At 43.2% G+C, this 288,358-nt stretch overlaps 1 protein-coding gene across 1 annotated transcript; it reads left to right on the plus strand.

Moving 5' to 3' along the window:
* Nucleotides 1-7,892: 7,892 nt before the first annotated feature.
* On the plus strand, nt 7,893-165,895 carry PHEX (phosphate regulating endopeptidase X-linked; the record flags this gene model as incomplete). Its single annotated transcript, XM_084258817.1, has 22 exons — nt 7,893-8,016; nt 15,086-15,154; nt 21,223-21,384; nt 42,158-42,244; nt 43,268-43,494; nt 49,962-50,030; nt 52,438-52,554; nt 55,513-55,596; nt 57,129-57,274; nt 65,148-65,241; nt 67,721-67,849; nt 87,751-87,852; nt 116,452-116,529; nt 122,838-122,941; nt 131,193-131,251; nt 146,416-146,470; nt 152,661-152,728; nt 154,924-155,054; nt 158,006-158,071; nt 159,105-159,209; nt 162,859-162,935; nt 165,793-165,895. Exons 1-22 carry the CDS (start codon nt 7,899-7,901, stop codon nt 165,893-165,895), a joined length of 2,250 nt encoding a protein of 749 aa, XP_084114943.1. The 5' UTR covers nt 7,893-7,898.
* Nucleotides 165,896-288,358: the final 122,463 nt, after the last annotated feature.

The following is a 288,358-nucleotide window of genomic DNA, read 5'->3' on the forward strand; positions in this document are numbered from 1 at the left end:
AGTCTGATCAGTTTGAGGATGAGGCATGTAAGTACCAGTTGGATGAGTAGTTATATTCTAAATAGCGCCGTGCAACAGAGCGCTTGGAGAAGGTCTCAAGGGTTTCAGAGAGGTAGTAATCGTTTTGCTTTTGTCTACATTTGTGATTCTTTGGTATCTTAAGCCCTTGCAGGCCCAGGGAGGGACTGCCGCTGTGTGGTTAACTAATTCCTAGACAGATAGTGAGTGACTTGTTTGTGAGCGTGCAGACCCATTACGCCAGAGTCCATAACCCTCCTGCCTTCCTTGATTTGGGTCCTAATCACCCAGGACACCGCCCCCTGTCCTAAAACACCCCGGAGCCAGGAATTGGACAACTAGAGACCATGGCTAGAGCCCAGAGCTTGCTGAAATTATTCAGACGAATCCTAACACTGCTCAGACGCTTACTCGGCCTGGCCCATTTCTTCTTTTGAAAACCACAACAAAGGCTCTTGCTCATGCTCCCCTCTCCCTCCTTCCACACTCTGAGTAGCCCCTGTGCTCCCCCTGTGCCCTGCCTGGCGTGGCATGCCCCTTCCTCTGGAAAACTAACAAAGTCTTCTTGCAAAGGCTGCCCCTCTCATCTTACCATGCGCAATTAAAGCGAATCTGGATACATTTCACACCAGGAGCCAGGTAGATTTGAGTTCCAAGGGGCTCCATCATTTACCCATCATGCAACCTTGGGAATATTACTTCTTTGCCAGCGTCAGTGACCTTAGCTGTAAAATACAGCAAACCCTCTCTTTCACAGGACTGCTGTAGAGGACTGTCGGTGATGTACACAGTCCCGGGGAAGCCACGGCAGCTGGATGGCCAAGGGGGTGAGACATTCAAGAATAAAATCCCTTTGCAGGCTGCAAGTGAACAGGTGTGATACCCGCTGCACAGTCTTTCCAGTGTATGGATGCCTCCTTGTCTCCAGTTAGTAGCACAGCCCATCAGTCATGGGTATTGCCATTGTTGTTCCCTAACCAAAAAACTTGCTTTTCAGGTGTAGGGTAAAGAAAAGTTCAGGCTTTTCTGCCCTCCCGCCATCAGGATAGATGACGGATCTTTGCGGTCCTGAACGCATGCCTGATGGGGGCACCTGGAGTAGGGTGTGGGCATAGGTAGATGGGATTCACCTGGGCTGAGACTGGGCTTTTTAAGGGCGGCGTCACGGGGACACCAGCAGAAGCCAAGAAGCCGAGAACGAACAGAAGCAAAGAAGCAGAAGCAGAGAAGGCCGGAGAGCCCAGAGAGAGTGAAGACTTGCTGGGGGCTGGGAGGCCTGCCAGCCCCCCGGCCCCCCAGCACCCCTGCCTGCTGTGTACTGGGTACATCCCAATAAAAGACCTGCAAAAGCCACTGAGGACTCTGACTCCTCCTTTACCGGGTCTGCGGGGTCCTAGAGAACCTGCCGTGTGTCCATTCCTGCCCCTAACGTCAGGTCAAAGTGCAAGTTTATTTCAGTGTCAGCAACATCTCGGTCGTCACGGCAGTAAACTTCACTGGGGCGGCAGACGACTCTGCAGGGAGGCTACGGCTCAGCTGCCCCGGGCAAAGGCCAGGGGGGATGGCGGGCACTGTCCCGGCCAGACATTGGAAGCAGCGGGGCTGGCGGCGCTGGCAGGTGCGGGCTGGGGCTTCAGGTCTGGGCGGGCGCGAGGTCACGACGGCCTGGCCCGGCTCCCGCGGCCGCTGTAGCTCCAGGAGCTGCGTCACGAGGTGCCCCCCCTCCCCCCGGGGCTTGGCCTACAGGAAGCCCAGGTGCTCCACGTTGGTCCGAGAAGACGAGGTCCATGCCCTTCTGAAGCCGTGGCCGCCGAGCAGCCCCCCCACACCCGGGCGCTTGCCCAGGCGGGGTGGCTGCGTGGCCCGCGCGGGGGGAGGGGCGGCAGGTGAGCGTGGCCCGAGGGGGGGGGGGAGGGGCGGCAGGTGAGCGTGGCCGGCGAGGGTCCGCGGAGTCCTGGGACCGGAGGGCGCTTCAGTCTGGGTGGGGGGTGGCAGAAGCGGCCACACCTCCTGGTGGCGCCCTGTGAAAGCGCAGGTGGCCCTCCCCGGGGACCCACGCCAGGGCGGCCTCACGGGCCCTGTGCCAGGGGCGGGCCCTGCACGAGGCCAGCAGCAGGGGCGCCGCGGGCGTGTCGAGGAGGAAGCCACCGCCCGGCTCAGGCTCTCGGGCGCCAGGTTGCCGGCCAGGTAGGACAGGGCTTCCGCTGCCGCTGCCAGGCTCTCGGGGGCGCAGCATTTGCGGGGGGCGTGTGGGGAGGGGAGGTGGAGACAAGCCCTGGATGCTGCGGCCGTGCAGCCGGTGCGCGTCCCGCGTGCACTCCGCACGTAGTGGGTGTCCGGTCGCCGCCGCCCTGCAGGTTGGAGGGGTGGAGGTCGGGCTTGTGCTGGTCGCTGGGCTTGTCACCGTCACGCGGGTCCTCGAGGACGGGTCAAAGGGCTCCCTGAACTCTAGTGCGACGGCTCGTCGCCCGCCGCTCAGCCGGGTCTTATGGACAGGTGGCCTGGCTGTCCACGCGGGTCTGGATGTCCTGGCCCAGCGTGAGTCTGCTTGGGGCGCTCTGGGTGCAGAGCTAGGCTGACGGGGGTGGGGGGGCAGCATCTTGAGCACATGGTTGTGGTCGTTGCTGGGAAGCACAGCTGTCAGAGAAGGGGGTGGAGGGTGGCAGGGAGCCGAGGGGTAGCGAGGGACTTTGTCCTCTGGCACCTCCGGGAGGATTGCAGGCAAACTGCCGGCAACTATTCCCCCTCCCTCATACTCACTCAAGGTTTCTGTCCCACTTAAGGAAACAAAACGTGATGATTAGTCTCTTCTCAATAAGATAATTAGAGGAAGCATAGTTGATCGCTTTTCCTGGGCCCCAGTGTCATTTTGACGTGCTCCACCTACCTTCCCTAATTACCTGCGGTAGATAAGCAAACTTATCTAGTGACCTGGCAGAGAGAAAAGGTTGGAATTTGAAATCCCTCACCCTTAAGACAAATACCTGCCGTGTGACCTTCAGCAAAGCACTTAACGGTTCCAAATTTCAGTTTCTTCATCAGTAAAAGGAGATAAACACCTAGCTAAGAAAGACGTTCCAAAAGATCAGATATAATGTAAGTAATGAGTCTCATTAGCAGAAGGCCTGGGACTTGAACCCTCCCCAGTCTGAAGGACCTGCCAGCAAATCAGAGCCCCCAGCTCTGAGTTTTCAGCTGTTAGCTCTTCTCCCCTGCTCCTCACTTCCCTCCCTCCCTCCGTCATCAGCGAATGGATGGATACATTTTTCAGGATTTGAATCATTTCCTTCTTGCTCACTGAAATTGTGGCCCACGTGGGATTTTACTGCCTGAAACAGAGGACCCTGCACATCCAAATAATCACCAGATGTGCTCCTGTCCAGCATAAAGACTTGGCCTTGGTTCTCATCTCAGTCACTGAAGCTGGGCTCAGGTTGCAGGATTCCATTCTTCCTGGAAAGATACCCTTACCTGTGGGTCCTCCAGGTAGAGCCCTGAATGCCCAGGCAAGTCCCATTTCAGCTGTGCTTCCGCCACCTGGAAGCCTTTTATTCTCTCTTTTTTAAAAAAGATTTATTTATGCATATAAGAGCTGGGGTACAGGCCACAGGTGCAGGAGGTTGAGAGGATTCACCAGAGACTGAGCAGGGAACAGAAGAGGCAGACTGACTGAAATACACTGCTGAGGGGAGCAGCGGGCGAGACAGGAGAGGTCTGCCTCGCCATGTGGGTTTCTCTCTGGCCGGCCGGGGATTGAACTCGTGCCGCAGAGGCTGCGTATAGCTTCATAGTGCGGTGCTTAACCCCTTGCGCCACCAGGGAGGCCCCATTTTATTCTCTTAAGCTGCCCTTTCTTGCAGGTCCTCCAGGAGGTCTTTCCAACAGACCTACCACACAGGGATTTCCATTTCTCTGGACACTTACTGGCCTTTAGTGAACTGAGTAGGCTGCCAAGGGTGTCACATATTTTCATGAATCTCCAGAAAGGCTCCTTTGCCTTCTCTCACAGCGTCTTGCGCAGGGCCAGGCCCCTGACGAAGGCTCAAGAAACGTGTGCTGCATCATTGATGAGTCTAGTTCAGGTTCCAGATAGTTCTGGAGGTTCTTAAGTGGATGCCAACCATACTGTTAATAGGCTTACCCGCAGCATATGCTTTCAGTTCACTAGTTGTTTGAGCTCTTGAGAAATTTTAACTTTTTTGGGACAATTTCCCCAGAATAATGACGTTTCACTAAATAATATGCCATCGTTTCAGTATTACACTCTCAGGCAAAGCACATTGACCAATTTCCTCATCCTAAGAGTTTGTATTCAAAGAACATAGAATGGGACGATTTCGAGCTGCGCGTTAAGTGTGGATGAATGTTTTGCTTTGGGTCATGGACGGGGGTGGTGGTGGGGGTGAGGAGGCAGCATTTTCTCCGGATTAGTCCAGGGATCAGTAAGCTTTCTCAGGAAAGGGCCAGAGAGTAAAGCTTTCAAGCTTCACAGGCTGCAATGTTGTGTCATAAAACTACTCAGCTCGGAGCTTGGAGCAGGCAAGCAATCATAACCAAAACGTGAATGAAGGGCCATGACTTTGATCCCTCGAACTTTATGTGCAAAACAGACGGTGAGCAAGAGCTGGCCCGCGGGCCTCAGTTTGCCGACTGGAGGGTAAAGTAAAAAAGTATCAGGCTTTTCTGCCTCTCGCCATTAGGATTGATGATGGCTCTGTGGTCCCCCCAAAAGTTGAAAAATGAATACAAAAATGGCACAAAATGAAAACTGTGCCTTATAACAAATAAATCACCAGAACCTTTTCTTCTACTAATCCCTGCCCACTGTCGCACCTGCCTTTATTCTTTTTGGTGAGTAAATAAACTGTCACTGCATTACATTCTGTGAACAATCTATTTTCAACATCTTGAACGTTGTTTATTACTTTTGTAAACTTGTTTTCGTCGCTCAGTTAATCCATTTTTCAGTGTTTGCGTGTCTTAATTTGAGATGGGATGCATCATACAATCAATGGAAGTACTGTGCTTTGTTTAATACTTTTTCACTTAGCGCTTGAGTGTTCAGGAATAAACCCCTGGTGTTCAGTGCCGCACCGGCGCGTCAGGGTAAGCCCCGCTAGCCCTTACCTGGGGGGAATGGCCAGTCCAGGGCGTGGGGAAGGCTGCCCAGCTGGCACCCCACGGCCTCCATTTCACTTCAGCCTGGAACTGGAAAAAGGTGCAGAGACTTGAAGGAAGGAGGAGGGGGGAAGCAGTGGGTCCTGGGGTCCCGCTGCGTGGATGCCCTCTCCCCTATGCGTGGGGAGACTGGTCAAGCTGCGCTGCAAGGCAGTGACCTCCCTCGCCATCCTTCTGTTTCCTGGATTTCCTATACCCCCCCCACCCCCGGGGTGGTCCTTGGGCCCCAGTGTTCTCATTTGCAAAGCAGATGAAAGTATCTTTGCTATCAAGCAGGTGGGCTTGTGGTGAGATGGCAGTGGGGCAGGGCAGGGCAGTGGCCATGGGAAGTATCATTATCATTTGAGCATCTAGAAGGACTTGGGAGATGGAAAGCCCCCCAGACACTGGTGTCTGAGGTTCCTGAAGCCCCTTTTTAAGAGCAAGTGGCTAGGGCTAACTTGCATGATTTTCATTGCTCTTAATTTTCCCTTCATTGTTAAGGGCCAGGAACTGGAGGGGCTGGGGCTGAGCATTGAACTTGATAGATGTGATTTCTGATCTCATGCAGCTCAGATAAGAAATGCTATGGCGTCAAGCCCGTAAACTCTTGGGAGAATCCCATCCTAAGAGCCAAGGCCTGCTAGGACGTGCTATGGAAGAACAACAAAAAATGAATGTCCACAGCCAGTGAACATGCAATATCTACAGGTTATACTGATGTCATAGCCAGTACAAAGGCTTAAGGTTCTTCTGATTTGGGAGTAACATGAAATCAGCAGAAAATAAGGTAGGATGTTACAGAGTAAGTCTAAAACCTTGGGAGATGCCCAAGGCAACTTGGGAAGAAATCTCAAGGGTCTAAAGCCTGACCAGGACTAACTAGCCAGACAGGATTGTGAATTCGTGACCATGTTCTACTGGGCTCGCCAGCTTCTGATGAGCTCTGGTGTGTCCATCTCCCCCCGCCACCCCACGGCCATGTGTTTTGTATGAGAAAAGTGCTTTACTGGCTTCTAAAGGTGCATAAACCCTCCACCCGACCCCACTCCCACTGTCCTGTGACCTCCAGAAAAGCAAAGACAGGGACATAGTCATTGTGTTGCTAATTAATGACATTTATATCATTGGATGATAAAATCTATATCATTTTGTCAGGGGGAAAGGATGTCCTGAGCTAATCCCATGCAGGCTTTGTGGACCCCACCCCCACCCCAGACCAAAGCCATCAAGACAGCGGGAAAGACAAATCCCGTCACCACCAAAGGGAGGGTGGCTGGGACCTGAGGGTGGAGTTGGGCAGCCAGGTTGGGTATAAAAACCAAACACGTGGGCCTTGGGCTGGCTGGCTCGCTATCGCTCGCCTCCTGGCTTCACCGCTCCTGGCTCGCAGCCAGCTCTCAGAGAGCCATTTGGGGTTCCATATCGGCGGATTGGGTAGGACGCATTTAAAATTTTGTCTCCCACTTTTCTCCCTGAGCCGTACATTTCCTCATTTCCCCTTCCCTTGTAAATAAACCTTTTATGAACCTCTCGCGTGTGCCTGCGGTAGAGCATTGATAAGTCCTTTTAAGCGCGCGGGTGAGGACCCACAGTCAGGCACCCCGTTTTGTATCGGGGCTGCCCTGTAACAATTTCAGTAACATTGGACTGTTGTCCTGCTCCATGAAGAAAGCTGATTTTCACAATTGAAATTGTTATCCAAGAAACCAAAGACCAAGTCACGAACCAGTCCTTCGAGTGACACCCATTGCCCTTTAATTCCTCCTGGGGAATCTGCCCGGACGCTTCACGGCCACATGACCACGTGCGGAGCAGAGGCTGCCGCGGCGGGCCCGGAGCGCAGCGGACGCGGGCACACCTGCCCTCAGAACACGCCGGGGCAGCATCTCAGACCATCTCTTTTGTGGTTGCTCGTAAGCTTAATTCGAACACTTGCCCATCTTTTGTACAATTCTTAGCACCACGAGAGGAAATGCTTTTTTTTTTCCTTGAAAAAGAAGTTCCAATCCAAACCATCAGCCTCTGTAGGTTGTCTTAATTGCTACTTTGCACTGCACCCGGCTCTGGCTTTTGGCTCACGCTGCCGTACACAAAGTTCCTAAAATAAAATGCTCCAGGATATCCCAGGGACTCTTAGAAGGCTTTAAAAAGGGACTCGCAGACTGCAAGAACATCTTTGATGAAGACAATTCAGGCGAGCAGAACGATGATTGCAAAAGAATCCCGGGATTCATTGAGCTCTTGAAGTGAGTCTGGAGAGTCCCTGCCACCTCACTCATCACGGGGTGGGGGCGTTTGACGAGCATCCCGTTTTGATAAAGACAATTTCTTTTTCCTCCCCAAGTGACTATACATTTAAATAGCTAAAACATCTGTTCAGCAACGTAGTAAAACATGCACACGCGGAGCGCCTGACAGAAGAGCCTGCCAAACAATTGGTAGAGGGACTTTGCTGGGGGAGAGACCAAGATAAAGCGACCGCTGTTTGTTTTGTCTGGTCAGGGGGAAAGCCAAGGCAATCAATATTTTCAGTTTCTTTTATTTCATTTGTGAGGAATCATTTGAGAAAGGGAGCGAGGGGAGATTTCCGGAAGGGACTTTGTTAGCTGTTGGTAGAAAAGCAAGAGAACCTTGGATGTCAACACCTAACAGACCCTTGAGACCAGCCCCCAAACCAGGAAAAGCAACTTTCTTCTCGAGTGGCCTCTCCGTCCCTCCCGATGGAAGCAGAAACGGGGAACAGCATGGAGACTGGAAAGACGGCCAACAGGGGCACGCGCATCGCCCTGGCTGTGTTCGTGGGGGGCACCCTGGTGCTGGGCACCATCCTCTTTCTCGGTAAGTGGGGCGCTGGAGGCCAGGGAACTGGGCCAGTGCAGTGGAATTTTCTTGTGCTTTCTTCTGGCAGACCTTGTCCAGAGGCAGGTGGGGGGCTGTTTATTTGTGTTAGCAGGTAATGCAGCCTTAGTTTTGATTAAATAGTCAAATAGAAAGAAGCCGTTTCTTTGGGAGGCTAAAAAAACATGCCCAAGCACCGAATGCATAGTCCAGAATGCAAAGTGGGTAGAAAGTGGCTTTGAGTGACTGGAGGATTCTTTTGCACTGGGCAATTTTTTTATGCACTGCATGTAGCAATATGATTGTTGATGAACTCATCGTCAGGCTTTTTCATTTAGTTGGCGAGGAGAGACTGCGTCGTGATCAGAACCTTGCTGGAATGTCTTTCCATCGGATTTTTGTGAATGCCTGCATGACTCATGAAATGCAGCTCACAAAATACACACCGCTCTTTAAACCTGCAGCTTTGATGGTATTCGGTTGCTCTCAGATCCAGTGACTCTGATGGGATGAAATGACAAGTCTGCCTTTCTATTAGGTTTAAAAATTAATATGAAGGAAAACAGAGGTTTCCTTCCCCAGATTTGCAAGGCCTGGTGATTCAACTATTTCACTGACTCTCGGTGAGAATGAACGTACCTGGAGAATATGATGAGTAAAAGCATCCTCCAGTGAAAAGGAATAACACATCTTGGAAAGGGGGGGTGGTGGGTGGCCTCAAATTGTAGGCAGGTTGAGCCCTTGACTGTCACCCCTTTGAGTTTTTTCCCTACAGCTAATGAAATAGCCGAGACGATTTCATTAGCTTGAAAATGATGTAGGAGCAAGGAGATTCTAGGTGCAGTTTGAATCGTAGCCGCCTGGAAATGCTCCCTGTTGGCATGTGCGGGATGCACCAGGGCATGTTTATTTTGGCAGCGGAGAGCTGGTCATTAAACTTTAAAAGACGTATGGTTGTGTGGTCAAAAACGCTGCTGAAATGAGCAGACCGTCTTTCCATGTTTTCTGTGGCTGAAGATTTAGGAAATTAGATGGGTTGATTGCTTTATGGTACAGATCAATCTCCTACTCCTGCCACTGAATTTGTGGGTCGTGAAAATCGTGAAGATTCTCAGCACTTGGGACTGCGTCAAGTGTCCTACTCTGAAATTCAAAACTCGGGGGAAAATGATGAGGGCATGTCGAAGGACTACACGCTCTGTGGGAAGTTTCTACAAAGTTAGGCTATTTGTGTTTTGTAAACACTTCCAACCTTCAACATCCAAATGTTTATAAAAATATGTACCTTTTTTTTTAAATGATGTTACTGCTGCTTGAAACCCTTTTGAAAGTCCACTGTTATAATTACATTTTGAGACTAAGTCTAGTCATTGGAATATTCTCGATGGCAGTCCATCTTGGCTCTTTGAAAGATGATTCTCTGAAATGTTTAGAGCACAGTGAAATTCACCAAGTTGGGCCAGGCTGTTATGAGGAAGGAGGCCTGAGTGAAAGAGAGAACATAACTTTCTGGGGTATGGTCTGCCTGGCTCTCACCACCATTTTCAACTCCTTTGCTATTTGAAGTGTGGTCCTGGGCCAGCAGCATCAGGGTCCCAGGGGAGCCTCAGCTGCAGCCCAAACCTACTGATTCAGAGTCTGCATTTTCACCAGCGCCTCAGGTGATTCATTTGCAAATCAAAGTTGGAGAAACATTGCTTCAGCTGAGTCCATTTGTATATACTTGAGGGAATTGGCTTTAGGATAAATGCACGTTCTAGGCTTATGTCAAATGCTGCTGCATGATTTCAGACTCTGTCCCTTCCCGCAGGCCCTTCCTTACTGCCCTGTCCCCTAGGCTCTACACCCACCTCGGCCCTGCACCTAGCGGAAGTCCTTGTCTGAAAATCTCCAGGGACCTGCCAGGCAGGTGCTCTTTGTGCTGATTTCAAAGAATCATCTCTCAAAGAGCCAAGATGGACTGCCATCGAGAATATTCCAATGAATAGAATTAGCCTCAAAATGTAATCTGGCAAAATTCTTGACTCTTCCAGGCTCTTCTGGGTTGACTTGTTGGTGTATTTTTCTGCCTGTCTCAGGTTCAGTCATATATCTGTAATAGCTAGCGTCTCTCCTTACCTCTTCTTTGCATTTTAGGCTCTGGGGTAGTCTCTTTTCTAAATCGTAGTCCTACAGTAGGAATGGTTGCCACTGACATTGGTGTGGTCTCCATGATGCGAGAGCACTAGGATGAGGCATCAGGTGTAACTATATACCTATGACCAGTTTCTTATATTTTGGGGAGGGTACCCAAGCCCATCTAACCAGATGGATTTATTTACTTATTTTTAACTGTTTATTTTAAAGTGTCTCTCTTTCCTTTCCTCTTCTTCCCCACAGTCTGTTTCGCAAATGCAGTGGTTGGCAACATTTTTTTGTACAGGGCTAGAGAGCAAATATTTTCAGCTTTCTGGCTCACACTTTTGCAGCAGGAAAGCAACCATAGACAATATGTACACTATGACCTGGCTGGAGTCCCACAAATTTTGATTTATGGGCATTGAAATTTGACTTTTAGATAATTTCCTTGTGTCATGAAATAATGTTCTTTTGCTGTTTCACCCCCCCCCCACCCCAGCCATTAAAAGAAATAGTAAAAACTATTGTTAGCTCAGAGGCCATATAGAAGTGGGCAGCGGACGGGACTGGGTCCCTGGGCTGCAGTTCCTGACCTCACAAATGGGGCCCCCCCCGTCTGTGGATGAGTCCACTGCATTCTAAGGTCATAGAGAAATCCTGAATGAGAAACCACGCTGCTCTTTAAGTTTGTTCAGAGTTCCTAACCAGTAAAAGGTAACATTTTCACTTTTTATACAAAAATAATTATTTTCTCTGTTGCGTTTGCTTCATTCACTTACACCTTCCCATTTCATGTTTCATTCACTTATACTTTCATATTATTTGGGCTTGTGGACGCTTAATTTGCAAGATTTTAAATAATAACCCCCCACGAATATAATGGTCTTCCTTGAGGGATTGGGTCTGTGTCCCAACTAATTTAATATAAACCTTCCCTTTACTCATCATCAGGTAAAGATACCTGATCTTCGTTCTGCTTCTTTAAGAAATTTTGAGTTAAGAATTATTTTCCGGGCCTCCCTGGTGGTATAAGGGGTTAAGATACAACCTATGAAGCTCTCTGCAGCCACTGCAGCATGAGTTTGATCCCCGGCCAGGGAGCTACCCACATGGCGCAGCAGACCTCTCCTGTCTCCCCGCTGCTCCCCTCAGCAGTGTATTTCAGTCACTCTGCCTGTTCTGTTCCCCACTCTGTCTCTGGTGAATCCTCTCACCCCCCACACCTCTGGCCTATACCCCAGCTCTTGTATGTGTAAATAAATAAATCTTAAAAAAAAAGAATTATTTTCCATGGAAGACTAAGTTTTCAACCCCTTCATTACCTTAAAAAATAGAAGGCTAGGGGCCTCCCCGGAGGCGCACTGGGTTGAGAGCTGCACTGTGGGTTTGATTCCCGGCCAGCCAGGGAGATTCCCACAAGGCATGGCAGACCTCTCCTGTCTCGGCGACTCAGCAGTGTACTTCGGTCCTTCTGCCTGTTCTGCTCCCCGTTCTTTATCTGGCGAATTCTCTCACCCTCCTGTGCCCCTGGCCTATACCCCAGTTCTTGTATAAAAATACATAATAAATCTTAAAAAAAAAGGCTAGTATCAAGAAGGTATTGTCCAGAACCATAAAAATATTGCTTATGATATAGATTATTTTTCTATTATAAAAAATAATGCATGGCTATTAATGAACACTTGGTAAACATGGAAATAGATCAAAAGAAGAATTTCCTCCATGGTTCCACCACCCAGCCATATTCATCAAAGTGATTCTACTAATCTTTATATTGTGGATGTCTATTTTTACTTAGTACTCTTTTTTTTTTTCAAAAAAGATTTATTTATTTATGCATACAAGAGCTGGGGTACAGGCCAGAGATTGGGGGGGGGGTGAGAGAATTCACCAGAGACACAGTGGGGAGCAGAACAGGCAGACTGACTGAAATACACTGCTGAGGGGAGCAGCGGGCGAGACAGGAGAGGTCTGTCTCGCCTTGTGGGTTGCTTCCTGGCCGGCTGGAGATGGAACGCGTGCTGCAGAGCTTGCGGATTGCTTCATAGTGCAGTGCTTAACCCCTTGCGCCACCAGGGAGGCCCTACGTAGCACTCTTAGAGAAATCGAAGCACACCTTTATGCTAAGATATTTTTTTTTTTGAAAAGAGGCCTGAGATGTTCCATTGGCAGTTTTCCTGAACCTATAATGTAGCATAGTAAAAAGGCTGTTTGGAGGAGGATGGCAGAGAAAAGAGCAAAGGAAAAGCAGAACTCCTCTGAGAATTTGGGTCAATAAATGATCTCAAACACCACACTGGTGATTGACGTACAGGTCTTTCCTCTCTAGCAGAACTAGAGGTGCCACTTCCTTTCCGATCCTGCGTCTTGCTTGAGGATGCCCCAAAAGGCCTCGGCCCCCCTCACCTCCTGGCCTGTCCCTTTGTCTTGGCCAAGTCTCTAAACGATTCCTTATTTCTGCTCACAGAGAACAGCCATAATGTACCCTCCACCACTTTCTTGGCCACTGAAAGTATTTTTGAAATAAACTCACATCTGCTAATGCCCAAGCGCAGCTGGAGGTTACAAGTAGGGCACCTTTCGCCCTCCTGCAGTCATCCGTTCAGATGATGTTGCCAGGCGGAGTGGGGAAGATGAAGGTGCTGGGGAAGATTCTTGCATCTCGTTGAGTTTTTGCTTTGGTGGAAATAGCGGGAAGCTTGGTTCATGGGCTGCCTATGTCTGGTAGCTAGGCGGGCCCAGTGGAGGAAGGCGTGTGAGGTAAGGGGGTAGGCCAATAACTGTCCTCCTGCTGGGTGACCAAGTTATAGTGACATGTGGCCTCTTTTTGCCCCACCTTCTCCCCCCCCCCCTTGGCTATATTTGTGTGGATGGTTTAGATGAGATCCAGACCTTTAGATACCACACACTGTAGCTTTCTCCTTCCGGCTGGATTTGCTCCAAATGGCAGTTTGTAAGTTTCACATTTCCCACCTCTCATATAAGAAGGCACCTGTAGGTAGACCGTGAAATCATAAGACAGAAGCCACAGATAACCTCCTATGGAGGGCCTTGAGGCCTTAACTAGTTGTTATAGGACAGCCCCGATATTGAGCGGGTTGCCTGGCTGTGGGTCCTCACCCGCGTGCTTTAAAGGGACTTATGAATACTCCACTACAGACACACACAAAAGGTTCATAAAAGGGTTATTTACAAGGGAAAAGGAAATAAGGAAAATGTACAACTCAGGGAGAAATTAGGGAAATAAAGTCTTTCATACGTCCTACCCGATCCGCCGACCTGGAAACCCAAAGTCACTCTCCGAGCTGGCCGGACGCTGCGAGCTGGTGGAGAGCCAAAATGGGGGACCCCTCAAAGCCCACGTGTCTGGCTTTATACCCACCTGGCTGCTTAACCCCACCCGCAGGTCCCAGCCACCTTCCCTTGGGTGGTGATGGGATTTGGAGTTCCCAGTGTCTTTGGCTTGGGCCTGGGGTGGGGGTGGAGTCCACGAAGCTTGTATGGAATTAGCTTTAGGACAGCCTTTTCCCCCTAACTATTCCCCCCTTTCACTTTTTCACCTGGAGGCCTGGTTAAAACACAATTGCTGGGGGCCTCCCTGGTGGCGCAGCCGTTGATTGCTGGGTTGCGAAGCTGCCCACAGCCACTGCGGCGCCTATTCGATCCCCGGCTGCTCCCCGGCCACCAGAGGAGGGTCCCACATGGCGCGCAGACCTCTCCTGCCACCCGCTGCTCCCCTCAGCAGTGTACTTCGGTCCTTCTGCCTGCTCTGCTCCCTGCTCTGGCTCTGGTGAATTCTCTCACTTCTTACTGTACCCAGTGCATGTATAAACGAACGAAAGAAAGAAAGAAAGAAAGAAAGAAAGAAAGAAAGAAAGAAAGAAAGAAAGAAAGAAAGAAAGAAAGAAAGAAAGAAAGAAAGAAAGAAAGAAAGAAAGAAAGAAAGAAAGAAAGAAAGAAAGAAAGAAAGAAAGAAAGAAAGAAAGAAAGAAAGAAAGAAAGAAAGAAAGAAAGAAAGAAAGAAAGAAAGAAAGAAAGAAAACATGCCTCTATAAAAAAAAAAATGTTACAAAAAAACCCCAAAAAAACAACAAAACACAATGGCTGGGCCCCACCCTTAGATGGGGGGAGGGCTGGGCAGGGTTCAGTAATTTGCATTTCTCCCTAGCAGGTGCTGTTGCTGCTGCTGCTGGGCCACCCATGGCCCCTACTCTGAGCAGCTTTGATCTACTTATACCCCATTCTTGTGACACTACGAGAGAACCAAGTCTCACGGCAACCCAGAGTCCCACCGCCGTTATCTAGCCAGTGACCGGAGTCAGGATGTGTGCCACCTAGCCTACTGGAGTGTTGAGCTTCCTGTAAACACTGTGTTAGGGGGAAAAGGCTGTCCCAAAGCTAATTCCATACAGGCTTTGTGGACTCCACCCCCACCCCAGGTCAAAGCCAAAGACACTGGGAACTCCAAATCCCATCACCACCCAAGGGAAGGTGGCTGGGACCTGAGGGTGGGGTCAAGCAGCCAGGTGGATGTAAAAGGCAGACACGTGGGCTTTGGGGATCCCCCATTTTTGGCTCTCCGCCAGCTCGCAGCGTCCGGCCAGCTCTGGGAGTGACTTTGGGTTTCCAGGTCGTCGGATCGGGTAGGACGCATGAAAGACTTTATTTCCCTATTTTCTCCCTGAGTTGTACATTTTCCTTATTTCCTTTTCTCTTGTAAATAAACCTTTTATGAACCTTTTGTGTGTGTCTGTAGTAGAGTATTCATAAGTCCCTTTAAAGCGCGCGGGTGAGGACCCACAGCCAGGAACCCGTTTAATATCGGGGTTGCTCTATAACAACTGCAGTGGGCGACCTGACACCAAAACTTGGCACAGGCTGCTAAAGGGGGTTACCTGATGGTGCTCTACTACATGCCAATAATTGTTTTATTTTGGTCTGTTTTTTTCAGTGAGCCAAGGTTTCTTAAGTTTCCAAGCCAAACAGGAATACTGCCTGAAGCCAGAGTGCATCGAAGCTGGTAAGTCCTTTTTCCGTCCTGTGTCAGGTTATAATTATGGTACCTCAGGGAGTGGAAGAAAAAACAGGTAGTATTTTTAGGGTTCTGTTTGCTTGAGGTTTACCAAGTACCAAATGCAATTTTGTTAAAATTTTCAGTTTACTTTCAAGTCTGGGTGTGAAGCAGTGGGTCCTACCTTTCCAGTTTCCTCACAAAAGCAGCTGTGCTATATTCCAAGTTCTGTGGTATCAGGAAGGGGTTCGGGAGGTGGAAAGGCCTCACTGGAGACCCTCCCTAGGGCCTCAGCGGGATGTGGAGTCCTTTTCTCTGAAGCAGGCTCTCTGAATCTTCTGGTCCGTGGGCCTGACCTGTCCATGTCTAAGCACCAGCCCTCTGAGCCCATCCTTCTCCGGCCCCAGCAGTGCCCTGGGATCCTTCCAGTCCATGTTGCAGGTCAGATTTTTCTTGAGGTGACTGGGCTGTGTGTCACTGGGTACCCGAAGGTGAAGATGTGTACTGAAAGTTGCCTCAGTTTTGCCGCAACTACTAGGTTCACTCTGTTAATCAGTGTGAGGGCTGAGATTTGCAGGCCCAGTATCCCAGCACCCCACCCCATTCTTGGTCTCCTTCCTGGAAGAGTGAGGAAGATTTGGAAATTCCCAGACTCTTCCTTCTTGCCAGCGGACCAGGGGTTTCTCCGGTGGGGAGAGTGGGGCCTGGAGTGGGCTGGGCTGCATGTGGGGCAAGCAGAGGGCAGGTTTAGACCTCACGTTCCTTGTACTTTTGCTGGGCTGGGCTCTTGTACATGTGTGAAATTTGGGATTTTTGACACAGGAGCAAAACGTACAGAATGACATTTAATAATGTTGCCTCCTGCCAGCTAGGGTGTTTGGCCTTGATATTCTGTTTTTAATTTTCACTGTTGGTGAATGACTTGCTAGTGTTGAAGAAAGTACCTATTTTGCTGTTTCTATAGCAAAAGGTTCACCACGGATACAGTCTTCTGTAGCATAACGTGAGCCTCATTATACTCGGGGGTCTGTGGAAGGTGCAGAGCTGGGGGGTATGTGGTTGGAAAGTTCAGGAGACGGAAGTGCTTGACGGCTTTCTGGACCTTTTCTGAGCAGGTGCCAACCACTTCTGAGGTGCCTCCTCTCTATAACTCTCCCTCCTTCTCTTCTCCATCTCCTTCCTCATCTCTTTCAAGATCACAGCTTGAGGAAGACTGCAAAGAAGGAAAACCGGAAAGTGTATGCTAATGAGGGTGGACAAGGGTTGATGGCTAGTGGCTTGAAGCCTGAGCTGGCGACTGACAGCACACAGGATCTGGGCCTAAATACATAATCATCCCAAGCCTCAGTTTCATCATCTGTAAAATGGGAATCTCAGTTTTTACTCATCATACCAGTTGTGAGAATAGAAGAAAATAATGATGGTGGGAGCAGGAACCCAGTTCCACAATGCTCCGCCCTTATCCCCACACCAGAGAGCAGCTGAACTTTCAGCTGGCAAAATGGGATGTGACCTCGATTCCTCTGATGGCAAAACTGTGCCTTAGGTGAGGCAGTTTTCAGCTTTGTTTACCCTGCTATGAAACTGTGCATCTAGCCCCATAGGATTTAGTAATGCTCTTGCTTCCGGAGTGTCACTCCAGGCTTTGCTGGAGGAATCATATCATCTGTAGTAGAAGTGTGGTGTTACTTTTCAAAAATCTGAAAATTTATGAGCTCAGAAACATATCTGGCCTCAAGAGTTTCAGTTGAGTGTCTGTGGGGTTGTTATAGCAAAGTTTATATGCATGCGGCCACAGTCAGCTATGGACATCCAGGATGCTCAGTTAAATTTGAATTGCAGATGTACAGTGACTCCTTTTTTTTCTGCACAAGTATGTCCCATGCAACAGTTGATACTTACACTCCGAAAGTAGTCATTCATATACAGTTGGAACTTCAACGCCCATCCTGTATTTTGTGTGGAAACTGATTTATAGACGCTGGGCCTGACAACTGTTCTAAGAACTTTACACGTATTTGCTCATTTACTTCTCGTGAAGATCCAGCGGGGTACTGTCATTATTCCCATTTACAGGTGAGCAGACGAAGACACCGAGAAGTTAAGTAACCAGCCTGAGGTTTCATAGATACTATTCGGCATGGCTGGGTTCGAGCCCAGGTAGTCTGGCTCCAGAGTCTGTGCTGATGCTATTCTGCCTGCAAAGTCAGCATAGTTGCTGAGTCAGAGGCAATGCTCAATATTATCAATATTAATGATTTTATTCTTCATTTGTTTATCACGACCACCCTCTCCCTGAAGTCCTGATTCATCTTAAGCAAAACAAAACAAAACAAAACAAAACAAAACAAAACAAAACAAAACAAAACAAAACAAAACACAGGCTGCTCTGTGCAGGTGCCCTCGCTTGTACTACAAAAGCAACTTGTTGGAGACCGCGTGATGATTGACTTTATACGCAAGGACTTGAGGGGAACCTGACCTTCTACAGATTTCCTTCATCACCATAATCCTTTTATTAAATCAAGCCTCCCTGGGTTTGCTCCATGGCACTTACTAGGGGTGCAGGCGTTTTAGTGTATCTTGACCACGGTGTCCCTTGCAATTCAAAGTGGCCTTATCCCCTGCAGGAGACGCAGCCCTGTGCCCGCTGTGAGTGATGAATGATGGACTGGGAGGCTGGCGCTGGCTCCCCGCTGGGCAGGCTTGCTTCCAGATGCCGTGTGCAGGATGCATTCCCCCTCTTTGCAGCAGGGCTGAGGTCAGGGCTGACCTTGCAGTTTTGCTAGGTACCTGCGAGGATACTGAGGAAAGGATACATGGTGGGGCGGAGGGGGGAGTTTGGGAAGGCAGCCAAAAGCTTTGTGCTTATGTGACTAAAAATGCCTGCAGGGTTTCCGGTGTGTGACTGTAAATATTGTGTGGAGTGAAGCTTGCCTGATCCTCGGCCCCAAGGTGTCACATAGCAGATTCCTCCTGTGGCTGCACAGCCAGAATAATGATAAATACAAACCGCAATGAAGATGTTGTGTGTCCTAGCATATTTGCATATTAATTATCATTGGTCAAATAGTAGCTGGCAGCAATGTTGTAATTGGAGACAATCGAGTTAGTTCTGAAAGGGAACGCTAAGAAGTCAATTTTAAATTTATCAAACTTCGAAACCAATTTTTTGCTTTTTTTTTGGTGGTGGGTTAAAATCGGTGGGAGTTTGAAATCCCATAGAAATTGGGACATTTGTAGATCATTCATTTCACCCAGGACAAAAAGCTGTTTGGAGTTTTCATAGAAAGTCCAGGCTAGAGAAAGAGCTAGTGTGGCTCTGAACCCTGGAGGAAGCACACAAGAAACCAAGTGGTGATAGGTGTGTCCAAATATATGCAGATTACACTCTTTTTTTTGGTCAATTCATTCATATTTAGCTGACAACTCATTGGATTCTCATTACTTCAAATAGAAATGTGTTCTGGCATTAATTAAAGGATGAAAATGACCCGGCATGTCATCCTTCCAATGTCATTAAAATATTGGCTGCCTTTAAAAAGAATCAGTTGGTGCACATCTTTGTGCTTGAGTGGCAGCCAGCGATTGTAGGACAGTTGGAAGAGAGCTGGAGCTCAGTATTAGGGATTTTGGAAGCTTCTCGGTTTGTAATGAGAGATTTCTTTTTTTAAAGCCCGGGGATACATATTTGGGAATGCACAAACACGCGCTGTGCACTGTCTTCAATATGTAATTGTGTGAGGGCTTATGAAGGCAGAAAAGTGTCACTCAGCCTAGCGTGTCTTCCCATTAACTTAATCTCAGTTCTGCTCTTAGACCTGAGTGAGGGAGCCCGCCCTGGGCCCCTTGTTTTCCATGCCCCACTTTGTCCTCCTCTGGCCATGCCGCTCTCCTAGCAAGGAGTCTGTGGGGCCAAGTCAACAGCTCTCTCCAGTATCCCCAAATTCCCTGCTGGAGGACCCCAAGCCATATTTGAGGGCCTATGTGGGTTGCTTCCAGGGGTTCATTTGTCAAGAAATCTCACCCAGCGTTTCCGATCTTGATGAAGGTATAGTACAAATATACCTTTTAAAAATAGCTTTTAAATATACCTTTTAAAAAAAGCTAAAAATAGCTTTTAATTACAAATAGCTTTTAAATATTTAGAGATGACATGCAGGCCTCTATTTCAGGTGGCCTTTGCTGGAGAACAAACCACTCCAAAGCTTAGAGGCCTGACACGAGAGCCATTTCCTATTTCACGGTTGTGTGGGTTCCACAGGGGGTTCCCTGCCGATGTTGCCTAGGCTCGTTCTTGTAGCTGCATTCAGCTGGAGGGTCGCCTGGCCCGAAAGGTCCAAGATGGACTCACATGTCTGTGATCCCCCCACTCCCAACAGATCCACGTGTACATGCCTGGCAGGTGGCGCTGGCTTGGTCCTCCTCCATGTGCCTTACCTCCTCCAGGAGGCTTCTTCAGAGGGTGGCGTCAAAGCTCCTTTCAGAGGGAATTTACATGAAAAGTTCAAGGCCTCTTTAAGCCTAGCTTTGAAACTTGAGGTCTGTTCCTGTAAGTCACAGGCAGCCCAGAGTGAAACCTTGATGAGAGACGAATGCTAGAGCCATCTTTTTTTTTTTTTAACCGGATATCCTCCTTTATTTTTTTATGAATTATTTTATTTTATATAATTCTTACATCATTTTTCATTTTTGCCTAATGTATGCATTTTCATTTGGGTTATATTCCCCATACAATTCCCACCCCCTTTTTCTGACCCTAATCCCTCTTCTCCTCTCCCCGCTGCCCACTGTAGTGTGTCTCTGGTCTATAGTTGCTTGTTGATTTTGATTTTCACTTTCTTATAGTCATTCATTTTCCTGGTCCCTTATTTAGGTTTTCTAAATTCCTGCTATGAGTGAGACCATCCGTTATTTTTCTTTTTCTTTCTGGCTTATTTTGCTGAGCATGATCCCTTCCAGCGCCGTCCATGTTGCTGCAAATTGCATGTGTTTATCTTTTTTGAATGCTGAGTAATATTCCATGGTGTATATGGACCACATCTTCTTGATCCAGTCATCTATTTTTGGGCATTTGGGTTGTTTCCAAAGCTTAGCTATTGTAAACAGTGCTGCTATAAACATAGGGGTGCAGGTGCTCTTTGGAATTGATGTTTCTGTGTCCTTTGGGTAAATACCTAGGAGTGGAATTGCTGGATCATATGAAAGCTCTATGTTTAGTAGGTCAAGAAATCTCCACACAGCTTTCCATAGTGACTGGACCAGTTTGCGCTCCCACCAGCAGTGCAGGAGAGTTCCTTTTTCTCCACAACCTCGCCAACATTTGTTGTTGCTAGTTTTTTCAGTATGTGCCATTCTCACTGGTGTCAGATGGTATCTCATGGTAGTTTTGATTTGCATTTCCCTGATGACAAGTGATGTTGAACATTTTTTCATATGCCTGTTGGCCATTTGCATTTCCTCTTTGGAGAAGTTTCTTTTTAGCTCTTCTGCCCATTTTTTTGACTGGATTATTTTCTTTGTTTTTGTTGAGTCTCATCAGCTCTTTATAGATTTTTGTGATCAGTCCTTTATCATTAGTGTTGGGTGCAAAAATTTTCTCCCAGTTGGTGGGGTTTCTCTTTGTTTTGGTTACTGTCTCTTTTGCTGTGCAGAAGCTCTTTAATTTGATGTAGTCCCAGCTGTTGATCTTTACCTTCACTATCACTGCTTTGGGTGATGTGTCTGTAAAGAGGGCTAGAGCCATCTTGTGGGAGCAAGAGAGGCATGGAAGAAAATGTCACATGCATCTTTGCAGACAATTCACCATGGGATTCATTTTGTATTCCAGTCCCATCCTCCACAGATGTTAGGGGTGGTCCTGTAAAAACCAATAACAATAATACCATGAAACTTTTACCCACTCGCTCTGAATCCAGTAATTTAATATGGTGAAGTTGACTCAGGGAGTCATTTGAGGGGAAATGTAAAAGCCAAGCCTTCGGAACTGGTTGATATGAAAAGTTGCTTAATTTGGAAAAGAACAGTACACAATGTTCAGTGCGTGTCATTAATCCTATGATTTTCTTTTGAAATAGCTGCTGCCATCTTGAGTAAAGTAAATCTATCTGTGAACCCTTGTGATAATTTCTTCCGATTCGCTTGTGATGGTTGGATAGACAAGAATCCAATTCCTGAAGATATGCCAAGCTACGGAGTTTATCCTTGGCTGAGACACAATGTCGACCTCAAGTTGAAGGGTAAGTTTCTACTGGGATGTGATGATGCACTCTAAGAGAGCAATATTTGACATGAACAAAATAGTTTTGGATTTGAAGCATGGCAGCTCACTTTTTAACTATGTGAAATTCATTTCCAAGATTTGTTAAAATGGAAGATTGGCAGTCGCGGGATTCTAGTCTCCCAGATCTCAACACAAGCCTAGCATCGGTTATGTTTGCATTTGATAATAAGTTCTACTGCTGAAGGATGAAAAGCATTGGATTGAGTTTGGGAGCAAAGGAGCAGTTAGTAAAAGTTATGCTACATCAACATGCGCACGTTTGTTGTGTTCCTCCTAAACTTCATCACTTGCTCATTGTGTCCTGGGTTTTCATGGCTTACAAAATGTACTTAACACCTAATCGTTTGTTGACATCACAGTTGAGAACTCTGGATGACCTTGTCTTTGTCATATTGTTCCTGTTAACTTCTAATTTGGCTTTGGGAAGACTCTTTTCTCACAGGGCCTCTAGCAGCAAGCTCAAGCACACACATTCACATGCGCATGTCCTCCCTCTCTCCCTCCCAGATGTGGAAATGTCCTTATTAGAGGATCCTCTGTGTATGTCAGATCTAACTTTTATTCTGAGCTACTGGAAAAAGCCACTTCAGGAGGGAAGGGGGAACATTTCAAAGCCAAATAAGGTAACTGTGGAGAGAAGGCAAAAGTAATGTGTTTTTTTTCTTCTCTTTTTGATAGCTGTGAGATATAGCACCTACAGAGAAGTTCTGAGAAGTTATACCAGTCATTATTTTTCTTGTCTATTTCCATTTTTGCAAGATTTTGAGTACATGATAATTAAATATGTAGCAACTTATAGATACATATATAGTATAACAAGTGAAAGGATTAGCAAAATAGTTAGATACATGTTGTCAGTTACAAGGAAAATTGTGCTTACATTTCACAACTAGATGCCCATCAGATGGATTGAGTGTTTCTACTAGGAGACCCAAACTTAGTTTTTCTAAGTCATCCATGAGAATTTGCAAGAATGTCGGGGCTTTCCCCTAACCCAGTGGGTGAATTTCCTGTGCCCTAGAACCATAAATAAGTCCTGGAGGAACGAATTTACTAATATTTATATTAACTCAGATTGGTCCTTCACTCACTGTTCCTGCCTATTTCTTGTTCCCTTCTCTGGCTTCTTTTCTTCCTGGGCAGATAGATGTACGCGCGGGCGTGTCCATACACACTTGCACACACCATCCTGGATAAGAAATACTGCATTTGCCAGGGAGATGCTCCTTTTACGTTAGCTGTAGCCAAAAGATTTCTATCTCCAGGGCATGAAGCAGTTACAATAATTCACAGAACTTTCTGGAGATGTCTTAATGGTAGAAATTAAAATCACCATTGATGTGTGCTCTTTGAGGAGAATACTGCTTTTGGACTCCTTCAAAATTCAGAGACATGAGGGTAATTGTTCAATAGCAGCATAGGGGGTGTTTCACTTGCTGCTTTGAAAAATGAAAATGTTATTTCCAGGCTCATTTGGGAAAACACAAAAGAGCAAAAATAATATGCAAAAAGTGAGGAGAAAGTCACCATTAACTATCCCTGGGAATAACTGGTAATAAAACAATGGAATATGTATATTTCCAGTTTTTTTCCATGCATGGGTATGAATGCGTGGGTAACCTCATGCATAACCCATGCATTAAAAAAATTAGCCTGTATGATGAGTTTTAAAGCAGGATACTCTGTAACCTGCTTTAAAAAACGATGTATTCCTCAAAAACGCAGATTATGTCAGTAGATGTCCTTTCTTATTAGTAACAGCACTAATAAATATCCATATATACACATCCCTATGTCCTTACCTAAATGCATCCTTAGGATAAATTCCCAGAAATGTAATTGCTGTGTTGAAAGAACATCCACAATTTAGTTTTGATGCATATAGCTAAATTGCTCTTTAGGGAATTATTTCTACATCTTTCTCTATTTTCTTGCTGTTTTAAGTGGTGGCTTTTCTCTCAATTGTTTTTTTGTGGTATAGAGGTCAGCAAACTATGGTTGTGGGCCCAATCTAGCCCACCATTTTTGTAAATAGAGTTTTATTGGAAGAAAGTCAGATGCATTCTGTTTCAGTAACTGTGCTACTTGAATAGTTGTTACAGAGACCGCACGGCCAGCAAAGCTGGATAAAGTTTGTCAAGCCCTGATGACTGGTGTAAAGCTTTGATGTTTCTATATTGAGTTTGATTAGAACTGTTTTATTAATCAATGTGGTTTTTTTGGTGGTTTCTTTAGGATTATTAGGCAGGTGGTCCTAAAATTAAGAAGTCATTATAATTTTGTCTCTCCCTTTACCTTTATTCCATTGGCTAGAACCTTCAGAGGAGTGCTGAGTGACAGCAATGGTAATGGGTATATTTTCTTATGCCTAGCTTGAGTAATAATGCCTCAATGTCCCCCCCCCATTTCTCTTTGCTTATAATAGGTATTCTTTATTGTGTTCTGGAAGCCTTAGTTTGCAAAAGGCGTTGCTCAAGAAAAATTTCCCTTTACAATCTATCAAGGGACTCCGATGGAGTCTTTTAATGTCTCTAGATTTTCCCATGCTGAACTTGTCATAATCTTGAAATGAACCCTATGAATGGCTTATTATTTTCTTTGGTGACACTGCCAGAATTGAAAAAGCTAGTATTTGTTTCATACATTTGTGTCTATATTTGCCATTCATATTGGTCCATGGATTTCTGGGTGCCAGGTTTGTCCTATTCTGTGATCAAGATTGTGTTGGTCTCAGGAAATGAAATGGGAGAACTCCCATTTATTTCTTTGCTCTGGTAAAGTCACAACCAAATAACATCAAGTTATTCCGTGACAAGCACTGTGAAGGATAAATTTGCAAAGTCATCATAGGGGTCTTCAAGTGCCAAGGAGAGCAAATGGTGGAGTAAGGTGTCTTTGTAAGATAGTATCATCGTGGTGCCTGCTGTATATGTTTGAAATATACAATATGTATTTATTCTTTTATTTAAATAATTGTTTTATTGAAGTAACGTTGGTTTCCAACATTATCTAAGTTTCAGGTGTTCAGCATTGTAATTCTGCATGCTCACCACCAAAAGTCTAGTTTCCATCCATCACCGTGCACTTGACCCTTTACCCATTTCACAAGGCCCTCACCCCCGTCCCCTCCGGCGACCTTTCTGTGTCGAAGGGTTTGATTTTGTTTTGTTTGCTCCTTTGCTTTGTTTCCATATTTTCCACATGAGTGAAATCATACAGTATTTGTCTTTCTCTGTCTAACAAAATCTTTAAGTTTAAATTTTGAGGTCATTCAAACATACAGAAAGGTGCAAGAATAGCATAAGGTACCCCCTTAAGCCCTTTACCCAGATTCCTGATTGTTCTTTTGCTACATTTGCTCTATCTGTAAATCTACATCGTTCCATTATGTATATATCTGTACATATATAGATAGATAGAAGATGGTAGATATGGTAGATATGCAGATTTATATTTTTCTGAACTCTGCAAGTATTTACAGATGATTAGATATCCTTAAAGTATGTAGAGCTTTTCAAATATCATCTTTTTTTAAACATCAGATCTTCAGTTTATCTCTATTCTCTAATCTGTGTATCTACATATCTCTCATTCTACCTTCCTATCCATCAACCATCTGGGTAATGCAAGGTCATTGTAGAAGAGCTGTTTACGAATAACAGGAAGAAACATCAAATCCCACCATCTAGTGATAATTTTTTAAATGCAAATATACATATAAAATTATATATATATTTTATAAAGGACTATATAGTATATTCTATTTTCATAAACTGCTGTTTTCACTTGACATGTTAACATCTTTTCGTGTCAGTAAAAATAGATCTCTATTAGCATTTGCCATGACTGCTTTTGTATGGATATAATTTATTTAACTCTCGTGTCACCATTTAGGTTGTTTCCAGATTTTTCCTCATTGTCAACCACTTAGCACAGAGATAGATTTGAATCATCTGTGTCACTTTTGGCCAGTTATTTATCTCACCTATTCAGTTTTCTGATCTCTCAAATGGAGATAAGAAGACCCATTTCAAAGGGTTTGTGAGGACTGAAGGAGATGACCTATATAAATTCCCCAGTCCAGTTACTGGCATGTAGCAGGTCCTCAATAAATATTTGTCCTTCGTGATTCCTTTTTGTCTCAAAGACAGTTCTAAGGTTCATGAAGTAAAGTCTATCGAATACTTCAAGATTTATTCTGGTCTTTTGTAAATATCATGTGCTCTCACAAAAATATTGAATACCACCTAGATGTTTTTCCTCATCCTTGATAAAAAGAGAGAACATCCAAAAATAAAACCCAATGCTACCAATCAAAAGAAAACCATTTTCTTATGGCTGATAGAGAACACACAGATATGCCTGTCCAATTTGAGAAATAAAATGGATTTGACAGACCTGGCTGATGAAAAATTGCCCTCTATAGATGTCAGCAACCAGGCTTCATGAATTTTTTCTTGCAATGGTATATAAGACTCGACTCTCTACTTGGAAAATACAATTATTTCTTGTTTTCTCTAAGAAACAGGGTTAAAAAAATACTGAGTGTAGTCACATGTTTGAATGCCTTAAAATTTCCTTCCTACAAAAGCTCTCAAATTTGTCTTTATGTGGCCATGAAGATGATACAGCACGCTTTGCTTCTGAGTGGCCAGATGAAAATTTTGCAAATGAGCACTTAGGAAACCTGAGGCCATGAGTGAGATAGAACACTCGTGTCAAGCAGAAGACAGATGACTGCAGGTAGGGCCAGCTCATCTCTATTATGGAAGAGCAGTCTTTGCCAATATTTTGTAAAGAGATGCAGTATATTATATTATGTTCAAGTGCAGACAGCAACAGCAAGAAAATAAGACAAAGTAGGGGCTGTGCATTAATGAGCAGAGAAAGCTGATTGCGATTCCTAGATAAGTGATTGATTTGTAAATACCTGGCTGAGATGCAAATGGTTCTCATAATTAAGCAACCCCCTGACAATCTCATTTTTTCCTGTAAACGATTCTAGCCAAATCGTCTTCTGTAAAGTCATCTGATAATTAGGAAGTTCAGGTTGTCGAAGGCAGTGGATTGTCATTTTCTCGTACCACGAACACAGTATAGTGACTTACCAACGTGAGCCTTGGCATCGTGAAGTTCTCTAAAATCGCTGCTCTCGGGCTGGGAAGGACGGTGGGGGGGTGGAAGGGAGGTGCGAAGGAAGGAGTGACCCACCGTTGTGTTGGACTCGATTCCTGTTGAAAACTCAGCCCCTGGATAGCTCCATGAATCTGCTCTATCAACTGGGCACACCCACTCAAGGGCAGATTCCTGTTTTTCTGACCATGCTGGTTTTTTCACGCGGCTGTACAGGAAGCAACAAATCGCCCAACGACACACGATGCCACCCTCCTGCGTGCGCGGAGCGGCGACGTGTGAGGACTTGGGCCTTTATCAAAGACTTCATGTACGAAATGAAGTTTTACTGGAAAAGGTTACTGTTTTTCAGGTTTGCGTTTTTCCTAATCTCAATATACTACTTAAGTATGGGTAGGAGAGGGAGGCAGCTGCGGGGACAGGGAGTGTGAGGAAGGGGAAAGGAGTTGTCAAATTAAAAATGGTTAGCAACTTCTTGTCAGGAGACATTCACTTGAAACATGGAAATGAACTTCTTCGCGAAGTTTCTTTGACAAATGCGCGTGTGGTCTAGGATATGTTGTCTCTAAAGAGCTGGAGAAAGTGAAGAGGCCTGGGGTGGCTGCTTATGTGAAAGCATGTGTCCCAGTATTCTGACAGGCAGCAGCTTAGCTTTCCTCCTTGTGTGTCCCTTCCCGTCTCCTGTGCATGTCCTCGTCTTCATGGTTGACACTGAATCAACTCCATGCATTTGACTTTAAAACTCTTCCCCAGGATTTTATTTTTTATTTAAAAAATTAACACAGTTGAATTTTTTTTAGATTTATTTATGTATGCATACAAGAGCTGGGGTACAGGCCAGAGATGAGGGGGAGGTGAGAGGATTCACCAGAGACAGAGTGGGGAGCAGAACAGGTGGACTGACTGAAATACACTACTGAGGGGAGCAGCGGGCGAGTCAGGAGAGGTCTGCTGCGCCATGTGGGTCTCTCCCTGGCCGGGGATCGAACTTGTGCTGCAGAGGCTGCGGACAGCTTCACAGGTTGCGTCTTAACCCCTTGTGCCACCAAGGAGACCCCCTTCCCCATGATTTTAATGTAGCTTTTTGCCATCATGCTCAATGTTGCAAATAAGTTAGGTGTGCTTGATGAGAACCTGACCTATTCATTACATTCATTCTGTGTTGTATGCGTTTTAGTTTGGGGGAAAATGCACTCCAAATAGAATAATATGTGTAGCATTTTGACTCTATTAATTAATCTGTGTACACAAGACTATTTAGTAAGCATTTATTTTTCCTCACATCAATTGCTTTCAGCCACAAGTAACAGGTAGGCCAATTCAAACTGGCTTAAGCAATAGAGAATCTGTTGGCTACATGTCTAGTAATAATGTGAACTTCAGGTAAGGGTTGACCCAGCAGCTGATCTCTGACATTAAGGATCACATTTCTTTCTTTCACTCTCCTCTGACATGAGCTGTCTCACAGTTCTTTCTAACACCATTTGATCAAAAGTTTGTTGCTACTAGCAACCAGAATTTACACTTCCTCATTCACATCTAGCAAGAGGCATTGTGTTAGACACAGGAGGATACAGAAGTGCAGAGATTAATAAATCCCCCAAGACTACCTTCATGGAAATGAGATGAGATCAGGTACATTCAGGGTGGTATGGCTGTAGACCCTTCAAGGAAATCATAACCTACACATTAGAAATGTTTCACTGTGTATTATAATCAAGACTCTAGAGCTGTACTGTTCAATACAATACAGTAGCCACTAGCTTTGTGTGACTTTTGGGTACTTGAACTATGGCCAGCTGGAATCAAGATATTCTTTAAGTATATGTTCTTTAAGTGTCAAATATACACTAAATTTCAGGCTTCATTTAAAACCAAGTAAAAGACCTTATCAATAAATTGAATTTATTTCGTTGCATATTGAAACACTAATGTTTTTAAATATATGGGGTGACATGAAATATACTATTAAACACAACCTCACCTTTTCCTTTTTGCTTATTTAAATCTAGTTAGAAGAAAATTTAAAAATTATATATGGGCCTCAGATAATATCAATATTTCTGTCAGACAGTGCTGCTGTCAAGCCCTGAAGAGGACATTAGAAAGGTGAGCTCTCTGGGAATGAATTCAAATTATTTCAGTGATAGACAAGGGGCAGAGCACACCTTTGTTAAAAATAGACTCCTGCTTCCATCTCCAGGCCCTCTGTATCCTGTTACCCTGTTAGTGACCTTGCAAATTGAAGCCATTTGTGACTACTTATTCATTTTTCTCACTTAGGTGTGTCTGCCCCCTTTCCCCCCCCTCACCCCCTTGGAAGATTGGTCAATTTCACAAGAACCAGAACCTGTTTATCTGGGGCTTTCACTGTGACCCAACACCAACCATAGTGCCTGGCACATAGCTGGTCCTCAGAAAATGCTAGTTGAAGTTGTTGAAGAAAGGAGACAAAGAACTGCCGCTGTGAATGGCTGGGTGGCCACAGGGTGGGTTGTGGGGTGCTTTCTTTCTGTGCTTGGGGCCTCGCACGCGCTCCAAGAGGCGCCGGAGTTGCCCTGATGAAAGAGGAAGAGTGGTGGTCAGTTGTTCCTCATTTGTGTTGCAGCCTCTTTGTGAGCCTACTTCTTACCTGGCGTTGCCATTGGGTGAATTCAGTGAGATGCGTGGAGCCTCTCGTGCACAGGGGTCAACCCGCAGCCCCTGTTCTGCTGTTAATTTCATGAGAATTCAATGAAATTTTTCCTTTTTTCAAATTTGAATTTTTCGGGTTATGGTTTTTGCTCTTCCATAGGTACACACGTTCCACTCACCTTCCTTAAATGAACATTTTAGAAGCGCTTGGCACGTATTGCTTTTGGTCACAAATCACAGAAATTCCCACTCAATGGAGGCTGAGAAGCTTAACAAATGTCAGTTTCTGAATTGATAACAAAACCATCAGCATTGTTAAAGTAAAATCCAGTGACCTAATTCCCCTCCTCCCCCCAACATGCCTGTAAATAAGGAGGCTGATCCTGAAAGAGACAAGCCTGGAGGCAAAAACAATATGTCAGGATATTGGTGTGTATTCCCAAGTTTGACTGCCAGACCTTGATCATGACCTCCAACCCCAAAAGGCCTTGGTAGTCTAATTGGGCCAACAACACTTTGATTGGGGAACGTGTGATTTTAAAAACACTCCTCTGTTGGTTGAAAACCTGTCACTTCGAAAAACTTGTCAATTTCCTTTCTCTCTTTTCCCTCATTCTGAGGGGATTCCTAAACTCTGGCCTCCAGCCCCTCAAGATGGCTGTCAGAGGATTTCAGGAACATGGATAGAAATATAAGCTCATTTTTTCCCCACTAACCTCTGACAGACTGTTAGCCTGTTCTTTAATTATGAAAGTAGGTAACAAAGCCTGGTATTATCAGCAGTGCCTCTGACTAGTTACCGGTGGCAATCTGTGTTCTTTTCCTGTCTTCTCACAGACCTTGCAGGTGTCTTGAAATACTCTCCACATACATGGCCACTTCAAAATCATGCGTTGCTATACTCAATGCTACATGTTACTAGTGAGTTAATCAAGTAGCACATATGACGTCAGTAAGACAACAGTTAACAGGGCTTCGGAATAACTGGTTTCCACTGTAAACTGGTGTTTCTTAAGTACTTATAAACACGGTTCTGAGAGTGGTCTGTGGGTTTGAGGCACCTGTTCAGGGGATGTACGGTACAAAGAAGATGAAGACCCCTGCCTGTGGAAGGATTTCTGGGCCAGGGCCTCAAGAATGTGTAGTTTCATTTAACTCCAGGCTTTTGAGCCTCCTAATTTAGGTGTTTTGAGCAGAGTTGGCTATTACATGGCCCTGCCGGTGCACTCCCCACCCCCAATTTTTGAACCGTCTACTGCCTGGAGTCCCGGGATAACGAACACATTACCGACAGCTAATGTGTGTTCCGAAGGATAGCACATGGAAGCAGAGATTAGTGTTTGGAGGTTTGTGCTGATGCCACGCCTTGAGCTCATCGAGGACAGGCTTGGTGGGATTACCTGTGCCACGAATAAATTTATTTATAGATGAAAATGCCCAGGGTGGCCACATGCCTATTTTGAAAGCAGAGAGTGGAAGGTCAATGCCCAACTCGAGAGGATACACTTTTGGCCATGGTGTAGTTAAAAAATATTTGCAAACAACGCAAGTGATTGAAAATAGTAATATACAAAGTTGTCTTTATTCGTAAGTACCTATTATGTGGCGCATGAAAGAGCTTGTTTGTCATCTGATCTTAGAGATAGGGACTGTTGGTTGAGCTTGGCACTGTAGGGCTAGAGGGGGGCTGGAAATCTGGAGGTGCCGTGAGTGAAAGGGGAAAACTGAATCAACACAACTTGGCTTGGTGGGACAGCAAGGAAGAACAAAGCTGTTGGTGAGAGATGGCGGGTGAAATGAGCGGCTGAAGGAGGTCGAAATCCATTTGTGAGACTTCTTGACTTGCAGCAGGGAACGCTGAGCTTTCGGCGAAGTGGAGTGACAGCCTGGAAGTGCGATGCATGTGAATATTGACTGAAAAAAAAAGTGGAAAAGCAGATGAGGGGGCATTTTTGTAGTGTAAATATTGCAACATGTTATGAAAAGCTTGAATGTTGTAGGAGGAAAGAAACACTTTTCTTTAGAAGACCGTCACCTAAATTTAGGCTCTTGTGACTAAATATAAGTTCTTCGACAAACTAATGACACAGGATATGTGCCTCCTGAGAAAGACACAGATCCACCCACAATGACACTTCTCAAACAGCCCACACCCAGGCCCACACTGTTTCGCACGGTTGGGGTGTAGAAGTGTATTTTCCTGTGCAGTTGTTCATGAGGCATGCATATTTTTGAAAAGCCACTTCCTGAAAGAGGATGACTGTTTGGAAAGGGAAGAAAAATCTAGCTGGCTTTGGTGGTAACGCTGAGGAGGCGTACCCGTGTCAGCTTCGTGGTAAGGGTTCCTGAAGCTCCTCCAAGTCCCCACGTGTTCCTGCTATTGGTGGCCAGAAGCTGGAATAATCATGGAGCTGAGACTGTGGGGTTTGTATAGGGACTTCCCAGGGTCATCCAGATTTCATAGCAGAAGCAAATGACTCAGATTCCTGGACCTTGAAAATTTATCTTAGAGAAATGGGTCAGTCACTTACCTTTACTGTACTCATAATCGGTCAGCGTGCAAAGCTCGGGCACTAAGAAAATTGCAGAGAGTGCGTGACCCAACTGAGTTGTCCATTTAATTTCCAAACTCTTGGATGAGACAGCTTTAGGGGGCTCGCACTCTCAATTCTGCCAACTTCTCAACGGTGACTTGAAGGCATGGATACGTCTTCGAGCAAGTTTACAATGTGGGAAAACCGTCATTTCTCCACCGATTTACAACTAATGGTGGGTATTTCTATTCATTATTGTGAACTGAGCCTTTGTAAGTGTGTATTACACAGAGAAGTGGCTACTAGGATCAGCCATCTTTGAGGTGACCTGATTCAGTCAGTCCTTAGTTACAATTTGTTGAACTCTCTAGGCCGAATTCCCAACAAGCCTGTAAGATGTAAGATTTCTATGCATTTCTCGAATAAGGAGACAAAAGCACTGAACAGGATAATAATCAGCCCAAGATTGCACAGTTTATCGGTGATGGACCTACGATTAATTTTCAGATATGATTTGACCTTTAGCAATGGGTAAAAGTCCTGAAAACCAGGTGGTATTAACCTATTTTACAGTTGTGAAAACTGAGGCTTAGAGAGGTTAAGTAACTCACCCATAGTCACGCAGCTTGTCACCTCCAGAGGGGCCTTCCAGAGCAGTGCTGTGCAGTGCACTTGTAATTTTACAACTGTAAATCCCCTGTAAGCTTGCATCTTCTTTTTTTCTGTTTGTTTAATTTTTATTTATTTTTTTATTTTCTATATACTTTACATCATTGTTCCTTTTTTGGACAACATTTGCTTGCTTTTCTCAGGTGTAGTCCCCATAGAATTCCCACCACCCATTCACCCGTGCACCATCACCATAGTCCCTTGCGCTCTTCCCGCCCTTGTTTTGATCCCTCTCTCTCCTCTCCCCTCAAAATGTCTCTGTTTATAGTTGCCTGTTCATTTTGTTTTTTAATTTATTATAATTATTTTTCCCGATCCCTTATTTGGTTCCCCTATTTTCCTCCTATAAGTGAAACCATCCGATATTTTCTTTTTCTTTCTGGCTTATTTCACTGAGCATAATCCCTTCTAGCTCCATCCATGTTGCTGTGAATGGCATGCGTTTATCTTTTTGATTGCTGAGTAGTGTTCCATTGTGTATATAGACCACATCCTCTTGATTCAGTCATCTGTTTTTAGGCATTTGGGTTGTTTCCAAGTCTTACCTGTGATAGATAATGCTGCAATAAACATAGGGGTGCATACGCTTGCATCTTCTAATAGCCACATTAAAAAGTAAACAGGAAACAGTTGAAATTATATCCTTTATCTAACCCAGCATATCCAAAATGTTGTCATTTTGGATATAAAATGCAAGCAGTATTAAAAAATGTATTCAGGAGAGTTTTTGCCCTCCTTTCTACTAAGCCTTCCTAATCCAGTATGCATCTTACTCTCACAAGACCTGTCCTTGTGTCCCAGCCACCTTTCAAGCCCCAAGGGCCCTGTGTGGCTGGCCGCGGGCCTGGCAGCTCTTCTAGAGCTGCACTTCTCTCCCCCGGCTGCGCAGTGAAATCACTGGGGAGCTTAAAGAACACGGATGCCCAGGTCCCTCCTCAGAGGTTGCGATGTTATGGTCTGGGGTGCTCCCAGGCGATTCTAATATGTGGTCCAGTGGGCCGATTTCTTCAAAGGTGATGCCCAAACCACCCAACTGTAGCCGCTGTCCATAGAAGGTTCTGTGAGCTCTCTGAGGTGAGAGCCATTCAAATAACCACACTGGCGACAGGCTTTGCTTGTTGACATGAAGGGACGCCAAGCAACACCCTAGGTAATTGATTAATTTTTCTCAATTTACCTTTCCCAGTGCCTTGGCCAAGTCCTGGAATAATGGAAGAAAAGAGCTTTTGTTTCTTCCCCCGGATGGGCACACTGGCCCTCCATCAGTGCCGTAGATGAGAACATGCAGGTCTATTGTTTCAACTGAGGTCCCAGGCGGTGGTGTCCGCCCGTGAGCCGGGAGAGGAGGAAGCGGGGGTTTGAAAGCTGCAGCTCGCAGCCAGAGTGAAACATGTCTGTGTGGAGAAGGCGTGGGAAGCGCTGGGTGAGGAAAGGAGGCAATTGTGGCTGGGGCTGAGGTCTGAAGGCCCACAGGCCCCCGGGGCGGCAGGATGCCCACGAAGCTGCGCTCTCCAGCGGCCTCACCGCCGGCCCACGCGGCCAGACTTCTCTCTCTGCCCCTGAGACCTGAAGGGAAACGCAATATTCGGAATTAGAATGTCTCAGCGAGCCCAGAGGTTCAGTTGTCCTTAAAGTGCTTGATGGAGTCATTTGGAATAATTTTTATACTGCTTTCTTTTATTTAAATCCAAATGCAGCTTTAATATTCCGGACACATTTGTTATTCCCCAGAATGAAAAATACTGGAACTTCTGTAGTGGTAACACTGTAGTGACATGCCATTTTGTGGGTTATATTTATTTGACTTTAAATGAAGCCAGAGAATGCACAAATACTGCCGAGTCTTCTGTAGCCTGGGCTAATTAATACCCTATTTCATCGAATCAAAAATACAGTTTCAGTCAACTGGAAGATGCGCTATTCATTCATGCATGTTAAGAAAGACCAAGCCGTCACACTACACGTTCTTATCTCTTGGGATTTCTGTGTTCATGGAACGTGTCCTCTTAGATTTAAGCAGTATTTTTTTTAATAAACATTTGTGCTTTATTTATTTATTTTAATTTATACAAGCACTGGGTACAGTCAGAAGCGTAGGAGGGTGAGAGAATTCACCAGAGCCAGAGCGGGGAACAGAACAGGCAGACGGACTGAAGTACACTGCTGAGGGGAGCAGCGGGCGGCAGGAGAGGTCTGCGCACCATGCGGGATCCTCCTCCGGTGGCCGGGGAGCAGCCGGGGATCGAACCAGCGCTGCAGAGACCGCGGGCAGCTCCGTAACCTGGGAGGCCCAAAAGGCTGCGCCACCGGGGAGGCCCAAAGCAGTATTTTTTTTGATCATACATTGCTCTTTTGCCTTCACTAAAAAGGAACATGTAAGCAAAAGAGATTGGTGGAAGGCATTCTTAAAACTTTTTCAAGGGATCTTTTTTATTTTGAATCATCAGTGTTTTTATGCTCTTGGAAAAATGCTGTCCTCTGTCAGCAACAACAATGGTGATTCCACATTTTGTGAAAAAGTGCTCTTTGTCTCGGGGATTTTCCTCTAAGACTGCCCTTTTGGATATGTCATGCACTTTTCATTTCACTGCCAAATTGTAGTGAAATCTTTCTGGAGACATTTTAAGTGGCAATTTACCAGCCTCGCAACCATCACATTTGAGGCGCTGGATCTGTGAACTGCTAGATCAAGTTCACCCGCGGGCCTGCAGCAGCAACTGCACCGTGACAGTGCCTGACTGACAGTTTTCAGATGGATTCCAATTTCAGAGATGTTCAGTTGTGAAAAAAAAAAATGGGCTGCTTAGAATTGATGAAATATGTACCCCAGCTCCCCAAGTGCTTGTCCCATCCACCTTCTTAAGGTGCTTCAAGCAATTTCAGCAAGATTTCACGATATTGATTCCTCTGCATGCCTGGCCTTTACCATTGCAGTGGGGTAGAAGCAAAACTCCCCACTTGCTTCTTCCACCCCAGTTTGCTGCTCCAAGGCTGCACTTGAATACAGTTCCTGCCAACCTTTAGTGTGCACACGAAAACACCTGGGAATCTTCCTCGAATGCAGATTCTGAATCAATTGGTCCAAGTCACTGATCCACGAGTCTGCATTTCTGGCACGTTCTCAGGTCGTGCTTCCACTGCTGGTCTGGGAGCACAGGGTGAGTCGTCAGGCTTCATGACAAAATCTATGGCCGCAGCGGCGCTCTGCCCGTGCAGGAAGTTAGCACCTCTCCAGGGTGTGCTCGTGGTCGATTTATTTTTTCCTCCATTTATATTCTCATTTTGAAGAAAATCTATATATCGCAGATGTCATTGCATTGGGCAAATACAAAGATTTCTTGGAATAAAAAAGAGGACAAACATTCTGCCTGTCCTGCCTTATGGCACAGGGAGAGGGATTTCTTCCCCTTAATTTGTTTTCTGAAAGATTGGCTCATTTTGTTTTCCTTTGCCTTCTTCCCCCCAAAACTTAGGCAAGTTGAATTTATTAGGAAATCTGCATGTAATTGCAAATTAACAACCTACCCATTAATACCACATTAGTTCATTGTGATTAATAGTATCTATGTGAATGTTTAATGAATTAGTAACGACGGACTATTTGCTTTCAAGTGTCAAGAGAACATTGCATGTAAAATGGCACTACCCATAACCGGAAAATTAATTATATGCTGCTTGGATGGATAATAGCTTGTCACAACCAAGATATGTTTGTTTGGATAGTCTCGTGGATATTCGCACAGCGAGAGATACTTTTTACGACACGCATGGACCTTTTAATTTGTAAGATGAGAAGGGAATTTTATTTTCATGAACAGTTAAGATAGTCTTGGGAACGGATATTTATGGGCCACACACACACAAACGCACAGATATGTGTCGGGGTGCTCACAACTTCCGCCTGGGTCTGACTGGAGAGACTTCCCCTCATGGCCACCGCTTACGTATTTAGTTCCAAACTGAACTGCGTCTGCTACCTGCTGTCTGTTCCAAATTCATAAGTCTGCTTCCCCAAGCTCCTCGTGTTTCTTGTGACTAATTCTTTCCCTCTAGCGAATCATTTGTTTTCTCTCTGCTTCCTCACCCGGGTTCTGTGATGCCGGCCATCATTGTTTATTTCTGTCTTTGCCCTACATCTGAGGAAGCGAAGGTCAAGGAAATGATGTGACTTGCCCAAGCCAATCCGGCCGTATAATTTCCCCCCCACAGATTATGGGTCTAACATTTCAAATGTCTCCAGTTTTCAGCCAAGCGGAAAGAGCCGCATGAGCTAAAGTTCTGTCCAGCCGGTGCCTTTGAGGAAACCCAAGAAGCCAGTGTGAGTGGAGTCCAGAGTTGGAAGGCAAAGGAGGCAAAAGACAGCATCGGAGAGAGAGGAGGGGCCAGAGCCCACAGGCCTGGAGGCCTCTCAAGATTCCAGCCTCTGTCCTCAGGCCTTGGGAAGGCATCTGTCAACGGCAGGATGGGTGACGGGCCATGCGGTTTGTGGGAGCACTTCCACCGTGTGTGGAGAATGGCTCGGAGGGGTGGTTGAAGTGTGGAGACCGGTTCATATTGATCTGGTTTCTGGCTTGTTTCAGAAAGCCCCAAGGGTGGCTGCTTATCCTGCGTTTCTGGTCTCCTCAGGACAGCATTAAAGGGGCACCGTCTCTTTCTTGTAGCCCCTAGTTTCTTTGAGCCTAGGAAGGTGCTTTGCCAAGTACCCCCAGTCACCTGGAAGAAGCCACTAGGGGAGATACAGCAGCAGTTGGTGGGCATGGGACTTAACTCTGCTCATCACCGCCTTGTCCCTTCGGGTCTTGGCTTATGCCAGAGGTGCTGTTGCTTCCCCTTTTGGGGGGGGGGATGATTCTGGGTAGAACAGGAAAGAGAATGTGGCTCTTAATGCTTCACTGTCAAAAAAGTCCATTTTAGAGGGATCGTCTCCCTTGACCACACACTGTGGTTTGAAAGCCAGGAATAGCTCCTCGGCTGCTCTTACCTCCTCAGGGAAGGTGGGAGTGAAAACAGAGCTTAGTTGGGAAGTGGTTTTTTAAACCTATGTTTACAGTGTTTTGATGCCTCTTTCATAGATGAGGGAGGAATAGTGAAGTCTGGAGCTCAGATTTTTTAGGATTTCAGGGATGTAATATTTATCCCACTCTCCCCCATAGGGTGTGGTATAAGCTCGACTTGAAAATAGTTGTTCTGTTTTTTTTTTTTTTCCACCCTGCTAGTCTTCCTGGCGAGCTGCTGCTATTTTGCTTCTTGAACCTGTGATTCAGCCCTCACCTCAAACCTTGATTGCGTTTCACCTTTGAGAAAGGGACTTTTTAAAGCTGGGCTTTCCAGAACCGAGGAGCTAACTTGGGCCAAAATGGGCCAAAGCAAGGAGCATGTCCAGAACAAAACCAATCCAAACCCAGCAGTGCTCTCCTTGAAAAATGCTGCCTTCAAATTACACTGGAGCTGCAGAATGAGGAAGTCAACAAAGGAAGGAGCAAAGGCTCCTGAGTGGAGTTTGGGTGGGACAGGGAGGGAGGATGGAGGGGTTCTAGGGGTTCTGGGGCCTCAAGTATCCCCAAAGACTGGTGATAATGGTCAAGTGCACCGCAGTAAAGACGGGGGCATAGGAAGAGTGCTGGTGAATACTGTTGGTTTAAACTAGCGGTTCTCTAAGCATTCTCTGGACATGCAGGGTTGGCATTACCTGGAAATTCGTTAGAAATGCCAGTTACCGCACCCCATTCCAGACCTACTGAATCAGACACTCTGGGAGAAGGATCCCACATTGTTTTAACTTTTTCTCTTGATGATTCTGTCGCACACTGAATTCTAGAAACCTCTGCTTTGGGACTAGGGCATGAATTGAAGTCAGCCTGAAGGCCCAGCTAACACTGTTCTGCTCTCTCTTCGCCAGGCCTCCCCCTTCTGGCCAGGCGCCTAGAAAGCTTGTGTCCCTGGTCACAAATAGGGTGAAAGGACATGGGGGTAGGTGTTTCAATGCAGTCACTTCACCACTGCAAAAAACCAAGTCTTTATGCAACAAAGAAAGGTCTTTCTTCCAGTGATGATTGCAAGATCAGTCAAAAAATTCCACGAGGGAATCGCTGCCCCTGGCTTAGCCACTGGGGGCCTTGTTCTCACCTAGGAAAACAACTGGTGGAATTTTACCATGTATCTAATGGTGAAGTGAGTGGGAATAGGAGATCTGGGTCCAAATCTAAGGCCTAACCTTTACCACCTGAGCTTCCTTGGACACGTTCTGGTTTTTACCCCTTTGGAATGGGGTTAATGATACATGCCTCTTAGGCGTGGTGAGGGGCTGGTGGAGGTCATGTACAGTGTACCTGGCTCACAGCAGGCGCTTAATAAATAAAGGTTGTCATCGCTGGGCCCCTGGACGTCTCAGGATTGTTCAGGAAGGACCCCTGTAGGGGTATGTAGTGTACGTGGCCTTTTCCTTATCATGTTGTGATGGTAGAAATAAGAGGCAGGGGGAAATAGACTTTCTACTCTAGGAAAAACCTATAGCTGCATTCTAATGACTTTAAGTCCCACACAACCCTTACATTGAATGATCTGCTAAGATACCTATGATCTAACTAGGAAAGCTATTTTTATGAGTTAAAATATCACATTGGCAGATTCATTGTGATGCTTTGCTGTCAAAGAGTAATGTTAACATTTAATTTAAATTATTTTGAAGTATAACCCTGATAAGTGTAATTCCTATAAGTTCAGTTATTAGTGAGCATAATTACAAGACTGTAATTCTATTGGACTGTTGAAGTGTCTGGCAGCTTTATAAAAATGATTCCCTTATGGACGAAGAGGTCTTTTGTATTAAAAGGAGGCTTATTTTTATGTTATTCGGTGACCCGTGATTTGGATTGATGAGTTAGAGGTTTTTACTGCCCCTAAAATCCTCTGCCCCCTTTCCTTGAGCTATTGCCAACCAATTATCATTTCTAAGATGATCATAAAAAACGAACAGAGGAAAGAATTCTGACAGCCTCTCCCCCTGTTTTTAAGTGGGAGTTTTCCAGCAGAATGAGAAATATCAGCTCTTATTGTCTTTTCAGTATGTCAAACAGCCTCATTTAATCCCATGCTTGACCGGCTATGGGGCCGAGGAGCTGCAGAGTCTTGTGTCACAGGCTTCGTGGGAAAGCGTGAGGGTTCCGGGCACCACAGACCGTGACGTCGTTAACTTGAGTTTTCTTCTTTAATGAGAATAACAACGGGCTTTGCAAGCTGATTGAGAGTCTCCCGGTCTAACTGCAGAAGAGTTTAATACCCATGAAGTGCGAGTTAGAAAAATGAACTTTCTCAGAACGGTAAATAAACCGAGGAGCCCGCAGACCAAATTGAAGTCTGTAGCCTGGAAAATCAACAAGGACTAAAAATAGCAAGATGAGAGGTGACATTCAACTGTGAACCAAGGTGGTTTTTCAGTACCACCAAAGAAGCCAGGTCATGATAGGACAGGTTTGAGAATATATACACAGTCTCTGCTTACCCCTGAGGCTTTCATGGCAACTGCCAAGTGACCACCACTTGCACTGGCTGTGCGCGTGGCCCTGTCACTTGTAAGTCAGTGTTACCCCATTAAAAATTTCAGAAGCTGTCTGACTCTCTCTCTCTCTCTCTCTCTCTCTCTCTCTCTCTCTCTCTCTCTCTCTCTGCATCTATGTCTAGAGAATGTTTTCAATTCTGAGGTTTGTTGCACTATAGGTTTTTATGAACTGCAGTTTTCTCTTTCTCTTGTAACATGGTTTGCACTATCTGGAACGGGAGGGGGGTAGTTAAGAAATCCTCCAATCAACAACACAGATGGTGAGGGGAATGCCCTTGTATGGGTGTACAATGCTTTAGGGATGTTTTAATAACCTGAGCAGTTGTCTTTGATAAGCAGGCTTTGTTTTCTGCTCATTATTACTGACTTTCTAGGCCAGATTTTATTCCTTTTGTCACTAACTCAAATGCAGAGCTCTATAGAAGGACGCGTTGTCTGCATGTCAGTGCTCTCCTACCTGCTCGGGTACAGAGAAAAGGAGAGGAGAAGGGCAAGGGGGTGACAAAGACCCCAAGTTAGCCGAATTCTGGTGAAATGAGAATTTCAGCACCAACAGTTATTGCTAGCCGGGCCTGGCGAGGGCCTGGGAATTGCCCCGCTCCTCACACGTGCAGCCTCTTCCCCTTTCCTGTGATGCAGAGTGCCTTCGGGGTGCTCGAGGAACGTTCAGTCTTGGAGTTCTTTTGCTCCCATGGCTTGTTTTTGTCCTTAGGGCCTTCATGTTTGTAGCCTGTGGAGTCTTTGTAGCATTGAAACAACATCACAACCCTAAATGAAATTTGGATGATTTATTTCCAAATCTGCCCCCCCTCCCCCCAAACAATCTCAGGACTGTGGAAGCAATATGGCGGAAAGGCACACATCCTATTTGAATGGAAATAATATATGTGGGTATGGCCGTAGGGCTTTGTGTTTATTACAAAAATGCAATCTCCTTTTTTTATCCTTGGGGCTAGTTATCCACTTTTGTTGTTCTGATAATAAGAAAGAAATGCCAAACAAGTTGAAATAATTGAAAACGCCCACATTCAACACAACAATTTGTTTGAATCCATCCAGTTTTCCACTCTTGTTTGATGTTCAGGTGCTTATAAAAAAGTGGACAGGAATTGTGGGTGGCATTTTCCTTTGAAATGTAGGACTTGTAGTTAAGAAGTAGATTCCTCATTAGGAAATATGTAATTATTCATTTGATTAGCTCTGTATATCATGTCTTGAAACTATTCAGAGTACCGTAGGAGCATCTGTTCTACCACCAGATGGAGGCAGCTGGGTCGTTTCAGAATAAACTCCAAATGCCTTGACAAACGTAGTTAGACGTAGCCTGATGTAGGGAGCACTACATCATTACCTAGCTATTCTTTGTCTTGGCTTCACATCAGTAAATTGATACTCTCAACTACATCTAAGGTGTTCTTCTGGTGGGGGGAGGGATTTGTTTTTTATTGAGTCTTGGGTTTCCTCTTATTTAATGAATAGCGACAATTGTCATTTTCCACTTCAAACAATTGCATCAGTGGTTTTATAAATAGTAAATCCTTTTCCAGGTGGACTTGAGTCTGTGTTGGCAGCCATTTTATATACATGGCCTCACATAAATGGCCAGGACTTTGAATGTGTAAACAGGCAAGTTTTCAGGCAATTTATGTAGGCTTTCCAATCTCGCCTTTCCATTTCCTGTCTAAACAGTTTCTCCCGTGTCCACAGCATGTTTATGCACCATTGAATAAAACTTCTAATGGGAAATTTCTTCCAGGTGACCTCCCTGAGAAGCTGGACTGTGAAGAAATCTTAAGAAACCCGACCCTGATGAAATTGCCTGTTGAGAATATTACTCCGTGCAGAGACAAGGAACAGAATTCAGTTATTTTTGGTTCTTGAATAAATGAGTTCTGTTTCTTTTTGTGTGGGTGGCAGAAAACATTAACCCCTGCAGAAGGTCCACTCTCAGTTGGAAATTGAACTTTGGTTTCTTTGAGTTAGGAGAACCTTGGAAGAAGAGAATGTTAAATTGTTTTTATTTACCTCAAGCAACTTGGAATTGGTTCTGCTGTCTGCGTATCTATTATAGATGTCTCTTTCCCAGGGTTGTCTGTCTTCACAATGAATTTTCTGGAGGCCGGGGCAGTGATTATCAAATGACCTCCAACTTGGCACCATGTGTGGGTGGATACTAATGAATCCTTTCTTAACCTTCCTAGCACTTTTGGAGAAATCAATCAGTAGAAGGCGGGACATTGAAGCCATCCAGAAAGCCAAAGTCCTTTATTCCTCTTGCATGAATGAGAGTGAGTAATAAAGCAAATAAATAAAATATTTATCACATTTCTTCTTAATGTTTAAAGATAATGTTGAAGAAAAAAAGCAATGAAGAATTCTGTCAATGTTTAAAAGTGTTGTTGAAGGAAAAGAACAATTTTCTGGGTTTTGACCAACCCTGTCTTAGTTAATATTCTGTGGTTGGTTTGATGGGGAAAATTTTATTTCTATGACTTGGATTTTTGGGGTATCAATTATACCACAAGAAACTTGGGTGGATCCAGAAGGGTAATCCCCACTGGTATGGTACAGAAGCCAGAATGCAGAGACCAGCTCTGCTCTGAGGAGCCTCGGAGAGGACACTTGGGAATGTTGCTATGTCCCAACTGGGGCCTAGAGAAATACAGAATCTCAGGTGGACCAGGCTCCTCCTGCTTCTTCAGCTGCCTGACAGACATCTTTGTTGGGTGTCTTAGGTCTGTTTCAGCATCTTGGGTCTGAGTGGAGTTAAAAGAGACACTTGCCTTTTCGTTTGATCTGCTTTCTGAGAGATATTGCAGGAAGAAGCTAGTGTTCCCTTGAAGTCTGTTGGCTAGTTTAGGATTTGGGGTACTATTTGGTGAGCTAGAAGAGGTCAGTAAAAGATGATGAGAGGGTCTTACGCATGCATCACCTTCATCCGGGAGTGACTGGCTTTGTCGAGCAGTTTCCTTTAGTTAGGGTTGTTGTTTAGTCTCACAGGGTGTTATCAGCCTATCATCTTGTTGACTGCCGTCAATGCAGTGAACCCGTCTTTTACTGTAGGCGATATCCAGCAGGCTCCCTAGTCAGCTCTCCTGGCAAGAGCCCCAGGTTTTGGTAGTCACATTGACGCGTGAGTCACAGGTAGTTCTGGCTCTGTGGTTGTATTCATTCTAACCCACGTTTCCCCAACAGCGGGAATGTTCGGGCAGGGTCTTCAGAGTATTTTCTCTTGAGCAGATGCACTTGAACTCTGGTTTGGTGATCCAGTTTGCAATTATAACTCTCCCCTCCTACATTCTCCCTTCCAGAAGCGATAGAAAAAGCAGATGCCAAGCCATTGCTCCACATCCTTCGGCATTCACCTTTCCGCTGGCCTGTGCTGGAATCCAACATCGGTCCTGAAGGGGTTTGGTCAGAGAGAAAGTTCAGCCTTCTGCAGACTCTCGCCACATTTCGTGGTCAATACAGCAATTCTGTGTTCATCCGTTTGTATGTGTCCCCTGATGACAAGATGTCCAAGGAACACATCTTGAAGGTACAGTGAGGCCTCGTTCATCGTGTTTAGTCCAAGATTACATTTACTGGGGGGGGGGGCGGCGGGGGGAGGGTGCCTTCCCCGGGAAAGAGACTCATACTACCTTAGTTAAATGGTAACTTAAAAGTTCTCTTTAGTAGGGTCTGGGCTATGCCCCAAACCCCAGGCATTGCAGAATGTAACCTCTGAACAGCTCAGTTCTGTCAGCCTTTCAGGAAGCTGATCAGTGAGTTTCAAGTGATCTGTAACCTGGCCCTCAAATATCCACACAGAGCATGGGGGAGGGTGGTGCCCTGAACAGAGGAGAGAACATGGGCTGGGGGGTTCCCTGTTCCCTTTCCACTAACGTCCTGTGTCCTGGCCAAGACTTTAAGTATCGAGTTCTTTGGGAATCTCTCCCCCTTCCTTTCCAAAGATAAAGCAAAACTTGTTCCAAGTGTTTCATTGTGTTTTCTGCTGGGAGGGTAAGCATCTCTTGCAGAATGGAGTGGGCCAGGTAGACAGACCCTGAGGTAAGTGATTATATTGGGACAATCGGGAGACTATCAGGGAACTACCAACAATGAAAGATTAATCAGTGCAAGACCTTGGCAAGAATTCAAATAACATTTTTCAATTGGTTGATTTGGTTGATCCTGATCCTGCAGTTCCTTTTTCTTGCTTCTCTCGTTTCTTTGAGTAATTATGAAAAATTTGAGCCATTGATTTTTTTCTCCCCTAATTCTCCCCTTTGTCAAACCAGAAAATATTAATGATATACTGGTATTCAAATTGCATAAAACCTGTCGAGTGTATTCCTCTCTCCGATACCAGCCAACTTTCCCAAATCTGCATTCCAGAGTTTATTTTTGGGGGCTGCCAGGGTCTGGCATTTTTTCTGGAAAGGACCAGATAGTATATACTTAAGCTGTGCGGGTCATATGCTGTTCTAGCCCTTGTGGCCCCTTCACGTGCCCCTCCCGGCTGCTGGGACCCTGGGCTTCCCCTTGCTCTCAAATCACGTCCCTTCCGGAGGGCAGTGACTGGTCCCTCAGCTCGCGAGACTCTTTGACTTCTCCCCCTTTGTGCTCTGGGGGAACACTCTCTCCTACCCCAGACTTTCCTCCCTCAATGCACTGAGACTTTCTTTTCCATCAGGTTCTGTTTTCCTCAATGTTCTTAGTTTTTCTAATGCCGTAAAATGGCGATAAGAAAAGACCCCCCCCCACCCTCCTGGCCCCAGGCAGGCACAGCATAGCGGATGTATAGCTGGGTGAGCAGGTGGCACCCCTGGGTGAAGAGAAAGGCACGTGCTTCCAAAGGGCCATGTGCCCCTACATCAAGGACACATAGCGTGGCAAGCAGGGGTGGCTCAGGCCCACATGATGTCCCTCTGCGAAACTCCCTGTGGTGAGATGGCATGGGATTCTCCGCAGGCTTGAATGGAGGAAGGAAATACAAAAAATACAGGAAGCAACAGAAGCTGATGGCCACAAACCTGTCTTGCTATGGGTGTTTGTGCTTATTTTATGGAAGGAGATAACAAGAGTGTGGATTTAAGGCACGATGAAAGTTTTGAATCTATGTGATGCCCAAAGAGTGTTTGGAAGGCAAGGGCTGTTTCAGAATGTGTTACTGAAAGAGTGATTTACAGTTATCTTCAGTCGGGCCCGCATTTGTCTGTCTCGGAGCAAAATCCAGTGGCAAGGAGAGACTGTCTTGGAAATGAAGCTTTTCTTATGTCTGTCTCTTCCTTTCCTACATCAAGTGTCATCAGATGTTTCTGGTCGTATTACCGCTTTGTTTCATCATTTGAGGTTTACTGTCATTGGAGGACAAAATTTGAATTTTGACCTCAATGAATTGGATTTTCTAAAAACATATTTTACCATTAGCTTGCAGTGTTCAGATCATTTGTGCATGCAAGGATTAAAAATCCCCAAATCACACAGTGTCCTAATGTTGGCCCCTTGAGAACATCTTGTGCCTCAAGAGTTTGTATGTTTCTAATGACATGGAGTCGACTGACCTTATTCGGTGTGTTTGGTGTATCTAAAATGTTCTCTGGAAACTGTAACAATCTGGTGGTTTAGAAAAAGTCTAGTAGCTTCACTTGAATTATCTAAACTTACAATAAGTGGGTTTCGCTTCATCAGATGGAAACTTTGGCTTTCTTGACATTGCCTACAATTCCCTTTCCTATGAGACTGATGCTTGAAATATTTTCCAAGTGGCGCAAATATAATTGAAAGCCAAAGAATCTTAATCATAATACTGTTTCATAATCCTGGTTTTCTTAATTTTTGGAAGAAATGGTGGTAGATAGGGAATTGCAGTAGGATGAAGCCAGGTTGGCTTATGAATTGGTTGTTTTGGGCTAATTAGAGAGAAAGAGAGCGAACACAATAATCTGAGGATTTTAACGACACAGACAAGATGGATGTTATAAAAACACCATTTCCCCCCTTGAAACAGAGCTATATATTTTCCTTGAATTTTTCATAGCATCACTAACTCTTAGCTTGGTTTTTACAGAAGTTGTGTGTAAAGGAGAGATTTTTCATGGGAAACTATGATTCTGTACAGATTTTATACATTAAAAAAGAAAATATTTGCCTTTCGGCCAGAGCCGCCATCTTCCCATAAGTCACCAAGATGACCTTCGCAAAGGGAAAGAGGAGAGGCCGCTGCTGTATGCTCTCTAGGCCTTGTAGAAAACATTCCGACATCTGTGAGAATCTGAAGGAAGGTGATATAGATACCAAGGGGATGGACACTGTTCAAAAAGAATGACCCACATCAAAACGGAAAGTGTCTACAATGTTAACCAGCATGTATTTGGCATTGCTGTACACAAGTAAAGGGCAAGATTTTTTTTTTTTTAATACAAGAGCAGGGATACAGGCCAGAGGCACGGGAGAGTGATAGGATTCACCAGAGACAGAGCGGGGGACAGAACAGGCAGACTGACAAAATATACTGCTGAGGGGAGCAGCGGGCAAGACAGGAGTGGTCTGCTGTGCCATGTGGGATTCTCGCTGGCTGGCCGGCATTGAACCCGCACTGCGGAGGCTGGGGACAGCTTCACTACGTGGTGTTCAACCCGCTGTGCCACCAGGGAGGCCCAAAGGGCAAGATTTTTGCCAAGAGAATTAGTGTTCGTATTGAGCATGTTAAGCTCTCTAAGAGCCAACATAGCTTCCTGAAACGTGTGAAAGAAAATGATCAGGAAAAAAAAAAAGGAAGCCAAAGAGAAAAGTACTTGGGTACCTGCCTACTCCACCCAGAGAAGCACACTTTGTTAGAACCCACGGAAAGGAGCCTGAGCTTCTGGAACCCATTCCCTGTGAATTATGCCATGATAGGTATGAAAAAAGACCTCTGGACTATCAATAAAAAGAGAACATTTGAGATTTTAGTAAGATGAAGAAGAGACTAGAGAAGATAGATCAAACAATCTAAAGTTGTATAGACTAATGAGGCAGGCATGTAGGATCCAGTTTTTTTATTCAGATGCTTCCAATTTTTGATTTGTAATTTAGATTTCATATCCTGTTAATTTGACTTAACTTTTAAATGTGTGAATCAGATTTAAATAAGAAAATCTGTTGGGATCCATTTTATTCAGTCTTTAAGTGGTTGCTGGTATTCAAGAGAGAACATGCCATATTGAGAGAAGGTTCTGGATAGTTTTAATGCATTTGTTTTAGTTTGCATATAGTTAGCTCACTTCATGATGGACATGTCTGCAAGTTTTGACAAATGTGCAGTCATGTCATGACCACCATATTCAAGCAGAGTAGTTTCACCACCTCCTCCCAGATTCTTATTTCCCCTTTGGAGTCAGTCATTCTCCCTATCCCATCACCCTATTCTCTACCCGTAGTTCTGCCTTTCTCATTGTATGATCAAAATTTGTCTGTATTGTGGCGTGTATCAGTAGTTCATTCTTATTTATTTATTATTATTATTTTTTAAAGATTTATTTATACAAGCATTGGGTACAGTCAAAAGTGCGGGAGGGTGAGAGAATTCACCAAAGTGGGGAACAGAATAGGCAGACTGACGAAATACAGTGCTAAGAGGAGCAGCGGGTGCGGCAAGAGAGGTCTGCGTGCCATGTGGGACCCTCACCAGCGGCCAGGGATTGAACTGGCGCTGCTGAGGCTGCGGGCAGCTTCGCAGCCCAGCGCTCAACTGCTGCGCCACCAGGGGAGGCCCAGTTCATTCTTATTTAGAACTTAGAACCATTCAGTTGTGTATCACACTCTCTGTCTACCAGCTAAAGAGCATCTAGGTTGTTTCCAGTTGTTGGCAATTATACATTAAATTACATACAGGTTTTTGTATTAGCATAAGTTTTCATTTCTCTTGGATAACTACCTAGAATAGGATTATTTGGTCATATGTGAGCGTGTGTTTAACTGGTTTCTGATGTGACTGTGCCATTTGCATTCCGATGAGCAATGAATGAGTGATCTGCTTTTTCTACCTACTCTCCAGCACTAAGGATTTCAGGTTTTTTTTTAACCCCCATTTTAATATATATGTAGTAGTGTTTTACTGTGGCTTTAATTTATATTTTCCTAAGGACTAGTGACGTTGAGCATCTTTTCATGTGCTTATTTTCCATCTGTATATTTTTAGTGAAATGTCCAGATCTTTTGCCCACTTATAAATTAGGTTATTATTGTTGAGTTTTGAGGGCTCTTTATATATTTGGGTACCAATTCTTTTTCATACTTGTGATTTTCAGATATCCTTTTCTCTATAGCTTGTCTTTTCATTCCCCCAACAGCTGCTCTTTTACGGAACAAGTGTTTTTAGTGTTAATGAAGGTCAATTTGTGGATCATGATTTGGGTATATGTCTAAGAGCTCTTTGTCCAAGTCACAGAGATTGCTCCTTATATTTTTTTCTAGAAGTTTTATAGTTTTAGGCTTTACACTTAGATATGTGCTCTATTTTTTATACGTGGTATGAGTTACAGATTGGGGTTCATTTGGGGGCATATATATGTCCAGTGGTTCCAGCACATCTGGTGGCCTTTAAGGTGCTGAAAGTTTTCATTTAAGAAATTATATGCTATACTTCTACATAATAATAATTCTTCTTAGGGCCTCCCCGGTGGCGCAGTGGTTGAGCGCTGGGTTGCGAAGCTGCCCGCAGGCTCTGCAGCGCCGGTTCGATCCCCGGCTGCTCCCCAGCCACTGGAGGAGGGTCCCGCATGGTGCGCAGACCTTCCTGCCGCCCACTGCTCCCCTCAGCAGTGTACTTCGGTCCTTCTGCCTGCTCTGCTCCCCGCTCTGGCTCGGTGAATTCTCTCACCCTCCCGCGCTTCTGACTATACCCAGTGCTTGTATAAATAAATAAATAAATCTTTAAAAAAATAATTCTTCTTCTTAGTTGTTTGATTATTATTTACAATAATATTATATCCTAAACTTTCCAAGAAGTGTTCTGAAATTTGCAAAGATTTCCCAAAACAAAATTCATAAAAATATTAATACAGTTCCATATTTTAGGAGTTGGAAGGTAGAAATTGAGTGACCAGCACTGTCCAGATGGAATTTTGCAAAATACTGCAATAAGAATATGAGATCTGGAGACAGGTTTAATGATTCTCCTCTGAGCTCTGCCTGATCCTATTAATTTGGGAAAGCCAGTCACGTCTCTGGCTTTTGTTTTCCCACCCATTAAATAAGTGGGACACCAGGTAAGATATTCCACCCAGTTTACCCAAAGGACACAGAAATATTAATTCCAAAGAGCACCTGCACCCCTATGTTTATAGCAGCACTGTTTACAATAGCTAAGCTTTGGAAATAACCCAAATGCCCAAAAATAGATGACTGGATCAAGAAGATGTGGTACATATACACCATGGAATATTACTCAGCATTCAAAAAAGATAAATATGCAATTTGCAGCAACATGGATGGAGCTAGAAGGGATCATGCTCAGCGCAATAAGCCAGAAAGAAAAAGAAAAATACCGGATGGTCTCACTCATAGCAGGAATCTAGAAAACCTAAAAAAGGGACCAGGAAAAAGAATAACTATAAGAAAGAAAAAAATCAAAATCAACAAACAACTACGAACCAGAGACACACTTGGGGAGGGGGCGGTGCGGGGAAAGAAGGGATTGGGGTCAAAATCAGGGGGTTGCAACTGTATGGGGAATATAAAAATAAAAATAAAAAAAAAGCTATTCCACCCAAATAACTTGGATGCTCTTCAGTTTTTGATAGAACCTCAACAGGAATAGAAACCATGCATCGGGGAAGCCGGAGCAGGTGTCTGATACTTTATAATATCTGTCATCACTGATGAGTCTGTTTACATGTAGCTCTGACAACAGTAAAATGTTTTTGTAATGGGGACGCAAGGTCAACACGTGGTGGGGACACAGATAATCTCATGGGTCTTGTTAACACGCTCCGTAAGAATTCCCAGTGCAAGTAGAATGCTTTGTTTTTATTTCGACAGTTGGACCAAGCCACACTCTCCCTGGCGGTGAGGGAAGACTACCTTGAAAATAGCACAGAAGCCAAGTCTGTAAGTTTCATTCAACTCTGTGCCTTGTCAGGCTGCTGTTGGGGTCACAAGTTGTTCCAAAATCCCCTGACTTTACCGGTGATGAGCAGAGTGGCTATCTGATAACTATATCCCTAGTGCGGGAAGCAAAGGCCTTTTATTCATGCAGATAAAGGCCATTCTCTGTTTTCTGGAGGTCTGGGCATCAAGGCTGTGCAAGCCCGCATGCTCAGTGCCCTCATGGTCGGGCTGCGGAGATAGCACACTCACGTGAAATAACCAGAAATGAGCCTGCGGCCATTCCCCAGCGGCGCGGGGATCACGCCCACGGCCCTAGTACAGCCAGGGCGGTGATGGTGAGTGCCCACCTACTAATGGTTCTCAAACTGTAGTGCTTAAGAATTGCCTGGGGGCTTCTATTACATGTCCATTCTCGGGCCATAGCGCTGGAGAGGGTGATGGAGTAGACTGGAAGTGGGGGACCAGGAATGCGTTGCCTTAATAGGTGCTCCAGGCTAACAGAAGATTAATGAGAACCAAATCAGTCAGGTTAGACTACCCTGGAAACCTGGTACTGAGGTTCCCTGGAGACTGGATTAGAGCTGGCTGAGCTTTGGTGAACTTCCAGAGGAACCTTATACCCCAGGATCCCCAGACCAGGACCTCTCTGGCTTCTGGCGCATCCGGAGAGTGCATGAAGTCAGACTGGAAAGTGCCGACTCACAGTAAGAAGTCCCTGCTCCTGGCTGCCTCTAATCCCTAGAAGGCTCTGGAAAGCAGGACACTATTCAAGATCTGAGGCAACTCTCTGGTTGAGGACACTCAGCAAAGTGGGTTGGTGTGCTGCTTTTCTTGACAGTGAATAGAATGAACTTTTGTCAATCTGGGGGCACCTCTATTTCTGCTGAGGTCAAAACAGCAACTAGGCTTAAAATCTTCTTTTCCTCCACTCCCCACACCCAAACCAGTCACCCAAGCCCTGTGTATTCTACCTGCAAAATATCTCTTCTACCTGGTGCCTCCTTTCTAGTCTCACTCCCCTGGGCCAGACCATCATTAACTCTCCACTTGATTCCAGCAAATAGCCTTGGAACTGGCCCCACCTCCTCTTTATTCCAAGGTGTCCCCAGCATGCTTTTCCTCACAAGCTGTGATCTACATTCCTCAGAGGGAGTTCAGGGCCTCTTCATGAGCCCTAATCACCTTTGCTGGCTCATCTACTTTTATTCTTTCCCCCACAAAGGCAGCTCGCCCCCTCACTGGAGGACTCCTTACTGCTTCTGAAGCTCTCGCAGGCTATGTCCTCAGTTTCCCCAAGCTGGAATCCTTCTCCCGCACTTGTGTTTCCAAGCACTTAGCAGATTCATTAAAGAACTTATTTTGGTCTCCGAATGTTCCAGTTAGTAATTACACGTTTATCTCCCTCCCTGGATCACACACTGAGAACTAGGCTCAAGCATTATTTCATTTTTCATCTGTACTCCCCGCCACCCCCAGACGCACAGAATGCCTAGCAAGACATTTTGCACATGCATTGACTGAACAAACATTGCTCGAATTGAACTGGGAATTGCAAAACATTGTGTCTAATTATGACTATTTGCAAGGCTTCTTAGTGAGCGAACGAATATTTATTAAGGGCCTGCTATGTGCCAAGCACTGTGTAGGTCTCACGGTCATAGACATAGTCAGCCTAGCTGACAGGGTCAAGGTACATGGCAAGGAAGTCTTATTTTCCTCCCATAAATATGAGAAAATTTAATACCTGATGTATTGAGTTCTCACAACTCTATCTGACAGGAGAGGTGACCCCCCAACTAGATTCCTCAATTCCCATGTGGTAAGGTCCCCACTCCAATGACATATGCGTCACCTGAAAGTGGGTTTAGAGCACACAGGGAGGAAATTTCTTGTCCTCCTCCTCCTGACAACTGGGAGGGTGGGGCTTGCACCGCCTGGTCTTTAGCTTCTTAGGGTGAAGGTGGGTCAGTGGAGCTGGAAGAGAATGAATCGCAGTCCCCGCCCATTTTTCTGGATCATGCCTCCTGCCTTTAGCGGCAGTTCTTTCCCATTATTTTATTAAAGCTTCCCTCGCCCGGAAAGAAGACTTCTGACCTTGAACTTTCTGTTCTGGGCTCGTTGGCGATGTTTCATGTACGCTATCACTGGTGGCTAGAAAACTAGTTCTTTCGATCCTTGCTGGCTGGACAGCCGCGTCTCCCATGAAAACGGCACCCACGTAGCCGTCACTCTGCTTTCTCCAGAGCGGGGGGGGGGGGTCGGGCTTGCACACTACGTGTGCACACTTGGAGTACAGAGTGAACACGAAGGGCGTTTATTTCCACCCATTGTTTCTGATCTTCTGTGGCTCTGAAACGTATTTCCTAGTGGTCTGCTGTAGGGTCACTGGCTGCTCTTTCTCTCGTAGTATCGGGATGCCCTTTACAAGTTCATGGTGGACACTGCCGTGCTTTTGGGAGCTAACCGATCCCGAGCAGAGCATGACATGAAGTCCGTGCTGAAATTGGAAATTAAGGTAGCAGAGGTGAGTCTTCATTGAAAGTCTCTTTCTTTTCTTTCCCTTATTTTAAAGGCAGTATGTCGCGAATGAAAATATACGCCGTAGTTTTTTGTGGCCTCACCCCACCCTGACTCCCAGGTAGAACTTCTCTCTGGGAAGAACCGTGATAGAAAGAACAGCTCTACGTTCCTCCACCTCCCTGCTTGAAGGCCATCCGGTGTCCACATGCTGCTCAGCTGGGGCCAAAGAACAGAGACAGGGAGACCCTGTGACTATATTTTCCCAGAGAAACTCCCCTGTGGCTCCAGTAGAAGAATATTTAATACATTTTTACTGATTGGGCTTGAGTGAAAGGTTATTTTTAATCTGGTATATTCTACATCATTCCCACTTGGGGTCAGTCTGACTTAAGATCTGGGCATAGGGAAGTCTGTCCACCCATACTGGGCAGACTTGATGTAGCCAGAGTATATCAATGCTGCTAAGTGGGTTTTGATTTTTTTTTTTTTGTCTTTCTGCTTCTACATTGTACCTAGTCCTGTTTTTCATTCTTTTCTTATCCCACTTAAATGAATGTCTTTGTATCATATGCCATGTTCTCTGTAAGTTGTTTTTTTTTTAAGGATTTATTTATTTATACATACACGAACTGGGGTTTAAGCCAGAGGTACCGGGGTGAGAGGATTCACCAGAAACAGTGGATCTACTGAAACACACTGCTGAGGGGAGCAGCGGCGAGGCAGGAGAGGTCTGCCGCGCCATGTGGGTTGCTTCCTGGCCTGCTGGGGATTGAGCTCATGCTGCAATGACTGACGATAGTTTGCTAGCACTGTGTCTTCAATCACTGCGCCACCAGGGAGGACCCCTCCATAAATAATTTTAAATTCCTTTAGGGTCATGGTTGGGGTAAAGGGTAAAAGTTAGGAGGAATTAGTCTCCCTTAGCTGCAGTGATGTATATGCATAGTTTTCTCCAAGTTTCTCCAAGTTCCTTTCTGCATGTCACCTTGGAAGACTGTGTGACGATGGCTCCAGATGTGGAATCAAAGACTGGGCCTCTAAGCCTTGGATAGAGATCCGCATTCCCTGCCCAGGCAAATAGGAGACCCAGAGCTCTAATTTGGACTGAAGTTCTGATATAGCTGGGAAAGCCTTGCCCTGAACCAGAGAATTTGCACCAAAAAGGGACTAAAAACAGCTGGACTGAGGCAAGACTGGGAATTGTCAAGAGGCTAGATGAAGTGACAAATCCATGGGCTCAGGGAGGAGGAGGGTAGCTGGCAGACAGCTAACAACAGCTCTGAGGCCAAAGGGTTCCCACTTGAGGCTCTGAGTCCAAGTAGAGGGAGGAGGAGAGAGTCTCTAAGGCAGCGATTCTGGTGTAGAGCCAGGGAGCTGTTGGCAAGATCCTGGGAGTGTCTCCTGTGGAGGTTTAGGAGGGACAAGCTGAGGACACTGAAGCTCTTAAAAAAGAGGGGCAGGTGCCTGTCACTCAGGCCTCTTGGCTTTACCTCAAAAAAATCCACGGTGGGGCCTCCCCGGTGGTACAGCGGGTTGAGCGCAGTGCTGTGATGCTGTCCACAGCCTCTACAGTGTGGGTTCGAGCCCAGGCTGGCCAGGGAGATTCCCACATGGCACAGCAGACCTCTCCTGCTCACCCTCTGCTCCCCTCAGCAGTGTTTTCGGTCCATCTGCCTGCTCTGTTCCCCGCTCTGTCTCTGGTGAATCCTCTCACGCTCCTGCACTTCTGGCCTGTACACCAGCTCTTGTATGCATAAATAAATAAATCTTTTAAAAAAGTCCACGGTGCATGACTTTTTTGCCAGCTAATATGCTCACCTCCATCTCTTATACCCCAGTTCTCTAGGGACATTCAAAATGAGTGGGATACATAGTTCTAGGGAAACTCATGAAGCTGAGGAGAGCACACAGCCTAGTGTAGCATAAAGGAGCTTCTATGAATAGTCATGGAAGTGTTCATTTAACCAACCCAGCAAGAGAGGTGTGTGCCACGGGGAGATCTTGCTGACAGAGTGATCCCTGGGTTGGCGTCAGGTGCAGTTTTGTTGGAAAGTTCTTGACAAAGAGAATGAATCTCGGGCAAAGTCTTTAATGATAGCTCAAACAATGGTGAATGGGGTTTCCAGGGTAGGGGAGTCTGGGGGGCAGTGGAAGTTGGCAAGTTAAATGCAAGGGAATCAGATGAGGGAGGGTGTAAGGGCCAAGTCACAACATGGGTATGGGCAGCTGCGGCCTGTTCATGGAAGCCATGAAGGGGGCCCTTGAGGAAGATGTGATCGCCGCTCTTCTTAGATTAGACAAAACGTGGCAGAGGTGAGAAGTGTAGCTTTGGTGTTGGCGAACTGGCAAGAGCATGGGGAACGGGAACGGGAGTTGTGGGGAGCCAGCACTGGCGATGCGGTCCTGGAAATGAGGATCCACACCCCCAGTAGTGGGGCTGGGTCATCGCAAGGCGAGAAAACCCAGAGGGCAGAGGAGAGCTGAAGGAACGAGCCATTGACAGAATGATCGTGGGTGGCAGTGGTGGCAGAGAATCTGGTACTCTGCAGTGACAACGTGCCCGTAAGAATGAAAGGCTGGTCCAGGAACAGCGAGGTCATTATCCGGGCACCATTTCCGGACAGGGGAAGGTGGGTTGTTCGCCTCAGTTGCCCAGTCTCAGTTTGGTGGTGAAACCTGAGCTGGTCGCCAGTTCTGCCCATCCACATTATGGGTGAGGAGGGGCTTCGGCCGCTGCTTTTTCTGGGAGCAGTGTTTCCTACTGAACGGGGAAAGAAAGTTTCTTTTTACTTCCTTGATCTTGCCTAAAGTGATGTCTTTCTCTCTCTCTCCTAAGTGGCACACCACCCCAAGGTTTTGAAAAGCTTCCCGATGCTGTGCAGGTGTGTGGGCCCGTGGAGAAAGTAGTCTTGCAGTGAAGAAATGGTTCATTGAAAACATAACCTAAATTTCTTTCCAACAGATAATGATTCCACATGAAAACCGAACCAGTGAGGCCATGTACAACAAAATGAACATTTCCCAACTGAACGCTATGATTCCCCAGGTTGGTGAAAACAATCCAGAAAAATGTCATCTTAACTAGTCATTTCACAAGTGATTGTATTTCAATCCCCTATAAATGTTTTCCTTGTAAGATCTACCTTGAGACTTCTTGGTTATCATCACCACATAAAATATCCCTTGTCTGTCCATTGGGATGTTTTCTGCTCTATGGAATGGAAAACCTTTCCAACAGTCACTTAAAAGCTAAGTGTATTTTTTTTTTTCCATACAAGAACTGGGTTGTAGGCCAGAGGTGTGGGGGGGGGGGGATGAGAGGATTCACCAGAGACAGAGTGGGGAGCAGAACAGGCAGACTAACTGAAATACACTGCGGAGGGGAGCAGCGGGTTAGTCAGGAGAGGTCTGCTGCGCCTTATGTGGGTAGCTCCCTGGCTAGGGATCGAACTCAGGACGCAGCAGTGATAGTGCCGAGACTTAAACCCTACTAGCCACCAGGGAGGCTGAAAGCTAACAGAGATGACTGTTTAACAGTGTTCTCAAAACCCCGAATTCATTCTTTCCACGCCACTCTCCTTGGTGTGTTCACTCTTGACTTCCTGTTTGATGAGTTCTGGTCGCACAGAATCTACCACTGCCTCAGGGCAGGAAGGAGGGGGAGGGCCCATGGTGGCCATGGTTGATTCTTTTTTTTTAAATTATTTTATTGTTTTATTTTATTTTATATATTTTTAAGATTTATTTTTATTTATTTATACAAGCACTGGGTACAGTCAGAAGCGTGGGAGGGTGAGAGAATTCACCAGAGCCAGAGCGGGGAGCAGAGCAGGCAGAAGGACCGAAGTACACTGCTGAGGGGAGCAGCGGGCGGCAGGAGAGGTCTGCGCGCCATGTGGGACCCTCCTCCGGTGGCCGAGGAGCAACTGGGGATCGAACCGTCACTGCAGAGGCCGCGGGCAGCTTCGCAACCCAGCGCTCAACCGCTGCGCCACCAGGGAGGCCCCATGGTTGATTCTTTGACCAGAAAAAATAAAAGCCTTTCCAGAACGACCCCAAACATCTTCCCTTCATTTCTTGGTAGAATCGGGGCACCTGGCCATCCTTACTTACAAGTTTTCCACTTCAATTTCAAGTGTAAAAGAGGCAGAGAAGAAACAAATAAAAGGCTTGGGAATGATTTGGGGGGCAGCCTATTGAAAATACCAAGTTAGCGACGCTCTAAAGAATGGCCACGTGACTTTTTGCTGCCTTGTGTAAGAAAGGCTGTGCCAGAGAGGAAGACCGGAGATGGAGGGCATCCTGTCCGCGTGGACACGAGTGTGGATGCGAGCGGGGCACGGGAGGGCAGGGAGAGGGGGAGGAGAGAGGTAGATGGCGCGGAACCACGTTTCACGTGCGGTTCTGGCCGTGGGTCTGGGTGGCCGCGATCGGGTGTTAATTCTCTGCATTTGAGCTGTTGCATCTTTAATTATTTGCTCTAAAATTGCAAGCAGTGGATTAGGTTCAACGGACTCCGTTTGCCTGTCTCCTGGCTCGCTGCCTAACAGGCTGTGTTTTCTCTCTCTCCCTCCTCAGTTTGACTGGCTGGGCTACATCAAGAAGGTCATCGATGTCAGACTCTATCCCCACCTGAAGGACCTCGACCTCTCGGAGAGCGTGGTGGTCCGCGTCCCGCAGTACTTCAAGGATTTGTTTAGGATATTAGGCGCCGAGAGGAAGAAGTAAGTGCTTCGAATGTGCATTTTACCGTGGCTTTTGTTTTTCCTTTAAAGTATAAGGTCTTCTCTCTCACGTCCTTTGAACATGTGTTCTTGTAAAGAAAGTTACATCAGGGGCCTCTCCTGGTGGCGCAGCGGTTGAGCGCTGGGCTGCGAGGCTGCCCTCAGCCTCTGCAGGTCGTTCCCCGGCCACCACGGGGCCAGGGTCCCACCAAAAAAAAAAAAAAAAAAAAAAAAAGAAAGTTACCTCAGAAGGGTCTTAGGGAAAATGTGGCACCTTGTCACAAACTGGCCTAAACCATAGTCTGGTGTGAGTTACTTGCTGCAGTGACAACACACACGTAATAATTTTGCCCCTAACCTTTAAAAACTATTGTTTTTAAATCGAGGTAACGGTGGTTAACAACAACTGTGCATTTCCAGAGGTCTGGCATCACGCCTCTTCAGATGCAAGTCAACACACCCACCACCAAGTCACCACAGTCCTCTGCCCACAATCCATCGGGTCCCCTTCCCCCTTAACTCCTCTGCCCCCCCAACTGTCCCCTCTGGTAGCCTCAGCTCTGGTCAGATTTCCAGGGTTTGTTTTGGTTGAGTTTGACCTGTTCCTTTGTTTTGTTTCTCTGTATTCCGCAAGAGTGATTTCATCTGGTATTTGTCTTTCTTTCTCTTTCTGATTTATCTTGCTTAGCATAATCCCCTCCAGTTCCGTCCATGTTGTTGGTTGCCAATGGCAAGGTTTCATCTTTTTAAAGTATTCTTTATCCGTGCAGCTGTCCTTGGGCACTTAGGTTGTTTCCATAACTTGGCTACTGTAAATAGTCTGGAATGAACACGGGAGTTCATACATCTCTTTGAATTAGTATTTTTTGTTGAGTAGAAGTGTAGAGTGGAATTCTGGATCGTAGGGTAGATGAATTTTTAATGTTTTGAGGCATCTCCATCCTGTTGTCCACGGGGACTGGTCCAGTCCACCTTCCCCCTAACGGTGTCAAGGTTTCCTTTTGCTCCACAGTCTCACCAACACTTGTTTCTGCTTGTTGCGATGTGTTGCCCTGTATTTCTGATCTTTCCCCACAGTTTTCTCTCTGAACGTCTACATTATTTATTAGTTTTGGGGACTGCTTATACAGTGATGTTGTTTTCTTTAGCTGCTTTTTCTTTTCTTTCTTTTTTTTTCTGGTTTCTTTTTAGTCAATAAGTAATTTTGTGGCAAAAACAGAAGCCCCTAAATTGAAAAGCCATAACAGCACTCTGAGAACTGTAGACAAACTGCACTGATGAAACAGTAGTAACCGTCAGGTTTTTCTTTTTTTTTTTTTCTTCAATATTTACTTATTTATGCATAGGGGGATGAGAGAATTCAGTAGAGACAATGGGGAGCGGAACAGGCAGATTTACTGAAATACACTGCTGAGGGGAGCAGCGGGCGAGATAGGAGAGGTCTGCTGTGCCATGTGGGTTGCTCCCTGGCAGGCCGGGGATTGAATTCATGCTGCAGAGGCTACGGATTGCTTCATAGTGCGGTGCTTAACCCCTTGCGCCACTAGGGAGGCCCACTGTCAGGTTTTTCTTATTTTAAAGCCTGTTTTAGAATTCATTGCTTTGCTACTTTAGCACTGACAGAAAAAGGAAATCCTAACGATGCCCAGGAAAGAGAAATTTTACATCTTCATCAAGCCATTCAATTTTGACTCTAGGAAATGAAGCACAGAAAGGTCAGTTAGTTTACAGACAATTTACTCATCTAACTGCTGAGACATGATTAAAAATCATATTTTTTTATTTGGACTCAGACAAGGCTGTATTGCCAGGAGTTACACATTAAAAAAAGGAACCTGCAAAAATTCTTGGAGTAAAGTGGCACATCCATTCCCATCTATGGAGACCCTTCGACGCCACTAAAGAGCTGCTGTTCTTTTTATGATGCTGTCTTCTTAGGGCAGAAGGAACGTGTGTTTGTCGAGGAAAGCACACAGGAAAGGGAGAGGAAACAGTGTCCATTCACTTAAAATTCCACCATTTAGAGATAAGTGATAGTTCTTGGAGCATTTTCTAAGTGAACGTTGAATCTAGAGGTGTGTATGTTGGGGGGCAGAGCCTGGCCATTCAGTGTGTGCTCCATGTCACCTCAGGCCCTGGGCAAAATGCAGATTCCAAGGTCCCTTCACAGAGGTTGACATAGCCCATTTGGGCAAGACCCAGGAATCTGTATTTTAACACTTGCCTCAGGAGAGTCCTACCATTCGTTTTCTGGGTGGGCGTTGGGGTGGGGAGTGGTGGAGGGAACTCACAGCTTTAGAGAACTTATTCATGTGTACTTCCTAGGTCTGAAATACTATTCAATATGACCCAAATGACTTTTGGCGTCCACGTCTTTGAGTTAGCACATTTTAAATTTTGCTGGTAATTTCTTTTGAAAGGTGGCATTTGCTATGCTGGATATGCATTCTTCAGTGAGTTACTTTCTTCCAGTATCTATGTTATCTTCAGTTGCAAATTCCTAGGTGCTTTTGGAAATTATATGAATTTTATTTCCAAAAAAGCCTAACTTAAAAACGGGTGGTAGACTGGGCCTTAACTCACTGGGTTAGAAACATCATCTCTCTGGTGAGGACTCTCCTTGACAGGCTCAGGACCTGTCATAACAAAACGGATGAGAGAGATTTGAATCTGGTTCTTGTCACAATGATAACTTGGACAAATGTATACACAATGAACAATAGTAGAGAAAATAGAGATAGAAAAATTACCTGCAGATATTATGTACATATACAACTTTATTTTAAGATAAAGATAAAACCCAGATCTCTTTCCTGTATTCTTCAACAGCCAATTCATCAAAAATAACTTGTATTCTGTGTATTCTTATGCGATCTCAAGGCACAGTTTATAGCTTGAGAAGATGGATAACTTTATTTGCATAGCACACTATATATTTTTTTTTTACACTATGAAACATGTTTGATTCTCACTTGTGTGGCATTCAAGGGTGGTCGAGGCATTGTCCCATAGGGTGCCCCTCAATACCATGTTAGTCAAGACATGCCAATTGCTGTAACATGCAAGTCCCCACTCTCCTTGTCTTGGACAGTAAACATTGTCCTCTGCTCAGGGAGCTATCCTATGTAGGGCCCCTGAAAGGCAGCTTTCCCCCAGTAGTGGCTCAGGAACCCAGGCTCCTTCTGTCTTGTGGCTCTGCCCTTCTCTGGATTTTCGGAACCTTCCCCATTCAGTTGGTGGATGAGGAAAGAGAACGAGAGGGGAGGGTGGCCCAGGAGGTTTTTCTAGGCAGGCCTAGATCCACCTGACTGTGCGAAGGGCACTAGAAGTTGGGTGGTAGGTGAGATGAGACTTATAGATGTACTCCAGACATGTATATAGTTTAGTAAATAAATGCAATTTTATGTAAAACAGAAAGAAAATCATAAGGAAAACACACATACACACACAAATGCAGAATCTCAGGCTTTGTCCCAGACCAGCTGAATCAGAAGCTGTGATTCCAGGGGATTCACATACCCTTGAAAGTTTAAGAGGGCTTTTAATACACACTGCTGGCCCCACCCCACAGTCTCTGATTCAACAGGTCTGGGGCCAGGCCGAAGAATGTTCTAGCAAGTTCTCAGGTGATACTACAGCTGCTGGACCAGGGACCCACTTGAGGAACCACTGCCTTAAGCACGTACCTCTGGGCACCCTCTAGGCCTTAGGAAGATCTCTTTGGTTTTGAGAACATTTGAGAAGAAGCTGTTGGGCTCACCTCAGGTGTTATGACTGAAAGTAGCAACATCAAGCTATGGAATCTGAATGCCTAAATACGTTAGTCTGGGATTTGACATCTCTTGGAAGTCCCTTGACCTCTGACCTTGAAATTCTTTATCTGAGTACGGGGATAACAATAAGCACCCCATAGCACAATCATGAGGATCAAAGAAGTTCTTTTATGATCTCCTAAATGCAACACAAATATAAAGGAAGATCTAGGGGCAGGAAAAGCTTCTTGAAAAAAGTCTTCCGAGTCAGAGGGCTTGGGAAATGCTTTCCTGCCGCTCTCTTAGTTGTGGGCTGGCTCCTGGGATGCTCTGCTTTCCTCTACTTTATTTATTGCCATTTGGGGAAATTACCATACTGCTGAAAATGCTTTTTGGAAAAAAAAAAAGATAGTATGTGTTATTTTCAAGGACTATTGCTGAGTCTGATTTCTGTTTTGTTTTTTGATGTATCTGAGCATTAGGTGGCCGCGATTCAGTCATTATGGTCAGATCTGTTCCCGGCGTGGTAATATCAGCACTCCAAAGCTGCGCTCCCCGCGGCTGGCAGTATATTTAGAACACACTGGAGCAGCTCATCAGCGCCATTGTGTCGCCCAGCCAGCCTCCCGCAGCCCCCGCGCCGGCTTTCCGGCCCTTGTCCTTAAGCTGCCGTCTTTCTTAGTCATGCCTGGCCTGCGAGACCTCCCGCGCCAGCTCCCTCCACTTCCTTCGTCCCGCAGGTTTCTGTCAGGTGCCTCGGTCAGAATATTTGGGGGTCTCTGTGCGTCCTAGGGAGTCGCGGCCGCGGGGGAGGCCTGAGGGCGCGGCCTTCTTTGGCCTCAGATCCTGGCTCTGGTCCCTTCACCGTCGCCTAGAAAACATCGGCCCTCCAACTTGCCTGCATGTTGGACTTCCACTGGGGTGGGGAGGGGGGGCGCTGGAAGATCTTATCTCTGCTAGGGCCCCCTAGAGATTTTCATCTGCCTGCTCTGGAGTGGCCGGGGGAGGCATCCGGACTCTTGAAGGTCCCGAAGCGATTCTTGCGGGAGGAGAGGCTGGTGGCTCTAGGCCCCGTTTCCTGCTCTGTAAAGTGAGTACACGGTGTTGTGGGGGTGATAACGGGAGGTGCCGATGTGTGGTATGATTTCATGGGCGCAGGAAAGACCCACTTTCAAGCCGGGTCTCTACTCTGTCTCTACCACACCAACTACGCCTATCCCGTCCCGTTAGCCCGGCTGCCCTCTGGAAGGGAAGCGCCCTCGAATTCACGTAGGGTGCTCCGTGGGCTCGGAGCGCCTTCCACCTGCACCGGTGGCTCCAGCACGGCTCACACCCAGTAGGTAGCACACTGAGGCTGAAGAACTTCCAGGCTTTGTACTAGGATCCGCATCTGCACGCTGGGCCTGCTGCTGCCTGTGTCTCCCCACGCAGCTCGCCCTTCCGCCCGCCCCTGCCGGCGATAGCCCTGCTCTCCATCTCCTCCAACCCTGGAGCTCTCTTTCTGTGAGGTCACATGTCCACAGTCCATGGTCCTCATTCCCAATCCGTACCTTCCCACCCCTCAGGCATAGCCCAAGCCCCGTCCCTCTCACGGAACCTCCTCTTCTCCTAGTGTGAGGTGTGCGCTCCGTCCATGAAGTATCTGGCAGACTTGGGCGCTGGGGTCTGGGCTCTGCCAGATCCTTATTTTTGCGCTTGCCTCATTTGCCCTGCTCAGTTAACAGCCCCAGGAGATCAGACAGAGGCTGTATCTTTCTCAGCTTTCCATCTTCCCAGGACCTACAACTCTCAGTACCTACCTGGGTGCTCAGGAGGTGCTGACTGAATGACAAAGGGACCCCTCTGTAGTTACTCTGCGCCCCTTTAGTGCAGACACCTGGTGATGTGACCAAGCTGAAATCTGAAGCCCAGACTCTAAAGTCTCTGAATGGAGGTGCTGGGCTGGGGTCTCTGCTTTCCTCGTGGCACGAGCTCAGCGTGTACTTGTCATCTTGTTCAGGAGCAGGCGTGTAAAAGCCCTCACCTAAGACTGCATGTTTCTGATAGTGACCCCAACAGAGCACACCTAGGCGAGGGCCAGGCTTTGCTGAGGAGAGCAGTGGTCTTTGAGGGGGAGTACACATACCCCAGCCAGACCCACTGAGTTTGAAAAGAAACTTTAGGATATATATATATATATATATATATATGTGTGTGTGTGTGTGTGTGTGTGTGTGTGTCATTTTTTTTGAAAGAACAGTTCTACCTTGTAGTGTCCATAGACACTTGATTTGATCTGTGTGGCACACACCGGGGCGGGGGGGTGGGGCTGTCACCTTCACTGCTTTGTCTTCACTCAGTCTATTAAAAATAATCTTGAGCTGTTTACAATCACCGGTAGGTTTAGTATTTCTGGCTTGTTCCTTGCAAATTGGACAAGTGGCCTAACAAATTTTGCAGAGAAACTGGAATGAAAGCTGTCACTCATGGTGCATATCCAGTGACTGGCAAGAAAACGGCAGCAGTGGCGCTTCTCCCACTCTGGGGTGCCATCCCTGGTTAGCCAGATGGCAGCGGCACAATGGTGGTTGGACCCGGTGGGACAAGGATAGGGACAAACACGTTTGGAAATGGCAAGGGAGTGGGTGAAGGTTTACGTCTGCTGCCGCGGCTGTGTTAACCTAGTCCCGTGTGGATAATGTGTCTTGAAGGAATAATTTAGACGTTTGAAAAGATCTTTATTTCATTTTCTTTCAAGATGTCTATTTCTATGTTTGCTAAGACACTCCTAATATGTCAGCTCATTAGTGTATCTCTATATAGATGAGTTGACTCTACAGATGTGGGGTATCTATGCAGGCAGACTTCATTGCTGGCCGAGCATCCAGCGGGTTAGAGCGCCATGCGCAGGCGAGTGTGAACAGTTCCCCATGGGCAGCCACCGTCATTATGCCATGCTGCTCTCTCATGGCTGGCTGACCCCACAGCCATCTCAGGAATGTGGGTTACTAGTCACCATGGCAATGGCACAGCTGGGAGGGGACGGATGAGTTATTAAAAATTCATCACTATTGAGTTAGAAATGAGCTCGGGTCACACATCCTTCTGAGATCAGGAAGTCCTTTGCTGATAGAAAAAGGCAACAGGGGCCTCCCCGGTGACGCAGCGTGTTGAGTGCAGCACTGTGGAGCTGTCCGCAGCCTCTGTAGTGCGGGTTCGATTCCTGGCCGGCCAGGGAGATACCCACATGGTGAGGCAGACCTCTCCTGTCTCGCCTGCTGCTCCCCTCAGCAGTGCCTTCAGTCTGTCTTCCTGTTCTGCTCCCTGCCCTGTCTCTGGTGAATCCTCTCACCCTCCCGGGCCTCTGGCCTATACCTCAGCTTTTGTATAAATAAATAAATCTTAAAAAAAAAAAAGAAGATAGACCAAAAAAACTTTAAAAAATAAAAGAAAAGAAAAGAGAAAGGCAATATTTCAAAATGTAACAGATTTTTAAAAATATAAGTGTTATGGACATTACTGGAGCATGTGGGGTTGTTCCTGGATTTGAAAGTGAGCAACAAAAAAAAATCTGGAATTTACTCTTTGCCAAGTATTTTACTATTGACTTGAACCTCATACTGTAAGGTGGGGATCACCCTTGCTGTGTGACCAGAAAGATGAAATCAGTGCTGAAGCGCCACACACAAGCTCATGTGTCTAGGAAGAACAGAACAGGGTGCCGAGCTAGAGAACTGGCGTTCGCCAGAGGATGACCGCTCATTTGTAGAGGCAAAGACTACATCTGCATTTTATCCAGCCACCTAATAAATTCGAAGGTATCAAGAATTTCTTGACATGAAAGGTTGGCCCACAGTGGACTCCAGGCCCTGAGAGGGAAAGCAAATTGTTCACACTGAGACCTGGGCCTGGGATCTTCACTCCAGCTCTCTGCGTTCGGTGGTGAAAAGCCAGCCAAGTCTGGTCGCGCCTGTTGACATTGTGTCATCCTGGGTCATGTCTGAAGTGAAAGTGGTGCAGTTTTGTAGGAGCAAAAGGTCCTTCCCTGGAGCTTTGCCAACAGTCTTCCCCAGGGTGCTCTGCGGAGCAGCAGCTATCAACCAGAATACAATAAAGGTGCTTCTCTCTCTCTCTGTTCACAGGACCATTGCCAACTATTTGGTGTGGAGGATGGTGTATTCCAGAATTCCAAACCTTAGCAGGCGCTTTCAGTATAGGTGGCTGGAATTCTCACGGGTAAGTTTTAAAGAGATTGCATGGTTACATCCCTGGATAAGTTTACATGCTGGAACATCTGGATATTAACCCATCCAATAAAAATCACCTTCAGGGATTGGGCAGAGGGAGTTTTGCAGCTGCAACCTTACATTTTTTTCTGTTTTCTTTTCATTGCATGTAACCCTTGCATAGCGGAAGGTACACTCAAGCCTTACTTTGGTTTTTTAAAAATATTTTTTCTTGAGTTAATATTGGTTGACGTTGTTGTTTCCATAGTAAATGTGCACGACGCTCCTTCAGGCACTGCTGCCACAGTGCACCCACCCCCAGCTGACCCATCGTCCACAACCGTAGATCCTGTGCTCCCTCCTGCCTCTGTTCTTGTCCTACCCGCCCCACCCCGGCCCCCTCACCCTGCCCCTCTGACTTCCCCTATTCCACGGTCAGGTGTCAAGGGGTAGTTTTTTCTTTAGTTTGACTTTATTTGGCCCTGCATTTGGCTTTTCTCTATTCCACATATGAGCGACACCGTGCGGTGTTTGTCTTTCTCCTTCTGTCAAGCCATACTTTGATGGGGGAGTTAAAGGTAATTAGGGCATGACGTGGGAATACCCCATTGCTTTTACTCTCCCCCTCTCATCAACTTATTCCCATCCCCTCCCCCCAGTGTCTTTCAGGGGGTCACTATAACTAATTTCAGTAATTCTCAGTGATGTGTTTGTAACTATCCTTCATTTTCAATATTAATATTCAGCATGAACACAGTAGATGTAGTAGATGGGAAAGTTTCATCTTCAATTTAGGGATAGAATTTTGTCTTTAACTTAACCTTGATATTCAATCTTTGAATTTGCCCTCATTCTTTTAAGCCAAAGAGGCCTACATTTAGTCTCCTTTTGAGACCGCCCTGAAGCCTACAACCCCTATCTGCTCCCCGTCACCTTCACCTGCCTCTGAATTTTGTTTCTCTTCCTCTCTTGCTCTCCTCTTAACCTAACAGGTGTTACTCTGGTCTCTCAGAAGCTTTTGTCTGAGTAATTCTCTGACCAATAAAGTTTGTGTGGATGTTTGTGTGTGTTTTTTTTTTTACACACTAAAGATATTTTGACTAAAAAAAATTTAAGTTAATTTTTCTTTCACTTTAAATTTCAGTGAATGACAAATTTTATTAGCTATGATTTCATTAAACAGACACTTTAGTTATTAGAGACACTGGTAAGCACAGAAATCCTTCGTGGGTCGTTACTCTTGAGGAGAGTAACACAATTATTGCAGATACCTTTTGGCCTTTTAAAGTTATTTAGAATATTGAACTTTATAGAGAACAACATAAAACAGCTATATATAGTGAGGCCATCTCAAAGGGTTAAGCTACAAAACAAGTGGAATGTGTGTGTGTGTGTGTGTTGGATGTGTATGTATTTGTTGCCTATGGCACATAAAGCTTGGTACCCAGCTGTTTCCCACCCCCACTGCGCAGAGAATGAGACAGGTGTGAGAAGCAGCGTGTGAAAATTCGAGGTTAGGTATGAGGGGATGTTTCTTGAGCATAAAGTGCTAAGTATAATACTGATTTGCCAAAGAGTGCTGTAGGATCTCTCTCTAGAGGTTTTAACAATAGATGTCATTCATTACCTCTGAGAGGGGTTGTGTTCCAGAAGCAGGGCAAGACCAGAGGAGCTTAAGAGTTAATCCCATTTCCCCTGTGCCAACAGCCTGGTCCAACGCTGAGCAAGGGATGCTGAGCAAGGGGCTCCTCCCTCCCTCGCTGCCTGCCTCCACTTTGCGTTTTCAGCACTCCAAGCTCCCATCCTCCAAGGACAACTTAATATTTATTTCTTTGCTTTCATCATCAAGAGTAAACCTTTGATTTTTCCAGGTTTTGCTTTGGAAACTACTTGTTTGTAAATGTTTTCTTGTAATGGTTTAATTGGGACAGATGGGAGAAACATTTACCTCTGTTTTTCCCTTGGCTACCAGTGTATCCTTTGCTACGACATGTTAGTGTGCTCCCTGGGTTGTTCACGATGAGCCATGCTCTCCTGGTCTGCCTCGTGAGTATCATTATGAGCCAGGAAACCCTCGCTGGCCCAAAAAGTTGACCACTCATTGATTCTAGAAATTTCCTGGTGGAGATTTCATTTTTAGTAAGTATTAAAATACAATCTGGATACCTGGACAGCATTCCCTCATGTCCCTGTTAACTGCAGAAAAGTTATTGCATTCTCCCAATCCTTTGTTTAATGGGGAAAATTGGCAGGAAAAGAAAAAACACATTACTTCCCAGTGTCAATATATTTTCATTTAGTTTTAAATGTAACTTGTGTCCAGCGGCAATATTTTATTCATCTGATTTCACTTCTGGCTCTACTGTCTGACACACATATGGGTTGAGGTGTTCATTATTTTGTAGACTGTTTTCTTCAGGTTGTTTGAATTTTCTTTGCCATGGGTTTTATCCAAGTGAAGCTCAGTCTGGATGGGTTGTCTCCCACAGGTAATCCAGGGGACCACAACTCTGTTGCCTCAATGGGACAAATGTGTGAACTTTATTGAAAGCGCCCTCCCTTATGTTGCTGGAAAAATGTTTGTGGATGTGCACTTCCAGGAAGATAAGAAGGTGATGGTAAGTGCTGCTCCCTCGCTGGGAAATGCGATGGTGTCAAACCAGAGCTGACAGGGACATGGTACCTGGCCTTTGTCAGCCTTCCCGTGCTGTGAGCCTTGAAGCTAGGTAATAGGTTTGCTTTAAAGAGGAATTCTCGCAGTACCACATGAATTAAACATGCAGTCTCAAACACACCCAAATGTAGAATATAGTTGTAAAAATTAGCAGTGAGAAAACAAGCATGAATGCATGCCATCAAGAGCTGGAATTTCTTCTGGACAGGTTAAATGTACGAAGTCAATGTTAGAAAAAACAGGCTAGATGGTTTTATGATTAGACACTTGAACCATTGTCTTTACAAAAGGTAGACATTTTCTGGTCAGGTCTCTGTTTCAGAGATAAGGACGCCAGCAACCCAGAGATGAAGTGATTTGCAGTGTATTTCACAACTATTAAATGACTTAGAAATAGAAATAAAATGTAGGATTTTCCCCCTTTCTCCTTGTACTGTTTTTTAAAATGTCTGACATTTATCTCACAGAAACACTATTTTTAAAAAAATAAATGTCAAAAGAAATCCTTTTATTCTGGGAAAATCTAAACACATACTAACATGGAAAGAGCAATGCAATGAACTTCATTATCCTCATGATCCTTGACTGTTGTCATTGCTGAAATGGCATGAATGGCTCAGCCAGATACATCTAGTGAAGAAAGGTGAGGTTTAGTTTCATGCATTTAGTCAACAAATCTTTATTGAACACCTATTATAGGCCAGGCACTGTTCTAGGCACTTGGGGGTACAGAAGAGAACAAAATAGACAAAGATCCCTGACCTTCTTGAGTTGACATTCTCATGGGAGAAAGCAATGACAAATCCACACAAGCATACATTAACAAGTGTGTCTGGGGAAGCAGGAAAATGAGGTCAAGGAAAGTAGAATCTGAGGTGCTAGAAGAGGGGGGGGTGGGTTGTAGGATTACATAGGATGGTCATGGAAAGCCTCACTATGAAGATTTGGCAAAGATTTGAAGGAGAAGAAAGAATTAGATACGGCAGACATTTGGGGAAAAGAGTGGTCTAGGCAGAAGGAACAGTTAGTGCAAAAGCCCCAAGGAGCAATGTGCTTGAAGTGCTCCAGGAAAAACAGGGAGGTCAGAGCACTAACAGAGATGGTGGCCATTTGTAAGACCCTATAGGCCACTGGAAGGATGTTGACTTTGACCCTGAGTGAAGTGGACAACTAATGAAAGTTTTTTTTAGCAGAGGGAGGCATAATGTGACCTGACTTATGTTGACTGGATCGTCCGGGCTGCTGGGTTGAGAAGAGACTGTAGGGTGTCAAGGATAGAATTTGGGAGACCAGGGCCTCCTCCTGTGGCGCAGCGGTTGAGCGCTGGGCTGCGAGGCTGTCCGCAGCCTCTGTAGTGCCGGTTCGATCCTCCACCACCGGTGAGGGTCCCACAAGGCACGCAGACCTCTCCTGCCGCACCCGCTGCTCCCCTCAGCAGTATGTTTCGTCAGTCTGCCTGTTCTGCTCTCCACTCTGGCTCTGGTGAATTCTCTCACCCTCCCGCACTTCTGACTGTACCCAGTGCTTGTATACATAAATAAATAAATTGTTAAAAAAAAATTCGAGAGACCAATTGGACTATTGGAGGGACCAGGCCAATGATGATGGTGGCTTGGACCACGTGAAAGCAATGGAAGTTGTGCGAGAGGGTTGGATTCTGAATACATTCTGCAGGGTAAAACCAACATAATTTGCTGACAGGTTGGATGAGGGATCTGAGAGTAAGAGTTTTGAATCTGGTGAAATGGATATACAGAGTTGCTGTTGACTGAGAAGGGGAATACTGGGGGGTGGGGCTAGGAACCAGATTTGATGGAATGCTCAGGAGTTTAATTTTGATTGCATTGAATTTAAGATGTTTTCAGACTCCCAAGTGGAGAAGTCAAAGACGAGTAGGGCATAGGAGTCTCGAGTTCAGGACAGAGGTCAAGGCTAAAGACAGACATTTGGAAATTATCAGTGTACATCAGACCAGGTGAGATCTCTAAGGGGAGTGAATGTAGCACAGAGAATGGGGCATTGGGATGAGGTATTAGGTTGGCAAAAGGAGAGGGAACTAGCTAAGGAGATGGCGCAGCAGTGACCAGTTTTAGGTAATAGTAAGTCAAGAGAATGTCCTCGAAGCAAAGTAAAGAAAGTAAATCAAGAGGAGGAAGTACCCACCTATGTCAAATGCTGTTAAGTTCAACGATTATCGGATTTTGCAGTGGATTAAATGGACCACTGGTTAGCAACATGTTTTCATCTGTGAAGTTGATGAGAACTGTTTTGGTGAAGTTGTGGGAGTGAAGGTTTGATCGGGGGAAAGGGTTTGAGGGTGAACGGAAGCTGAGAAGAAACAGCAAAGACACATTGAAAAAAATAAGCTTTTCTGGAAAGTGGAGCAGTGGTGCTAGGGAGGTGGTGCTGGAGTCAAAGAAGGTTTTTCTCAAGATGAGAGACCTAGCGTGTTTATATACTGGTGGGAAGCAGGGGAAATCGATGATGTGGGAGAGAAGAGGAGTTGCTGGAATAATGTCCTGGGGGTGACAAAAGGGATGGGATCCAGTGCACATGTGCAGGAACGGGTGTTAGATAAAGTCTAGATGATTCCTTTACAGCTAAGGCAGAGTTTGCGGGTGCCGAGGCTGGTAGGTGGGTAGGTTGCCATGGTGGTGGTAAAGGTCTGTAGGCATTCTCCTTGAATTCTTTCAGTGTCTCCATGAACTAGGTAGAAAGGTCACCAAATGAGAGTGAGGATGGATGAGCAGTGGGCGCTGCAGGGTGGAGGAGAGAAGAGAAGGTGTGCAGTGTTTGCCCAGGGCAGTGGAGCGGGAGTAAATCGGGGACTCCAGTGCAGCTGCATGGAGACAGTAACAAAGTCAGGTGAGCTTGGAAGTCACCCTTTGAAAGAGACACTCCTCAGCTGGAAGCCTGTTCTTCTCCATCTGTTTCAGCTGCATTGGAGGGGAGGTTGTGTTGTGAATTAGAAATTTGGATTTAGCCTGGTTTTTTTTTGGCTTGCATTTTCTCTTGTGATGTATCATATTTTACAAAGGGCATGAAGCAAAATATCTAGGCACGACAAACGAATAATAATCCATTATAGTGGATCAGACACAAGTAGGTGAGCAGCATGGATGCAGGGGGGCCCATCAACACTGAATTTTAAGGCAAAGACATAAAAAATTCTGTTAAATCATTGTCACTCACATGGTCGGTATTATGGACTGCTGCACCACGCTAACCACTGGCTGGCATCATGTACGATGTGCTGGTTGGTTTTGGAATACCATAAATCTAAGTACACTTACCTGTAGTGATTTATTTTGGCTGTCTCCTGATATGTTGGGGAATTTTCTGCCGAGTTTAAGACTTCATATTTGAACCTGAAAGTTCTTTTCTCGCAAGTAATTCCACTGAAGAATTAATGCCTTATTTCAAATATTCAATATTCCCAATGTGTATTTTCTTTCACTCCTTGGTCGGAGTAGATGGATTGAGAATTTATCAGATATTCCCAGTGGTGATGTTATAAGCTCTGGGAAGGACACAAAACCAACGGCTGATGGGGGTGGGTTTATATATATATATATATATATATATATATATATATATATATAGAGAGAGAGAGAGAGAGAGAGAGAGAGAGAGCAAGGATTTTTTTTTGGCAGTAGAATTTTAAGTAATATGAAAGGTATGTGGATTAATTTGTTTTTCTCAGTTTTGGTGTGAAAGTCCCTTTTTTATTTGTCAGGGTGTAACATTCTGGAATGAAGTTGATTTTGGCAATTTCCCCTTTAGTTTGATGTATGTGGGAGATGGAGGTAGTTTGATAGTCTCACAGATACTCATGTATTTTACATAAAGTTATTTGCCTCCCCAGTGTTGAAGCTATTTGCCTCAGGGAATACTGAAGCTGGAAACTTTAAAGAGAAATGTCTGGCTTTTCATAGCTTTGTTACAGGGCTCCCATCCAAGAACCACCTGGAACCACTGATTTATTTGAAAAACATCCCGTATTATTAGCTCCAGCCCAAAGAAAAAGGAAAACAGAAAATCCCCAAGGAGCCAAATTCCAGAGACTAAGAGGAAAGGCTGCCATTTTGTTTATAAAAAAGGGTTGTTAAGCAAATGAATACTGTCAGAAGGTTAACTTCAGGTACTGCTCAAACTTCAGCGTGTACAGGAGGGTCTTGTTAAAATGGAGAATTTCATTGCAAGGCCTTGGCTTCATTCATCTGTTTGTCACCAGATTCCACCCCGCCCCCCTCACCTCAGACCCAACCTTGGTGATCCCTGTGGGCAGGGCAGGCCTCTGACTTGAGGTACTTCCCCTTACCAAAGCCTGATGCATTTGTGAAAGTCATCACTTCAGTTTTCAGAGCACTGAAAATGTCTGTGATTCCGAGTGGTTTAAAAGGACTGGGCTAAACCCTGTGTGAGGGTCTCCCAGCTAAGAGAGGGGGAGAGAGGAAGCCGGGGAGGGACGAAGTGAGGTGTTTTCCTGAACTATTTCGTTTTCCTTTGAAAACTAAAGGTTTTTAGTTTTTTAGTACCTAGGTTCCTCCAGGGGACCTGCTTTCCTCAGCAACTCTGTTTCTGTAGCCTCCTAAGGGTGGGGACGGCCCAGGTGCTTCTGGTTGGCACCCTGCATTCCAGAGGCTGAGTGGGAGACAGCAGTGCCCTCAAAGGTTTCCTTCGCACAGGAGAATGTGCCACCTCCCCACACCTGCCAGCCTAGAGGGCCTGGCTTCCTTTTCACCAGGAAACCACTTAGTGCCTTGTGACTCTTCCTTATGCCTTCCCCTGTGCAAGTGTGTGCGTGTGCACAGATTCACACGGACACACTCAGACTCACTCGCTCACATATAACTATGTGATTACAAATGTAATTAGAAACAGAACACGTGTAGAAAACGGAGAGCTCTTCAATAGAAAGCCACCTTAAGGGTTTTTTTCTTCTTTTTCTTTTTCTGGGAGAAATCAGAAATGGAATTTTTTATGTAAAATCTCCCACATTTTAAATCATGACCAATGCTTTGGAGGCCAAACGAAATATGTCCTGAGGCTACCTTTATGCCTTTTACAAAAACTTTCTCTCCTCCCCATCTTAAGAACCAAAAAAATCAGGACCTTGTCGATCAGAGAATTTCTTTAATTTTAAATCTTGTTTAAGAGAAGATCATGCATAGTTAAAAAACACAGCGTATCAGCTCAACATTTAACAAGTTGCTTTTGTGCAGAGTTATACACAGTTTTTGGAAGTGGGACTCCCTCAGGGAATGCACGATGTATTGTTTGTATAAATAGAGATGATGTACTCAGCCCACTCTGACGAGCCCGGGCTGTCTGTTCATGACCTAGATGACAGGCGAGGGGGTGAGGGCTATGTGTGTCGGACAGAGGGATGTCTCAAGTTCTCACTTGCTGTTTTTCCCTTGCATTTACTTTTTGTTATTCGTGATCCTCTGTATCTGGAATGTATGAGTAAATGCCCCAGATTGATATCCATGTGACTGTGATGGCCAGAGTATAATGTTTTTAAAATCTGGCAGTGATGATAAAAAGCTACCTTTTACCGAGGTTTCACCAGGCATCTGGCACAGTTCTAGGTGCTTTCAGTGTATTAACTCGTTTAATCCTCATGGAAAAGTCTTCTAATTGCCTTTACTGCCCTCATTTTCCAGATGAGGAAACTGAGACTCAGTGAATTGATTTCCCCAAGGTCATGAGTCTATCCACAATGGTGCAGGTGGGGTTCAAGTTCAGGTAATCTAAGTTCAAGCATCTTCTGTTCCCTGGCTTTTCTGTAAAAATGCTTGAATCTTCACTAATTTTATGATGGGATTGAGAAAGCCAGTTTTAATGAAGACATTTCTTAGGGACTTGTCCTATAATTAATTCATCCATATCAGGAAGTTCCTTATTCCAGTATGAAGATCATATAGAAGTAAAAGCCACACATTTCCTATTTGTTAGCATTTTGGGGAGAGGAAATAGCTGGAATAGATTTTGCTTCTAGTATTTTAATATTTTTATGACATGCAGTGAAAACTTAATCAACTTTATATCCAACTAGTTGACATTGCATTTTTGTGTTTATAGTTTTCAGAAGAGGGAAACAATAAGAAACAAGGTGATTATTAGAGATTTGGTCTAAGAGCAACTTTCTGGGTGTTTCTTTGGCATGGTCCGCACACCCATCTCAATTTCCAGTGGTTTCTAACCATATTTTTGAGGAGTGATCTTTGATGTTTGGAATGGTGACCTGTAGGAGCAGAGGGGAAATTTCCCCCCACTTCTCTGGGTACTTCTGGGGCTGGTTGAGCAATCAAATTAGCATCAGACCGATTAGTAGGAGAAAAGGACAAAGGTAATAATTACATATGTATGGAGAATCTACATGGCTGGAAATTCTACAGTAAGTGGGACACCACATGGGTCTTTATCCGGAGCTAAGGAGTGGGATGCAGGAGAAGGGAGCTCATGGCTAAAGAACCAGATGCTCTGTCACAAGGTGTCTGCCCTGCTGTAGAGATACATTTTTCTGATAGAAAGGTTATTTCTGGAGATAACACTAAATCTGGGTGTTACCCCCAATTTTCCTTCTTCTAGGTGTATAAGGGAGTGGTAAAAATTTCTCTTGAGCCTGCAGGGTCTTGGCTGATATTAGTTCAAAATGATCCACATGTTGAAGTGGCAAGTATTGGCAAGGCCTGGCCCTTCAGACCCAAGAATATAAGATTCCTCATCAAAGACGACTTTTAAAAAATGTTTATTGTTCTTTAGTCACTAAGATATAAATGTGAACAGATACAGCAAAGAGCAATTTTCTATTAAGTATTGATGCAAAAAGGAAAAAAAAGAAACCTGCTTTTATCTGTAGTTTCCATAAAATTCAGTGACATTGGAGTTCCCACTTGGACATTTTGGCTGAGCTCTGTTCTCCTCTATTAAACTCTATCATTTGATTTTGTTATAGACACTGTGTACTCAAACTCTTTATCTTTATTTATGTATCTCAGTGCTGTCAATAGGTATTTTTTTTTTTTTTGCAGTTCCCTCAAATTTTCTGTATTTTGATTATAGGGTGAACCCTGTTCAAGAAAAAAATATTCTGACGCTTGTTAAAATGGTAAGGAAGATTTTCTTTGGGACTGTTGCGCAAGGTGTCAAGCCTATCACAGTAGGGGAGAGCGAGTGGGCTGTAGTCTGAACACAGAGGACAGCTGGGGATTCATGGTCAACTGAACAGTGACAGGCCAGGGCAGGCTTGCGGATGGAAAAATACTAAGAGAAGACACCGTGGTGATCAGATATCAAGGATAGGGACTGAGGAATTGGATCAGTTATGGGGGTGCTCAGAAATCAAGGATGGGGTTTTCTCTCCAAACTGACCTAATCAGGATTCTTGCCGAGACTGGGCTAGGCAGGTCCAGCAAGGACAGGATGGGGGCCAAGGTCGAGGCTGAAGAAAAACTTTGAAGAAATAAGGAGAGGACAGAGAATTCCTCCCACCCCCCTGTGTTTTCAGGCTGGTCAAATAAATGAACACCAGACAGACAGTATTAGGGAAAAAAAATTAATTCCATATATATGGGGAATACAGACAGAAATGGGGGGGGGGTCTGAGGAAGGAAGGGTAAACTGAGGGTATATATCCTGAGCTAAGGAATGGGACAGGGGCTGGGGCTTCAGGGAGAGAGGAATTACAGCAGATGGTGGATAATCCGTTGTCTGTCCTCTGTACGGAGAGGTTGTCACGATAGAAAGGTTATTCCTGGTAGTAACCCAGATTCTGGGTAAGACCCTCTATTTTCATTCTCTGAGGTAGTTAAGGGAGTGGTCAAAGCTTTCAGTGAGTCTGCAGGGCCTCCACTGACCTCAGCTTGAAAAAATTCACGTACCAAAGTGGCACACCTTGGGGAGGCTTATTCTGAACCCTTAGAACTGATTAAAGTTTGGTCAAAAAGAGTCTTTGCCAACCTTCAAATCAAAGCTAAAATCATGGGTCTCTTATTAAACATTAAAACATTCTGTATACATAAAGTTAATCTAGCTACAGCGGCCTCCCTGGTGGCCTAGGGGTTAAGGCTCAGCACTACCCCTGAGATGGCCTGAGTTCGATTCCCCGCCAGGGAGCTGACCCACATGGCGCAGCAGACCTCTCCTGTCTCGCCCGCTGCTCCCCTCAGCAGTGTACTTTGGTCAGTCTGCCCATTCTGCTCCCCACTCTGTCTCTGGTGACTCCTCTCACCCACCTGCACCCCAGGTCTCCTATACATAAATAAATAAAATCTTTTTAAAAAAGTTCATCTAGTTACAGAGAACAACTTTTTTTTTTATTACACTTTGCATTTAGAGTTTACTAAGAATTAAACTTCACTTGCTCTATTCCTCTTTCCCCCCCATTATGGTAATGACGTTGTTCATGTCCTCAAGCAATGCCATAGATGACTTTCGCGCTTTCCCATGTGGTGAGCTGCTCTGCGTGAGCAATTCTGGTGGTAATTCTTATCCCAAGAACAGGTTTCCCCTCCCACCCCATACTGCTACAGCTGGTGCCGAAGACTTAAGTACCCACATGGGCCCAATCGCAGCGTTGGAGTTTGAACTTGCAACCTCCATACACTAGGAGATCACCTCATTAGTGAGCCAAGATAATTGAATTGATGTAATACCATTAATATTCAAGTTCTCTAATTCCCCCGCTTGCCGTTTCTCTCCGTGGTTGAGTAAATGAGATGTAACTCTAATGCTGGTGGCAGAAGTCACATGAAAGTCAGTGTCACGCATTACTACGATGCCCTTCGACCAGAGGGTTCTTTGTAGCTTGTGGGCGCTGCTATGGCCCATACAGCCAAACGTCCCACCAACACAAGTCATGCAAACCAAGGCTGTGCTTCCTGCCTGCCACACATCCCTGTTTCTCTCTGTCTCATCAGCGGTGTTAGCTGAGACCTCGATGGCCTCTCTGGGTCATTGCTGAAGACCTGCCTGAATTAAGGCAAACTGAAATGCTTTGGGTTTTGAAGGGCTTTTAAAATATAGTTATAAAATATTGACCTTGGATAGAAATGACATCGACTTTCCCGCGGAGTGGCAGTAGCATCTCATAGCCCGGCTCAGCTCTTACCAGCTTGGGCAACATAATTCAGCTCTTTGTTCCTCTCTCTTTCTGTTTGTAAATGGTGCGCCAGGTTCTGTTGTCACAGTGATGCTACATAACAATCAGTCACCAAACCTCAGTGGCCTTCCCCAATAAGCGGTTATTGCTGGTACATCTGCAGTCAGTTGGTGGTCCCCCGGGCAGCCCTGCTTATTTTGGCTGAGTTTCTCGAAAGTCTGGGGGTTGGCCGGTCTAGATTGGCTCCACAGAGATGATGGGGAAGACTGGGCTCCATTCCAGGTGTTTTACTTTCTTCACCGACTAGCCTGGGCATGTCCTCATGGTGATGGCAGAGGTGCAAGTGAACAAGAGGAAACACTTGAGGCCTCCCAAGGCCCAGTCAGAGCTGGTACAATCTCATGTCTGTGTTCTGTTGGCCAAAGCAAGCCACAAGGCCAATCCAGATGGAATGAGCAGAAAAATAGATGCTGCATCTTCACGTGAGAGGCACTGCAGAGTGACACAGTAAAGGGCATGTTTGAAGGAAGGGAGGGGGTGCTGAATCAAGCCACCATTGCCGTGAATCACAGGCAGGGGTACCAGTAGTACCTACCTCCCTGGTTTGTGCTGCGGATTAAATGAGATCATCCACATAGAAGGCCTAACACAATGCCTGGTGCAGAGTAAGTGCCCCGGGAATGTCAGCGAATGCAGGGGTGGAAATAAAACCTGCTCCTGCCCCCTTGGGTTCATCTCAGTGGAGCAATCAAATTAACATCAGACAGATTAGTAGAATAGAGTAAATTTAATTACAAACGTATGGAAAATCTACGTGGATGTAGATTCGAAAGTAGTGAGATGTAGATCCCGAAGTGAGGAGTAGGATTGGGGCTTGGGGCTCAAGGAGAGACGAGGGAGGCACATTAGGAGGAGCGGGGCCTCCTATGACAAAGGTCACGTGCTCAGTCATTAGCTATTTGCCCTGGCACACAGGTTTCTCTGATAGAAAGTTTATTTCGGGAAAATATCCCGTTTATGGGTCATATTGCTAACCTTCATTCTTCTGGGTGATTTAAGAGAGCGGCAAAAGTTTCTCTTGAGCCTACAGGGCCTCGATTGACCTTAGCACGATTGCACCTTAGCTGGAAATAATCCACATGTCAAAGTGACACATTTTAGGATGGCCTGACCCCGGCATCTTGGCAAGGTCTGTCCTTCACTGCTGCCATGACCGCGTGCTGTGCCTACGTGAGCAGGGAAGAGAGAATTCTCACCTTCCGAGGCCTGGCATAGGCTGTGGGGAATCTCCCGCCTTGACATCTTCTCTTTGTAATTTCTCTTAGAAGCGGAGAGAGGGAGGGAGGTGCTTGGGGCCGGGGTTTGCTATTATTATGCTTCCACCCTTGCCTGGTATAGTAGCTTTTGTTGGGATAAAGATTCTTTGAATGGTAGTGCCATGGCACGACTACGTAAAGAACTTGCGCTGTCATTTCATGCTGAAGCTGGCTCCTAGGAGAGCTTCATGAGACTTCTCAAGGAGGAAGGTAGAATTTCTCTAACAGGTCCAGGTCTTACAACTCTCTAGGGCCAGGTCCTGTTACAATAAATGTCATCAGACCCCAATATTGACAGCTCTTTTAAAGCAATGTTTGGTAAAATGATGCCCAGCAAAACATGTAATTCAGATAACTAATTGGGAATTCCTTTTGGAAGAAACGTGGACAGTACATGTGCCCTCGCCTTGAGACTGCTGCCGTGAAGATGGCACATTGAATCCCCTTTCTTGTTTGTTGTCTGCGGCTCTGGGAGCGCGGGGCACGTTTGCTTTTGCTGTCTTGTTTGGACAGACTTGTCATGCCCATCCGATCAGCCCTGTGGACTGTGAAGACCCGGGGCTGAGGTTTATTCGCGGAAAGAAAGCATTTTTGCTCTCCAACAGTGCTGACGTTGGGAAGTGATCAGGCAGAGTTACTTGCTGGGGCCGGGGGGTGGGGACAATGTATGCATAGCCAAAGGCTGGGCCCTTCTGAGACGGGTTGACATGGAAATATTACGTTTTTGGATCCATTCCCTTTCAGAGCAGGAAAGTGGGAAACAGGAAAAGACCAGTTATAAAATTACAACATGGCGTATCTGTTCATATCCAGTGAACATGAGTTTACTCCTTATTACCTCTGCCCTGGTCTTAGCTTTTTGATAAAAGAACATGTTACCTGCCCCCTGCCCCCCACTCCCCCCGACTAACATGCTTTATAACATATCAGGGGCCCGAATGAGTTGATGTCCATTTTCTCTCTGCCACCATGTTTAATACATATGCAAGTTTGTTAATCCTGACAAACTGGTATGATTTGTTTTCTTAGTTTACTTGGCTGCCAGAAGCCTCAGCTCTAATTACCCTTAGTTGTTCTGGCTTAACCACTTTCTCCATCTCAATAAGGGTCTCTCTACTTCATGTTTTAATTCCATTATTATTGCTTTATAGGGCCCAACTCATACTCATTTGAAAATACAGTATAAATAATGAATCAATGGATATTTAAAATTTATTAGTGCAGTGATTAATATCTATATGTCTGGTAAAGTGACAATTGCCAGATAGAAGAGTTTTAAGAACTTTCCTCAGGTTGCAGCTTATCTCTTCAGGGATAGCCACATACATTCTTGATAGTTTCCATTTTTTATATTCACTAACTAGGTGGGTACAACGGAAGGAATATTGCCCTGCTCTTATCCAATGGGGAGACTGGAGACATTTTGGGCCTTAAGTTTTATTTAGCTATCACTTACAGTTTCTAAATATATTAAAGAAACAAATCTACCCAACATTATGCTTTAAACATTGTTATTAGAAACACATGAATTGAAGATTAATGCACCAATCAACCTTAGACATGTTTTTTCATTTTCCTCTCCGTCTGTAGAACTATCAGCCTACAATTATTTCCACCAGCTATATCATAGGTATAATATAGATGTATAAATGTATATCTATATATGTTAAACCGTTCTTAGCCATCTGTCCAGTTTTGAGTTTGAGGCTTTTTTTTTTTTAAAAGATTGATTTATTTATGCATACAAGAGCTGGGGTACAGGAGAGATGTGGGGGGTGAGAGGACTCACCAGAGACAGAGTGGGGCACAGAAGAGGCAGACTGACTGAAATACACTGCTGAGGGGAGCAGTGGGTGAGCCAGGAGAGGTCTGCTGCACCATACTGGTTGCTCCCGGGCCGCTGGGGATCGAATTCATGCTGCAGAGGCTGCAGATTGCTTCATAGTGCAGTACTCAACCCCTTGCGCCACCAGGGAGGCCCCATTGATGCATTTTTTTTAACCTCAAACAAAACTAATCAGTTTTCCAACAACATATGGGTTAATTCAGAAATAGACATCAGAAGAGAGGACAGATTGGCGTGTGCCTTCCTGGTGACATCCACGTGCACACCCCTGAACCCCAGGCTACCCACCTTCTATAGAACCTCTGGAGAGCCTCTCCCCTCAGTTCTGATGGAAGGGAAATCCCTTGGCAGTTGTGAGGCCTGTTGAATCCTGTTGTTTGGTGACTTTAGCCTGTGTGGGCATTCTTATTTCTAGTCTCCTGACCTCATTTAAACAGGCTTTCCTGGATATTAATGTTCACAACATCACCAACCGCAGAATGGACGGGACTAACTTACTGAGTCATTTGCTTTTCAGTCAAGTCTATACTTGGGACAATTGGTGGGATAATTGTTATACATCAGCATATGTAAAAGATATTTGATTCTTTTATACTTCTTTACTAGAAACCCAGCAGTATTTTTGAGAGGCGTATATCAACTTGTATTTATTGAGCATCTGCTGTATGTTAGATGAGATATGAAATCATATGTGAGAAATCATATCATGAGATATGAAATGATGAAACCACCAGTGTGAAATGTGGCCATAAAGCTAACAACTTTAAATTTGCAGAGCACTGTTAAGAGGGAAAAATTAATTTCCCCCCTTACCCTTTTAGGTTCTTGGCTGAGACCCCTCTATAATAAAAAGAGATCAACAGGAGAAAAACAGAAGTTTAATGACATGTATACCTCCTGGTACGTGGGGGAACCCCAGGAAAGCAGTAACTCTCCATAATGACCCAAGTACCCAAAGCCCCAATAGCAACTCCAATTAAAGACAAAAGAAAATATTAATGGGGAAGAAGCCAGGTAGGGGAGGTAATCAGGCAAAGCAGATTAAATAAGGGTCAGGTTGTTAGCAGATCTAAATCACTGCCTTCTCCATTGCTAAGAGTTTCTAGGGATTTAGTCACCTTTCTCCTCCAGATACTCAGTGAGATGCAGCTGCAACAGGAGAAATCCCTTCAAAATGTAAATATCTCTTAGGAAAACTTTTTGGAGCCTTTACTATTTCCCGTTGTTTCTTAAAAACAGTCAGCCTAAACTAATCCTTTAGCCAAAGAGGTATATTTTGGGGTGGCAGATTGTGTTCCCCTTCAACATTTTTTAGTTTGCTTACATATCCATGATCTCACTAAACATAGCAGTAGTGGGGGCACGTTAATGGAACCATCTTGACCCATCCATACAAAACACGGGATTCCTGTGTCCATGTGACAGGAGAAAGGGTAAGGAGAGGTCAAAAGAGAAACACAGAAGACAGTTTTTAATTTACAAAGCTAGGAGGATGTAATTAAAAAAAAAAAAAGCCTTTGATGGCATGGCCCTAGGGGCATGCATATGAATGTGTGACTCCTAGGACCTGATTTAGGATGTCAGGGGCAAAGTCCTGGGTACAAGGAATGAAAAGGTGAAGCTGTTTTCCCATAACACTGGTTGAAGAAAAGAGCTAATAACTGCATAGACCGTCGAATGAATGGCATTTTCACAGGGTGGATCTGTGATAGCTGAAATAAATAAATGCATAACAAAATTCTATTTTGCCCAGAGGACCCTTATCCCGAATGTAGCCAATTTCACCACAGGTGACAAATTGAAATTTTTATATGTTGTATTTTGATTTTTGACTCTAAATAAGTATTTTCCATGGCTAACTTTGCCTTATGACTTTCGCTTTAAGGGATTTCTATTGATATTATATGCTGGCTGGTGGGGCATTAGGTCAGGATTTGGTGAAGAAATACCATTTCTCTCTTTTTTCTTATTTTAAAAATATAGCAGGTTTTTGCTGCCTCGGGGAACATGACTTGACTGAAGGCGATATTATTATGTGATGCCGTAGAGTAGTCTAGAGATAAAAATCAGAAGTGTTTGGTGATTTATCTTCCTAGTTCCAGCATGCTAAAGTCATCATTTCTCTTATTTGCATTGACTTGCCAGCCAATGATATTAATCACCTTTAAATATGTCCCTTGTTCTTGAAGTCTGGTGGGAGAGTTCAGCACCATTTCACAGAAAAATATTATATAATAAATCTGCAAAAAAAGAAAAAAAAAAGTAAAGTCTGCAAAAAAAGAGAAAAAAAATTGAGAAACTGAGATGGGGCTGGGGATGTGGCGTGGTGGTGCCGGAGGAGACCAGGGCGGAGATCAACTGAGACTCACAGGAAAGCCGAGAGGGATGTGATTACTTGGGTTTGGACATCTGTCAGAAGGTCCCCAAGGGGGCTGTGCTATCAAAGCATGGGTTTAGGGAAGACAGATGTGGTGGGGGAAGGGGAGAGGAGAGAGAAGGAGAGGAAGAAGGAAGCTGTGTGTGAGTCACCTCTGTCATTCTGTATGCCGACACCGGCTGACATCCTTTCACCTCTTTTTGTTTGTATTTGGAATGCCCAAAGCAAGCTTGGGAACCTATATAAAATGCTTAAAGCATAAATGAATTCGATTATTAGCCATTGTAATACCCAGGAATGGCCAGGTAGGTAAGGTCCTATGTAACCAAACTGTTTACAAGTATCTGGTAACACTCAGGGATATTTTAGTTTTCCTTTTTCTTGAGATTTATTTATTTATGCACTCAAGAACTGGGGTGTAAGCCAGAGGTGCAGGGGGGGAGAGGATTCACCAGAGAGAGTGGGGAACAGAACAGGCAGACTGACTGAAATCCACTGCTGAGGGGAGCAGCGGGTGAGACAGGAGAGGTCTGCTGCGCCATGTGGGTAGCTCCCTGGCTGGCTGGGGATCGAACGTGTGCTGCAGTGGCTGGTGATAGGTTGATAGAGATGTCTTTAACCCCTGTGCCACCAGGGAGGCCCTCTTTTAGTTTTTCTAATGTGGGGCCATTGGTTTACAATAACCGTGTTTCAGGAGTACAGCTTCACACCTCCATATGTGTCTATACCTCGCCGCACCCACCAGCAAAGTGCTAGTGTTGCTCACACTATCTACCCCTTCTACCCTTCTCTTCCACCCCTCTGCCCCTTCCCTTCTGGTCACCACCTTTTCCTCAGAGTCTAAGAGCTATTCTTGTTGTGTTTTGTTAGGTTGTTTGCTATGTTTGTTTCTAGCTGACATATAAGTGAAGCCATCCAGTTTCTGATTCATTTTGCTTAGCATAATCCCTCAGTTCCATCCTGTTGCACAAGGCAAGGTTACAGCTTTCTTAATAGCCGAGTAGTATTGCATTGAGTATGTGTGCCACAGCCTCCTGATCTGTTCCTCTGTTGATGGGCATTTAGGGTGTTTCCAGATCTTGGCTCTTGCAAACAGTGCTGCTATGAATACAAGGGTGCAGATATCTTTTTGAATTAGTTTTTCATTTCTAGGAGGTAAATTCCTAGGAGTGGAATTGCGGGTATATCTATTTTCAAGTTTTAAAGGACTCTCCATACTGTCTCCCATAGACACTCAGCCCTACTTTAATAAGAACAATACGCTCCATTGAGGCAAAATGACCTTGGAAGGCCATTTTGGACTTTACCATGGAAGTCCAAAAATTCTGAAGTACACATATGCCAAAGATACCTTGGTTTTGAAGAATGCTTTATTGGTTTTATTTGATAAGTTTTGGTACTCCTTACTCCAAATAAATGTTTTCCTTAGACATATTCAGCTTTTTGTGTTTTCTTCAGGTGCTTTCCATTATCACTGTGTGTTGGCTAGGTTATGGAGAAGGAACCTTTCATTGCCCTCTCTGTCCTCATTTGTAAATATCATCTTCCCACTGATATGTTTGCATTGTCAGGATGCCCATAGCTGTGTGTGAAGAAAACAAATTTTGGGGAGAAAACACCTTTTCCCAGAAGATCTTGCTCCCGTTTTGCAGAGAAAAGACATGCCGTGCGCTAGAACTTGCAGCCTTCCAGCATCTGATCAGAGATTCTTTTGCATTTTATCTTTCTTGATAACCCTGTCTTGGGTCTAAGGTGAATCCGCCCATGTTTTCTGGATTCCATCCCCTTTGCCTTCTCATGGAACATTCATGTCCTTTTGTCCCTGTTCCTTGTTTCCAGCCTCTTCCTCTTCCCTGCATCCTGTCTGTACTTTTCATTAGGAAAAAAAAAAAGACTTTATTATTTAAGAGCAGGTTTAGGTTCACAGCAGTGTCTCCTTCATTATCTAGCTCACATACCACAATAAAAATACCTTTTTATTTTTTTTAATCAAAGTTCAACCTACATTGAAATATCATAATCACCTAAAGTCTGTAATTTACCCTAGGATTCACTCTCATTGTTGTACATTCTGTGAGTTTGGACAGAAGTATAATGACCTATATCCATCATTTTAATGTCATACTGTCATTGTTTTAAAGTCCTCTGTGCTGTCTGTGCATCTCTCCCTGCCCCAACAACCACGGAGCTTTTCATCGTCTCCATGCTTTTGCCTTTTCCAGAATGTCATCTACTTGGAACCTTGCAGTTGCCCTTCCAGACTGGCTTCTTTCATTTAGCAACATGCACTTAAGGTTCCGCCATGTCTTTTCATGGGCTAATAACTTACTCTTTTTATTTTTTTATTATTTTTTAAAATAAATTTTATTTTTATATTCCCCATACAATTGCAACCCCCTTATTTTGACCCCAATCCCTCCCCTCCCCGCCCCCCACCCTCCATAGAGTGTCTCTGGTTCATAGTTTTTTGTTGATTTTGATTTTCACTTTCTTATTAACTTACTCTTTTTGGCACTGAATAATATTCCCTTGCCCGCTGGACCATAGTTTATCCAGTCACCTACCGAAGGGCATCTTGGTTGCTTCCTGGATCTGGCAGTTGTGAGTAATGTTGCTGTAAATATCCACATGCAGGTTTTTGTGCGGACATGTCTCTGACTCCTTTGGGCAAATAACAAAGAGCACGATTGCTGGGTTGCGTGGTAGGAGTGTTATTAGTTCGGTAAGAAACTGCCAAACTGCCTTCCTCGGCGAGTGTGGTGTCTGCACTCTCCCTGCTGCTCCGCTTCCTCGCCAGCAGGTGGTGGTGTCGGCGTTGTGGATTTTGGCCATTCTGCTCGGCACCGATTTGCATTTCCTGGATGACATAAGACACGGACATCTTTTCCCAAAGCTTATTTGCCATCCCATTGGCTTCCTTGGTGAGGTGTCTCTTAAGATCTTTGGCCCATTTCGGAATCAAGTTATTTTCTTGTTGGTGACTTTCTATTGACACATGAACACACAGTCAAATCTTTCATATGGTCCCCAGCCACCACCACAGCAGCAGTGAGAACCGTGTACATGGGTCAATCCCAAACCCTCAGGCCTCTCCCCACCCCATTAACCTGACATCCTAACTTGGCTCTCTCTCACGGACAAACTCCTCGACCGAGTTGTGCAGTCTTGATGTCTCCACTTCCCATGAGCTCTTCCTTCCCTGAGGTCTGGCCCATGAAGTCTGGATATCCATCGGGTTTCCCCTGACCCCTTTCTTCACCTCCCCACATAAAATTAATCACCTGGTTCCGTTGATCTGGTCACTGAATCTGAAACCAATCCACTTACTTCTTTCCATCCTGTTGGCCCCTTCTAAGTTTGGGAAAATGATTCATTCTCATTGTATGTAAAGGTGATAGGTGGACTGGTGTATGTTGCTGCAATGTGAGGTCATAAAGACTTAGGGGTGCTCATGATTGCACAGGCCAAAGGTCTAGTCTCCGGAAGTTTCCTGGGTTTTCGGTTTGAAATTGTGACTTCTGCAACTCTCTTGGTTCCCTTCTACTTCTGGCATTTTTCTCAGACTTCTTAGAAACAGCTCTGTTCACCTGAAGTTCTGAGCTCATGACTCATTTAGCTCTGAGGTGGGGTCCTCAGAGCCCTGCCAAGCTGTTAGAGTTGGAACAGATCATAGTGTCTCGTGACAGTTTGTTTACTTATAAAACAAAGGCTTTCTCTAGACCAGTGGATCCGTACCCTGCTGCACACTACAGTCATCTGGGAAGATTTTAAAACTCCTGTTGCCCAGGCCGTACCCCAGACCAGTGACATCATCATCTCGATGTCCAGACTTCAGGATTCTCCCCAGGAATCCGAGTGTGCAGACAAGATCGAAACACAGCGACTCAAAGATTTTAAAGGACCTTTGCTCTTCTATCATTTCTTGTTTTTTTCATGCCCCAATCCTGAGTTGAAATTTCTCTTCTTTTAATGTTTTTACAAAGTTGGGAAGAAATAGCTGTGAATTCCCCCCACCCCCACCCCCTTCCATCTGCTGTTTGTTCTTATTTACATACGATGGAACCCAGCCCACTGATTTACAGCTCTGGTTCCCTTACAACTGTTATTGAACTGAAAACATAGCTGAAAACTTATTAAACAGAAAAAAAATTATTTTGAGCTTTGTGCTGGCAATTCATTATAGAACGAAGGAGACATCTAAACTTCATTCCTTCTAGAGTTAATGCTAAAAATGGATTCACAACCCTGTAATCTCAAATGGAAATTTTAAGTTTTACTGCAAAATACAGTACGTGTTCTTTATTGAGTGTCCCGTGAAGAAAACCAAAGCGTCTGTATAGGAGAATGAATTTTTGAGGGATTTCCACCCATAAATAGGCAGAGTCTCCCCAGATGGCTCTGCACGTGGCATTGAAGTTAAGTGATAGCATCTCTTTCCCCCCAAGTCTTCTCTGCTGACCCACAAATGCTGGAGGAAAAGACAGGATAGACGAGCATCATCAGAGGGCTGTGTAACTGCTACAATGCTTGGGAACATGTTTCTCAGTGGACACTCCCTTTTAGAGCTGCCCTCTTAGATTTGAAGTAACATGAGGCTTTTCTGAGCTGCAAGGGAGTAGAGGGGAGAGTAGGCAGATGACAGAACAGCCAAGCGTTTGGTTTAACTGCTGGCCCCAAATTTGGGAAGAAGTGGGGTCCTGACCTAGGTCTGATTTACACTGGGGAAGTGTCCAGTGGGGGACTGTCTCTCCCTGCCTGTTCTCTGGTTACATTTTTTTCTTTTCTGCTGCATCACTTGTCTGAAACACAGCCCATGCCTGTGCTTAGCTCTCTCAAATCCTTATTAAACTACTGAGATTGGTTGCTACCTTGATAAGAATGGGCTACCTTTATAGCTAGGACAGGTACATTATTAGTCATAACCTTTCATAGGATAAGGGGACATTCCTTATCCCATAAGTCTTACAACTGGGTCACCCCAGTTGTTCTCATGGAAGGAAATGGTTGGTTATCTTGTAGCAATGGGAAAAAGTCCTTTTCTTGGGAGAAGATGCCAGAACACGGGGTTGAGCTGAAAGGAACCTCCTTCTCACCATGTTTAACACTGAACTATTTCTCATGCAAGCCAGTTTGGGCCCAGAAAACCTCACCTGAAGTTTCTTGATTTTGACCTGCCCCTTTGGGTATTTTCTTATAGATGGAGGAATTGATTGAGGGTGTTCGCTGGGCCTTTATCGACATGCTGGAGAAAGAAAATGAATGGATGGATGCAAGGACAAAAAGTAAAGCTAAAGAAAAGGTAAGGATTCCTTTTGATGGAAAAAAAAAAACACGACTTGGTTTAATGGATGTTCATTTTTGATATTGACTAGTATAGTTGATTTTTGTATGGATTGAGCTGTTGACTCCAAAAGGCCCCAGATTTCAATGTCTGTTTTGAGGTGAATGTATAGATTTCATCTCCAGGAGGTAATTGAAAATAAGATCTCACTCTTTCCTTTGCTAAGTGCATTTTAAAGCACCTAGCAATTCAGACTTTCTTCTTTCTAATTGCTGTCTGTGAGAGTCACGTGGCTTGGTGCCCAGCAAATGTTTGCCATCAACCATCACTGGCCATGGCAGAATGCAGAGCAGTGGGGAGCCGCGGGGAGCAGCTGGCAGAAGAGCCCTCAAGGTGCAAAAAAGAAAAACCCATATTGGACCTGTGTCCTTCTGCTCTGTGCATGATGTATGCAGACGTCCTCGGCCAAATCGTTTCCTGTTACCAAGCACATCTACCTCCTCACCCATTGTTTGGCCCAGTGAGCCAAATAGCATGCTTCTAAGCAGCAGACCACTGGTAGGACACAATGTTTCCCAGTAGAAGCGGACACTCGCCAGGCCTGGGGAGATGTCCTAGTGCCGTGTGACCAGATGAGGGAGCAGGGAGAAAAGTACTAGCAGCCATACTGTTTAAAGACAAGAGCAGGCGCTGTGGCGAACTGTGATATTCTGAGGGTGCTGGAGCTCCAGTGCGTAGGGAGCCCCTGTTGTGTTGTGAGGGGAGGCGGCTGTTGGGCAGGGGGGCTTCTGAAATTGGGAGCATTTCTTCTTTACAGAGGTTTTGGGTCAGCTTTCCCAACCACAGCGGATCCCTGGCGTGCCTGGACACATTCTAGCTCTGCTTCAGTGGGCAGCAGGTGTGGGCCGAGCCTTTGTGATTCACCCGGTCTCCCTGGAGGTCCTCAGCACTCAGCAGGCCCAGGGACACTGAGTCAGGCCGAGCGCAGATATTTTGGCCTTCTGGTCAGGGAGAGAGGGAGAGGTGTTCCAGGGTGCTGCTCTGCAAGTGTCCGAGCCCCTGGGATGAACGACACGGAGAGCGAGCCCTCGTGTAATCCGTGGGCTCTGGGCGATGGTGACGTGTCAGTGTGGGTCCATTGACTGGAAAAAATGTCCCACTCTGGAGGAGGGGGGCACTGTTGATGTGGGGGAAGCAGTGTCAGGGGCCAGGCCACGGGGCCTGTGGGAACCCTCTGTGCACTCTGTTCAATTTTACTGTGAACCTAAAACTGCTCTAAAAAAATAAAGTTATTAAAAAAAGAAAAGAGGACAGCATTCTGGGGGTGCTTAGCCTCACTGAAATGAGAATGTGCAGAGGCTTAGCAAGGATATTTTCTAGAGCTTTAGTACTCCTGAGGTGGGTACACACTGCCATAGATATTTTTGTCAATAGACATGAGAAGTCTGTTCAGTGTTTATTGTGAAGAAAGAACTTGGTTGGGGGTGTGGGGGTGTTGCAGGAAGACAAAGGGTCGGTGCGCTGCTTCTCTCCTCGCGAATCTGTCAGAGCTGTCGTAAGGCCTGTAAGGTGCGAGCTGATGAAGGCAGGAGCAAGGGCTGTGATGAGAGGCTCTCCAGATGGTCGAGAAAACATTCTCGGCACCAGCATATTGTTGTTTGTTGGAAGCTGACTTATTTGCCCGGCTAACATGTGATATCTGGAGCAGAATTGGTCTTGCCCTGGGCAATTGGGCGCTCAGTGCCTGAGGGGCTCTTGTGCCTAGCCTGACACCCCACCGTGGACGAAGGTTATAGAGGGAGGGGTGCAGTGGTGAGGGCTATGCACATGCTATGAGTGGACAGGTACCAGGAGAATGTTCTGGAAACTGACTTCAAGTTCTTTGGGCAGTATGGGTGGTGCCTGCCTCGGGGAGATCTTCTGAGTGGCCTAAGCGTGAGTGCCTTGCAGTAGGACTTTTGAGGCAAGTGGCCCAGAGCTCCTTCTCGAAGGAGGATTATTCTCAGTCTTTCTAATATCAGACATATTCCTATCTGCCCCTGAGTTGCTCTCCAGTCTTATGTTTTATTTCAATGAGCGCCGTCCCTTTTTCTCCTCAAAATATTCTTTGAACTCTCTGCTTTCTTTGAGTCGAGTTCAACCTGCCGGGAACTCAACTCGTTCCTTCACAGCTGCAACTATCAAAGGCAGTTGTTCTACTGGATCTCACCAGGTTCTCTGAGTCTTATCCTGCATTTCAGAGTTCACAGCAGTTCCTTTAACCAGAGGCAAGAAACAGGAATGATGTTCAGGAGTTTCCAGGCACCCTCCAAAGCAGGGCCGGCCCTGGACCCCAGAAGATGCAGATTTTCTTCTTGCCCAATTAGATGGACCTGCAGTTCTGCAAGTGACCTCTGGGTGGAGCTCGCAGTACTCACAAAGACGGCGCGTAGGGCGCTGAGGACTTCTGCAGCTTTCTGCTCTGGGGTTGTTTTTGAAAAATTATTTTTTTTTCTTGTCCTTTTTCTCTGCTGTCCTCAATTTGATTGCCTTTTAATAGTCAGCAAGAGAGGCGAGGCCCTGCCTAATAATTCCCTGAATCTTAGATGGAAGCCTCTGCCGATCTTAGGGCTTTGTCTATGTGATACTGAGTAGCCCCTGCTTAAGACAGGATTTGCCTGCGTTCGGAGTGGAGGTGAATAATTCGCCTGCTCTTCCTGGTGTGACTTGGCACTGTTCTTTGGGCATGTGTTGTACGCAGTATATCACCCAGGCGGAAGATTTCTCATCAATAATAGTGCCCACACTGGGCCAATGCTGAGTCACTTGGCAACCCATTGGGGAAGCTGGAAAAAATGTTCCGATGTGTCAGGGGGAGAGGCTTTTCTTTCCCTCACCATGAAGCTCTGGACTGCAGCAAATTACAGCATCTCCTAAGGAGTGTTGACCTCAGCATTCCCTGATGACCCGCCCCTGGGAGGGAGACGCAGACACCTGCCGCAGTCTGAGGCCTCACACCTTAACTTTAGCGGCAGTGATGATCCCGCTCTCAAAATGGAAGCATAGGATGCGGCTTTGCCGTGCTCTTTGCTTGGGGCGATCACTGTAAAAGATAAACGAGGATGCTTTTGCTTCTGTGAAGGGGAGATTTGTTATCACCGCCTCCCTGCCTTTTCCCTCTGATCTCTTAAGAGGTCACGAGTGGTTTTCTGTTGTGAAACCAACAGTGGAGGTTTCAAGTGGAAATTTAGAATGGTGAAACAAGCACCTGTTTTTGTTTAGGATTCGGTGTTCCCTGCAAGCATGTGCTCTTATTGTAAACAAGCAAAGGACAGAAGTCCTGTTGTTTTCCCAGTTACCATAGCTGTTGAATGACTGTAAGGTGCTACAAATGATCTTGGGGGGCATGTCTTCTGGGGCATGCAAAGGCATGTCTTTGCCTTTTCCAGAACACAGGAGGAGGCTCTCAAGGTCACAACATGATGACTCCGAGGCCGGGCAGGGAGAAACGCAGCACTGCCTCTGGCTGCCCTGGTCAGGGGAGCAGGGCTTCGGCCGGCGAGCTGAGCTCTGTGTGGGATCAGGAGAAGCAGCTTCCTAACCTCAGTTGATTCTCAGTTGGATTCGATCTTATACCTCAACTCGGATCCTTTCTGAAGTGTTTGTGCTCTCTGCCCCTGGGTCATACGCTTGTAGACCACCCCCCAGAGAAAAAGACTTGGTGGGACTTGTAGGGAGATAGCAGGAAAGGTGCTGTGAGTGCCCTTGACCCGTGGCAGGTGCAGAGGGCTCCAGGGAGGTCTACCGTGTGGTCCCATCTCCGTGGCATGTAACGCCCAGGCACAGGCTTCGGGCGAAGCGGAAGGAGTTTTCTCAGAGGGCCAAACCACAGTGAAGCTCCCCTCTTGGCCTTTGTCTCTGCTTGGCAGGAAAGATAACCTTGCCTCCTACCTTTTTAAGTTCTTGGCTGGGGCCCTGGTAACAAAAGATAGACAAGTAAGAGGAAAACAAACAGAAGTTTATTAACAGCTTGTGCTCGTGCATACGTGAAGAAACTCAGAGAAATGAGTAACTCAGAGAGGAGGCTTTGAACTCCAGCTTATACGGTATCTTCAACAGAGAACAATGAGTTTGTAGAGAAATGACAAAACAAAGGAAGGTGGTTTTTAGATTTTCAAGGGTGGCTGATTGTAAGGAGGTAAATATTGGGGAAACTAACGGTCGAGGCAGGCTAAGTCAGCAGAGTTTAGTGTGTAGATTCCTCTGGTGCTGTCTCAAGGCTGACGGGGTCAGAAGTTGCCTCCAGTGATTCACTTTTGTCCTTTCTGGTAGAGAGGGGATGAGGGACAGCTCTGAAAATTGTCCCTTCTCTCCTCTCACCAGTCATCCTGGCCAAAGCCTCCCCTGCCCCACAGGACGGCAGTCTGGAAGGAGCCACTGAAACATCTGGCCAGCCTCCCTCATGCTGCAAGTGCTCTTCCCAGTACTTTAGCTATATAATTCCTCTGAACAAATCTCCGAGGTAGCTACTAATCTCCCCAATTTACAGAGGTGAAAACTCTGGGTAAGAGAAGTCAAATAATTCCCCAGGGCAATGCAGCTAATAAAGGGGAGAGCTTGGCTCTGAGTCTAGGGGGGCCTTTCTCCAGCATCTGTTCTTTTAACCTCTGTACTGCACTTCCCTCAGGCTCGTGAGGGACGGGGGAATCATGTGTGACGGCCACGGTGTTGGACTGGATGGGTGTGTGAGAGGTGGAGAGCCATGGAGCCAGGGAGTGCCAGCTAGCTCTAGATGGCAGCACATGTCAACCAGGGATGGAGGGAGGTTGGGAGGGGTGAGAGCAGGGATCCCGAAAGTCCCTCTGTGTCCCTGGGTGAGCCCTGGAGTGGGTGCAGGAACAAGGGTGACTGCATTCTTGAGCAGCTGTGCAAATGCACTAGAATCTGCACCAAGGTGGGCAGGGACAGCGTGACAAAAGCCCTTCCGTTTCTTTTCTTCTCTTCTGCAAATTTTTAAAAAGAATTATTTATTTATGCAAGCGCTGGACTACAGGCCAGAGGCATGGGAGGTGAGAGAATTCACCAGAGACAGAGCAGGCGGAAAGACCAAAGTACACTGCTGAGGGGAGCAGCGGGTGAGACAGGAGAGGTCTGCTGCGCCATGTGGGAATCTCCCTGGTCAGCCAGGAATTGAACCAGCGCTGTAGAGGCTGCGGACAGCTTCACAGCTCTGTGCTCAACCCGCTGTGACAGCGGGGAGGCCCTCATCGGCAAAATAATTTTAAGGGAATGGGTGATACGGAACACATGCCCCACTGTGTATGTGCAGTCCTTTGTTGACTGAAATGTTATTGTATATAGACAGTGGAATATTATTCAGCCATAAAAAGAATGGCGTTTTGCCATTTGCACCCATATGGATGGACCTTGAGGGCATTATGCTCAGTAAAATAAGTCAGACAGAGAAAGACAAATGCCACGTATTTCACATTTCACATATATGTGGAATATTAAAAAAATACAACTGAACATATAGATGCAGAGAACAGATTGGTGGTTGGCAGAGGTGGGGAAGGGGAGGTGTTGGGGGGCCTGGGCAAAAGGGTGGAGGGACCAAAAGATGCAGACTTCCCGTCATAAATAAATCCTGGTGATGTACTGTCCAGCATGGCGACGATAACCGATACTACTGTCTCGCATGTTTGAAAGTTGCTAAGAGGCTAGATCTTAACATTCTCATCATGAGAAAATAAGTTCTCATGCCAAGAAGAAAAAAAAACTGTAACTATGTGTGGTGAGGGATGTTAACTGGTGTAATTGTGGTGAGCATTTTGTAATATATGCAAATATCGAATCATTATATTTTATGCCTAAAATAAATATACTGTCATATGTCAATTACATCTGAATTAAAAAAAAAGTGAAGAAGGAAAAACTCCACATGGGTTGGCAAGACCCACCGCCAGAGTTTCAGGTGGTAGGTCTGAGGCGGCATCCGGGAGTGAGCATTTCTGGCAGGTTCTTCATGAAACGGTTGGTCTGGGGCCAACCCTTAGAGCACGTAGGTGACTACAGGGGAAAATTCCCTTCCACCAAGGCTGTGTTAGCAGAACTAGCAAATGTTTATTAAGGGGTTCCATTGTCTCCCCCATTTCAGGAATCCCTGTTCACCATCTCTCAAGGGGAGGGCCTTGAGTGAGTCCTGGGACACCCCGAACCCAAGCAGGCCCCCCGCTTCCTGGTTGCTCCTTCTAAATCCAGATCCAAATGTTCCTTCTGGGTCTCTTGTCATCCTTGCCTCTTTGTCTGCCCGGGAACTACGCAGAAGAAGTCTTCCACATAAAAGCCCTTCCAGTAGGCAAAAATGTTTCAATGTCTATTTCAGAAGAAAAGTCTCAGTAAATGAACAAACATTATAGGCCAGGCTAGATGTTCTAAATGCTTGAAAACTATGAACTCCCTCATTGCCGTAACAACCATATGAAGAAGGTCAAATGATTCCATTTCACAGATGAGGAAACTGAAGCACAGAGAGGGCAAGCAAGCTTGTGCAAGATCACACAGCTAGTGAGTAGACCAGCCGGGACCCCATCCCTGGGAGTATGATTTCAGAGTGTACTTTTATCCACAATGGGTCAACGGGTCTCAGAGTGTGACCCCCAGACCAGCAGCATTGGCATCGCCTGGGTACTAGCCAGAAACACAGATTCTTGAAAAGGCTGGCTGGGGTCCTAAGGGCCCTAGGACTCTGCATTTTCATAAGCCCTCTGAGCAGCCCTCGAGGCACAATGTAGGAACCACCACTTTGTGCTGCGCTCCTGTTGCCTCATCCTGCTGGCTGCTCGCCAGGTTTTGACATCTTTTTTTTAAAGCTCAAGTTCAAAGCTGAACACAACACGCTAGATATAGTCCAACTCACACAGCACAATGGGAATATTATTACTGCCTTTGGTTTGCATACAAATTATATTAAGAAATCCAAAGTTTATAGTATGGCTATCTTTTCCCCTCAGCCATGTCACTGTTGGCTCATAATGCATTTACAGTCAGTTAATTTCTAGGTCGTCTTCTTCTTCGTCTTCTTTTTTTTAATCCCTCAGGAACTGTTGTTAAGCCCTGTTGCTCCAGTCCTAAAGGTGGCTTTTTGGGAAAAACCAGAAACCCTCACTCTACAACTTCACATGTATTCTTATGAGGATCCGCTCAACTTTAGCTATCGTTGATGGCTCTGACTTTAGAAACATATATATTTCTGGATCATCTGTATGTTTGCTAGTTTTGTTATGAAAATCTGTGCTCGTTAAAGAAAATCTAGAAAGTAAAGTACAGAAGTAGAAAAAAAATTCTTCCATCTCCCATACATGACTACTGCTGGCATTTTGATGTATTACTTTGGTCTTTTCCCTGTGTACAGGTTTGAATAATGATGTGGATATAAATTTGATTCCTTTCCCCTTTTTTTTTGTCTTAACATTTTTATCCTAAGCCTTTCTCCTATTACTGTAGAGTCTTTGTAAAAGAATTTTCACTGCTGCTGCATCACTTCCATTGATTGACTGAAAACAGTTCTCCATAGCTGGGAATTTTGGTTGCGCTATTACTGATAGTACCATGATAAGCATCTTGTGCATCGTGCTCCCTCTTTCCCCCCAGTTCAGGACTGACTCCTTAGAATGTCATCTCCAAAGACCCTTAAAGACCCTCAAGTCTGTCATACAGTGTATCAACTACTGTTGCTTCCTCTGGACATTCATAATGTCACACATCTGTCTGCCGTTGGGTTCATTTTTCTGGGTTATTAAATGAGCATGCTCACAAAATGGAACTGTGATTGGCCTATTTGCTTATCCTTCGGAGACTCCCTTCTAGATTCTTCTCTTGAGTCGATACATCTGCTTTGTGTCAGGTCTTTGGTTAGGTGCTAATTAATTCACTAACCAATGGATTTTTAGTCCAGCTGTTCTTTGAACAAGTCAAAGGAACCATTATCCAATTTCTCCATTTTTGCCTGCAAGGAGATCATGAGATATTTTGCAATGCCTCCATAGAGTCCAGTATGCTGTATTTAGGGTCTTCCTTGATTTACCAATCTATTGTTCTATTAAAAAAGTACCAACTTGATGAAATTGAACAAATATTCACCAGGCTCCCATTCTTTCTACAGTCCTGAGGTAGGTGACATCATTCCATGGGATCTAGCCAGCTATCCACACTTCCGAACCCGGACTCAGTCTTGCCTCCCAGCTAACTGGAAACACTCAAAGCCTGTTCAGTCTTTCTTCTACACACCTTGCAAATCTTTACTGTTTCTGTTCACTGTCCTTCTCTTCCCTGGCTTCCCATCCTGTTTTTCCTTACTAAAGTGAAGTTCTCACAACATAACAATCTCGTCAAAGTGTACAGCTCAGTGACGTTTGTGCATTTGCCACCATTCCCCTATCTAGCTTCAATGATCACCCCCAAATGAGTCTTCATACCCATTCAGCAGTCACTCCTTTTCCCCTCTCATCCAGCCCTGGGCAAGCACCCAACTACTCTCTGTCACTGTGAATTCACCCCTTTTGGATATTTCATCTAGTGCCGCAGCACAAGGGCTGCGCTCGCTTTGTGTGTTTTCCAGGTTCATGGTGCAATGTATATCCTCACGTCCTCTAGTCCATGGCCCCATTTCTACTCTTGGGGAGAACAGACCTCACCTGGTAGTGAAGTCTTTCCTGTCTTCTTCTCTGAACTTTTGAAATCGCATCATAGTGTTTGTTTATAACTGGAAAACTCTACCCCCCCCAAATAGAGATTGCTGAGTTGAAGTGACCCCACTATGGGGAAGAAGTGTGCTTGGCTGGTTCTTCTTGCCAACTTAGAATCTTCTTGCCCACTTAGAACCTACCTGGCTTGGCTCTCCCTTCTTTGGTCACTGGGCAGAACCACAGCTTCACCAACACTCTTTGGGGGAGGAGGGCTCAGTCTCCTCCCCCAAGAAACGAGAATAAGGATGCGGCCATCTTGGCAGTGTTGGGAGGATTCACCGAGTAGTGCACACACGGAGTAACCAGCAACACAGGGATGCTCAGGATTGGTAAGCTGCTGTGTTCATTTCGTCCAGGTTTCCTCCTATTTCCTACTCACCAAATCATGTAATGCTGCATCCCAGTTTCCTCACGTGGGGAAAGAAAAACTTTCCTTGGGGTGGAGGTACAAAATGAACTTTTATTAACTTTGTTCAATATTTGAAAACATTATCTTATGGACATTGTCAAACATGCGCTAAAATATAGATGTCACAACGCCCCGGGATCTCATCCCACCAGGGAGCAGTGTTCGCCATTCTGATTTTATCTACTCACAGCCCACCTGTTTGGATGCTTGAGAATTCTAAAGATGATCTCAGACATCACAGTATTATAAACATTTCATTATGTTCCTCCAACAGATAAGGGGTTTGAAAAAGCTAACTGCGATGCCGTTGACCTGCCCAGTAAGGTTAATAACAATGCCTCGTGAATTAGTATCCAGCCTGTAACTTCCTATAATTATCTCAGAACTGTTTTTAAATGATGGGTTCAAGTCAGTCTCCAAACAAGGCCTACGCTCTGCAGCTAATAGGTCCATCTTTTAGGCTTTAAAAATTTTCAGTGCTCCCCTCTCCTGTACCCACGGCATTTATTTGTTGATGAAATTGGATCATTTGTCTGGCAGAATTTTCAATGGTTTTGATTTGGCTGATTATATCTTAGTGCTGTCTTTTAACATGGTCTTGTGTCCCTTATATTTTCTGTAAATTGATAGGTAGTTAATTTGATGAAATTTACGTTCAGGTTTTTTTTTTTGCGCGAAGACTCCAGGCGCAGTGCCATGTGTTTCTTACGTGATCCTGGTTGCCCACTCCCAATGAAAAAGGTCAATCGGTGGGTTCCAGCGTTTTCAGACTGATTCTTCCATTTGAATTTCCCTATTAGTCTTTCCCCTGTGGTGGTGGTCACCTTTTTTTGACTGTGACTGATAATCACACCGGAAGCTCAGGCCACACCCCAGAACAATGGCATCAGATTTCTGGGAATGAGACCCAGGCACCAGCAGCTTTAACATTTAATCTCCCACGAGATACAAATGTGCAGCCAGGTTGAAAACTACTCTCCCAATTGTTTTCACGGTCACTGCTAATACTGGATAGACACACAAATTCATTTGGTGCTACCACTGGTGATTTTCAAATTCTGTCATTCTTTCTGCATTTATTAGCTGTCATTTTTCTATGAAAGTTATTTTCTCTCATCACCCACTTGATTGCATTGACATGTAACTTACACACGAAAGGTAGCATAAATGCCCGTCTTTCTCTTTATTAATTTTCACAAATAGTTGATGCCCCAGCACCTCCAGAGGTACCAAAACAGTTTTTGATATTATCATTAAAACTCAGGGAAGTTTATCTATTGGATAGGTTTTCATTCATTAGTCATTATTATTTTTAAAATGCAAATTGTTCCCATAATGGCCATTTTCCTTTAGGGAGTTTTGACAAGATTCCAGTTGTTTCTGACAGTGTCCTTGCTTCTTGGCAAATTAGCTGTCCTCTAATGTTTGACTCTTTTTCAATCACAAACAGCTTTTTCTGAACAACTTATAAACTTATAAACAACTTATAGTGCCTAAATTTGTTCTACCAATGAATTATATATATATATATATATATATTTGTCAGATCTATATCTATAGCTATCTGTCTATCTGTCTATCAATCTATCTTTCTATCTATCTATCTATCTATCTATCTATCTATCTATCTATCTATCTATCTATCTATGTCTTAGGGCAAGAGTGGCCCCTTACAAATTGAAATACAGAGTTTCAGTAATAATCAAATTTGCAGAAATAGGGGGGAGAGGCTGGTGTGATTGATCATTTGTAAGAGACACTTACTTGTGTCAGTGGTCAAATACGTAATATATATCCTATGGCTTTTGGAAATATCTGCGGTGTTGCATCTGCAGGATTGATCATCATACAACTAGTATATGACCACGCTGTACTTAAAAAATATATACTTCTAGGGGGCCTACCTGGTGGCCTAGGGGTTAAGTCTCAGTGCTATCACCACTATGGCTGGAGTTTGCTCCCTGGTGAGGGAGCTGACTCGCATGGCGCAGCTGACCTTTCCTGTCTCGCCCTCTGCTCCCTTCAGCAGTGTATTTCAGTCGATCTGCTTGTTCTGCTCCCCACTCTGCCTCTGGTGAATCATCTCACCCTCTGCACCTCTGGCCTACACCCCAATTCTATGCAAAAAAGAAAAAGAAATGAGAGTAATAAAAAATATATATTACATATTTCTATCCAAAGCAGAAAACTGCTTTTTTAAAAAAATGTGGAGAATATTTATTACTTTTATTCATGGGATGGGTGGGGGAGATTTAATGCCCGTCTTGATTCCTTTTTGGTCCAAATCCAAATTCCATATGTTAGGAATTCACTTAAAAGTATATGCTTAATATGGTTTAATACAAAGAATCTGTGTATTGATTTTTAATTTCTTGGGGAATGAGTCTATTAGGAGTGTTTGAGTTCTCTGTGTATATTTCATGGTGTTCCTCTTCTTCAGCTGAAGATGAAACTAATAGCCAGGATGCTCCGCTGATCTGCTATCTCTGGGTTGAGTCTGCTGCTGTCAGCGGCTTCCTTCTTATCTGGCTGCTGGTCCTGCTTGGTCAGTTGTACGGAATGTCAGTTCCATTAATAACCTGAGGGCCGGGCAGGCAGATAGTGGCAAATGGGTGAAGAGAGAGAAATTGTATTTAACCTGGTGTTCTGAATTGTCATTTTCTAGACGTTGGCATAGTTGGGTAAAGGCAGGCTGAGGCTATGACAGCAAATCCACTTCTGACAGAATCTCACTGATGAACCAGAGAAACAGCCTGATTCCAAGAGAATGAGTGAAAGAAATGGGGGAAGAAAGATAAAGATTTGGGGTTGGAGAAGATGGAGTAAGCAGTGCTAGGAAGAAATGGCATAACCAAAGTATCTGATAAGGGCAACTTCGCAAAACAAATTGCATTTTGATTTTGGTGTTTCAAATACTAACCTCCTTTTTTTTTTTTTTTTTTTTTTTTTTTTTTTAAAAAAAGGGGATTTGTGAAGGATTGATTGCTTAGGGATGATTATGGAGTTTTTGTGCTGATGGTTTTTGTTCTGTATCAGTCTGTCACCAGATGGACACAAGCAGGTTTTAATTTTCTTCATGCAGGTAGAATGACTCACCATTGCAGTGGTTTGTGTTTGGGTTCTCTATTGCTACATATCACCCCTTCTTGGCAAACTGCTAGCTTAAGGCAGCAAGCTTTCTGTTTCTCCTGATTATGTGGGCAGGCTGGGGCTCAGCTGGGTGGCTCTTCTGCTTACCTCACCTGGAGTCTCAGGCAGTTGCTGTCAAATGGCAATTAAGCAGGACATTCCAGGTGGCTTCTTCACTCACATGTGAGGGGCATCCATGCCCTCAGGAGCCTCTTGTTCCAGGAAGGCAGAGTTAGAGCTATAGGCTTCAGCAAGGAGGAAGCAGAAACTGCCAGTCTTCCTACCGTCTGAGCTCAGAAGTCCCAGAATGTTTCTTTCTTTCTTTCTTTTTTTTTAAAGATTTATTTATTTATTTATTTATACAAGCACCAGGTACAGTCAGAAGCATGGGAGGGTGAGAGAATTCACCAGTCAGAGTGGAGAGCAGAGCAGGCAGACTGACAAAGTACACTGCTGAGGGGAGCAGCGGGCTGCAGGAGATATGTGCGCGCCATGTGGGACCCTCACCCGGAGGCCGGGCATCACCGGCACTGCAGAGGCTGCGGGCAGGTTGGCAACCCAGCGCTCAACCACTGTGCCACCAGGGGAGGCCCACCAGAATGTTTCTTGTATTACATTCCCTTGTTCAATGTCAGGACCAGGGTTGGTCCCTATCCAAAGGCAGGAGGAAGAGTGCATCTCTTGATGTGGGTAGCACAGGGCAGGGAGGCATTGTTCACAGCCATCTTTAAAAATGGTCTACCTACAATCTGTATCCTTCACCTCCCTCTGTGTTCAGTTTTTTTAAAGATCTATTTATTCATGCATACAAGAGCTGGGGTGCAGGCCAGAGTCATGGAGGGTGAGAAGATTCACCAGAGACAGAGTGGGGAACAGAATAGGCGGATTGACTGAAACACACTGCTGAGGGGAACAGCGGGCGAGTCAGGAGAGGTCTGCTGTGCCATGTGGGTTGCTCCCTGGCCGGTCGGGGATTGAACTTGTGCTGTAGAGGCTGCAGACAGCTTCATAGGTTGCGTCTTAACCCCTTGCGCCAGCAGGGAGGCCCTCTGTGTTCAGTTTTTAAATTTTTTACATTAGAGAATTTTCAACTTATTTTGTCTCCTCTTTTTAAGAATTGACCTGTAAGGGTCATTGAAAAATATTTCTTTCTTTTTTTTTTTTTTTTTTGTGGGACCCTTGCTGGCGGCCAGGGAATGAACCAGCACTGCAGAGGCTGCGGGCAGCCTCGCAGCCCAGCACTCAACCGCTGCGCCACCAGGGGAGGCCCGAAAAATATTTCTTTTTTACTATTTTCCTGTTTGGTTGGGTAAGCTGTTTCCTATTATTAACTGATTTTTTTTTTTTTGCCCTTAGCTCAAGACCATATATACCTTGAATCACAGAACTATTTGAGTAAATCTAATTATTGTTGTACTGTGATGGGGAAAGGTACTGGCCTTAGGCTGCAAGACCTTCCTGCATAGGTGTCAGAAATTCCTAGTAGGTTTTAGGGAGCAGAATTGGACTAGGTCATAAGGGTCCCCAACCCATCCTAGTTGCTAAATATTTTTTTCCAGTTTTACATTTGAATTGCTTAGTAAATAAGGTTTCAGTGCAGACACATTCTACGCTGACTTCCTGTACTTTCTGACCGAAGATGCTTGGCATTGGAAAGGGCAAGCTTCACCCTGTGTCCTTGCAAGGTCCAGAGGACCGATCTGCCTCCTGTGTTATATTCTGGTGTTCCCAGCACTGGCAGTCACCACGTAGGCAGACGAGAGCCTCCTCGCAGGGCTTTATAAGGATTAAATTAATGAGCCTAATGAACTTGTCCTAAAGAGGACTGGAGTTGAGGATAATGCTGAGGTTGTGTCCTTGAAGGCCACAGAAGAGAGCCTCTGATTAATTATGATGTTAAATTATAAAAAGAATTTACAAGTTTATGGAATTATTCAGCTGGTTCTTCCAGGCTTTTGAAAGTGAAAGTCAAAGTTTGAAAAAGTGGTTTGTGTAGATCTGTAATAAGTCGTGTTCTAATGAGGTCCTGTGAGTTGTTCTAATAATTTCTGATTTCCATTAAGAATTATTCCCGGTAAATGAGCTGGTCAGTGAGAGCTCTTTTGAAATGAGAAAACTTGACAGGGTAGGGCCTCCCTGGTGGCACTAGGGGTTAAGCACCACATTATGAAGCAATCCATAGTCTCTGCAGCATGAGTTCGATCCCCGGCCTGCCAGGGAGCAACCCACATGGTGCAGCAGACCTCTCCTGAATTGCCTGCTGCTCCCCTCAGCAGTGTATTTCAGTCAGTCTGCCTGTTCTGTTCCCCGCTCTGTCTCCGGTGAATCCTCTCACCCACCTCCCCACTCCGCATCTCTGGCCTGTACTCCAGCTCTTGTATGAATAAATAAATAAATCTTTAAAAAAAAAAAAAACTTGGGTAGAAGAGGAGGAAGTCTCTTCTTCCTCTTCCCCCTCCTTCCCCCCTCCCCCCCTCAAGCCCCACTAAACCACTGGTACTTACTTGAGTGCCCTAGCATGCATCTGTGTATTAACTGCCCATTTCTATAATTCTAGATCCTTCCAAACTAACTTAAGGCTGTAATTGAAACATTCGGACCAATGTATATAAAAAACAGTGAAAAATAAAACAGTTGAACCAATATTACTTGATTTGCTGTCATGGCCTCAGCCTGCCTTTACTCAACTATGCCAAGGTATAGGAAATGACAATTCAGAACACTGCGTTAAATACAATTCCTCTCTTTTCATCCATTTGCCAATATCTGCCTGCCCGGCCCTCACTAGATGCCTCTCTCAGCAACTACTGAGAAGGAGAGTTTTGCAGGGTGCTATGGGGCCTTGTGAGGAGGAGCTGGAAGCCCCTGCAAGCTGACCCAGGCCATCAGTAGGAAAAAGACATTCCTCAGGTGGTTCCAGTAAACGGCCACACATACGTAGCAGAGGCCTGTGAGAGCATTGCCGCTCCGATTGGACGTGCACGCCAGTCCTGGGGACCTTGTTAAAAGGCAGAGTCTTAGTAAGTTTGGAGTGGAGCCTGAGCTTCTGCATTTCTAATAAACTCTCAAGTGAGGCTGATGCCCCTGGACCTTATTTGAGTAGTGACAGGGTAGAGCAGGGCTTTTGCAGACCATATAGTCTCTGCCAGCTACCCAACTCTACTGTTTTAACATGAAAACAGCTGTAGACAATAGGTGAGCACATGGTTGTGGCTGTGTGTCTGTGAAACTTGGGCTACTCGGCTTTGGTCTGCAGGCCCTGACTTGCCAACCTGGTCGAAAGCTTTCCTAATCTGAAGTTTTTAACCAGCACCTTATTGCTTCTCTGGTTGGGCTGGATCTTGAGTAAGAATTAAGTGGTTTGTAAAAGGTCACTTGGTGGCTTTGTTGAATGATGAATAATTGATGATGACATTTAGGCTCCTGTTTACCAACAGCTCACGTTGTCCCTGGGCTGTGGCTCATTGCTTTGCCTTGAGTGTAGGTGGCCTTTCTGATTTCCTTCCCTAGACTGCCTTTTCAAAGGCAGATCAAAACAGAGCTAGGATTTGTTCCCGAATGTGGCCCATGGGCAATCCCAGAATAAATAACCGGGTTTGAACTGTGGAGGCCACAGTGGTTTCGCGTTGCCTTTCCTGTAGTGTCTTTCCAACTGCCCCCTGGTGTTTAGTCTGAAGGGATGACTCTGGCTATCTGAGAGGTGGAAAACAGTGAGGCCCCTGGACCCATGCAGTTCACTTTGACATATCACACCCACAGGGCTGGGGACAATAGTGGCAGAGAGCTACGCATTGTGGATGATACATTCTTGCTGCAAATATTAGTATAGCTCCACGTGTTCACAGTTTTGGGGGGGGGGGCCCAAAGTTGGAACCAAGGATTCATTGCTCAGAAGGCTCCTGTTTCTCATGGGCTTCCGGGGCTAGGTACCAGGTTCCTGATCTGCTGCCCGAGCCATATTCCTGCATTTCTAACCCCCAAACCAGCCAGTTTGGTTCAAAACAGAAACTTGCTCTCATTTGTCTTAATGACGTTGCTAACACCCCAAAGGGAGAGTTGTTTTTCCTCTTTTGAAACAGGAGGCCGAGGGTAGAGATCCTGGGGCCAAGGATGCTCATGCGGAATCCGTTTCTCAGTAGATCTTTTTTATGAGATCGACAGTCTTCTCTTCCAAGGCTCCCGTCACTGGAACCTTCCCTCTTCCGATGAAATCTAATTTACCTCATTACCTTGCTTTTCTGAAAAATAGAGGTTCTGATATCTCCAGACTAGAATTGCTTTCTTGCCATTGCTGTTTTGATATCCCCTCTTGGCCAAGTCTTTGTCTTCCAGGAGCTCTCAGGCAAAGTTGAGTCCCGGTAGTGTCCAGAACCAAAAGCTCAACGGTATGATTTTTAGGGCAGGATGGGGAACTTCTGAGAAGTATACTGAAAACTCCATCTGCATCCAACTTGTCCTGGCAATGGAAAATATTACTTATCATGCCATGTCGAGTATGGTTACGGAGGCAGCAGTGGTCTGGACTTTACACACTAGTCAGTTCGTGTGCATTTATAAAAATAAATAATGTTTATATAATGGAATATTATATGATATTTTCATCCAGGAACCATGTTGGGATAACGTGGGCTTTGAAGTCTGGTTAAGGTTAGTTTAATGTGGGTTAAGAGGCTGGTTTTGGCCCTTAGTGCTGATAGGACTGGGAGCGAGTTCTTTCCTCTTTCTGAGGCTTTGCTCCTTAGCAGTGAAGTGGGCATAATGTGGACCCAGATTCCAGTTTTATTGGAAATTATTAGTGTCCATCATCAAAAAAGTGTTTCTTAAATCTAGGAATGTAATCGATAGGTTGATTGGAAAAGAAATGGATAGTTCAAGCAGTTTGCATTTATTTATCACTTGTTTCTTAGACAGTTATTCCTAAAGGCAAAATTATATAGAGACATTTGTGTTCCTGATTTAATTTAGCTCTGAGATCTTGTCCTCTTTGAAGACTGTCTTTTCACGAGGTCCTTCCCATCCCATCCTGTACATTGTGTGTGCATGTGTATGTGTGTGTGTGTTTTGCAACCTGTTCTGCACATGTGGCTGACTGTGAACTTGATGACAGAAATACAGTCCACTAAGCTCTGTATCATAACTCCTACTGCACACACAATGTGGATGAATTTCACAGATACCATCGAAAGAAGCCAGACACCAAAGAGTACATACTTTGCTAAAAGTTCAGGAATAGGCAAAACTAGTCTGTGGAGACAGCAGTCAGAATGGCAGTTATCTTGTGGGTGGAGGGGTTATGGAAGACAAGGCCCCAAGAGAACCTTGTAGGTGCTATAAATATTTAAAATCTTGTCTCAGAACTACAAACACAGGTGTGTGTGTGTCTTAGAAACATCTTTAATTTGTACACTTAGTATTTGTGTACTTTGTTTAATTCAAGAAAAATTTTAAAAGATCTTTTCCAGTGTGCGATGCTTGTTTGACAATTAGCAGTCATTCAGCCGAAGGTCAGCTATTGAGCAGACGTTATCACGAAGAAAGTGGCCAAGCTCAATCTCCATGTGATTAAGGCCAGTTTTTAAGGACGATGTGACATGCATTTTGAAAGACATGGTAGACATAGTTCATAATGAGGGCTCACCCTGCGATTTGTAACTTTGCTTGAATCTTCACCTGTTTCAGAAAATACAGTAAATGTGTGGTATCCAGGCACAGTGAAATACTACTCAGAGATAAAAAGGAGTCAAATTCTTGCCATTTGTGACAACAGGGGTGAAACTGGAGGGAATATTGCCAAGTGAAATAAGTCAGAAGGAGAAAGACAAACACAGCCTGGCTTTACTTTTGTGTGGGATATAAAGAGGCAAAACAAAAGGTCAGTCAAAACCAATCCAATAACAGCAAAGTCTAGAAATCTGTCTGTACAATTAAGGTTACCACAGGGGGAGGGTGAAAGCAAAGAGGGGAGGGGCCCAGTGGACTGTGGTGCAGGCCTGTGGGTGCCTGGGTGGTGGGTGCGGTGTGGTGGCAGGCATCTGAGGAGCTGTGATCCTGTGCCTCTGAATCACACACAGTTTGTAAACCAACATTACCTCAATGAAAAAATCAAGAAAATACAGGAGTTGTTTTTTGGGACCATTTGTGCAGGTGGCAGGGCAGCAGTCGAGGGCATGCCGGACATACAGTCCCATCAGATGGGTGGAAAATCTCATTTTTCAATGGAGTCTCTCTTGCCTCCACCTCCCTCTCTTCCCTCCCTCCGCTTGTCCCTTTATCCATTCTACCTTGAGATGAAATCTGCAGCTCTAATAGATGCTACTGACACTTGTGTGGCAGCTCTACCAGATGGCATTTGAATCTCGGGTGTTCTGTGAAAAATGAAAAGACCAAACACATGCACAAATAAATGAAGGCGGAATTCATCTTTATAATTAAATGGAATATTACCTTGCTATGACTGATTTTAGCTTTCAAACTGGATTGCATGCTAATTTTTCAGGGAACTGTAATTGTATTAATGTGGCTTTTTCAATGCCTCAATGTGCTTAAAAATAGATTTTGCCAAGTTACGGAGAGAAAAGTTAGCAGAACTTTTAGTCGAAACAGCTCTGAGATCCCGAGGTATATGCGTATCATGCCTGACAATTGCAAAGCACTTCCTGACTGTTGGCTTATTCTTTGCCCTCATCATCCTGGGATTTAGGTGGCATTGGCCAGGAATTAAGTCGAGCTGCAAGTGCCTGAGGCACATTCAGAAATTTGTGGGATGAACGATCACGATGTGGCACTTATACAATGCTCCTCGTGGCACCAGGCTGGTGACTGTTAGTGAAATGTCTAAGGAGTCCTGCTGAGGGGATGAGAGCCCTTTCTATGAAGGGATAATACCATGTCAGGGATTCTCAGAAATAGGTCCAGAAGCCTTGGCAAGTATCACAGTCAAGAGCAGAGGGCGTCTCAAACTTGAGCAGGCCCGAGAATCCAAGAATCCCAGCGGCAACCAGCCTTAGCCCAGGGCAACATTGTATCCCCAGGGAACACTTGGCCAAGTCTGGAGATGTGTTTGGTCACAATTGTGGGGGGAGCGATACTGGAATCTAGTGTTGCTGGAATCTAGTGTTACTGGGTCGAGGCCACGGAGGCGACTACGCATCCCTCAGTGCACACGGCAGCGGTCACGAACAAGAGTGATCCAGCCCAAATGTCACTCGTGCTCTGGCTGAGAAACCCAGTCTCTTGGTGAGGTTTTCATAATATGGATACCTGGGTGGCAACTCAAAGACATACTGACTTAGATCCGAGGTGGATCCCCGAATTTACGTTTTCAACAAACTTCCAAGTGATGCTAATGTTGCCAGTTTGGGGACAAAGCTCTAAGAAGCCCTGAGCTAGAGGATTCCAATGTCATAGGCACAAGCCGTACAGATGGCCATTGGCCCCTTAAGACCTTCTAGAAAAGCGACACAAAAACTCTCATATGCTTAATTTAATAATTCATCCACGTTATCTAGTTAGGTATGTCCTGCCACTTTATGAGGGAGGTATTTCAAAAGCTACTAGGTTAGTAAAGAATTTTTCATGTCAGAGCTAAATGTTAATAAAGAACGACAACAATTCCCACTCAATTGACCTGTTGATGAGAGAATGGGGGATGTTTATTTTAGTGAATCTCCAGCTTGTCTCCTGTTTAAATAGTAATTTAACAATTGGAGGAGGATTAAGTAGCTGATTAAATTTCTCTGAGAAATGTTAGGTGTTAGGGGTGAGAATCTTGAATCTTGACATTTGAAAATGATTTTAATAATTTGAATAATTTTCCAAAAATATGTTTGTTTCTTCCAGAGTACTTATTTCTATGTCCGGTTAATATTTGTACGTTGGCTCTGCATTATTACTGCATTATTATTCTGCTTCAGCATTATTATTATATAGAAGGGGAGTTGGTTGACCTTTTCTGAAAAGAGCCAAATAGTAAGTACTTTAGGATCTGTAGGCCATGTGGTCTCTGTTCTGTGATGGTAGCATGAAAGTGGCCAGAAACAATACATAAACAAATGAGCATGGCTGTTGTTGTGTGTGCTGGTGGTGGTGGTGGAACCTTTCCTCTACCCTCTTAGGTTCAGTGTATGGGGTGCTGTGAATTAAATTGACAAGAGACAGATTAGCAAGAAAAAAAACCAAAATTAATTCTCTTAAGTAGGTAGAAGCTCACAGAAAATATAGCTTGAAGAAGTTAGAATTTGGGCCTTATAAACCATCTGAAAAAGGTTGAACTTAAAGGAGCAATGACTGAAAGGTAGGAAAGGTAGGAAGTGACTGGAAAATATGTGATTTGGTAGGGGGGCTTATCTTTCCTCCACCCCAACATGACACATGAGCCTGTGAACCCCACCCAAAAGCAATTTGCAGAATTAAAGTTTTTGAAGACTCATAATAAATCAGTGCCATTCTTATCAAGAAGATAAAATTCGATTTGTCAGATAACTGTGTTGTTATTATTTGTGGGATCCAGATAGCCTCACAGGATATTAAAGCCTGTTCCCTGGGCTAATTTTCATCAATACCATTAGCTCTGCTTAGGATAATATCTTCAGCCAAGGCCTCTGCACTAGTCCGTCATTTGCTTGGCATGATGGAAACTGCTGTTGTTTTGAAGGAGAGTTATTCATGTACAGTCTCCTGAACTTCTGGGGGCTTGAAGCTCATAATTTTGATTGATGGTTAATAGTTATGGCAGAACTCATCAGAGAAAATGAGGCCTTGGTGTGGTTAAGAATGAAGTTTGCAAAGTCATTGTAAACGTAAGAAAGTTTTGCTATAATTGTTTGTAAAAGGGTAGCTGCTCATCAGTTATTCCATTTTTTTCTCATGTTGGTTAAATTAATAAAAAAAACAAAATATGCTAAGAGACTTAACTATGTAGAGGAATCACAAAGCTGGTTAATTAAGTGATTAAAGCGATCCCTTTGATGTAATACATGTAAGACGTTTGAGAATTTACCTGATTCTCCTAAATAGCCAAGTCAGTGAGGATTAAAACAAATGAGCTTTCCTTTTTGCTTTCTGCTGATCAGCTTAATACTAAGTGGCTTTGAAAACTCAGGAGTAAAGCAGTCAACCTAACCAATCTTTAAATCAGTTTGGTCATCTGTGTAAAAATTACACGCTGCTTCAGGGCTCCCGGCCAAAGAAAGCAGAATTATGTTGGTCTGTTCTCACCTGCGCTATCAGGTTGTCATGTGCCTTGTGGAAAATTCTGGGATGGAACGGGTGGCTTGAGCCTTTAAATCATTTAAACTTTATGTTTGCAATGTTCCTTGTTTTTCTCAGTTTATCTATGTGAGCCCTTCTCTCTCAAAGTAAAAATCTTCACTTTATGAACTCTGTTGTCTCCACAGAAGTTAATTGTGATTTTTAAAGCTCCAGCTCTAAGACTTTAGGGAAAGGAATAAATTCCCAGGAAACCAAGATTTGTTGCAGGTACATCTTGTAATAGCAAAGAGGAAAACAAAAACAAATTAAAAATAGCTAAACCACACACACACTCACTCACACACACTCTCTCACACACACAGACTCTCTGTCTGCTCAGCCTGTGTCAGTTTGTGAAATACTTGCTCGCTGTAGATCCTGTGCGACTGAGGCAGCTCAATGAAATCTACCCTCAAGGGAATTATCCATGTCAGCCCAGCAAACTGTGACTCCCAGGCCAGATAAGCTTATGGCCCATAAGCTAAGTGTGGATTTTACATTTTAAAATGGTTGAACAAAATCCGGAGATAAGGACTATATCACCATACATAAAAGTCATATGAGATTCAGATGTCAGTGTCTATCAGCAAGGTTGTATTGGGACATAGCCTTTCATTCTGTGTGGTCTACACCGCTTTCCCGGGCACAGTGACAGAGACCACACGACCTGCAAAACAGAAACATTTCCTATCTGGTCCTCAGAAAAGGTTTGCTCTTCCCTATCTAGCTAATCCAACTTTCCTTTTCCCAGCTCCCTTACAATCCAAACACCTACTTCTTTCAGCATTCTTTTTCACTATATGGGTATTAGAAACAAATCCATCCACGTTTAACAGATGAGGAAATTGTAGAACAAAGGATCCAGAAAATTTAGGTGTTGCTGATACTTTGTAGTAGCAAAAATGGCATGTTGTCAGAGGATGTTTTTCCTCAGTATTTTAATACAGCTGCAGTGAGGCCATGGGTCATTTGTATATATATATTTTAGATTTATTATTTACTTATGCATACAAGAACTGGGGTGCAGGCCAGAGGTGTGGGGGTGGTGAGACGATTCATCAGAGACAAAATGGGGAGCAGAACAAGCACTTACACTGCTGAGGGGAGCAGTGGGTGAGATAGGAGAGGTTGCTGTGCCATGTGGGTCAGCTCCCTGGCCGGGGATCGAACTCAGAATGCAGGGGCTGGTGATAGCTTGATAGCACTGTGACTTTAACCCCTCCACCACAAGGGAGGCCCACATTTGTAAATTTTTATGCTCACTTAGCACTGAGGAGCCTGGGCCTAGAGTAGATTCTCCATGAATATTTGTTGGTTGATTGAAATGGCTTATGTTAAAAAATTCACTTTTGATGGCCATCAAGAATCAATTGCAATGGATTTTAAATATTGTTCTATTTTCCAAAAGCTTCCTCAGTTCTAACAAAGTCTCTCTTGTTTTTCTCCAATTTTCTTTTTATGGTAAGCTCAATTAATATGGAAACATGCCTTGATATGAGCAACATCTAGTGATGTTCTTGGCCATATGTTAGGCTACAATCTTTTTCATATTTTTTTGATACTATTGCTGACATTGTTCAGAATGGTTTATCAACTAAATTACTCGTTATGTGACTCAACATTTATTGAGCATAGATTACTTACAAAGTGCTGGTCACTGTGTTCCTTGTGGGTAACACAATGGTGATTAAGTGGAATAGGCCATTGGCTTAATTTGCATAGTATCAGAAAGAAGGGTTCTCTCAGCTACAGAAAGCTTCCTTACAAATGGATTTATCCCTTTGGATACTGAACTACTCTTTTAAATACAGCTATTTCTCCAGGGTTAATACATTAGATTGTCATTAGTCACTCACATTTTATTATAAATTGGTTTAAGACCCCAATGACAGCTAATGGATTAGCTGCCGTGAGGGAATAACAGTTATGATGGATGAGGAGCAATGGGGGAGATGATTTTGGAGCACCATGTATTGCCAAGGAAAGACCAATTTGGGTTGGATGGGAGAGCCAAGAGCATCAACACCTGCTAGGTGTTGGGGGGCATGGCTACAGGAAAGAGAAAGCAGAAATAAAGATGGGGAATGCTAAAGGCAGCCTTTTCTCTTTGGTATTTTCCAGAATTAGCTTTCATAATATTTCTTTTGTTCATTTTCTGAGGTGTGCAAATAGTGGATCACAAAAGAGTCTTCAGACTTGGGGGGGGCATTATAAAATGCTTGTGTTCTGCTGGCTAATACATGGAGTCTGAATATGCTCAGGAAATCTCCCACCATGCTCCAAGAATCTCAGGAGCACACGTCTCCCTATGGACCACAGGTTTGCTTCAACAGCCATTCTTTCTTACCGTTTCATATGTGACCCTCTAAAAGTGGATCTTTAACCAAAGAGAGTGACTTTATTTCCCAAGGGAGTTCAGGTACTTGTTAAGGCTGTGATCTGTCCTGGGCTGCCCTGAAAGGCCTGCCCAACAGACACTGCCATTTATTCCACATCCTCTAAGAAGTCGTGTTTCTGTTCTCTCTCTGTGTCATCCACAACATTTATTCATCATGTACTGTGGGTCAAGGCATAAAAAAGTGCTTTACATGCAATGTCAGCTCGAATCCTGTAGACAACTGTATAAAGTAGGGGCTATTTTTTTTCAAATTACATCTGATAAATTGGAGGGCTGGTTAGGGTTCCATTCAGCTATGGCGAATGGGAAATGTGACATAATACCTCAAACAAATAAGTTTTAAAAATATTTCTCATATCATGGAGGGAAAAGGAGGCCATTAAGGCCTGATATGGTGGGCTTCAGATGCTGTCAGCTCTCTGTTTTGCCCTCTGTAGCACATAGAGTTCCTCCTCACGTCTGTGGCCGTGTGGCTACAAGATGGCTGTTCTACCACTGGCCTTGTTGCTCCAGAATTATAGGAAGGACAAAGAATAAGACATTGATCTCAGCCCTAAGTGATTTAACCCCCAGAGGACATTTGACAATATCTTGGGACATTTTTGGTTGTCACAACTTGTTGCCATTGGCATCTAGTATTTAGAACATCCTATAACCTGCAGGACAGCTCCCAGGAGAATTATCTGGCCCAACATAATGTCAGTAGTGATAAAGTTGAGAAACCTTGGACCTACAGGCAGAAAGCACATATCAGCCAGGTCTGTCCTCTTTAAAAATAAGATTTGTGGACATGGAGCAAGGCCTTTGTTAGATGTCATTGGCTAAAACCTCATCTCATAGCCACTCTATCAGCAAAGGAATTTGGGTGATGCCGCTATTTTTGTTGGGTCCATTGTTATCTTGAGTAGAATTGGGGTCCTGATAATAAGTCACGGAAAGGAGAATGGATATTGGTTAGACAATAGGCAATACTTGCTTCAGAAAGGTAAATACTTTGCCCAAGGTCACAGAGGTAGTGAAGGTTAGCTCTTGCTTGAGCCTCTTTCACTGTCGGAGGTCCTGACGGCGGTGTGAATCAGGATAGAAATGCATGCATTGGTTATGGAAAACTCTGGGGTTTTTGGTCCACCACAAGCAGCCTAGGAAATACTTCCTGCAGGATATAATATGCAGTCTGTGATCTAACATACCACTGCTCTCTCAGCGTTCCCAGTGGGACTTGCCTTTCCTTCTTGTCCATCTGACCCTTGGGCAAATGATTTCGGACCTGCCTCACCAATACTTCTGTCCTTGGGCCTCCCCTGGTGGCACAGTGGTTGAGCGCTGGGCTGCGAAGCTGCCCACAGCCTCTGCAGTGCCGGTTCGATCCCCGGCCGCCGGTGAGGGTCCCACATGGCGCGCAGACCTCTCCTGCCGCCCGCTGCTCCCCTCAGCAGTGTACTTCGTCGGTCTGCCTGTTCTTTTCCCTGCTCTGGCTCTGGTGAATTCTCTCACCCTCCCGCGCTTCTGACTGTGCCCAGTACTTGTATAAATAAATAAATAAATAAATAAATAAATCTTAAAAAAAAATACTTCTGTCCTTCAAGTCATCTAACTGTGGGTGCTTCATCTCTCCCATTCTGAAAAAGTTGCAAAGTGATATCATCATCATTTCCTTAAAGGGTGTACTAGTTAGGGTTCATTCGGGCAAATGAATGTGCTTTAAGTATATCAAACAAGAAGAGGTTTAATCAAGGGACTGGAGGCTTATGCAACCATTGGGAGGGCTGGGAAGTGAAGGGCAGAGCATGCCAATGCTCTCTGCTGCCTGTAGGCCAAAGAAGTCTTCTCAGGAGAATCCCTGGAAGCTGCTGGCAAAGCATGAGGTAGGCTGTGCCTGCCGGTACCCACCGGCAGCAAATGAATAAATGGCATCTCTTCTTCTACCTTTTGAATCTTCTATGAGTGTTTCTCATTGGCAGAATTTGCTCTGGAGTCATGCCCCCTGGGATTTTGGGACATATAATGCTGGAACTTCTCCGGGAAGAATGCAGAATGGGGTGGGGTGGGGTGATATGGAATTGCCTGAACAGACTGGCAAAAAGAGCATTTGCGTTTGAATTGAGGCACATGCATGCACGCGCGCGCGCACACACACACACACACACGACATTTTGGAAGGAAGAGCATGTTGTATTCAGATATTGGCAATGTTGCTACTAGTGTTACTACCTTATTCTATCTCTGTTTCTTTGGGAGATAAATAGGGACTTTTTGTTTCTCTGCTCTGTCTTCAAGTCATGGTGATGCTAAATAAATAATACACTCGATTTCAATAACCTGCACATGCAGTGCCGAGGTAATACATTCTGTGACGCTCCATAGCGCAGCAGGGGTTCCAGAGCATTAGGCTTCACAACAACGCATGATTCGCCAGCTTGCTCGGGAAAGACCAGTGTTTAAAAAACAACTGTTTTCTAAACAGGATGATTCAGCTTGTATATTTCTTTAGTTCGGAGGTCACTCTCTGGAGCTCTTTATTCACTATCATTATGCGTGTGACTTGTGCTAAGCTGATAAAATACAGTGAAGAATTAAATGCAGTGCAGGAAATAATAGAACCATCTCAGAACAAAGTAGACCTATAGACACGATCTATTGTTCAATGTTGGGAGAGAGTCATAACCTCTAGTTATCTGCTATCTGGGTCACATCAGGCTTTTAGTGTAACTCATGGGGTTTTGAAGGCAAAATTTGATCTGTGCTGTATTTGACTCTCTGGAATAGCAAAACCCATTATGACTGTATCTTACGCATTTGTAAAATCCTCCCTAAGTCTTGAGTTTCAGTTTTCTGCTGCTATTTAATATTTGAATTATTTCAAGGAAGATAAGGAAAACATCTCATCTATTTATTTCTGGAGTGAGGAAAATTGAAAGTGACTAACAGAAAAAACTCGTTACCTAGAGCAGTGGCAAAGGTCACTGGAATAAAACCACCGTGCTGGAATGTTTTGCTGGAATAAAACCACTGTGCTTGGGGTTGCCTGGTGTCTTATGTTGGATCTTCTTGAGGCAGAACTGGAAGCGAGGATTCACATGCAAGTGCTTCATTCAATGAGAGCTCCCGAGAGAAACTGGCAAGGGAATGGAGGAAGTCAGCCAGGGAAGGGTGAGAGACAGGCAAAGTGCAATTTCAGGTGGCGTTTCAGACTCGGCCTGATCCTGCAGGGAACTCGGGAATGCACACTGTTCCTCAGTTTGTCCTGAATTGAGGCAAAGTATCCAGGCCTTGACAGTCCTGCTGTAGCCCAGTCCTCGGCTGAGGACTGCTGGTGTGGGGGAGGGGTGAGCGTGGCGGGCAGATACACTGGACTGGGAAGTAACTGTGTCCATATGCAGGCCAGGTGCCCTAAGAGCGCTAGGCAGGCCTGGGAAGACTCACAGGGGCTGATCATTAGTAAAGGCAAGAACACAGATGCTGGGAAGGGGTGTGCAGAAGCAATAAAAGCAATCCCAGGGGCTCTGGGCAGAGTCCCCACAATGTCCTTACTCTCAGTAAGCTGCGGTTTGGATTTTGCAAAACCCAGACTCTGGACAGAAGAGAGAGAAATTTTCATGTGGGACTGCAAAGTTTCTCTAGAGCAAGGCGTGGCAAAGCTTTTCTACAAAGGGGCAGAGAGTTAATATTTGTGGGCCACAGGGTTTCTGTCCCAAGGACTCAGCTCCCCAGCCGCAGTACAAAAGGACCCGTAGATTACATGTAAACACGTGGCATGGTCGTGCTCCAATAAAGCTTATAAAAACAGATGGGGCCAAGGGAGATAGGATTTGGGCTCCTTGTATGTACCTGGGGTGATTTCTCCTTTGCTCATTCCCTATATGGTGCAGAACATGGCGATCATTAGGGTATCTTTCCAAAGGATGGCCATGGCACGTCTTCAGTAAGTCTGCACCCAGACTGTCTGCCTCCAGCCTCCCTGGCGTGCTGGCCATCATTCACAAGGTGGTATGGATAACCTTGGTAAAAAATATTGACTAAAAAGATGTAGTTCTCTTTTAATTGTAAAATAAACTGGAGACTCTGAACTATAGACTCACACTCCTGCATTTGGTGTCCAGAAATCCCTGTGATTTGCCCCCAGCTTGTTCGCCTGTGTTGTTTTCTGTTCTCCACCCCACGTGGTGTTGTCTGGTCCAGCCTCAGCCAACTACTGACCATCTCTTTGACATGCCCCATGTGTCCTGTCTCCCTGTTTTTGCCCCTGCTCTTTCCTCCCTGGCATGTTGCTGTGCTCAGCTCTGCATTGAGAAACCCTAAGCATTCTCCAAGACCCAGTTTGGCCACCTTCTCCATGAAGCATTTCCCCACGAACAATCAGCCAGCATCCTGGATGTTGGTAACAGTCCTATCAGTTTCTAGAACCTATAACCCTTGGAGCAGGTACAATGGTGTAAACCTACTTTTATCTCAATTAACATAATCTGGAAAGGAAAAAGATGTCCTATTTGTTTGGTACTATCTAGTTATTTGCTACATTCTCTATGTTTTTAGTCCATCGAGAACAGGGATCAAAGTAAGATTTTTCTTTCTTGCCCTTCGCAGCAGGTTGGAAATAGTATATATTCAGGAAACAGAGCTTTCAGGTGACAATTTCTACATCCTGTGATTATTAATGACTTAAGTGCCGAAACTCTGACATCATTTTTTCTTTTTCCTTTTTATAGGCGAGAGCTGTTTTGGCAAAAGTTGGCTATCCTCATTTTATAATGAATGATACTCATATTAATGAAGACATTAAGGCAGTAAGTACTAAATTTACTGTATTTTTTTTTTCTGGCACCTTTTACTGGCTTTGTGCCTTTCTGCTACCCAAGTCCAAGCATTTAAACCTGGTAGTGCCAGAAGGCACCGACTTTTGATTCATTCTCTGGCTGCATACGGGCCTCAATATGCCAGGCATATCACAAGATTTAGAGCAAATTCAAAATAAAGGAAGTATGAGAAAGAAGGCATAGCTGAGTGGATATCATAAAGAAAATGGGCTTGGATTCGATCTAATTGGATCATAAAGAATTAAACAAATTGAGTATTTTACAATTAGTGGGCATGTTCTAATGGTGAATGCATGATGTTTGTTGTTAAACAATCTTTATGTGCTTCATATTAAATGACTAGTAGTAAATCTGCCTGCTGGGAGTTAACTTCATTAAACTTTATGAGTGTTTTGGCAAATTAAGTACATATACTGTGCCTCTATAATTTATTGTGAATTGGACAGTATATTTGCAGCTACTGAAGGAGAAATAGTCATAATTCTTTTTTATTCCAATATTGTAGGACTTGTATTTTCCAGTAGATATATTTATTACAGACCTTTCTAATCACAACCACTGTTATTTTCTTTTCAACAAATACTTTGGATCAAGAACTTTTTCTTCCTCACCAATACCCTCCTGTTTTCACCAGTCACTAGATTTTCTTGAAAAAGTTGTTTTTGAGAGTGCTTTAAATAAGGTGATTCTGAGGTGTGGCCTTTCCTGGAATTGTGGTTTGACAAGTCACATATCTGAAAGCATCAGCATTTTCTATCAATAGATGAACATCAGAATTTTACAAGGGCATCCTAAAGTGAGGGAAAGCTTGAGTTAGTGAACTTCTCCATTGGACTCCTAGATGCAGTCTTCCAAAGTAGTGAGCCAGTTGTGGAGGAAAATCATGATGCTTCCTAGTCCCCCCGAGCTCAGATAGCCCAGCTTATTATACATTGCTTTGATGATGAGAAGACGCTCACTATTATTAAGACAGTTCAAAACGCTCAAGTGCAGCCACTGTGACATCGATGGCATTTATCTCCATTTTGCAGAAAAGGACGTGGAGACTCAAAGAAGTTAGTTGAGTCCTCAGTGCTATAATGTCAGAGCCAGGACTGAAATCTGGGTTCAGGAATCTCTGTCATCAGAAAAGGGGTTTTGCAGGTCCTTGTCAGGCAGCTGGGTGGAGAAACAGAGGCATGAGCTTAAGAACTTGCCTAGAGCTGGTTGGGAAGGAGAAAGGGAAGACGAGGGGTCAGATTGTGAAGTGGTTAAGAACACAGTCCTTGGAGTAATTCTGCCTCCTCCTTTTACTAGTTATTTGATCGTGGGCAAGTTACTTAACCTCAGGTAGCTTCCCTTTAAGTTATCTGGAGAGTGGCGAGAATAATAAGCGAGTCTTTATATTCCTGGGGAGATTAAATGTGATGACAGAAATGAAAAAGCAGCTCTCACAGTGTGGCACCGAAGTAGGCTTCCTACAGATGGCAGCTATTTGTCAGTCAGTATGAGAGCTGTTGGTGCGACAAAGAGCATCACCAATGTACAAAGTACCTGCGCAGGAGATCCTGGGTGATTGCATGTGCATGAGAAATATTCCAAGTCAAGGATGCAGACAAGAAGGCTAGAGGGGCATTTTGGTGTACTTACGTAGTTACCAACGTGGACCCTGGAATCAAGTGTGTGAAAATAAATCTTCCATTTACTAGCTGTGTGACTTACGCTAGGTTGTGCAACCTCTCTGTGCCTCACTTTCCTCATCTGCAAAATGGAGATAATACCCTCCCTTATAGGGTTGCTGTGAGGATCAGGTAAGTTAATATCTTTAAAGTATTTGGGAGCGACCCTCTCACACAACAAGCACAATGTAGGTGTTAGTTATGACATCTTCAGTCTGCACTTATGATAATAAATTTTACTTGGGCTTGGAGAAGTCATTAGGAATTAACTCATGCAGTATCCAGGTCCTTCAAATTGATTTAAAAGGCTCTACAGATGGAACTGTCTCAAGCTTTAATCAAATAAGACAGCATTCAGGGCTCGCTCACAGTATTTAGTTGATCAAGTTTTGTGGACAGTCTGCTGCTGTCTAAAGAGAGTTGCTGAAAATTTAAGGACTCAGTGAATGAAGCCAGATGCCAAACAGGATGTGATGGTGGGTACATTTCCTCGTTTCTCCAGGTCCTGACCCAAAGCCATTAGACACCAAGATTTTTAAGCGCTCTGGTGAAGAAGCAGCTTTCATCTGACTCATTGCCCTAGCAGGCACAACGACACCCAACAGTGTGTAACAGTTTAAAAGACAGACGGTGGAAGAAATCCAAACACATGAAATAAAAATGCATGTGCGTTCCGAAACTGTTAGAGAAAGCGAATAAACCCAACCTGAAAATAGGTGAAGGATGCTTGATGCGATAGGTAGCGGGAGTGTCACCGAGGTTAATAGCGACAGGACTAAAGCATTGCTGGTACACAATGGGGCTGCTTTCGATTTTGAAACACATAGATAAAGCCTGCTAGAGGGTCTCTGAGAAATTTCTGAGGCGCTCAGAGCACGAGAGGCTGTAATGCATGAAAAACAGCTTGCTTTATTTGACGCAGGTGAAGATAGGATTCTTCAGGCCCCAGCGCAGACGGCAAGAAGCTAGAGATTAGGTAATGGAGCACATGAAGGTCAAGGAGAAAGGTTGAAAACTGAAGTTGGGCTCATGTGGTGATAAGAGCAAATGGAAAAGAACTTAGAGGCAAATGTAAAGAATTGGGGAAAAGCTTCCCACCCCCACCTCGCCATGACACAGTGAACTTGAGATACCCAGCAACATAGGTCTGAACAACAATCTTTCTGTAGTTTCTGAAGTCTCTGAAAAGAGCGAGAGGAAAGGAGCTGTCCTTTATGGGAACCCCCAGTAGCCTGCAGAGAAGCCCACTAGTTAGTCCGAAAAGGTAGGCATCCGTCGATTTCAAATAAACCTTAAAAGAGTGTTCCTTCGTTGATGCTTGATGGAAATAGATTCAGGAGTGCGCTGCTACTGACTTTGGGGAGATTGCTGATCAGCCAGGAAAGGCAAAACCACGCTAGGTATTTCCGAGAGAGGAGATTTAATACAGGAACTAGGTGAGAAGGCAAAAAATCAGGAAGGTGAGGTCAACCCACGATTCCTAACTCCTGGGAGCAGTTACACCCCCCCCCCCCCGGGGGTGTAAGGACACAGAAGGGAGGAGGTGACGATGCCTCCCTTGGCAGAGCAGAGAAGGGCATGCCACTCCAGCACTGGGGCCGTGGAAGAGAGGCTGAAGATTCTTCAGGGGTTGTGGCCAGAAGAAGGAAGGTCAGGTGGGGGTGGGTGGGTGAGAAGAACGAGAGAACAAACACAGCACCCTTTCCCCTCCTGCCACTTGCAGATTTCCCCCAATGCCCCCTAGTGACAGGAAGCCTTGTGGCGGTGGAGCCAGTGACATTTTCAGATTCCCAGCCGGGCAGCGTCAGAGTGAAAGAGTGGGCATGGAGCTGAGCGACAACAGGTACATACTCGGCATAAATAGCCCTTCACTCCTTCTTGTGGAAGCCCTCGGGGAATCCCAACAGGGACTCAAGTCCGAATCACACTGGCTTCCAATTAGGAGACTGGGTAAGAGTGATCTTTCAGAGGTCAGTGTTTCTGGTGGGTAACACACACTCATACACACACACACATGCACATGCACACGCATAAATATACAAAGAGAGGTTTATAGTCACTAGGTAAACCCATACCATATTCTCTGCGGCGCATCTTGGTCTGCTCTGGACATGGGAACGTGCGTGCGTGTGTATGTTGGAGATGTATAGATGTATAGATGACAGAGTTCTGCTATGGTGCAAGAGCGAGGTGATATTTTAGGTAGAATATTCCACAAAGGTTGTTAAAAAATTGAAATCTATATACTATTTGGCAAAAATAAATAAAAATAAAGCATTGCCCTTAGTTCTCCCAAGGGATCTGTGGCCAGCATGGCCTTGGAGAGCCGAGAGTGGGCCCTGGGCCGTATATCCTGTGCCCGCCAGCTGCCGGCCAGCCCCCTGTTACTCCCCCACCTCGAGTGTTCCACCGGCTAGAGCAGGGCAATGCCGCCCCTGACCTACGCAGGTGGCAACAGGGCATCTGGTTCCACCTTTATGTGGTTGTTTGTGCATCTTCCCCGGTGTACCTTGTATGTGGGGTTGCTGGGCATTTTGAACATCACCCCTCAAGGAGCTATGCATGTACATGTGCTCATGCATGACTGCAGGAAAAGCCATCCAGACACAGGAATCTGGCATGTTGCTTTGCTATTTAAATAAGGGAAAACATAGATATAAAATCTGGATTCCATCAAATATTCAGGAAATTCTTTGGGTGCTTAGCACAACACTTTAAAAATAAGTATTCAGATCTATCTCTGTGTATCTTTAGATGGATTTAACTTCAACAAAGAGTGTTCCAGGATCTGTACTTCTTATGGGCTTACGGGAAGTGTGCTATCAACATGTATTTCCTGATCCTACAGAGATGGACCCATTTTCTTGTTCTGCCCTGTTGCATGCTCCTGGCCTTGGGGGAGTGTCATGGTGTTATTCTTCCATTTAGTCTGTTACACTTGCTTGGCATCCAGGATAAGCCTCTTCACCAAGAGATTCCAGATTCCCCTAAATTTTATGATCTGGACTGTTAATCCCACGAAATGACACGAGAGTCCCAATAGTTTCCAAATGTCACTCAGTTGAAAAGTCAGGAGACGGAATTGATTGAAACTCATTAGCAGCTTGACCCAGATTTTCATCGGCAGCTAAAAGGACAGGAGGCTTTTGAGCCCATTCTTGCCCCTTTTAGAGTTTGAACATTTTTGTTTGTTTTAAAGATTACAGTTGGTTTTAAAATATTCATGTGCTTTCATTCTTGTTGCTGTCTCCATAACAAGCGGGCTTTCCCAGTGGCTGCTGAGTTTCATAGTTTCTTCTCACTCCAGGGCCTGTTGAAATATTTGAGATGATCAAAGTGTTGCCGTAGAGTGGAAAAATTTGGCAGTAGACAGAAGGGACGATAAAGCACCCATACCATTAGGACTTGAACATAGTAATAACTTCCACATCAGTGTGTTGGTCTTTCTCCTTTTGTGTAGCGGTACTCTGTAGATATCCTAAGTGCCCACTCTATGTTGGGGAAGAGAGAAATGTCAGCCAGGATTTGCAACCAGGCCACTGTCAAATTGTACTTGCGCTGCAAAGCCGGTGGGTTCCATATACGTGCATTTGGTGTATCTTGATTTTTGCATTTAAAAGAATATCATGGCTTACTTACAAAAATATCACAACTAGTAAGTTTTGGATTACTTTTGCTTATTTGCTTTTTCAAATGAGTGTTTTTTCTTATTTGCCACAGTAATATATTTTAAAGCCTGTGCATGAGACATCAATGTAAAGCGTTGCTTTTACTGTTCCCTGGATCTTATTTATAATACTTAGGTTACATACTGCTAGTTTTATAGTTCGAGTGCCTGTGGAATTGAAACTGCCATTTTCCTTCTGAAAAAGGAAAGGAACTCAAGAAACCATTGTATCTATTTTAGTAGCTAACACTGGAACAAGCTATCAACTTCCTGTTTCGCAGGCAAGGTGGAATCTATGATTTGCCTTTGTAATTTCATTAATTTTTAGTGACAAGAGCATCTTTGAGTGTTAATAGATAACTTCTGCTAATAATTTAATTATTCCAGTAACTCCATTGTGCTTAGGGTGGAAAGAAGTCTCTGAATCGTTTTCATTTTTTTTTCCTTTCATGAACAAATGCCGATTACAGTAAATTGGATTTTAACGTTTGACTAAATCATTATCTATAAGCTAAATGAGGTTTCAGCTGACCAAACTGAATGTTATTAGAAGAACCTAGGTGACAAATAAATAAAGTGCACATTTTAGAAAAGATCAAGGACTCATGTAGGCCAAGAAATTTCCAACCTAAGATAATATGTTCTGTGAAGGTTAAAGTAGGTTTTTCAATTATAAAGCAAATGAAACGCGTTGCAAATGACTGCAGCTTCTCTTGTTTTTTCTCTGTGATCCAGAAATGACCATATTGATTTTTGAGGTTTTTATTTTAAAAGAAAATCACTGAGATTAAATTTCATGGCTTTGTGAGTCCTGGGTTAACCCATGAGGGCTGAGATGCTGTGAGGAGTGGCGTTTCCCGTTGGGCGCTCATTTGTCCACTGGTCTTTTTACAGAGTCATTTTTTTTTTAATCTGCACTTAGGACAATGATGGTTGTGGTTTGTTTTATTCAGATGAAGTTTTCAGAATCCGACTACTTTGGCAACGTCCTGCAAACCCGCAAGTATTTAGCGCAGTCGGATTTCTTCTGGCTGAGAAAAGCTGTTCCTAAAACAGAGTGAGTAAAACGAAAAACCAAAGTGAAATCGAGAACTATGCTGGTGGGAAGTGGAGTCTCTTTAGATCAAACGTGGTTAAATCCCCTCAAGTCAGAGTAGCTGGCACTGCAAATATCTTGATTTGGTAAAATCCGTGTTATATTTTGACAACTCTTATTTCTGCCAGTATCTAAAAGCGGTTCTTTGTTCTCATTATGGATACCCCACTCCTCGCACGAAAACCTGCCCCCAAAAGGTTTATTAGGATGCAAATGGGCAGATCATCTCTAGATCTAGTTATAAATAAAAAACATATATGTATATATCTCACAAAGTCCCTAGATTTTCACACTGATAAAATTTTGAAGCTCTTTAAAAAGAACAAATATTTAAAAAGTAAAGTATGATGGCAAATGCAGAAGTAATTGTATATTTATGAAGTAACAAGAAGATATTTATTGGGTTTTGAGTGTCAAAAGGACCTACAGTTCTGTTATGTTCCTTCTGTAGTAGTCGTGATTCCTTTACCTTCTTCCCAGCTGCCAACAGGAGCTTTCCTTATAGGCTGCAGAGTTTCCCTGGGTACTTTAAGGGCTGGGTCAGCCATGAGTTCTTTCCCCAGCAAAACATGGATGTTGACGATGACAGCAGCCGGCAGCGCTCACCTGTTTACAATGTGCCAGGAAGTGCTTCATTGTTTTCGTTCATTTTAGCATCTGTTCAGTTCTGTGAGGTGTTTGTTTCCACTCTTTATCATAATCCATTTCTTACAAGTGAGACATTCTTAAGCTCAGGTTTAGATGAATTTTTGTTCTGTCTGTTGGTACTTTTGACTCTGCTCTGCTACGACCCACTTCTCCAATGTTTTTTCTTTCTGTTCTCCATATTGGATAATTTCCATTTATCTTCAGATTCAGGGATCCTTTCTTCTGCATTCTCAAATTTGCTGTTGGTCCATGCAGCACGTCTCTCATTTTGATTATTGTGCTTTTCAACTCCAGAGTTTCCATTTTGTTGGTTTTAGTTTTTCTCTGCTGTAATTCTTTATTTGTTGAGTCATTGTCATATTTTCCATTAATTCTTTGAATATAGTTTATTTTAATTAACTAATATATAATGGCTACTTTCTTTGCCAAATCCTACATCTGGGCTCACTTAGAGTCAGTTGCTTTGAATGCTTTTTTTTTTTTTTTACACTTTTTCTTTGTGTAGCATATTTTTTGTTTTTGAGAGTGATATTTTAGATAATAGAGAAACTGTTGGATTCTGATTTATTTCTGAAATTTTTTCAAAAAGTAAATTTTTGTAGATTCTATCTCTCTTATAGTATGTTTCTGCTCATTTTAAAAATTATTTTAAAATTTAACCTTATTTATTGAAACAACATTGCATTATAGCATTATATAAGTTTTAGGGGTTCATCATTGAAAATCAACCTGCGCATATACTACATTAAGTTCTCTGCTAAAAGTCCAATTCTATCCTTCACAATACAATTGTTCTATTTTTCCCTAATTTCCCCACCCTCTTCCCTTCTGGTAACCACTAATTGATCTTATACACCAGAAATTTTAACTGTTTTTTAGTTTCACTTCCTAGGAGTTGTCTGAATAGCTTAGTGCTCAGCTGGGGATCAGCTCAAATACCTGAAGTCTTCTACCCTCTGCTAATTGATCTGAGTGTGGCTGGAGGGATGCCGAGGCACAGGGAGTTCCCAGTAGGCCTTGCAGTTGACTTTCCACTGGACTCTGGGGTTTCACCTGTATATGTGCTGAGTTTCCTTGTTAGTCAGGGGCATGTAGAGGCTCTTCTGTGACTTCCAGGATCTTCCTTTAAAATTTGGCTGGTCACTCTCTCCAAGGGAGCTGTGACTTTAGATGAACAAAGCTGTGGGTTTTCCTTACTTGTTTTTGACCAAATTTGCCACTTTTAGCTGATAGGGCGGTAGGTTTTCACCCCCTTCCCTGACTGAGATCACCCCTTGTAGCAGCAAAGCTGCTGATTTCCAGTCAGTCCTCCTGACGAAGTTGAGCTCTCCCTGACAGAGCTGGGAGGAGAGAGAGTGACCGGTAGCCAGGCAAGAAGGCCACAGACTTCCTGTCCTACTGACTTGCATGCCCCAGTAGTTTTTCAGATTTCAATGTTTTTTTTAACTTGTTGTTCTCCTTGCTCAATTCCCAGAACCTTAAAGTGGTTGTTTACAGTTTTGTACAGTTTTATACTTGGTTTTTGTGGAAAAGATTTGTTGACCTTTTCATATCTTCCTAGCTAGAAACCTGGCTTGCATGGCCCACTTTTTTTTTCTTCCATGCTTCACCTTTTTTTTTTTAGATTTATTTATTTATTTTTATACAAGAACGGGGGTACAGGCCACATGCACAGGAGGGTGAGAGGATTCACTGGAGACAGAGCGGGGAACAGAACAGGCAGACTGACGAAATACACTGCTGAGGGGAGCAGCTGGCGAAACAGGAGAGGTCTGTGCCATGTGGGATTCTCGCCGGCCAGCCGGGATCGAACTCACACTGCAGAGGCTGCGGACAGCTCCACAATGCGGTGCTCAACCGCCTGTGCCACCAGGGAGGCCCACGCTTCACTTTTTAACCTTGGCTGATATTTTGGTTTCCAGATCTTTGGCTGTTTCCTTAATGCTCTCCTGGCCTCTTGTTATTCTCCCTTCTAACTTGCTGCTGTGCCCTGGCCTCTAGGAACTCTAGACTTGGCAATGTTCTTTGACTTAATCTGTGATGACCACCTTTCCCTCATAACCGGGGCTCCTACTCCCCCACCCTCTCCCCTTTGCAGCTTCCTACAACACAAACCACAAGCCAGTTAAAAGCATTTGACTTTAAGGACTGGATCTGAAACTGAACCATTCCCCTACCTGTCCCCCATTCCAATCAAAAAACACAAAGAAAGCAGAAGGCTGTAGAACTTCTTTGAAAATGACAGACAACTGGGTTAAAGCCATCTGCTCCACTCTCCTTGGTTCTCTCATCACCATCTCTCACTCTATATATTCTGCTTCATTCCCAACCTAAATTATTCAATAGAAATTTTAGATTTAGGGCTCAAAAACTAGCTTCTCAAATCCGTTGGCTTCAGTGAGTGCTTTCCATGAGCACCTACATGCAGTCTGGGAGTCACAGGTAAATCATCCTGCCCTTTAAGATCAACTTGAGATCTGGTGGAAAATTCAAGGCTGTCCATGGTATTTTTGTGAGTTTTCAGGGTCTTTCAGGGATTCCTACATATTGGAGATGCTGCCAGTTTAATTCTTCAATTTCAAAATGTTGTTATTCATTTGGGTGTAGCGAGGTGAATTGAGAAACTCCTAGATGTGTCATCTTTAGCATCCTAAAATACTGATGGGCTGTCAGATTCCAGTGGTCTTGACTGTTTCTAATATTTTATTCATGCCTTGGAAAAATGCTGGCTGGCTTAGGCAAACTGTGATTTGTGTAGTTTTCTTCTTGGTCGATGAAAACAAGTACCTCTTTCACAAGGACTTTAAGTTGGTAAATGTTTCTGGAAAACTTCTCCAGGAATAGAACCAGTGCAATGCTAATGATTCTTATTTTCTCAGCCTATATGTTGATTTTATGAAAAGCAACATTAAGACATTTCTGCTACTCTTGGCACTGCAAAGTCCTTTTTTTTTTTTTTTTTAAATTTCTGGCTGGCCCCTTTCAGGCATTGCAGGGAATTTTAGCTTCATGATACACATTGGCTTTAATTGACATCCTTTAGGTCTGAGAATTCATGAGTTAATCGAGTGGGAGTGATCTGGAATAGCTCTACTACACTAGTTTACTTTGAACAGCACATCGTGATTATATTTGCACAAAGCCTGGAAATAACATTTTGCTTCTTTGTGGGGAGAGGAGATAAATACCCTTTATCTTTCATTCTCATGGAATCCATTTTCAGCTGCACTAATGTGCATTAAGAACTTTCTAACACGATGGGAAATGTCAGCAAGAATGAAATTAATTGGGTGGTCATCCCTGAAGGTATGTATTTAGGGGTTGGTTCTCAGAAGTGTCACTTCAACAGCTTGCTTAAAAATAGAGGATTTACTTCACTGCTCAGCTTGAGTCAAAAGTAATTTCTTTCCCTCAGGATCCCCTTTCTTTGACAGAAATGATTTTAAGCCAGTTTCCCTATTAACTCATTTTCATTCTACTGTGACCAAACATGTCTGGATTTTCTTTCTCCATCTTTTAAAAAATATGTAAAAATTCATCAAATGTCTACACAAATGATGGTCGCGCCCAGAAGTTTGGTTTGCAAAAACATTAGCTGTAGCATGGAATGAATTGATATATAGGATATTAGAAATAAAGCTGTAACTACTCTGTTTATTCTCATTCCATGTTCCCTAGACTATCATTAAAATGTCACAGGTAGAAAGTAACACTTTAGCCTGATGTATATCTTTAGATTATAGTACTCCAGGATTATACTCCTTTTATGTATCCTATTGTCCAGTTTCATCCCCATGTATTTGAAATTTATATGAAACTTCTTACCTTATCTACTAAATAATCCCTCAAACACAGACTGCAAGAATGCACTGAAGACATACTACGAAGAATTTAAACCACGTGTGTGCCACCCTTTCTTTATCCGAGCTGATGTGTACATAGCGATAAATGGATTTTACTAGATTCAGTGATCTTTGGCTCAGCGCATCCCACTTGGCCAGTAGTTTTAGCCCATACAAAACTTAAAATCTTGTGGGGTGATAGAAATTGTGCAAGCTTATATGCCTTCAGTGCCCAATCAGTTAATAAATGGGGGATGTAAGTAGGTGTACATGATAGGGAGTTGTGATGACTGTGAGAATTGGTGGTGGCACACCTCATTAAAAGGCATTCCAAGTCAGCACTTTTTTAAACCATTGTATTGGGCAAACAATATTTTTTTCTGGAAGAATTCAGCCTACTGGGTGAGATATAGTCTGCGGTCAGCTGACTTTTCAGTGTTCGAGTTATCTACTGCTGTGTAACAAAGCACCTCCAAGTTTCAACAGAATTACTCATTGTCATCTCTGTGGTTCTGGGGGTCACTAGGCTCAGGTGCTGGTGCTTACTCATGGTCTTTCATGTCGTCACCATCAGTAATGGCTGGGCCTGGAGTTCTGTGCGAGCTTCTGCTCGTGTTTGGTGGTTGATGCCTGATGCTGGCTGGAAGGCCTGCAGCAGCCTCGCTGCGTGCGCCGGGCTCCTCTATAGTATGGTGATTGGGCAAGAAACCTCAGGGTTAGTTTCCTGAGAAAGAGAGAGGGTGGGAGGGTGCAAGTGTGCATGTGAGGGGGAGGTTGTATCACCTTTAACTGCGTAACATTGAAAGTCATGTGGTGTCATTTCCACGACGTTCTATGCTTTAGAAGTGAGTCACAAAGGCTAGCATGTGATCAAGAGGAAAATAATTTATACTCTATCGCTTAATGGGAGGAGTGTAAAAAATTTGCAAATGCATATTAAAACCAGCACAGGTAGTCTTACATTAAAGAATATTAAAGCTAAATAAATAATGAACTTGTATATAATCAGGGTGATAGACAGAATAGTTAACTGCTGATTTGGCATGGGCACTGACCCATAAGAAGAAATAATGCCCACAAGTGGAAGGACCTGTTGGATCAACCACCTAGTATCGACTCTGGCTATAATCAAGGCTTCAGACATGCCCTAGACTCAGCAAGGGCTCTGGGAGATCAGGAAAGAATGAGGTCATGTGTCCAGAAGAAGATGTTTCCAGGTATTCTTGCTTTAAGACCCCACCTGGCTTCTTGATCCCTTTGTCTACTGTTGTCCATTAACAGTTAGAAACATCTTTTCTTGCCCTCATGTTTGGAAAGTTTATTCTTTGCTAAAAGGAGGGGATTCAGGAAGGAAAGGGAGGGAAGGGAGGAGCTCTAGGGGCACACATACCCTTCTGTGTGTATTATGGTTCAGCACAATGTCATTTAGAGGCACCTAGATTCTTCCCTCTTGACCCAAATAGCAGACAGGCAAATGCTGGGTTTGGGTAGTGTACTAGTTATCTGTTGCTGCTGTAACAAAATCACCACAACTATAGCAACTTAAAGCAATGTGTATCATCTCGTGGGGTCTGGAGGTGTGAAGGGTGGCTTGGCTGTTTCTTCTCTCAGAGTTTCAGAGCCAGAGGCCACTCTCCTGTCCTTGCACATGACTTCTACCTGTTGCAACCAGCAACAGTGTGTCCAGTCCCTCTTACCCTTGGATTCTCTGTGACTTTCCCTTCTGCAGCATCTCTTCTGACTTCCTTCTCTGTTGCATCTCTCAACTGCTAGCCAGAAAAGGTTCTGTGTTCTTAAGGATTATGTGGTTAGTTTGGGCCCAACTGTTTTAAGGTCCTTAATGTTAATTACACCTGCAAAATCCTTTCTGCCTTGTAATATTCTGGATCTGGGCATCAGGATGAGGGCATTTCTGGGGGGTAGGGTAGGCTGTAACCCTATCTACTATAGGTAGCGATATTAGGTCAGTAAAGGCACTCGACTCATTTCCACAGGAAAGTAGACTTGCCAGTAAGTCTGTATTAAACATTAGGGTTTATTGAAATCCTAAACCTAAATCTGGAGAAAAGAATATATATTTTATGGAACTGCATTAGATTTCAGTTTTGATATGAGGCACTTTGTGTCTTGATTTCCAGTATAATATACTGTTTAAGAGAACTCATTTTGAAGTCAAACCAGACATTGTGCAAGTATATAATGCTTGTAAGTCTCGTCCTCATCTGTGAAATGGGCTCATCATTCCTTTAGTTGCTGTGGGGGGAAAAAACCTTTGATTAGAAAGTACTTAACATTGCTACTTGAATTTAAAAAAAGTACTTAGAGCATAGTAAGTGCTCAGTGAATGTTAGCTACTACTACTAGTAATGATAATTATTATCTAGTGGATCAATTAGAATTAACACTTGGATTTCCTACCAGTTTCCTGTTAGTTGAACACAAATTGGTAGCCTGGCATAATGATTCTATTAGACATAAATTAGTGAAATAATTGCTCTGAAGAGGAATTTACATAAGTCTATTTTAAGAGGTCTAGCTTAAGGCAAATGACTTGATTTTAATCAAGGCATTGTAGGGAATTTTAGCTTCATGATACACATTGATTTTAATCACAAAGGACAGTGGCTGACATTCACCCCTTTTTAAGTCAGGGACTGACAGAGGATGGCTTGTGGGCGCAATCCTGTCTGCTGCTGTTCTTAGAGATAAATGTTTTTAGTTGATTTGATGCTGAGAAGCACTAACTTTGAACCCAAATTATGCAAATGTCATCCTGCCTACAAAGGATTCCATTCTTCTTATGAATGTGCCTGTTTTACAACAAATTGTCCTCCATTATTATATTTAAAAATTTTGTCAATAAAAATTCGTGGAACATTTTCTCTCACTATAGAAGTACCATATAAAACAGCCTGGATTTTGCCTCATCGGCAAAATGCCACAATGTTTACCATCTGATTCTTCACAGAAAAAAAAAGTCTGCTGTGCTCTAATCTAAGTGACCTACTGTGCATTTACAATGGAGTGTAGCTGGAAGGCACTCCCAAGATCTCCTAACACGATGCCTCAATTTTACAACTAAGGCTGAACACCAGGAAGTAGGTGACTGTTCCAACACACCCCAGCTAGTCAGGGATAAGAGGACGAGCCATCAGATCCTATGGGACTCATCAGTAAACTTTCCTCTGGAGCAGCGGGCCCTCTGGGTAGCCTGCTTGTCCTTTGCTCATCTCTCTTTCCCTGGGCCTCTGTGCTGTCGCCAACACAAAACCTTTCCACGGGCGGGTCAGGGATGATGCAGCAGAGACACTCAGCTGTCCCACGGACCCATTAAATAGGGCTTGGCAAACATCACTTTACTGCTGTTTCCATCTGTGGGGAGAGCCCATTAGAGTCTAGAATTTCTCATTAAAGCTGCTTTAGAAGCTCTGGTGCTGACTTTTTCCATTCAGTTAGTAATGGGGAATAAGCAGGCACGTTCATACATTCTCACTGAACCATGTTCAATTGAGGATGAGATAGTTCGTTGAGTAGAGCAATAGCCCTAAACTGAGGCGATCATTTCCCCATTTGCCCACACTTTGTTTTTTTTTTGTTTTTTTTTTGTTTTTTTTTGTTCCTTGGTTATGTGCTCAGACATGCCACCACGGGGTGTTTGTTCTTGCTGTTCTCCTGCCTGGACATTGATGATGCCTTGGCGGTGTTTGTTTCTCCTTCTGCAGGTGGTTTACAAACCCGACCACTGTCAACGCCTTCTATAGTGCAACCACCAACCAGATCCGTGAGTACCCAGTTTCTTGTCTCCTTGTTAATGTCATACAAAATGTTTTGTTGACTGTGATTAAGGGTATGGCATGCTTTAGTCTGCCTCCCCCCAAAGCCATTAAGATGTTACTGGAGATGTTACAAAGATGTTACTGAAGGATGTTTGAGTGTCCCTACTCATATGCTCAGTTTTCCTGACTCCCTTCACCTCATAAGTTATTTTCATCTTTATATCAACATTGAGTTTTATTATTTTTTATTAAAAATATTTATGCATACAAGAACTGGGGTATAGGCCAGAGGTGCGAGGGTGGGGGTGAGAGGATTCACCAGAAACAGAGTAGGAAACAGAACAGGCAGATCTACTGAAATACACTGCTGAGGGGAGCAGTGGGTGCGACAGGAGAGGTCTGCTGGGCCATGTGGGTCAGCTCCATGGCTGAGGATCGAACTTGTGTGGTAGAGGCTGTGGATAGCTTCACAGTGCTGGCATTTTACCCCTTGCACCACCAGGGAGGCTATCAACATTGAGTTTTATAAAGTCAACTGTGATAAATAAAACTATGGTGAAGTTGGCCATGAAAAGGAGCAAATTTCCACTTTCCTAACATTTTTTCTGATTTTTGTCACCGCCATTTTGTTAATTTGCCGATTGGTGGGAAAAATAAGCAGGTAGCTGGCTGGGTTGTCGGACCCGAGGGAGTGTCTGTATATAAACAACACTATCCATGTAACCTTGTTAGAAATGCAAATTCTCAGGGTACACCTTAGAATTATTACGCACAAACCTGGACATGGAGCTCAGGAACTGGTTTCTGTAAACCAGTTTCTGTAAACCTCCAGATGCCTTGGCCTAGTTTGAGAACCACAGCCCACAGAGGGTCTGACCCAGGCGGCCCAGGTGAGAATGTGCGAACAGTGTTGTTGGTAATGGAAGAGGAATAACCTATGCACCAGTCCACAGGGAAGGGACTCGGAGATGGTGTGCCACACAGAGGAATGTCAGCAGAGGACAGTGAGCGAGGGCGACATATATTCACATGGCTGAATTTCACAAATATTAGGTTGTGTGGAGAAAGAAACGACTTGGAAAAATAGATTGATTGTCACACCATCTAAAGTTGTGTCTGGAGTTCTATCTATACGTAGATGGACAAGCATGACAAATGCCAAGTTCAGGTTGGCAGTGACCAGTGGGGAGGGCGGGCTACTCCTGCTTCAGCCCTGGCTGCTTTCTCCTCAGCCTGCCCCTGCACCACTTCTGGTCTCCATTTTCACGTCCTCAGCTGGTGAATGACAACTAAGCTCACAGTTTAATCATATATCTGGATTGTTTGTTGAGTGCGGGATGCAATTTACAAGGCCTTGCTACTCCTGACTGCATGCCTTTCACCTTCCCCCTGGATACCTGTATGACCTCACAGCTTCTAACCTTAACCCCCTTTCAGATTATTCTAAACATAGCATCGTGGCCATTTTAAGATGTCTTACAATCGCTCCTTGTTGCTTCTTCACTTAAGAACCCCTTACCAGTTTCCCATTGCACCCAGAATAGAAGCCAACTTACTTGCCATGGCCTAGAGGCCGCTTATCGCTCTGCTTTTATCTCCTCTTGGTCCCAGCCACCTGGGCCTCCTCCTGTCCCTGGGGTCTGAGACACCGCCCTCTGAGCATTTCTCATGGGGAGGGGTGTTCTCTAGGCCTGGGAAGACTTCCCCGCAGTGATCTGCATGGTTCCTCCTCTGTTTCCTTCAATGTTTCACTTCAACCACCTTCTCAGTGAGGCACCCTGCCTGCCCTCTGGCCCAGGGCCTGGCCTGCCATGGGCCCTCATCCCTGTGGAGTTGCTGGGCCAGCTCAAAGTCTGCGACTGCGCGTCTCTTTGGAGTCGTGTGGCCGCTTGTGAGCGCGGCAGTCTCTGCAGGCCTTTGGTCTGAGAGTGAGGGGAATAAGCAGATGGTGGGAAGTTTTGATTTCTATATTAATTCACACAACCCATTCAGTTGTTAAAATTTTGAGTATTTCAAATGTCACTCCTTACTATAGAAATAGTCATCATGAAAATCTCATTGCTTCCTTCCCTCCCCTCCCAGCTTTATTGAGGTGTAATTTACAACAATTACATATTTTTAAAGTGTGCAGCTTAGTATTCTACTATAGCTCCAAGGTGAGAGCTAAGTTGCATATGTTAGATGGGAACTCAGGATATTTGATATATTAATTACAACTAACACTGAGAGTATGAATAAATTTATATAATTTATTATTTAGAATAAGCTTTTGAGAAATAGAAAACTGTTTTAGAGAAACCATTTTAAAATACAATGTTTTATTATGTAATATTTAGCAATGCAAAGGAATACAGGTTTCATCTGCGATGTAAAAGTAGAATGTTCCTATTTGGTAGGATTGGAGAAGTTGTTTTTTGGGTCTGGGATTGCTCAAAAAATTTTCCATATAAATCAATGGTAATTGCATTCCCAGGACCTCAAAATAACCCAGCAAATCATACCAAATAGGTATGTGTTCTGCTTTTGCATTCTGTTAGCATTCTACTTTTGGATAGCTGGAGAAACCTGTATATATAACATGCTAGCTTATATCATTATGAAGTATGTGAGAAAACAACTGATAAAATAAACATATGCATATGAATGTAACCCAACCAAGAACCAGAACATTGCATCTGTCCATGCTCCTCTCCATCGCCTTCTGTATTTATCATTTTGGTTTTTTTAAAAAAAGCCAAATTTAAAGCCATTTATGTATCCCTAAATAGTGTATGGTTTATTTCTGCTTATTTTTTGCATAATGAAATGTATCATACTGCACATAATCTTCAGTAACTTTTCCCCCAGCCAACATGTTTTTAAGGTTCATCTAGGCAGTAGGTTTTTCATTTTCACTGCTGTATAATATTTCATCATAGACAGTACCCCATTACTAACTAATCTGTTCTATAGGTCTTATCTGACCTACATGTCGGTCCCCCAGGTTTTTACAGTTATAAACAGTGTTGCTGTGAATGTTCTTCTACACATCTCCTGAAACAAGTGTTTGGGTTAAATACTGGGAGTGGGATTACTGGCTTGTACGCTGTGCAAATACTCAACTTTACCAGATCACGACAAATGTTTTCCAAAGTATTCCAAGTGTTTCCATCAACTCTCATTTTCATTAACTCTCGGCATTGGTAGACTTAATTTTTCCCAGTGTAGTAGATGTAATAGATCATCTGTCAGGCAAGAAAAGGTGTTGAGAGGGGGTCTTCACCACTGTTTCCACACTCACTGTCAGTGTCACTGAATGCTTACTGTTCCTTTGGGAACTTAAGTATGCTTAGGAGTAACTCTGCATCCAGGCTTCACCCTGCTCAGCCTTTTTCTAATCTGGGAAGAGCTGAGCCTATCAGGCGTGGCCTGAAGGAGCAGCCATTTCAGGTTAGCCCAGTGGTTTCTTGAATCTCATGAGCAGAGGGGTTTTGAAATGAACAATTTGAAGCAGTATTTTAATTAAGAGATTCAAGCTGTTTCTACTTTCCTAATGACCAGTGCTTGCTCTCATTGTAAATTACATTCCCAGCCAAGATGACAAGGAATCCTTTGGGTGACTTTTTTCCTCGCTCTCTCCTTTCTGATTTTCTGGACTACAAATTAAGACAGGTGGAGTTCCTTCTTATACATTTCCCCACTGGGTTTCCTGGGACTCCCCCTAACCCCCAACTGCCTTCTTTGTGCTTCACTAAAGAAGTGAAAAATTGAGGTGATTTTCTAAAATGAACATCTTTATTGATTAGGGGCTGATTCTGACAGCATGTGGCCATCTGTTTAATTGGGTTTCACATCTAAGATGTAACTATACTTAGTAACATGATTTATGAGAATTTCATTCAGTTCCCGTTATCATTTTCTGATTTATGCCACTTAAGTCTACTTCTGCATGCAGTAGAGACTTAAGCAGAAAATAGAAAAACCTGTAGGTTTAATTAATTTTATTAATATTATTATTAATATTATTGCTTTTGCAAATCCATGCCTTTGCGTGAATGCTGTGACGTGTGGCCCTCTTTCAATGCTAGATTTTTGCAGCGTCGTTATAGTTTCTTATTTTCTTACCCTCGTCAAGCTGGGTAGCAGTGTCTTTAGATAGTGTGTGGTGTACTGTGAAATGATAATGATTTTGGTCTGCCGTAGGAGTAGTTGTACTCAGGAGTTGTCACAGAATTTAATTATATTTGAAGTGATAAGGTGGTTAAAGAGGAAACTAGGGACCTTTTCCTGGGGTATTGGTGCCTAAGCTTGTGCTTCCTTAACTTGGTGATAACTGAAAAATGGTCTCCCGGTGTTTAGTAGGGAAACAATGAGAACCTCAGTGGGTGACCATTGATTTAATTGTATGACCTCGCTCAGGGTGTTTCCCTTTCCTGACCCTGCGGTCCTCCCTGCCACATGTGGAGATGACCGGCCCACAGAGTTTTCGGTGAGAATTTAACATGATGGGTTTGAAAAGTGCCAGCACATTGCCGTAGTCAGGGTTTTCATCTCTACACCTGCTTGTGCGTCCTCCCTGGGGGAGCGAGTCTGTCAGAGGATCAACAGCAGAACGTGAAGGTTGGGGTGGGGGGTATTTTGAATTTTTGCTATCAAAAGATTTCATAAATTAAAACGGCATTTCTGTACATTTAAAAATATTGGGAAAATTGTTTGGCAGTTTGTTGCTAGCTCTTATTACCTAGAAATGACACTCCTAACAAGATAAATGGCTCCATATGCCCATCAAAAGACATGTGTACATGAATGTTCTTACAAGTTCTATACATAATAGTGAAAAGCAGGAGAGAGCCTCATGTCTCTCAGTAGAAGACTAGGTACGTAAATTGTGGTATATTCAAACAAACGAATATTGCACAGCAATGAAAAAGAAGAAACCTCTCCAGATGACAATATGTCTGAATACCACTGACTTAATGCTCAGTGAGACACTGTGTGTTCCCTTCATATAGAAGTTTAGGAACAGTCGAGTGAATTGAAGTGATCTGGGTGATAAAAGTTAATGGCTACCTTTGTTGGGAGTTTTGGCTGGGAGAGGACACAGGAAACATTTTCTTGATTTTGGGAGGTGGTTGCACAGGTGAAATGTATAAGCCTTCATTGTGTCTTCCCGTTACAATTTGTGCCTTTACTGTACGTAATAGCTTAATATCAAAAGTAATTGCCCCCCATAATTTTTTTAGAACAGTATATAATATTCATAGACACTTTGGTCTTTAAACAGGCTACCTCATGCCAAAACTCCAGAGGTGTAGACCAGGGATTGACAGACTTTTTCTATAAAGGGCCAAATAGTAAATACACTTGATTTGTAAATAGATGGTCTTTGTTGCAAATTCTCAACTTTGCTATTGGAGCCATAGATGATTCATAAACAAAGAGATGCGTGTTCTAGTGAAGTTGTTTATGTGGGCTGTAGGTTTCTAACCCCTGGTGTGGAGCACTGTGAGAGGATGGGATCCATGGAGGCTTGAAAAGTGTTCTGACCCAATTTCCAAACTATTTTGGACCTGAACAAGTGGTGGTCGCAGAGGCGAGAGGGTAGCAGAGTGAGCAGCTGGCATTTGGCTTTCATTTCTACTAACATGGACTGGTCTCTGGGATAAAATTCCTTTCATGTGTTCAATATCAATGTGGATCTGCAAAAGGCCTCATTTCAATATTAGTTTTTATCTTCCTATGTCTCAAATCATATTAGGGTGTTATTTTAAGCAAATCAAACCTTGGCTTGGAAACAAGCAAGGCCTAAGGGCTTAAAACCAATAATTTTATTATCTTTGCTGTTATACGCAGGGATTTGGTTGCCCTAGTTTAATCACAGATATTCTGCTAAAGAAGATAAGCCTTTGTCCAGAGGCTGGGCTTATGCTGGCATCAAACTATAGAATTAATCCTGGAATCAAACATAGATTTGTTTTGCTGTTAAGGAAATAACTGTGTTTCAAATGGGGAGTATTTCTCATACTTCGTTGACTCTGCCTAAAACTATAAACTAGAAGCTGAGTTAGCAAGTACTCACCTGCGGCCTCTACTGGAATTTAATGAAATTAAAGCCTTGGATCCTTTTAATGCTATTTGGGGAAAATTTGTGCCTCCATAGTTTTGGAGCAAGAAGGAAACCTAAGTGGCCACTTAATCCAAATTCCTCATTATCTAGAAGCGATTCTGACACACAGAATAATTCTTCATTTTTTCCACCTATTCGCTTTGTATTTATAGAGTCCCCAATGATTCTCACCTCCTGGAATTCATGTCCTTCACTGTGGCCGCCTCTGCAGGTGCTGCTTGTTGGGACCATTGGCTCTGTCTGTGATCGCCTTGCTTCCTTGGGCTGGGCAGGGTAGAGGGGGGATTCTTAAAATGAATATTGAGCTGTACTCTCCAACAAGGTTTGACTTCACAACATTTGCTAGGAGGTTTTAAAAGTTCTGGTAAGGGAGTTGAAGTTAAGTCACAAACAACTTAGGATAGTTGGCAAAACTGCAGGATGCTGCACTTAGCAGGCTTACAGGATACCCGCTGTGACTATTTGAACACATTCTTATCCCGGTCTAGTCTAGGATGCTGGAGGCCCTCATACAGTGCCCCCATCTCTGAGGCCTGACCAAGCAGGCATTAAGGGAGGCATTCTGGGTAGTTCCACTAGAGCATAGTGGTGCCCTCCACTGGGACGTCCTGCTGCCCCTTGGTGTTCCTGTCCTGGTGGTGAGTCCCAGGACAGTGCATGCAGGGACAAGTCCCATCAGCAGGTCACTTCTTTCATTTATTCTTTCACTCTTTCATTCATTTGTTCCATTTACTTTCATTTTAATATTCATGGACAGTCTATGAAACGACCTGCAGAATATGAGCAGACTATGAGATACTGAGCTTCGTTGTGCTTCAGAGTGGGTGGAAACATGTTTTCTTTGCCGGATGTTGAATGACAGCACTCACAGAGTGGTCCCTGGTCAACAGCATCAGCACCCCATTATCTGCTCCCACCCTGACCTCCTGAAGCAGAAACGTTGGGGGTGGACCCAGTACGTTTATATTTTAATGAGATTTTAACTGTCAAACCCCTTTCAGACACTGAAATTTGAGGACCACTGAGCTATAAAAATGTAGTAAATTTTCTGACAACAGAAGTGTTAAACTTGGTTGGGTAAAGGTGGGGGACTAACTCATCTCCTGCTTTGCCTGGAACTGTCTCCATGTTGGCACTGGAAAGTCTGCACTCCAGGAGCCCCTTTGATCCTGGAAAATAGGGATGCTGGGTCTCTCTGGTAAAGGAGAGTTGGTGGTTCTCTGTTGCAGCCTGAAGGTAATTATGGCAGAAAAAGAATAGAAGGACCAGAAATAAGATTTCAAGATGGAGGGAGATTTTGGAAGCTGCTTTCTGCTTGTCAGTTCTAGGCTGATAGATTCGGTGGCAGCAGGTTACCTGCAGGAAGCCGGCAGATGGCTAAGGCATCTTGCTGAATCCCTTGACATGAGTCACAGCTGTTAGAACTTGATACTTTCTGGAAAGGGGAAGGTTGGCATTCATCAAACTACTGCAAGATGCCAAATAGAAAAAAAAAAGCCACTATTAATCTTAGCAGTGATGACAATGAAATCCCTTTACAGCAAAAAAGCATAACCAAAAGTGCTTTGTAATTGCAGCAATTTCCATGTCCCAACTGATGGCACCCTAGATTCTAGAAGAATGGTCTCTGGCTTATCTGATTGCAAAAAGGAATTGTGAATGAGATATAACACTCATTCTTCTCAGAGTGAGCATTCACCCTGGATTTTCCCAGGTAGTTACAATTAAAACTCTTTTTGTCCTTCCGTACAATCATAATTTATCATCCTTATAAACTTTCAGTTTTGAAAGTAGAGTCTGTAAATTATAGTAAAAACATCTAATGGTATGTTGTGAGCACGGTGTAAAGTGGTAAAAAGAGAATGAAATAGGAGAGCTGATTTATCTCAGTTAAATATAAACCATTCCTTAGCAGTGATGACAATGGAAGTTTAGGAAAACTAAGCAAAAGTTCTGAACTTGTTTGCATAGTCGAATCACCTGGAAACTTTAAAAACTTTTACCTGTTCAGGACTCTAGCCCAGTGATTGCAGTTTAATAGATCTGGGGCAGGAGCTTGGACTTCGATGTCTTTTTATTTTTATTTATTTATCTTAAAATTTTTATCTATTTATTTAATTTTCTTACATCATCATAGTCCCCATAATTCTACCACCACCCACGAACATCACCATAGTCTCCTTTGTTCTTCCCTCTGCTGATTTGACCACCTTTCTTCCCCTCACCGGCTGTATGTCTAAGATCTAGTTTGCCTGCTAGTTTTGTCTTTTTTTTTTTTCCTGACCCCTTGTTCAGTTTCCCTACATTTCTCCTATAAGTGAAACCATTTGGTAATTTTCTTTTTCCTTCTGACTTATTTTACTGAGCATGATCCCTCCCAGCTCCATCCATGTTGCTGCGAATGGCATGAGTTTATCTTTTTTGATTGCTGAATAGTATTCAGCATTGTGTATATAGACCACATCTTCTTGATCCAGTCATCTGTTTGGGGTCACTAAAGGTTGTGTCCATATGTTAGCTATTGTAAATAGTGCTGCAATAAACATAGGGGTGCAGGTATCTTTTTGAATCAATGTTTTTGTGTCCTTTGGGTAAATTCCTAGGAGTGGAGTTGCTGGGTCATAAGGTAGCTCCATTTTTAGTCGACACCCGGCTGATTTTATAAGCCATATCTCTTGCCCATGTTGTAGACGTGTGTATAGTTAAGCCCTATCCCCAAACACCTCTCTACACCTAATCCCACGTGTCCATGGGAGTTCTGTCATATAAGCATACACATAAGATTTTGGAAATAGCTTCATGGCAGGTAGAATAAGTCCACATTAATACATCAATAAATCAATGCAAAAGGCCAACATCCTATTATTTGACAAAGCTAATACTGCACCAGAATCTATTTTCTTAGCAAGAATACCACAAATACCTGGACTGAAAGAAAACAGACACAGATGCACACTTAATGGGGAATGCAAGTGTATCTCTGGAGAAAACAGCTACGGCAGATACGGAAACAGATTAATTAAATAGACAGTTGAGTGTATGCCTAGGTTTTAAGTCAATTGGATTCTCTTTTAGATTCCTCCTCTGTCACCTTTTTTTGGACTGAATTTACTTTGTCACTTGGCCCTGGCTGTGCCACTTCTGCCCTAGGGGCAGCTGGAGAAGCCCTCGGTGAACAAATTCAATCCTGCCAATTCCTTCAAAGGAGTCGAAGATACTGAATTTAAGAATATACTGGTCCCCAGCCGAGGCCCACTTCAGCTTGTGCCGTATTAGTACATTTTAAAAAGTCTGCTGTAAAGGGAAAAAGCTGTTACTCTGGGTTTTGAAGACTGGCACTGAAAGCCTTTACTTGTTAAATCTGACCAAACATGGAAACAGCAGGAAAAGATGTGTGCGTCTGACGACCATTGTCTTAGTCACCATTTATTATAAAATAAAACCCGAACTTCCAAATCACATAAACCTTTAGAAAGTGTACTTTCAAAATATTTGCTACATCATCATTTTTCTGGACTATACACTCATGGATGTGAAATTTAAAGTTAATGTGGCAGTAGCATGAAAATTTACAAAGAATGTACGAGAAAAAGATTATATTAGTTAAATATTGTTAGGGCCAAGAGACTCAACTAAATCAGGATTTTGTCTGATATTCTTTTATCAGTATGTGCCACAGCCGTAACATGGGAGAGGATATACTACATTAAAAAAATTATTTTCTTTTGTCCCTTGGTGATAGGAAAGGCTAAGAGGAAGGTGGACGTGATGGAACTTTTATAGGACCAGGCAGAGTTTTTCAGCTCATTAGCATCTGCGTTCTGATCGAAAGTTTATTGGGCAAAAAATGTGGCAATCTCAAAATTACACTAATTTTCCCATGCATGCAAGAGAATGGAGCTAACAAAGTCCTTGATCCAGAAGGAAAATGAAAAAATGGAACAATAGAACTTGAACAATGAACCATATCCCAGTTCAAGTAGTGTATATGGAAACTTCAAGAAGGATCACATTGGTACCACTAAGAGTCTCATGTAATGTTTTAGACTTTGTGCTCATAATTATAGCTTATGTCAACCTCAGTCACACCTCTGGGTTTCCCAAGGTACAGATTCCATTTACTCGACAAATATTCATGGTGCTTCCCAGATGCTAGCTCTTCAAACTCTGAAGGTATTGTGGGAAAAGATCGTAAAAACATAATCTAGAAATTGCTTTTGCTATGGAGTTTGCAGTCTAAATGGGGAAGGCAGACAGTAAGTTTTACAGAGTAAATGTAGGGTATCTCAGACGATGGCTTTATGGTGAGATACAAGGTACTAGGCCTCAGTGAGAAGGTGACATTTGAGTAAGCTATGCAGTTAGTAGTTGGAAGAAAGTTCCAGGTTTGGGGGAAGGGGCGAGGGGGGAGAAAGGGTGAGGATAAAGGGGTATTACTGACTTTTTTCCAGTGTGAATTGGCTAGCTCTGAGTGTATCTTTGTTTTCCTAGTCTGAGCTGTGGGATCATGGGCTAATTTTGTTTTCTTCTCTATATTTATTTATACTAAAAGCCTAGCTAGGAAGATTTTTACAATAAGAAAGTGGATACTGAAACACAAACATATTGAGGTATTTAACTTTTCCTGGGAAGCTTTAGCTACAATTAGGATATAACTTTATGACTATGGAGGTCTGAGAGTTGAACCTGACCAGGGTATTTGCCCACTGAAAGCGATCACTTCCATGGCCATCGTGTCCTAAACACCCTTGTCTTTTGACATCGCTCAGCGTTTTGCTAAGACTCCAGGTAGGTCACTGACATAAGAATCAGGAGGAGGTCTGGTAAAACTGAAAGGTTGACTCAAGTAGAAAAGCCCAAGCAGGCCCTAGTGACTTTCCCAGGTGCAGGTTTGAAAAAGAGATAACAAATAATGAGGTGATTACAATGTAGAAATACCATTATCTTCTTTTGCTAGGATTTTAGTCTTTGGATTTATATCAGCATAATCTGTATTTTAGAGTGAAAGAGGAGTGGAGAATGCTAGTGTCCACGAATGCAGAGCAAACTACTATGGAAGCTTAGTTATCTATGAACTATTTTTGGATAACCTTTGGAAGAATTTCCTATAGCAAACACACATTTATTTCTAAAGGAGCTCATTTTAATTACACAAGTTGATTACCTTCGATTAATCAAAATTTCACACATTGTATTTATGTCCAAAACCTCTTTAGGCTACCTACCACCCCAAATCCTAGTTCTCTCTAAGAGGTAACCACTATGATCACTTTGATATGCATTTTACAGACCTTTTCTCTGTATTTACATACAAATATGCACACGGAGAGGGTTGTTACTGAAAAAATATAAATATTATGTATATATATATATATATATATAAAGATTTGTGCCTTGCTTCATTGCAACAACATGTCTTGGAGATTTTGCCATGCAAAGAAATAGAATTGTAAATAAAAACAAACAAACAAACCAACCAAAAAAACCCCACCCCAACATATGAAAGCAAAGCTGGGAGCCTAATTAAACAAGGATAGCTCAGTTCTCCCATTTAAGCTTTTACACGGGTTAAATGGGGGAAATATATAGATGCCACTGTAAATATGTTGCCTGCCCTTGAAACGATCTGAGGTTTGCTCGTGGAAGTGGGCTTTGGAGGGTGTGCAGCTTGTGAGTTATTGTGCGGTGGTGGAAGGAGGGTTATCTGAAGTTGGAAGCAATGTGTTAACACCAGATGTGGGCGGGTGTGTCTTCTGAAGCGCTGTGGACGGGGGTGGCCAGTCCCTGTTGAGGTGTTGAGGTGTATGCATTTTGTGTGTTCCAATGGGACTGAATTGATTTGGGTGCTTCCCCCCCCACCCCCCTGCTTTCACCTATCATTTTGCATGGATGAAATTGTGCATAAGCAAATGTGAAATTGGAGTTATGCCCTAGTTCCCCCCCAAGATATCAATTGCGTTGGAACAAATTTGCCTTTTCTGTTCTGTTGTTACAGCAGCACTGACTGTATGTATAGACACGGACATATGTTTACACATGCATTACATGTTAAAGGACCCCATATGTTGGACTGAATGCTGTTTCTGTTTTTTCTTTGATTTTCACTTACTATTTTTCTTTCACTTAATACTGCCTCTTAGGGCTTTTTCTATATCAGCCTCTAGTCATTTTTTAAAATGGCATTTAAAGCATTGAGAGATGACTAAATGGCTCTCCAAAGTGCTTGCAACACTTTACACTCCCACTGACATGTTCCCTGCACCCTGGCCAGTATTAGCTTTATCAAATTTATTAACTTTTGCCATCCCAATGGTTATATTTCTCTCTCGATCCTTCTCTCCTATCTCATCTTTGTATCTCCACGCACATTTATTTACACTGTGAAAAATACCTTCCATAGACATACTGATAGAGAAAGGAACTTTAACAGTGTGAAATAGGGAGGGAGGCAATGCTGAAATGGGGAGAAAGAACTAAAAGGGATAGGCAAGAAAATGTAAAGAAGCCTATTAAAAGGAGTGAGAAAAGGAAAAAGAATCCCCTTTCCATTTATTTTTTACTTCTACCTCAGCTAAATCCAGCTTATTCACTTTATGGTCTCCAGTTGGCCCCACTGGGATTCGATCTATCACCAGCTCTGCTTGACATCTCCAAAAATGCAGCCTAAATAGTTTATCCATTTGCTTCGCAACAGCCCTGAGGGCATCAGATTGCACTGTTGCTCAGTGCTGGGTAGCATGGGCCCACAAACTGAGCAGATGCAGCTGGTCAGGGGTGTATGATGGTGGGGGCCTGTGAGTCGGGGGCCTCGAATAGCAAAAGCAGCAGAAGGCCGGGGTGCTGGGGTTCAGGCAGGTGTCAGCTGTCTTCCTGCAAAGAGGTTGGTGCTGGACATAAATGCTTCCAGTTGGGCATATTACCAAGCAGGGAAGTCATAATGATTTAATAATTAAATCACATTGGTTTACGATCATTCTTCTTATTAGGAAATATTATTGCTTTTTGATGATATATTGTATGAGATGCAACTTTCATATAAACACTGTGGTTTGCATATACATGTAATATATATTTGCATATATAGATCTCCAAGTCAGAATGACTTACTAAAAGTAGTCACCGAAAAAGAGGATGGAATATTGATGTAAAGATGCCAAAGATATTTAAGGAAATGTAGAAAATATGAAGATTAATGTGACATTGCTCCTTCAAAGTCAGATGCATTTTTCTGTATGTGAAAGCAGCAGGAAGAGGGATGGTACTGGCTGGCTCCATCTCTGTTTTGCAGTTGGCCTTTTGCACCTTCAACTCCTAAGCTATGATATTGCATATATATATATTTATATGCTATATAAAGCACATATATTTAAAGCATATATATGTTAGTTACAGAAAGTTAACATTTCATTTTTAAATTAAGAACCTGCTTTCCTACCCTCTCTTCTCTTGGTAGTGTCTATCACACATGGGAGGTAGACAGAATTTTATGAGAGGGAAGAGAAATCACGTGAACTCAGCGGCTCTGCAGCAGTCGAGGCCTCTGCCCACCCCCCTCTCTCCCCAGCACCCTTCTCCCTACTACTCTTTGCATTCCCATCTGGGATGACTTGTAGGGGAAGCTCCTAGGATCAGCTCCCGGTGCAAGATGTAGTGGTGAGTTGCAAGGGCAAAGCCAGGCCTTTCTCCCACTTTTCTAGGTGTAACTGGCACCCAGGGCCAGTTACATAACTTGTAGGACCCAGTGCAAAATGAAATGTGGGGGCACCCTGGTTCAGAAAGCAGGGACAAAACGCTGTTGAAGGCGCTAACATAGTTTTGTCCTGTGGTTTTTTTTTTTTTTTTTTTGTGTGTGTGTGTGTGTGGTCTCCCTTTCTCTAGTCTTATTGTATTTTTTATTTGCCATTTAATGCTGTTGCAATTTGTAAGAACTATTACAGTTTGAAATCATTAGTATAATTTTGTCATTCATCCTTAGATCATGCAAATAGAAGACCTTTTAACTTGTATACGGAATCACTGAAATCCTGAAGTTTGTGTTTTGTAGCATGTACGTGGATTTGTATTTGGTTCTCACCAGAAGAGTAGCAATGCTGCACAAAACGAACTCGGCTGTTTTATTTTCAATCCTTAATACGCACACATTCCCCCAATGACTCTCTGGCTTACTGATGGGTGCAGGAAAGGAAAGGAAATCATGCATTGCCCTCGCTTCCCCTTTGCCTCTGCCAATCTTTTCAGTGCATGTGGCTTGTGAATGCAGGAAAGGAACAGGAGAAGGATGACTATGACAGGGTCGTTTGTGTTCTTAGATGCCTTCTTTGGCGATCAAAGCAAATTATGGTTCTAAAGGGAAGAGCAGCCTCTTGGGGGCCGTCAGGGCCCCTGTCTACTCTGTCCTGGATGGTAATATGCTCACTTTGTACTTGCTTTGAGTCTCACTGAGCTCCCTCACATTTGGGTCTCCTGGAGTCCCGTGCTCCTGGGGAGCGGCGTGGAGGCTGTCTGCAAATGGGGCATCTAGGAACCTGGGGTGTGTGTCACAGATATGGGGCTCCCTGGCTCATGCACATGCTCCCTTGTGCTCTCCTCCTGCAAACTCTAGTTCAAGATAAAATTACTTTTAGGGCTTCAAGACAGTGACAACCAGCACTGAACCAAGTACAGGGTCCTCCTCCCTGGGGGTGGGGTGGAGAGGGGTGGGGGGCTGAGCCTGCACAGATTGTGAAGCAGGCTCTTTGTGTATCTGGGGATGCTCTGGACTGCCCGAAACTGCTTCCCCGTGTGGGGTATGAAGTCACCTTGTCACCACAGGCTCAAACTGCCCATAGTGTATCCATGCAGAATGGCTTCTTTGAAACTGGGGGAATGCGCTTATTTTAAACCCAGTTGAATTAATATAGTCTCAGAGACAGTTGGATCTATTTGAGGGCTCACAACTCCATAGAAGTACCTTGAAGATGGGCCTTTGGACCCTCATGGCTAAAGCTGGAACCAGGTACTCATCATTTAATCAATCTCTCTGTATCACTTACAGTTTTGATTCGTTGTTTGTCTTCCTTCCAGGATTTCCAGCAGGAGAGCTCCAGAAGCCTTTCTTTTGGGGAACAGAGTATCCTCGGTAAGTAAATTAGTAAAGAAGCCAGCTAGTGACATGCTGCTTTGGCAGAGCAGAACATAAAGTAAAAAACAAAAAACAAAGCCGATGGTTGTTCAGCGAAAAAAGGGCATGGTACCGGGAGTGTGTCGGCCCCCTCTCAGCATGGTAGGTGTTTGTGTTCTCCTTGTTCTGAGGCATAGGACTGGACAGGAAAGTCAGCTTATGCGCAGGTAACATTTAATGGATTTCTTCTCTATGCATAAACTCGTACTACAAGCATTTGGACTTTGAAGGATTGTTGGCATTGGACTTGATGGTGATGCATTTAAAACTAGTCCAGATGGAAGAAACAATGAGAAAATGAAGGAAAAATGCTTATAGAAGAGCAAAAGGTCTAGTTTGGCTGGGCCAGGTGGTATATGAAGTGAAGTAGCAGAAAAGCAGGTGAGGGTGTAATGTTGGAGGACTCTGAATGCCAGGTAAGGAGCCCTGGACATTAGCAGGCAATATAAAATGTTGAAGATTTTGAACAAGTCAGAAAATAAATTGTGCCTCTAGGAATACAACTTGGATAGAACAGGTGAAAACTGACACTTTTCAGTTAGTTTAAAGGCCATCAGTTTAAAGGGGCGATCAGTTTCAAGGCCATTATTAATACCAGCAGATCGCAGACTTCCATAATTCAGAATTTCCATATATAGTGGGAATCCTGATAACATCCATCGTCAATACTATCACCACTTTTATACCTTCTGGTTCTAGTGCTTGAATACAGAAAATTTATTCTTGATTTTAGAACTTTTGTGTTTGTGTTGTGATGACAATTTAAATATGATTATATAATTATAAAGGATATGGGAATCACATGCAAATATACATAAGAGACCTACAGAGGCAATATTTTGATTTGGGCTTCTTCAGAAGCAGGCCCCATGATGAGGGTTAAGTGCAAGTAGTTTTTTGTTTGTTTGTGGAGCGGTAAGACCAGGACGCAGCAGCAGGGCAATAGGAAAGTGAGGCAGGGAGGGCAGGAAGTCAATAAATTATGTCTTGTGAGTTTTCTGTGGCCACCACAATGAACTGCCATGAACTCAGTAACTTAAAACAACACAAATTTATTAGTTTATACTTTTGTAAATCCAAAGTCCAACCCAGGTCATAGTGCGCTAAAATCAAGGTGTGGGTTGGGCTGCATTCCTTTCTGGCAACTCTAGGGGAGAATCCATTCCCTTGTTTTTTCTAGCTTATGGAGGTGGCCTATACACCTTGGCTCATGGTCCTCTTCCTCCATATTCAAAGCTAGCAATGTCATTGTGTTACAGGGCAGGGAGAGGGGCACCCCAGACCCCACAAACCTGCCTGCTCTAAATAGGTTCTGCCATCCGCCGTATCAACATAAAGCATGTGAGACTTTAATGAAAAGGAACTTTAATACAATTGGTAAACAATACAGGAAAGGCAAAGAATATAGTTTCTAAATCAAGCACCCAAAGTTACCCGTCCCCTCGTGGGTAAAAGTCCACCCAAGCAGGATTGGCCCAGAGCAAGGCCCCAAAACCTGCCACAGTTCTAAAGCACCTTTCAGTGGAGACCCACAGAAAAGGATCAGAAATAACCAGACATGTCTGGGAAGAAAAGGGCAAAATCAAAATCAAGACAAAAACCGCCCTTGTCACCTCCCCACAGGTTTCTCACCCACATCTGTTTCAACCAATCCACGACCAAAAGGCAAGTGCAGTTTCTTCTCGGCTCCACGTGCCTCCTCCAGGTCTCCTTCTGGATCTCCATCCTGCTTCCCTCCTTCCTCAGTTTCCTCTGCAGCTTCTTCTCTCCCTGCTCAGCCCCACCCTCCTTTTGGGTGGAGCAGGGTCCCCCTTTCCTGGGGACCACCCTGTTACAATTTTACTCTGACCTGTTATCCATAATCATATCTCCTTCTGATCCTCTCCTTCTGTCTCTCTATTCCAATTTTAAAGCCCCTTGTGGTTACTTTGGGTCCTCCCAGATGATCCAGGATAATCTCTCTATTTTAAACTCAGCAGATTAACCACCTGCATTCCCCTTTGCCCTGTAATATCAATATCTTCACAGTTCTGGGGAATTAGCATGTAGATATCTTTGGTAGTGGTGGGGGGCATTATTCTCCCTACCACATGTGTGTTACAAAGCTGCTTTCACCATGGGCATCTGGGGCTCAGTCCTGCTAGGGAATTGTATAACATACTTCCGTGCAATCTTATCTCAGGGGCAGGTGAGCTGGGGTATTGATCCTCTAATTCACCTTTCATCATTGATTAAGGACTGCCATCAGGGATAGTACCTCCCTGGCATTGCCCAGGTTAGGCCATCAAGTCTTTGATGGCCAGAGAAAGTCCTCAGATAACTGATTTCAGGTACTGGTAGTGGGAAGCTGTCAAACTGGTGTGCTCAAAAATGGACAGTGTGGAGGGGCCATGAGCAGGCCTTAATACGGCCTACAGCAGGCAAGCACCATCACTGGAATAAATGGAAATTCTTGGTTTTTTTGACTGGCTCTACTAATATCATCCTAGACCACAGATATTTAGAATCAATTTTCCCTATTGTTAATCTTAGAAATTTACATGTATTTTCATCAAATTAAAAGTTTAGACTAAATGTTCCCTATATTCCCATCCAACTAAGAGTGTCTGAGAATTCTTTGATTCTGCTTATCATTAGCAATTTAACTGAGCTGCCATTATTGTGATTATGTAATTTTCATCTGGAGGCTGGGAAATAGTTTCGTTAGGTTTTGAAGTTAGGGAATCAATGAATTTGAATCAATAAGTTACTGGGTCCATGAGCATGATTTTTCTGATATAAATGTTAAAATCATAGAAACTGGAAATGTTAGTGTCTATTAGTCCAACCTCAAGCTGAGCCATATTTGCTACTTGAGTAAGAGAGATTTTTTTTTTCCTAAAGAGTTCTATGTTCTCACTGAAGCCATCCATACTCTATTAAGAGATCTAAATAATTATCAAGACTCTTTTGGGCATTCAGCATTGAAAATAGAGGATGCTAGAGACATGGCGCTCATAGTCCCAGTGAGATGGCTTCTCCTCTCCAGCGATCGGGTATCCTTTCTGCTCATACAGTTCAGTTCAGCACTCCTTACCCCCACCCCCCCACTCTGCATATTGGGTCCAATTATGGGGACAGCAACAAGCTGGGTTGTTTCTTGAGGAGAGAATCAGGGCTGTTAATGGCTTACAACATTTCCCAAAGTGTGTGCTCCACGAAATAGTATCAATAGTAGAGGGAGGTCATTATTCCCTTTCCTTGCTTTGGAGAATGACAGTACTCAGCAGCATAAACATTCCCAAGAAGTTCTAGAAGAAGGAAACCTATTTAAGTGTGTTGTTTAACTCAGAGGTTCCTAAACTCCCCCCCTTTCCTATGTTTTGGGAAATGCTGGTTTAGAATTCATGACTTAAGAAGAAGAGTTGAAAGACCTTGAGAAGTGAGCACTTGAAGGGAGCCCCTATTTTCACATTTTTTTGAAGAAAATGGTGGCAGAATGATTTATTTTATTGGCTGGGGGTGGGGGAGGGCAGAGGGTATTCAGCTAGAGACTCCACTAGGCCACTAGACAGAAGACATAGGAAAGAGATTCCAGGTCAACATTGGGGAGAGCTGTTTTATTTGGAGCCATCCAGAGAAGGACTGGGCTACCTCAGAAGGGGGTATGCTTCTGGTTGTTGGAAATGCCCATGAAGAAGTCTTATACATGGAGAAGTTTATAATCCTTTGAATGGGTTTTTGCAGGGAGGGCCCAGGCCTCTGCTAAGGAGTTGAATTAGATGACCGCAAAGCTACATCCAACTTTGAGATTTTTATGAATTTTTGATTCAGACATAGGGTAGACTTGCTGACAGGGTTAAGGTTGTGTCATTGTTGACAGAAAATTCAATGCATATATTAAACCCATTGAATAGTAAGAACAAAAGAGAAACTGAGTAGGTGGAAAAATTGCCTTCCCTATTTTATTTTTGGAAGGCTAGATTTTCTCTGCAGGCGTCCTCTTGTTTCTGGTTATTTTAAAAGGCATCTGAGTTTATTATTTGATGACATGCTAATTTAAGTAACGTCCATTGATAAAATGGAAGGTGTGAATTTAGTATTATGAAACATCATGTTAAGGCTTAGTCATATAAAATGACTTTTTGTCTCTTGTCCAAAGGATTGCGATTATGTAACTGTGAATTGGAACTTAGAATGAGTCAATCATTTTCTGAATTCTCTATTACCCTTTGCAAATAGGAAGCTCGTTGGAGCAGTCCCTCTTAAGGGACATTTATTGCAGAGTAGTTCCTATAAGCTTCCACTCTGCGTCCCTTAAATTCATCCAGTCAACAGCATCGACTGAGGGCTGTAGGGAACTCTGTACTGTTCTCAAGGCTGAGAGGCCTGGGGAAAGGAACTGTTACAGGCTGCGCAGGACTAGTGACTGCTGCAAAAATTAGCATTATGTAAAATTACAAGTTTGTCCCATACTGCTATGATAGCTCTATGATTGAAATGCATAATTTTACTCTTACTTCTTTAATGAAGGTTTGCAATGATGGAAAAACAGTAGGAAGCATTTTTTCAAATGCAAATTACCTTGCAGGAAAGAAATAACAAAGGAAAGAATTGCTACCAAGGGGAAAAATTAAATCTTACAGCACTTCCTTGGGTATAGTAGAGACAAACAATTAGCATGTTAAGGATCATTATGTCCTGTAATAACATGTTGCTTCAAAAATTCTCCTTCCTTCTACTTATGGGTCCTATCTATTTGCTGGGTGACTTTGATGTTGCATGTCAGGAACCAAATGTGAAATATTTTTAGCATCATTGCCAATCTCAGGAAGAATCCTCATAACAAGGACCTTAATTGTCTATAACCCTCATCCACACATTAACTGACTAGTTAATCCACACATTAACTTAACAGGAGTTAAGTGTAGATTGTGCACTTGCATGAAATGGTAAAATTAATCGATTAGTTAAGCCATGGTTGCTTTCTTACTGTGGACTGAGTCCAGAGGATCTAGCAGTAACCACGTAGAGAAGGGTTTGGCTTTCATGAACTTGCAGTTAAGAGAGAAAATGGAAACCCTCTTAGTGATTTCCCCATGTATCACCAATGTGCTCACTCAGTTCTCCATTGTTATGTAACAAGGCACTGTCAATCTCTGTTGGCTCATGGTCTTGCAATTTGGGCGGGACTAAACTGATACAATCTGTCTCTGTTCTAAGCGGTGTTGACTGGGGCAGCTCAACTGAGACCAGAGGATCTAAGAAGACTACCCTCAGCGTCTGGTGCCCCAGTTGGGTTGGCTTGAATGGCTAGCGCTTCACTGGGCTTCTCTCTTCCTTTACAGTTCTCTCTCCAGTTGGTTAGTCCAACTTCTTGACATTGCAGCTCATTTCCTTTAAAAGTGGCAAGAAACGAAAGCTCCAGGCTTCATGAGGCCCAGACTCACAGTCACTCATCATCCCTTCAAGTACTTTCCTGTGGCCCTAGCAAGTCCCAAGGCCCTTCCGGGCTTGGGGAAGAAGAAAATAGATTGCTTCTTGCCTTCAGGGGTGGGTGAAATTATCCGTGGTCACCCTTGTAGATAATCTACCACATTCCTCCTCAGAGGTGCAGAGAACTAATACAACACCTTTTCCAAATCTGGCTAAGGCTTCACAATCTCTGCCACTGACTTGTGAACTTGCCTGTCACAGAAGCAGAGAGACACGACTTCCTTCGAAAGCAGAGTGATCCCTTTTAATCTCTGTTCTACTCCTTTTTTTTTTCTGACTACATTTGGAAAACAATTGAACTTCTAAGTTTATGGTGATTTTTCAATAGGTTATCAGATAAAAAATATAAACGTTATGTTTGTTGACCAAATCTTTTCAAACCCTGCTCTGCTTTGAGTATTTATAAATATGACTACAAGAGCTGATAGAGGAGCAGAGAAGTCTTAGGGCTAGAAGGGGCTTTCGAAACCATCTCTTTCACATCCCTAATAGAAGGGTGTGTTCAGATTGTTGTGTTTTTTTTTTTTTTACTATTGTGTAGGTGTGACTATTACATTGTTATTACTGTGATTATTAGAAAACATATTATCTTTTATTTTCATTGAAAAATTAAAGGATTGTGCTCTGAGATTCGTGCGTGTAATTTTGTCCAAATTATATATTTATGCCGCAGATCTCTGAGTTATGGTGCTATAGGAGTAATTGTTGGACATGAATTTACACATGGATTTGACAATAATGGTAAGTTCTGGTTCATTGTATTAGCTGCTTTTATGATCGTGCTAATTATATGGATGTTAATTGTGGCTATTTTCTGTGCATAGTGGCATCGTCATGGATCGAAGATTATCCAAAGAAGTATAATTGCTGATGGAAAACTTTTCCCCATGTCTTGCTGTGATAGCTTGCAATAAATAAGTAATCGTTCCCATTGGTGATGGGGTAGAATGAAAAAAAAAGATCTTGTAATTTCAATAGAATTAGCTTTGCATTTTGATCAGGATTGCTGTAGTTGCCACAATGGTTATAGGAATTGCTTTATAGTTTTTATTTGCTATTGGTCATTTCTTTATGCAACATCTTGAGATGTTCTCCCTGGAGGTGTGAGCTCTGCTCCAAAGATGATTATGCAGGCTGCCAAGTTAGGACTCAGCGAGTTAGGATTCTGCGAGTTAGGATTCTGGAGGAGCTAGATGGGTTGGTTCTTTTGTGCCACTTCAAGTATTACGCAATGCTTAATCCCTGTTTTTCTCTATACTGGCATATTGTCAGAAGTTTTTTTTAAAAAAGACTCGTGCTTTCATAATAAAGCATGATTTAGAATATGCTGTGTAACCTGATGACATTTTAGTGACAGCAAAGAGAATCAGCTAAAGAAATGATTGCCCTTTGAGCATCACCTTCGTTTGTAATCAGCACTCCTTTCTCCTTTCACTTCGGAGCATTACTAGAAAGCCACATGAAATCGCCCAAACTTATGACTTAGCAGCAAATCACCGTTACAGCCACATGCCCATGATGATATACAGGCAGACTCACGGACCTGGCAGGGCCCACGGAAACGCTTAGAGAGGGGACCTCTTGCTTCTATGTCTCTGGCATTTCCAATATCCTTTCCAGGATGCCTACCCCTGGGACAGAGGCCCTTTTGGTCGTCTGCTTCTGGACAGTTCTAGCATTCCCACCAACCCCTGCATAGTCATCTAGATTTTTCACTCCCCTGGTCCTTCCTCCCTGTTCAAATCAAGCTGTCTTGAATCCCCAGAGCTACTCTTTCTGTCTTTGCTGGTTTAGTGTAGCTGAGAGAAGAGTCATAGGAAAGAAATGAAAGCCAGTAGTGCTCTCTTGATTCTAGGTCATTCTTCCTGGGAAGTTTACAGTTTTCCTCTAGAATCTTCTGGAGGCCTTCTGGAGTCTTTCTCAAAGGACAGAATTCAATGATGGCAATTTCAGTCTGTAATCAGTACTCAGAACAGTGTGTTGCACACATAAACACATGCCTGGTGACTATTTAGTGACTGATTGGTAATGGAGGGGGCTCTTGTCCTCCCAGGGGGTGAGGGAAATGGCATCCAGCCTTGCTGAAGAGTTATGGGTTGTTCCAATGATCACCTTTGCTTAGCAGACTTTCTTGGAAGCCCAAATAAAGTGTTCTCTGCATCATTAAATTTAAACCAATAGCAACCTTGACTGTAAAAGATAGTGCAAATACACCCAAACTTGTTTTTTTGAAGGATGTAGAGAAAATGAAGGGTGAATCTACAGTATAAAAATGAATCATACTTAATAAATACACTTTCCCCACATATTCTGGAGATTTCCATTCTTGTTCCAAGTTCCCTTTTTAGAGCAACCTTCCTGTCACAGCAGGACAGATGGGCCTTCCATCCCATTGATGTCTGTGGAATGATTCATAACAGAGGTTTTATGTGTCTCTTGGTTCTGGCAACTTGGAGGAAACACATTCCCATAGGCTGAGTCAGGGGCTATGGTGGCTCACCGTGAATGACTCCCTGGGGCTGTTCCTCTGGATCGTTTGGAATTTCACTGGCCGTGGATGCTCTGACTCCCTGCACAGGCTTTCTGAATGAAGTCATTTCATTTCATAATTCAGAGAACATTTTGGGTTAGATCAGGTGAAAACAAAGAATCTTTGACTGGGTAAGAATAATGTGTGCAATTAGTTGACGGATCATATTTTTTTTTTTAAATGCTCTTTGTTCTTTAAAACAGAAAGAACTTTCTCAGTCTCCTTTCTCCTTTCTTCCCTTTTGACAATTAACCCATGACACTGCAGAGAAGGCAGGAGCTGCTCCCGGGGCTGGTCCCTGCTGCTGGGACTCCTTTTTCAAGGCTTGTCAAAGTGAGGGAAAGGGACCAGAAAGAAATTCGTTTCCATAAATAATACACATGTCTTTTCCTTTTCCTATCTCTAGGTAGAAAATATGATAAAAATGGAAACCTGGATCCGTGGTGGTCTGCTGACTCAGAGGAAAAGTTTAAAGAAAAAACCAAGTGCATGGTTAACCAGTACAGCAACTATTACTGGAGGAAAGCTGGCTTAAATGTGAGTCCAGCTGGGTGAAGGGGCATCCTGTGGGTCATTCTTCCTGGCTTTGATGTTAGCTTGCTTTTAGACCATTGGTTTTCAACGTGGTGGTTTCCAGACCAACAGCCTCGGTCTCCCCTGGGAGCCTGTCAGGAAAGCTAATTCCCGAGTCCTCCTCCAGGCCCACTCGGTCTCCGTGGGTGGGGTCAGCGGTCTGTCTTTTCATAAGCCCTCGGGTGATTTTGACACTAGGTCAAGTTTGACACTCATGGGCCTAATTTGTTTCCCTAGATTGAGATTAATGTAGAAAGTCCAATAGCAAAGAGAGGCAATAGAATTCTTCTAAGTCTATACTCCGTACCCTTTTCAAAAACTTCCTTCTAAACTATGGCTTAGGTTGAAAGCATTGAAATAAAACCTCACTAATTTGAATGGATGAGTCTGAGTTCACTAAGACTTCTTACTCACAGAAGTTTGCACGAAAGAAAGTTCCTTGTAAAATGTTGATGTCCTAATATATCTAGAGTGAGCCGTAGGTCCAAACCTTCGCTCCACCAAGTCTGAGCCTTATGAACTCGGCCAAGTTCCTTAACATTCCTGAGTCACAGAGATTCACTTGTGAAATGGTAATGCTTTCTGACCTCATTAGTTTGTTATAAGAATTAAATGAGTGAAGTAATGTAAGGCCCTAGCATAAGGCCCGACACATAGTAAGTGCTCAGTTAATGGGAGTTCCTATTCCTAATACTTTGTGACGTACTTACTCATAGGTACCCCATTCTAAGAGAAAACAAAATCAAAGATTTGTGAACTGAAAAAAAAAAAAATAGAAGAGCAGGTTTCTTGGAGGGAGGGAATGCAGATTTCCTGGTGATTATTGTATGCAGGTGTGGGTGCTAGACTTTTCACTTCACTGCAAAAAAATATAATCCTGATACTGGCCTCAAGAAGCGAGCATATGACTAGCCTATTTTACTTATGAGGAGACTGAGACTCAGAGGAATTAAAATCCACGCTAGAGCCTAGCTAGATCAATATGACACCCCAGTCCATACTCTTTCCCCCATATCATGCTCTTGTTCTCTGCCCTTAAATTCACTTTATACTTGTGTGTGAGGAGAAACTATTCTACAACATCCATTTTGGTCGGAGTGTCAGGTATTGAAAACTGAACTCTGACAAATGTGTACCTTTGTCACAAGGACGGTGGGAAGGGCATGCCTATCTCAGCATAAACGCGCTCAACCGTCAGAAAACAGCCTCAGTCTCCTTCCCACAGGAAAGGGAGGCCGCTTCCTTTGTGGCTATAAAGGGCCATGCTTTATTTTCCTCACTCTGGGGTGGAGGTGAATCCTCTCTGCCTGAATCTTTGCGGTGCCTAGAGGGAGCTCCACAGAAGTCGGCAGTTAGCAGCTGAGTCCTGACAGGCGAACCTAGGGCCTTAGGGTCTACTGAGGTGGTCCAGGGTAGGAAGAAGCAGCGGGATGTGGCTACTCCCAAAGCCTCTCATTTAGACACAGCTTAGAGGAGCAAGGGAGGAGATTAAATTCAAGCATGAGTGAATATCAAAAGAAGCCCCAGACTTAAAACAACACAAATTTACCACTTTAGAGTTATGTTTGTTTGTCCCAGATCTCCGTGGGCCTGGATTAAGGCATCATCAGGGCTGCATTTCTTTCTAGAGCTCTCGGGGAGACTCTGTTAGACTGTGACTTTGCCTTTTCCAGCTCTTAGAGGCTGCATACATTTCCTGGCTTCTGGTCCCTTCCTTTCTCCCCTTGTCAGCAGTGCCCGGTTGAGTCTTCTCTCCTTGCATCTCTTTCATACACACTCTCCTGACTTTCTTTTCCTGTTTTTAGGGACCCTTGTAGTTACCGTGGACCCACCTGGATAATCCAGGTGGGTGTCTCCATTTCCACATCCTTAACCTAATCAGATTTTTTAAGTCCCCTTTGCCATATAAGGTAACATATTCACAGGTTCCGGTGATTAGGACCTCGTCGTCTTTGGGGTGGGGGTCCTGTGCCTCCCACGGCAAACCTTTTCTGTAAGGGGATCGACAGTAAATAATTTGGCCTTTGTGGACCAGGAAGGCTCTGTGGCTACTCTGCCACGGTGAGAAGAGAACAGCCACAGTCTGTACACAAATAGGCATGGCTGAGTTTCAATAAAGCTTGATTTGTGGAGCCTGAAGTCTGAACATCATTTTCACAGCCCCCACGTATCACTCTTTCAGTGTTCCCCTGGAATCACCAAAAAGGTAAAATCCGGTCTTGCAGCCCTTACAACGACAAGCAGCAGGTTGGATCTGACTCGTGGGCTGTATTGCTTTAGATGATCTTTTGTCCTAAAACACCATTGAAGGGTTTAGCAAACAATCTTTAGCTGCATGCAAGACTTTCTTTGCCCTGCTTGGCTGGTTGTCACCCATATGGCCAGCCTCCACCTTGTGGTCTGTGCTGCTTCCATTTGATTTTTGTTTCCTATGACAGCCACCCTCCTTTGAATTTTTCATGGAAATTGCTGAAGGCAAAATGGTGATGGTTGGTCTGGAAATCTTGTTCCTGTGTGGATGGTAAATTCTTTGACATAGAACTGTACCGAAAAGAAAACTCAAATTACGTGAGTTCATCAGAGAAAGTAACCCGTGTATTGACATTTCTATTTTCTCCCCCTTAAACCAGAGTCACTCAGAATATTGTTAATATTTTATTGGAGCTGGATAAATTGGTGAGAATAAAGAGGTGGGTGAGAGATAAATGTGTAGCATAATCAAGTGGAAATGATTCTATCAGGAGCACCTTACTGCGGGTTAGTCTGCGATCTCACAATACATCCAACTACCTCTGATTTACTGAATGTAATTTTCTCTTTAAAATATGACACTTTTTCTTACGCTCATGTTTCTGCCTCATGCTGAACGATGGTTGGTTGTGAAACCCACTGTTTTCTTTTTTTCTCTGGGCTAGGTGAAAGGGAAGAGGACCTTGGGAGAAAATATTGCCGATAATGGAGGACTGCGGGAAGCTTTTAGGGTACGCGCTGTTGCATCTGCTGTGATTTAAAAAAAATTAAACTGTTTAGTGCACCTCAGTTTACCCAGGAGACATGTTTTGGAGGAGTTAGATTTCAGTATATCCTGTCAATTTCTATATGTTTCTGTAAATAGACTTCGAGTTCCCCGTTGACTCTTACTCTAGGATATGAAGAGAGCTGCATTTCCGTCTATTTTACTTTGAGGTGTATGGTCACCCGAAAGAATAATATTTGCTATTAATCATGCATTTAAAGGATAGTTTGCAGAAGACAGATTCAGAGCAATATCAAAGCATGCCACAGACATATCCTCGGGGTTAGGTTCATATGACTTTTCCTCGAGAACAGCTCTCTCCTCGTGATTTTCTCTTGAAATATCAAACTTCTAAATGATTGCCAGAGGCTAGGGGTTCTCATATAGTGGTCCAGGTACAGAGCCATAATAATGTTTTCATCCTCCATGGTCTGCGGTTAAACAAGAAACAGAAGAATGACGTGGAAAGATTTTTATAAAGCTTAAATGCATTTCGTGTAAAGACCCGCCTAGTATTCCGAGGCAATATCCATCTTATATTCTTGTGAAAATATATTGATTTTATTAAATGACAGTGGCAGAAGCTGATTGTGTTCCCTTTTACTTGGCAAAATTAAAAATTGGCAATATGTCGACCCTCAGATTCCCTCCCATAAGGCTTTGCCACTGTGTTAGATTTGTTTGTTTCCTGGAGGGAATGGAAAGAACAGCTTTCTTCTTCTTCTTCTTGATGTTTTTTGGAGTCATTTGCCATCTGAATATTTTGGTCCAGCTGCTTTCAATGAATATATCGACTGTAAAGTCTTTTGGTAGGTGATTCCACCTCACCATGAAGCAATAGGACATTGACTTGCATTTCCAGGGGTTTGTTTTCTTAAAGGAGAACTTGACAGGATACGAGTTGCACAGGGGGGAGGATGTATTTAATGTCACTTGGCTGGACGTGGAAAGGGAGAGCCTTCGCTGCAAAGGCTCATCGATTCTGCTTCTCTTGTCAGGCTTATCGGAAATGGGTGGATGACAAGAGGCAGGGAGTAGAGGAGCTTCTCCTACCAGGCATCAAATTCACTAACAACCAGCTCTTCTTCCTGAGCTATGCTCACGTGAGTAGAAACGTGGGACTCTGACGTGTTCCCTTGATCAAAGATTTGGAACAAAGGGAACACACCTTCCACAAAGATTTGGAACAAAGGTTTAATAGCATAAATTTGATTTCAGTTAAAATTATCTTGCTGCTTTTTTTGAGGGGGATATAATTCACCTTCTTAAAGTCCTATGGGATATAATTACCTGATTTAGACAAGATTTATTATTTTTTATCCAGTGAGTTACCAGCCCTCTGTTTACGTGTTTGACATTTCTTTAATGTATCCTGACTTCTTAATATATTTCATACTATTTATAACCATTTCTAGTGACTCACTCTTTGACTTTCATGGCCCTGCCTTTTCCTGCACTTCTACTTTGCCTCACTTGTTGATTATATCCGCCACTCTCAACCTGTCGGGGACCCTCAAGGCCACGTTCCCAACTTCCAAATGAAAGTGGAAGACTGCTAGAGCTGAAACACTGCGACAAAGGCAAGGAGAGCCATGCCACTCTATTGTGAGTCTAATGGGTCCTCTGGTCAGAGAGTGAAGGAAGATGTGCAAGTACACTAAACTCAGTTCTGAATTGGAGTCTCTGACTCATGAGGCAAGTGCCAATTCTTTGTTATTGGTTATTGCGCTGGTTTATGTCACAAACACATAGGCCTCATTTTCAGGAAAGCCAGGGAGGGGATGCTGAGGGTTCTGATGCGTGGCCTCACAGTGGGCGAGTATGTATCTATGTTCAAACCTAGATGGAAGTTTTCATCAGTACAACTCTACACAACCGGTTCTGCACAACCAGCTCTAAATTCCTACAGCTCTATCAGGTTCCCAGTAGCTAGTATCCTCACTTCCATCCCACAGTGTCATCGACAGTACTGGCTTGGTGGCTTTGCTTTTGCTTTTCTCTCTATAATGTGATTCTTCTTCTACTCAGATTATTTGACACCCTCTTCCTCTGTCAGGATCCATGTTGGGTTCCACCTGTGTCACACCTTCCACAAACTTCCCCGAAGATTCCCTTTCTCATTAACAAAAAAATCTCCAACTGCTTTGTGCTTTCCCTCATAACCATGCAGCTGACTATTTAATTGTTCCCTAAATGTTGTAGACTTGTAGTTTTATTTCTGCAGCCGAGCTTTTGGATCCTTGCTCTTATGTATCTTCGTAACACCCAACAAAGATGTGTTGGCAATATTGAAGACGCTTGACATTTTTATAGGAATTGCTGGGAACAGATAAAACTAACACAGTTCAGCTAAGGAGAATTCTTTTGGGTCACTACTGGATCCTATGTCTAAAATAAGCACACACAAAATAGAACTTTCTGGTGCAGGGGTTGGCAAACTAGGACTCAGTGGCCAAATATGACCTATTGTCTGTTTTTAAAACTACGGTTTTATTGGAAGGCAGTTATACTCTTTCCTTTACATGTTGTTTGTGACTGGTTTTGTACCACAACAGCAGAGTTGAGTAGTTCACAGAAAGACCTTATAGTCAGCAAAGCCTAAAATATTTGCTATCTGTCCCTTTCCCAACAGTGCTTGCTGACCCCAGTTCAGAAGACAAGGTACAAGGTCCATCAGTTCTTATTAGTTATACCCTGGCCTGCAATAGCTCTTTGTAGATGAAGTAAACTGAGAATAACATTGCAGTCATAATTTTTAAGTGTCTCAAAATTCTCAACCATATCTGATTTATTTTAAACTAAAGGGATTTAGGGAAAAAATGGAAAGCTATTTTATATCACTAATGAGAAATTTATCTTAGAGCTTTTCCTACTGACAGAACAAGGAGATTTTCAATCTTTTGCACATTGAAGTTAAGTCTTCTTATAGGGCCAGTGAAGTTATTTTCCCTCCTGGGAAGGTATTAGGAAAACAGTAACAACTCTAATGTGTTTTCAGAAATCCCTTAAGTGACATAGGAAGCTAAGACAATACTACATATTAAAAATTTAAGAATATAAGACATAGCATTTAAAAATGAGGTAAAATGAAATGCCAGAGACAACTACACTTAGCCAGCATCTGAGGAAATTAAGCAAAAATGTTCCAAGGCATCTTCAAAGTCAAATTTAGAACACAGTGACTGACAGTTCATCTTCATCCAGAGCGATGGCATCACATCACCTCTTGCTTTCTGTACCCCCATTGTTGCTACGACCTGTCAGATTTCCCCCCAGATATTCTTCTCTTTCTAAATGTCTCCATTCTCACTGTGCTTACTTCGGGTCATTCATGAGAATCTTCCTGGGGCCCACAAATAATCTAAACAGTCTCTAATTTCTCCCTCCTACTATATACCTCTGCCAGATAAATTGTTTTTAGATTTATTTATTTATACAAGAACTGGGGTACAGTCAGAGGCGTGGGAGGGTGAGAGAATTCACCAGAGAGAGAGCAGGGAGCAGAACAGGCAGATGGACTGAAGACACTGCTGAGGGGAGCAGCAGGTGAGGCAGGAGAGGTCTGCCGGGCCATGTGGGTTTCTCCCTGGCCAGCCGGGAATCGAACCTGCACTGCAGAGACTGCAGATAGCTTCACAATGTGGCACGCTCAACCCATTGCGCCACGGGGGAGGCCCCAGATAATTAAAAAAAATGCTTTTATCATTTTCCTGCTCAAAACCAATATTTACATACAACCTAAGCACTGTAGCCTATTGCACAGACCTTCAGAAATCTGACATCCTCCTCTTGCTCCCCTGATTTTCCACGGTTGATCATTAGGCACCTCACAATCCTGCCAAGCTGATTGTCTTGCTTTCTGTTCAAATATGTTCTGCTCAAGTGTGTCCTTGCTTCCATTTTTTCCCTCCACTTGGAATTCTCCCATCATATTCACGTGTCCTGGTTCTATTCATACTTCAGAACTCTATCATATTTCAAGACACACAGGGGGCCAGGATTCAGTAGATCGCAGTGCAAGAACAAAGCGAGTTTCTTTTCTTGTTCATGCTCTATATCCCACATGGATCAGAGCAAGGCTCTGGGTTTGGAGTGTGTATCTCAACAAGCACATCCATGGTCACCACCAGAGCAGGAAAGAAATACGAGGTAATGTGCACTGCCCCTTCATGTAACATTTTAAATTGTTTTTAAGGCTTTGAAAACTTCTGCCAAGTTTTCAAAGCTCCTACCAAGAGGTGATATAGATATATCTTCTGGTTGGAGCAAGTCTCATAGCCATACCTAACTTCAAAGGAGACAGAGAAGTGGCCTATGCAAGGTCCTGTCGAGGGTCAGGCAGGCAAAGCAATTGGTGCAAAATACTAACTTCTCATGACATCCTGAGTAATAGATGGTGGATCCATTTTGTTGATTTGAATGAGTATGGTTAAATTTGAGAAGAGCTGTTGTAAGCATCATACTAATTGACTGAATATAGTCTTTGACACATACGCTGTTCTCTTGATTTAAAGCATTTGTCTGCAAATCTTCCTAATTTACTCAAATTGTGGAGTTATTCACAATGATAAACCTACTCTGGAGCTGAGAATAATAGATGTTACTACTCAGGAAGGTTTTATCTGGTCTACGGAAACTGTTTGTCATCCATTGATTCCAAAATTACTCTTTCGTATAATGTGAAACAGTTAAGGTGATAGAAAATGGGTGATTGGAGTGCAATGTAATTATTGGGATGCTTTTCTTTTCCAGGTGAGGTGCAATTCCTACAGACCAGAAGCCGCCCGAGAACAAGTCCAAATTGGTGCTCACAGCCCCCCTCAGTTTAGGTAAACAGGCAAATGGGTGGCACTAGTTTTAAACTGGGCATCTGTCCTCCTCCTGCCCTACCTCGTCACCCAGTGCTCCACCAAATAGGTCGTCTGAGCAGAAGTCTGTTGTGAACAGTGATGTCTCCATCATGTAGGCAAAACAATCTGGCCCCACAGAAGCTAAGCATCTTTTCTTTCATTAGTAAGGGGCTGATGTAATCAGCTTGCTCTCAACTAAATTGCTTTTTTTTAAAGATTTATTTATAAGAGAACTGGGGTACAGGTCAGAGGCACGGGAGGGTGAGAGAATTCACCAGATACAGAGTGGGGAGCAGAACAGGCAGATGGACCAAAGACACCGCTGAGGGGAGCAGCGGCAAGGCAGGAGAGGTCTGCCACGCCATGTGGGTTTCTCCCTGGCCGACCCGGGATTGAACCCGTGCTGCAGAGGCTGCGGACAGCTTCACGGCGTGGTGTTCAACCCGCTGCGCCACTGGGGAGGCCCTCTCAACTAAATTTCTGTCCTGTATATTTGTACACACCTTTAGTGCTGTGTCATGAGATCTGTGAGATTGTGATCAGTCTCCAAAGGTAATTTGGAATCCAAACCATAGCTTTCAGAGTAAGTCCCATCTGCTGTCTTCCAGCTTTTGAAAGCAGAATTCCATAGGGGCCAAGAGTGAGCTGGGGGCTCAGTAAACAGGAATATTTGGTGTATTGTAATACCTCCTTGTTTCCTGTAGGTCCCAAAAGCCTCTTTTCTTAGATAAGGACGAGATCATATGCACTCTGCTTTCAAACACCTAGAGCTCCAGTTTATTTTGGGTTGTGGAATATCCAGTTTAGCGCCTCTTGTTCTTTCATGCAACCAACCAACAGACACAACTGAGTACCCACTTTCAGAATAGCTCCGAATACAAAGAAGGGTAGATGGTGATTTGGACTATTATAATTCATTTCTAGAGTCATCTGCTCCACATTTTGGCTTTTGTTTTAAATGGTAATTTGAAACAATTGTTTATAGATGAAGGAAAGAGGAATATGAATTCTGCTCTTATTTGTCAGAATGTATAAAATATTAAGTAAATATAAAATTACTTGCCCTGTGCTAGGTTTCTAGCACAGTTTGAAGGAAATAAGAAAACCATAACATTTATTCATTCTTTGCTTCGAACATATTATATCTGAATATCTTCCTATTTAATGATTAAATGAATCCATTAGCATACTGCAAGAAAGTCATCTTAAGTTCCTCATATATTTTAAAATCTTGTTCAGAAAAACCTTGCCTTAGAAGTGCCTCAGAACTTGACTATAAATTACCCAATAGCATAAAAACCTAATCACTGTGTTGGAAATTCTCCCCCACTGGGTTAAACTGTCAGGAGCGGTGACAGTCTCTAATGGACTCAAATGTGCTCCCACTGACAAATGGTGCAGAGGGAACCGCACAGTAGATTAATTACTGAACAGATAAGGTTTTAGGAACTAATTTCCTTTTACTAACTAGTTGCCTGTGATGTTGTATTTTAGCTGATAATTTGCAGAGAATGCTTACTAATCATCAACTAAATTCGATCTCTAACACTTGCCCAGGGTAAATCACATTATGAAACATGCATCCCTACCCATACATCCCAGCTCTGAAACACAAGAGGTTTGGAGCATTTTTGGACACAGGCCATTATGTTCATTGAAATGCCCACAGGTAACAAAGTCAGCAGGGAAGAATCAGTCAGTGACCGAGAATGTTGAGTCTTTAGTCAACCCTTTGAACATGTAGTTGAGTAAGAAATAGATGGTGAGGGCGGGGCAATTTTTTGTGGCTTGTTAGTGATTTCTGCAGGAGCTATAGATTTTGAGTGTAGAAATCACACAGTGGAAATAGCACTTCCAAAAGGCAGTTACAATCAAAGTGCCGAGGAGAAATCTGCAGTCTTCACTGCAATTGGGGAACTTGCAAGAACACCAGATCTCGGAGTTAATTCCAGTAAAGCACTACTCATCAATAACAGCTAGCCAGCATTCATTAATTTTTTGGTTGCATGAGCTGAATTCTAGATAAATATGAGCCTTCAAACCTAATGGGAATTTGGAAAAAGCATTTTTGTAGATTGAATTGAGTTCCTTAAAGCTAGCTGGAAATGCAACAACAGAGGTAATTCTTACTGACATAACATTGAATGAAAGAAGTCAGAAGGCATGCTGTGTGATTCCAGTGATATGAAGTTCAAAAACAGGCAAAACTAATCTATGGTGGGAGGGGTCAGACTAGTAGTTAGCCTCGGAGGTACTACTGGTAGGGCACATAAGGGAACCTTCTACATGCCAGAAGTACCCCATCTTGATCTGGGTGGTAGTAACATGGGTATAGACACATGAAAAAATTGGTGAACTTTGCATTTAAGATGTGTATACTCTATATCAGGTAAACCTTCCCCAAAAGTTGCTATAAAATTTTAGAAAAGCTAAGTATCAGTAAATCCTACAGTTTAAAAGAATTTATAAATTTATAGAACTATACAATTTATAGGAGTTGCAAATCCTACAGTTTATAGGAACTTGGAGATGTTTGGAAGATTAATAGGAGCATTTGTCTGGTCTTCAGGAGGTGCTGGTTTTAGTCTCAGCTCTATTTATTTCTTTCGAAATTTACCTGAGGGCCAGTTAGTTCTGTGATGAAAATATTTGCAGTGGAAATGCTTGGGAGTTACTACCGGACATGATTTCCTTCACCATCTTGGGCTTCAGTTAGCTTCCTGTTGACAGATTGGACAAATGCAACATCCTTTGAGCAAGATGCTGCTGCAGTTTTAGCCAGAAACTGTTGATATGTAAGAATTAAATGACACATGCCTTCGCCTTTCTTTTTCAGGGTCAATGGTGCAGTTAGCAACTTTGAAGAGTTCCGGAAGGCTTTCAACTGCCCCTCCAATTCCACAATGAACAGAGGCACGGACTCTTGTCGACTGTGGTAGCCGGCGCACTGCTTTGTCCATCCCGAGTTCCAGTAGAGCTGCACTCGACACTCATCATCCTCTGCTTAGGCCCATGTTCCCCTTAGGACTTTTATTTCCAAAGCATCTTCATGATTTGGGTAGTGCTTAGATTGAAACTATATCTTGTCAGTGTTTTAGGGCTTAAAAAATGGAATGCAAGAAGGGGACCAAGTATATTTCTTTAGAAAACCAAGCCAAAAAAAATAAATCCCTAGGCTGTGTTTGTTAAAATGTTATCTGCTGAATTGTTGCCATTGTCCATTCAGTGTGGAACATACTGTTTTAATTTTTGGCTTTGCAGGGGGCCCAGTAGAATGTACCCACAAAAAACATCAATCTGTTAAACTTGTAACACTCAATGATGAGCACATGTGGGTGTACATCTGGGAAGTTTTACTGCTCCGTGGAAAGCAGGCTACGTTTTACGCATCATGATTAGCCAGCATTTATTCATGATAAGGTAGTCAACTTAGAGATAGGCTAGCTTTCTGTTTTATGAATGTTGCTGATATTCTTGCCTTCAGCTTTGGCATCTTTCAGGATGAAAACGAGCCTCACCGTTATGTTGTTAGCAAGTCACCCCATTCAAGTCAGCATGGACAAAGCTGGCAGAAAGGCTACTTGGTAAAAGATTTGAGTTTATCGAATAGAAGGAAAATGATGTATTTTTAAATTCCAGGAGAAGGAAAAACTCCTAGTCATGCAACAGCAAGGACCTACGAGATGAAATTGCCAAGATTTGAGCTCATCTCCCAGACCTCAGTGGCCCCGTCTGCCTGCTGGTCACCTCCTTTAGTGCAGGTCCCGTCTGTCTTCCTTCCTTCCTGTATGTGCGTTCTCCTGTTTCTGCAATGAGCAGACACGGAGAAAATGACTCTAATTCCCCACTAGGAATAGATGGCTTTCATTTCCCTTTTGTGCAAAGGGACAAACGCCACATTGAGGAGGATCCAAAATGACCTTCTATTTTGGCTCAGCTGGTGGCATCTATCTTTTCAAACAAGCAAACAAAAAAAACTTTGGAAAAATTTCTTGGTTAAAGACATTTTAGAAGCTATTAATTCAATTACGATTTCCTTGCACAGGCTGTAGAAGTGAAATTTTCAGTCATCAAGTCTTCTAAAGAATTTGTAGGAAAGAGCTGTACTGTGGTTTTGATCCTCAGAGTTTTATCCTTTTAAGTGATCTCCTCCACCTCTTACTAGTCTATGTGTGGAGGGTGGAATCTAATGGCCTTAGAGGGGTTCCATGGCATTTCTGCTTTCTTAAAAGAGCGAGTCCCTTCACATTCTTCATTGTTCGTGCGGTTCTGGTTTATGTGGGCCAATAAGAAAATCTCAGAAACAAAACGATAGATTCAGACTAGCCATGGGAGGCTATTTTGCATCCCTGTGATTTGTCATCTTTTCTTTCTTTCTTTCTTTCTTTTTTTTTTTGAATCTAAGCATGAGCCTCCTCCTCCTGTAACCATGGGAACTTCTAGAGGGAGAAAAACGCAGGGACGCAGGGGCACCATCAGGAGGAAAACAATTACACCGCCCTAGTCAGAGGAGAATGATTTTCCCCTTGACTTCCTCCTCTCTGAATGGATAAACTTCTGAAGGGCAGTTACCTTCTCCTCCTCTAAACCATGGCTTAATGCAGCCTTGGCGTGTAGTTTTAAAAACAAGCTGCCTTAGGTCAGGGATGCTGGAAATGTGTCAGAGGAATCATCTTGGGTGTAGCTGGGCAAGATACTCCTTGTTTGATTTCTGTCCGTGGACATTTAAATCAGGCCAGGTTTGTCATGCTTGTATGAATAGCATTCAACTTTTACAGTCCTCTTTTCAAACTTCAAATAAACACATTCCTGCAGGTCAGAGAAAGTGTTTGATAAAAGCGTAGAATTGTGACTTTGGCAATGGAAGTCGCTCAGTCATTTGCTGGTTTAGGGGAAACTGATTGGTCATCACTTGGGGCCCTCGCATTTTCTGGATGATGTGGCTACTTGTTCACGTGCTGTAGCTCAGGCGCTCGGAATGTTGTGGACGGGATGGCCGTTATCAAACCAAGCAAACCCACAGTGGCCATCCCAAAGCCACACTACCAGCTACCATGATTTGCTCCTAGGACTGGATTTCCAAATACACACTCTTGTTTGAATTTTCAAATGACATTCTTGCCCCTTCTCTTCAATACCGATTGCTAAAAGAAGCAGACACTGATTAGGAGAGAGGGAAGTTTAAGGCAACTGGAAGGGAAGGGACAAGAAGCTGGCCGAAGACTGCCTCTGAAGGGAAGACAGGATTTTGGCGACCCTTGCTAAGCACATTCCCTGGAGTCGAGCCATAAAGTTTTAGAAAAATAATTATGGTAAATTAAAAGGAAATTAGATATTGGATCTCCGACTAGGACTGTCTTGACATACTTCTCTGATTCATGCACCAGATGTTCTCTGCCAGTGAACTATTGTCTGGGCATCCGAAGGAGTTAGGGTTTTATTGTGAAATTTTCCTGGATTAGTCAAGGATTTTATGTATATAAAGTGGTACTGTTTGCGCTTCTCTCTATTGCCCAAAGTTTCTAGAGCTTTTCACCAGCCACACAGCATTGGCCTCGTATTTCCAGTTTTTCCATTTATGAGATGGGCTTGGGCATGACAAATCAAGCTCAGGATTCATGAATTACCCTGAAGTTTATTTACTGCCTTTCCTCAATGAAGCTTAAAACATAGCACATAAATTTTATCTTATTTAGCCCAAGAGCATCCCTAGGAAGCAACTAGGAGCTGTGACTTGCCACACAGGTTATGCTTGTGCCAGAGAAGCGGACAGCTTTGAGATCGCTTGTCAGATATCTCACAGTCTGGACAGGTGAGTCTGCTTCTTGGGCTGCCCATGTTTGTATTAACGTCCAGCCCTTAGTTTCCCCCATTTCTAAATACATTTAGTATTTCTGTATTTCTATAATCATTTAGCATTTGATAGGCTTCTTCCTTGATATTTTTCATATAATGCTTCAATTGCATATTAAATTTTGGAAGGAAATGCAATTATCTCATGCAACAACATTCTTGTTGCTAGTGGTGGTGCCCCACTGATGGAAGAAAGGTGTTCTTGGATTATGTATTTTCTATCTAAAATGGCCATTGTATTTTCTTCCCCTACTTGTGAAACAATATGAGCAATATTTGAAGGACAATAAAATGTTGGTTGAAGATTTTCTGTTTCTCTCTTTTTAGAAGAAAATGAAATTTGCTACATCTATTAACATATTCAGTTCTGTTTTAGACAATAATATTTGCCCCCAAAGTATGCAAAGAACCATTGTAAACAAACTTTGTTGGTTTAGGAAAGTGGCATTTGAATGCAGTAATTTTCTCTGTAGACAGTGGGAGATTGGCGAGGTGGTCAATGTATTCCAGAATGTAAGTCAGCAGGTGTGGTTTCTTGCTTTTGAAATAATATTTCTATTGATGTAAAGAAAGCTCTCTGAGGAAATTATCAATCAGGATAGGTCTGGTCTTGCAAAAGTGAATATGAACACCCATTACTATTAAAGCAAAGAATTGCTCTGTGCTAGCCCCTTTAACGATTGAGTCAGTTTATCGTCACTGATTTAGCACTCAATAACCTGTCAGCCATTAGGTTGTATGTAGGGGGATCACATACATTCTCTGGCCCTCGATGTACAGTGTGGTGTAACATGGGAGAGGGATATGTGAACTGTTAGAATTATCCTGTGGTGTGACAAATGTGATTATCTAGAGGGACATCAGGTGGAGGTTGGATACACAGAGAATGGATTATTTCGTTCTCCTTGGGGGCACATCATCGCTACTCTCTCTCTCTCTCTCTCTCTTTAAAGATTTATTTATTTATGCATACAATAGTTGGGGCACAGGCTAGAGGTGTGGGGGATGAGGGGACCCACCAGAGACAGAGTGGGGAGCAGAACAGGCAGTGACTGAAGCACACTGCTGAGGGGACAGCGGGCCAGTCAGGAGAGGTCTGCTGCACCATGTGGGTAGCTCCCTGGCTGGGGATTGAACTTGTGCTGCAGTGGCTGTGGATAGCTTCATAGGTTGTGGCTACAATGGTTAGATACAGGTCTAAGTGGACCTGGCCAAATGTGAAGGTGGGTGATGTTTCCAGCGGGCTGTAAGGTATTTGTGTGTCCCTTAAGTCCAGTGGCTTCCTTTGTTAATTAAGGTCACACTTGTTGGAACAGATAACCTCAGTGACGTAACCCAATTTATTTCTTGTTTTGGGTACACGCCCAATGGGTATTACCGATCGGTGAGCTTCTTTCCTCCCACTGGTACTTTGGGGACAGAGGTTACTTCCGCCATTTTCAACACATGAACACACGCTCACCTCACAGGAAGCTGGTGGAGGGGAGAAGGCCACGGATGGTATTGAATGGTAGGTCCGGTCTGGTCCTGGAAATTACCTGTGTTACTTCTCGGGCTCCATTGCCTCGACCTCAGTTGTGTTGCCAAACCTAACTTCTCGGGGTGGGCGGGCAGGCTGGGCATGTCCTTTAGCTGTGTGTTCAGAAAGGAGAGGAAGCAGGCTTGGCTCCCATCTAGCAACGCCAGCTACACTTTCTGAAGTAAAATTCAGGGCAGTAACTTTGAGTTCTTCTGAATTTAGGAAATTGCTTTTGAGCACAGCACAATGAAAATTTAAAATGTCATTGGTAGCCTGCAGTTTATTCTGTAGGAGTCTTTTTAATTAACAGCTTAATTGGATAATTTAATCCCCTTTAGAATTGGAGATATGAAAATGAAAATGAGATACTCCCCGCGATCTGACAATACCGTGCTTTAATAAACACACCAAAGTAAGCCTGGAAATGAGCGCCCCAAAAGCATTACCATAATTTGTGATCAGTGAAAGAAAACCTGATCTATAATTTTAATTATTTCCAAATGGTTCAGATACATGTTTCATTTGAATGTGTATTTTGTTTTGTTAATTGTCTCTATTAGGAAGATAACAGAATGTAAGACTCTGTGGCTGTGCCGTGGATTTACAATATGTTCGAAAGTTTTAAAATACATCCCATGGAGACAGTAAATAAAATATCCTATGGCATAAAATTTATGCTTTATCTTCTAGCATCTTTAGAGAATTTATATAAAAATTGTTTTCTCCATTGATTAGGGGGTAAGGAATGCTACTCGCATTCTTATTTTTTGTTTTCTTCACTTGAAAGAGAAATTGAAGCTCAGAGCCCAAGAAAGGAAGGTGAGTGTCCGTGCACAAGCCACAAAGTACTGTCCGAATGATTTCGGGAGGGAGACTCCACTTGACGTAGCAAGAACGCAATGATTAAATTAAAATCCCCAATTTAAAAGCTACTTCCAATATCGATGCTGCCCATTGGGCTGAATTGTCCGCACATGTCCTAGACAAAAAAAGAAGTATCCATTGCCATTTCAAAGTATACTCCATCAATTTCCAAATTGATTTAGAAGTCAGTGGACTCAGTGCCCTGTGAGGGGTCACACAACCCACCCACCCCAGTGACATTGGAGGAATGACAAAAAGAGCCCGGAGCATATTCCAAAAGTAACCAGATTTTCAACTGATATTTTTATTTTTATTTATTTATTTTTTAAAGCAATGCTCTTTTTTTTTTAAGATTTGTTTTTTATTTATACAATAGCTGGGGTACAGGCCAGAGGTGCAGAGGGTGAGAGGATTCACCAGAGACAGAGTGGGGAGCAGAACAGGCAGATGGACCAAAGACACTGCTGAGGGGAGCAGGGGGCGAGACAGGAGAGGTCTGCTGCGCCATGTGGGTAGCTCCCTGGCCGGCTGGGAATCGAACCTGCGCTGCAGAGGCTGCGGACAGCTTCACAGCGCTGTGCTCAACCCACTGCACCACCGGGGAGGCCCTCAACTGATATTTTTAGATGACTCCTCTCCCCCCACCCCACCCCAGTAAGACATGTGGAAAATGGGCTTCCATTTTCTTGAGACATACTATGTCCTAGCTGCTCTGCCAGGGTCTTGATGCATTACAGCCAATCCTTGCAATAATCTTGCAATATGTATTGCTGGCCCCACGTTACAGGCTTGATTTGCGAAGACTACATTGGTCATTGGAGGAGCCAGGAATAAAGTCCGTTCTGTCTGGCTTGAGAGCCCCTGCTCTCATTCTCTGCCGGGCACACAGAACAACGTTCACGAACTTGATTGATTTTGACCTGTGACTTATTGAAATTTCACATTATGTTCCATCTGTTAGGAAAAATGTGAAGGAATCAGTTTCTAGGTATTTGTACTTGATATTAGTTCCATCTCGAGTCCTTCACAAAGCTCTCCAGAACCTGCTCATCACCAATGATGCCGGCCACCATTTAGTGAGTGTGGACATGTGGCAGGCATGCATCGAATGCAAAATATTACCTAGTTTGATCATTGCAACAGATCTGATACCTATTATTATCATCCCCATCTCCCAGGTAAGGGTGCCAGGGATTGGAGAGGATAGGGACTTGCCCACCATCATTTAGCTAGTGTGTAGCAGGGCCAGATTTGTGTCCAGTTTTGTTTCAATGCTCCGTCAGGCAGACATGTAGCAGCTATGGTGATCCTGGATTTCTGGGCAGGAATACCCTCCTATTTCCCTTAGTAGACGTCCCCTAAATTTACCAGTATTCAACCCTCTGATTGCCCATGCCCTCTCTGTTTTGTCTTTTGGAACTAATCTGTCTCCAGGTCACTTCCTCCAGAGAACAAAACCGTTGTGGTCCTGACTGTGGGTGGTGAGGGCGATTAACTTTAGTTACAGACTTTGAAGCTATTACCTGCTTTGTAGATGTTTCAGGCCTTCTGACAATCAATCCTTAGGAAGAATTTCCAAGGCCTGAGGCCTTCTGGCATTCCACAGGGTTCTAGCTATGTGGGCTTATGCCTTTAAAAATATTTTTAGTATCCTTTTTGTGAGAGAGTAGATTGATACCCCGGTTAACTGGAAGTTTCCCTTTTGTTTTCTAATGGGAAATAAAACAAAAATTTATTTTGAAAGAAATACTATTGTAAATATATTTAGATGCTGAATTATTGCCTTTACCCAGCAATTTTTGTAACTAAAGAGTCTAAAGCTTCCTTTAAATGGCCTGAATATTGGGAGGTTTTATTTTATGCAGAAACCAAACCTATTTTTTCTTGTTTATTTTAATAAAACAAGCAGGCCTGAACACTTAGTATTTTCCACGTTTCCTAAAGTCATATAACTTGATCTTTGGAGAATTCATTTGCGATGAAAGGAATGTGTCTCTACCCACCTTTCAGAGTTGCCTAGGAATGTGTGTTGGAGAACACTACAGTGGATTTGTCACAAAGACTAGAGGAAATTTTTACGTATCAACACGGCCCAAGTTCAGTCCTTGGAGATTCACATTTCAGCTCTCATTTGCACACACACACACAGGCTCCAGTGCAGATTGAGTTTGAGTTAATGCACATAGCTTTTTGGGAAGAAATCAATCAAAAGCCATTTTAAGCACAAATGATTCTTTAGGAACTGAAAGCTCAGTGCATCAATTTTATTGTAAGCATTGAATAAAAAGCATTTGAAAGCATTCAGCATATTAAAACTACAAACGACAAATGCTAGTAATAATGAGAGTTCTCCCTCACCCAGGCCCACTGCTGATCTGTGTGAAGAAATGTTTATTGCAGACTAAGAACAAAAATTGACTGTCATTTAATGTCTTCCTACAACGCACCAGGCAGAGTGCTAGCTGTCAGATTGCATTTTGATTAATCTGGGGCTTTGGTAACTTTAACCCCAAACCTCACAAATGATATAATAACAACTGCATTGTCATTCCTCTGTTTTCAAATCCTGCAGTGATTTTTCCACTGCACTTGCAAAAAACTCCAAACAATTCACCCTGACCTAAAGGGTCCTGCATGATCTGGCTCTCTATTTCGCCACTGTCGTTCCTCCATTGCTGCTTTCCTAATCACATCGGTCTTCTTTCTGTTTCTCAAGTTTACTAAGCATTCTCCTGCCTTCCTAGTCTCAGGGCCTGCTTCGCTTGCAGTGAACTCTGCATGTCTTCCAGACATTAGGGCCTTGTGCTTCCCAGTCCTTCCCCTGACCTAGCTTACAGTGCCCTGCTTCTCCTGTCTTCTCCTCCCCCTCCCTCTCATGCCCTCATTCTCTGCCTCTCCTTCTTGGCCTTTGTTGATAAGTAAAAATTTCCTCTAGTCTTTGTGACAAATCCGTCCCAGTGTTCTCCTAGACACAGTCCTAGGCAACTCTGAAAGGTGGACAGAAATACATTCCTTTCATCTCAAACGAATTCTCCAAAGGCTAAGTTGCAGAAGCTCAGGCATGCTTGTTTTCTTAAAAGGGGGGGGGGAGGGGCCCAGTGAACTATGGTGGAGGACAATTGGTGCTTTGGTGGTGGGTGTGGTGTGGTCATAGGCATGTGAAGAGGCGTGAACCCATCCCCCTAAATCATATACAGTGTTGTAAGCCAACATTATCTCAATAAAAACTAATGCAATTTAAAAAATAACCAAGGAAAAATTAGGATCGATTTCTGCATGAAATAAAATCTCCCAGGATTCAGATAGGAGCTGCCCTAGAAGGTTGAGGAATAGCAGGGAGGCTGGTGTGGCTGGACCTCAGTGAGCAAGTAAGACTGCAGAACAGGATGATGTAAGCGTGCAAAGTGGCATTCAGATCATCAGTGGTCATGTAAACTGTTACAAGAACCCTTGTTTTCTCTCTGTGTGAGGTGGGAAGTCACTGGAGAATTTTGAGAAGAGAGGTGATAAGAACTGACTCATGATTTCCGGGATGATATTGGCTGTGTTGAGAGTAGACTATGGCTGAACCAGGGAAGAAGCAGGAAGACCAGTTAGGAGGCTCTTGCAATCGTCCAGGTGAGACATGACAGTGGCTCTGGCCAAGAGCGACGCAGGGGAGGTAATGAATGAATGAGCAATGAGAAACTTTAAGAAAGAAACTCCTCTGTAATCCTATTATTGACACTTTAAAATTTCCAATTATCTCTTTTGTATCTATCATTTTCTATATTGCCCCCTGGATTCATGCTTAGTTATATGTAAAATTTCATTCAGCACATAATATGCCTTCACATGATTTTTTTATTTAATAGCATAATCGTGCAAGCTCAGTGTTTCATAATATTGCATTTTTAATGGCAACATAATATTCTCTCTCTTTCTGTGACTTATTCGATCATTTTTTATTGTTAGAAAAAATTATTTCATTTTTAAGTATCGTAAATAATAGAGACAAATAGCTTAATAGTAGTCTTTTGTTTTTCTCTTGTTTCATAGAATAGAGGTTAACACAGGGTTCTCTGGGAATAGGACTGAATAAAAATATTTATAGAGCTAAGCAATGAAAGAATTACAGTATCCTCAGATGTGAAATCAAAATAATAATAAAGAATGATTAAGGCAGAGAACTCAATAGGAAGTTGGGCCGATTCCTTGAAGTTGTTCACAAAAGAGGAATTTGTCCAACAAATACATGAAAGGTGCTTAACTTCACCAGTCAATAAGGAAATGTAAACTAAAACCGTGGTGTGAATCATCTACATACTCCTTCCCCATATAATGGCTAAAATAAAAAGGGATTTAGACCAGCAGAATTCTCATATGCTGCTGGTGGGGATAGGACTCAGCCGTTTGGGAAAACTATTTGGCAGTATCTCCCAAAGCTCAATATACTCGTAGTCCATGTCCCAGCAATTCCTCTTTGAGGAATTAAGTTGCCATCTTAGTGGGTTGAAAAGGGATGAATATTGGCAATTCGTTTTGTTCAACCTTATGAATATCTGTCAGAAATGTACACATGTTAACTAAAAGACATGTAAAAGAATGTTCATAGAGCACTGTCCCAAGCTGGAAAGTATCCAAATGTCCATCGACGGTAGAGTAAGTAAAGACGGTAGAGTAAGTAAAGACTTGTTACTTGACAGTAACAAGAACAAGCTACATGTACACATATATGAGCCTTTCTCATAAACATAATGTTGCACAAAAGAAACCAAACACAAAAAACACCACACATTAGATTCTACTTATACGAAACATGAAAATATGCAAAAACAAATGATACTATTAGAAGTCAGGGGAATGATTGCCCTTTGAAGATTAGTGTCTGGAAGTTCACACAAGGGGGGCTTTTGAGGTGCTAATAATAAATACTAAGTTTCTTGATCTGAATGCTGTTTGAATGACTTGTGCACCTTTATATATGCATATTTCATGATAAAGTTTTTAGAAATCAACAGTAAAATACAATAAAGTCCAAGAAAGTTCTATTTTCCTCCTATAATAACTACTTTGTTGGGTTTTGAAGGAAAAAATTAATATAAAAGTCTCAAAAGTCTTTTCTGCACCCATTTTGGGCTCTTGCTTTGGGTAATCATACTTTTGGGTAAGCCTGCATTTGTTATAAGAATGTGTGCAAGGGCCCAGACTGGGCATGGGGTCTATCTACAAAGTCTTCTTAGAAACATGAGGCTGGACCTGCGTTTTGTCACATTCACTGGAGACTGCCAGGGGAGCACGCAGAGAGCAGCGCGTTCCAAACAGAAAGGTCAGGCTTCTGGAAAGCATGCAGATATGGGAGGAGCTGGAACCAGCTTGCTAGAGCTAGAGCTTGAAGAGTGGCAGGGCGGGGGTTCGTGATAAGCACCAGTTTGGCAGATCCCAGAAGAGAAGGGACTTGAGGGGTCACGCTGCTGAGTTTGAACTTGATCTGTAAGACATCTGGAAGCTACTGAACAATTAAACTGAACCAGCGACACAATTAGATTTCTATTTAATGAAGAGTAAGCCGGTGATGGTGTGCAGAACACTTGGAGAGGGATAAGACTGAAACCTGGGGAACCAGTTATGAGACCACGACAGTGATCCCTGGGAGACATGAGAGACGTGGTATGGGGTGGAGAAGCAGGGACAGATGTGAGAGCTACCACGGAGATAGAGTTGTTCCGACTGGACTTGGCAAGTGATGGGTTTGGGATTGATATGTAGACATGACACATTTATTTTTCTAGTATACAGTGGCAGAACCTTTAATAAATGATGAAACACATCTAGCCTTGTCCTTGTCTTTCTTTCCCCCTTTAACACGTTTTTACAGTTCTATTAGGTAAAGGACGGTGCTGTGACAAACGAGGAGCTTACCAACTACTTCCCATTGCTTCTTAGAATGAAAACTCAGTGACACATTTCAAATTTTTTCCAGTGGATTATCAGGTAGTTCATCTTATGCAACAACATGCAAACTTCTTGATTTTGCCAAATGAGTCAGTTGAGAGGGAAAAGGTAATTTATCTGAGGAGCCCTGTGTTAATGCCATTCTGGAAATAGAAAAAAGGTGGTACACACACTGTCATATACTATTGTACTCAAATATTTGTGCATGTGTTTATATGAAAATGGAGGTACAAAATATGTATACATATATGAATGAATATAAATATGTATTTATACAGATGCATATGTATGTCTAGACGTACATGCAGACATGCATGCTAGAAACTTCCATAACTATGAGATACCCTTGAGATTTTAGATATAAAAATTACGTATATGGAATAACAAATTTTAATTTAATTTTCCCTCTCTTTTTAAGGATTGTATTTGGGTGGGGGAGGATGTAGAAGATATTTTCCTTAAATTACCTCATTGCATTTCCTTCCTTTCAATTTTGGTTTTTATAAACGGGAACACTGCATTAATCCATTCTAATTAAAAACCAGCCATGCAACCCTTCAGTTAAAAAAACAATTTTTAGTCTGCCTAGGATATCATTTAGTCAGAAATTGCCTCTATAGCTTTTGGAATTATCACCACCGCGTGCTCTGGTGACCACCAGGGCAACAGCTTTCCTAGCTGACTTTAGTCTAAAAATACCAGGAATTGGCCAAGAGCCTTTGCTCCGGAGCAGGGTTCAGAGCGCCTCGCGGGGGCCTGACGGAGCGTGCCAATGTTTATCCTACAGTAAAAGAAGAGTGGGAGCGATGGAAGGGCTGACAAGGAAAGACCTAAGTTCACCTCCGGCTTGTCCACAGCACGCCTGTTTGCCTTCCAGCTGCCAGAGGAGCTACGCTGTCCTTAGCTATCTCCTGCCAAGGTAATTACACAAAACCCCATTTCCGCACTTGTCCAAGGACTTCTGTTATCTTCCGTAAATCGCCCATTGCTAAGCCCTTGGCCAGATGGGGAGGACAAGCAGGCCTCCTCTGTCCAGAGCCTCCCTTCTGTACCTACCGATGATTATCTCCCATTAGGCCACACTCCGTCCCCTCCTCCAGACCGAAAATGTCCATCTTCAGCTCTTTTCCTTGTCCTGTTCCTTGCCGTTTCTGTAATATCCTTTTAACTCCTGCCAAACACTTTTCAAAAATGGACCTAGTGCTATGTAAAAAGCCCAGATAATTCTGCTCTCCAACGGATGGGAGGAAGGTAGAGCTAAACAGGCCTGCAAAGGCCACAGAGAGCAGAGACTGACAGTCTCTTCCCCAAGGCTGTGGAGGACAGTGAATAATCCAAAGTGGCATCCCCCAAACACAAAGCCAAGTTTAAACGCCTTTGCTGGTTCAAAAGCCCAGGCAGAATGCAACAAACAGAGTTGCTCAGTAAGGGAAGCAGGTTGGATGTGGCTGGGGTAGTTAGTGGACAGCTGCAGCCTTAAAATTCAGGTGCCACCCCATGGGCTGGGGGGCCATTGGCAGCTCCTGGACAACTGAAGAATTGATGAATGAGCTCAGGGTATTGTTCCGATTACTGTTTCAGACCAAGTCAAAATTTCTCCATGCCACTAACCATAGGCCTCAGAGGCCAAAGAGGCCATTGAGTAAGTAGGTGTGTCCCAGGCAAAGGGTTCTGCCCTCGTTGGACCCCATGGTAGTGTTCTGGACTTGAACCCTATGAAGTCCCCGAGCTTCCCTCTGCCCCTTTGCCTGCCCCCACTGAGTAACTCCCACACCGTGACCCTCCAGCACCTCCTCTCTTGCATTCCTTTGGCTTCTGTTTCCCCAATCAGGCCTCAACGATCTCAACCCTGAATTGTAAATTGCTTCCTCAGAGGACTTTCTGACTCCTGGCCCAGTCTACTAGTCCACATTATGCTCTGCTCTCCTTCTTTTACATCTTTACTCAATAATTTTGAAATGCCTCTAGGGATAAGTTTATATTCTACGAGCCCATCCAGACCCGCCAACATTGGGCCCCGCGTCACCTTTCCCAGCCATATGGTCCAGTTGCTTCCTTGCAGGAATCATTTATGGAGCCAAGCATTTTGCGAGCAAACATGGATTTCCCATATCTGTGTTTGTCCATGTTGTTCCCTTGACTTGGAAGGCCATTCGCTCACCTCTCTGCACATTTCAGCCCTCGCTTTTAAAAATGCAGCCGGTCATACTTCATCCAAGATCATCCTGGGCAGATGTTCTGTGTCCCCAGAGCTCTGAGACTTTGTCAGTTTCCCTCATTCAACCTTGTACTGTCTTGGGCTGTGAGCTGACGTTCCTGTGTGTGCGTGCTGACTTCCCTTACTAGAGTTTCAAATACATTGATGGCAAAAGTGGGATTTTTAGAGGGAGGGTGTCACTCTAAACAGCTTAGCCTTGTCCTAACCATGCTGAATTTGCTGTGGATTAAAGGTAGCGACAAGCCACAGTGCAGGAATTTTCAGTATTTTCTCAACATGAGGATCCCCCGTGTACATTTCCTTGTCAAAAAGTTCAAATCTCCCACGTGTGTTGTGATTCATTGATTGAACGTTGAAAAATGCTATGACCAGAAGCTTTTGTGAATTGGATCATGCTTTGCAGCGTTTTATTTTGGTATAACCACACCCACGTGTATTTTAACATTAGATGTGTGGTGTCAGTAAGATGTTTTCATTTGGTTCACAGATGATTCTTAAGTGAGTATGTGATTTTGCTGACTCCAGCAGTAGTGCTGGCTCTCCATGTGTCCTGCTGCCCCATTATTGGAGCACATCATCATTATTATCACATAGGGCTTGTGTGAGCGTTAAATGAGATACCACACACTAGGTGAGAGCTTGGTGTTTAAGTGACCCACATCTTTCCCTTTCCCATGCCACCATCAGCTGCATTGGAAGATGAGGAAGTTCTGGGACCTTCTGGGCAGTTTGATTTGGATGGGCCAGTGAATGTGAAGGGGGGAGGTGAGAAGGCATTAAAGGTCCCCATTTTACTCGCAGGTCACCTCTCCCTCTTAAATATTATCAAGGACCCCAAAGAGATTTGGTTCATGTGGAGTATATCAATTGAGAAACTTCGAAAATATTTATTATTTCATTAAAAAAATAAAATATGTTAATATAAATAACACGTTAATAAAAAATATATTTCCCTCCAAAAATAGTTTTAAAAAAGCAGCATTGTCTTAAATTTTAAAAATCTCCTCATGTCTAGTTTAAGAGATGACAGCTGAGTTCTCATATCTGCCTCAGGAGTCAATCTTTTGTGCTATTTGGTCTTGGCGAAATATAGGAAGAAAATCCAGTTTCACACAGAGAAATTGTTGGAAAATGGAGGCATGTATTTGTCTAATCTTTCAGAGGATTGTGGGCATTCTCTGAAACAAAACTAAAACTCAACAAGTAGCAGCTTCTTAAAAGATCAATTGCACTGTGGAATTTGAAATGTGTCGATGAAATTTTTATATTCTGTTCCCCTAAAATCCATTTCTGTCCTGACTTTACACGGGTCTTTTAATCACATGTTTTTGTATTATCACACATCAGTGACTTGGAAAATATTGGTTCACCTGAGTTATGTAGAACTTCCAAATGTTGACAGATCTCATTATACACTTTCAAAAATTGACACGATTAATTACCACCGACCTCATAGGATAAGTCCTTAGCAGTAGGAAGCTGTCAAGATCTTGGTGGCAGATATAAGATTTTTAAAATTCTAATTTTCATTCAAAAATGGGACTTTTATCATTGGCAACAAATACTGTCAGTTGTTTTCCTTGAAGTGATGGGCTAACTGTTCATTTGTGAGGAACTGTCTGCCAAGTGCCCAAGTTTGAATAGCCATAGTTTGTCAGTTGTTCTTTCAAGTGAAAATAGTGTTCCACAAAAATAGCAGATAGTTCACCTTCCAACTCAAATGACGGCATAAATTTTCCTTGAGACAGTCATCGCACTGCGGTAGGCAGCCAGGGTGCTGTGGGTGGACTTTCCATTTTGTCACACAGGAGATGAAAAAGACAGGCACTCAAGGGGAGAGGCTTAATAAAAATCTATAATTTGTAAAGCTTCATCAAGGACATTCTGAAATGAAACTGGCATTTCCTTTTTGCTGTGTGGCAGTAAAAACCACAGCGACTGCTAGTCGAGTTCTGTGCCATTGTCTTGCTTCCTGCTGAGACGCCAGCAGTCCCAGCCACTTTTGCTTTTGTGCCATCATCACCAAAGCCAGAGAGCAAAAAAGGCAAATAACATATTGGTATTATTATGGCAGCAGTTTTGACCTCCAGGGCCCTCCGAAAGGTCTTTGGGGACCCCAGGGGTCTGTGGAACACATTTGTGAACCACTGCTTGAAACTTCTGCGAAGGGCCAGCCCACCAGGACAGAAATTGTAGCTGCTAGCACATCTGGGAGGAGAGCCGAGGTGCTTTTCACACAGAGCAATTTGCCTGACTTTTTGGAACCCGAGATGGACTTTTTACTTCTTTGCAGAACAGAAGGCATCTGGCTTGGGAGCATGATTATTCTCCACTCACCTTTAAAATGCCTCAGCTATTACTAAGTCTCTGGCAGTGATATGTTGATTATGTGAATTTAAAGCCCACAGGAGCCAGAGGAATGACAGATCAGATTCCCTTAAGCGAGAAATAAAATCCAGGAGCCTGGCAGCGGGACACGTGGCTTTCACTCCTGCTGACCTTTGGTGTCACCCCGCAGAATGACTGCTTCTGGGCCAGATGGCATGTGGCTTAAAACGGAGATGTTTCAACCTGTTTCCTGGCATTAATTGTGCTCGTTGATACTACATCGTCGTGCGAGCCATAATTCTTCCTCGTCAACCTCATTTAGATTTTTTTCTTGAGACAGTAGAATTCTGTCTTCCGAGAATCCAAGCAATTTGCAAAGGTCTAATTTCTTTTACATCTCTAAACCCCAACCTTTTTCGCTCCAGTCATTGTTACAGGCTGACAGACACTGAATCTTGCCTATTGAATGTTAAGTCTAGCAACTCTTAAGGGAAATGAGATGGAGGGACAGAGTCTCAATGCCCTAAAGCAGGCGGCAGATTGTAAGCCCATTTAACTTTTTAAGGGCACTAAATGAGGATCAGTTTGTAAAGGCAGCTTTTCAAGTGCAGCAAGATAGCTTCTTCAATCTGATGGGGATAAATGGAAGGTGAATATCCTTTATCTTATCAACATTTTCACCAAATAATATTTTTTAAAGACTTTCAGGTCAGCTATAAACAAGCAAAGACTCTAAGCAGAGCTCTTAGAGGTGCCAAAGCAGAACAGCTTCTGAGTGTGGAGTGTCTAGACTAGAAGCAAGCTTTCACGACTCAAAAGCTGAATTTAGAATTTATTTCAGAACTAATTTGAAGTGGGCTCCCATGAATAACAGAAGCGCACCTAGACAAGTAGGCAAGAGACTGCGGCCTTTTCTCTCTTAGGGTCATGTTATCTGAAATTTTGTTGTATGAGAGCAATCACTTAGTTTACACAAAAACACCGGTTCCAGGAAAGAAGAGAAAATAAGTTATGGACATCATATATAACAGACTGTTTTCCTTTGTATTCTCGAACATCACTAGAAAACAAAACAAAACAAAACCCAAACAAGCAAAAGGCAACCATCATAAAGAGCCTGGCAAGCATGTAATTGCCAGTGTAAAACAGGAACTTCTGCATATGTCTTAATGTTCTAAGTTTTCTTTTTTTTTTGCTCTGAATTCTGTTTCAATGCTTACAATAGCAGCAGAACATCTATGCTTTTTAAAGAACTATTTTGCCTTATTAAAAAACAGTTTGTTTAAGCCAACAGTATTTCAAGTTACCTAAAATTTAAACTGGCAGATAATGAAGGGCTGAGAAGAGCGAATAAGGTGTGTCGGCTTAGTGTTTCAAGAGGTTATGGCTATACATTAGGGGCGGAGCAACATGGCAGCGAGGAGACGCTGCGAGTAAGATCTCCCATTAAAAAAAGTTAATAGGGAGGAAAAGCGGCAGGTCCTAGTGAGAACTGGGACACGGAAGATAAACGGGTGACGCCAGCAAACTGCCCGAAGAAGAAAGTTGCCATAAAAGAGGACCAGAAGGGAGGGAAGCCCAGAACCCTGCTCCCCTCCCCCGCCCACAGAGGCGGCACTCTCCGACCGGCAGAGACGAGGGAAACAACAAACCAAAACGCCCAACAAGAACAAACGATGCAGCAAGCGGGACTGTGAGTGGAAAGGAACTATTGCAGCCACCACACCCCGTGAACGGGAGCTGTGGAGAACCCTGCAGGATCCACCGCGGAGGTGAGCTCCAGGCGCCATTAAAGAGAGCCCCGCCCCCCAGGAGGAGACCAGCACCAGCACACAGCCCCGGCCGCCCGGTAAGCTTGCCGAAAAGCAGCGCACTGGAAAAGCAGACGCGGATTGGGATCGGGATTGCGCTGAAAAGCAGTGCGGTTGAAAAGCAAACGCGGATCCGGATAGGATCGCAGCTGCCCAGGTCCCCGCGCCTGCGACCTAGGCTTGCGGGGAGACCGCGGAGGCCCTCCCTGAGTGAGCAGGAACCAGGCGCCCAGGCAGGGGAGCGGGATTCAAAAGGCGCCATTCCCGCGCCACTGATATGGGCTACAGCCCGCGTCCTGGAACTGAGGGCTTTGGAACTGAGACCCGGGGCACGAAATTAGGGGCGTGGGTTCCCCACGACGGTGGGGCACAAGGCAGACACAGCACCCCAAAGCCGTTGAGGTGTACCCTACCATCCCCGCTCTGTTCCCTGTCCCACAGGGTGGAAAATCAGCTCCCCAAGGGCTCTAGGAGAGATCTCTGGCGCCACCTAGCGACTTAAAACCAGCAGAGGCTCCTGAAGGAGCCAGTGGCCAGCTGGGGAGTTAGCCCACGCCGGGCCCCTTCCGACCAGTAGTCTGAGCCCACAGGGGGAGCGAGCACCCACAGCCGGGGCAGACCAGGCGCGCAGAAGAGTGTGCCTGAGACCAGACGCGCAGGGAGTGTGTCCCACATCACCATTTTAGAACAGGGACATTTCTTCAGTAAAGACTACCTACAGAAGGCTTCCTCAGAGCCAGAGGTGAGCGGGGGAAGTTCGCCCACGCCAGACCCCCTCTGGCCTGCAGTCCAAGCCCAGAGGGGGAGCAGGAACCCACCGCCGGGGCAGACCAGGTGCACAGGGGAGTGTGTCTCCACATCGGCATTTTAGAACAGGGACCTTTCTCCAGTAAAGACTGCTTGAAACTGACAGATGACTCCTGGAGGAACCAGAGGGGAGCAGAGAAGTCCACCCAAGAGGCCGGCCAGTCCCAACAACACAGTGTCCCAACGCATACGGCAAATTAGAAAACAGACAGTAGGGAGGAGAAGAACCACACGCAACCTAGCAACTCTCCAGAGAAAAAGCACACCACAAAAAGAAAACCAGCCCCCAGATTGCAACGACAGTAACTTGGAAGAACTTCTGAGCCTTCCAGAAAGAGAATATAAAATTGCCGTGATTAAAAAACTGACAGAAGTCATAAAGGAAAACAATAATAAGGGAAAAATAATCAACGATCAGAAGAATGAAATTGAGTCCCTAAAGAGGGAAGTAAAAGAAATGCAGGAGATCAAAGAATTAATGGAAGAACTAAAGAATTCTGGGAAAAGCAATGAAAGCAGAATTGATGAAATGGAAGAACGAATAAGTACTCTTGAAGACACAGAAATAAAAAGAACCAAAACAGAAAAGGAAAGAGAAGTACGAAGGAAAAAGAATGAAGAAAGACTTCGGGAACTATCTGACTCCATGAGGAAAGGAAATATAAGAGTTATAGGAATACCAGAAGGAGAGGAGAGAGAAGTAGGAACAGAGAAAATATTCAAAGAGATAATTGAAGAGAACTTCCCAAATGTGAAGAAGGAGCTGAAAATTGATATACAAGAAGCAAGAAGAACACCAAACTTCCACGACGAAAGGAAAAATACAGCAAGACACATAATAGTAAAGCTCCCAAGAATCCAGGACAAGGAAAAAATAATGAAGCTGGCAAGAGGGAAGAAACAGATAACATTCAAAGGAAAGCCAATCAGGCTGACATCAGACTTCTCCGAAGAAACACTACGGGCAAGGAGAGAGTGGAAGGACATAGTCAACAGACTCCAAGAAAACAGATGCCAACCAAGAATACTCTATCCCGCAAAGCTCTCCTTCCTCTTTGAAGAAAGAATATGGACCTTCCCAGACAAACAGAACTCCGGAATTTCATTACAACTAAACCCCCACTCCAAAAAATACTACAAGGAGTCCTAAAGCCAGAACCTCAGAGGGATGAATAACAATGAAAGAAGGCCAAAAAAAAAAAGTTATTAAAAGAATAAATAAATAAAATCAAAGGAAAGACAAACACAATGGCAAATACAGATGTTAACATATCAATATTAACTCTAAATGTAAATGGACTAAACTCTTCAATAAAAAGACACAGAGTTGCAGCCTGGATTAAGAAACAAAACCCAACCTTTTGCTGTCTCCAGGAAACACATTTAGCTACAAAAGATAAAAATAGGCTCAAAGTTAAAGGATGGAAAACAATCCTACAAGCAAATGGACCAAAAAAGAAAGCAGGAACAGCTATACTTATATCAGATAAAACAGATTTCAAACTCAAAAAGATAAAAAGAGACCCCAATGGTCAGTACATTATGATCAAGGGGACAATACTTCAAGAAGAAATAACACTCATTAACATATACTCACCAAACTAAGGAGTACCAAAATATATCAGACAACTGTTGTCCTCTCTGAAAACAGACATCAGAGAAAACACATAAGTAGTGGGAGACTTCAACACACCACTATCAACAATGGATAGATCAACAAGACAAAAAATAAGTAAAGAAACCAAAGCTCTAAATAAGGACCTAGAGCAATTGGGCTTAACAGACATCTATAGAACACTAAACCCCAAAAAAACGGAGTACACATTTTTCTCAAGCGCACACGGATCATTCTCCAGGATCGATCACATACTGGGGCACAAGACAAACATCAACAGATACACCAAGATTGAAATCATATCAACCATCTTTTCTGACCATGAAGGCATCAAACTAGAAATAAACCATAAAAAGAAGGCAAGGAACTTTCCTACCTCATGGAGATTAAAAACCACACTACTGGAAGACCACTGGACTAATGAGGAGATCAAAGAAGAAATTAAAAAATTCTTTGAATTGAACGACAAGGAGGACACCAATATCCTAAATGTATGGGATGCAGCAAAAGCAGTAATAAGAGGAAAATATATAGCAATAGAAGCTCACATCAAGAAACAAGAAAGAACGCAAAGAAACAACCTAATCTCGAAGCTCAAAGATCTAGAAAAAGAACAACAAAAAAACCCCAAAACCAGTAGAAGAAAAGAAATAATAAAAACCAAAGCAGAAATAAATGAAATTGAAACTAAAAAAACAATCCAAAAGATCAATGAAACCAAGAGCTGGTTCTTTGAAAAAATCAATAAAATAGACAAACCCCTAGCCAGGCTCACAAAGGAAAAAAGGGAGAAAGCACAAATAAACAGGATCATCAATGAAAGAGGAGAAATCACAACGGACACAGCAGAAATCAAAAGAATAATCAGTAACTACTATGAACAGTTATATGGAAACAAGTTTAACAATCTAGAGGAGATGGAAAAATTCCTACAACTCTACAATCACCCAAAGCTAGATAAAGAAGAAATAGAACACCTAAACAGACCAATTACAATAAGCGAAATTGAAATGGTAATAAAAAACCTCCCCAAAAACAAAAGCCCAGGACCTGATGGATTTACAAATGAATTCTACCAAATATTCAGAGACGAATTAGTGCCTATCCTTCACAAACTCTTCCAAAAAATTGAGAAGGAAGGGACAATACCAAACACGTTCTATGAAGCCAACATTACACTAATACCAAACCCGAACAAGGACAACACAAAAAAGGAAAACTACAGGCCAATCTCTCTAATGAACACTGATGCAAAAATCCTCAATAAAATTTTAGCTATCAGAATCCAACAATGTATCCGTAAGATAATTCACCACGACCAAGTAGGATTCATTCCAGGGACACAAGGATGGTTTAACATCCGAAAATCAATCAACGTTATCCAACACATCAACAAAAAGAAATATAAAAACCATATGATAATATCAATAGATGCTGAGAAAGCTTTCGACAAAGTGCAACACCCATTCATGATAAAAGCCCTTGAAATTCTTGGGATACAAGGAACATACCTCAACATCATAAAGGCCATCTATGACAAGCCAACAGCCAGTATCATTCTCAATGGTGAAAAGCTGAAAGCAATTCCATTAAGATCTGGAACAAGACAAGGATGTCCACTCTCACCACTGCTTTTCAATATAATACTGGAAGTCCTAGCCAGGGCAATAAGACAAGAGAAAGACATCCAAGGAATCCAAATAGGAAAAGAAGAAGTCAAACTATCACTATTTGCAGACGATATGATATTATACATAGAGAACCCCAAAAACTCCACAGAAAAACTAATTCAACTCATCAATCAGTTCAGTAAAGTGGCAGGATACAAAATCAACACGCAAAAGTCAGTAGCCTTCCTATACACAAAGAATAAATCTGAAGAAGAAGAAATCAATAAAACCATCCCTTTTGTTATTGAAACAAAAAAAATCAAATATTTGGGAATAAATCTAACAAAAGAGGTAAAGGACCTATACAAAGAAAACTATAAAACACTGTTAAAAGAAATAGAAGAAGACACAAAGAAATGGAAAGACATCCCCTGCTCATGGATTGGAAGAATAAACATTATTAAAATGGCCATCCTTCCAAAAGCAATATACAGATTCAATGCTATTCCAATCAAAATTTCAATATCATTCTTCAAAGAAATAGAACAATTATTGATGAAATTCATATGGAATCACAAAAAACCCCGAATAGCCAAAGCTTTCCTGAAAAAAAGAGAAGGGAATGGATGCATCACACTCCCAGACTTCAAACTATACTACAAAGCCATAATCATCAAAACTGCATGGTATTGGAACAAGAACAGTCATACAGACCAATGGAATCGAATAGAAAATCCAGAAATAAACCCACAGATTTATGGTCAACTAATCTTTGACAAAGGAGCAAAGACTATGCATTGGAGCAAAGAAAGTTTGTTCAATAAATGGTGCTGGGAAAACTGGGTCGCTACATGCAAAAGAATGAAGCTTGACCACTACCTCACACCATACACAAAAATCAACTCAAAATGGATTAAAGAACTAGACATAAGACCTGAAACCATAAAATATATAGAAGGAAATATAGGCGAAACACTACGCGATTTGCACATCAAAGACACCTTTACAGACACATCACCCAAAGCAGTGATAGTGAAGGCAAAGATAAACAGCTGGGACTACATCAAATTAAAGAGCTTCTGCACAGCAAAAGAGACAATAACCAAAACAAAGAGAAACCCCACCAACTGGGAGAACATTTTTGCACACAAAAACTAATGATAAACGACTGATCACAAAAATCTGCAAAGAGCTGATGAGACTCAACAACAACAAAGAAAATAATCCAGTCAAAAAATGGGCAGAAGAGCTAAGAAGAAACTTCTCTGAAGAGGAAATGCAAATGGCCAACAGGCATATGAAAAAATGTTCAACATCACTTGTCATCAGGGAAATGCAAATCAAAACTACCATGAGATACCATCTTACACCAGTGAGAATGGCACATATTAAAAAAACTAGCAACAACAAATGTTGGTGAGGGTGTGGAGAAAAAGGAACTCTTCTCCACTGTTGGTGGGAGTGCAAACTGGTCCAACCACTGTGGAAAGCTGTGTGGAGATTTCTTGACCTACTAAACATAGAGCTTCCATATGATCCAGCAATTCCACTCCTAGGTATTTACCCAAAGGACACAGAAACATCAATTCCAAAGAACACCTGCACCCCTATGTTTATAGCAGCACTGTTTACAATAGCTAAGCTTTGGAAACAACCCAAATGCCCAAAAATAGATGACTGGATCAAGAAGATGTGGTACATATATACCATGGAATATTACTCAGCATTCAAAAAAGATAAACACATGCAATTTGCAGCAACATGGATGGCGCTGGAAGGGATCATGCTCAGCAAAATAAGCCAAAGAGAAAAAGAAAAATACCGGATGGTCTCACTCATAGCAGGAATCTAGAAAACTTAAATAAGGGACCAGGAAAATGAATAACTATAAGAAAGTGAAAATCAAAATCAACAAAAAACTATGAACCAGAGACACTTTTAGGGGGGCGGGGGCGGGAGGGGAGGGGTCAGAATGGGGGGGCTACAATTGTATGGGGAATATAACAATAAAATTTATTATCTATAAAAAAAAAAGAGGTTATGGCTATGTTTCTTTGAAGACTCCATGAGATGGACACATAAAGAATGTATTTGCATGGGAGATGATGTTGCCTCCTGGAAGAATGACTCTGAGAGAAGATAACTTTGCTAGGATACTAAAAGTTTCAAGAACCAGGGGAGTGTGGCAGATGTCAGTGATGCTGCATATTCAAGTTGAAGTCAGCTAAGTCCTTGCCAGGAAGGCAATAATTGAGAGCAAGTAAAAACAAGGAGAATGAGAACTTCCCTGGTGGCCTAGGGGTTAAGTCTCAGCGCTACCACCACAACAACCTGAGTTCAATCCCCGGCTAGGTTGCTACCCCACATATGGCACAGCAGATCTCTCCTGTCTCCACGCTCTTCCTCTCAGCAGTGTATTTCAAAAGATCCTTCCATTCTGCTCCCCACTCTGTCTCTGGTGAATCCTCTCACCCCCACACACACCTCTGGCCTACACCCCAGTTCTTCTACAGAAAAACAAACAAACAAAATGAGAAGAATGATACCAGAGAAAATTCTTTAAGGTTTCTAAAGATCTTAAGATCTTTAAGGGTCCAGGGAGTCTAAGTCTAAATTGCTTTGTAAGTCCATGCAATAGAACGAAAGGACAGCAGGCAAGGACTCCAGCAGCACCTTCATTGGCTTGGACTCAGCAGCACCTTCATGGAGTATGGTTTCTTTGCTGGGTCAGCAGTGCCTCTGGACATTGGTGGGCATTAGTGCTTCGGGTGGCTTGTCTAGGCATTGTGTTTTCACCACTGGTGTAGCCCAAATCAACCCCCCAATAAGCAAGGCAGGTAAAAGGAAAATGGCAGCTGAGCACTGAAAGCAACGTAATTCTCTGACACAGTGTGAAATGATAATGGGACTGGGTATAATTTTCTGTTCCTATGTTAACAGTTCTGAGAATAAGTAAATATAGTTACTTGTTCCAGGAAATGTTTTCCTGAAAGATAAAGTTGTGAGCCAATTACAAAGTAAAATAAAAAGTTAACATTTAACGAGAACATATTCCCCATCAACACTCACTTTATGCATCTCACCTCTGCCCACCAATCTCTAGCTATCACCTTGTGCCTGATCCACCTTGCAAGACCTGCTAAAATCACCCAACCTGGTCCCTAATATCTCATCCTGCCACCCCCTTCTGAGATACTATTGAGACACTGTTAAAGTAGTGTTTTTCTGTACTGCAGCAAGTCTAAAAAGTGCTTTGACTAATCAGTATTTTCTTCTGATATTTTTTTTGAGGGGGAGGACTTGAAAACTGATATAGCACAAACGGTGAATGTCTGCAAATTAGGAGAGACTGTGTGAGGCGCACAGGGGCCACAATTATACCTAGCGATGGAGCCAGGCAAATAAGGTTTGTTGCTGGTTTTGTGCTGCAGTTACTCTTTAGGAAGGTGAGAGTGGGGAGAATTTGCCTTAAATATCCATACTCACTCTTTAAGGATGAACAGCTAATGTCCAGCTCTGTGAAATTCCATCGTCACCATTATTTACATGATTCTTTCTTGATAACACTCTTTCCTCCAGACAAAGGTGATTTTAAATTCATGTATCATAAAATCTTAAAAATGTGTGCATGTATACATTCAGATAGATGCCTGCCTGCGTGTATGTGCGTGTATATATATGTGGGTACACACACACGTATAGAGCATTGAGGAATTGAAGGTAGTTTACAAAAATGCAATAGGGTAAAAATAAGGCAATCCCATAAGGCAGTGCTCTATAGTGTCTTCTGGAAGCTTAATTTTTGGCTGCTACTGAGCTTCCCTTCCTCATTGCCATCAGTCTCTTCTGTACAGATAAAGGCAACTTTCTCTTATGGCCCATGAAGAGCAGCTGTACAACCTCAACACCAAAGTTCTGTCGCCCACAGTCCATACCTTGCCTGAGTCCGTCACCTGAGTAGAGAGATAGGCCAGTGGAGAAGTGAAAGAAGCCCCTGGAGTCAAAGGCCCTTGGGGTAGGGAGGAATCTGACCTCACTTTCCCGTTGCCTGCTCAGGGCTTGCTGCGCATGGGTTGTCATCAGCTTCAGTTCCCAGGTGCAGATAAGTGTATCCCAATGATGCTGACAATGGATTACCAGGAGCTGATAGTTCTAGATCTTTGGGTGGCCTTGATATCCCACTGAAGAATTCAGTTAAAGCTCATTTCTGAACCAGTGAGCAAAGCCAAATCTTTCTTAAATTCCAAAAACTATGAACGAGGTGCCTGCTGATAAAGAAGAATTTAAGTACAGAGAAGGGCAGTATGACTGTGAAGGGGGTGAACTGTTGGGGAAAAGGAAAAAATTTCCCAGATACCCTTGGGGGGACTTTAAGATAAAAATCATAGGTGAAAATGATGATTCACCAGTTCGTTTCTGTGATTTGCCTATTAAAATCTCTGGGATAATAATTCCATGCAAGCATGCCTTTTTGCTGTGACTGTGCAAATTTACTCAAAGAAAATGGAGAGAGGATATGTCCAGGCTGTAGTGTTTGGGTGCTGCAAATTGAGGAATATACATGAGGTTCTATTTTCATGTGTGGTGCTTTCCAAGGATGCAAGACAATGTATTTGTCTTGAAGAAACTTACAAGTCCCTATTAACCACTTCCATAGAGTGGAAAAATTTATTCTTGTATTCTGTCACCAACAACTGAACCCCCCCCCCCCAAGTGTTGCTAGACAAGGGCCATAGGAGCCATATCCCACCAGCGTCGCACTCTGATGTCATCACTTCCTGCGGGACATGTGCCAGGCAAGCACAAGAATGAAGGGCATCAGGATTTTCATGCTTCTCCATCAGATCCGTCTCTATCCCCACCTCCTTTGGTTCATCAGGAAACTGTTAGTATTCAACAAGAGAGCAGAGCAATTTAATAATCATCTCTAATTCAGGATAACCCAAATTCTGGTGCTAACGATCCACCAACTCCTGTTCCAGCACCTGTCAAAGTCAACCAGGCTCTGATACCCTTGTGAGTTTATGCTCCCAGAGCAGCACGCACCTCTCCTATCTGCACCACCAGGATGCCATGCAGTCTCATATTCTCTCCAGGATTCAGATGCTCTTAATTTGAATTCCAGTGCCACTTCCTTACTGATGATTTCTGATCCATCCTGGTAACTTCTTTTTTTTTTTTTTTTAAAGATTTATTTTATTTTATTTATTTATTTATACAAGCACTGGGTACAGTCAGAAGTGCGGGAGGGTGAGAGAATTCACCAGAGCCAGAGCAGGGAGCAGAACAGGCAGAAGGACTGAAGCACACTGCTGAGGGGAGCAGCGGGCGGCAGGAGAGGTCTGCGCGCCATGTGGGACCCTCCTCCAGTGGCTGGGGAGCAGCCAGGGATCGAACCGGCACTGCAGAGGCTGTGGGCAGCTTCGCAACCCAGCGCTCAACCGCTGCGCCACCAGGGAGGCCCATCCTGGTAACTTCTTGCCCTGGATATATTATCGCCCTGTGCCATCTAATATGAATCCTTCTTTTCTAGGATCTCCTCATGTCAAAATGGTGGTCTACCTGTGAATGAATTCCCTTTTAACCATTGCAATATTAACTCTTTATCCCAGTTCACTGAAAAGCAAGAAACTCTGAGCCCTCCATTTAAAACCAGATGGAGGTATAGACTTATATCGAAACAAATCCCGGTAGAGACTTATACCAAAAAGGCTTTGACCTCTTCCACCAATGCCGGGTCAACTTCCGCAACCCCACACCCTGGATCACATCACTCAGATCAGACAATATCTAGATCATGTTCACAGTGATAATAGTATTTTGAACTGAAGAGCCGATGAATGGATCAGAAAACCCTAAATATAATCAACCTTTTTAATTAAACTTTGTTTTGGGAAGAAAAAGCACCTTTTGCTGAGATAACTACAAAACACTTATGATTTTGTCTCCTAAAATGGTTCTAAGCCTTGACTTTAGAAATTATGTGAAATTCTATATTGTAATGTGGATAAGTGGTTCAGGTGAACTCAGCCGATTTAACACCTTTGTTCCCTTAGTGCGGTAAATTGACCCAGAGGTGACCTTTTGTAATGAGTTCCTGAAAAATTTGCATTATTCCGCTTTCAAAAGTATTGTTTTTGTTCATTTTTTTTGGTGATAACGTTTGTTAACCTGTGTAAAAGGATGAAATTTCAATGTGGTTTTAAAAATGCTGTTTTTATGTGACTCTAATTACAGTCACATACTGTTTGTTAAAGCTGTGTTTTACCACTAATTTCTCAAGGCACAATAAAAATCCTAGAAATAAAAATTTACTGGAATACACTGTGAGGAAGACAGCTAAATGGTAGTTATTTCACATTTTAGGCATTGAAAATTTGAGATATAACAAATACATAATACATTTCACTGGAATGCATTTTCATTTTTAGGTATGCACAAAACACCAAAATACTTTGGAATTCCTGTGTTGTGATAGATTAATATTTGTAGTCTTTAGAGGCATTACAGTCATTTGGAAACATATGGCCAAGGGAATTGACTTTGTAGGCTCCAAGTGGGGGAATTCTGTTCTTAGAAATGTTGTTTGCTTCCCAGAATAGTTGCAATAATGCACCACACTGATTAGTGTTAAGTACCATGATAGTATAGCATGGGCTACTCTGCTCATTGTCTGAAACAAAGTATTTATAATTTCTCATTTTGTGGGAGTGTTTGATACTCCTGTTATTATTTTTTCTTGTTTATTGGGTGTAAAACTAAGACTTAAGGGCCATGGAGTAATTTGACTATTGTATTAATGATGGGCATTCTTATAGTAGCAAACTTGCATTTGCTTGAATCTCATTATTGGGTGATAATGGTTTTCCCTCTAACTTAAAAAAAAATCTTTCTTTTTCTAAAGGGAGAAAAGCAAATACATTTATTTAATTAGTTTTACATGACATGGGATTGCGGGGACCTTCTCAAGAGTTGAAGAAGTGGTTACACCTGTGATTTTTTATGCTACGTTTGATGAAGAGTAGACAGTCATGGAAGAATATGATTGGTTAAGAAATATAAGGTAATTGTAGTAAACTGGGGGACAGTCAGCAAGACCTGCTTGTTAGAATTCTTTTTGGAAGCCCTTAGTTTTCAGAGATAAGGATGCTACTTTCTTCCAGGAATAGAGGGGGCACCTCTCACTCTTTCAGAGAAGGGAAGTGGGCAAAAGTGAAACTAAACGTCATCTGCTGCTTTCTCAAACTCCTCCAACTTAAAAAATAGTCAATGCAAAGATACAGTATTTTGGAGTAGCATGTCTTGAACCCCATCATTTCCCTACTCCCAAAGGTAAACTACTATCAACTTCAATTAATTTTGTCTGTTATTTTTTCATAAATTCGATTTTATTATTTTTTATTGAGGTAACATTGGTTTACATACTGCATATGATTCAGAGGTACACGTTCACACCTCTTCAGATCTATGTGACCATATCACATCCACCACCACAGCAGCCATAGTTCTCTACCAGAGTCCATTGAGCTCTCCTCCCTTTTGCTCCACACCTTCCCCCTTCCTCTATGGTAGCCTCAATTTTGCAGTCAGATTTCTAGGATTGATGTCTGGTTTGGTTTTGGCTGACCCTTTGTTTGATTTTTCTTATTCCACATATAAGTGAAACCATCCAGTATTTGTCCTTATCCTCCTGGATTATTTTGCTTAGCATAAATTCCTTCCAGTTCTAGTCATGTGTTGCAAATGGCAAGAGTTCATCTCTTTTAGAGCTGAGCAGTATTCCATTCTGTTACAGATACCACATCTTACTCCACTGATCAGTTACAGGGCATTTAGATTGTTTTCTGTTCCTTGATTATTGTAAATAATGCTGTAATGAACATAGGAATATTACATAATCCTTTGCATTCTTTGTGTTGATACCTAGCAGTGGGATTGCTAGGTCTTAAGGTAGATCTGTTTTTAATGTTTTGAGAAAACTCCATGCTGTTTTCCATATAGGTTGAACCAGTCTACATTGCCACCCAATGATATATTAGGGTTCTATTTTTTCTACACACTTACCAACACTTGCTTTTTCTGGTCTTTTTGATATGGGCCATTCTCACAGTTGTGAGATGGTATCTTATTGTGGTTTTGATTTGCATTTCCCTGATGATAAGTGATGATAAACATTTTTTTCATGTGCCTGTTGGCCATCATATGTCTTCTTTGAAGAATTGTCTATCTAGCTCTTCTGAACATTTTTTAAATATTTTTTACTGTTGTTGTTCAGTTGTATGAGTTCTTTGTAGGTCTTACATATTAACCCCTTGTGAGATGTATGATACGCAGATATTTTCTCCCATTCTGTAGGATGTCTTTTCATTTTAAATAGGTTTTTTTTTTCAAAAATTTATTTATCTATTTATACAAGCACTGGGTACAGTCAGAAGCGTGGGAGGGTGAGAGAATTCACCAAAGCCAGAGGGGGGAGCAGAACAGACAGACTGACAAAATACACTGCTGAGGGGAGCAGCGGGTGCAGCAGGAGAGGTCTGCGCGCCATGTGGGACCCTCGCCGGCCTGGCCGGGGATCAAACTGGCACTGCAGAGGCTGCAGGCAGCTTTGCAGCCCAGCGCTCAACCGCTGCGCCACCAGGCAGGCCCTGTCTTTTCATTTTAATGATGGTTTCTTTCATGGTGCAAATGCTTTTTAGTTTGATGTAGTCCCATTTGTTTATTTCTGTTCTTGTTTCCCTTGCTGTTAGAGTTTTATGGTGTCAGGTCTTATATCTAAGTATTTCATCCATTTTGAGTTAACTTTTGTGTATGGAGTGAAAGAATGGTCTAGTTTCATTCTTTTGCATGCAGCTGCAATTTGTTGACGAGACTTTCCTTTCTCCAATGTATGCTCTTGACTCCTTTGTTATAGATGAACTCTCCATATATGTGTAGGTTTATTTCTGGGTTCTCACTACTATTACATAGGTCTGTTTGTCTTTCCATTGTCATACTGTATTGACTATCATAGATTTGTAGTATAATTTGAAGTGTGGGAGTGGGAGACCTCTGTTCTTCCTCTTTTTGTCAGGATTGCTTTGGCTGTTCAGGGTCTTTTGTAGTTCCATACATATTTCAGTAATGTTTGTTCTAGTTGATTGAAGAGTGCCATTGAAACTTTGACCAGGATTACCTTGAATCTATAAATTGCTTTGGGTAAGATGTCCATTTTAACAATGCTATTTCTTCTTCTGAAATATATTTCCATTCTCTGTGTCTTCTTCTATTTCTTTTAACAATGTCTTATAGTTCTCATTGTACAGGTCCTTCACCTCTCTTGTTAAATTTATTCCTTGGTATTTAATACTTTTGGATGTGCTAGTAATAGTATTAAAAGCTATTATTTCTTGTCTATTTCATCTACCGGCAAAGCACTCTAAATTCTGATGTTTTAGTATGTAGCTAACAGTGAAGACTAACCATATGACTTTGTTTTTTTCCCCCTTCCCCCTCAACCAGATGACTTTGTATTGGAGAAAAGTAATGATTAACTTATATAAATTTCGCTGCCTTATAAGGTGCCTTTAGAATCAGCTTTTGCATTATAGGGACTTGTTATTTTTGTTCAGATACACTGTATATGGATAATATGATCAGATACACTTTATATTGAATTCATATAAATTAATTGACATTCTTAGAATATTATTGTGTGTTACTTGAATAAACCCTCATGAAGTTTTTCTTCCCCTAAATTGTGCATAATATAAACTTTAAATGTGTCATCTGTGGATATACGTTATTAGATAGTTTATAAAATATAAATTTAGAACGTATTTCTTTTTGGTAAAGGATGAGCTGATTGCTAATTTATCCTTTTTTTCCCTGTGAATACAGGCAAAACAAATTCTTATCTTGGCTGATTAGATACAAACACATCTCTGAACTCAGAACTGATGTTAGAAATAATATAAATGGTCATTTTAACCTTGACCAGACTAAAATAACAAATATACTTTTTTTTAAAGTAAGTGATTTTTCACACCTAGCAATTTGAGCGTCCAGTGTTAATGCAATATTTCCAGCAAGAAAGCTTTGTTATTAGAAGCTGAGTGCGGCAGTGTGAAATGTTGGTGGTAAATGCTTTTATCATGTTATTGTAGGTACTTGGACTGGTATAAACGATTCTCTTTTTTGCTTGGTTTTAGGAGCTGTTAAAATATTACTGTCAAGATACAATACCTGTCTTTGTTTTGTTGTAATAAGAAAATAGCCATATTCTCTTTGTCTTCTCAACTATGTATGAAGAGCTCTCCTGCTTTTATTGCAATTCAATAGGGTTGAATGTGATATGAAACGACTAATACAATGTATTAGACAAAAGAAAAAAGTACCATGATGAAAAATTTTACATGTTAAAATTTTAATGTTAAAAGAAGTAGATGTTGACAACTATTTATTTTCAGTTAGGTTTAGGAAATATGTGTTATGAAGCAAAGATGATCAGATGAATACGCTATAGCGGACAAAGATTTTAAATAGCATTAGATGTTCACTTATCCAGTTATTATTTGAATGACCATGTGGGGTAGAAACATAACACAATTACCTTTAGTGTTTCATTTTTTTTTTAAAGGAAAAATAATGCGAATCCTACCAGAGATAGTTTTGAAGCTATGATGGATTCAGGTCGAAATTAAATGTATGTATGGTGTACTATACTACTCTGAAAACTACTGAGGTGACAATTTAATTCTTAAAAATGGCTAGAAATATATGACTGTAGAACTGAGGCTCCCAGAGGGGGAGGGGTGAGAATAAAATGTGGAGGGTGCACAATGGACTGTGCTGAAGGACTATGAGTGCTGTGGTTGTGGGTGTGGTATGGTAACAACACCCAAAGGGAAGATCCTATCCCTCTAAAACACAACATTGTAAGCCAATGTTACCTCAATAATAAAACAACACAATAAAGTGGGGGTGCTAAATACCAAAAAATAGTATTTTGGAAAGTTAAAAATATTAGGGAGCAGGAAAATGAAGGTAGAATAAATAGTAAAACCAAGCCTAAGTTAAAGATGGAAACAAAAATTTGAACCAGAAAATTCTACACGTTGTTAATGAAGGATGAAATGTGGATAAAGCAAAGAGGCATGATACAAACATGCATGTTTCACAAAACACGTAAGTCTTATACCAAGTGAAAGTTCTCCTGTGGGTGCTCATGGAATGGTCACTGTGTAACATAGGGTGGTATTACCTGCTCTGACAGCATGGAAGAATCTCCTGGAGAGTCAATTCAAAATAGCATCCTTTGCCTTATTTCCACAAGAGTCTGATTCATTTGGTTTGGGGGACGGCTTAGTAATCTGTCCTTTCCTTAAGTATCCCAGGAGATTTGGAAGCAGCTGCCTGAGACATCTGGTCACCCAGTCTCCTTTCTGACTGGCTACATCCTTTCTGTATACAGCAACCAAGGGTGATCCTCTGAGAATGGAAATTGCCCTCAAATGGTTTTGAACTGCACTTCCAATTCCTTTTTCATAACTATAGGCGATCAGACTCCTGATGAATTTGCCAAAATCATGCTATATAGCCTTTTCTTCCAGCCGCAGAACTTCAAGGTCATTACCACCTCTGCATTTTGTGCTTATTTTCCTCCCTGAATTCGCTTCCCACAGATCTTCATGAGGCTGGCTCCTCCATGTCTCTGTTCAAATGCCCTCCTCGCTACTCCGTGATAAGTAGCCACCCCCTTTGCCCCACTCCATCCTCCTGTATCTCCTCACGTCACTTTATTTTTCTGCATGGCACGATCACCACTTGTTAATATATAATTAATTATCATCTTGTTTTTGTTTCTTCCACAAGAATGTCAGCTCTAAGAGAGGTGGGTCTTTGTACTAGTCTATCAAGAAAGAACAAAGATGATATGTAATCATATTTACAATATTGTTTCCTGCTGTTTCTTCTTCATTTTTCATTTTATTCTGACCCAAGGGCTATCTCCGGAGTTTTCTTGGTGCTCTAAGATGATAGAAAGTCCTGTGATTCAAATGTCCAGTCCAATGTGATAGTCAAAATTTGGAATTAATTTGAGGAAGAGGCCTTTTCCTACTGCCCCAGCTGAGGCAGGTGGAAAGCTACCAGTTGAGGGAGAATGTTCTGGTCAACTTCTTTTCTTACCCACTGTGGCTTTCTTTTTTTCTCCCCTGTTGCATTAAGTGTACTTCTTGGTCTTCTGGAGTTGGGGAGCTAGGGATTGGAGGAAGAGAGGTTGAGAGAAGTAGGGAAGGTTTGACTTAAGATTGTTACTATAGGGCCTCCCTGGTGGCTCAAGGGTTTAAGACACAACCTATGAAGCTATCTGCAGCCACTGCAGCACGAGTTTGAGCCCTGGCCAGGGAGCAACCCACATGGCGCAGCAGACCTCTCCTGTCTCACCCACTGCTCCCCTCAGCAGTGTACTTTGGTCAATCTGCCTGTTCTGTTTCCCACTCTGTCCCTGGTGAGTCCTTTCACCCCCCACATCTCTGGCCTCTACCCCAGCTCTTGTATGCATAAATAAATAAATCTCTTTAAAAAAGATTGTTACTATATAAAACTGGGTTGGTGCTTTCTTGACCTGACCACAGATTTTAAGAATCGATTTTTTCTTTCCTGGGCATTTTTATGGTTGATAAGAATTGCTCTTATTGCTCTGGGCCTCTCCCTGTAGTTCTCTTAATGGAGATGAGTGATCTCTCATCCTCTTAGTTCTTTATTTTTTCCTGAGAATCCTGCAATGCCTACAGTTTCTCTCCACTGAGCTATGTTTATCCCTCCAGGTGACCCTCTTGGAGAGGACCTAAGCGGGCCTCCATACTGATTCCCTCTAGTGAGGGGCGAGGTCTGGCCCATGAGAAACACACTTCCTTTTCCCTATGAAATTCTGGCTGTGCGGGCCATTCCCAAATGTTACCACCCCCTCTTCCTCAGTTGTCTAAGAAATTAGTCAGCTTGTTTCTGGCAACTTAGATTTTCCAGGCAACACTGTAGAGTGTCCCCCGTGTTACAGAGAACACATATTTAGCTTTCTCAACGAAGAGGAAAGCTATCTCATCCCTTCCTCCAGGTGGGAGGAAAGGCAGTGAAGTCCAGTTTCAGGCTGTTTGATTGGTCAGTGGTCAGGCCATGCTGTTTGTTAATTATTTTAAACATCACTCTGGATCCAGCTGTTCTTGATGTTCATTTGGCTCAGGAACCCCAGATGGTGAAATGCAATCAACTTGGGTTGTATCTACCAAAACTAATGAAGGGGAAGAAGTGGGTGATTAAACAGATAATTCAGAAAAGTGCCTCAGGTATTGGAATTTTCTTGGCAAAATCTCATCTGAATCATTCTGAAAGGTGTCAGGATTTGGCACATCTTATAAAAGTTCCAATAATATTATGCTGAACAAAATAATGTATTTTTTATTTGACAAAATTGTCAGGGAGAAGTCAGTCATATTTTAAGCATCTTTTAAGGTCAGCTCTACATAAAAATGTGATATAGTTGGAGTTCATATTTAGCTGAGATGAAGAGGGGATACAGAGTCCTTTTCCCTCTACTGAATGAAGCTAATTTTTAAATCCTATATCATCACATAACAGGAAAGAGTTGGAGCACTTATTCATTGACCGTTGCTTGTTGTGCTTTAACACTGTTCCTAATATTTGCCTTGGATATTCTGCTTGGTCTATGCATGTGGCAGACTGAGTGCAAAATTAGCTTCAATTCTTCACTGCTTCTTATATTTACACCCTTTCAAGTGTCCTTATCAGTTCTCTTACCAAGAAGTGCGTTCTATTTTCTTACCCTCTTAAATACGGTCTGGCCTTGTGATTTGCTTTGGCCAAGAGAAAGTGTTAGAAACCCAGGGGCCTCGTGTACCTGCCTCTCAAAGGCCTGCCATCAAATTTGGCCTACCTTGCTGGAACATGAGAGATCAAATTGCCGAAAGCTCATTTCCCACCCCCACTCAAAAACTATGCTAGACCTATGGAGAAGCACCAAACCACTCACACAAGAGTGCCCAGCCAAGATTAGCAGAGATACCAACGAGCCTTCAGCTGATTGTGGACTCATGCAGGAGATCAGAAAGCAAAAGAAATATCCAGATTGCTGGTATTTTTGCGAGAAACAATATAAATGCTTATTGTTTCCAGTCACTGCATTTGAGGATGGCTTGTTATACAGCTTGAGTTAACTGATACAAGTCATTTTCACCCTCCCTTTCCCCTTGTGGTCAGAGAATTACACACTCTCCAGTCTTACAAATAAAACTTGTTGAATATGAGTTTTTTTTTTAAACTTTTTATTTTTTTTTAAAGATTTATTTATTTATTTATTTATACAAGCACTGGGTACAGTCAGAAGCGAGGGAGGGTGAGAGAATTCACCAGAGCCAGAGGGGAGAGCAGAACAGGCAGACTGACGAAATACACTGCTGAGGGGAGCAGCGGGCATGGCAGGAGAGGTCTGTGCACCATGGCAGGAGAGGTCTGCGTGCCAGGAGGGTCTGACGATCCCCTCGTCGGCAGCTGGGGATCGAACCGGCACTGCAGAGGCTGCGGGCAGCTTCACAGCCCAGTGCTCAACTGCTGCACCACCGGGGAGGCCCGAATATGAGGTATTTTTAAATGACATCTTACAAATATTTCATGTGAAGAACTGGGGAGAGTTCATCTTTGAAAGGGTTTCATTTATAAAGTATTTTCGGGTTTTGTCACATGTTCACATATTCATTTTCCAGTTTTCTCATTAATATCCAAGTTATAAAGATGATTAACCTTCAATAAACTGCATAGTAACCTTGAACAAACTGTGGAGGATTTAGCTTAAGCAGACATTACACATGCAGCTGGTGTTTCCTGGAGTCCTGGTGATCAAATACTTAAGACAATATGCAAAGTCTCGCGCTTATCAGCATAAATCCTTATTCCAGAGTCGTTCTTCTGAATTTGTGTCTTGGGAATCTCTGAAGTTTGTGGGAGCCACTTGTGTAATAGCGGAGCTATGTTGGTCGGTTCTTACTCTCGATTTAGCGCTGTGCTTTCTGATGGACGGATCTATCTTCAGGGAAGTTGGAGCGCCACAGCCATATTCTTCATCTTCGCATCCAAGGAGGCTCAAGTCAGCATGAGTTACCTTGGAGGGAAACCCTCCTTTTAACCCCATCCTTTCATGGGTCCCGACAATCTGAAATAGCTTTCTAAATTGATGTTTTAAAACTTTCTTATTTCATCCAACCAACCCAGCTCTCTCTGATATATTTCAAATCACATGTGAGTGAGCTACTAGCCCTTGCAGCTCTGCACACGCCCAGATGTCCGTCACCAAGATGGACATCATTTTGGATACCTCTTGACTGCATTTTAGACATTGAGGAGGTCGTTGGGCAAACATCTGTTTTAGGGACAGATGTCTGCATAATCTTTGCTTTTCAGTTTAGAATGTACTTTAACTGCAATTAAAAATACTTTTTTAGTAGGGAAAATGCCTTCAAAATGACTTTGTGTTTTAGTTCATGAAAACAATAAATGCTCACACTTGAGTATGTAGACAATATAAGGAAGGATATATGAAAATGAACTTAGTGTAATTCTCTAAAGTGATTTTTTGGTATGTATTTTATATGCATTTTATGGCATTCTGTAAGGAAGTTTGAGTATCCAGACTGTACCTTTTTTACAATCTCTTTTATGAATATTTAATTATTTTAAATGTAATTCATTAGGGGGTTAACTTAATTTTTAACTTCTAAAATCACATGACTTATTTGTATTTCAACTCAATTGCATTTTGTATATTTTAGTTAAGGCTCAATACACATAAATTATTTAGTTTCCTCATGTAATATCTATGGAGTCACTTAAAACTGAAAAGATGAACTGTATTCACTTCACTCTTTGCCCGTGTTTCATTGCAATCAATGTACTCAGTACTTTTTCGAAACTAGATTCTTTCTTTAGGGTAAAGATGGAACATGTCCACTAACCCAGCCCATTTATAGGAGCAAAGCAGTACGTGACTCCAAAACAGGTGATTTTAGGAAAAGCACAAATAAATTATTACTAAATCCTGTCTTCTTTTCTTTCCCATTGTTATTGACTTCCAAGGGGGCTGGCCACACATTAGGAGGATGCGGACTAGGAAGACACTACATTGTTCTAAATACCAGGTGAGCATAAACTCCTTTCGTTATTTTTAGAAGGTCTCTAAGGAAACATTTTTATTTGACTTGTATATTAACTTTAATTTTGTGCTCAGATAGACCGGCATTTCTGTCCTAGCCATTTCAGACTACACATAATCGACTTTCCTTGTATTGAATGCAGGCACCTCCACCCCAATGAATCATTGGTGCACCGTCACCTCTGGGTCTCGCCCCACAGTATTGCCTCTCCTGGTGAAGGGTTGTCTCAGCCAAACAAACGAACCAGCCAGAACCCTGGTGGGCATGCTAGAGTCCTCTGTGCTCCTCCCTCACTTGCCATGTTGACTTGGTAACCAAGGCCTGCAGGTTCCAGTTTTATGCTTCTATAATCCAAGCCATTGCTTTACCACAGCGCGGGCACCCGTCGCGTCTCTGGTGGACTGCTGAAAGAACCTTCTTACCACCTCCCCACCTCTGGTCCCATCACCAGCCTCACTCATCTGACTCAGCTGCCCAAGGAAACTTCGAAGGTGCGAGTCTATTTGCAGATACAAATTTATGCTCTCGAATTTTGGATAATGTCACATTCCTTGGCTTAGCCCTGAAAGGCCCTCATCAGAGCTAACCTGTCTTCTGCTCCAGCCTCTTTTCCAGCCCTGTGCCTCTGGGTGTCCTTTTCTTCAGCTGCACATTTTCAGTGTCCCCCTGAAAATGACAAATAGTTGTTCCCTGCTTCATGGTGTCCCCTACAGTTTCCCTCCACCAGCTATTTCTCTCCGTGTTTTTGCCCTCACTTTATCTCATCTTTTCTGGTTTTTAAAACTCTATTTTTCAACTGCCATGTACAACAACACGATGGACCTCGAGGGCATTATCCTAAGTGAAGTAAGTTAGACAGAGACAAACAAACACCATATGATTTCACTCATGGGGAAGACTAAGAAACAAAAGAAATGAACAAACCAAACAAACAGAAACAAATGCTTTGACTAGAAGAACAAAATAGTGCTTAGCAGAAGGGCAGGGTGGGGGTAGGGAAATTGAGGAAAAGGTGTCAACTGTAGGGTGAAGGATGGAAACCAGAATTTTGATGGGGAACACGTAGTTGGTGCAGATGGTGATTTATAATGCCGCACACCTGAAACCTATATAATGTTATAAGCCAGAGTTGCTTCAATAAAATTTAAAAATGCATTCTTTAAGACTCAACAGAAATATCATCACTTCTTTCTAAAACTTTTCTCCAGCCAAGCGATTTTGATGCCTCTGCACTGTGATGAGTATACCATTTGTTTTTGCACCATGGTGGTTACACACTGTGTGTTAGTTGTTTATGTGCCTTTCCAGGCCACTGGACTAATGGGTTTCAAAGTGTGGTCCCCTTTGCAGCTTCACCTGCAAATTTGCTAGAAATGCAAATTCTCAGGCTTCATCCCACCCATCCTGCAGCGGGTCTCAGCTAGCTAAAAGCTAAGCATTGCAGGTTTGAGTCCTCTGGGGGAAAATCCATTTTCTCAATTCTAGACAATACCTGCATTCCTTGGCTTGTGATCTCATCCTCCATCTTCAAAGCTAGCCATAACTGGCTGATTCTTTCTTATGATGCCTTCATTCTGGTTCTGATTTTTCTGCTCCCCTCCCCCCTTCACGTTTAAGCTCTATGTGGTTGTATTGGACCCACCTAGTTAATCCAAACTAATCTCCTTATTGATAAAAAAAAAGTGAGATCATTAGCAACCTAAATCCATCTGGTTTTTTAACAACATATTCAGTGGTGCCAGGGATGAGGATGTGGACATTTCCTGGGTGGGGTCATTATTCTGCCTACCTTCACATTAATTTTGACAGTTAAATTCCTATTGCCTTTTGCTTTAATGCATGGACTTTTAGGAGACATCTAGGACTCCTTTTTCATGGTCATTTCTTGTGAAGAAGGCAGGTTGAACATTTTGTGGTGATTTAGAATATTTTGTTGAAAAGATGACCCCCACTCCCAGGATTTATAATTGTGAATGTAAAATATGAACTTCTGTCAAGGTTGCACAGGAAAACACATTGCAGATGGCAGCTACAGACAGTGAGATCTAGGAAAATAAGTCTGTCCATATGTTAAAAGGAGCTCAGCTTCAAATATTTAAAAAAGAGAAATAACGTGTCATTAAATAGTACATCTTTGGAGAAGGGGCAAGGCAATGACTTATTCAATTTTTTCCAGAGCATGGTTTTTAGATCAAACTTGCCAAGTCTTTCTTTCTTCATTCACACTGAAGGCTAGGGGTGTCTTATATCGGGACTGCAACAATGTAAGAAAAAAATTAAATTAATAACAAAAAAGTTCTCTATATTTAAGAATCCCAGGTAATTGCTCAGATTGTCCTCTCATCTACCTTCTGAGCCCAGCCATCCAAAACACTTTGATCAGTAGCTGCCTTACCGCTGGTTTGGTTTTCTTTCTTTCTTTTTAAAAAAGATTTATTTATTTATGCATACAAGAGCTGGGGTACAGGCCAGAGGTGTGGAGGGTGAGAGGATTCACCAGAGACAGAGTGGGGAGCAGAACAGGTGGATTGACTGAAACACACTGCTGAGGGGAGCAGCAGGTATTGGAGAAAGCATTCATACTGCGGACTTGTCTTCCCATTCATGTCTTTCATTTGTAAAGATCTTTGTACCAGAAAATAGGGATGGGGATGAAGCAGTAGAAATGCATTTGATGAAGGATTTGAATTTTAAATATTGAATTTTGACAAGTTACTCTTTGGAAGCTGAGACTATTTTTTCAAATGCAATGTGTATACATAGTATGAGGTCAGGACCAGTCTAATGTGAGCCAGTTTGGACCTGCATTGGGTGGTCCAGGTGTGCATTTGTGGACAGTGGACCAGAAGCATGAGAGGAGGTGATGCGCAACCAGAAAAGCCTTGTTATTTTAAATTACCCTCAGTCAGGGATTTTCCCACGTCCTAGTGAGAAAGCAACGGCAGCTCCCCTCTGTCACTGTGCACACCCCAGTCCTTCCAGCTGCCCTGCTTATAGAGTACGCTTGAATTAGCAATGAACCAAGCTGAATTTATCCTGCACTGTAAATTCAATACTTACATTTTAAAGAAGTGTTTGCAAATTCTGAGTTGTATTCCTCAGCTATTGCTAAGGCGAACAAGGTGCAGAAGGAAAGAAACACCTTGTGGTTCTTTCTAGTCAACATCTCACATTAAATTGGAAAGACCTTTAGCCTCTGAAGTCAACCAGAACAAAATGTTCTTCAGTTTAAGTGTGTTGAGTGTAGCAAGGGTTGTGATTCTCTAACTGAAGGTTGAGAAGCTGCGAGATGATTACCAGGCCAATCTGAGCACAAAACTCCCCAGTTTTGCCCTTACAGCTTTTATTTTGAGACAATACATTTTTTTTTTCTGTTCTTGGACAACTTTTTCGCATTATTTTGCCCTTACTGTTAGAGTCCCATGTGATACCCAGGGAATCGCCACTGTGGAAGCTTGACAGCCATAGTTCTGGACTTATCCGGAAGGGTGAAGCATCTGCGCTATCTTCTAACAACTAGGAAGTGACCCTTGGACCACCTGGCCACCCAGGAGGATGGGTTAGGAGGCAGGATAGAAGGACATTGATTTCCCACATTGCTACTGTCCTTTAAGCAAGGGGATTTGTATGACAAGTTATAACAGAGAAGCTTTCAAACCCTTTGCTCATGAATCTGCCTTGCAGAAGTTCACCCTTCTAAGAAACAACTGCTCCCTCCCAAGCTCCAAATGGAAACTTTTCAAGGCCATATTTGCTATGAGGGATATTTATCATGGAAGTTAAGTAACTTACACTTTAATTCAAGTGTCCTCTCAACATTGAGAATAGCTTATTTTCTCCAGGAGGCCCCAGCAGGTTCCTGTTTTAAAGAAATGGAAAAAAAATATATTGCTTTCAACAGCCCTAAAATCAATACCATTTCAAATATAGATGGGACCAAGCTCCTTGTGCTCCTAACGTGAGCTGAAGAACGGGGATGACCTGAAGTCCTGTGTGATCATAATACTGCGACAGAAACCACAGTGCCCTGGGGGACAAGTGATTGGCGCCCCTCCTGCCCATTTCAGATGAAGGGGTCGACCCCCGCCCGCCGGCACGGGAGCAATGGTCTCCTCTCCTTCCATAGTTAGCCGCTTCCCTGCGGAACAGATTTGGGACCAGACCATTGAAACATTAACATGTACCCTTTCCTTCACCTTCTATTTATTTATTTATTTATTTTTTAATAGAGGCATGTTTTATTTATTTGTTTGTTTGTTTATACATGCACTGGGTACAGCCAGAAGCGCGGGAGGGTGAGAGAATTCACCAGAGCCAGAGCGGGGAGCAGAGCAGGCAGAAGGCCCAAAGTACACAGCTGAGGGGAGCAGCGGGCGGCAGGAGAGGTCTGCACGCCATGTGGGACCCGCCTCCTGTGGCCAGGGAGCAGCTGGGGATCGAACGGGCGCTGCAGAGGCTGCAGAGGCTGTGGGCAGCTTCGCAACCCAGCGCTCAACCGCTGTGCCACCAGGGAGGCCCGGTTTTATTCTTTTAAATTTGTACGTAACATGTAGCTTTTTGGTGAAGGGAGAAAGACCTCGATTCCTTTGTGTAGTTTCCATCTCTCTGTGGCAATTCTCAAAATTGCCTTTTATCTCAGAATTCAGTGAGCATATTTATTTTAAAGTGTTTGTTTTTGTAACTCCAACATCCTCCCTTGCTATTCTATTTCTATTTTTGTTTCTCCCTGGTCTTAATTCAACTTGTCCTGGGTCCAGCCTGCCTGTCTTTGTTTGCATGTTAGACATTGTGTTTGAAAAACCGTAGAAATAATTTGTGGGCCAAGATGATGCTGTTTTCCTCAGGAGAGGATTCCCATTTGTTTCTGCCAAATGCCCAGGGGTACCAGCAATCTTGATCACCTCTGTCCATTTTCAGGGTTAGAAGACCTGCAGCTCCTGCAGGAGGCCATGTAATTTCATGTCCTCCTAATTTTAGAGTATAGACGTTCCGTCATCCAACCCAATGTGGGGAAAGTTAACCATCCTCTCCCCTCCCCACCTACTTTTCCTGGTGACTCTGGAAAGGCGCGAATATTGTTCCTTTGGCTCCACCAGGTTGACCAGATAATTACTTAGCCTTTTAGCCTCTCAGTTGTACCCTCCAGGACCACCAAACACCCACCAGAAGTAGATTCCATTATTTCCTTTCTTCTACTAGCTTCTGGATTTTTGTTGTTGTTGTTGTTGTTGTTGATCTAGTCCCTCAAGATGGGTGATTGGGTTATTACTTTGGGTTCTTTCTTGTTTCTGGAGGTGGGCCTGTATTGCTATATACTTTCCTCTTAATACTGCTTTTGTTGTGTCTCACACTTTCTGGAGTTTGTGTCCTCGTTGTCATTTCTCTCAAGATATTTTTTAATTTCTTCTTTGATGTCCTCATCAAGCCAGTGGTCTTTCAGTGGCATGTTGCTCAGTCTCCATGTACAGAAGATTCTAAACCCGGGGTTCAGTTCTCAGTGCAGCGCAGCTAATCTCCTGGGGGTCTTGTCCAGGTAATACTTTAGTATCTTGTTAACATTGTGAGGCCTTTAGGCAGAATAAAAAAAATATTTTGCCATACTTTTCCAGTGGTAGAGTGTGCAAAATTACCTAATCTGTCATTAGCAGAAGCAGAAGTCCCTCATCTTATTTTTGGTTATCGTTGCTTGTTTTTAAATCTTGAAAACATCCTTTATTGTTTGGTTAGTTACAGTCCACACATATAATGTGGGCCTGTGTGTGTGTGTGAGTGAGTGTGTGTGTGTGTGTGTGTCTACTTTGGTTATCAGTAAAGTCTAAATATTTGTTTTGGTGGCTAACTTTATAATGATAACACCACAGAATGCTTTTAATCCTTCATTTCTTCAGAAAATATCTAATTTTTAAAGAAATCACTTTGATTAAGAATGATAAAATTAGTACACTACTTTCTCACTTCACTCTACCAGTTGATTAGAGTTGATTGTATTGTATTTCTTAGTGTCTATCCTGACACCTTTAAATGTATTTCTATTATTTAATCTTTCAGTTAAAAACAGTAGCATTTGACATACAGCTATTAAGAAAGACAGAATATAAGTAACGCATATATGAAGTAAAAGAGAAACAATAGACTAGGAAAATGCTTTGAAGGTTTAATTTTTATGCACACAAATGGCCAATTAAACTTAATCCTTGGAATATAACTATGTATTTCCTTTTAGTTCTGTCAATTTGTGCTTTAAATATTTTGAAGTTATGTTATTGGATACATATAGCTATAGACTTTTAATGTATTCCTGGCACATTAATTCCTTTATTGTTACAAAATATCTTTCTTTTTTTTTTTAAAAAAAATTGTTTATGCACACAAGAACTGGGGTGTAGGCCGGAGGTGTGGGGGGTGAGAGGATTCATCAGAGACAGAGTGGGGAACAGAACAGGTAGATCTACTGAAATTCACTGCTGAGGGGAGCAGCAGCGAGACAGGAAAGGTCTGCTGCCCTGGCTGGGGATCGAACTTGTGCTACAGTGCTGCCCATAGCTTGATAGCACTGACTTTAACCACTGTGCCACCAGGGAGGCCCCAAAATACCTTTCTTAATCTCAAATATTGCTTTTTTCCTTAAAACCTTTTTCTGATATTTGCATTACAATGCTACATTCTTTTGGTTATTGTTTAATGGTCTATCTTTTACAGAATTTTAATTTCAACCTTTTTCTGTCCCTTTATTGAAGATTCTCTTAAATGCATAATAAACTTAGGATTTTAATTTTTTTAAATCTCTTAAAACAAATTACATATAATGCAACTGCTGATATGTTTGCATTTATATTCTTATTTTTATTTATTAATATTTATATGTTTTCTAATTCATCTATTATGTGATCCTTTTTCTTTCTTGCCTTCCTGTGGGTAACCAATTTTTTTTATTATTCAATTTCCCCCTTGATTAGTTTGTTAGTTACACATCCTTCTATTCATTTAATGGTTACCCTAGAGACTATGTGGCATGCTTCCTTAGTTTATTAGTTTAATATAAATTTTTAACTTTTTCCACTTCCCTACCAATGCTAGATATTAGGCGAGGTGAACTTTATTTCCAACTCTTCTGCCTTTTGTGATCTTGGTGTCATACAGTTTAATTATACATATATTTAACCGCGATAAGAAAATATTTTTATTGTTATATATATTCAGATTTAGATTTACCTTCATATTTGCCTTTTTATTGCCTTTCCTTCCTTGTTGTATTTCCATATTTCTCTCTGAGATGATTTTCTTCCTTCCAGAAAAACTCTTTGTGACTTCTTGTATTGTAGGTCTACTGGTTATGAATTCACTTAGTTATTATTAGAGGGCATCTTTATTTCACCTACACGTTTGAGGACTATTTTACTGCATATATAGTGAAGTGATTGCTACAGTAAGCTTAGCTAGGCCCTCATCTCCGTCATCATTACCTTCTTTTATGGTGGAATATTTAAGATCTATCGTATGCTCAGGAACTTCCAAGTATGTATTGCAGTACTGTTCATTTTAGTGGCCATGCTGGACAGCAAATCCCCAGAACTTATTGGAAAGCACACTTGCAATTGGAAGTTTATACCTTTGACCAACATTTCTCAACAACCCCTTTCAGCCCCCCTCCCCTGCAACCATCATCCACCAGTCGACACCCTGATTCTAGCAGTTTGGCATTCTTAGATTCTACATATAGTGAGATCACATGGTATTTGTCTTTCTCTGTCTTATTTCACTTAGCATAATGCCCTCAGGGCCCATCCATGTTGTTGCAAAAGGCAGATTTCCTTCCTTGTATAATATATATATATGTTTATATATTAATCTAATTTACTATAAGGAATATTACTTTCATATAACAGTTTCATCTCCTTTGAATTTATATCTGAAAGTGGGAATGCTGGATCATGTGGGAGTTCTATTTTTATATTTTGGAGGCGCCTCCATACTGTTTTCCACAGTGGCTGCACCAATTTACATTCCTGCCAGCTGTGCACATGGTCCTTCCCTCCGCATCCTCACCAGCACCTGCAAAGAATAGGTTTTGAATTGATCAATTCTGCTGTTAGGATGTTTTCAAGTTTGTTTTCTATATGATTGTACGTTTTTTGTATGTTTTTCTTTCTTTAGTTTTCCTTGCAATTATTATGGGCTTTTTTCTCAAGATGAAACCAGTCTGGCACATTTGATTCATTTATTTCACTGCAGACCTCCTGTATCACAATCACTTTCATTTCTACTAAATGGTAACAACCCACACCCAGAGTTACAATGGTTGATAGTTACAAACCACCTACTATGAACAATTCCGAGTGCTTTGCATGATTAACTCAATTCATCACCATAACATGGCTGATGAGGTAAGGATGATTACTGTCCCTAATTGATAGATGAGGAAACTGAGGCACAGAAAGAATAAATCCCTGGCCCAAGTTATGAAGGGCTACTAAGTGGCGGGATTGGGGTTCCTATCCCATCCTAAATCACGGGATTATCTTATGTTGTGAATCAATTTCCTGACTTTCTGCACCATTCGGACTTCTCAGGCCTCAGCCTTGTGCCCAGACTGCTTTTATGTGTGCTTATGGCCTAGTCGGGACTGCTGGAGACCATGTGGAGCGTATCTAGACCCTTATGGCAAATAATGCTTTTCAGCCTCCGGCAGTTCTCCTTATAACAATTCTTACGTTTTCCACGGTTGACTCACTTTCCCACCCCTCTGTGACTTTCTGAACCTTTGTCCCTCTTTCTGAATTTCCTGCTCAACTCTGTTTTCCCAGTTTTAGTGGATAACTCAACGCCTGTGCTGCATGGGGCAATGTCCGAGCTGAGCTTTCTGAACGTCTTTTCTCCTCCAGAAAACTTTTCTGTAGTGCCATCCGTTCTTTTCTTCTTCTCTCCAGTTTTTATCCATTTCTCCCTCCCCACCTTGCTTGCCCTTCCTCCTTGCTCTGCACCCCAGGCAGAGCAAGTTGGGGGTTCTGTGGCTGCCGCAGGAATGCAGCAGAGTTCTGTGCTTTTACAGCCCTCGCTCGAGTTGGGGAGACAACTAAGAAACAAATCCGAGCCTCTCCTGCCAGATCGTGGTCAGCGCTTTGAAAACAAATGAAGTGGGATAAGAGAGGCAGAGCTGGGGGTAGAGTGGTTCGTTTTTATGTTTGACAGTCAGGGAAAGCTCCTCTGGGTAAGTCCTGAAGGCAGAGTTGCCAGATTTAGCGAAGAAAAATACAGGGCATCCACTTAAATTTGAACCCCAGATAAACAACTAATAAATTTTTAGCAAAAGTGTGTCTCACGCAGTACTGAAAACTCTTCACTGTTTATCTGCAATTCACATTTAACTGGATGTCCTGAATTTTCTCTGGCCACCCTGTAAAGGAACCCTGGTAATAAGCCACCCACACAGTGGAGGGAGAGGTTGCAGGCACAGGGCATGTCTCAGGGATATTCATTTTATGTCTGCGATTGTCCTGCGCACTGGGGAGACAGAAAATCGCTGTGTCCTTCCTCCTCCCGTGCAGCCTTCTCTCCAAACAGCAGTCAGAGCGAGCCTCTTCACATCCAAATCATGTCCCTTCTCTGCTCAGCCCCCTCTGGTGACGTCCCTTCTCAGAGTAAATGGCAAAGTTCTTAAAATGGCCTTCAAGATGTCGGTCAGCTGGTTTTGCCACACATGGCTCGCCAGGGGCCTGACGCCTGATTCCTGCCCCTGGATACTGATTAAACTTGTTTGTGCTGCAGCCTGGAGCTCAGAACTTTCCAGCGCATCCCCTGTGACTCTATTGGGCATTGGCCTTGGAGAAGGCTGCCTTACATGACCTCACCCGGCTGCTACCTCTCTCACCTTAGCTCGGGCAGCGCCCCGCTTTGCTCTCTCTCCTGAAACCACCCCCACCCCCTACCCCTCACCCCGCACACTCCTCCTTTCACTCTCCGGGGATGGACCCACGGCCAGAGGCTGGACCTCCATGTGCCCCTCCCCCACTTTCATCAGCTCTCTGCTCAGGTGTCAATCTATCAGCAGAGGCGTCCCAAATCACCCCTACCTGCCACCCCAATGCCCTCTCCCTCTTGTGGTCCCCCCATGACAATTTTTCCCGTTATGTGTTTGTTTATATCTTGATTTATGCCGTCTCCCCTGCCCCCCAACATAAGCCCTTTGAGGGTAGCGCTTTGCTTAGTTGGCTGCTTCAGTGCATAGCTTGAGCTCAACACGGGTGGGCTCGTGAAGGCCTCGAGTGTCACGTGTGATCCAGACACATGGACGAACACTCCCAGATCACAGATCATTTTCAGGGAGTTCTAAACAGCATTCCGTAGGGAATATCATGCTTTCGTTCCTGATTTCCCCCCCTTCCTCTCGCTCTAGGTTGTTGTTTTCCCACTTTATCAGTAAACACCTCACATCCCACAGCCTCTGTACCCTCAGTCTCCAAACCCACTCAAACCCTCCCCCCCCCCATTTAGTGAGTGCTTAGAGTGTGCTAGGCATTATAAAAATCATCTCATTTCACTTTGACAACAACCCTGGAGTAGCTATTAGTCTTGGCCACATTTTACAGATGAGGAAACTGAGTCACAGAGACATTTGGAAATTTGCTGCAAGTGCTTGGGAATTCCTGCACGGGCGTTGACCTGCAACCACGGGGGTGTGGGGGTAGGCAGACAGGCACCCCACCTGCCTTGCCATCAGAACACTCTGAGTTGTATATCATATTCATTTTAGATGGCCTCCCCTGGGGGTGCACCCCAATTGCCCACAGCAATATGTAGCTCATTTCTGACTCACCCTTCCACACACACACCTTTAGAATGTCCTAAATAAATGACTATACCAAGATCCTTGACTGAGAATCAGCTTTTGGGAGACCCCCAGACCGATACACTATCATCCAGTTTCCTCTCAGGGAAAAGTCTTCTTTACAACCACCAACGCCTTCTCGTTTGTTACTTCAATTGAGAGGCCCACACCATCCTGTGGAGCGCTGTCCCTCTCGCTTCCACAACCATCCGACCCCCTGCACACATCAACCTTTCTTTTGACCGCGAGAGTCTAGTTATTTTTACAAATTTCCTTTGTAACTGTTTGAAAGTGAATTTTGGTACATTTGATCATATTAGCCACCCATTTGATTCACAAAGATGGATGGAAATTTTGGCTTGACCAATCTGTGAGCTGGGGATGTTGTTGCCTAGGTAACTGCCTGTGTGGGCGTGGAATTAAGGATAATAGGCCTAATGCTACATATGAAAAGAGAACAGATTGCCTGGTAGAAGGAGGTGCATTAGATTTCTCAAGCAACTTGAGATGCCATTTAGTTCACTGGAAGAGGCCATTTCCTCGGCAGTTAGAGGAGTAAATGACTCAGTAAGAGATGCTGTTTGACAGCAGGGATTTCTGAAAGGGGATTTTCCATCACCTCATTCCAACTTCAGCATCGTCATGGGAGAAGGTGGGGTGTACACATACATATACAGGGAAAATACAAATATCTGAGAAGAGAGAGAAATAGACCAGTCCCTGCTCGTGTAGGATTCCTCCATGCCCATTGGATGGAAAGGATTTCTGTACAAAGGCAAATAGATGAAATCTTAATTCTGTACCTCTCTGCCCAGGGATAGCAGTCAAATCAATATTCTGTGCCTCTAGGAGGAAATAAAGAGCATTTATACTGTGGACTCAGCTAAACGTGTATATATATTAGGATGTATTGAGCTTCCTGGCCCCGGTGGCATAAAACAAACACAATGTTGCTTAGTGCTTCACGGGCGGCTTCAACTGTGAAGGAAGATTTGTTCAGCCAATCCACACCCCAAAACTCTTGTGGCTGTTTTATTTGCCATTCTTCCTTTCAAGGTGCTTGTAGAACGGCCAGCACTCCCCTGGGCTTCCTGTGCCCGGGAAAGTGGAACTGGATTTTGGGGAAGAGATGCTGAAGATTTCAAGCACCCCTTGAAAACCGAGGTGTCGGTGCTGCAACCTCAAGAAATCATAAGCAAACGGGTCTGGGGATTTAAATTAGAAATTTTGGCCGAGAGAGCATCTTTTCACATATGATAAGGATGTAGATTAGGACTTGAGAGCTTGGATAATGTTATCATCATTTCAGGGGTTTGTATTAAAAGCGATAGTGTCTTTCCAGCTGTAAATTGTCATCCTTTGTGCCTTTTTTCCATCATATCCGTTCTCTCTATTCACCTTGCCTGGAGAGCAAGGCCTGAACTTTATTTCTGTGTTTTCTCCACTGTTTTAATGCACGTGCCTTGCTTCAAGTTCTGATGGTGCATTGCAAAGATTCTTCAGGATAATCACCAAGGGATATGCTGACATTATAAGGAAGTGATATGGTCCAGTTAAAAAGCCTGCTATATAGAGAACAAATTGCATGCATGCCAACATTTTAATTATTAGATGGAGAATTTTAATAATTATTTCTGCGACAACTTGTTGACCTGGGAGCTGGACGTGGGCAATTAGAGGCTTCTCATCACCTGCTGCCCCCACCTCCCATTTCTGGAAGCTGCTCAAGGACACATCCCTGAGAGAAAATGTGTTGCTAAGACAATCTGGACAGTAAAGACTTCTGTATAAGCCTTTAAGATTTGGGGTGAGTGAGTGTGAAAAACTCTTGTCGCTGCCCAAGATAAATGCTCTGAGTGAGTTTCTTGGGTTATTAAAACTGCCACCTGCTCATTGGAGTGGCCTGCCCTTTTCCTTGATCCCTGCTTGTCCTCCATGCGTGGGAGGCCAGTTTCAGAACCCATCTGCATTGTGACCCACACTATCCCCTTTGATTCCTCCACTCAAGAATTCTAAATGCGGCCTAAGTGTCTGGGATGATTTAGGGTCACCAGGGACAGCCATGGCTATGCTGAATCTTGAGGCGCTGATGATGTAATCAAGGAAGTCGGTGTCTTAGATGGCTGCCCATTACCATATCTTCTAGATACAACCTGGGGGTCCCCCTTTAAATTGCTGTGTCTTTTTTTCTTCCTATTACCGTAGTCAGTGTGTCTGTTTCCACCAATCCTTCAAACCCCACCCTCCTTTTTCTTCTTTTTAATATGGCAACCATGTAACCAGGTTTGTTGGAACAGAAGGAAATTCTCAGTGAGGATCAGAGGCTCTTTTCTGTGTAAAGTGTATAAGCTTTGTACATGACCTTGCCCTCATCTATTTTGTTAGCTCTGAGGTGTGTGTGTGTGTGTGTGTGCATGCGAATGCTTTTGTACTTCCTTCATAATTTGTTTACTCTAAATTTAGGGACCACAGTGCTATTTCTGGTCCTTCAGTAATTGGCTCTCCATTGTATCTCTCTCTCTCTCTCAAGCATTAGCGCTCCCCAAGACTTCCAAGTCTGGTGCACTGAATGGGTGGCTTCTATGTTTCACCTGAATGTCAGTTTACAAACTACAACCAACAAAGTATTATATGTTAATACTCTGCAGAAGTTCTTTGTTGAGTTGGTGGACTCACCTGAATGTAGGAGATGATTGTAATGGACTTTCTGGTGGGGTTGTAGGGCCCTATTTGTCTCCACGGTCCAAGCCTTCCTTTGGGGATCTTCTGGGCAAGAAAATCCTCAAAACTGGATGCTGGAGGTGAAAAGGACCCTGTAACCCGACCAGAAAGTCCATTACCATCACTCACATGTGTCCTCGTGGGTATATGTCTACTCAAGTTTCTTTAAGTCAAATCTGTGTCATCAGAACCGTAGAATTTCACACCAAAGGCCTCCAAGTTCATCCTCTTCAATCAGCGTGGTTCAGATGGTGATACCGGACCGCTAACATGAAATGATCCAATCAAGTTCCAAGTACTGGTCGGTTAGTGACGGCGGTGGGATGCGGCTGGGTCTATGGTGGGCTTCATAGCTAGTGTTTTTAGTGCTTTAGTCACTGGCTTTCCTGTGTGGAGTTTGGGTGTTGTGGAGGCAGACACATGCTGGCTTTTCTGTGATGACTTCCTCAGCCACCATGGGATGGGGGAAGCCCTATATCTGCCATACCGGGTACTCCTGGTCTAGCCTGTCAAGGATGGGAAACGTCCCCAAAGGTGCGGCACAGGCGTAGGCTGAGATCACACTCAGACCACCGCAGACAGTCTCAGATGCTGCCGGCCCCCTGCCCACGTTTGGCTTGGCAGGCTGGGAAGTGCTTCATTTCCTGCTGTGACTCTTTGACAACTGGCCGATGGGGAGCATTCAGGAGAAACTTCCACAGGCAACACATGCAGGCCATTCACAGGAAGTACCAAGTATCTGGAACCCTCTGAAACCTTGACTCAAACTCTGGGCCAGCAGGCTGCTCCGTGCTGGGGGGAACGAAGACTCTGGCCCAGGCAGTGTGGGGCGGTGGCTTGGCTCTCTGCCTGTGCGCCTCTCACCTGTCACTCTGTGCTGACAGAGCTGGGGAAAGTTATTTTTAACCTCTCAGCACCTCAGTTGTCCCATCTATAAAGTGGAGATAATAGTTTCTACTCAGAAGATTGTTGGGAGGATTAAAAAGACAATATTTGTAAAGAGCTAAAGACAGGGCAGAACAGGTGCTTGGTGTAACCCCAGGCCATAGAAGTAGTAGCCGTTACTATCTTACTTCCTTTCCCCAGCATTTCATTTCCCTCCAGGCTCTGCTTAGGGAAGATGCTCATATTTGAATAAATAATTAGTTTTGGGAATGGATGTGTAAACAAAAGTGCAAGTTATGAATTTGATAAATGTTTTCTTCCATCGTGGATCTATCTCCAATTTGGTTACTGTACAAACACATAAATTAGGTACAATAAATTTATATTTCTCCAGAATGGTTATTGAAAGGGTTATGCTGATAAGTTTTATTTTCTGCCGAGCCTGTAGAGTATAAAAAACAAAACTGAACAATTTCATTGTTTATAATTTCAAAGTATTCTCACATATTTTATTTGATACCGACTTGGCAAAATACTATTATTATTATTTTTATTTTAAAGATTTAATTTATTTATACAAGAGCCGGGGTACAGTCCAGATGCACGGGAGGGTGGGAGGATTCACCAGAGACAGAGAGGGGGGCAGAACAGGCAGACTGACGAAATACACTGCTGAGGGGAGCAGCAGGCAAGACAGGAGAGGTCTGCTCACCATGTGGGTTGCTCTGAGGCTGGCGGGGATCAAACTGGCACTGCAGAGGCTGCGGACAGCTTCACAGTGCTGCGCTCAACCGCCTGCACCACCAGGGAGGCCCAAGATATTATTACCGGGCCCATTTTATGGTGTGTTTGAGGGTCAAGATGTTTAAATCAGTTATCCCAAAATGCACTGCCAGTGAGTCTGGACTTGAACCCAGGTTTTTAATTCTTAAGGCCCATGAAAATTCCTCTTATCCATCTATAGGTAAATAATTTTCAAAGAATCTTTAGAATATTACTGCAGCACAGTTCTGGCCATTAGAATTTCCTGGTGTTGTCATGGTGGGTAAATGGAAATTTTACCAGGGTAAAAATTACTTTGTGATTAGGGACTAGAAACAAAGCTGATTTTATGATTTAACCACCCCGGTATCTTAGGAGGGAGATATGCTTTTGTACTGTGTGTGTGTGTATAGTTCTGTTTATAAACTTTCTGGTAGAACTGATATAGCAGATGAAGAGCGGAGAGGGTCAGAGAAGGAAACCATGCGTCTATTTAATGGAAAACTTCAAAAGTCAGTAAATCTTGTTTTTACTTCAGAAATTGTTACCTGGAACAGGGGGGCTGACCCAACAGAAAAACAGTCTGCAAACCTCATCTTCAACGGAATGCTTTCAGATCTCCTCCTCCTCAAATGACCAGGTAAACAGAATGTGATGTTTGTTTCTATGAGGAGATCATTTGAGCCGTCCTCAACTGCCCTGCTTGCAATAAACCTGCTTCCTCTTATTTGGGGCTTTTCAAAAACGCTTCCCATACCTGTATCCCTTCATCTATTATTCCAAAGAGAGATAAATTTAATTTTTATTAGCTGAGCATCATGAGTCATTCTGCTAACTGGCACCACCAACCACCTCCCCACCAGACTGGCCTTGGCTGAGGGCTCTAAATTTAGAAACGGCATGAGATTGCCTCCGGGTTACATAAGGAAGCCAGGCGGGTATTTTTAGAACGCCATTATACCTAGAGAGCCCTCTGCCGCTGTCTGATTTGTTAACCACAGGCTGGAGGCAAACGTGGTTACCCATTCTCTCCACGTGCAGCGCGGGTGCTGAACCCCGCAGGACCAAATGACATTTGCAGTTTTGTTTACTTGCAGTTCTTCATGTTTATTTCGTCTGTGCTAGGCACACACTGGGAGTCAATTGTGTTCAAACACGATGGCAATATTTTTACCACCTCTTTTATTTGAGGAAACCTCCTCCTCAATATACATGATAATTTTGTCTTTTTTTTTTCTTTAAAGAATGGAAGGAATGCTTGTCACCTGCTCCTTTCTTAAGGCTGCCCAGGGCACCGGCTATCTAGACCAGTGAGGCTTTGTTTATGTTTTCCTTCCCAGGCACTTGTTTTTACTGTTTTTGCAAGGGGATGACTGCAGCTGATTGGGAAAAACAAAAGTAGCAGGGCAAACAGGAGGAGGCTGGCTGCCCTCGGGAAGGAGCTGCAGAGTCTGGACTGCGCATTGCTTTGCTTGTCAGGCGTGCTGCGTTTCCAGCCTGCTATTCAAATCCACATTAGTCCCTTCTGATTCTTCGGTGCCGTATTTTACAATCAAGGACATGCAGTTCTCTGCAATGTTAATGCAAGGAGGGTGACTCTTATGTATTTTGATTGTTTTAAGATTATCTTCGAAGGGATTGGATGGGTGGTCATGTGCATTGCCTAGGAAATCGGTCTGTGTAGTCACACTCCTTTCTGCAGTCAGCGTGGGGAGCTGAGGGTTTTAGCTGGCATCTGTGTGCAGAGCAAGGAGGACGTGGTCAGGGGGAGAAGTGAATGGTGCACGTGAACATGAGGGCGTTCCCAGCAGTACAGTTAGAACTGCGGACTCAAACAGTTCCTCGAGACATTGCTCAGACATTAGTATTTCAAGGTGGTTCAGGGGTGTGAGCAGCAGGGTTGTACACGCTGGCCCAGGTGGCTCACTCGGTGGCCTGGTCAACGAGCTGGCCAGATGGAGGCCCCTCTCCCTCCCGAGCGCAGAGGCTAGGTAGCCAATATTTTCTTGCTCACCCTTTCTCTTGGTCATAAAATTATTTCCGAAAAGATACATCTGATCATGTCATCTCATTTGTTAAAAAGCAAATGGAATATAACCATCCCTAAATAATGAAGATAACTAAGTAGCAATCAAATAAAAAGCAACTTATCTGTTTCTCAATAATATAATTTACATAAATATGGAAACAGGCTGTGTAATAAATGAAATGAAATAAGTAATTACATTTCTTAGAAATGGGGAGAGAAAAAGAGAGAGAGAGACCTCCTGACAGAATATTGTGTTACTAAATACAATATTTGATTCAGCCGAGTCCCCGAGTCAGCGCACTCTCCTGGGGGAACACCTGTTCCCAACTCCAGTCCCACAGATGCCGTGACTTCCATACCTGGACAGAAGTGGCTGCAGCTTCCCGTGGGCTCCCACAGGCCCAGGGGCTGGCTGTTTGGTGGCCCCACGTGACTCCGCCAAACCACAGGGAGGTAAGTTCAGAATGCCTGGTGCCCCAGACTGTGTCCTCTTGGACAAGACCACTTTCTCTCGTATTTACTTGAAGATTGAGAGTGAAAGGGCCAGAATTTTCTTCCTGGAAGGCCAACCCATGCCTCACCCATGGATGCCACTCATGCCGGTTCTCCTATGAACCTGGCCCTGTAAGTTCCCACTTTATAGGGTACGACATCGTGGAATGTGTTTTCAGTCTTCTAACAGAAGCCCTGATAACCATGGTGGACGTGCCTGCCATGCAGATGAAGAGAATTTCTCCTGCCCAGCAGGAGAGAGTCCCATGGGGCATCGTGGAAGTCGGACAGAGCCCTCCTGAGGGCACAGATGAGGTGTCCGGATGGCTGGCGAACAGGGCCATTTGGAATGAGGGCAGCCGTGGGTGCCCCTGAGGGGGCAGGCCAGCTCACTCAACCCAGAAATGACCAGTGGGGCAGCGGCCTCCTTGTCCATCTGAAGGCTACTAGGACTTGGATTGGCTGCTCACGTGGATCTCCTGGAGGGGTGGACTCCCTGTAAGGGTGGAACCCAGGGCGCCGAAGGGTGGCTGCAGGTGACTGGAGCAGCCCTCTCTCCTCCCTCCAGAGTCTGAAGGACATGAGCCCTGCGGACAGAGCATGGAGAAAAAGGCCCCAGGTGCTGTGTGATGGCCGCTCTGTTATGTACGCATCACGCACGTGCTGTGGGAGGAAACTTAGTACAGGTTGAAATGGAACGTCACCAGGAAGGGTAACCAGGCCCCCTCTGGGCTAGTGCCTACTCTTGCTTGGAAAAACTGACAGAAGCTTGACTGCTTGTTTCTATCGACAGAGCTGAATGGGGGGCTTCAGGGAAGGCTTAATGCAGGGCCCTCTGCTGCAAAGTAAATTGCTGTATGGAGCGTATCGGGCATATTTTGTGCCCATAATCATCCTCTGAGCCCATCTCTTCCTGTGGGGACAGTGGCCACATGCAGATGGGACCCAATCTCCCCCTACCTTAACTGCACTGATGAGCTGATCTAAGGTGGCTCAGCAGCTATGTTCTGAGGGCACTCACAACCTGAGGGTAGCCCCCAAGAAAAATCCTTTACCACTGAGCAATGGTAGTTAGTAGAAAATAGTACTTCCTGGGTAGACAATTCTGAGGTGCATTTTACACAGCCCCTTGGGATTTCTAGAATGATTGAGCTCCAGCTGTTCACAGTGGTGACAACTTAATAACATACCTTATTATATTAAAATTATGTTACTATATTAATGATATTAATATTACAGACTACATATTATATAATATATGCAAGATATTGGTATAGATATCATTATAGATTAATTAATAAATATTAATAATTAGCTATCATTAATACTTATTGCTCATAATTGACTTCCCATCCTCCTCATTTCACTCTCCTCTGTGCCCCCATTTCTGTTCCTTGGGGTCACTTTCCAAAATAAACTAGCACTCTGCAAGCTATGATATCAGAGCCTCATCTCAGACTCCGCTTTTAAGGAGAGTAAACCAGAAGGTGGCAATATGCCTATCCAATATACTCAGGCAAGGTTGGCAGAGCAGATCTTTTGCAATGCTGCACCTACTTGGAGACTCTGGGGCAGGGTTTCCCAATGTTGGCACTATTGACATAGACTTGATCATTCTTTCTTGTGGGGATGCTGACCTGTCCATTGTAGGATGTCTCAGTGTCTCTGGCATTTACTCACTAGATGCTAATAGCTTTCCCCAACCCTGAGTTGTAACAATCAGCCCCAAGGCTGACTCAGTGCTGATTGAGAAGTACAGCTCCAGGGGAACAGAGCATGCTGCATGGCCAATAGACTGTCCGAGTCTCCGCACGCTTCTCTGGGAGCCAATGGGAACATCGGGGACGTGTGGCTTCCTGTTTTCTGCATGCTGCTTGTAAATTTCCCTTTCCCCCATAAAGTCAATTCCTAACTCATGCCACGTGACATGGTGGGATTCATACCGGACTTTGGTACATGACCCACAGTATTTCATAGTTGCTCCAATGGCCTGTAGGACATTCCCCACTGTCCCTGAAGGGAGTTTGGGTATGTATATGTGCAAGCACCCACACATTTGCATACAACTGTGGGAGCTGTAGCGATCCCCTGAAGACCATCCACAGAATACCTAGGGGTTCACAGACCCCATGTGAATAATGCATGTGTGAGCTGAATTTAGTTTTCCCTAAGAAGACTTAATAAATTCACATCATAATCTACTTACTCAAATGAGTACACACATCTGGATTTTGAACCCCTAGATAGCGCTTCACTCAAGCAGGAGGTGCGAATCTCCTCTGACAGATTTAATTGTCAACGTCAGGTGGGAAAACATCTTTCTTCCCAAAGAAAACTCCTGGCTTGCCCCCAAATCACCTGTCATCAAAGCTCAATGTCGCCTTGGCTGAATATGGGTGAGCTCTGTGGCTGACTCGACCCAAAGAAGACTGTGGACATGGCCAATGACAGCTTCTGGATTCAGCCGGAAGAGAGTGGCGTAGTCCACATCTTGTACCTTGGGATCCCCTTAAAGCCCTGAGCTGTCAAGAAGTCTGGTCATCACACTGCCATTCTGTGAGAACAAGCCACGTGGGAAGGCTGGGAGAAGGGTCAGTGAGAGAGACACAGACAGATGCCACGAAGCTCCAGACTTGTGACTAAAGAAGCTCTCTTGGGAGGAGAAGGTCCAGCCCTCTCCCTCCCCTTGTGGATACCACATGGATCAGAGAGGAGCTGCCCTCCCCAGCCTTTCCTGAATCCCTACAAAACTGTGAGGAAAATTGAAATTTTTTAACCTTTTTTTTTTTTTTTTGAGATGACACTGGTTTACAACCCTGTATGTGATTCAGAAGGAAAGGGTCGCACCTCTTCAGATGTATGACCCCACACCACACCCACCACCAAGACACTCGCGGTCCTCCACCACAGTCATTGGGCCCCCTCCACACTTTACTCCCCACCCTCCTCCCCCCTCTGGTAGCCTTAATTCTACAGACAGATTTCTAGGTTTGTTTGGTTGTGAGTAACCCTCTGTTTTGTGTCTCTCTATTCCACACATGAATGAAGCGCCCTGGTATTTGTCTTTGTCCTTCTGGCTTATTTCGCTTAGCATAATCCTCTCCAGATCCATCATGTTGTTGCAAATGGTGAGGGGTCATTTTTTTTAATAGATGGCCGTATACATACCCCATCTTAATCCACTCGTCTGTCCGTGGGCATTTAGGTTGTTTCTATAGCTTGGCTGCTGTAAATAGTGCTGCAGTGAACATGGGAGTGCGTCTATCCCTTCAAATGACTGGTTTTGCATTCTTTGAGTAGATACCTGGGAGCGGGGCTGCTGGGTCATATGGCAGATCTTTTTTTTTAAGATTTATTTATTTAATTTTTTAAAAGATTTATCTATTTATTTATTTATACAAGCACTGGGTACAGTCAGAAGTGCAGGAGAGTGAGAGAATTCACCAAAGCCAGAGCGGGGAGCAGGGAGCAGCGGGAGAGGTCTTTGCACCATGTGGGACACTTGCCATGTGGCTGGCGATCAAACTGGCACTGCAGGGGCTGCGGGCAGTTTTGCAGCCCAGCGCTCAATTGCTGCACCACCAGGGGAGGCCCAAGATTTATTTATTTATGCATACAAGAGCTGGGGTAAAGGCCAGAGATGCAGGGGGTGAGAGGATCCACCAGAGACAGTGTGGGGAGCAGAACAGGCAGACTGAGTGAAGTATACTGTTGAGGGGAGCAGTGGGAGAGACAGGAGAGGTCTGCTTGGCCATGTGGGTTGCTCTCTGGCTGGCCAGGGATCGAACTCATGCTGCAGAGGCTGCAGATTGCTTCATAGTGCGGTGCTTAACCCCTTGCGCCACGAGGGAGGCCCTGGGAGATCTATTTTTAATATTTTGAGAAACCTCCACACTGTATTCACAAGGGCTGGGCCAATCTGCATTCCCAACAGTGTTATTTTGAGCTACCACGTTTGGGGAAAGTTTGTTCTGTGGCAACTGATCACCAAAACGCCTATGATGATGATGGCTTTCATTTAAGACCAAAGCAAATTTAGGATTTAGTTAGCAAAAGAAGGAACTTTATATAAGATTTCAAAAACCCTCCAGTATTTGAAAAGCAAGGAATTTGATTTTAGAAAAGTGAGAGTTTGGAAAGAGGTTAATCCAAACCCAGATAGTGCCCTGGGGCGGGGGGGAGGGAAGTAGAGATAACGAAAACTGCCCCCTGATGACCAGTGGAACTAATAGTCAGAGCTCCCAAATTCTAATGGAAAAGAAAAAGCAAGACTTTATTTCCTCCAGCTTAGTTTGCTCCCCAGGAAAAGATTGAAAATGTGAATACTAAGGTTAAGATCTCCTACTCCACCTCTTGTGAGCATGTCATCCATATGGGTCTGTTCTTCTGTTTTGTAATGATGCTTCTGCAAGAGGAGTTTCTTACTCTTAAATGTGCCTTTTCTGCCAAGAAGCCTTTGGGATTCTTGAAAAATTTTTTTATTAAGGTTCCCGACATCTCAGAGATTGTTTTCAGACACCATAAAACTCATCCTGTAATTACCACATTTTCAGTTTGAATCATTATTCTCCCATTTATAATAAATGTAGTGATAAACCATTTATCTGTAAGAAATATAAAACTTGTAATCACTCAAGCAGTAACACAGTCACAATGGGGGAATGGAATATTATGGGGCTATTAAAAAAACGAGGAAGTTCTCTATGTCCTGAATTGGGAAGGTCCCCGGGAGACATTATGAAGAAAAAAAGCAGCAGAGTAGTGGGTGGAGTTTGTGCTCTATTGTGTTAAAAATGAGAAAATTACAGCACCATATTTATAATGGCCTGAAGAAACTCTGGAACATATTTGAGAGATTAATAAAAATAATTACTTGTGGGTTTGGGAGATGAGGAAGTAGACTGACGTGGGACAGAGTGGAAGGAGCCTTTTCACTTTGTATGTTTGTATATATGTCACTATAAACACACATGTAAAATACATATATACATAGATAACTGTTCAGTCGCATGAATGTACTACCTTTTACAAAAGTAAATATGTACATATATGCGTATACATCGTGTGTGTTTTGTATCCACACACCCAATTTAAAGGCACTCCGGTACCTTATTGAACAGAGATATAAGCTCCTGAATCCTTGAACTTTTATCTTTACCTTCTCATTTTCTTTCTTTTTTTTAAAGATTTATTTACTTTATGCATACAAGAATTGGGGCACAGACCAGAGGTGTGGGGGTGGGTGAGAGGATTCACCAGAGACAGAGCGGGGAACAGAACAGGTGGATTGACTGAAATGCACTGCTGAGGGGAGCAGCAGGCGAGACAGTAGAGGTCTGCCGTGCCATGTGGGTAGCTCCCTGGCTGGGGATCGAACTGTGCTGCAGTGGCTGCAGATAGCTTCATAGTGCTGAGACTTGGCCCCTTGTGCCCCAGGGAGGCCCTTCTCATTTTATTTCCCTCCTATTGTTGCTATACGTGGTAGCTTTTTTCAAATCCCAACATAGAATATGGTCAGGTACCTTGTTCTAGGATCAGTCAAATCTTGTTTAAACCTGTGAAATGCTCACCTTCCCTCCGGCCGGGGGTTTATAGGGAGGGGGAAAAAACACAACTCATGCATGAAGGCTTTTCAGACCCTCTTCCTGTCATTGCCACCTCCCATCCTTGCCCTGGAGGAGAGCTGACATTTCTCAATGAAGCGTTAGACAAATAGACATTTCAGCATTCTGCAGTGCCTCTCCTTCACCCCCGCCCAGCTTCTAACCCTCCGGGCTCGTTCCATGTAGCTCTTCAGGAGCTACTCTTTAAGAAAATGCTTGCACGGTCAGGGGGAGATTTTCTCCCTCACAGACCTTTTGTTTCTAGCTGCTTCTAATTTAGTGTCCGTGAGTCCTGTAAGCTATAAAACCAGGCGTGTGAGTCCCAGACAGTGAATTTATTTGGGCTGTTACTTTTCCACACATTCAACCCAGCATCTCCCTTCAGACTATGTAAAAGGTATTAATCAGCTGGTGTCACAATGCTGCTGCCTAACAACCTCCCATGGCTTAGGACAGGAGCATCTATTCTGTTCCCAGGCCTGCAAGTTGGTGGTGGCTTAGCTGGGTAAGGGTGTGTGGGTGGTCTCCAAGCTGAGGGTTGGCTGCACTTGACTCCACGTCGTGGGTTGTGGTGCCACATTTCTCTTTGTGGCGTCCAGGCTGAAGGAACAATGGCTATTGTGGCACGGTCCTCCCATGGGTGGATCTTGGAAGGAAAGAGTCAATCCAAATTACTAAAGCACATGCAAGATCTTGCTTGCGTCACGTCTTCTTATATGTCATGGTTTAAAGCAAGTCACATGGTGAAGTTCAATAGCAAAGGGGCAAGTAAGTGTAGTGGGGTGGGGGGCGTGGGAGGGAAGGAATATTTGCTGAACGATAATCCAAACTATTATGTCCGGACCAGCCGGGCAGATCAACGTGGTACCCGGGGGAGGAAGCAGGGGCGAGGTAGGACAGGGGTACGCAAGGAGTGGAGACAAAGCCAGGATCATTGCTAGTCTCATTTATTCAGGAATGTGTACAGTGTTATCAAGGTTCAGAAGAGGAGGTCTCTCGTTTTCTCGAACAAGGAGAGACCACCAATACAAACGAGCCACAATGAGCAAGCAGGGGGCAGGGTTTAATCGTCACAATAGGAAACTTGAAACTTTACTCGGGCTAGCATTCAGTATCTGCTTCAGGCAAGAACCCGGATGCTCAGGTCTGGGCCCCGACACTATCGTAGAAGGTACATCAACTTCCCTCAGGATTTCAAGGGAATAAAGCACTTTTATTTCTCTTTGTAGATTTCCTCTGTGACTCGAGAATTAGGGTTTTAAGGCGCCATCCTCCTGTCCACGCTTCTCTCCAGGAGGGCTGCTTTGCTCTCTGGAGTAGAGGTTTTGTTTTTTACATGCTTGGTTCCTCCTTGTTATATTAGTTCCACCTGAATTGATTCTTATGTTGTTTATCTACCCATTAAGCTTTTATTCCTAGCTGATTGCATTTTTTTTTTCTTTCACTGTCCTCTCCATTACCTCTCCTTTATGAAGTAATAGACCAAAAAGAAGCCAAACCAGAGTTGTTTCTCAAGAATCCAATAGGGCTCAGCATCTTCTAGTATTGCGTTAGATACGGAAAAATGTTTCTGCATTTCCCTTAGGAGCTCATAATTGAGTTTCTAAATTGGATTAAATATCGAACTGTATGATATTGACTTAGTGTGATAGATCACAGGCAAGGGAAATTTTTCAAGATAGAGCTAGTTAAGACAAAGGTGCACCTTGGAAAATGGGTAGAGTTTTGCATAGAGAGAGAGGAGCAGGTGAAGGGGGGGCACTACCTGGGGACGGAGCAGCGTAATCAATGACCAGGAGGCAGGGGTTGGCCTGGCCCAGAGTAAGGCCGCCGCATCACCGAATCTCAGCCTTATGGATACTTAGACATCCACAATCCAGAAGACAAATGTGCAGAGATGTGGTCTGCATATCGAATAGGCTCCAGTAGACATAGCTTCATTGTGAGCACCAGGCAGGGAAGCCTGACCCCTAGTCACACATGACTCGTGACAACATCCAAACCACTTGTTCCCCAGAGTCACCGCAGTGTTTCACTGGACAGGACCCAGAAGTCATCTTTGGGTGCCAAACCCCTCACCTCTTTGGTTCCCCAGACCGAGGATTGTGCTGCCCCTTTGGGGCTACTTACCACCCAACCACTGGGCATATTCTTTACCAAAGTCTTCTTGTAGGTGAAAAACAGACTTCGTAACACTGGAGGAGACCAAGGCAGGACTGAATATTTCACAGTGGTGGGAACACAGGTGGTGAGGGAGGTGCTCAGTCAGGTTTCAGAAGGGTAGGGATGGTAAGGCTGGCCTTGCTTGTTTCCCTGACTCATGGCCAGTGCTTTGAGTGCGTTTAGATGAAGCCATGGATTTGTGTTTGAAGGTGTGTCCTTTGGATGTAAGTTCCTGCGGTGCAATATTTTGTCACTTAAAAGACCAGGTAGAAGACGCAACATGGAATATGAGACAGATGGCCTTTGCTAAGGGGACATTTCTAATTATGAAGCGGGCTTGCCAGCTTCTAGGCTCTGATGTGCTGCTAATTCACACCTTCTCCTCTTGGCTTGGCTCCCCAGCCCATCTCCCAGTGCCAGCATATTTAAAACAGGTCTTATCAGGGAGAAATTGCAGGTGAAAGAACTCCACTACCTGGTCATTAAAACATGGTCATCAACCAAATCTCTTAATGCACAGAGCTCTTTGGTGAGCTTACAAATGCACTTTTGGAGAGGATTAACTGCAAAGTATGTTTAATGGAGGGCAAATCATTCTGTCTCAAGCATCACAAATGGGATGCAAGTTTTACATCCTAGAAAGCTTTCCTGGGAGGAAGTGCCTATCATGCTAGGCCGCAGAGGTGGTTCATTGTCATTCAACAGCAGAAATGCCACAGTGCATCCATTTGGTCATTTAGTTCGTGTTGAGCAGATTTCTGAAGAAGCAAAGTGGTGAGAGGAAAACAGTGTAAATTAAGCTGCCAAATCCACGTGTTTAGCTCAATGTAAATATGCAGAGACTGTCATTAAAAGCCAGGTGATGCTGTCCGCTGTGGGATGAGGAGGCATTTTCTGTGTTTGTAACTTTGGTTTTCTCTTTCTCAGAGCTGGCTTTTTCTTAACCACTTTCCCTACAATTTTAAGGATTCTGTGGCCAGAATTGCTTGATTTGTTCATCCAGCCATTTGTGCGTCTGTTCATTCAGGTATTGACTCTCAACAAATATTTACCGACGGCCCACTCAGAGCCAATGTCTTCCTCACATTCCAGTGTGGCCTGGTCGGCAGTTTTCCTAAAGCTTGGACAGTATTTTCTGCCTCCATCCTTTCTCAAAGATGAATAACGATGCCTTTTCTACACTGTACTTCTCAAGCATAGAGCATTTGACGAAACCTGTATTATGAAACAGACTCTACATTTAAAAGGGCTCTTGAGTGGCAGCAGGTGCAGTTCGCCAGCCTCAGTGAAAACCCTTGCTTCGGTCCCCAAGGGTAACTGGGATAAGGTCTGGTCTTCTCTCTGCACTTGGCCATCTTTAGAAAGGGAACCCTTTGGCTCCGGTTCCGCATCTGCTCGCTGGCTGTGGCGCTGAGCTTGCTGAGCTCATCCTGCTTTTACTGCTCTGTGGCTTTGCTTTGATTTAAAGCCCTCCGAGCTTCTTCATTCACAACAAGACTGCAGCTTCTCTCAGCCTCGGTCTCCATCAGTGCGAGGAGGCGCCCTGCGGGGGCGGGGAGGCAGGCACCAGCAGGCCTCTCAGGCTCCTTCGGCATCTGCTGCTCCTTTCCCCCCACTCCCCAGCACCCGCCCCCCTCCTTGCCCTCTTACTCTCTTCCCCCCCTCTCTTTTTTCTTTCTTGTTTACTTTCCCACTAGGCAGGAAAAGAGGAGGAAAGGAAAAACTTCTTTTTTTTTCATTTTTTTTAAATAAATTTTCTTTTTTTTTTAAGATTTATTTATTCATTTACACAAGCACTGGGTGCAGTCAGAAGCACGGGAGGGTGAGAGAACTCACCAGAGCCAGAGCGGGGAACAGAACAGGCAGACTGACGAAGTACACTGCTGAGGGGAGCAGCGGGTGAGGCAGGAGAGGTCTGCGCGCCATGTGGGACCCTCGCCTGTGGCCAGGGATCCAACTGGCACTACAGAGGCTGCGGGCAGCTTCGCAGCCCAGCGCTCAACCACTGCACCACCAGGGGAGGCCCCGAAAGGAAAAACTTACTGCAGGTGCGTTAGGTGTTTAGTCATCTTCTCATGCCGTGCTGCAACCTTTGCGCTCTCCCTCTCCCCAGGGATACCTTGCCTTTTAACTCGCCCACCTTAGTCCCTTTCCATGGTGCTTTCTTTTTGGGTGGAAACAGTGGAACTGGACACATCTTCGCTCACAGATAACACTTTCCCGGGCAGGCCCCGCAAGCGGTCACCTACAGCAACATAAACAAGCCCCTGCTCTAACAACAGTTATTCCGAAACAGTTGTTTGATTTTTCCAGACCCACTGGCATTCACACAAAGCAGCGCGTCTTGCCCACATTTAAGTAATATTTGAAATCCCAGGGTCAACTGGTTTCCATTCACTCATCAATGCTGGGATGTTTTCCCAGTTGCTGCGTTTGTGTTGCCCTAGAGACATGTGCACGCCGCTCCCCCTGCGAGCTGGATGCGTCCTGACAATGTGCAGAAGGAAGCTAAGGGCCTCTTCTGGTCACCCAGGTGTGCTTGAGCTCCGCCAGTCTAACGGCTACGCGCATACTCATGTGCTCACCATGAAAAATTCTCGAACTATCTGGTTTTATAATGTACGCCTTAATAAGTTGGTACTTGGAAGAAAATAATTAGTGTTTTGTCTGTTGACTAAATTTTAATGCCCCCGATATTGAAATCATAGTCAATCGTCTGAAATCACAGATCTATTTTGAATTTGAAATGGCACATATTAAAATGTGAATCTCCTTCATGAGCAAATTTTAAAATCCTTATAAAGTTCCAACGTTGACAATTGAATTTGAATAATTATCCTAACTTTCATGCCTTTTGATTTACCCCGAGAGAATTAAAAACGTGTTTCAATGAAATAACTAGAAATGCTATTGCGAAAGTACTGTTACAATAGGACTTTTGGGTCACAGTTCTTGACACAGAGCACATATTCATTAACATTATTTTACTTTAAAAATCTTGGTAAAATTATTCATGTGCTTTGAAAAAATATTTCGAAGAAATCTGAAGCTTTTACTTCAACTCGTTAACACTCTATAAAAATAAGGGGGGAAGTCTTTCAACACCTAGAATCACAAATTCCTCTGAATTTGCAGCATGCTAGCACAAAGGAGTGAATAAAAGGGAGCATTTGAAACTGTCAAAATGTAAATGACACATTTAAGGTACATTCATCTGGCACAGTTACACTTTACACATTTTTTTTATCATACCGCACATATTTAGTTTCCATCAGTTTCAAAATGTGACATTTTAATATGGGATTTATGACTTTGAGGTTTTGCCCATTTATAGACATCTATCTTGATGCTGCACAATGGAAGTCTGTCTTCTTTCCACGGACTAGGTTGGAAATGGAGGCACCTGTTCAGACCACCCTTTCCCTGGCTCCCACGGGACTGCCAGCAGCACAGAAGAGAAGCCCTTGGGATTCATTCTTGGGGAGCACGGCAGGGGTGCTCCCTGCACCTCCCATCCTGCTCTCTGAGCCTCCACAACTTTCCAAAGAAACCTGTCTATAGAACAGCTGTTCCATCTCCTCAGGCTCGCCCCAAGATATGGTCCACCCCCCAGTCACCGGCTTTCCAGTAAGTAAGATGGCTTCCTTCCCTTCTCCATCTTACTCTGGGCCTGCTGGCTTTGTACCCTTCTTGTTCTTCCCTTTCCCTCAAAACTAAAGGTCCTTTGAAGCTCATGCCACCTTCTTCCCATTGCTTTTATTCTACCACTGACCTTTTGCTGTATCTGCTGACCTCCTAGTCACCTTCCTGCCCACAGTTCCTCTCCCTCCCTCTCTACTACCACCCCGGGGATTTCTCTCCATAACTTGAACTTCCAAGAAATGCTTCTACTCCAACCTCTGACCACTAAGTTACTGGCTTCTTCTGAGCCGGGTTCAGCCCAATTCTCTGCCCCTTTTACATCTGAGGAACCGGATGTCATCAGAGAAGAGCACACAGGCCCCCGGCTGACCACGTCCAGCTGACCATCCTGTATACTCTGGCCGCTCCGCTTGCTCTCCATGCTCTGAGGCAACATTTCCTTCTCCTCTTTCCTCGAAAACTCCAGCACAGTCTTCTTCCTCTCACTCTTCTTCGTGACCTTCTTTCTTAATTCCTCGAGAAAATAGAAGCACTCAACAGTGGACCGACTCATCCGACAGCCGCCGACTCAACTAACTTGCCTGCAGGCATGTATCGCCTTGGGTTCGCCCACCCCTCCTGTGACCGCTGGTGTGTTGACACTCCTCTCTAGGCTCAACCTGTCCCTGTACGTCCCCTCTGCCCCTTGTCGGTTGCCTGAGGTCTTTGCTCCTTCCCCCACGCCCCTGTTCCTGTGCATCAGTCATTTCCCCCGACCCTACCGCCATCCACATGTAAATGTGCTGTGGTGTTTCCCCTGTGAACAAGCCGCTCGTCCATAATCTCTACATGTTGTCACAGCTCAGGCCTACACTTCCCCCTCCCCATCCTCGTCGCCCCTTCTCTCTCCTCTCCCCTCACTTCCGTTCTTTGCCTTCTCTGTCCGTATTTGCTCACTAAATGGACTCTTCCAGTGAGTCTAATCGCACGACTACCTTTGAACTATGCTCCAAATTTATAGCTCCAGCCGCCTTTATTTGTGGGTCCTCGGATGTAAGCATCCCTGACTTAGCGTGTCCAAATCTGAACTTCCAATTATCTCCAAAAGCCCTTACTTTTCCAGAGTTCACACTTGCTGTAAATTTTTTTAAATAAGGTCCATGGCCCAAACCCAGAAATTGTGTTAATTTCCTTCTTGTCTCCCACCCTTCACCCCTCACCCCTCATTAAGTCTGGTCAGCTCTGCCTTCCAAGTAGATCGCAAACCTGACCTCTTTGGCCCTTGTCTAAGCCACTGCATCTCCTGGAACACCACCACAAGCTTGCTAACCGGTTTCTCTGCTTCCAGTTTTAATCACCTAGAGAATCTTCTTCCTGCTTCAGACGGGGTAACCTTTTAAAAGTTGTAAATCAGATTCTGTTACTTCCTTGCTCAAAATTCTTCAGTAGATTTCCACCACATTCAGAATAAGAGTCCATCTCCCACCATGTCCTGGGAAGCTTTGGACCCTACTTACTCTCCTTTTTGTCACTTTCCTCCTCCCTCATTTGCTCTCGCCACCCTGGATGTCTTGCCTGGGGCTCCTTTCAGTTCCTTGGCCTTTGCACTTGCTGATTTCTCCTCATCTGAGATCTCTGCGTGTTTGGCTCCCTCACCAGGCAGTGTGGATATGTCACAGGTGAAAGCAAGCATGGCACTCATTGCCAAGTCAAAAAAAAAAAAAATGGGCATGTTCTTTGGATTTGCCTTCCTGACATCTGGGGTTACATCATTAGGATAACTTGAAAAATTCAACTTGTAAGTTGCTAGTCTTTGCTAAGATTTTAGTACTCTGGTGGCTGCTCCATGACCCTGAGCCTGACAGAGTCTCGATGCAACAGATCTCAGATCTCTTTGAGAACTTTGCCTGTGGTTTTGTGACACAAATCAAACTATGATCAATCCCAGAAGAGACTTTGTAACCCCCTCCTTAACCAATCAAATAATACCTTTATGAATCCTGCCTTATTTGGCAAAAATCCTTTTTTGACCCTAGCCAGCCCTTCTGCTTGGGGAGACGCTCTGAGCTCACTGAGGCACGATGTGATTACCCCTGGCCTGCTGCTTGCTTCATAGACTCAGCTTTGATCTTTCAGTTCTGTGGGGGCTGGATGTTTCAATGGCTTCAGGAGGGGTTCCTCCTGATGGTCTTAGGCTTTTTTCTCTGACATTTTTAGCAGCTTTGGTACTTCATATCAGTCTTTGTTTTCCTTAACCCATTTGTGGGAATGTGGTATAGTCCTTTCCAAGAGAGGGAGGCTGCTTCTCACCTGGAGAAGGGACAACCACCTGATTGTTTGAAAGAGTCCATTCTTGTGAAAAATTATACAAAATCCCATTCCTGAAACCCCATCAAATCTGAACCCTTGTCAGGTGCTCCTGAATTACCACTCGCTCCCCCACCAGAACAAAACCAAACCCCTAAACTTTAATTACTATAGCTATTTATTTTGGTTCCTCTCTGTGGGTGAGATTTACATTAATTAGAGTATAATGAAGCCTGCCCTTTCAAACAAATTTATTCCTTTGTTTGCACTCATTTGAGCAAACTGACTGCACTGAATAGCACGCAAAGGGGCGGTGTTGAAAACAGCTTGTGCAGAAGCAGACCCGCAGACCTCACCTTCCAGATCTTTCCCGAGACGCTTGCAGCTTTGCCCACTTGAGATTTGTGAGCAGAGACCTGTGTGTGTGTGGTTTTTGTCCTGTTGTTTTCCTACCTGCAGAAGAGACACATTTTCTCGGGAAACATTTCCTTCTCTGCGGCTTTCTGGTTAGTATGCAGGCCACCACCTCTGTTATCAGACGGTGGCAACAAAGCTTTTCCGCCTGAATCTTCTGCGAGGCGGCGGGGGAATGGATTGCACAGTAATGAGCTGTTTTTGCAGGCTTCCTTCGGGAGCCTTTTCTTATATCCCTTGGCAAGAGGAACTAATTCAAAACAGCAACCCAACCCTTGGGCATCTAAAATTCACAGAAATTCAGCTGACTTGACAGTAAGAGGGTCTCCCTGAAAATCAGGGCTGTAAATCAGAGCTTCGTTCTTCAAGAGGAGGGGTGGCTAGAGGTTTTCTGGAACCTTATATAAGGCTTTTATTCCTATCGCTGGTTTCGAGCCAACTGAAGATGGCAGGGAGCGTGCTGGGAGCTGCCTTGCTTCCCTGATTATGCTGTTTCATCCTCTGAGCAACAAGAGCTGAGAATCTCAGAGCGTTTCCTCCCCGAGAGGCAGTCAGGGATTGTTTTACTCTTCATGAACCTGACCAGACAGACTTCATCCTCCGGAGGGCAGGACCGGGCACCTTCGTCTTTACACCTGCAGTACCTAGCGCAGTGCCAACACGTAGTAGACTCTTAGTGTATACGCAAAGGATGTTACATGAAGGGTTGGTGGCGATGACGATTCTAGTTCTGTAGCCACCATCGGTGACTTGTTTATTGATGTTCTGTGTCTGGGGTCTCCCCGCTCACACTTCCCTTTCTTCCAGATCTCTGCCTTCCCGTGTTCACCCGTGTTCAGTTGTCAGTTCTTTCCATCCAGTTTCTTTTCCCTCAGAATATGGTGACTCTCCATCCCTACGGACGGCTCTGTCTCCACCCTGAGAAACCTGCTCGAGACACGCATGCGAACAGATGTGTGCACACACGCACACACGCAGATGTACACACACAGACACACGCTCTTACCACTCCTCTCCAGCTCGTCCTCTTCCCTTATTCTGTGGTATGTTCCAGTTTGTTTCCCTCTCACCTCCACATCTCTCCCATCTACGAGTTTCCCATTCTTTGACTCCAGACTCAAATGATCCCGGGTTCTGCATTTTCTGATCCTCCATTTCCACTCTTCCGGTGGGTTCCTGACTTGCTGGAGGTTGGCATTGGAAGGGGTGGTCTTTACCTTTCAGATTTACATTGCTGACAAGTGAAATATCCAAGCGATGAGCGTTTTGGGCTACAGTGGTAAAAGTATATATATATATATATATATATATATCTCTTCCTTGTGAGTGTGGGCTGACAATGAAGAGGAAAAAGCTAAATAAAGCCACAGTGTTTTACTTCATTTACACTAGTGATTCTCAGCCGAGGGGAGTTTGTTGCCAAGGGGATATTTGGGAAAGTCTGGAGACATTGTTAGTTGTCACAACTGGAGAGGAGGAAGGATGTTTCTGGCATCTAGTAGGTAGGAGCCAAGGGTGCTGCCAAATACCCCACAGTGCACAGGGCAGCCCTGCCCCCTCACAAAGAATTATTGGGACCAGAATGTCCACGGGGCCGAGATTGGGAACCCCTGGTTCACATAGGCATGCTTCTTCCTTCTGCCCCAGGTCCTCTCCCACCTGTCTACCATGGCCTGGCTCCCCACAGTCTCTTGTCACCTGCATCTTTGGCCCCAACCGCTGTTTCCTCACTGCCCGGAGAGCGCCATCTGCAGGCCTGTAACCTCTGTGGTGCCCGGCAGCCCTGCACACTCCGCGGCTCTTGGAGTCGGGCTAGTGGGGGCAGGAAGGGTCTTCAAACAGTTTTAAAAATTCACCTTCTGAAACTTGACAGGAAAAGAAGTTACTTTACTAAGGTCACATAGTTACTTAGGGGTGCGCTGGGGCCATGCGGGGGTCCCGGCCCCCACTCTTTTTCTCTTTTTCTCACTAGCTGCTGTTGGTCAACAAAAGACGCAAGCTGATCTGCCTGCGTGAGGGCAGGCACCAGACTGATTGTTCTCATTACGCCTGGGACACGACGATGCACTTTCCAATTTGTTTTCCCAGACTATATCTTCCAGTGCGCCTCCAGGGTCCCTGCCAGCCCCGCGGTATGGCTGATGCCACTCCCTGCCCTCTTGGGGGAGGCTGTGCCTTGACCTGGAGAAACACCATTCTAGGAAGGTCATGGGGAACAATTTTGGGCAGGCAGACCTGTCACCTCACCTCAGCCTATGCCATGTAACCAGCTACGGACTGGGTCGAGAAGTGTCTGAATCTGGGGACAGAGAAGAGCAGAAACACAAACTTTCTGCCGTGAGGAGCCAGAATTTAAGACAATTACAAGGCAAGTTGGACAACTTCCATGTCTTGCTTCCCTTCCTCAGCCCTCCCCAAACAGCCACACTGTGTCAGTGAGGAGAGGATTTTTGGGCAGAAGAGAGAGGGGACAGGCCAATGTTTTTACAAGTAAGAGCCTTTGACTTGTGGGTGTGGAAAAGCTTTGGACGCATCGAATGCATGACCAGGGACTGCATCCCAGATCCATAGCCACTGCCTCCGGGAGGGAGGGGGTGAACGGTGACATTTTCAACAAGTTTCCAGGGGTACCTTTCTGCAGCCCTAATTTCAGAATCACCGACCCCAGACATTTGAATAATTTAGCTTTTTTTTTTATCTTGCCCAAATAATTCCAGTAAGTCAGAAGCTTTTAGACAATGTGCGAATCTCAGAGAGAAAATATGCTGCTAAAAAAAGAAAAAGAAAAAGACAAAAACATGCCTCTTGTCAGTAACATCTGATGACAGTAAAGCAACTGAGTTTGTTTAGAGCTTTGCAGATGTGAAGGCCACATCTGGCCAGAACAGACTTACGAGGGAGGGCTCCGCTTTGCGCCTGTTTCGAGTTTTTAAAGGGCCAAACTAGCCTTCTTCAGCTCACCTGGCATCTTCAGGATCCCCTCTTAGGAGGCCTCTTAAAGGGAGCCCTTTCTTTGAGAGCTGCTTTTTACCCAGCTCTCCAGGGACCCGCAAGGTGCGTGCTCATTGGCCCCCTACTCAGCTGCCTGGTTCTTTTCATGAGGGGAGCTCAGAGGTCTGGCGTGGTCCTCATTTTAACAGGACTGCTCATTGGGTTCTGACTGGCCCCCCGCAGGAATCAATTTCCAGCACGGAGGACCCTGTGCAATCAGTCACAGGCCCTGGGTGCTAAGCGGTGTCCATCTGCTCCTGTTCTGTAAGACCAAGCTTTGGGCCCAGCTCTCCTTTTCTTCTTTCCAACACTCTTGGTCATTTACAAGGTGGAAGCTGCGATGTTCTCCTGGTGCTCCACTATGCAGGAAACCCGACGTTTCTCTGGCCATGGAGCACATCCTATTTTCTTTTTGGATAGAGACGCAGAGCATGCACGCTCCCATTTGTATAAATAAATGGCATCTGGCATTAGTTGATTGTGACATTTTTGCCCCCGTGAGGAGAAAAGGAGGGAATAAAGTTACAGCTCCCAAGTTAGCTTCATAAATTCCCCAGGAGCCCTTAAAACAAATTTCAAAATTTTGCTCCCAGTCAGATTCAGTAGCTAGTCACTAATTTGCAGCTTCTCATATAAATCCGACCTAGGGCTTTGCACTTGCTTTTCCCACGGCCATGTATGCCTTGAATCCAAATAACCACTTGACTCACCTGCCCCCTTGCTTCATTCAGCTCTTTGCCCAAATGTCCCCTCGTCCGAGAGGCCTTCCCTGCCCATCTGCAATAAAATGGCACTCTCCCTCCTGCCTGGCATACTCTCTTCTTTCCCTGCTTCAATTCTCCCTGCAGTGCTTATCCCCGCCTGACGAATTACACGCAGAATAGCTCTCTCGAGCATGTGTATCTGTCCCACCGAAAGGTAAACTCCATGAGGGCAGGCCTGTTCACAGCTGCAGCCTCGGCACCCACAGCAGTGGCTGGCACTGCGCACTGCTGTGAAAGCATGACGTGATGGATGGGAGTGGAAAAAAGGCCCGAGTTGTTAACTCTTCTTTCCATATAAACCTTCCCCAGAAAAGACACACATGGGAGAAGAGAAACCATGATCAACAGGGGTGAGGACCTCCAACCCACCCCTACGCCTCTTCACTACCAACTGCTGCTCCCAGAAACCGCTAGGAAGACTTGAACCCAGTAATAACAATGATAACAGTCCTTTCTCTTACATTGGCAAGACCTTTGCATCACGTTCAGTGGAGCAGAAGCTGTCTTTCTGCTTACTGGATCAATATTTGAATCTCAGTATTCACCGTAAAACTCCAAATTTTTACAAAGCGTGGGCAAGACATTAAATTCAAGCTTTCCTTGCTTCTGTTATTAACATTCCTCCCCCCGAAAATGCCAAAAGTCCCATACACAGATTTTGCTTTCGTAATGCCGCTTTTCCCACATATGTAAATTTAATAATATGTTTATATGTATGTGTATTTAAAATAAGGAGAGATGAATGATAGATAGGGAAGACAAAATTCATATGGTCAACTCTATCAAGACTTTGGATAATTGAAATATAGGCCAGATTTAGGAATTAGCAACTACTCTTGCCTGTAAGCTGTAATTACTCATTCATAATCTTTTCCAGTCTTATCCATCTTCTTCAATGTCTGATTCTAGTATTTCTGAAACCTGTCAGATCATCACAACGGCTGAGGGATCAAACCTGCTTTTTCTCCATCTCTGCCCTATTAGCGTTTGAGGTCGCATCCTTCTGTGTCCAGTGCTGTCCAGTGCATGGCAAGACATTGAGCAGCATCCCTGGTTTCTATCCACCAGAGGCCAATTGCACCCCCCTCCTAGTTAGGACAACTAAAACTGCTCCAGATGTTGCCAAATGTCCCCTGGAGACCAATTCATCCCCCAGCTGAGAACCACTGAGTTAAAGCAAGACAGACTCGCAGGAGTGTCTGGCAGGCCTGGCGAGGGAGGAGGCTACCCCGTGGAAGGGCCATCATCATCAGCCTGTGCCCAGGCCCGCTGCTTGAGGTACTCTTCCTGGTAGGGACCACGTGCGCCTCGTTCTGAGCCCTGTGCAAGCAGGCATCCAGTTTTCAACTCATTTGAACATGGCTTGTCAGAAAAATACACACACAGAGGAAAAACAGGAAAAGAAGTGGTTGCCATGTCCCTTCCTCTTTTCCCTCTTCCTGAGGTGAGGTACTTACTGACGAAATCCAAACTTAGTGACAAAATCGGAAACAGTCTAGCCTCGCCCATGAAACAAATACAGAAATAGAAACGGAAGCCTGTGTTTTTAGCAGTCCGTGGCACCTGGGCCTTCTGACTGATGCCGCCCGGGAAGCTGGGCCTTCTGTGGTAATGGCGGCACTGAGGCGGCAGGCTGAAGTGCCTGGCTGACGGATTTAGTGCCGTCGCAAGGAAGTGGGCAATCAACAGTCTTTTGAGTTAAGACTCTAAAAGGAGACTGTTCACTCAGAAGACATGGGTCTAGCATTTGACCCTTGAGCCATTTGTTCTGACGCGACTCCTTTCAAGGCCTGCCTGCTGTTCTGGTTTTTGTAGGTCTTTGCGCCAGGAGCGGGTACGGAATGTCTACTTCTGTCTGCCCTCCCCGAGTGGATGGTCAGAGTTAGCATTATGGAGGTGTAGGATCCTTCTTACAGATCGTGTCTCTTACCCCTTTTCTTTTCTAATAAAGATGTGGGATTAGAGTTATTTATATTGAGGTTGAACCTTATGAAATCGCCATTTTCATAGAATTAAAAAATGATAACATAGTGGCATTTTCCTACAGCTAATCCTAATCTTTTTTGTATCTCCTCATCCCCACCCCCCTCTATCTGTCTGTCTCTCTGCCTCAGTCTCTTTTAGGGCACCATTCTTTATTTTGTTGCCTTTGCAAGCACATACGTGTTATGCGGAATACCAACTGTGAAGGTCAATAGATATTACTGGGAAAATATTAAGAAAAAGAAGAGGCTTCAAATTTCAGTAACTGTTAATTTGAAACCCACTGATGCACTTCATGTATCTGGGGGAGGGGAGGTCCTGGGGTCCAGCCTAAGCAATGGCACGTGAAATTCGTGGTCCTGCTGAATGGCCCTGTTCTGATGAGAATGTTAATTTGTCTGTGCACCATCCCTGCATTTGAATAATGTTACTTTTTTTTTCTTTATGTGGTTTCTCTGATTCTGGAGGACTTTTCCAGGTGTGGAGAAGCAGTATTTAGAGGGGTCATTAAAAGAGCAGTGACCTTCACACCATGGGATACAGGATGAAAATCCCTACACACGTCCTGACCTATAGAGCAAAGCTGGATGGACTGGTGCTGTCATCCTGCCTTGCCTACGAGCCAGGCACCTGGTATCCAGCCTGCTTTTGCCATGAGAGTTTGTGCCCTTGCAGCTTCTTTGTGAGCTTCTATAAGTGGGTCTTGTTGACCGTCCTTACTCTGCTTGCCAAACTCACTTATGTTTCCTGGATTACAAATGAAATCGGTCACCTCATGGATATTACACCTCAAGTCACAATGCCTTTGTTCCTCTACACGTGACATGCTGGCTTCTCATTCTTCATCGTGTATCTCTTATACACATGCATGTGCACATGCACACAGAGTTCAAACGGCAATAGCTTTAGTAATTTATATTTCATATACGATGTTTGCCCATTGTCATAATTTGGACTACATGGGACTAGTCAATGATGACTTCTGGAATTTGAACTTGGATAACCCTTTAAGGGGATATTGGAAAAGGACCAGATATCAGTGGTAGGGAAAGGAGTGATAGTAGTTCAGTTTTGGACATGTTGATTTGACTTAATTATGGGCAGGACAGTAGTAGGCAGTTATAATAGTTTGGGCTCCTGAGGTCTTACCTGGCTTTAGGAGTCATTGACATACATGATGATCAATGAGCATGAGTAAAGCAGGAAGGAAAGAGGGCTTGGAGCAAAAAGAACATGGAGGGCTCTCAACATTTAAGAAAGAAGAAAAGCTTACAAAAGGAGCTCAGAAGGAGTTAGTAGAGAGATGGGAAGAAAACCAGAAGAGTGTAGGAGAGCACGGTAAGAGATTTAGAAGTAGAAGAAGCATTTCTCCACACCAAATACTGCTAGAGGTAAATTAAGATAAGGAGCAAGGAGTGTCCACTGGATTTAGTGGCCAGGAAATTAGTTGAGTATTGGGGTCAGAAGCCAGACTGAAGTTGGTCAAGTGGTGTCTGGAAGGACAAGACGTCGAAGCAGAGAATAATAACTATTCTTAAAATTTTGCTGACAAAAGGAAGAGAGAGAGTGTGTAGTAGGCAGAGAATTCAGTGGGGTTGAGGGAAGCTTGCCTTTATTTATTTTCATTGTTTAAACTTTTTTATTTTGAGATAATTGTAGCTTCACATATCATTATAAAATAAAACAGGGATCCATGTATTCTTTACCTGTTTTTCCCTCAATGGTAGCATCTTACAAAACTGTATTATAATGTCACAACCAGGATACTGGCATTGATACAATCCACTGATCTCATTCAAATTGCCAAGTTGAACTTGTCCGTGTGTGATTGTGTGTGCATGTACTTAGTTCCATACGCTTTTACTATGTGTTGGGTTGTGTATGCATGACCACAATCAAAATACAGAGAATTTCTATGTTCACCTACCTCCCACCTGAACCCCTGGCAACCACTAATCTGTTTGTAACTTCCATAATTTTTATCATTGCAAAATTGTTATATATATAAATGGAATCGTACAGTATATTACCTTTGGGATTAACTATTTTCACTCAGCAAAATGCCCCCAGAGAGACATCCAAGTTATTGTGTATATATATCATAAGTTTCTTGTTATTACTGAGTAGTATTCCATGATGTGAATGTACCAATTTGTTTAACCATTCAACTGCTGAAGGAGATCTAAGTAGCTTTCAAGTTGGGGCTGTTGCAATAATGTTAATTTTTTTTTAATTTTGTCATTAGATTTATTTTTTTTCATTTTTTAATTTAAATTTTATTTTTATATTCCCCATACAATTACAACCCCCTTATTTTGACCCCAAGCCCTCCTTTCCCCACCCCCCACCCCCCATAGAGTGTCTCTGGTTCATAGTTGTTTGTTGATTTTGATATTTTCTTTCTTATAGAATAACGTTAAATTTTTAGAAGAAACTGCCCACCACTTTCTTTGCACATTTTACATTCCTACTAGCCATGTCAAAGTGATCGTTTCTCCTCATCTTCACCAGCATTTGTTGTTGTCACTATTTTAGTCATTCTGATAGGTTCACAGTGATAACTCACTGTGGAATTGTTTTCCTTCCCCTAAAAACTAACAATGCTGAGCATAGATTCATGTGATTAGTTATATCTTCTTTGGTGAAATGTCTGCGTCTTTCGTCTATTTTTTAGTTGGATTTTTTTTTTTTTACTATCGAGTTTGAGAGTTCTGTAGGTATTCTAACATTAGCCCTCTTTTTGATATATGGATCTCAAACATTTTACCTCAATCTGTAGCTTGTCTGTTCACCCTTTCCACAGAGCAAAAGTTTTATTTTGATGAAGTCCAATTTATCAAATTTTCCTGTTATGGATCATGCTTTTGGCATCAAGTCTAAGAACTCTTCACCGAGTCCTAAGTCCCACTGATTTTATCCTATTTGCTTTCTGAAAGTGTTATTGTTTTATGCTTTGCATTTAAGTCCATTAACCACTTTGAGCTAATTTTGGTGTGAGGTATGAGGTCAGGTTAAGGCTTTGTTTTTTTGTTTGTTTTGCCTATGGAGGTCCAATTGTTTCATCCGCCTTTATTAAACAGGCTCATTTTTTGAGATGCAAAAGATTTTGAGCATATATAAAGTTAACGGAAATGAGCCATTAGAAAGCAGAGGTCAAATTTAGAGCAAAAAAGAAGTAGGGGGCGTCTAGGTCCTTGAGCAGGGACAAGGTCCATTTTCTATACTTTCTTTTTTCTTTTTCATTTTCTATACTTTACATGTGATGTGTGACAAGTTTAAAGAAGAGCAGCATGTCGTCACATTTTCTTACGGTCAGAATCATTTGGGGATTATGGGGATTATAGTCAGAATTGCAATTTCAAGAGGTTTGTGATTTTATTTTTAAAGATTTATTTATTCATAGCACTGGGGTACAATCAGAGGCACGGGAGGGTAAGAGAATTCACCAGTGACAGAGCGGGGAGCAGAACAGGCAGACGGACTGAAGACACTGCTAAGGGGAGCAGTGGGCGAGGCAGGAGAGGTCTGTCGTGCCATGTGGGATTCGCCCTGGCTGGCCGGCAATCGAACCGGTGCTGTGGAGGCTGCGGACAGCTTCACAGCGCTGTGCTTAACCCTCTGTGCCACCGGAGAGGCCTGGTTTGCGATGTTTTTGATTCATCTTTCCTTCTCACACTTCACAATCATGTTAGTCTTTTACTTAACTAATATTAGGATCTATCTACCCAATCTAGTGGTTATTTATTGAGCACATACTTTATGTTCAGTGTGTACTAGGTGGTGTGGGACAGCCATATCAGATAGGATTTTGCTGACATTCACCTGCTGAACGACAGTAGGGGTTCATAGTCAGTTGAGAAAGCTGAAAAGAGTTAAGCAAATCAAAGAAAATACAGAAATAGGTTGAAATGCTAAAGAGAGGCCCCCAGTTTCTTATCCAAAATATTTAAATCCCGGACTTTAGTATTCAGACATTTCTTCCCATTGCCTTAGAAAGGTAATATGGGTTGTGATCTGTGTAATGCAAAACAATGCTATTGGGGTCCCAGCACCCAATAACCAGTCTATACACATGATAATATAAAATAAGTGAAGACTATTAATAGACCAGGTTCATTGCCAAATGAATTTGAACCACATAAAAAGAGCAAAAGTTTTATTTTCTGAAGTTTGGGTTTCAGAACTGTGGAAATCGGTCATTAACTTGTTTCAGGATATTAAGTAATATAGAGAAAGGAGATGAATACTTACACTATTGGTAGGAAATTAAAAACATTTTCAGCCATAGAATCTGATACTCAAAACAAGGAATAATTTGTTCAAATGTATACAATGCAGTATCATCTGGCAACTTGTAAGAAATATGAATCTCAGGCCCCATCCTGTATCTTCTGGATCAAAAACCTTTGGGGTGAACCCGAGAAATCTATGTTTTAACGAGGCCTCTAGGGGATTTTGATGCATGCTAAAATTTTGAGAACTACTGACGTAGCAAGTGGGTAACAGCAAGCTAGGATCCAAACTCAGATGTTTCTGAGCCAAAGTTCAATGGGTTTTTGAGGTTGTTTCCCTTGCTCTCAAGGTAGAAAGAAGTCAGAGGTTGATGTGAGCTCACATGGTAATGGTGACTTCAAGGAAGATATGCTGAAAATTCTTTAATCTATCAGATAAGAACAAAAGAGTATTGTAATTTACACCCTTAGGATATTAGGCTGTTCCTTAATTATTTCAGGAAGAAACATAGCATTGTTAATTCTGTTTTATTTCCTCCATGTTAATATCATGTAGACAGTAGGAGTTATTTCACAATTTCTTTAAGATCAAGGTGGTAATTTAGCATAATTGTGAAAATTAAGAGTTAGGAGTGGTGCAAAGAAAAGAGATGCTCAAATATTCCTAAGATGCTTATTGGCTTACTAGTTAGTATCTGATACAGGTATATGCATATTTTACTGATAAGTTGATGGGTCTTGATTTTCTACTTTCATCATAATCATTAGCGTGCAAGTTGAAAGATTTAAGAAAAAATCGGGTTGAAGATCATTAAATCATCCCTTTGCAAGTAAATCATGGTTATTTGTATGGCCCCAGGTCTATTTAAAAGGCAAGATCCTGATCAACCAGCAGATTATAGCTTTGAACTTAAAAGGTGAGTGTAGGGCACAGAGGAAAGGAAGAAGTTGAGGATACTGATCAGTCTTATTCTCTGCTCCTTTTTCTCTGGCTAAGAGGATGACTTAGTTCTGACAGTGAACAGGTCAACATTAATCTGGGTGTGCTTAGAATGAGATCTAGCATTCTATATATAAACCTAATTACACTCTTAGGATGTCCTAATAACTCCATGTTTTGTGACATGCAGTGTCCATTCTAGTCATTGCAGATCTGCCCAGGTTTAATGGGGAGGGGCAATAGATTGGGAGTAGTAAGGTTCTGGGAAGACAGTATGGCCATTATTGGAAAGGATGATCCCAGGAACTTAAGAATGACAACTCTGATTTCCTTGTATTGTTGTTTTATAACTTTTTATTTTGAAATAAGTCTAGGCTTACAGACAAGTTGTAAAAATAATACAGAGCTCTTCTATGCCCTTCACCAGGTTTTTCCATGTGCTACATCTCACATAGCCATAGAACGACTCTAAAAATTGAGAAGTTAACCTCGATACTATTAACTGAACTACAGATTTTATCCGGATATCCTCAATTGCCCCCTCATAACATTTTTTTCCGTTCTAGGATCTAATCCATGGTTCCATCTTATATTTTATTGTGTCCTCAGTCTCCTCCAATCTGTGACTTTGTCTCCACGTTTTCTTGTTTTTCATGACCTTGCTACTTTTGAAGAGTACTGGTCAGTCATTTTGTACAATGTCCCTTGATTTGTATTTGCCTGATGTTTTCTCATGCATCCTTGGGAAGGATACCATGGAGGTGATGAAACCTTTTCAGTATGTCATTTCAGGACACACGGTGATGTTAATCTTGATCACTTGGACAATTTCCCAAGTGGTGTTTACCAGTTTTTTTTGATATAAACTTATTTTTCTCTTTGTAATTACTAAATACTTTAGAGAGATACTTTAACACTAAGCAAATATCTTCTTTCTACTTAAACTTTTGCAAATTAATTTTAGCATCCATGGCTGGATCTTGCCTGCAGCCATTACTACTGTTGTGTTATTTTCTATTTTCCTCATTCTTCTTTCTATATCACTTAATTACAATTTGTCTCTATGGGAGAGCTGCGCCTTCTCTCCAGTTTGTTTATTTGTTTAGATCAGCATGGATTTATGGATATGTATTTATTCTTAGGTTTATATTCCAATGCAGTCATTATTTATTTTGTTATTCAAGTTGTTCCCAACATTTGCCATTGGGATTTCTGTAAGGTTGGCTCCTATGCCATTTCAACATGCCCTCATCCTTTATTTTTTCTAAAAACTTCGAGCACTTTTTTACTTTCTAGCACCAGAAGTTGCTTCATGCTCACCTTGTATTTTCCTTGCCAAAGTCCTGAAATCAACCAGTTTTTTAATGGTCCTGAATCCTTTTATTGGAGAGTGGTATTTAGGAACCAAGATTTGGGGGCTTAGATGTAAACATCACTACTAGGGTGACTTACCTATACACAGACATCTATATTTCTATATCTATTTATCTGTATATATATATTTTAAAAATCATGAGTTCATAGTGATATTTCTGACTAAAGTCTAACACCGCGGGATTCAGTCTAGTCTTCCCCTTATTTGTAATTTCTTGCTCTGATGAGAACCTGCCTCACATTATGGAAAATATATAATAGTTACTTATTTGGCTTCTAGAATAGAAGTAGTTTTAGAATTGCTCACCCACAACCCAGTAAGAAACAAATTTGCCAACTAATGTATACTGTTTTTGTACTATTCTCTGTGCCTCCACTCTTACAGGATCCAGTCAAAACATTGTTTTTCAAAGTTACTGAAGTCAGCTCTCTTCTTCCCCTCATTACCTTCAGGGTGGTTTATGTAATTATTTTGCAACTTCTCATCATTTATATTGATCTTTCCCCCCACATCCTAGTTGAGATCTTTTATCTCCAATGAAGACACATTGTAAAATTTACTCTTTGTAGTTGACAGTCATATATCCCACCATCAAAGTCTCTTAAATGCAGTCTCATCACTACAAAAATTCCCTCTTGCTTTATCTTCATAATCACATCTCCCCACTCCTCAATCCCTGATAACTACTGCTCTGTTTTCCATTCCTATAGTTTAGTCTTTTCCAGAAGAGCATATACATGATATCATGCAATATGTGGCCTTTTGGTTCTGGCTTCTTTTATTCAGCAAATGCATTTAAGATTCATCCGTGTTGTGCAAATCAGTAGTCTGTTCCTTTTTATTGCTGGGTAGTAGCCTCCTGTATGAGTATACTACGTTTTGTCTATCCATTCGTCAGTCGAAGAACATCTGGGTGGTTTCAAGTTTGGTGATTATGCATAAAACTGCTATAAACATTTCTGTGCACATTTTTGTGTGAATGTGAGTTTCATTTCTCTCAGGTAGATAGATATCTAGAAATGTGATTGCTGGTGCATATGGCAGGTATATATTTAAGTTTCTTCCAGAACTCTCGAACTATTTTCCAAAGTGGCTTTACCATTTGTGTCCCATCAGCACTGTGTGGGAGTTCAGGCTGCTCTGGTCACTGCCATTTGATTGTTTTGTGCCTTCGCTTTCCAATGGATTCAGGAAAAGTCAGAGACTTGAAGTTAGCTGGTTTTTTATTTAAACTTTTTTTTTAAATTTATTTATATAAGAACCGGAGTACAGGCCAGATGTGTGGGAGGGTCAGAGGATTCACCAGAGACACAATGGGGAGCAGAACAGGCAGATCTACTGAAATACACTGCTGAGGGGAGCAGCGGGAAAGATAGGAGAGGTCTTCTGTGCCATGTGGGTATCTCCGCGGCTGGCAGGGATCGAACCCACACTGCAGAGGCTGCAGACAGCTTCACAGTGCTGCGCTCAGCCCGCTGCAGCTCCAGGAAGGCCCTGAAGTTAGTTTTTTTAACTCTCTACATCACAAATGAAAGTCAGAAGTAGAACTCTGGTTTTGAACTTTAAAGAGGTAAAAGAAGCTTAACAGGAAAATTAAGGTAAAAAATATGCTTATATTATTTTAGAAGAAATACACATCACTTTCTTTGAGTGGTCTTCAATTTTTTCATGCCTAATGTTTCGCTCATTCTGGAAGTTTGTAGAGAGTTCCATCCATACATTTACTGTGCTGGCAGTACACTATTTTATATTACTTTTTAAACACAGGTTATATGTTTCAATGCTGAAGGGGTCAGAGGGATTACACAAAAATGTCAATCTTGATTGATATGCTATAGTAGAAAGTGGGATGAGTGGTTAAACTAGGGAGTGCATACCCCTCATATTTAGCCTAGAGGTAATTCAAATTAAAATTCACACATGCCTGAGTGTGAGTAGTTATAGATGTAGCTATGATAGCTTATCGATACTGCTCAAAGCACTCCTGGGATCAACAGTCAGGGGTTAATGACCCCTGATTTGCTCTGTATGGTTTGGCCATTGTTTCTGCAAGCACACTCAGCCTGGTAACAGCTGCTGGGCCTAGTAGGTGTTCAACAGGTATTGACTGAATGAGTGACCAAAGGTCACAACATCTGGCAGGAAATCCAGAACATCAGTGATTACATTCAATAGAGTTTTCTTTCCATGGACTTTGTGAATGCCATTGGTTTTAACAGATCTTAAGAAACTTCTTGTCCCATCCAGTTTTTGACAAGGTGTCCACGTCTGATGCTAGAAGGAAGTGCAACTGAAATAATGTAAGGACTAGACTCCATAACCTGTAGCTACACATGGCCACATAGGGGGATTTCTTTTTTACCACTTAAAATAGCAAATTTGGGCTAGGGAGGGGCAGCAAGAATTTTCCTTAAGATTAAAAAATCCCTAAACACCATTCATTTCCTCCTGTGTCATCTCTTAATGCTGTCAGGCCAGGCAACTATTTAATGGGGTTATTTCAGGGAATCAAAAAATGAGAGACTATTTTAAGCTGCCACTCATCCTGAAGGTGACATTTGAAACGTCAGATTAAGATTTTGAGGTACATATAAAAGTGACAAGGCGGAGTCCAAGAATTGCCCTGGAGTCTAAATTGGGTAAGTGTTTTATAGAAAAACCAAAGGGACAGAAAGATTTTTTTTTTTACTTCTTAGTTGTCATTTTATCTCCAGAGGATTGAGAAACTTTTCTTGAGGTAGAGAGGGAGCAAAAGGAAAATTATAGGTTAGCAGATAAAAAGCCTTTTGGGCTGAGGAAAGATTGTGGTAATGAAGATGGCAGATCTCAAGTTGGGAAGGATACATTTATATAGAAGAAAGAACTCAGCTCTAACAAAGAATTCCCTGGGGCAGGGAAGACACAAGAATAAATTAAGTACAAAGCACAAGAATCCCTGAAAAATTGTAATGTGGAAGTAACCAGCTGTTTTCTCTGAACCAGATATTGTAATATCTTAGCTGACGATCACCTACAGCCAACATGATGTTGGTCGAGTTTATATTAGTCAGTCAGCATCATGCATTTTCTATCTCTGTTGCTGCTACTTTGTGAGAAAAGACATTTTCTTCATGCTTATGATTACCCTGCTATCTGTGTTTCTTTTCTCTGGCTTCCTTTTTAACATAGAAAAAACTAACTGCAGTAAAAATGGTCTGAGTCCATTCAAACCAGTGTTTCAAATACTACACATCCAATGCATTTTTATTCATCAATAAAATTAAAATGTTTATGCCAAATTTGAAATATTGCTTCAATTTTCCATTCATGCGATTAGACTCTTAAGAATTAGGTCTTAAAGACCAATTTACATAAATTATAAGGAATCCGATGAACCCTATCTGTGCCAGCCCTTCCCTCTATTGTGGAAATAAATACAAAATGCAAGCATTCCACACGACAAGTCCTTAACCTTTTCTATCCTTAGAAATAATAATATTGAAACACTAAAGACTTTTGACTTTCCTGGGTACATTGCTGCCACTTCCTATCAGTTCACAAGGAAGTAACATGAATTTCATGTGAAAAGACATTGTTTGGGAAGGTGGTATTTAGAAATGACAATGGAAGAAAGGCTAATGTGTTGATCAGACCTCTATGGCTTTGAGAAATAATGGCATGCTGTCTCTGCATGGCTGTCACTGTATAGTCCAGGGCATAAATCCACAGCATTTAAGACGACAAGACCTTGTATTTACATAGAGACTTTCTCCAAGGAATTCACATCACTCTCCAGGAATGGCTCCATTAATTCTTATGGCTTTGGGAACTAGAATGGGAAGCTATATCTTTACGGCTGGTTGTCATCAATGAGGGATCCATGCCTGAGATAGGTCTGTAACTTTCTCAAGGTTGCTCCAGTCAAACTAAATCACCAGAAGTGTGGAAAGTCAGGGGAATACCAACATCTTATGGGTGGAGGGGGGTGGGCAGAATGGGTCGTGCAGAGTAGGGGAGAAACATAACTTTTCAGAAACTATCTTTAATCATTTTTACTCCTCTGTGTAATCTGTGACTGAGAGACCTGTCCTTTGGCAAGTTTCCCAAATCATGAGCCTTTGAACACGAGGCTATTCCAGACATCAATAGGTCTTCACTGAAGCAAAACCAAATGAAACAAAACGTGACTTCTATGGCCAAATAACTATGAGAACTGTTTCATCCTATACCTACTTCTTCTTGCTGATTCATAATTCCTATTAGTGCATTAAAATCTCTGGAAAGTCCTGTAGTGAATAAAACTACGAACACTGTTGAAACCATAGTTTCCCAGATGTGTTTGACCAGGGAAATGAAGTTTCTTTTATATGGCACTTCTTTTGTTGTTTATTTATGTATTTTAAAAAATGATCTTACATTGTTGTTTATTTTTGTATGATATTTGATTTCTTCCCTCAGTTGTAGTCTAAATAATTCTCCCACCACATTACCTGTGAACTGTCACCATAGTCCCTCGTGCTCTCTCCTCCCCTTTTCAACTTTCTCCCTCTCCCTTCCCTGCTGGATGCCTCAGATCTATGGTTTACCTGCAAGTTTTGTCTTTTTCCTGACCCTTTGTTTGGTTTCCCTATATTCCACCTACACTGCTGGTGGGAATGCAAACTGGTCCAGCCACTGTTGAAAGCTGTGTGGAAGTTCTTCAAAATACTAAAAATGGATCTATATAACCTAGCAGTTCTACTCCAAAGGACACAAAAACACTAATTCAAAAGGAAACCTGCACTTCTGTGTTTATTGCAGCACTATTTACAATAGCTAAGATATGGAAACAACCTAAATGCCCCCAAACAGATGAGTGGATCAAGAAGATGTGGTCTATATACACAATGGAATACTACTCAGCAATAAAAAAAATAAAGTCATACCATTTGCAGCAACATGGATGGAACTGGATGGAATTATACTAAGTGAAATAAGTAAGAAGGAAAAAGAGAATATCTGATGGTTTCACTTATATAGCACTTTTTAATGACTTATGGAACTGTTTTTCAATGGATCACATTCTGGGGAAATATATGTCTTGGGTAATGGTTCTAGTGAGGAAATACTTCTCTAAAATCTGTTCTTTAAGGCAAATTGTTATTGATTTCATGATACTATGTAAGTTTCAGAAGTACAGCTTTACATCTCAATATGTAGATAAGCCTTACCATAGCCACCACCAAAGTTCTAGTGTCACTGGCCTATTGAATTGACCTCTTCCACTCTTGCCCCCCAAGCCTGTTCTTATTCCCCTCTAGTAACCACCAACATTTTTGTAGAGTCTACTAATTATAAAATCTGTTTCTATTTCCTCATCTTTCCGAGTCTACACTGTGTTGAGGCTTCATATACAGATGATCTGGGTGTTGTTTGTGTCTCAGAGATGCAGCGGATACTCTGTGTGTTGCTAGATAAGGAATGGGATGTTGAAAAATGACCCAGGTACATGCCACAGCCTTCCCATTTTGCCTAGTCCTGGTCTCTTCCACACCCTTATCTGGGGTCATTTGCCTGGAATGGTGCCCCAGTGCTTTGTGTGCTGGGCCTGTTGAGATCAACAAACTCAGATCAAGTAGCAAATGTAGTCTGGATCAAGAATCAAGGAGACTTAAAGAGCCAATTAGAGAGGGACTAACAGTCTATCACTGGGGCATAGAATAAACATGGCTTTGGAAAGCCAGGATAGAGATAGTGGAGACATCAGGAAGTGGGGGAGAAATGGAATATGTCATTCCAACAGAGCAATGAGAGTCTAATGTAGACCAAACCTTGATAGGCAGGCACATGATATCCTAGATAAGGTTTCAGGCCAAGGGCAGGGTCCACGATGAGGTCCCAGCAAGAGTTTCATTGAGGTCACTCCTGCATGGGGAAATCAGTATTAGCATATGATAAAATATATGCTATTTTATATGATAAAATATGATAAAGATGCTGCTCTGTGAGTTGCTAACTGAAAATCATTTAGAAAATAGCCTTTGAATTGCCCATATCCTCCATAACCATGAATTGAAGGATTTCTCTGGGGAAAAGTCTCTACCATAGAGACATTGAAGTGGAGGAGCTATGTCATCATATTTAGTGAGTCTAGGCCATGTTTAAACATGGTAAGTAGGGGGGATTTTGTGTCTCTTCTTTAATCATAATAACAATGAAGAAAAATTATGATTAGTAAATGTGGAGAATTAAGCCAGCCAGAACATTGATTTGGCTTAAATAAGTTTTCTTAAAAGCAGAGAGAACATTCTCCTCCAAGCAGCTGGTCCAAAGGTTTGGATGGGTGCTTATGTGCATTTGCCCCAGTTCTCTAAGAAGCAGAGATCAAGACAGGTCTAAATGTGTAAGGCTGTTTTAAGAAAAATGCCTGTGCGAGAAAATGGAGAGGGAGTTGCGAAGGGCTGAGACAGCCAGCAGTGCACAATGAAAGCAGGTACTGGAGTGAAGCACAGAGGGAGAAGCATGGTGGAGCCCCCTCAAGTGATGTGTAGTCAAAGAAAGATTTGTCAAGGCTGTTGGGTGTCCTCCAGCCAACTCTGAGCATTAGAGCTAGTCCTGGTCTCCTGGCATTGGCCCTGCCTTACTTAGCAGGCCTGCTGTGCTCTGTCATTGTCTGGGAGTAGCTTGTGACGATGTGGTCCCCCACAAATGCAGCAGTGGCCTCAGGCCTTCCAACAGTTGGAAGTCTAGGAGGCACACCCATTGGCTGTAATAATGAGTGTGAGACTTTTTTTTTTAAAGATTTATTTTTTATTTATACAAGAACCGGGGTACAGGCCAGAGGCGTGGGAGGGTGAGAGGATTCACCAGAGGCAGAGCGGGGAGCAGAACAGGCAGACTGACGAAATACACTGCTGAGGGGAGCAGCGGGAGTGATAAGAGAGGTCTGCTGCCCCATGTGGGAATCTCCCTGGCTGGCCAGGCATTGAACCAGCGCTGCAGAGGCTGCGGACAGCTTCACAGTGCCGCGCTCAACCCAGTGCACCACCGGGGAGGCTCTTTAGCAATCTGTACCTCTGTTTGCTCACGATGTTTAGTGGCTCACAGGGCAGGTTTCACAAAGAGGAGTGACTTTTGTTGGTAGCAATGGGAGGGTGAGGTAATTCAGAGATGATCTTGGGTAACATCTGAAAATGCCAGTTGCCTGCCTAGGAAGATTAGGCTGATTTGCAACTGCTTTTACTGTACCCTCGTCTTCTGAGTACCCCATGGCATCTGATGGCGTCCTGCTTAAAAAGAAATATAATAATACGGGGGGCAGGGGAGAAGGTAAAATGTTATTTTCGATTTCTAGGTAAAGCTGTCAAATTCAGGAAGATTTTTTGACACTTCCTTATAGGCAGAAGCTCTTTGTGTAGTCTCTTTACATTTTATACTCAAGGTAACTTTTGGATTGATACAATTGTTTTAAAATAATGCTCCCTTCAATGAGAGGTGAAAACAATTAGACAGAAGACACCTTTGTTTGAAATCAGTCTGACTGCATAAAATGTATTAATAAAACGCAGTGAATAATCTTGATCTCTTGATAAATTGCCTGCTCCAGAGAGCATGGGCAGCTCTTGTAACATCTATTGAGAAAACAAAGAAATCCTGTCAAGATGACATCTGCTGCTTCCGTGGAACGTGTTAGGAGCATGAAGTTTTGAATATGATGCACTTAGCAGCATCGTGTACTTAATCAGCTGGCAAAGAAGAATGTTTGTCTTCCTTCTTGGGTATCCATGGATTCTAGAATGTAGATCACATTTGGTTTTACCTGAAAATCAGCAGAACATTTCACTTGAAGAAGCTAAATGAAAATGCTATTTCAACCCGACGCATTGGAGAGTATTGGACAATGTGGTGAGATGGGCCTGGCTTGGTGTGTCAGTTAACTAAGGCCACAATAATGCTGCATAACAAACAACTGCAAAATCTCAGCAAATGAAAGGTGAATGTTTGGCGTCCAAGTCTGGAGGTTGACTGGAGGTTGGCTAATCTTGGCTGGGATTCATTGGGGGAATATGATTTTGCTTTATGTGTCTCTCATCTTCCTTCTGGGATCAGTGGGACAGCTTAGGCATGTTCTTGTTGTGATGATAAAAAGACAAAAGAGAGAACATAAACACACAAGTCATCTGAAGGCCTAGGCTTAGAACTGACACACTGTCACTTCTGTGGCATCTTAATCGTCAAAGTGAGTCCCATGGCCGAGATAACAGTCAAGGGGCAGAGAAGTATATTCTACTCACAGTGAAACCATGGCAAGGATGTGGATGCAGAGAGTTGTGATAAATTGGGGCCAAAATAGGCAATCTACCACAGGGAAAAACTAACCCTGTCTGCTTTCATCTTTTATTTAATCCAGGCTACCCAGGAAAGCTCTGGGTGGCCCAGCCCCAAACAAGGCACATGTATCTAAGATTCTTTTAGCAGATCCAAGGTCATGAAGATTTATCCCTAAGTTTTCTTCTAAGACATTCATAGTTTTAGCTCCTACACTCAGGTCTTTGGTGCATTTTGGGTTGGCTTTTCTATGTGATATGAGATAGGGATCTGATACCACTCTTTTGCATATGGATACTCAGTTGTTTTATTATCATTTGTTGAAGGGACTATTCTTTGAGAATCACTGATTTTGATAAGTTTTCATAGTTGTTGTCATTCTAGTAGACTCAGGTGTAAGACTTTGTGGTACCAGGATCCTTAGGGGAAGCAGGAGAAGTTCTGTGAAGAGAAGGCAAGGACAGGGTTGGGATGAGAAGGGTGGAACTGTAATTGACATGGAGGCTGCCTCTTGGAGAGATTATATCAGTCTAGAAATACTGCCAAGGGAGTGTTATAATCTCAGCCCAACTTCTGGAACGTTTGTTTATTTTTAATTTTTGAGATAACTCTGGTTGATGAGGAAGCTATAAGATCTCAGGTGTGATTCACGTCAAGGAAATCCCAGTTGTAAGACAGGAACCTAGCAATTGTGTCTGGGTCAGTAGATCCCAAACCCGGGTATGTGTCAAATTAGGAAAGACTTCAGTCTGGGCTGTTAGCTCAGTTGATGAGCAATGGCAGGCAAGGAAGGACATGGGAAGGGGCCAGGCTGTCAGCAGTTCTGTACACACCCACTCCTTGGCCTATTTCTCCATTGACTTGTTAGAACAAAATGGTTAAAATTCAAGAATAATGGGCCACTTTTAGAAAAGAGCTGCCTTGCAGAACACGATTCTGAGCAAACAATTTTCATGATGAGCAACAAGAGATTCTTTGCTCCAATTGCAGCTGCCACAATTTACACATTGCACTGAGAAGTGTCAAGCAATTTCAGAAGCGACAGGGACAGGCCATCGCCCTGCTTACAAAACCTGGGTCAGATCAACAATGGCAATTTCAAGATTCTCCCATCAACACCATTTTTATAGTAATAAATGACCCTTTATTTATGATGATGACTCTTTAGATTTGGGGAGGGAGGTTGCCCAAACAGCAGAGCAGAAAGTAATGAGGGTGTGTGTTCCTTCAGCTGAGATGTGAGTGGTTTTGAAGCTATGGTCTGCATTGTGAACACGTACTGAGGCCTCTAGGGCGATGAAGACATCTTTGAAACAAGTTTTCAGTTCTTAGTAGTCAGATTTGTGGAATATCCTCAGGGCCTGTCTATAAATTGAAAACACAAGCCTTTCTAGGTTTGGGGAGTTAATGAGAGCAGAGGAGGGGCTGTTTGGTAACCTATCTCCAGGAAGTCTGCTTTTTCCTCCCCAAAAGTACAACTCCCATTCGCATTCTCTTTTGGGGTTCCTTCATCCTGTCTGGGACTGTCCTGGTGCCTGGTCTGCCATCACTGTGCTAGCTCCCCTTGTGACACTTTTCCATCCTTCTTGTGGGTGCTTCCACTGTAAGTGAATGGCCATGATGAGGTTCCGCAAACATCTCCTCTCCTCCTTGAAACTAAAGACTTGCAGGTGCTTCTAATCTTAACTATCCTCCAAGACTCAGAACCTGAGGTGTACTCTCAGTGCAAAAGCACTCCTTCCACAGTGCTCACACCAACCTGCCACGCCGAGGCCTCAAACCCTTTCTTTGCTCCATCACCTGCACACTTGGAGAGTCACTGGGGCTTACTTCTCCCATGGCTCCTTCTCACTTTCTTCCTCTCCAGTCAAGTGTGATCATGAGAGCAGATGATTTTAATGATATGTGGGGAGGCCAGAGCCCATGTCAGAGTCATCTCTTGTAGCTCATGTATCACTGCTGAAATTGGGTATTTTGGGCCTGATATTTCAAATCTCCACACCTTTTAAGTGGGTAAAGTCTGACTCATTGGACTTAAAACTTGGGTGACCATCTTGTTTATAACGAATTTCTAAACTATTGAAAGTGCTGTGTGAACTCTGGAGAGAGGCGCTCCCCCATACCCCTCAATGTATTGTGCTTGTGTCTAGCTTGGTTACTCCTATCTCCTGGAGCGAGAGCCACTTTTCATCATTCTCTATCCTCCACAGTGCTCTGTGGAGTGAATACCTATTGGTATATCGGTGTATTCATTTTTATACTTTGATGTAATGGTTGATGGACCAGTAGTTGACTTTTTCGTTTTGACAATTAAAAAAAAAAATTCTGGGGCCTCCCCGGTGGCGCAGCAGGTTTAGCACAGTGCTGTAAAGCTGTCTGCAGTGTTGGTTCGATTCCCAGCCAGCCAGGGAGATTCCCTCATGGCGTGGCAGACCTCTCCCGTCTTGCCCGCTGCTCCCCTCAGCAATGTATTTCGTCAGTCTGCCTGTTCTGTTCTCTGCTCTGTCTCTGGCGAATCCTCTCACCCTCCCGTGCCCCAGTGCTTGTATAAATAAATAAATCTTAAAAAATAAATTCTGAACATCTAGCTTAGGGTCATTGGCTTTGCCTTCTATCCCAAAAAGGAGTATCGTGAAGATTAAAAAACTGAGTTGATTCTGTCTTACCAAATTTTGAGCTCAAAAAACTCTGATGACTGCTAAGAAGGAAAAAACCAAAGGGAAACTGATGTATAATTTATTTGGTACTCAGTACCCACAGGAAACATCTGTTGTGATTTTAAAAGTCTGTACAAATTCAAAACAAGTGAAGAAAATGTGTCTGTTTATAAGACAGCATAGCAGTCTACTCTAAGCACATTAAGGAGAGAGATGCCTGCAGCTTTATTTGGTGATTGTATATGATCTCGAAGGCAACACAGCTATTTTATTCATTTAATTAAATATGGAAAATGTATTATAATAAAAAAGTAAGCTGTGGAAAATGATGAGCCACACTCCCTGAGTTCCTAACCTCTTTTTCTCATTTTTGTATGGTTAAGTTTTCCCTCACAATTAAGATGTTTAAAACAACAGAATGAGAGTACAGCGTTATGAGACGGCTGATTAATTTCCTCATAAAGTTATTTTTTAAATCCCTTGCCAGTTACTCGATAAGCAAAAAACTTAGATACTGTTGTTAATTACCTTTGTTAGTGCTGACAATAGTAGTTTACTGTGATGATCAGATTTGTTCTCTGCTCCATTTGCTGTGCTCAGCTGTAAATTATTAATGGGCATGTGGGCTACCTTACCACAGATGGAAATACTTCGCCGACTTTGTTTTTCACCAGTCAGGGAAGTCCTCACTGTCCACGCCAGCTTCCTATGTTCATCTATATTGTTTTTTTTTAATTTTTTAAAAGATTTATTTATTTATACAAGCACTGGGTACAGTCAGAAGCATGGGAGGGTGAGGAAATTCACCAGAGCTAGAGCAGGGAACCGAATGGGCAGACCGACGAAATACACTGCTGAGGGGAGCAGCGGGCGTGGCAGGAGAGGTCTGTCGCATCATGTGGGCCCCTCGCCGGCAGCCGGGGATTGAACCAGCGCTGCAGAGGTTGCAGGCAGCTTCGCAGCCCAGCGCTCAACTGCTGCGCCACCAGGAGGCCCTCATCTATATTGTTTTTAAAAAAATCTGTCTTCCTAAAAATCATCAGGCAGGTGATCAGTGTGTCTCAGCTCAAGCGAGGACGATTCTGCATATGAAGCTGCATCAGCGCCATGATCGAGTTCTTGCTTCGCCCTGAGTCATTGTGAAATACTGGGCAAGTCAATTTACATCTCTGGATTTCTTTGACCCACGTGTAAACAAGGAAGTTGAATTAGATGCCTCCTCCCCACCTTGAAATGTGATCATAATGTGAGGCTAGTTAGGTGCAGACTTGAAATTCAAAGAAACCCTCGCCCAGCCCGAGGAGGTATGAGGTCATCATCCTAAGACCCAATTAGGGTTGGACACTCTAAATAAAGATCGTAAAACAGTACAAAGTCTTAAATCTCCATTGTGAGCCCTTCACTCCAGCTTCATGCAGATGAATTACTAATTACTGCATTTTGACCACTTGTAGGAAGACTTACCACCTTCGTGTCATGGTGGACGAGAATCACACGCCTGAGCAGCAGACTGTCTGGGTAATAATAGCCAGCCCTTCCATTTGTACAGTCCTTTGAGTGCTTTCAAGTAGTTCACACATATTTTCTCATTTTTACTCAGAATCGAATGAGGGCGATGATGATGGTCTGGAAGCACATTTTCAAGGAACACGAGTTGAGGTTTTCAATCTTAGGCAAAATGAAGGACTGCATTTTTCCTCAGGGATGAGATTGCATTTATGTTGTTCTTCCTGAATTTCATTAGCTTCTCATTCCCAACTTGAAAGAAGACTGTGAAAGGCATGGAGACATTGAGACTGTGGCAGCAAATGCTGAATATAAAGTAGAAAAAAAGGAAGCCTTCCCTTTGAATTTAAAGAAAATAATGGTCGTGCCACTCTGATCACTGGCTTTGATATTGAAACAGCCTACAGATTGTCAAAACCAGGGAAATTGCATGAATCTGAAACTTGAGGCCAGAACTGTTTGAAAAGACAGATTCAAGGATGTGGCCAGGTTACTGAGATTGATGATACAAATTTAGCAGAAGTAACTTAATTTTTTTTGTCCCCACTGTTCTTCAATAACAAAACCTCCAAAACATTAAGAGACTGTCAAGGCTTGAAACAGATGGGAAAAGCAGATACACTGAGTTTTCCTTTAGACAGAGTTCCCCCAAGTGCTGGGAGAGAGGCAGAGAAGAATGTATTCCTGGGGTCACTGGGTCTGTCCCTCTCAAACCACAGAGATGTGGCTTGTCTGGCAATGGCAAAGTTATCACACTTACAAACCCTAGCACCGTGGGTTTCGCAATATCATAAACAGAAGGTGAACATATAGATGCACATGTATGCATAAACATACATACATGTCGGTGCATGTCGGTGTTGTTTTTTCCTTCTCCTTAAAGAAACAAACAGTGATGTGAACGTTGATTTGACTTGTCTTTTCCAACCTGTTAGGGTGGTTAGAACTTTGGAAAGTTCTTTGGGTCTTCTTTGGCTTTAACATTATATTTAAGCCCTTAAAAGTGACCTCTAGGCTGCACCTGGCTGGGGTATGAAGAAACACAATGTCCTTCTGGATGGGAATTGTATCTTCTTTGTAAATATCTGGCCACTTAAAAATTTCAGAAACAAACCCCAAAAAGTAGCATTAAAAAAACTAGAGGTAGCTCCATTTTTAGTAATTTGAGGGTCCTCCACAGAGTTTCATAGTGGTTGGACCAGTTTGCTTCCCCACTAGCAGTGTAACACAGTTCCTTTTTCTCCACATGCTCACCAGTGTTTGTTGTTGCCAGGTTTTTAATGTGGGCCATTCTCAAAGGTGTGAGCTGGTCTCTCATTGTGGTTTTGATTTGCATTTCGCTGATTACAAGTGATGTTGAGCATTTTTTTTTTTTTGTCTGTTGGCCATTTGTATTTCCTCTTTGGAGAAGTATATTTTTAGTTCTTCTGCCCATTTTTTTGACTGTTTTGCTTGATTTGTTTCTGTTTAGTTGTGTGAACTCTCTGTAGATCTTTGATATCAGTTCCTTATCGGTTGTGTGATGTGCAAAATATTTTCTCCCAATCTGGAGGGTGTCTCTGTGTTTTGGTTATTGTCTCCTTTTCTGTACAGAAGCCTTTTAGTTTAATGTAGTTCCAGCTGTTCATCTTTTCCTTCATTTTCTTTGCTTCTAGGGATGAGTCCTCAAAGATGTTTTTGAGACATTTGTCAATGGAGTGTTGTGTCTATTTTCTTCTATGTATTTTATGGTATCAGGTCTTATATTCAAGTCTTTATGCAGTGGTGGGAGATATATGGGGACTAAACATGAGCATAGAAATAAAATATTGTACAAAAATAAACAACAATATAGGAAAATAAAGAAGTTCAATTAAAAAAAAACGTTGTGGGAATTGTATGGGGTCTATAACCAAGATGAACATGCATACATTGTGCAAAAATTAAAAATGATGTAAAAAATATATAAAATAAAAAAATTAAAAATAAAAAAAGACTCCCCCCCAAAAAAAAAATGGAGGGAAGGAGCTAAGGAGCTGGTTTCACTCATTGAGGTGATGTATGCACAGATTCCATCACCCACCACCTCAGTTTTTATCTGAAGCCTCTTTGGCAAGACAACAGGCTAAAGTGCCCACATTTGGGTAACCGCGTGCTTTTCGACCTGTGGTCATCAGCATCACCTGGAAACTCGGCACAACTACAGGCTCAGGCCTGCGGCAGACCTGCCTGCGCCAGACCCTGGGGTGGAGGCCAGCGCCACGCGAGTGTCCGGTACAGGCTCGAGTTTGGGAACCGGTGGTGTTTGCTAAAAATACAGTGGCTTTCCGTGTTACCGGAGCATCAGACCACTGGAGAATTTTCCAAAGAAAGTCTCAGGTCTGCTTCCCACCTCTGGGGATTCTAATTGAATTGCGCTGGGGTCTGCTCTCCAGGTGATTCTAATATTCAGACCTGTTTGGGACGCTGAGTCAGCACCAAGCTACTCTTTTTAAGGAGCCATTTTCAAGGAAGAAAAGCAGGAGACGCGCTGGCGGCGAAACAAAACGAGGCCAGAGTTTGGGGACAGACAGACAAGGTAAGTCACACAAACACAAGGCTTTCTGCTCTATCCAAAGGCACCTCGTCTCAGGAATCTCTGCACATGATGAGTCACTGTCCAGGTAAGAACATTCTTCTCTGTGTGAGGAACAGGCATGCTTTTGTGGTTGCTGGGAAGAACTTTTCCTCTGGGATTCTGTGTGAGAATTAAAGGAAACAGCCAAACAACTGAGAAAGGTACTTTGGTTCTCAGGAACATTGGTCAAAACCTTTCGCATTGCTCTTGTTCTTCGAGACCTGAAATGATGGTTCTAGTTGAAGCCGGCCTTTATTTTATTTCATTGCATTTTATACTTAGAAGGGACATTAAAAGTCCCAGGGACCCAGGAACTCCACTTCGGGGCTCCACCCGGAGGAAAGGAAAGCAGGCTCTTGGTGAGGCAGGGACACAGCGTTTCTTCGGAATCTCTCTTTAAAAAGCTCGACTCACCTCCGTTCTGGCTCTGAAGGCCGCCCTTAAAAAGCGGGTTGTTTATATCGTTCCTTGGAAAGGTCTTATAGATGTAACTCAAAATGTGGTGGGGTTTTGTGGGTGTTGCTCACGTGGATGTTAACTACTACCGTTTCTCCCTTTGGTCAACATTATTGTGGATAAAATTGGGGCCTGGACTTGCAAACATCCGGTTTCAACCAGTTCCTTCTGAACTAGACTGATTTTTGTCGCAGGACAGAGCAGCTGTGCCTGTACCACCTCCTATGCGGACAAACAAGTCCCCATCGGCTCTAGAAGGGCTGGCGGGGTCTGGGCCCACTCGGCGGGCACCTCTATGTCCTCTCCTCCAGCGGGGTTGGGTTGAAGAGGGGGCGTGTGGTCATAAACTCCCAGCCCCTGACACACTTTAAGTCATTGGAATGTTTTTATACTTCAAATAGTTGAAAGCAATTTTCATTTACCTTGTAAATCATTCTCTTTTAAAAGATTGAAAAATCCCAAATTTATGTGTGCATTTTAAAATGTTTTCTAGAAGCTTTCCAGGCCCTTCACCATGCTGGTTATCTTTCTGTGGACTTGGTTGTCTTTGTTATTTTTTCTCTTAGGGTGTGATGGTCAGAAGTGTGAGTGGGGGTGTTTTATTTTTATTTTTAGATGCCTTTGAGTTGCTGGTATTTTGAAAATCTTGCTTAATAAATCTTCCTCTGCCCCCGTGGCATAAAGAGTGTCTCTTATATTGCCTCTGAAATATTTCCAGCTCTTAATTTCCATATTAAGTCCTTTTGTGGAGTTCATTTTATCGTTCTTTGTATCTAAGAAGGGATCCAATTTTTTTCCCCCACATGTATTTTAATTATTTCGGTGTACACATTCGAGAGTCCAGCACAGCTACCAGTTTCTAATGATCCTTCATGTGTCAGCTTTCCACTCAGGTGTGAATGTTTCTAGTCCCTCTGTTTTGATCCTGGGGGGTCACTTGGCCCATTTCTATGCCAAAAACCAATATTTTAATGGCTATACGTCCTTTTTTTTTTTTTGAGAAAAGATGGATTTATTGAATACCCTGCAAAGAAGCAGAAGGTAAGATGGGTGATGCTGTCTGCCAATTGCTATAATTCCTAAAATTTTCATATGTGATGAGTTCCCATGCCATGGTTTTCTTCAGCAATGTTGTGGTTTGTTGTGCTTTATATATATCTTAGAATAGCTCATTAAATATCTTTAAAATCTTAAAAGTTTTTAAAATCTCATTGACTTTATAGGTGAATTTGGCAGGGAGAGCCTTACGAAAATCCTTCTACCCATGAATGTATTTCTCCATTCATTTAACTCCTTATTAATGTATTTTAATAGTTTTATAATTTTTTCAGTAGGATGTAATGACTTTCATTTGATTCTTGAGTGTCTAATATTCTTTTGTAGCTACTTTAAATGGTGTCTTTTGAAAAGCCCGTATTTTGAAAAGCCCTACTAATGTGTGTTTGCAATCTTGCTAAACTCTTATTAAAGAAAATTATTTGTAGATTAGTTTTTCTACAGGGACAATCATAGCATCTCCCAGGTTTGTTTACGTCTTTTAAGTTCTTCCATCTTGTATTTGTTTCTTGTCTAATTGCTCGACTTGGGCATCAGGGATAATATTGACTAGGAATGATGATAAGGAGCATTTTTCTTTCATTCCCACTTTCCAGGAGGGATTCTTTTAACTTCACAGCATGGTGTTTGCTGTAGGGTTTCTTCTTCTTCATTGGCCTTTAGGAATCCAGCGCTTGCTATCAGCTTCTCACTGCTGGGATCTCTAGGTGGTCATTTCTGTCGCTGGTGTTTGTAACTTCAGGCTTGAGACACAAGTTTTCTGTCTTCCAATTACAGGTGCTCTGCCTGACCACTCTGGGGGAAACCATGGAAGTTCCTCTGATTAAACTTGAGGGGGAAGGTAGCACCACCTCAGCCCTTCCGCCACCAGGGAAGTGGCAAATCACAATTTTCAACCACTTTCTTGATGAAATATCTGCATCATCTTGGCCCATTTCCACATTGTGACTCTCTACACTTTTGGCTTGGCTGGGGGTATCACAGATCAAGGAACCAGTTCTTCAAATATTCCTTTGTAAACTTAGGTCCCTGGGAGCTGCAGGCACTCACCTTGGTATCTGATATTTCCTCATTGGTGTCTCAATTAAAAACGAGTCAGGACGAGTCCAATTGGACAATTAGTTACACTTGTGTGTGTAGCTTAATCAAGCCTGAAATTCGGCAAGAGTTACCCTGTTCTGGAAGAATGAGGACTTTACAAAGCTCCACCTTTCTTTACCCAATCCTATCTATCCTTTGGAAAAATGTTTATTGTGGTAACATTGGTACTTTAAATGATTTAGGAGCACACAGGTTCACCCCTATACAGATGTATGTTGCCACACCCCACCACCAAAGCACCAATAATCCTCCACTGTGGTCCATTGTGCCTCCTCCCCCTCTGTGCCCCTTCTGGTAGCTAGCTAGCCTTTTCCTGTACACTATTTTAATCACACGCTTTTGATAGAAATTAGAAATTATAGTATTTCTATCGATAGCATTTGTTTACTACTCAGTCCACCAGAATCTTGACTTCACGTTTCTTCTTGCATCTCATCTTCCCTCTTCGTGAACAACATCCTTTAGAATTTTATTGCAGATCTGTAGCTAGCATCCCCTCTGAGTATTTCTTCCGAGGGACTGTTTCCCATGGGCCAAATCAACTGCAACTCAAGACAGCCCTGGGTGGGGATAAAGAACAATTCATCCCCTGCTTCTAGCTGATCCGAGTTTAATGTTGCTGCTTTCACACAACTAGGCTGTGTCTAGTGAGTCATCGGGTGATATTCACAGGGAGCAGCAAGAGGGAGACAAGAAGGGGAACACCCAGCTATGAAGTAGGGTGCTGTCAGCATGCCCCTGCCCTCAGGAGCAGAGATTTCAATTGGTTGGCATCTGTGCAGAGCTGGTTATCATAGTGGCAGGTTGTACAAAAATTGGGTAAAGTCAAGAGGTACAAATAATGACTGATTTCATTGTGTGCTTTGTGATATTGTCCCCTTCCTTTGTGGTGAGTAATATTTGTAGAAATTGTATCTGTGAGAATTCTTTCAAACCCGGGCTTAATGTGCTTTCCTCCAGAAAGCAATTGTGTTTACTTCTGTGAGATTTCTGGACCTCTTAAAGTATATCTCTGCTTGTGTTTTCTGTTTCTCGGTTCTTGGAAGTTGTATGATTTCTAGATCCAGTTCTGCATGAGCTCCGGCTTACATTAACCCACTCTTGGGAGAGAAACTGCCACCCCCCCACCCCTAAAAAGACTAAGGAAAGCAAATATCTTTATCATAGCCCTCTGTGAGCTGGGATCTTCTCCCTTTTCACAGTGAGTATAGCTCCTGAGGGACCAGACGTTATAACGGAATGTCCTATCCAACTTTTTTCTTAGCTTGGACTCAATCATTGTGCCATTAAAAACGCAAAAACTTTAGGCAGCCAAGGCTCTGCAGATAACCCCAGGGCAGCTTCTGACATAAGCATTTTGCTATCTCTATGGGTATTTGCTTTTCCTTCTTTTTGGCCACTGAAGACGTCTTCATTTTCTTCCCTTCTCATCTCCCCATGTCCCTGTTTATTGCCTGTGTGTCTGGGGGTGGTGGGGGAGATAGAGGGGGGACAGAGAGAGAAAGAGAGAGTGTGTTCCTGCCATCATTGTCTACCTATTCTCTTTTATGCCTTAACTTTCTATTTCTCATGCTAGCAAGACTAAGCACCACATATAAATTATATTCCAGACTTTTTAAGGGTTTTTTTTTTGTACCAGTTTTTTTTTTTCATGATCTTATCTGTTAAACCAAGATCAAATTGTTATTGAATTCTAAGTTAGCCATTAAGACATTATTTCTACTTCCTTTACATTGCCTGAAAATCAATAAACAAGTTCTTTGTGTCTTTTCTATTGCTAAGGCCTAGCATTGCCTGTGCTAAGATCTGTTGGAAGCCCCCATTGATGTTCTGTTTCTTAGAATTCTCTTCTCATTAAGCCTGAGGTCCAATACTGCTCAAACCCCCAATTTCTGTCCTATCCCCAAAGACCAGTACGTGGGCCCCTGTCATTTTAAAAAGAACCAGATCTGTGATATATCCTAGTTATCTTTTGCTGAATAATAAACTTCAAAAATCTGTCTTGAACAACAAAAATCATTTGATTATAACATTTTATATTGAATATCACCTTTAATATCCTTAACAGTGCTGGGGCTGACTGAGTTAAATGGGGCAGTTCTCATTTGGGGTTTCTCCTGCAGTAGTGGGGTCTGGGCTGAACATGTTTGTTTTCAGATTTCGGCTGGCTGGCTGTCGGGACCTCAATCGAGTTATGGGTAGAAACAAACACATGACTGGAACAAGTGGTCTCCGTGTAGCCTGGCCCCTCACAGCATGGTGGCTTAGAAGCATCTCGAGGGAGCTTCTCAAGGGAGAGAATGACTTAGAAGCTGCATTGTCTTTCATGTCTTACTTTGAATGTCATAATCCTGCTGCATTTCATTTGTTCAAGAGTTGCCAAGACTGGCCAAATTCATGGAAAGGGGAATTAGACTGTGTTTTTGAAGCAGGATCAAAGAACTGGACATATGTTACAGCCACCACCGATTTAATTAGGCAAGCAAGGGAAGGGTTCATGTTTTCAAACTCTTAACAAATTTTTTATTGCCATGGTCCTTAATTCCTGCTCTTTTTTTCCCCTGGAAATACAAATGTGCATTTTAACTTGTTTCTTGTTAGTCAGCGGATCTTTTTCTGAACCTATCTTTATTAACTCTGAGCCCTGAAGATGTATCTAGCTTACAGTCATCCTTGCTGGTCTATTCTATGCCTCCAGCTTTAGCCCCCTCCTCTACAATGACATTTTTCTAAGCCACGCATCTGATCATGTCTCTCTCATGACTAAAAAAATCACTGGTGACTTTCCCACTCCAGCTTTTCAATAGGCAGCACCTTCCATGATTGCTTCCTTGCGCTTTTTCAGGCCTTGTTTTCCATCTACACTCCAGCCACACCATGCCTTTTCACATCTGTGCCTTTGAATATGTTGTCCTCCCTGCAATGTCTCTCTCTTGTCTGGATGTCTCCAGCATTCTGAAGGTGCAGTCACAAGTATCTCAGGATTCCTGTATCTATCACCCCCATTTGGACAATCTACTTCAAATCTGCTGTAAGTTCGAATCTCCTCTAATCCTCTACTTTTTCTTGGTAGGATATAATGAATACATAAACCTCTCCCTCTGACATTAGAAGCAGTACTTGTCAGTGCTGGGTAAGAATTCAGCAATTTATGCACCCCATAAATCTTGAAAGGACACCAATCAACATTTCTCCAGAATAGTCTTGCCTCACTTTGCTTTGGTGCCAGTCTCCACAGTTCTATTCCCATTGTTCTTTCTGACTGTGAGACTATAGCTCGATATAATTTGCTTAAATATCAACTAGAACCAAGACTTCCCTGTAGAGACACAATTTAAATGAAACAAGCAATTCAGCAATATAAAAGTGGCATTAAAAATAATAGCATTACAGTTGTAATACGGCAGATAAAAATTTTAAGGCATTAAAACTAGGGAGAAGAAAATTGTTAAAATGGTAATTGTTGGTACATACCATCATTTCAGTTCCCCTATTGTTGGGCATACCAAGTGTTTCCAGTTTTCCTTTGTAAGTAGCATATGAAAATGAACATCTTTATGCAAATCAACAAATGAGTTGTTTAAATCCTTTTGCTATGTGCTCCCAAAGCCCCACTGTTTTCCCCCAAAACACATGAGCATCCTGCCTTGCTCCACCCTCGCCCACTTTGGTGTTAGTGTATTTTGCTAATTTGAAAATTAAAATATTGCTTAATTTGTAATTCAATAAAAGTTGAATGTTTTCCCATATTCTGGGACAGAAGATGAATTGGACCTTGACAGACAAGAAAAATTTATGTGGGCTTAGAAGAGACAATTGGACATGGTAGGGGAAAGAAATTGCATTTTAAAAGCTTTAAAAAAAATGATTCCCTGAAATCCAGAGTAATTATTTTCCTCAAAAAGATAATTTTATATCCTCTGTGATTTTTTTTTTTCAAAGATGGAAGAATTGTTATGCTGTCTCATGTGGATTTCAAATACTCCATAATCAAGACTCTCTAACAGTTAAATCTTCAGCCTCCCTCAGATTTCTATTTAAACTATTTCTGTTCAATTTTGTCCCTATGTGCTGAATAAGGGCTCAGATTGTGGCATCTGATGGGTGCTACTTGCTTAATTATGGAAGAGGATGAAATTTAAATTTTCTTAAGTTGATGCTAATTAAACCATGTAAATGAATGTTTCTTGCAGTTTCTGTTGTTGAGTTTATTGCTTTTAATTTTTTTCACTAACTAGTCATATGTTTGTAGTAAAGGTGTCACAGTCGGATGTGTTGATAAAATAAATATTTGGCTCTTTGTTATACTACTTCTGGGAAGCACTCAACACTTGCACCCTAGAAATTAAGTGAACATGCCCACTGAACCACTTGCTACATTATCCCTCTTACCCCAGATCTGTGAACTTCTAATTTCGAAGGTCTCTAGGGAAATGGTTCATTTAGTCTGAAGCTTAGCCACCAAGCTCAGCCAGCTGTTCCCCCTCCCTGAGGTGTATTGCTTCCCTACTTCAGTTTAATCAGCTTGATTTGAATTAGAAAACAGATTGTGAGGTCTGAGGTAGTATTTCTGTCAAATTCTCTAGGATAGGACCTACATGCAGCCTCCGCTTGACTGTGTCCTAGGGAGAAGGGCATTTTTGTTCCTTCCATTGGTCAGTGAGGCAGTTGACTAAGGAAAGAGTGACCTTGTGAAGCTTGGAGACTGGATGAGGAAGTGATTGTTGTGAACAGTGTGCCCACCTGCTGTGGAGAACGTTCACATCCTTAGAAAACATCTTTATATTCACAAAGCAGCCCATGTTCTTAATCTACTACTGTTTTCTGCCTCCTGACCTGTGCATACACTTTGTATTGATGTCTTGGCTAAAGATGCTGGTCTTTTCCTCTTCTCGGAACAAAACGACTTGTTCTGGTGCAAAGGCCAATCAATAGCTCCACATAAGTCAGGCAAGGGTTTGTCCAGCCAAAGAGCTGTTGCATTACCACAGCATGTCTGGCTATTCTGGACCTTGTTTCTCAAGTTTAAAAATGGGTAATCTTTAATGCTGAGTTCTGGGGGGCCCTGCAGTTCACCCCTAACTTGACCGAGACAACTAATGAGAAACCTTCCACACTCAGGGCACCTACTCGGTGCTCTTCAATGAGGGGCCAGCCTTTCAGGCCTCATTTCTAGTCCTTCCTTCTCATGGAATTTAAGTGGCTTTTAATTGAAATGGGGGGTGATAGAGGAGAGATGATGAGGTGGTGGGTAAAAACTTTGCAGGTGGAGAAATTTTCAGAGGCCTAAAATCAGGAAAGATGTTGGCTTATTTGAAGAACTAAAAGAAAATCAATGTGACTAGGGTATATAGAGTGAGGGGGGCTAAATGGAGGCCAGGAGTTGCGTCACAGGTGACCTTTTGGCCATGCTAATTGGTTTGGTTTTTTCAAAGTGGGATGAGAAGCCATTGAAAGGTTTCCTGTAGGAAAGTGTCACGATCTGGTATTTGCTTCATCTAAGCTTCATGGGCACTTAGGTTTAATATTTAATCTTCTATTTTCAGCACATACCGTACTGTCTGGATCATAGTAGGCCCTGAAAAATATCTGAGAAATGAATAAATGGATAGGACAAGCCGTGTCATTGTAATGTGGCAGAAAGACCAGCGGCCTCGGGAAGGGCCTGCAAAGGAGCTTCTGCAGTGTTGTAGTAATAGTCCAGCCAGCAGTGTCTCAGCCAATAGCAGGCACGTTAGAGATGGAAAGCAGCAGGTGTCTGGGGAAATATCCCATAATAACAACCGGCAAGACTTGGTCAGAATGTGGAAAGTGTTGAGGATGCCTCCACATTTTCTTGTTTAAGCAAGTTGTTGACTAGAAGCATTTACTGAAATGGAGAAGGGACCCGATTTCAGAAGACCAAGGGCTTGATCTTGAATGTGATCCATTTAGGATGCTAGGAAAAGAGATGCAATTGTAAATAGCAAGTTACCAATGAGCTACATCAGATGGGTGGTAAGAAGGAAGATTCTGGTTAGAAATGTAAATTTGGACATCATCTGCAAATCCATAATTTTTTAAAAATCTAATTACTTGCATCTTTTATTATTCCAAATGGTGTTTATTGAGGTAAATGGTGTTTACATCGGTGTATCTGCTCTGGGAGGTTATAGGTTCAAACATCTATGAATGTGTACTTTTACACTCTGCCCTGCACCACTGCCCCAACGATCCTCCACCATGCTCGATGGGCTGCCTTCCCTGCCCCACTCTCTCCACTACCTTCCCCTCTGGTGGCCTCAGTGGTACACTCAGATGTTAAGAGTTTTAGTTTGGTTTTGACTGATTTTTTGATATATTTCATATATTCCACTTGGCAGTGTGACCATCCTTTGTCTTTCTTCTTCTGACTTATTTTGTTTAGCATTATCCTCTCCATGTTGTTGTGAATGGCAGGGGTTCATGCTTTTCTATAGCTGAGTAGTAGTTATTCGTGCATGTGTGCGTGACCATACTGTTTCTATGGGGGCTGGACCAGTCTACGTTCCTACTAACTCTATATGAGGGTTCCTTTTTCTCCACTGCCTTACTAACACTCATATACTTCCACACCCTGCCACCACAGAAATAACATTTGGGGCCTCCCCTGGTGGTGCAGCGGTTGAGCGCTGGGTTGCGAAGCTGCCAGCAGCCTCTGCAGCGCCGGTTCAATCCCCGGCCACCAGTGAGGGTCCCACATGGCACGCAGACCTCTCCTGCCGCCCGCTGCTCCCCTCAGCAGTGTACTTCATCAGTCTGCCTGTTCTGCTCCCCACTCTGGCTCTGGTGAATTCTCTCACCCTCCCATGCTTCTGACTGTACCCAGTGCTTGTATAAATAAATAAATCTTAAAAAAAAAAAAGAAATAATGCTTGATGCAGGTCATTCTCAGGGGTATGTGTTGCCTCGACAGGATCACATGACACCCCAGAAAATCTGTTTCTAGCAGTGCTGTCCCACGTCACCATAAACTCCAAAGGTCTTCAGTTCTACAAGCCCTGTGCTGCCTGTTTTAGAGAACTCGGTGCTGAAGCTGTGGTGACCTTCTTGCAACTCTCCCAATATCAGCCATTACCTGTCTCTCCACCAGATTCCTATCCAAAGCTCGAGCTTGAATAACAAGAAAGGGGGAGACATGGATTCCCCAGCCCCCCCCTGGTTCTTGGGATATTGTCTTGGTGACCAGAGTACCTGTTGGTCAAACTGAAATGTAGAGTCAGGCCGGGGGCTTCTCACCAGGACAAAAATGTTGGTATGAGCAACATACTGGAAAACCAGTATCTGCTGAAAACAGCAGGCAGACGTTGTGGCCATTAACATAACCAGCTAGACTACCTCGTTAGAAAGTTAAGTGTGAACAGAAACTAGAGATAGGATATTTGGTCAGCAGCAACAAGGGAGCTCCCCAGGCAACAGCCCCTGTTCACTCCCCCTAGCTTGTGCCAGACAATTATGCATCCCCAATCCACATCCCCACCAGGCAGTTCCTCCACACATTCTTCTATGTACCTGCCCACCTTCCCTGAATCTGTTGCCCAATAAATGTGACACTGCCCTGGAAAGAGGTGCTGAATCTCCAGAAAGAGGTGCAAGACCTCACCAGATAACTAGTTGGTAGGCGACTGAGAGACACTCCTGGAGGTCTCTCTCTCTCTACTTGGACTTTTGAGTTGTCTTTCCTCTGTCCTGCACTGCTCCCAATTCTGCCACCCTGCGAGGCGACAGGTATGAGACCATCTCTCATTGTGGTTTTGATTTGCATTTCCCTGATAAATGAACATTTTTTTGTCATGTCTGTTTGCCATTTGCATGTCTTCATTGGAGAGGTCTCTATGTAGCCCTTCAGCTCATTTTTTGATTTAGTTGTTTTTCTTGTTGAGTTGCACGAGTTCTTTATATATTTTGGTTATCAGCCATTTGTCAGATGTGTTATATGCAAATATTTTCTACCATTCAGTAGGGTGTCTTTTTGTTGTACTGATAATTTTTCACTGTGCAGTAACTTTTTACTTTGATGCAGTCCATTTGTTTACATTTTCTTTTACTTGCCATTGGAGACCAGTCCACAAAAACATCATGAAACTTAATGTTGTGGAGTGTTGAACCTATTTTTTTCTTCAATGTATTTTATAGTTTTAGGTCTTATTGTCATGTCTTTAATCCATTTTGAGTTTATTTTTGTGTAAGGTGTGAAATGATGGTCTAGTTTCATTCTGCATTTATTTTTCAACCATTTGTTGAAGAGGCTCCCCTCTCCTGTGTATACTACTGGCTCATTTGTCATAGGTTAACTGTACACATAAGTGTTGGCTTATTTATGGGCTCTCAGTTCTATTTCATTGGTCTGCATGTCTCTTTGTTCCAGTACTATACCGTTTTGATCACTACATCTTTGTGGTATAGTTTGAGCCTGGGGTGTGATACCACCACTATTTCTCTTATTTGGGGGGGGGGTCAGGATTGCTTTGGCTATTTGGGGTCTTTGTGGGTCCATGTGAATTTCAGTATTATTTCTTTTTTAAGTTTTATTTATTTATTTAATTTATTTATACAAGCACTGGGTACAGTCAGAAGCGCGGGAGGGTGAGAGAATTCACCAGAGCGGGGAGCAGAGCAGGCAGAAGGACCGAAGTACACTGCTAAGGGGAGCAGCGGGCGGTAGGAGAGGTCTGCGCGCCATGTGGGACCCTCCTCCAGTGGCTGGGTAGCAGCCGGGGATCAAACCGGCGCTGCAGAGGCCACGGGCAGCTTCGCAACCCAGCGTTCAACCGCTGTGCCACCGGGGAGGCCCCAGTATTGTTTTATTTCTTTGAAGAATGTCATTGAAGCCTTGATGTGTTTTGGATTGCATTGGAGTCATATATTGCTTTGGGAAGGATGGCCATTTAACAATGTTCTTGCAATTCATTTTCTTTTAACAATGTCTCATAGTTTTCATTGTGTAGTTCTTTCACATCCTTTAAGTTTACTCCTCCGCATTTAATTCTTTTTGTTGCAAATGTGAATGGGATTGTCTTCTGAATTTGTTTCTCTTCAAGCTCATTTTTGGCATATAGAAACAACCAATTTTTGCAGGTTGATTTTTGTACTCTGCCACTTCACTGAATTGATTTATTATTTCAATTAGTTTTTTAGTGGAGACTTTAGAGTTTTCCATGTATATTTTCATCATCTGCAAATAATGCAAGTTCAAATATATATATATATATTTAAATAAGCTACAAGCAAATGCTTAGAAAAAAATAAAGCAGCAGAACCCAGGTTTTAGGAAATAAACAGAGTTCTTCTGACAGAGAAGAGAGAACCAGCAAAGGAGCTAGCAGAACAGTGTCTGATGACTAAGGAGGCAAAATCAGAAAAGCATGACATCACAGAAGCCAATAAAAGTAATTCAGGAAGGAGAAAAAGGGAAAGGGATTAACAATGTAGACTTTTTCAGAAAGGACTAAATGATAAGTATCAAGCTTGGATTCTATAGATTAGGTTGAATCAAGCGAAATTGCGATTTTTGTGGTCAAGAAATGGTCAAATATTGGTAGGTTTGTATTGCTCAGTGTAATATGCAGTTTGCTTACAAGATATGTATTTCTGGGGGACGTCTCTTCCATTAAGTTTGGAACACCTGTGGCCACAATTGTAAACTCTCCAACTTTGTCTATTTGCTTAACTTCTCTCAATAAATTTTTATTTATCTGATTTCCCTAAAGGGTGGGGAATTCACTGAAGGATTTTAAGCAGCGAGTGACAGATCTGACTCGATTTTATTTCTTTACACTGTAAACTAGTGGAGCCATGTTTGTTTTCATCCACAGCGTTTTGCCCAGCATGTGGTTCAGAGCAGGAATTTTATATATACCAGAGAGGACATATTCTCAACTTGCAGCGTGAATCGTGGTCTCACAATATTTCCCCTAATATTTGAAAATACTTGGGGTACTTGTCTCATCATACAAATTATATGGACATCTTCAGTTTACCTGTCGTTGCTTTTGTTATGCAGTGACTTTGGCGAATTCAATGTCAAAATACCCTGAAAGAGTCAGGATTGATTCATTTTGATGTCAACACAGGCCTTGGACCTGAAGTTTGATATTCTGGCACCTGCTGGCATGTGCACCATGTTCATACTACCTCTGAAACCTCTAGTTTCTCGACTTTCCCCTTATTTTCATTTTTTAAAAATAGCTAGATTGAACTGGAGGATTTCTTTTAGTTTTCTATTAGCGCTAGTTTTTATGCCTCTAACAATTCAATAGGCAAACACTGTGACAGGTGTCATATCTCTGTTTTGTCTTAGGGAAGTTGTTACTACTCACTGGCCATGGAAGTCAACATTGACATGCTTTATCTCCCTCGCCCCCCAACTTTTTAATGTGAGCCAAAGTTCTCAAATTGGACGATTTCAAATAAAAATTTAGATTTCTACCTGGGACTGCCATTCTTGCAGGGCAAAACCTGGTTGGATCAGAGTGGGAACTGCCCCGTTTTTGATCAGCCGTTCGCTTTCCCATTGAGAATTCTTACAACTTCCTGTGCTGTTCTTCCTACCCTGAGCCCCTGTCCCCATCATTTTCCCAGTCATGCTGCTAGGTGAGTTTGACCTCAGATGAGGTGAGCTGCAAACCCCGCCTCAGGGATGGAGCGTCTGAGCAACCTGAACACTGTCTGGGTGTATGGCTCAGTTTTTCATTTCTTTGGGCTGAGACTTCTAAGAGTCCTGTGCAAGTCGGTCAAAGTGTTGTCTAAGAGTAGGCGGGCAGATTAAGGGTGCAGGGCACGCAGTGCTTACTTAGTCATGGTTTTCTGAAGTGCCCTCAGGACTGTTTCTCAACTGCCTACCCACTAGTTTTCTGGGGAGCATCGAAAAAAATCCTTGCATCCATGTTTCACCCCGGAGCAATTAGAGCAGAAGCTCTAGGGGGACAGACTAAACATTGGTATTTTTTTTTTTTAAAGCAGATGTTCTGAAGTGCAGCCCAAGTTGAGAAAAATGGCCACAGAAAGTGAACCCAGCAGCAAAATGAAATCAGCCTCAGTCTGGGGAGTTATTTGCGGTTGGTTTCCAGCTTCTGTGGTGTTGGTAGATAGCACGCCTAAGGAGCTCCTCCTTCCTCAGAAGCTGTGCTGCCTGTCTGTGGGGGTCTACCATGCCTGGTAGGATCTGGGAGATGCTCTTCTACAGGGATCCTTCCAGCCATTACTACCTCCCTCCTTTATGCAAATCTATAGGCGGGGTGATGGGAGGTGAAAGAAAACAAGCAAAAATGGGATGTTGGTGTCTTCCAGTGTAATGGCAATCTGTCATGGAAAAATGTGGTTCCGATAGCTTTGTCTTAGAATGGTTAATGAAAGAATGAAGCACTGGTAGTAAAACAAAGATGAAGACCTAAGTAAGAAGTTGCTTCCATGTGAAGTGTTTATTTCCTTTTCAGTGTTCCCATTTGGGCTACTTTGATCCGGCAAGTCTTAGAGTTTTGTTAAAGAATTAAAAGGCTAGGGAAAAATCCAAAGTAATGCCAACCCCATCATTGCTTCCAAAGTTTCCATAGATATATCATTTTTCCCAATGACCCAGAATAATAGGGTGAGAAGTGCTTTGAACAATAGCTACTCAACGATATGCTCCTTGTCTGCTTCCTAATAACATCAGAACAATAGGCTTTGAATCCAAGCCTAATATGGAATTGAAAAATTGCAGACTTAGGGTTTATGATGAACACAAACCAGCTGGAGCATTCACAGAATAATGGCAGGAAGGTTTGGTGACGCCAAGCTGGCCTGCTGTGGTTCTGCCACAAGGGAACGATGAGTTTTAAAGGACACAGCCTAATTTTTCTCTGCAGCTGGGTGTCACTGACTAATGAAAATATATTGGCATGCTGCTCACGGGTTATTGTTCCATGTAACTGCACCTCTTAGCTGGGGATTTGTAAGCAGGCCGTGATTGAAGGCAATATGACTGGGCTCCGTTATTAAAATATTCCAAGTACAGACTGCCCTATTTATTGGAAACAAAGTTTGACAAGATTATGTTGATAGGAGGAGCGGATAATGAAACACGGCCGTGCATAGGCGCTGCCAATGTCAACTGGGCAGAATTACAGTTTTTAAATATTTATATAGGAAAATGAAATGCAACTATTAATACTTCCAGGAAGTGATACAGTGTGAGAAGAGAAACAGACATGAGGAATAGGATCCTGGGCTGTATTGAACAGGCCATTTATCATTTTTATAAAATGGCTGCTTGTCTCATTTGTGGAAAATCTTCAAAATGGAAAGAGCATAACCACCTCTAAACCTCAAAAAATTAGGTACATTTATACAGAGTGTCCAAAAAGCTGAAGACTACATTTATGTTAAGAAAGATTTCATTTTTTAAGTTTTCATTTTTAAGATCTTCCCTATTTATTTAAGCATTTAAAAAACACAAGTAACCTGGATAATGTAATTTTGTATTACTTTTAGTATTACCTTGGGGAGAAATCTCTTAAGAACAAATGAAGGTAAATGTCCAGGCAGGCAATATTCACCTTAAAAAGTTATATATAAAGCAGTAGCAAAGGAATTACTTTAAGAAGTAGAAGCTGGCTTTTGATCCAAGGCTTGCTTCTAGTTAGAGTTGTGGGAAAGTTGCTTTCATTCTACACCCGATGGCCTCACTTTCGCTCATGAATGTTTTCTGTATTTTGTGTTGTTCTCTAAGTATTTTAGGAAGCATGTCTTATAGTCCAACAATTGTAGCCATTTCAGTATCTGAATTCTTTTGCATTGGCATCTGTTCATACTGGCTGAATTGGCAGAGAGGGCTATGAATGACCAGAACTCCCCATGGATTCTGGGGCTTTTGGATGCTGGGCCTCCCACCCTGCACTCTTTGCTGTCCCCTCTGCTCTTACCTCACTGTCACTCCACCTTCATGCTCTGCCCCTCATCTTGGTTCCATTTGCCTCCCGCCCCAGTAACCCCCTCTCAGAGGTGGGCAGCACTGGAGAGCTTTTGCAAGCTTGAGTCTAGCTCTTCTGTTGACTTGCAGGCCTATACAGCAAAGGCGGTTTGTACTTGCCTTAACATTCTGCTTTAAAGGCAAAATGGGAACAACTCAACTGAAGTTTAGAAGCCTTCAAAAGGCTCTTAAAAGCATCACAGTTGTGCAAAATGTTTTGTACTATAAATTCATAAGAAACAATTTTTTAAAAATAAATCAATACATTTGGCTAATTGCTTACTTGGCAAACAGTTCATTTGCTGAATTTTCATTGACTCACACTAGAGCTAAATCCTTCTTGCTTTCCTTTTTCCATCCTTCAATAGTCTCTTTAAAAAAGTCATCCTCAGTCAACATTTAATTTGTTGATAACTTAATTGTATTGAACTGACTAAATTGGCAGGAATGTGTAAAAGATGGAAAAATAACAGAATTTAATTGCTGTGATTTCCAAACTGTTTCAAGCAGGGTTTTCTAAATCCTTGTCAAGAGTTTGGTTCAAGAGCATTCTGGAGTTGTAAGGGGAGTTATTAAAAACTGTTAACACTTGCAATTACTTTTCTGAGTGTGTTAGGATTTGCCTAGTACTGTGTAATAAAAAATAAAGAAAAATTGGATGCTGAGACTGATGTGATGGCATCTATATCCCCCAATTTCACAAATCTTATTTTTCTCTTTGATTTTGTAAGTAAATGCTGCACATAACATTCATAAAATAATTCAATACTGTACTTATAAAATGCAGCCTGTATCAGTTACATATATTGAGGTTACATAAGATTTGACTTAGAGGAAACACTACCATTGTTCAATGCTTGAAAGCCACTAATAATAGAGAAGCAAGCTCTGGACTGGGTAAATGAGGACTTGGTTTCACACCCATATTCCAGCAGTGACGAATGAGTGTGATGTCCTTGAAAAAAAATTCACTTAAAATTTTGCACTTCAGTTTTAAGTCTCTGAAATGAGAGAAAATTGAATTAGCATTTTTTAAAGAGCAAAAAAAAAAAAAGCAAAAATAACCTATGTGAGGATTAAGAATTCCAACAAGATACTTGAATAGTTAAAAAGGTTGGTGCAAATTTATGTCTGGTATGTGACAAATACGAAGGAATAATGTAGGTCTGCCTGAGCACTCACCTGCTGTTTGCCTCCGCTAATAGCTCTGCCTACCAGATTGCTCAGAAAAATAAGAGGCCAGGGTGGAGAATTCATGGGTAGCAATAGACTAGATCTTATGGTCACCTTGAGTATTCATGAAGGCTTTAAAGTTGACTTTCACTAGATGCTGACATAGCCCTCATCTGTAAGTAGCTGTTGTCTACAGCCTGCCCTTTCCTCAGTAAGGTTCAGACTCTATGAGAGTCCTCGCTCGAGCAATCCTGAGCAGAAATAATAGCCTCATAAGTATTCAGATACTTCCCAGCCTGCCCACATTGCTCATCGGGCATCCTTGATTCAAGCTCCTGCCTTATAAAATTACAAGTCATTCCATAGCATACTTTAGGAATGCAGTGCCCAAGCCTTAGCTGTCACATCCTAGACTGCTAAAGGTCTCTGGGTAGGCAGCAGGACATAGTGTTGAAGGCTCAGCCTCCAGATTTTGAAAGACTTGAAACGGATGCCTAGCGTCCTCAGGCAAGCTTCGTTTGTTCGCTGCATGGTGGATAAAAGAAAAGTTCTATGTCCGAAGCAAGATTCTAGTTAAATTGCCAAAATCGATTGGCTTGAATAGTTCATTTGTGGACTATAACAATATTTTTCAAGTGACCAGTTTGAGTTGAATTTACCAAAACCTCAGGATAAATCTAAAGCACATTACATTTATTGGTGAATTGGAATGGTTCTGACAGCTTTAGGAGATTTTTGTGAAGGCTTATTTGACATTCATTTTGTCTCATGGCAGCATTTTAAGGAATATTCACTGTGTTGCGAAGTAAGACACATACAATGGCTAGATGTTGTTACAAATACATTTAGTAATCAGTGTATTTCTTCATTATTCAACCTTTCAGAAGTTCAAGCGGAATTATTTTTACAGTTTGTAGCAAATTCCTTTAGATCCTCTAGTATGCCATTTTCTCTTTCACCCCTCTTAGCATTTTAAGGATTTTTTGGCTATCAAATTTCAAGCAGCAAAGCAACTTCTACTTGGCCACTGAGAGAGCCAGATATTTAGCAAATCGATTTTTAGCACATCGGGCAGCTTCTGTTAAGTTCAACAAATATTTCTTGAGTGCCTATGATGTGCTGACCTTGGCTCTGGTCATACTGTGAGGACAAGACAGACAGGGTCCTGCTCTCTAATTTTCCATTCCAGTGGCGGAGCCCAACAATACACACAAGGTGAAAACTGCCATGAAGAATATAGAACAGGTTGGCAGAATAGACAAGAACTGCAGTGCTGGGGCAGGGGGTTGCCATCCTAGATGAGGTGCTTAGAGAAAGCTTCTAAAACATGAGAAAACTTCCAGATGCCGAGCTCAGGAGATTGCCTTTGTTGGCGTGGGTAGTTCTGAGCCACGGCGCAGGAAGAGTTTGGTAGGGTGACAGGAGAATCAAAAGCAGATGCCAAGGGCAATATTTACTTGCCTTGCGATGGTCATTGAGACCTGCGCAGGCTACATGCATGTGCTTTTACTGTGGAATGGCCATTTTCTCGTAAGACCATGTCAAGAGTGGATGTTTGGGGGTGTATTTTTCTTCTTCCACCATATAGATGTTGAGTATTGCCTATATTCAGGAACACAGCAGCACCCATGGGAAAAAAAGATAGACATGTATACACAACAATCAATCAAGCTGGACAGTTTTGGCAAAAGGTTTCCAGAATACACTTTCATTGATAGTTTTAAACTGCTCTAGCAGCGCTTTAGTGCCTGATTAATGGGTTCACTTACTGCAAAGCCTGCTTCAAACCATAACCTCTTTGAAAAAAATATATTAAAAGAAGCTTCAGAACAGCTTGTCAGCATTCTTTCACTTCAAAACTTTCTTATACTAATTTTCATGCTAACAAAATCTTCAATGGCTACCGATTATATGGGGATTTATATAGAAAAAAGCCTTTTATTTCAGTGCAAAATACATAATGCCTATAGCGTAAAGTGAATAAGAGGAAAACCACATCATGGTCACATTGGAAATACAGATGGGGGACGGCATGGAGTCATGTTTGCTCCTTAGATAGTGTGACACTTGGCTTCCAGATAAAACACAAGAAGGCTAAGGAATCACTTGGGAATCTGTCAGATTAAATATTAATTCAGCGCCTCCTGGAGAAGGCAGTGGCGCGCCGGTGTCATTTGAGAATCTTTGAGGGATTTTAACAGCACCACCTGCAAACTTCACTGAAACTGGAAACTTGCCTTTGGGTCCGTGTCACCCAGAAAGCCGGGGCCCTGTTTCAGATATATGGGTCACCATCTCCAGAGTGGCAACAGTAAATACATTAGCATGTACTTCCCAGGGAATTCGGATGCAGTGGAAGCAGTCTGATAGCTAGAAATCGCTACACATTAAGACAAAACCAAATCCATTCGAGAAAATGCTAGCATAGATTATAGATTGTTTTGACAGGAGCAGGGTAGGGGTCACCTGAGTTGGCAGTGGGTTTGGGAAGAGGAAGGGGAAGGCCCAAGCCAAGGCTCCAAAGGCCCTGGCCCTAATTCGACAGAGCAACTCCATTTTATGTCTTAAACTGTTTTTAAAAAATGTTACATGATGCTGGTCTCCCACTTAGTAGCACGAAGATAATCTGCACTCAGATAAGCTGTGTGGAGGACAGATGGTAGCAGAAAAGCTGTAGATCTCATAAAGTGAGGCCTGACCAAGAGAGAGACCCCAGGCTGGATTTGCTTAATTCCATGCAACATCAGTGTTGTGGGTCTGATTTCCACAGCACCCTTTCCCCGCTAGCTATGCAAAGTCTTGCTCTCTGTTGGCAGGGCCTGATAATTAAATGAAGTTCTTGACAGGGTATTTGTCCATATGGATGGGCCCCCAAAGGTTCTTGGGGTATAGGCATTGTGTCATTCTTGCTAGGCCTTGGATCAATGCTGTTAACAGTTTGGGGGGCCAGTTTAGCTTCTTTATGACTCCCTGGTTCTGGCGGTGCATGGCTCTCCCTTGAGTAGAGGCCATGGTATTCTGGACTGCTCAGTTCTTTTTCCTGTGGCTATTTAAAGTCTAGTCTTCTCATCCCTTTTCCAACCAACCTGATTCTCGGGTAATATTTTTCTCCTTTGGCTGGTTTGTCCTTGGAGTGATTAGTCTGGCTTCTTGTCCATTCTCTTATGATTACGCTGTAAACTTGGTCTTGAATTCCAAAATTCTTAGCTGTTGCTTCATCTTGAATTTCAAGATGAAGCCTGTTAAGAGTTTCAAAGTCAAAAATGTGAGTTCTGTGCATTGGCCTGTGTCAGATCTCCCCAAGGCCTCAGTGGCCATGGTGTGTTTTCACTGGGTAGGGGCTAGAGAGTGAAATTGGGGGGAAAAAAGGTAATTCCTTAGAATGAAGAACACTGGTTTATTTATCAAAATCTTACTCTGCTGTTGTTATATGAAACCAAGGTTAAAGGAGAAGAATGTTTTGAGAAGTATAGAAACAAAACTTGAGTGTCCTCATATGGAAGAATTTGAAATGAAGGATTTACGGAACAAAGCTTTGGCTAGGTTGACAGATAAAACCAGTTATTATACCTGGATCGGGTGTCAAACTAATAAAGCAATGCATTAAAAAAAATTCTAGATTTACCCAGGAATTGGCAAGAACTCCAATTCAAAGATACCCATCTATCAACCACATGTGCATATGCAATTATATACATCTATGTGTAAATACATATAATTTGACATTGACTAGTGGCTACAGAAGGAGGAAAGAGAAACAAGTCCATTTTATTGTCTGGTATCCCATAGGAAAATTGGTATTTAAAGTTTTATGCCATGGTCAGAGGTACTAGCTTAAAAAATGTCCTGAGTACTTGCCAAAGAATATAATTCTGAGATCATTGTCATGTGATACCTTTAAATAGCTTTTCCAAGAGAAACAGGATTATCTGTAGGTAGTTTCCCTACATTTGTCTCAGTAATTCATGGGTGCCTGTGCTATGCATTGCACTATGTTAAAATAAACAGAATTTGCTCACAAAATACCAGTGGTGTTGGCTTCCCATCCCTAGATCAACTAACAGTTGCCCTCCCACAGTTCCAAAGCCATGTCATCTCTGGTTAGTGTACATTGCTAGAATGGCTAAAATGTACTAATTGATAGCCCAGAGAACTGCCTGCCTGAAGTGATTATGTAGGCAACGCAAGAGAACACTTGCTCCCTAGCTAGTACTGATTTTTTTTTTAAGATTTATTTATTTATACAAGCACTGGGTACAGTCAGAAGCGCGGGAGGGTGAGAGAATTCACTAGAGCCAGAGGGGAGAGCAGAGCAGGCAGACTGACGAAGTACACTGCTGAGGGGAGCAGCGGGCGGCAGGAGAGGTCTGCGCGCCATGTGGGACCCTCGCCCGGCGGCTGGGGATCAAACTGGCGCTGCAGAGGCTGCGGGCAGCTTCGCAACCCAGCGCTCAACTGCTGTGCCACCAGGGAGGCCCTGATTTTTTTTTTTTAAATCCTAGCTCTAAAACACTTTTCACTGTATTTACCATAGGATAGATTTTTGGTCATTACAATTCAACTCTGACCTTTTCTGAGGCAGAATTGGAAGATATTTTGTTCTCTGGTCTCAGCAGTAGTAGCACTTTTCCTAAGCAAATGGTTTCTTTTTTCATCCTACATACTGTGAAACTTGAAATTGTGTTCATTTTCCTACCTGCAGTTGGCGAGTTTAGAGGCAGAGAGGCCACGACCACCTCTGACGTGAGTGCCCTTGTGCCCCCACCTTAGTCCTGGCTTTCTGTTAGTCTCCTGTGATTATTTGCCTTTTGCCTCACATTTTTCATGTTTTTAATGGGTTTTTGTTTTGTTATAAGAATTTTGGTAAATGATTTTAAGTCCTTTTTTATTTTTAAAGATTTTATTTATACAAGCACTGGGTACAGTCAGAAGCGCGGGAGGGTGAGAGAAATCATCAGAGTGAGACTGGGGAACAGAACAGGCAGACTGATGAAATACACTGCTGAGGGGAGCAGCGGGCGGCAGGAGAGGTCTGCGCGCCATGTGGGACCCTCGCCCTGTGGCTGAGGATCGAACCAGCGCTGCAGAGGCTGAGGGGCAGCTTCGCAACCCAGTGCTCAACCGCTGTGCCACCGGGGAGGCCCTGATTTTAAGTCCTTTTTGAATCAAGATAAGATTTGATAAAAGATGTATAAGACACACATTTGTCCATATAATTTATAGCATGTGAAACTTGTGGGGTGTAAATTCAAGCATATTTGGGATAACCAAATATACTTTCTAATCACTGATGACTATTGGAAATCAAGGTAAAATTTTATAGTAGAACAGATAAGTTAGGGAATTTATTACAGTAGCATAATTGTTAAATTTGCTAATTGCTATTTCTTGGTATACGGGCTTCATACATTAAAAAGCGTAACACCAAGCTTAGTAGGAATCTTGTCAATTATTTTGCTGCCTCTATCTAAATTTTAGAAGAGTCACAACTGAATGGTTAAGATAATTTATACTATGACATGTTTGCTAATGCTAGTTTATAGTTTTTACAAATTATATTTAAAATAAAGCATTGGACTGAGTATTTTTAGTCACTTTTAGCTCTAAAATTTCAGCTACTAAAAAGATGAACTTTCTTTCAGAGGTGTTTGTAAACAGTATTTCTATTTAAAAGGTGGGAATGTTTGTGGGAAGAAGTAATAGGGTGGGGAAATTAAAAAAATTCTTATGTTGCAAGATGCTTGAGCATAGTAAGTTTTACTAACTTACTCATTATTGGCAGAGAGTATAGAACAGAGGAGTAAACTTGAAAATATAAAGACTCAAGCAATAATGCAAGATGCTGGTATGCTTAAATTAAATGTTCTTGAAGGTCAATTCTTTTATTTGCAAAGATGTCTGTATCTAAAGCAGAAGAATGTTCAGTATCGATTTGAAAAATATAATGGTTGAGGTTCTACTGAAGGTCACTGAAAAATAACTAATACCCCAAACTTCTCAACAGCCCAGGAAGTTGGATGCTCAGAAAAACAAAGTATTTGCGCTAGAATTCAGGCCAAGTTCTGACCTAAAAATGTGTGCACGCACACACCTGCGTGCATCCGCTCTCATTCTCCATCTGACATTGAAATGTGCTGTCTTGACTTGGAGAGAAAGAACATGTCTGAAAAATACAGCTTTGAAAATCCAAATTACAAGCTAAGGGCTGTTATTAGGATGTTAGGCTAGATGGTGGCAGGAGGGACAAGGCAAACAAGTCAAGGGAAATTCACAAAGACCAATATAGTTTGCAGAGAGAGAACTCGAGAATTGCTAGCCCTGTTTTTTCCCCTAATAAAATGATTTTTGAGAGATTGCTCAGCCAGAAACACAAACCATCTTTCCAATTTAAAAGTGCCAGTCATTTGTAAAGCCAGAAGCCAAGAGGAAAAGGAAGTATGTGATGAAGAACAGGATTGTTACGTAGAAGCCAGAAGATGGTAAGAGAAAGGCAATGGCGCCCCTTGAGCCAAGTCCATTATTTTGGAGCTTGAGCTCAGCTTCTGGATTTCCCCTCCCCTGAAAGTCACTTTCCCTCTGATCTGCCTTTTAACCATCCAATGGCCCACTAGGATTGGTCAGGAAGAGGAGAGAAAGAATAATACTACGATAGTGGTTGGCCCAAAGCAATACGAAAATCAAAGCTAGAACAAAATGGTCATTTTGTTTTGTTATCTTTCTATTTCATTTTTTTTTTTCAAAATCTGACAAAAATCAGTAGCACTTGTCCATCTAGGGAATACGACTGCAGCCCTTGTGCTTGATACCCACAACTGCACGCACATCCGGGACTGCTACAAGTTGAATTGACTTATTTTCTCAGCAATAGGGACAGATAGTGCCTCAGAATTTATCAATGTGGGGCTGGCACACAAATTACTCAGTTGGACAAATGTATCTGTGTAAATGGACACGATGATGGGGTGCCACGATGACTCAATCTGCCTGTGCCCCTCACCCTGAAAAATCTTTTGACATGCCGTTAATCTTGAAATAATGTTTTCAAAAGTAAGACTTTTATTTCAGAGCAGTTTTAGATTTACATAATTTTTGGAAAGAATTCTCACATGCCCTATATCTGGTTTTACTTATTAACATCTTATATTAATATGGTACATTGGCCTATTAATACATGAATGATGATATTATGACAATGATTATCCATCCTTTGAGATTTCCTCAACTTTTTCCTAATGTCCATTCTCTGTTGCCACAGTCCTTCCCAGGATAGTACATCACATTAGTTCTGTCTCCTTAGGCTGCGCTAGGCTGTCACCGTTGGTTAGGGTTTCCCCATTTTTGATGACCTTGACAGTTTGGAGGATTACTGGGTAGGAATCTTGTAGAATGTCTCTCCATGGGGACTTCTGTGATGTTTTCTTCGTGACTGTACTGGGATTATATGCTTTTTGGAAGGAAGATCACAGAGGTCAGGTGTCATGGTCATCACGTTATATCATGAGTACATTCTATTTCTCACTGTCCTTGACCTTGATCACCTGCCTGATGGTGTATGGCAGCTTTCTACAGGTTTCTTACGATTCTCCATTTATTTAGTCATTTATGTATATCAGTATAGATCCATAAGTGTTTATATTGTACTTTTGTTCCATTGGAGTTCCTACCAGTCTTTTTAAAAGTGGTTTTCTTGTAGACATGTCACACTGAATAGAAAACCCTATTACAATTGCTGTCTTTTAATTGTTGTGGTTAGACTATTCACATTTAAAGTACTTGTTAACATATTTTGGTTAATATCAGTTATGTTTGTGACAGTTTTCCACGTATTTCCAGAGCGGGCTTTTTCTGTCTTCTCTGGTTTTAATTGAACATTTCATAGAATTCAATTTTTGTCTCTTTTAGTGTGACAATTGCAAATCTTTTAAAGAAACATGTTAGTGGTTGCCCTAATGTTTAAAATGAACAAGTCTACGTTGAAATAACACTACTGCATTCCATGTGTAGTGCAGGTATCTTAACAGCATATCCCCAACTCCTTCCCCCTATTCCTTGGGACATTCTTTCAACAATTTAAATATTTCATTTGATTTTCTTGTGTGTATGTTTTGCATGGTTTGTGATGAGAAGCTGGGTGCAACTGATGTTTTTGTTCCTCTAAAGTGTTTTTATTCTTGGCTTCTTCCCAGATTTTCTCTTTGTCTTTGGTTTTCTGCAGTTTGCATCTGACATGTCTAGGTACACATAATTTTTGGTATTTATCCTCCTTGGCATTCTTGGGCTTTTTGGGTGTGGTTTAGAAAGTTTTCAGCCTTTTAATTTCAAAACTTTATTGTGCTTTATTTTTCTTTCCTCTTTTGGTAGTCCAATTACATGCTATATCTTTTGTAGTATCCCCTAGTTCTTGAATGTTTTCTTCAATTTTTTCTTCTTTCTCTTTGAATTTCAATTTGGAAAGTTTCCGTTGACTAATATCAAGCTCACTGATAACTCAGTGTGTTGGGTATGAGTCAATGATGCGTCCATCAAAGGCATTCTTGACTGTTGCAGTGGTTTTGATTTCTGGGATTTCTTGTTGATTCTTTCTGTATCGCTGTCCAGTATTCATTTTGCATGTTGTCTGTTCTTTCCATTAGAGCCCTTATCACATTAGCTACAGTTATTTGAAATATTCTTTCAAGCAAGTCTAACATCTGTGCCATATCTGAATCTGGTTCTGGTGGCTACTTTCTTCTTTGG

The sequence above is a fragment of the Talpa europaea genome, assembly GCF_964194135.1.
Source record: "Talpa europaea genome assembly, chromosome: X".
Lineage (NCBI taxonomy): Eukaryota > Metazoa > Chordata > Mammalia > Eulipotyphla > Talpidae > Talpa > Talpa europaea.